Source organism: Chelonia mydas, chromosome 24 (genome assembly GCF_015237465.2).
Source record: "Chelonia mydas isolate rCheMyd1 chromosome 24, rCheMyd1.pri.v2, whole genome shotgun sequence".
NCBI classification, from domain to species: domain Eukaryota; kingdom Metazoa; phylum Chordata; order Testudines; family Cheloniidae; genus Chelonia; species Chelonia mydas.
The window spans coordinates 4641051-4905994 of NC_051264.2; the positions used below are offsets into that span (position 1 = coordinate 4641051).

At 47.9% G+C, this 264944-nt stretch overlaps 1 protein-coding gene across 15 annotated transcripts; it reads right to left on the reverse strand.

The window, feature by feature from the left end:
- Positions 1–64153: 64153 nt before the first annotated feature.
- On the reverse strand, positions 64154–241068 carry MEF2D (myocyte enhancer factor 2D). Of its 15 annotated transcripts, none has more exons than XM_037883482.2 (12): positions 240629–241058; positions 187415–187484; positions 142240–142522; positions 124309–124512; positions 103692–103829; positions 97081–97291; positions 95304–95360; positions 88393–88583; positions 86292–86312; positions 81063–81192; positions 76401–76572; positions 64154–71487 (listed from the first exon to the last, which is right to left on the reverse strand). In XM_037883482.2, exons 3-12 carry the CDS (start codon positions 142291–142293, stop codon positions 71160–71162), a joined length of 1506 nt encoding a protein of 501 aa, XP_037739410.1. In that variant the 5' UTR covers positions 142294–142522; positions 187415–187484; positions 240629–241058; the 3' UTR covers positions 64154–71159. The 15 variants fall into 15 exon arrangements, with proteins under 15 accessions (XP_037739410.1, XP_037739415.1, XP_037739414.1 ...); XM_037883487.2 differs by lacking the exon at positions 103692–103829 and adding an exon at positions 103436–103570 and having other exon boundaries at positions 81063–81189; positions 240629–241005; XM_037883486.2 differs by lacking the exon at positions 103692–103829 and adding an exon at positions 103436–103570 and having other exon boundaries at positions 240629–241005.
- Positions 241069–264944: the final 23876 nt, after the last annotated feature.

Here is a 264944-nt window from a genome sequence, read left to right on the forward strand (position 1 = left end):
AGACTCAGGATTTTGGACTGCTTGCAAAGGCAATACTGGGACTAGGTCAAGAGTGACTAGTGATTTTGGGTGTCCATTAAAGGGCCCTGATTTTCAGAGATTGGAATCAATGTGCAGAATTCTGCCCCATGTTTCAAACACCACTCCAAGGCTGATGGGTGGCAGGCAGGAAGGTCAAATCACGGCGCTTTTGGATGACTAAGTATCTGAGTGCCCAATTTGAGAGAGACCATTTTTAGAGGGCAGATGCTCTGCACAGTCTGAAAATCAGACCCCTTTAAGAGAGTCTTAATTTGGGACCTCCAAAATTGAGGTATAAAATTAAAAAAAAAAAAAAAAAAATCACAAATCACTTGGCCCCCGACTTCCAGTCCTGGTCCTTAACCTCAGAGCGATCTCTTCTCCGTGGCTACTAGTGCAAGTCAGAGGCTGTGTCCCATCCAGGCCTGGCATAATTGTACTGCCATCCCCAGATCTCAGACCTCCATAAACGTTCTTCAGACCATGCAATGGGTCTTCTAGATGAACGAAAGCAGGGGAGGGTGTGGCAACTCCTGGATGAAGTTCACAGCTAGACTTTGACTTAAAGAGAAAAATCCATATGGAAATGAACGATAAATCAAGCACTGAAAGTCACCCTGGGCCAGATTTATGAAGGTATTTAGGTGCCTACAGATGCAAATAGGTGCCTAGTGCAATTCACAAGAGCTCCTAGACCAGTGGTTCTCAGACTTCTGTACTGGTGACCCCTTTCACATACCAAGCCTCTGAGTGTGACCCCCCCCCTTATAAATGAAAAAAAACTTAATATATTTAATACCATTATAAATGCTGGAGGCAAAGCAGGGTTTGGGGTGAAGGCTGACAGCTTGTGATTCCCCCATGTAATAACCTCGTGACCCCCAGTTTGAGAACCCCTGTCCTAGACAAATGGGCTCCTAACTCCCACAGATCAACAGGAGTTAGGTGCCCCACTACCACACCACTAACTTCAATGGGTGGATCAGCCCCCATGTGCCTAATTCCATTCCCCCCTCAAAAAAAAATCCTGACACAGGGAAAAGCAAAATCCATCTAGGGTTTGTCTTCTTAGGGATATCCAGGAAAGTTAATTCAGACTGACTAAAGGTGTGAATTTGAAGTGGATTAATTAAACTGCATTAAATCCCTGGGTAGATGCCCTCATTCAGAATTAAAGTGGCCTTAATTTGGTTTAGCCCAATTCACTTCCAAAGTGAATCAAGCTAACCTGAATTAAGGCCACTTTAATTCTGAATAAGGGGTTCACACAGGGGTTTAATGAGGTTTAACTAATCCCCTTCAAATTCACACCTTTAGTCAGTCTGAATTAACTTTCCTGGATGCCCCCATGTAGACAAACCCTATGTCATTGTAGAGGCACCTTTCCCAACTCCTCCGACTCCAGACTGTATCCAGAACAATTGGTGACCAGACGGAGTCGGTGCCTTGAAGATACGTTTTCTGTCCCCCCCCAAAAAGTCAGATCCCTTGAGAGGAATTGTGCTAACTCTGGATACAAGGGGGCAGATCCTAGCTCCAAGGCTCTATGTCAATTTAGGGGCTTTGTTGAAGCCAACGGGGCTATGCTGACATACGCCAGCTTGGGATCTGCCCATAAACTCCTGCTGGGACTTGCTCCATGGAGGGCCAACCCTGATCTGCAAAGCTCAGCTCTGTTCCACTCAACAGAAAGTCAGCTGAAGGCATCTGATCCGTAGCGAAAGCCCCACAAGGCTGATTACTGCTAATGCCTTGCGAGAAGAAAATTTTCTCCCCCCAGCTATTTAACTATTTGTTACATCAATTGCCCCCTTTTTGCTGCTTTTTAAAATATTACCAACCAGATCTTCAGCTGACACCAATTCAAATAGCTTCATTCACGTCAATGGAGCTTTGCCATTCACACCAGTGGATGATCCGGCTATCTCTGTTATTCTGGGAAGGGTCCTGCATGGGTCTAGAACAAGCAACACTCTAGGTCTTCAAAGCGCCAGTACAAACTTCAACGCATCCTAACCACAGCCCTGCAAAGCAGGTAGCAGCCCATTGGCCATTATACAGATAGGGCATTGGCATCACAGATTAGATCCTCTGAGGATATATCTCGACTTCAGTGGGGGCCATGTCCATTTATGCCCACTAAGGACCTGGCCCTTAGGGTTGGGTCAATCCTTAGTGTAATTCCATTGACCCCAGTAGAATTATTACACCACAATGCATATGACCCAGGCAGAATGAACTACAAGGGAACACAGAGTCCAGAATAGAACCCAGGAATCCAGCCTCCCCAGCTCAGATTCAGCCAACCAGACCATTCACAGCAGACAAAACAAAAGCATGTTCAGTATTTATTAATTAGGTCTTTTGGCTAGGATTGTGCAGTTTCCCTGTGTCACAGAGCGAGCGAAGCCCAATACCCTTAAAGGACCAGATCACTTTGTTTCAGTGACTGCCTGTAGAATTCTGCATACAACATCAGGGATTAAATATTGAATGCACTCTTCCTCCTGTAAAACAGGGATTTGGGATTATTCAAACTCTCTTTCAAGAATTGGCTTGCAGTACCATCAGCGTGAGCACAGCATCTCTCACTGAGCCCCTTAAATATTCCTAAATCTTAGAAACCTGTTACCGAGCTGTAACATAGTACTGGTCTCCAACAGAATGTATGCTCCATTTTCATATATCCAGCTACTCCTAGTCAGCATATGCACTTAAGGCCTGTTTGCCATTTATACTAACACCCCTTTATACAATGCAAAGAGGCCTGAAAGTGGAAATAAACTACATGCACACCCAGTTTACATCACTCTGGCAGCACAAAGGGCCTTTATAACTGAGATTTAGGCCCACTGGTATCACTGTTCATTTAGGATTAAGCTGCATGCTCTTAGCATTACAGATTCTAGGCCAGTTTCTGATCACAGTCACATGGCTGTAAATGGCAGGTAACTCCCCGGGAGTCACTCAGGATGTCCACCGCTAACAGATTCTGGTCCACCCTATAATAATCAGAGATGGACTTGAACCAAATCCACGGATCCGAACACCCCATAAACTTCGGAGGAGTTTGGACCACAAGCCCACCGACCAACCCCAAATTGGCAGCTGACCTGTTAGAATGGACACTCCACAATTTGCAGCTTGCATTTGCCGCTCTTAATAATTTGTACAATCGTGCATTTTATCTTCCAAAACTGCTTTGCAAACACTAACACTTGCCACCTTCCCAGCACAAGAGGTAGAGCAGTGAAAATCCCATTTTCCAGGTTGCGTGGGGTGTGTGGGAGGAAATGAAGCAGAGAGATTAGAATTACTCCAGCCCATAAATTCCATTCTCATTCACTTTAAGGCCCTTTTCACTTCAGGACTTCAGTGTAAATGAGAATCAGGTCCTGCCTATTACTAGGGTCTTGCAGATGCATATTTCAGCCATACAGTGCTCTTCAAGGCAGCCAGCTAGATCTGATGCTGTCATATCAGCCTAGGCCAGCAAAATCTTCCTTTGATTTGCTTGTGCGCGCAGGGAGAATGGGGACATGTTCTCCAGCCTGCTGGCGGGTAACAAATACCCTGGAGCAAGCTCTGCGGCTCCCCCATCACATCCAATCACCTCTTGCTGCATCTGAGCGACCTTTCTGGCAGAGGGCCGTCTCTTCGGACTAACCGAAGAGCAGAGAGTTCCACATCAGGCCATGCTCGGCGTGACTTCAATCAGGCTACCCCCTCCGAAGTCCAGGCTGGTCCCATTGCAAGCTGCCCAACGCCTCACTCAAACCTGGTGAATGGTCTGAAGCAGGCCCCGCAACTCACCCTTCTCCTCAGAGATGCCAGCGTAAGGCAGCTTCATTACACCGAACAGAGCTCAGACACTTCAGGGACAGGGGGTTCTAGGCTGCCATCACACCCACCTGGGGACAAAGGACCAGAACCACATCAGGGAGACGAGGTATAGGCCACCATTGCCTCAACGGACACGTGGCCCAGGACCGTCTAAATAACCCGCTGCCGCCGCTAACCCCAAGCTCTGGCATTCCTAGTCACGTGCAGGCAGCAAGTGGGACTGCGAGGCCTCCTTGAGCCAGTCACGTGATTTATCCAAAGGCCTTAGCTGCTCCGGGTCTTAGGCCCTGGAGCTCACATGGCTATTCATCGCGTCGCACATGCTCCCGTTCCCACAAACTCTGCCACTTGCTGAAAATTAAAGCAGAGCCTGAGCTGATTCGTATGGCAGCTTAGCTCTCCCACTCCGCCGGTTTATCATAATCCCGACATAAAAATCACTCCCTTGAAAACGCTCAGCAATTCTGAAGCCCCGATTGTTTGAAGAGGGAAGATTGTGTTCTCTGCACAAAGGCGGCCTTTCCCTCGCCACACACACACACACTCCTGTTTCAACAGCTGGGGGTTTTACTAAGCATTTTGTCCTCCAAAGGCACAAATGTCAGGAAACCTCTCTCTTTCCCATGGCTCAGTGGGTCCCTCCTAACCCAGGAAGCTAGTGTGACAGAGAATAATCATTCCACAGCTCCATATTATATCTGACCTGCCACCTTTAAGCAACACAGGAATTCCTTGGGCTCAGATCAAGAGCTGCCTTTCCCTCTAGGGAAAGAGGACAATCTTTTGGTTAAAGCATGGGACTGAACTTGCAAGATCTGGGTTCAATTTCCAGCTCCGCTACTGACTTTGTGACCCTGGTCAAGTCACCTAGTGAATGTAAAGGAGAATAACCAGTTTGCTCCCTACATCTACACTGCACGGAAATAACACACAGCAGTGAGTCGCAGAGCTCGGGTCACATGCTACAGGGCTAAAAATAGTAGTGTGTACAGCCCCCCTCAGGCCGGAGCTAGGAACCCAACGAGGAGGGTGGGTGTACGCTCCTATTTTCAACTCCACGAGCCCACGTCAGTTGACCTAGACTTTCTGCTCCTAGGGGGTTTTTTTGGTATAGTGTAGACTTACCCTTTAAGGCCCCATTACGCTGCCAGAGCGGTGTGCAGATGCGTTAGTGTAAATGAGGCACACACCCTTAATCTCTCTCTGCCTCAGTTGCCATCTGTCAAACTGGGGTAATAATCCTTTTCACCCACCCTTTACTTAGGCCCCGATCCTACAGCGACATGCTTTACTCTAGGCACTGCGGCCGCAGTTCCGCGGTCAACTCCTTTTTAGCAGCGCACTAAGCACCGATTTAAATTTAGACACGCGCGGATGTTCCATGGACTTCCATGGGACTTCAGCACCTGCTTAAAGTCAAGTCTGTCCATGCTTAGGGGCTTTGCTGAATTGGGGATTATGAGGCACCATCCCTGCTCCCCAGAAATCCTGGAGGAACCGGGGCTTAGATTTTCAACAGCCAAACAGAATGCCATGACCCATTTCAGCTGGGGCCTTGAGATGCTACCCTAAGACAAATGATCACTGGTGGTTAGGAGACGCAATCTTTCCTGTGGAAACTACAAACAGAGCTCTTACCATGAGGTTTCTGTGGATTGACCGGGTAATTAAAAAGCAAAAGGAGCAATATAATATGTCTATGTTGTAATTAAATAAAAATTGCTTAGCCATCTTTCTAACAGGACCTGTTAATACTGAAATGAAATGAATGCATTGTTTAAATTTAGAATTTTTTTTGACAAAATTTTCACCATCAGGGCTCTGATTAAATGTATTAAAAAACAATAATTATCCAAAAGCAAAATTTACACAAAAGCCCCTTTCCACCCTTGCATGAAGGAGCCTGAAAGTAAATAACTGGAGTTTACACCCATTTAAAGGCCACTTTAAGCTGGCAGAGGAGCATAAAGGGACTGTAGTGTAAATGAGAAGCAGGCCCTTTGTATGCATGGAAGGCCAAGGTTTTTAAAGATGATTGATGGATTCTGGGGTACCCAACTTGAGATGCCTTAAAGGGGCCTGACTTTTCCCTCCCATCCCACTCCTCAAATTTCAATCTGCCCTCTGAAAAAATCAGACTTTTTAAGGCATCTCAAATTGGGCATCCCCCTCCCCCCGCAAAAAATCACTATTCCCTTTTGCAAGTCTTGGTCACTGGCTCTAATTCTGCTCTGATTGTTCAACTCCATTGAAATTGGTAGTGTCGCACAGGGTAAAAATTTTCATTACAACAGCCCATGAGTTCCCCATGGAACAACCACAACAGAGGAGCTAGGCGCGGAATAAACCGGATGTTGGACTGACAGCTTGGAAGAAATGTCACACACAGGCCCTGACCTCATCACTTTTCACAAGAGTCAGAGTGTCAAACACGGGATCCTGGCCAATTTCAAATGTGGAATATAATAAAGGCTTGCTTTTATAGGACACCTTTCATCCTAGAGTCATTGTACAACTATATACGTACAGCACATGTATAAGTGCAACCAACTAGCCCACAGTACAACAGTGGAAGGAAGATGTTTTCGGCTAGGGACCGAAATTTATTCTATTGTAGGGCTGGTCAAAATTTTTCCACTGAAGTATCTTTACTCTGGAAAATTGGGTTTGTGACAAAACAAACCTTTTGGCAGAAAGGATCTACTTTCCTCAAAAAGATAAAAATAAAAAAAAATCAATTTTTCACCTGAAAACAGAAAAATTCAATGTCCCGAAGTTTGGGGTCCAAAATGTTCCCATTTTCAGTCACCAGAAACCAAAATACTTCTGCTTTTTCAATTAAAAGTTAAAAATTGCCACAGAAAATTGAGATGAAATGAAAATATTTTCATATTTGTCAAAATTTCTAGGGGTGGGGACATTTTTGACCAGCTCTATTCTTATGGATTTTGACTATTCATGCAGACCAGATAAGAATTAGGTTTTAAGGCCACAAAGTACTGGGTTCATAACTGAGACGTACGAAGGAGAAGGCAGCAATATGAGGATCTGAATTTATGAACCCAAGAAATGTAGGAAGTTTACAGCTGACAGTTAAAGCAGATCATTTTTTCAACAACTGCTTTCGCCTTACCTAATGCCACTCAAATCCAAACCCATAATTCCATTGCTAGTCTTTGCCTCCCACCTCAGTACTGTTGTGCAGTGTTCTTATTAATGCACATGGGCTGCAGTAATTCCACCCTAGAAGTGGCTGCATTTCAGTGGTAGGGCCCAATTTTCATATATTCTGGGCCTAATTTGCATGTATTCTGAGGCCCCTTTACACCACTCTGGCAATGTAAAGTGGCCTTAAAGCAAGTGTCAATTACCTTAAGACCCCATTACACAGGCAAAGTGATGCTAAGGGGCCTTAATGTAAATGAGAAATTGGTCTGGAGCATTTTGTGCGCACTTTACATAAGCATAAAAGGTGCAGGGCAATAGTGAAATCAAGCCCACAGTCTATAAACCTCTTTGGGAGCCTTCCAGATGAATGTCTCTCTGTAAGAGTAGAGATTATTATTATTTACTATTATGATATAAGACATCTCCTCCCACAGTGCTTCACTTAAAGACTGAAGAGGAAAATAGGACTGCAGTTTCTTTTTAAATAAATAAATATCGTGCCACTCTTAAGCGCGTAACAGAACATAGGGCGCTAATCTCTCTCTACAAGAAATGTAAGCATAACTCCTATGAATGTCAGTGGGAGTTATGCCTCCATAAGGAGGAACAGAACGGACACTGCTGAGTATTTACCAGTCAAATCAGAATGTCCAGGCAAGCTTAAATGCAGCTTACATGCAGCCAATTTGGATCAATGTCACGCCAACACATTGGGATTTCTGATTGCAACTGGCTTGCGCTGAAGTACATTGGGGAGGGAGATGGGTTTGCCAGATCGGTATTGAAATAGCCAAGCCCTTAGCTTGGTAGCTAATTCAATACTTAGCAATGGCCAGACGTTGCAGACAAGAATGGAAAAAACCCACCCATCCTTCCTTCTCCGATCATTTCCCCTTCAACATTCTACACTAGGCACCTAGACTGCCCCCGAACTACACGAGTCTCTTGGGATGATGCCATAGCTACGGAATATTGCCGAGTCCCTAGGGACAAATCGACCTGTCAAAATCAGGGAGACGAAATCAACCAGCAGGAAGAAAACTCTGTCCCTGTCTCGATAGCAAAGGCTTGGAGGACAGGAACCAGCACCGCACAGAATTCACAACCTGAAATCCTGCTTGTGAGGCACTAATAGGGCTGATTCTCATTTACATGAAGATCCCTTTATACCACTCTGCAAGTGTAAAGGGCCCTTTCTGGTGGGTGAATATTTACTGCTACTTTAAGGCACCTTTACCTTACCAGGTTGATACAGGGGCCTGAGCAACCATGAGAACCAGGCCCATTGTCTATACAGGCTCCAGTTCGTCACTGACCTGCACACTGGGCCTGGCTCCTTAGTATAAAGGGGATATAAGGAGGATATACATCTGTGCCCACTTTAAGGCCCCTTTACAGTGCTAGAGTGGTATAAAAGGAAAATTAGGCCCAAAGGGATCCATTCATGCGAGTCAGACAGCGGCACTTCGGCCCCACAGCCCTTGCTCCTGATTGCTTACTACGAGCAATGAACGTTGCAGCCTACTCCCCCACTGCAACCTGCACCGCACGGATCAGATTCATCCTTGGTGTAACTCCACTGACTTCCATGGGAGGAATTTTATCCCAGAGGTCGGTGACATCTGACGGAATTATTTGTTGTGAATTAAATTTTCTTCTCCACAAATCCCCATTTCTGATAACGTCTTTGCTATTCCCAGGCAGTTTATGCCGACAAATTACAGCCTCTGGGGTCCCCCCTACACTACTGAGAGCATGTGACTGCTCACCTTAAAAGAAAAAATCACCGAGTATTGTCTCTGATTGGATGACAGATTTTTTTATTTTTTTTTTTTAAATGGAGAATACCCAGTGGCAGGTCGCAAGGGGCCGACAGCCAATGCTTTTGTTCATGCATAACAAGCACCCTCGCTTCCATGGGACTCCTATGTGTTCACCCTATCAGCAGCCATGCCCCAAATGTTCAGGTGAACAAATGCATTCACACGAGTGCTTGTGCATAGCAAATGTGTGTATAAAATGAACAGCCATGCTGAATTGCAAACGCTCCCCACTCTGCCCCCCGTAGTATTCAGACATCTCTAATGTCAACCCATCTCCTCAATGTCACCCATTTCATGAGTCTGCTTTTTGGGGAAGAAGGATGCTGCTATGATAAAGCACTGGACTGGGACTCACAAGATTGTGGGCAAAATAACTGGCTCTGTTGAAGTCAGTGGTAAAACTCCAACTGACCTCAGCGTGGCCAGGATTTTCTCTGAGTTTCTGGCTTTGCCACAGACTCTCTGCATCACTTAGCTTAAGTCACTTTGGGTCTGATCTGAAATCGATGAGAATCTTTCCACTGACTTCAGTAGTTCCCTTAACCTTACCCGATCTGATTCTCCATCACCCTGCACCTTGCATTGTCACTTATGCTAGTGCCCAGTGGATGTGGAAAGGCTACCAAGCCAGAATAACAGCACTTTGCACTGGTGTAAGCAATGACGCAAGGAGATGTACAAAAGAGAATCAGGCTACTGATAAACTGGAGCTTTAATAACTTCCCTGCCTCACAGGAGCATTGGGAAAATAGATCCATAAATATATGGGAAGTGCTCAGATACTAAAGTGCTTGTGATGATATAAATACCTAAATAGATCGATGGCAAAATAGCTAAGGGAGATTCCTCTTAGATTTTCACTGAGTAGCTCGCAAATAGATAGTATGCATGTATTGAATTCTTTTGAATTACAGGGCCATGTCTGAGGGGGGAAAAAAAATCTTGTTTATTAATTTGGAATCATCATATAAAAATAGGACAAATCTTTCATATTGCACTAAGAACTACATCAACAGCAAGGATTAGGTATATCAGTGTTGGTTTCTCCTGCTCTTTTTAAAAAGTTTCTGATGAACTCGGTCAACACAGGATGGAAATTAACAGGTCCAGCAAAGTTCAAGAGTGAAATCCTATTGTATACATCGCAGGAGAGGATTCACATGAAGTTGCAATGCTACAAAACGTTCTTTTCCAAAATTATCTCAGGTGATGTCACTGAAATTTAATATTGACTTTTTTTATTCATTGACTATGAAATCTGTTTCTTGGAATATAGTCCTGAGTTGTTGTTTTTTTAACTCCATTACAGGACCTTTGAGTTCCTCGAAGAGCAATCAAGATACCTTTCCAAACAAGTTGGTATATTTTGCAGGTGAAGTCTAAGTCAACCAATCTGATCATTAATGGTCAGTAAAGCAAAGTTAGTCCAAATCTTTGACTCAAAATTCCCTTTCAAGGTAAAGTAGGTACGTTTCTCAAATTGCATCTGGAGCAAGTTGGCAGGAAATCCAATGACAGGGGTAAAAACCAAAGTGAATTTGAAATCAGAAGGGAAGAATTATACACAATTCAGTAAAATCCCATTATCCTCACATAGATTCACACAGAACAGATTCTTTGTAAATTCCCAATTTTGGAATCTTGAATCCATGAAAAGGAATGTGCAACAAAATATATATATTTTAAATATTCAGGTAGATATAATGGGAGGAAAATGATATAGAAAATGTCAAGAAACCATTTTCCAAACCATCATATCACTTTTTTCCCCCTCCTCGCCCTGATAAATGATCTCTGTTAGGGAACAAATTGTTTTAAATATATGTATATAACAGATGGGGGGTGGGGAGAGAGTGGAAAAAAAGCAAGAGCCCCTATTTTCAAAGCAACCATTGATAAATGCTATGCTATTACCGCTTTTTTATGTACAATGCAATACCCAACCCCTGGATAGGGAAGGTAACATTTACATAAGTAAGAGTATTTTTAGAAGACAATCCAACATTCCTCCGTATGGTCTGATTGGTTATGCAACTATAGTGCATCCCTTCTCTTTAGTCAGTGTCCTGCTATTTGACTAATTCACCATTTATTAGAAGTTTTACTTACTACAATTCAATTATAGGGAGCTAGTTTCGCTTAAGACTGGTATTTTCTTGACATGCACTGAACTGACAACCCCTTATACGATGCAAATAGGTGCAAAAAAAATCCTACCTCAGGTTTTAAATCCAGTTTCCAAAAGGTGCCTTTTTTCCTTCTTCTTTTTTCTCCTCTTTTCCTCTCTTCTTTCTTTCCCCCCCTCCCTCTTTCTTTCAATGGCTTTCTTTCTTCTCCACATCCTCCTCAGGCGTGTAATGGGGTTATTTTTACTTTCGGTTATCTAGCTTTATGAAGAATTGACACCACTCATACAGCTAGATAACCAAAGATAACAACCAACCCCTGAAGTCTACAGCATCAGCAGCAAAACAAAAAAAAACAAAACACCTTCTTTTTCTCCAGTGGGTTTCAGTGGCGCACGTCTTTTTAGGAGGAAGGGGAAATAAATAAAAAGATGCAAATATTAAAAATAGGAACCAAAGCATGAGAACATACATACATTGGGGACCCTGATCCTTCAACTCATTGAAGTCAATGGCAAAACTCCCACTGATTTCAATGGGACAGGATTCAGCCCTTTGAAATTCATTTTTAAGCAAAAGTACAGTGTTTAGGAGAGCCACACAAAAGATTCAATTCTTAACTGGGTGCAAATCTGTTTTGACTCACTTCCACTAATATCAACAAAGGTTTTTAATGTAGAGAATTAAAATCATATATATATATATATATATATATATATATATATAATGTTTAATGTACAGAGCTTTAACAAATTTGCAAACCCCCCAAAAAAACCACCAGGGGTCTGACATAGGTGAACATAATTTATCCATAGATAAGCATGCAACTTTATAGATGCCTATACCACTCAGTGACCACACAAAAATATTTCCTGATTCCATTAGCATTTCAAGAATGCAGAGGGGAGAAAAAAAAACGGTAAATTGTAAAGCATCAGGGATATAGATTTTCTAAAACCAATGCCTTGTAGAATAGGAGAAGGGAGGATTGAAAATACAGAAGGAACGGGAGCGAGGAAGGAGAAAGAGAAACATATAGGCTCAGACAAGCTCGAAGAATCTCTATCAGACCACGGGTGACCCTGTGCAAACACCCACCTCAACCCCATTCAACCCCTCTCTTAAAAGCAGCTACTCCCTCCTAGGCTAAAAGCACTTACATGCTTGGGGGTGGGAAAGAGCCGATTTCCTTGAAAAAGCTGCGGGCTCGCCTCCTGTGCTCCCCCCCTCCCCAGGATCGGTCTGCTGCTTTGCCTTCTCTGCAGTTGGGGCGTCCTTGCAGCAGGCAGCCGAGCCGGGCTGCCCCAGAAAGTCCCCCCCTCCAGCATGGACTCAATGCCAAAGGAGGGCAAAAATTCCCCCCCGGCGGACCCCGGTGCGAGCAAGGGGAGCCCTGCACATGGTCTGAGCAACTCTGAGCTCACCGGCTGGTTTTTGCTCCTTTTCCATCCCTCCCCCTCCAGCCCCTCCGCTTCTCCCACCGCCCCTGCTCGCTCGCCAGCGCTGCCCGCAGCCTCTGCGCCGGGAGGGGGAGGGGGGGAAGGGATGCGAGCTGCACTTTTCATTCATTTTTTCACGCGGCCTTCCCCCTCCGCTGCCCCTGATTGGCTCGGGCCGGCCTGACGTCACCCGCCCTGCCTCCAACCGCTTTGCGACTCCCACCCGTTCATTCAATGAGCAGAGCCGAGCTGGCAAGTGGAAGTAGAAACCTTCATAGACAGACACACACTGGAGCAGGTTGCTTTCCCCTTACCAGTGGATTATAATTTGCCAAACACCTAGTTCCAGGTGCACATGAAAACAGAAGCCAGGAGTCAGTCAGATATCTGAATTCACTTTTAAAACAATAAACCCGAATGCCCTTTTGGTTTTTTGTACATCAAACCCTTTTAATTGACCGAATTATAATTTGTACTGCTCACTAACTGTAGTCGATCAGGTTAGTATGGAAGGCGTCAAACACTGATTGTGTCCTTGCATAGACATCTAGATGAGTATGCACACACCTATAGACCTATTTATCTACATCTAGCTACAGATATGTTTGCATACCCAGTCATATCTATCTCTTTATTTGCAGATCCCTCCTTTCACAACCAAAATAATTTTGTAAAGCAACGACATGACATTTCTTCCCAATGCATGTAGCTCCTTTGAGCCAAAGCCACCTTTTGTTTTCTTGTGTGCATTTTCAGTGGTCTCCTGTGAGTCGTTAATTACGTGACAGGGGTTGATGATTTTACTGGGACTTTAGATAAAATCAGATTTGAATCGTTATTTAGTTGTGACCGGAAGGGCTGCTAACTAGTTATCCTTTTATTTGCTGTTTTGAAATACGTATATATAACAACAGGGTTAGTAAAGTGGCGTTTTCCTTTACCCTAAAACTTGAAATAAAATACAATTAAAATAAATCGGTTTGCCCTAGAATTGTTTATGGAGACTTGGGTGGGAATTCATCTGGTTTAACATCAGAATAGGATTTTTTTTTAATCTGGTTTTACCTTCTCCTGAGCATGGCTTGATCAAACCAACTCTTTACAGCATCCAAGGACAAAGATTAGAACTGTAACTCGTCAAGGGAAAGCAGAGAAGTCTATTATTCCAACCCTTCTACCTTGCAATTTAACAAAGCAATCTGCTTCCCAAGGTGCTTTTTCAAGGGTCTCTGATACCCACCTGACCCAGGGAACCAATGGCTAGTCGGATTGTTATTTATCAGGTTGACTTTATTATTTGTCATTACTGTACTTTCATTTTGATGTTCAGACCTGCAATTCCCCTTGACCCGCCTAGTGGAAATAATCTCCCCCAGAACCCTACGTTCTACCCCGCTGAGGAGTGAATTCGGTTTCACTCCTGGTGTATATTCAGATGCATCTTTCCTGATTTGTTTATGTTTGCAACCTGCTTTAGGCCTTATTCTGCGTCTATGGGGATAACTAGAAACGTACGCATGTCAAAAGCCTTCGGAACAGCTGCCCAGTGAAGCTAGAGAGAGCTACCTAAGAAAGGGATCGTGGTAATCATTTTAAAAAGCAGACCAGGTGTCTTTATCCTGGCTCCACGTTAACTTTCCCCACCTCCGCCGCTTTACCCCTTTCTTGGAGATTCAGGCGCTCCGGATTCAGATCGCGTGCGCTCCGGATTCACGCCGCGTTCCCTCCGGTTTTGCTATAGGATCAGAGAACTCTCATGACCCAAACATTCCCAGCGAATGGCCACTGCTGCGTAGTCTCCTGGCTTTCCAGCCTAAACTCAGGTGCTACCTGCGGCCTGTGGAGCGGGCACGTTAGCGGCCTCACATGTCACTCCGTCAGGAAATGGTGTCTGTGGCAGACCGGACGGCGGTCGTCCTCAACCCTAAACAAAATCACGCTGTCTGTACCAGACTGGCTAAACCCGTCCTTTACATTCTCTCTGGTTTTCTTTACAACCTACCCCCTTTGCTCAAGAGTGATACCTTTGTCTCCACCCGCGCAGTGCCCTTAAGAACAGAGAGGTGTTTCCTTCCTGCCCAACTGCGCTCCTCTCTGTCCCTCCTTTTGACAAACCAGGGGGTTGTGTTTCCTGCTATAAAATATTTGGCCAAACGTCATCCAGTCTGCGGCAAGTCACAGAGAAGCAGTAACCGACCAAGAAGCGCTTTCTGAGCCACAGGAAAGATTTTAAAAAAACAAAACCCCAAACCCATGTATGGGGATGTGGTGTGTTTATTCAGATTCTTATTTTGTCTTTGAAGGAGTAAAGGTGCCATTAGCAACTCTTACCCAATGAGGAGACTTGCATAGGTCTCTTTGTGGTCTTGGGGCGAGGGGTGCAAATCCACTTTAAATGGCATAGAAATCTTCCTTCCTTCTTTGTTTCTCCAAACTAAGCCTGGGGAATTTTTGTTGCAGCTGTGAATTTTCTCCTGGTCAGAACCTACCAAAAATTCCTGGAGAAATAACGGTATTCTTTTGACATCAGATTCTTGGTGGGAATACCTTTGAAGGAAGTCTCAAGGAAGTGTATGAAAGAGGTTCCATTTTTGTTGCTTCCTTAAATGTTTGAAATTCCTCAGAGGTTATTTATATTCATCTCCTTTCTCGATGCCTGGCTTCCCCCCCCCCCCCCGCTCGGGCTTTTAAACTTAATGTCTTTTCCATTCTTCTAGCCATTTAAGCGCGGGGGTGGGGGGGCTGGAAACAATTGGGGGCCGAAATACAACTCACAAACTTTTCTATAAACACTTTATATTGAACTGTTTCCAATTATTCGAAAACAACCCCCCTTGACGTTATAAAACGCTTGCTCACACACTGTTATCCACACTATAATTATTTCATTTTTCAATGTTGTCATTGTTGGTAAGATGGCTAATGCCTTGTTGATGATATACAATATTACTGATATCCCATTTGCTTATATATTGTCCTTATCTGCCTATACCGGCCAGATTTTTCCTTTACCAAACTCTTTCCAGTTAGTTATCTCAAGAGCCTGAGTAAAATTTGAGAGAGAGAAAGGTGGGTGGAGGAATACCGTTTATTGGACCAACTTCTGGGGGTGAAAGAGAACAGAGCTCCTCGGGTTCTTTGTAAAATCTGATTCTTTTCAGAATCAAACCCCAGGATGTCTGAATGTGCTCTTCAAACCTAACCGAAACTCCGGCATTTTCATAATTAAAAGAGTTTGCTGATCTAGTTAATCTATTTTAACGTGTCCACCAATTCAAAGGCCGGATGATGTGTCTTGTATCCGGCTAGAGATTTGAAAACAGTATCAAAGGGGATGGTGCTGGATATAATATTTAAAAAAAAATCTAGTTTCTTTTTAATTCAAGATCAGATAGCAAAAGGGGGGAGAGAAACAACCCTCAGAGAATGCTGGGGGGGGCACATTTTTCATGCCCATTGAGGATAACCTATGTTTGCAGCCGCCGCAAACGTATTTGTGGCCTCGAACCACAGACGTGACATAGAAAAGGCTGATGTTCTAAAAACGTCTCTCCCACTCTTGCCAGGCAGCCGCAGGCCCACCCTGTCCTGTACCTGTGGAAATCAGGGGCACTATTGCAGAATAATTCACTGCTTTTGCATCGTCTGGCTCTATTTTAGCCCCGTGGTTTAGCATTTGGGACTGAAGCTGCTGAAGTTTGGTCCCCAAGACCAAAATCAAATAAAGTACCCTACGATTGTTTGCCTCATCGGCTTCAGTGAAGCCAGCCACTCACTGATTAGATTATTTTGATGTATTATTTAAATCTCAGACCCCCAGAGTATTTTAACGCTCAGCAAACAATTCCAGTTATTGAACTAAAAAATAACCCAAGAACTTTTTAACATACCGATTCCAACAGCATCCGAGAGATCTGAGTTCCCAAACGAGTGCATGGGGATTTGTTAAACAGTATTTCTCCATTAACCCTATCCTCTTCTCTTTCCACAGGTCTAGCCAGCGATCTACTCCCTTTCTACTGGTGTCTGGCTCCAAATTTGTAAATTTCACCATTGTACGCCCTGCTGTTGCAGCCCTGCCCGCTCGCCACCAGAAGCGGGTCCAATACAAGATATTACGCCCCCCACCTTGTCTCAGGAACATCCTGTCTCACAGGCCGCAGCTGTATTGATGTAAGCGCCTTGTTTTTAAAGCGCACCTATTTTATTTGACGTGTGTATGTCCTAGAAGCAAGGAACTAACATCAATCCAGCCTCAGGTCCCTGACGGTATTTCTGAAATGTACAAAACTGGACACAGACACCAGCGGAAATAGCATCCGTGACCTGCTGGCTGTATGGATGGGACTTCTTTGTTTCCAGGACGTCTGTGTGTGGACCCCCGAATCGTTTGCTGCGAGTTCCTTGTTTTTAAAACCATTATACCACATCTCTAGTCCCCAACCCTGTTATTTACAGATAATTTTACATCTAATTAAATGGGTCATTTATGAAATCCTATGCCGCTCTGAAGTGTTTTGGTTTGATTTATTTTGTCTTACATTCCTCTGCTTCCATCCAAAAGCAGGGTATGATCACACATTTATTTTCTTCCCCATGGCTTTTACCATCACTTTCCTCTCTATTCCCCCGCCCTCCGCCCCCGGTTTCCTCCAACAAATAGACCAGGATATAGAGGTCTAGCGACTGTATTTATTTAAAGTATTTCACATATACGGGAGGTTAAATTTAAATAGTTCGAGAAAATTCTGTCTAGACGCGTTGCATTTGCTTTAAAATCAATCTTTCATTCTGATTTCAATTAAAAATACAAAAGTTATTGTTCTCCACTCTATAGACAGGGCTGTGTTCTTGTTTTTTAAGTCACCCTTATGCAAACAAAGAAAACTTGCACCTTTGGCCTGTAAATTCTCCAGCCAAGAAGAACAGTCAGATTTCATTCAGAAATAGGAGACTTAAATGGCAGGTAATTTTTTAAAGAGAAGAACAAACCCGATGGGCTTAGATTTTGCATTTGCAGACATTAGCGCAGTTGGGTGTGTGTGCAAAGGGACCCAAACACCTGGTAAAATGCAGGCGGAGACGTGTGGCTACTTTGCGAGGTGTTTAGGTAACGTTTGCCTAGATGGCCCTGTTAAAATGATTAAGGCGCTTTCACGCCCTGTGGCTGGAGAGCCTGCTTATATACAGAAAACGGAGGAGACTCTGAACATTATGCAGGAGATTCAGCACATCTTTATAATAATATCTCAGGGGGGAACGCGTATATAGGCACATGTAACACATATTTGTGTTATTTCTTTATATATGCGTGTGTGAGTATATACCTACACCCCTGTCCCTACAGCTGCGTGTATCTATAGTTATGTCATATTATGTGTATTTACAGAGAGATATTTATATGCCCCCGTATTTAAGGTCACACACATACATATATTTAGATAAACACGTGTCTCTCTATAAATACACACATATTGTGTGTATGTATATATAACATGTATATTATATATATGTATACACACACACACACACACACGATGTATTCTGTACATATGTAGTCCATGACACTGCATGCTATCCTTCTACTTTTCAGACAGACGCCTTTAAAAACCGTCTTTTCAAACCCCTGATTAGATCCCTTCACTTTCTTTATTAAAACTGGCAAACCCCAGAAATTGCTCTCTTTGCTCTGACTGTATATGTCCAGAGAGGTGTAATAGGCGTCCTTTCAACTGCCTTTTGTATCCTCCTCCTGGCACTGGCAAAGGATTGCTTTGGGTTTTTTGTTTAGTGGCTTTTTCCTTAAACACTCTATAAATGGGCAGGAATGATATGTTACTCTCATTGTAATAGACTTGTTTCTGTTGTAAGAAATGAGCACACAGGACAGATTCCTACCTGTCTGCTTGATATGGGAGAAACGTGTCTCTTCTCCCGAATCGGCCTTTCGCTCATAGGTGTGTTTACTATGAAGATTAGATTAGATTAGATTAGATTAGATAGATAGATAGATAGATAGATAGATAGATAGATAGATAGATAGATAGATAGATAGATAGATAGAGATTTGTAATGTGTTTGTAGATGAGTTTACCAAAGCAATTGCTTAAAACTATCGGTCTGCCTTTGGAAGATAGTGTCTACAGAAAAACAATGACTAACTGTGTCTCTTTCCCCCTGAATAGAAAGAGCCTGCATCCCTGTTTAAGGGATCTTGCACATGTTGCAGCGTCTATGCATGCCTGCAGGGCTGAACCCGAAAAGGCACGCTGGGGTTTTTATTCTTGCTCACCTGTGTGTGTTGCCTGCGTGTCTTTGCTCAAAGAGGTAGCTACCAGCAGTGCTTGCCTTAAGAGAGAGGGAGGGAAGGGAAAACGCTGTGTGCCCGAGTGTGAAGAAACGACATTACTGGGCGGATTGTATGACACAGCAAGAGTTAAAGCGATATTAATCAGCTTACAGGGCTCCATCCTGCTCTCTCTTATACTGATGTAAATCAGGAGTGACTTCACTGAAGTATAAAATAATGCACAGTGTATGAAGCTGTCCCACCCATTTTCATCTTAGTAGCATCATGGGACTATATCACACTGTAGTAAAATATATAAAGGAAGCATGCAAAGACTTATGCAAGCGAAGCAATAAACAGATCTGGAATGGCGTAGGGAAAATCCATGCAAGGCGTAGAGGAGGGGAAAGGAGAAAGTTTTGCAAAGCGAGAGTAAATGCATTTCCCGTTCTTGCATTCAACTGAGGCAGAAAGAGATCTAAAGCAAAGCAAGGACTATACCTGTTATCTTTGACAGCAGGATCTGTTCTGCAAGAGAAGAGATTAAAAGGGAAGAGTTAAGAATGCTGCACTCCTGGTCAGTTTCAGCCCAGCTCGGGAGCTGGTCGATAGCTCTGTTGCTTAATGCAGTCGAATGGCTACACGGGGCCCTTTAGGATTTTGGGGATTCCGGGGAAATGACATTACCCTGAAATCTATTTAAGTTTAAATATTTCCCAGTCCCTATTAAGGCAGAATCTTTAAAATACAACCGCTTTCCTTTCTGACCTATCTATATTTTCTCTCTCTTTTTAAAATCCACATCAATACTACAAGCTCCTGGGGGGAGGGTGCGGGGGGCCGGTGGAATCCGAAGGTTTATGCTTTTGTTTATTGTTCATTTTTTACCTGCCAAAAGAAGAGACCCAATGGACTTGGCTGTTTAGCTCGGGATACATACACTAGGAAGACATGTATTCAGCATATGCACTCCAAATATCATGGGATAACCCTGATGACAGTGTACTTTTTTACTAACAAAGCATTTTACACGTACCGATCTAGAAGACTTATGGGAGGCTGAGAATAATTTGCAGAGGTGTGTGTGTGTGTGTGTATGACAGAAAGAGAGAGAGAGAGATGCACCTTTTCATGAACAAGTGAGGCATTAAGATGAAACCATGCTGTGGATATTTGTATATAAAGTTACGTGGGGCTACCGAAGGCAGGCACGTCAAAGGATCGATTGCAGACTCTGACGAATCAAGATCGCATTCTGAGCTGCAGGCTTGAAGATTCCCAAGCGTCTCTTAGGATGAATTTTTTGCATTGTTGGCCCAAAGGTGATTAGAGAGAGCCGTGCGTTCCTACGCTTCAATCCTATTCTTCAGAAAAATAAAAATTCCATCTTTTTAGGCATTAAAAATCTCATAGCACCTGGCCTACTCAAAAGTGTACGTCTCCACGGGCGATCACTGGGCAGCCCGCGGATTGGAGCTCCGGAAAATGCTGCCGATTTTTCTCGAGGCACAAAAGATTGTACCACAACTATGTATTCCTCCCAGTGCATGTGAACCGGAATGCATGAACATAACACACCGAGGTGTATTTCATAACACAAGGTGAGAGGAGCCGCCTGGCCACAGGTCTGCAAGCCACTGGAAGGAAATTCAGACAGGAGAATTGGAGAATTCTTAGCGCCTGGCATTCCACCTTAAACCCTCCTCTCTACACGCTGCACTAAAACCAGGCCATTTGGATACAAGGTTTAGCTCCTTCTATTTATAGCCAGGAAGCCATATTTCTCCTGTGTGGTGGTAACGGACAAATGCACTTCCGGCTGCTTTGGTACGTGTATCACCTCTGAGGGGGAGCTGCTTGCTACACATTTTTCTAAGGCAGCTTTTCAGTTCTATAGGGTGCTTTAAAAGAGATTCCTCACCCACCAAGCGCAATAAGGTGGGCCCACGGTCGACTGCAGACCTGTATTGCGAGATGGGAGCGAGTTTTTTTAAACCCCACGTTGAACTGAACAGCAAAATGAGGGCTTTGAGAACTGATTTTGCCATCTGTCAACACACAGGTTCCAGAGGAGCAGCCGTGTTAGTCTGTATCCGCAAAAAGAACAGGAGGACTTGTGGCACCTTAGAGACGAACCAATTTATTTGAGCATAAGCTTTCGCGAGATGAAGTGAGCTGTAGCTCCCGAAAGCTTATGCTCAAATAAATTGGTTCGTCTCTGAGGTGCCACAAGTCCTCCTGTTCTTTTTATCAATACACACACACGCACACATGTTACACAGAGAGAGAGAGCCAATAGAATAAGAAGTTTATTGAGGAATAAATCTTTCCCTTTCCCTGTCTGTTTCTCCAGAAAAGGTGAAAGCAGGCTCTGTGTAATACCCTTTGTACTTTTCAAACTTGCTCCGGTTTAACAGAAGGGATATATAACCACGGCAAGCTGGAATTGGCATTGGTATTGAAATTCCAGAGCTAATGCCCAGCACTTAAGTCTATTGTAACTCAGATTTAAGTTTCTTTTATACACATAAACCCATCAGGGCAGATCTGCTTATTTGATCATGAGCTACAGATAATGTTATTTCGGAGTTCTGGTTTCGAATACACTAATAATCTTTCCTATTAAAAATGTCAGTCGATAACTAGTCAAGCAGGAGGGTTTCAAATCACTGTCATGCTAAAAGAGAGAGATTAAAAATACATAGTTATCAAAGAGAGTTAGAATAAGGGTGTGTGTGTGTGTGTGTAGAAACGTTGTGGTATATATGTGTACACAATTTAGAGCAAGTGAGAGAGAGATACACACAGTTAAAGAAAATATCCATATATTTTTCCGTAGAATTTCAGCCATGTGTTTAGGGGAGGAGGGGAGGGATCCTGGATCAGTGGCTGGTATGTGTGTGTTATATAAGGGGGAATTGTATGTGTGTGTGTGTGTGTGTGTGTGCGTATACATATATACACACAATTAACACACAGAGATCTGAGTCTGCTTGCAAAAAGACATATCTGTGTGTGTGTGTGCAACCCCTTCCCCCCATCTAGGAATTAGTTATATTGCCTAAAGGTCTGTGAGGTGTTTACATTCTTTCTTCTCCTTCTTTTTCATTGTATCCCTCATTTCTCCTGGGCATATGAACTGATTCCAGTTTAAATCCAACCCTAGGCCTTCCAGAACACCTGTGCTATGTCGCCCCCCGCCCCTTGGGATAATTAGGAGGAGTGCATTTTTTAAAAAATATTCATTCATTGTTGCTCCCTCACCATGCACGCTTAGGTCTTATAAACCCCAAGACCCTTTTAAAAGCAGAAGGCAATAAATTGACCCTGTCACATCTTGTATTTCCGCGCAAAAGCGAGCTTACATTTCTAGCGGGAGGTTTCCTGGGGGTGGAACCGGTATTCAGCAGACACAGAAAGCATCAGCCTGACATGAAACCCACACGAACACAGCTCATTTGAATCTGCCAGTTGATGGTCAACCTAAACCACCCTCCCCAGAGCGGTACTTGAGCCGACACGACTGTTCTTTGAAAATTAAAGCTGCCCCTTATCCTGCACCTCCCTTGAAGGGCAGTGGATGTAGAAGGTGAGAAAAGGTGAAAGGAGGGAAATAAAGAAGAGTCTACAGTCGCTGGGGGGTCCCTCCCCCCGTGTTTTAAGGATAAAGGGACCCAGTTGGCCCTCCACACTCTGAAGCGACTTCATTCCCCTCTTCCCGGCGAAATTGAGAGGCCAAGCGGATTTTAATAGGACAGGAGCAGGCGTAACCCCTCGCCTTTCTCCCTCGTTGCAAACTTATCGGCTCCTCCTAATCTGCTGGAGGCAGCTGCGACCTGAGCGGGGGAAGAGGGGCAGGGAAGTTTTTGTTTGTGATGATGTCTAGGCTCTATCGCCAAGCGCCATCCCAGCGGGTGGTTATTTTAAAATGGGTGCTTTAAATCAGGCCAGGTCCCCTGCTCCCACCCTCAACGTGCCTTTTAGATCTTTGAGGCTTGGGGGGGAGGTGCAGGGGAGAAGACCCTGGTAAAGGGGTGATGGGGGGGGTGGAGGTTTGAGGACCACAGCAAGCAATCGCCTTTGAAGAAATTAGCCAGCCTTTCCCTGCGCAGCCGACTCCATCTGCAGCTGCAAAGCAGGAAAGCCCTGAAACAGAGCCTTTAAAACACACCAGGCTCCGTTGCAACGCGGCGCCCTAGCCAGTCCCCCCCTTTCCCCTCTTGATTGCAAATAATAATTAGCACTTACCCTTAGCTTGCCACGGAGGTTCCGTGCCAAAGTCTGCAGCCCACCAGATGTACCTAGAATGAGCCTGTCCCTCCTGCATCCTACCCACTTGTGGATGGCTGGTTGGAGCCCGGGGTGACGTAGCTGCGGTCTACCCATTCAGGATTTTTTTTTTCCTGCCTCTCCCCCCTCCTCCCACCCTCTTCCTGGAAAAGAACGCGGGGCTTTACCCAGGTAACAAATCTTGCAAAGAGCCCAGCTTCCCCCCCCCCCCCCCGCAAAAAAAATCCACCCCAACCTTAACAAAAAAAATATCCTGATCAAAAATGAATGGGGAGAAACAGATCAATCATGCTGCTGGGGTTTATTTCAAGTACAGGGAGCGAGCACTGTTGCAGGATCCAGGCTATTCCATGCCTATCTTTTGATCTAAAGACAAAGGGGAAATCTTCCCAGACACCCCAGAATGATCCAGCCATTCCCATTCTCCCCTCTTTCTGCCCCACTAGGCTCAAGAGAAGATGAAGAGATCCACATGAATGGCAAACATTCTGGTGGCAGGGCTTTTTTTAAAAAAAAAGGGGGGGGGGACGGACCTTGAAGTGGGGGTGATGCCTCTTTCAGCGTGTCCAATAACCTTAAAGCCATCTTCTCCACAACCCGCCCCCCCCCCAGTCCCTCACCCCCAAGCCTCTTCAAGTCTAGGAATTCGTCTGGGTCAGCCTCAAGACCGTGGAAATGAAATAGTTGGTTGTCAAGCCCCCAAGTTGAGCTTTCCAGACTGGAGGTCTTTAAAAGAAGTGGGGGAAGGAGTGCGGGGGGGGAGAGTCGAAATTACCATAATAATCACATCTCGAACAAGTTGCTTTGAATAAAGGAAAAGGAAACACTAGAATGAAAGTCTAGACTGGGATGGGGAGGGGGAAGGTTACGTACCCCCTGGTTTTGCAAAACTTTGAGTCTAGGTAGGTGTGTGTGTGTGTGTGTGTGTGTGTGTGTGTGTGTGTGTGTGTGTGTGTGTGTGTGTGAAGCTACACTCTCAAACTGTAGGGAGGAATCAGAGGTTTGATTTTCCCTCTGATGGGAAGAGGAGGCTTTTGCCCAGTGTCCATAAATGACCGGCTGGCGAAGGTCCTGATTTGTTTTTGTTTGTTCTGGTTTTTTGTTGTTGTTTTATATCATGTCTGGTTTCCAGGGCAGACTCCCCGGCTCCCGCTGGAAGGCAGCAGGATCTAACGGCCCGTAGAAAATGCATAATGAATTCACTTTTTATCCGAGCTTGCATGGGAACTCAGGGCGCCCTGAACTTGAGAGAGACCCTCTTGCATGCTGATGAGCCCTGTCTCAAGTTCATTGTCACAGAGCCCTCGCAGACAACCCAGCCCTGCCCCCCCCTCCCAAGCCTAACTTTTGTCCCACAACTAGAACACACCCTCCCTTGGGACATTGCTAAAACAAATGTATTTAAACTACAACTCTGAGGACAGGCATAATTCCACTTCACCCCTCTCCCAGCAGCAGCCGTTCAATCACCAGGCGTGCCTTCAGGCTGCTTATAATGCCCCCCCCCCCCCGCACACACCCTCAAAGTTTTTGGCTTTGTTTCCTGATGCTTTTAAAATAAATATCCGCATTAAGCACGCTGCCCTGGCCCCTCTGGGATGATGCCATGTTCATTTCACTTTCCTTCTCTTATTCCCCCACAGTGAGAGGTAAAGATGCCACCTTCCTGCCTCTTGCAACGTGATTTGGAAGAGCTGGATTTTTTCCCCCGCCTTCCTCTCTTGGGGGTGTCTCCTATTTTCCCATGGGGAGGGGGCGTATTTATGTCTCTCTCACACACTTAAAACACCGATCGCTGGATTTAAACACAAAGTATGATACGATTTGCGCCTCAGTCCATCTTCCAGCCGGCCCCATCACACCGCATTGTGTTTGCAAAGCAAGCTGCCTGTCCTGCAAAATCTGCATCCCCACAACACACTTCGCACTTCGCCTTGGTGACCTCTGCTTCGCTGCCTCCGCTGAAGAGGCTCTGAGAGAGAGAAATGCTCTAACCTCCCCCCCACCCCCTCCTTCTTCTTTTACCTCTAGTATTAATTATTATTAATTATGATTATTTTCTCACCGACTCCAATAATTGAGCGGCTTGTCTGGCCTCCGACGTGTTCAGCAACCAAAGCCTGCAAGCCTTTTGTTCTGGCAAATCTCATATTGTTTTCACTCTATGGGACTTGATTTAAACCCGCCTTCCCCCCAACATCACGTGAGTCTGGCTTCCCCCCCCTTCCCTACACCCCCCCCCCCAAAAATTGCTCATTAGCAGAAAGGAAGAGAAGAGGGGGGGTAATTATAATTAAAAAGAGACACCTCCTGATTGCTCGCTTTTCACACACACACACACACACAGAGACAAATTCTCCCTTGCGATGCAAATGGGGTTCAAGGAATTGAGGGGTGTTCTTTGATCCCCATGAACGGGGAAGCTTCCCATCTCAATTTCTGGGCTAAGCAAGCGGATAGATCTGGCTAGATATTTTTAATTTGATTTTAAAAAAGACACCAGCACCCCCCCCCCCTGTGCCAGGGGTGATACCTACTGGATCCAGCCCCCAAAGCAGGGGAGAAAAAAAGACATCTAACTTCTTCCTCCCTGTTCCCCTCCCCCCCACCTCTGTGGCTCTGCTGAAGAAGGGGGGACGTAAGCATTGGAATCTTTTAAAACAAACAAACAAACAAAAAATTCCAGGTCCTCCTTTTGATGCTTACCTCGTGGGTCTGCCTCGAAGCCCCTCGCTTTTTGCTGCACAGATGGGGAAGGAATCTTCGCCTCAATCTTCTTGTTTGGATAGAGCTAGACAAGAAATTGGTTTCTGCATCTTTTCTGCCTCGCTGTCCTTGCTCTCTTTCCTCTTCCTTTAATCCTCGGAGGAGGAAAAAAAAAGTCTTCAAGGAGGGAACCTGAAGATGGAATTGACAAGGGGGAAAAAAAGTGTGGGGGGGGGGAAGAAATGCGAGGCGTAAGGATATATAGGAGCCGCAAAAGGAGACTTCCACGTAGCCTATACGTAAAGTATACGTATTATATTTAAAAAAGATGATATGCAAATGTTGAGAGCTCAAACTAGTACATTGCAAGGATATTTTGAAGGGGGGGGGGTGGAGGGGAGCAATATTGCAAAGCTTTCTTAACCTGTGTATTTATAGCAATCGATCAGCAAAGCCCATCAGCCTGGCAATTAGAAGCTCATTACCATATATGCAAATATGGCACCCAAGCTCCGCAGCCGTGGAGGCGAGCAGGATGAATTCGAGCTGCGTTTCTTAGCAATGCCACAAAACGACAGCACGGCTGCTGAGTTTAAACGTGGGGGGAGGGAAAGGGGAGAGAGAAACGTATTGGAGGGCTTTTTGCTGGTTTTAAACAGAAAGCAGGTAAATTCGGAGCGGATTGCTCTCCGGTTTAACAAGCCAGCGGGGTTTTAACTGCCCAAAGTGGGGCTTGCTGGAAAATCGGGAGCGTTGTCCTGGGGGGCAGGGGGAGCTATCGTTTGGGTCACTAAAAGGAGTTATTTGAGTAGTCCCCTAATTAGGCAGAAGTTAACGGTGCCACGCGGCCTGTCCTAGGTCCCTGGGGGGGCGGGGGGGGGGGTGGTTTCCATGTGAAATAGACAGAGCAGCAAAGAAGCAGGGGATAACCACGTCGTGATGTTGCATCGATTTGCTGCAGCCCCAGACAGACGCACCGACCAGGCAGGCAGCCCCAATCCGCAGTTTGGGACACTGCAAAATAAAATAAAATAAAATAAATAAAAAAAACCCTCCTTAAATAAAATCTCGGGTACCCAGCTCCGAGAAGGTCTGAAATAAACAAAACTCAGCCTCCAGCGTCTCCTCCTGGCTAGCTCCCCGGGAGACTTGGCAGGGAATGTTCACGCGATGACCCCGCTTCACGGACAGTGTTTACCCCCATTTCATTAGACTCGAGGCAACTGCAAGCTTCTTTGACAAATCCAAACCACTACGCCTTTACCTTCCGGGTGTACAGACACCTTCCCTCAGTGTGCTTTCCTGGGCATGCCATTGCCCCGGAGAGTTACCTGCAATCTTAGCAGCAGGGGTCATTTGATTGCTTATTAAAGGATCAGGATTTTGTTGCTTAATAAGGGTAGATTAGCAGCAAGGCCCCTTGGCACTGGCTGGACAGGGATCCAAGTTGAGTAGATATCTTTGCAGAAGCAAGCGTGTAATGGGGAGGAAAAGATTGGTAGCCTAGCCCAGATTTCTATTACTGCTGTGTCAATGTATTCAAGTACAATCCACTGTATGTTGGCTTCCTCCCCCCGTCCATGGATTAAATCTGAATTTGGATTCCCCCCCCACACACACACACACACAAACCCCAAATCACATCTCATTTAAAGAACAGCAATGGCTAACTCCTAATAAAATGTTCTTCCCCACCTGGGTTAATGTTTTTGGAGGAGAACTGTAAATCCTGAAAATCAAAGGAAAGCAGGAATCGATTCCTACCAATAAATAATTTCATATTTTGCCGGGGGAGGGGAGAAGCAACCAGGGAATCTAACTTGGTACAGTCACCACAAAAGCACAAATCGAACATCAGGTTAACTCCACATAAGGGATGACATGTAGTGCAACAGTGCTAGGACGTGAATAATATATTGACTTCCCTTATTTGGAGTCCCTTACCCACTTGCATATCTCACCCTCCCAGATCAATGTAAATTTCAGAGAACTGTGGATGCCACTGGTTTACAGTTGACAAATATAACGGCAGGTCTTTAAAAAGCTCAGAGGTGCAAGGTAAAGTCCCCACAGAACAGGTCTATGAAAGCAGGTCTCAGGGTAATATGTTCTCTCTCAATATTCCATCAGACAGGTGGAATAGATTATGTCTTTTCCCAATTGCTTCTTGATCTACATTCGTGTTTGTTTGTGTGTTGTTGTTTTTTTAACTTAGAGTGAATGGACAGAAATGGGACATCCCCTTAAAGGAGATCGATTCTGGGATTCTTTTCCAAACTGGAAATTTCACTTCCTTTTTTATAAGGGAAACATATTTCATATTTTGATCTGGGGGTTTGTCCATTTGTTTTTGCAAAGCCCATGTGCAACTGAGTTTGGCAATATGCAACGATCGTTTTTTTCTGGCAAATTCTCAATAACGTATCACACACACACACACACACTTTCCTGCAGAAAGCAATCCAGATTTGTTAGGCCACGGTGCCATTTGATTGAATTTTAGGGAGGGAGGTTGCTTCTTTGACCAGATTATGCTAAATAAATGGATTTTAATTTCTTCCATGCTCCCAAGTAGCAATTAAAATTAGTGATGACTTCTGCCTTTACACGACGATCATATGTTGGCACCGCTCTCCCGGGGTGGGGATTGATCTGCAACCCGGCACAGCCAGTTTCTTGTCTTTGCTTTATTCTACGGGGCTGGTTTTGTTTGTTTTTTAAAGACAATTCCTGCAAAGAAAACCGTCAGACTTTGGAGATTTCAGCTTCATTTGTAAACCTAGATTTGTTCTGTTTCTTTATTTTACCTTTGTAAATATTTGGAGAGTTTTATGCTTACCTGATATTATATCTTTAAAACAAACCAAACCAAAGGTTTAGTCATTTAAACGACAGCCCAGCAAAGGAAAATAGACATTTTCACTTTTTAGAAACTATATAGTTGTTAGTTTCAGAGTAACAGCCGTGTTCGTCTGTATTCGCAAAAAGAAAAGGAGTACTTCTGGCACCTTAGTTGTTATAAATGAATGGATACACAGACACATTAATCAGCAATAGTTATTATCCCAGAGCATACAAAAACCGGAGTGGTTTATAAACTATATTCCAGCACAATAGCTAAAGCTAGGTACAGGAAGGTGTTCATACAAGATTATAAATCTGTAGCTAACGTAAGATATGGACTTCTATAGAGGTGTTCTCGTACAGTAATATGTGATATTGCTTTGTGGTTTATCATTAGACTTCTATAGCTTATATTGGTTACAGATATATAACTCTGTGGTATGTACACATACATATCACACCACATTAGATAGATAGATAGATAGATAGATAGATAGGTGGGGGTGTATGGAGATAGATAAATAGATAGATGGGGGTGTATGGGGATAGATAGATAGATAGATAGATAGATAGATAGATAGATAGATAGATAGATAGATAGATAGATAGTCTGACTATCCCAAACGCATGCTGCAAAAGTTCCATCCCCACACGCTGAAGCATATGGGGTGGGGAGCGTGAGAAGGCCTGTGCCTGTCTGAAACCAGGCCTGGGTTTCCCCTCCCCTCAGATCCTCTGAAAAATCGCAGCAGGGCCAATGCTGGGCAGCCCTCTATTTATTGACAGGGAATCGCTGACGGTAAAGAATTCACGTCCATGTCCTGATTGCCCTTAAAAACAATTGCTGTGTATCAGATTAGACAGTGAGAGTTTTAACGTGGTAACTTTCCCCTAGTCAAAAAGGGACCCGTATTTTACTGGGGGACAATGCAGTCTCCTTACCGGGCTGCCTCTGCAGGGTAAATAGTCATTAAAATATGATTAACACAACGGCATGTGTTAAATGCATGGAAGCTTTGGTTTGATTCGGAGTCTATTCCGTGGACTGTTACCCTTCTAGTGTGGTCCAGTTATAATCTACTGTATTAAAATGTAACATGCCACTGCTGATTGAACAGATCTGTTAATACACCGCTAGCTAAAGGCACAAACACAGACAGCTGTAGGGCCTTATTCTCGGTTACACTAAAGATCCTTTACCCCGTTTTAGCATCGTAAAGGGACCTTAAAAAGTGAGCCACAGTCCCATGATCTGTATATAAACATATAATATTTATATAAATACACACATCTATAAAACGTAGATAGAGATGCGAATTTGATAGAACATCTGTATCTCTATGTAGATAGATATAGACACAGATGTTATATATAAAATTTTGCATCTCCATCTCACTTTTTATATAATACACACACACATGCATAGCTCTCTCTAGAGGGATGGCTGGGTGTGTGTTTGTGTACACCGACCCACTGCACCCGCCCACCCACACTTATACCCACCTACGTCATTAAAATACAGCCTCTGTGTATGTAAAGGTGTGTGTTTTGTGTAGCGAATGTATCTACATAATAGGCAGCATGTTTTGTGCACATAAAAAGCATAACTAGCTTTCGGGGGGGGGGTAAGCGGCAGAATATATGCGGCATATTATTGCATATATATTTCTATGCGGCAGAATATATGTAGTGTATTTAGGAACACACATGGGTGTATACATAGTAGGTATAAATGTGTAATGTGTGTGTATATAAGGGCACACATATATAGCAATTACACACCCTTCCAGCCCTGCCTTCCTGTGCGTCTATACACCTCTATCTCTCAGGCAAACATAGACGCTGACACTGTGCACAGGCTTAGATCAAATCCTCCGATTTCCACTGATTCCACAGGGCTTGGATGGAGGCGTAACTGCAGAAAACACGTGCTGGATATCAGGCCTATAGCGGGGCTACACATATGCACAATGTATACGGTAGACACCACACACGAGTAACACGACTGTAGGCTGAGGTGTGCCGCTCTAAAGCGAGGGAGCGAGTGAAAGCCTATTGCAGGAACACGTATTCCCAGGCCTGCTGATGGACTGTCCCACCATGAGCAAGGACAGACAGGGAAGGATGAGAAAATCCTTTCTAGACCCATTGCGCTGAAAGTAGTTGCAAGGGGGGGGGGGTGGAAAGCGTTAGAAAAAGAGGGCTGGTAAAGGTTTGAACAATCTCTCAGTCTCGGGGGAAATGTGGCCCTAATTTGGCCTGGGAATTCTTCAGCATGAGAAAGATACTCATGGAGTCCCTTATGGACCCTAGGGTCTTTGGGGGCAGGGTGGGGGGTCCCTTTAACGCAGACTAGATCGCCCAGTCAAAAGGGCTTAGCTTCTGTTTAGGCGCCTAAATGAAGCGGCTTGGAAGGGCTGAGCACCTACCTACTCCCCTTGTGCTTGCTCCCTTGGGTGCTGAAACCAGCCCCTTGCATTTCGGAGCTAAGCTCTGCTGAAACCCCGCCCTGGCGTCTCTGCTCTCCCCCGTCCTTCACCTTGGTAGGGCGGCTTTAGACCTCTTTAAAGAGACACCTGCTTAGAGCCGGGTTTTCACAACCCCCCGTGGCCTCCGGCTGCTCAGCGTGGATCCGAAGGGACCCAGCTGCGCCGCGAGGAGTTTGGTTCGTTCCTCCTGCACCCTGAGCTGGGTGGGGGACAGTGGGGGGTTCAAACTTGGGATTGTTTTGGTAGGCAACACAAAAGATGGCCAGACTGTATGGTGCCCTCCAATAACCAATATGACCTTGCTGGATTGAGCCATTGTATTTTTCTTTCCCCCGATTGAACTTTGCAAGCGCGAAGGCAGCGGTGGGACATTTGTACCTGTGACTATTGGTACAATGTCAGGACTAGACAACACGGACGGCTCTTCTGCTTGGACGTGTTATTTCTCCGGGTAGCGGTCGTGCTTTGGCAGCATCCATTTTGCATCCTTGCCTTGAGTCTGAAATCTATTTTCTATCCCTCTTTTAAAGAGAGGGGGAAAAAAAACCGACACAAGCAGAAAGCCAAAAACGCTGAAGAATTGATATCTCCCCCTTCCTCTTGATTTAGCTTTTCTTTCTTTAGTGAAGTTAAAATTTAAATATGCCACTTAGGACCATCCAGTTCTCGCTTTTTCAACTACTTCCTAACATAATCAGCTCATCTTGGGCACGATTGGCTGCGTGCAATCCTTTAAGATACAGAACCTGCTTATATTCTGTTATTACATATGCTATTAGCTATAGGCATGTGATAATGCAAAATATGTAATACGCGTGTAAGTGCCCAGAGGTGCATATTGCATGTAATAAACACACATACACATGATATAAATATGCCTGTCCTATCTGATGGTGTCAAAAAGACTTTTACTTTGTAGTATTAAGAGATCCCATCATATTAAACCAGAGAAGCATATCCAGACACACTTCTCTCTCTCTAGGGGTACACACACACACGTCTACACTCAGAGGAGATAGATATATTTTCCGATGTATATATCTTGGTACAGGTAGTTATGTATGCACATACCCCCCAAAGGAGATAAACACAGACATATTGTACACACACACAGTATATATTGCTCACATATGGATAAACACACACATTACATGAAGTATATGTGTGTATGTTTGTGTGTGTGTGTGAGTGAGTGAGTGAATGAGAGATACATCAGCTTTTGCATCTTCAATAATTTTTTTACTTAGTTTTACTGAAAGGAAAAGTGTTTTTTTTTTAAAATCCTCTGCTTCTTTTAATGATTTTTTCTCCTCGTTTCAATTCAGTGCGCGTCAATTTCTTTCTTTGCTTGGTCCCTATTCCTACAGCCACACTCCAGAAGACCCAGCTGACCCATTCCCTTGAGTCTGGCGAGCATTAAAATCGCCCGGCACAGCACCTTGTTCTGCTTAAAGGTGCAATTTTTTTCTTGTTAATCATCACAGTGTGTGTGCGGGGGGGGGGGGGGGGGGGGGAGAGAGATTTAAACAAAACCCACAGATCAGGAGAAACGCGGCTTTTTATAAACCGGTCAGATAGTGCAGGTACCTTGAAGAGATACGGGACTTTGTCAAATGAATCGTTTCTTTGAAACAATGCAGCCATTCTGGATTTTTTTCGGAATTGGTTCCCCAAACTTTAGTCTCTTTCTTTCTTGCAGAGGGAAAAATGCTCTTTAAAAAATGAAACGAAATCGAAGGACTTTAACCACCTCGTGGTACGCTAAGAATCTTTTTCCTACCCTGATCGGGGGGAGAAAAACCCTAATCTAAATTTCAGCGGCGCACGTTGGTTAGCCAGAATTCCGCCCCAAGTTCTGGAGGCAACAGACGGGAATCCCTTGGCTGTAGGATGCAAGAATTGAGCATCACTTGACTTGCTGCAAATGGGGTGCGGGCAGGAATTTAGCACAAGGAAGCTGCTCCATCTGAAGACAGACTTCTTTAGGGTTTCTTTTTTTGGGGGGGGGGAAGCACTTCTCTTGCTATGGAATGGTCTGGCTCCATCTCCGACCTTGGCGTGGCCTTAGGAGCCCACAAAATAGCTTCTCCTCCCCCCTGGAACTGGGGGACATTTTAACTCAGCTCCCATTTGCACAGAGCCAGTCACCTGGAGACACTTGGGCGGACCGGTCAGATAGTGCCAGAGACACAAAACGGAGGAGAGGGGAGAATGCCCGAGCAGAGACCAGGGGTTACATTGAAATATGCATCAGATCGCCCGTCCCATTCCCTCACCTTGCTCTCGCTTGTGGTGCAGGGGGAGAAAGTCGCTCCTCTGTATCTTAGGGCTTGCACGTGGCTGAAAAGTGCTTTGGGGTGTGTGAGTGTGAGAATCAGAATCAACCCAGCGCTGGGGTTATGCAGCCAGCCAACAACCGTGGCAAAGCAAAAACAAACATTTGCGCGCACGCACACACACACAGACACAGACACAGACACACACACACACACTCACTCTCTCACACACACACAATTGATGGGATTTCCTCAGCGAGGTTGCAAAAGGTCACTTCGGAGGACATCTCCGCGGTGAGATGCAATCAGATGCAACAGGCTACCGGGTGATGGTACCGGGTTAGCGGTTGGCACAGGGGAACCAGAATGAATCCCCCCGCTTCATAAAGTCCACACTCACACACACACACCCCTGGCCTCTTTTCGCCTGCTTCGAAAGGGGCAACAATTTGGCCAAGCGAACCTGCTCTGGAAGGGAATGGGAGCGGGTGGGGTTTGCTCGGGTTTCTTTACTTTGAGTTTACACTGGATTTCTTTACCGCCTTCACTCCTGCAACGGGGGGCGCCCACACAATCGACGTGTGTCACCTGCTGGGGAACAGGATGGTTCCTCTTGGGGCCCGATCCTGCATTCTACAGGGATCGGGCCCTACAGCCAAAACTCCCAGGGAAGGAGAGAAAGTTGTTCTTGGTTTTTAAGGCAGAAACGAAGCTGAAGATGTGAAATCGCTGCTGAGATTTTTTTTTTAAAAAAAATCTTCCTCAATAGTTTAAGTTTATAGGGGAAAAAAAGCAATTTCTCCTTTGGTAACTGAATGCATAGAGCATATTTATATATGATGCATAATAGCTAAAAACTATTTAATATTATACAGAGCTTCAAAAGCTTTTAAATATTATACATCGAAATTAGATGCCTGTTATAGACACATATTATATGGGCACTATGTAGCTATGAAATACACAAGCAATTTATTATAGAATATTAGCTTCTTCGTGTTATTTGATATTGTGTATTATAATATGGAATATTGTGCCTAGTACTCTATATCCGATTAGAGATACGCCAAATATATAGTCAATAGACATTATTCTGTATATATTACATGAAACAGCATCTAATAGTTATGCATGTTAAGTATATGGAATAGCACATTATATATTGCATAACACAGTGTCTAGCACAGGTGAATGATCTGCTTCTATGGTCTGATCATGGGGCCAGGGTCCAGGTCTCTGTGTTTCATGCACCCAGCTATAATTTCTGCACTAGGATTTCTTACCGCTGTCGCCAGCCGGTCCACTCTTCTGTTTTCCAACACTGCACCGGCTGCGTTCATTCTTTTACCTGGCTGGCGAAGAAGTAATTTCAGAGAAGGGTTGTTGGGTTTTTTTTTAAATAAAGTTGTTCTAATATTTGCAGGATTTTTTCCAGACTGAGTGGATTTTGATACAGCCATGCACGATACAGTCACACACACGTTTCGTTTTTTAAAAATGGTGGAACTAAGATACTGGGGACTAAAACAAACAAACAACCCTCCTATCAGAGTGGCACCTGGAAATGATGTTTTTATGCAAAACGCAGTCCGTGCCTTGCAATCATTTTGATTTTAAAGCCAGCCTGTTATCGGCCAACCGAAATCACTCTCTGCCGGGAGGAGCTCTTCGGTCTGTCTTCCAGGCGCACCAGAAAATAGAGAGTCAACGTTTTAACCGGCGGTGACAAAAAGGAAGATGCCTATAGAAAGACGAGCCAGCTCCCCCAAAAGAAAACCGAGGCTGGAGAGGCGCCCCGAAGAAAATACACCCCTTCGCTTGCAACAAGCGAGATTCTGTAAAGGAACAGGAGGACTGGTGGCGCCTTAGAGACTAGCCCACTTCTTTGAGCATAAGCTTCCGGGAGCTACAGCCCACTTCATCGGATGCAAGCTTATGCTCAAATAAATGGGTTAGGCGCTAAGGTGTCCCCCTGTTCTTTTCCCCGACACAGACTAACAGGGCTGCCCCTCGGAAACCACCGTTACAAGGAAGCTCACAAAGGCAGAAAGTCACTTCAGTGCAATGTCCCTTCTAAGCCCTCCCACCCTGCAGTTTATACCTTAGCCCTCCACTCCACCAAAGCATCGAGTCTCTTGTACAAAGGCAGTGGAAGGATTTTGCTAACTCGATCCCTGTGCGTGGGGTTATGTGTGACCCCCAAGTCTGGAGGGAGACGGGGTGGGAGAGGTGAGAGGGACAAGCTTCGAGCTACCCAGAGGCAACGTTCAGAAAGGCTGGAAACAAATTCTTTTGACATCAAACACAGGGAAGCGTTAAAGAAGGGAGACCGTCCTGGCTAGATTCATCCAGACGGGGTCTGAGCGATCTAGACCATCTAACCCCCAAATACACAAACTTTAAACTCCCCCCACAGGGATTTTAAACTGGAATAAGAGCTACCACACTTCAGCTCTGGGGCAAAGATCTGCAGGGCTCTGGGTCGGATGTGTTGCTCTAATTATTCGTTCCGTCTGAATCCCCAGGCAGGGTTAGGCTCCGGACACCGGGTGGTGGTAAGAAGCGAGGCAAAGGAGCGGCTGTTGCAAGCCCCCAGCTTGGTTCAAGAACTGAAAGTCGCACAGTGGAATCGACACTTCTGCCAGCCAATTCATGCTCTTGGAAATCCTTTATTTCTTCCTTTAAAAAACAAACAAACAAAAACCTGCTTTTCAAAAGGCTACGCTCCGCTGAACGTCGAAACCTTTCGCCTTTCTGAGACGGGGTTTTTAGAACCACTAGTAGAAAAAAAAAAGAAAATATTTCTTTAAAGTTGATCTCAACATAGATTCCTTAGGGCTTATTTGATCAGTTCGCCTGAGAACTTTCCACCGGTTCTAGGAACCATCTCTCAGCTTCGGTGCCGGCCAGGCTAAGGGAGAAAACCGTGTTCACAACACAAGTTGTCGCTTTTCCGAAAGAGCATACTCATTTTATACTCACAACTGTTCTGTTCCAACTCAAGGAGGATTGTTGTAAACCTATTTGCTCATCCCCCACCCCCTTCGGGGTCAGTTCCATAATGATCTTTTCAGAAACATCCTTCGCAAGAAATTGGACTTTTTAAAGTCACAAATATTAATTGTTTAAAGGGAAATGCTGACATCTACTTAAAGGCACTATGTTAAGGCAGTTCCTGGGAGATTGATTTAATAACTACAGGATCGAGCCCACCATCTGTATTAATAATAAAAAAAACAATAAGAGAAAAGAGTAAACAAGAAATATATGCAGACATTTTACACAGAGTACCTATGTCAGGTTCTACACATATGGGAATTTTTAGCAAGTATATTATAAGCAAGACACACGTCTGATTGAGTGTCAGATGTCTGAGTATATATGTATGTGTATTCATACACAAACATACACTATACACAAGCCCACATACATATTTAATTACACACACGTAGATATTTGCAAGATCAGGGCCACAGACTCTTTTAACAAGTGTATTAGCAAGAAGATTTTATACATGAACATGTGTTTATATCATTTACACATATAAGCTACCTACCCACAAATTCATCTATGTGTGTGTGTGTGTGTGTAGCTTATATGTGTAAATGATATAAACACATGCATTCTAGATATGAATATATGTGTATACACATTTTATGTACACATATTACTTTATATTATATGCTTATCATATGTAATAATACTGTGTAGGATATTCATACATGTCTTGCTTATAACACCCTTATGACAAATTTCTGTGGCCCCCAAATTGTAAAGATTTGTGCATGTGATCAACTCTAAGTGCATTACTGGTCACATTGAAGACAATGGACTTTCCAAGATTGGGCCCAAAGTGAATTTAAAATAAATTTAGCTATATGAAATCTACTCCCTATATTATGCAATACAGTTCACTGTAGAATGTGAAACAGAAATAATAATAATTAAATAAGAAATCAGTGCAGCTCTCTGAATTTAATTAAGATGTAGAGTTCCTCTTAATCTTACTGTTTTCTATCTGGGCATTTTAGGTGTTAAAAACTAGTCTTACAGTCAAGAAGCAAGATTTTATTTGTTTCTCTGAAACTAAACTATCACTTTATATGATGGCAGCAAGGAAAACCCCACACCCAGAGAATTCATGTGAGAGCTTAAGCTGGATTGATGAATGTTGTTAACTGAAATGTTACAGGTCAGCCCTTAACAACATAAACCCTAATTCAGTAAGGGCCTTATGCACACGCTTAACTTGGAGCATGAAAGTGATCCCATGGGAGTGCAGGTGCCCTTAAAGCTAGACACATATTCAAGTACCTCGCTAAGTTGGGGCCATGAGCTGCTGCCCTTGGTTCTATGTAGACAGAATTGCTTAGGAACCAAGGAGGGGTTTACTGGGTTATATGAAATGGGTTAAGATCAAATGTGGCTTCATATTCTTCCCCAACTTCTCGATTTCATACCAGTTTGTAACCATGACGGGGCTCATCCCACCCACCAACAGCCCTAAGGGGCAAAAGGTTCAAATGCACCAAAGTGACTTGGGCGTCTAGATCCTGTTTCCAAACGTGTTTTAGGCCCCAATCATCAGAAGTTTAGACGCTTAACTCCCATTCAGCCAGGCACCTAAATACGTCAGAGGATCTGGGCCTTACACCAGGCGAAATCCCATTGAAAGTCACTCGGTGCTTTCCCCCCGTGCCCCAAACTGGACTCAGAAGCGAAGGACATGATCCCAAGGCCCCCCGAAGTCAATGGAAAGTGCCATGGAGTCCAACGGGCTTTGGTCAGACGTTAACTGCTCAGCTGGAGAACGGTCTGTGTTATCAAAAGGGGCCTGCATGCACATGGCCTGATATTAATACGCTGGTTAGAAAAAAAAAATCCATCTCTGTGTATTTACGGGATAACCTGCATTTTCAAATATTCTCCTCTTTCAGCAATAGGAGGTAGGGACAATTGTGACCATTTAGTTCACTCTAGTTCCTTTCAATCTCCCACCAACTTCAATCGCAGCAGCCTTTGCTTTCAATGGGTTCTTTATTCACACACGTTTAGGCACAGTATATGCTGCCTAGGATATCGACCTGCAAGAATTGAAGGATACTGAGCCTTAGTGGGGTGAATTTAGCTGACTACAGATGGGCTAAAACTTGGATGCAAGCTTTCCCTGGAGTAATTAAGGGCGGAGGTGGTCTATATATATAACAATAAAGGCCTGGTTTCAGACTGGGCCTCCAGGTGCTATCATAACTAATACTAGCAGTATTGGGTGTTATTATTCGTAGTCTATTTGAAACTCTCTTTGTCTGAGACTATAACCTCCCTGGTTTTTGTCTGTAGCCTGCAAGGAACCTTTCCAAAGCAACAACAAAGGCATTATCCCTTCATTACCCCCAAATTTGGTAGATGATGAGGATGCCTTAAAAAAAATATTGCTTATTCCACTTCCTGGGTAAAATTGAATCTTAGACTGCATAAAATGTGTACAGGAAATGAGACACAGACATACTTCCAATTGCACGTAATGGCCACAGCCCAGGGCTTATTTAATCACACCTGCACAGAAGCGCGAGAGGGGGTTGGAGGAGTTGTTTCTGGACTCTGCCACAGATTTGCTGTGTTACCTTGAGCAAGTTTCGGTCTCTCTCTCTCTGGCTGAGGAGAAGGAAGACCTAAGGGTTCAGGCGGTAGCCTAGGACTTGGGAAACCCACATTCAGGCCCTTACTGTGCCACACACTTCCTGTGTGACTTTAGACAAGCCGGTGAGGCTCAGTGCCTCGGTTTCCCCATCTGTACAATGGGGATAATAGCTCTGCCCTGCCTCACCATGGTGTTACGAGAGTCAGTCCTTTAAAGACTGTGAGGTGCTCAGTGCCAGGGGGCGTATAACTACATAATAGAGAGAGAGTCTCCATTTGTAAAATGGAAATGATCCAAACATAGCTCACAGGGGAAAGGTGAATTCATTTATATTTGCTAAGTGCTTTAATATCCCCTCACGGAAGGCTGCAGAGCGGCACAAGCTATTAGCATCATCATAGACCACTGGGCAAGTCACTACCATGCCCAATGCCTCAGTTTCCCCATCTGTAAAATAGCAATAGTGAGGCAGACCTCCTTTGTAAAGCACTTTGAGGTCTACTGATGCACCACCCTACATAAGAGCTAAGTTGTTATTCTCACTCCCCGCTAAGAAGAACACACTTATTTTCCAAGCCTCTTGACCTCACATGATCATTGTTATTTATGTCCATTATTTATGTCCTCCAGTCCCCTGATACAGGAACTTCATTGTGGTAGGTACTGTCTACGCACACAATGGGACACAGTCCCTACCACAGAATGCTTGCAGTTATTCACAACAATGGGGCAGATCCTGCGTTGACTTCAGTATCGTGACACTAGTTCACACTCGCCAAGGACCTGGCTCACTAAGTTAAGATATTTCAAGTATCAGGCGGTAGCCGTGTTAGTCTGTATCCACAAGAACAATGAGGCATCAAGGTGCCACCGGACTCCAAGATATTTCAAAAGCAGCAATTCCTAGATAGGCTCCAACGAGCTTTGGATCAGGCCCTGCTGTAAAGGAATCTACTTCTCCCGCACCCTCAAACACACACACACACACACACACACACACACACACACAGATAAGAAACCCATCGTAAATAAGGCAGTTTTTGATGGGGACAGAGGACAAGCCTTTAGTCACAGGGGCACGAAGGGACCGTATCAATCTTCTGAAAGGGGAAATCTTATATAGATGAAGGACAATACACTCAAAGGTCTGCCCAGGACACAACCTCCTCTTGTGTCCTAACCTTAGGGGAGGATTGGTCTCTAAACTTACCCAGCCTCCCATAAAACCCTTCTCCATTCTAGCGAATAACCTTTATGTCCAGGGACCAGCAAAGTTTGTTTTTCTCCCTCCAGGGTTAGTCGCAGCAGGAGTGAAATAGAAAGCCACGGTTTTGTAGGAGGTTCCAGTAGCACAATAACCTCAGAGGAGTTTAGGTCTAAAGACTAAAAGGGTCTATTTACTTTCACTGACAAGGAACAATATAAGCAGATGTCCTTTGATGGGATTAGGTTATTAATCCCTGAATCATGCATAAATGGGAAAATGATCCATTATTTTCAATGAAATCCTTCACTACTTTAGATTTCAAGGGACGAAAGAATGGGCGGAAGGCCATTAAAAGAAAGGGCCAGAATTGCATATTTTTACTGTTGGAAATTTATTTCACAGTTTGATCTGTTGAGTTTGACACAGACTATAGGATTCCACTTTATCCTGAGACTAATTCACTGTGTGGGACATTTATCTCTAGGGACCCCAGTATTCCTCCTACAGTCATAAAAACACAAACAATAAAACATACCCAGTGCCTTGCTCTGAACAGCGTTGGAAATCCGGCCTAAACGTTTAGCTCTTCCAAACACCTCTGTGTTGTGTTAGCAGCAAAACACAAAGCAAACGACATAATGTGATATTTCATAGGAAAGAGACGGGGCTTGTGTCTGCTGTATATTCCAAGGGGTGTTTTATAAATAGCTTGTGTAGGTGGGCAAAGGGAGGTCTCAAGATAGAGAGGCATGACAATATCTTGTAAGGAATAGCCGACAGTCAATAGGGTCATATCCTCAGTTGGTGTAAAGCGGTGTAGTTCCATTGGACTAGCTTCTCAGTCAGACTAAGACCCCTTTACAGGATTCTGGGGGTGTAAAGAGGTGTTAAAGTAGGAGCAAGTTACAGCAGCACCCACTTTAAGTCCCCTTTACATTGTCTCAGTGGTGTAAAGGGGCCTAGGGTAAAGAAAGATAATGTCCATTTACTTCAATGGAACTGCATCAATTTAACCAGCTGAAGATCTGGCGCTCTTTTAGTAACCCGTTCCTCGCCCCTCTGAAGGATTTATAACCATCAGTGGAGAAATACCTGAGAGCCCTAAAGATGCATAAATAGGAGGCTGCAGGCAGCCATGCAAGCCCTTGACGGTGGGGATATAACTCAACATATTAGAATGAATATTAATGGCACTAACAGCCCAGCACCCCAGAACTAGGCAGCCGAATCGCCTCTGTAGCAAAAGCAGAAATAGATTCCAAATGAATAATTGACTAGGCTTCCTTTTGATTTGCGTTCCGATTGTACACCACCGTGCAAACTCGGAGGGGGAAATATATGTTCTGATTAAAGATTTATATGGGGTATAACACTTTTTTTGTTGTTTAAATCTACTTCAAAGTCAGAGCATGGTCTTCTGTAAAATAAATACTCATTAAGCAGAGAGATACACACATAAAGTGTTTGTAAGTGTGTGTGTGTGGAGATGTATATCTGGGTCTGTTTGTGAGAGTTTGGATATGCCTTTGTCTGTCTGGAATTATATATGTGTGTCTGAATAGGGGTGTGTCTCTCTGGATGGATACAAGTGTCTCTCGTGTGTGTGCGTGCATGGATATATGCACCGGCCTTGGTAGGTGTGGGTTTCTGAATAGGTGCACATCTCTAGATGTGTGTATGTCAGGATGTGTGTGTGTGCCAAAGGTTCTCAACCTCTTTACCATTGCTGGCCACATATACAGCTCTCTCTGTGTTATGGGGGCCACATCCACACAATAGACACACTACCTGTATGGCCCTGAGGATGTCACATGGGCTGCAACTGTGTGCTGATTGGGCCACCAGAGGCCCACGGGCTGCAGGTTGAGAACTACTGGTGTGTACACATCTCTAGACGTATGTATAGCAGGGTGTGTGTGTGTTTGTACATGCACATCTCTAGCCGAGAGGTTGTATATACAGACGTTGGTGCCTGCCTGGATCTATGCATATACACCTGTGTGCGTGTCTCTGGATGGGGGTGCAGGGGTGGGTGGGTATGCATATCTGAGTTAGTGCAACTGCAAATGTAATAGTGTATGACAGCCACAGGAAGGCCAGGAAGCCTCCCTCTCTGCGACATGGACATCACACAGGCTGAGTACAATGAATGCCACTCCTGCACTTACCATCAGCAAATGAAGATGATCTGTGATTTTTAATACTTTGTGGTATCTTCTAGTCTACATTTCATAGCAAGAAACCTTCCTCAAGCAAAAGTCAAGCTGGGAAATGCCAGAGACAGGGTTGTGTGAATAACAGCAATGGAATACTTTACACCTACAAAGAGCTTTAGAAAAGCAAGACCCCGGTTGAACAGATGGGGAAACTGAGGCACAGAGCGGGGCCATGACCTGCAGACCACACAGCATCTACTAGCACAGCCAGCCTCCCAATTCCCCGTAGCTTACTGGGGCAGTACACTAAATACTCCTGAGGGCATTCTGTGCCAAAAAAATAAAAATTCTGCTCACAATATTTTAAAATTCTGCACATTTTGTCAAATAAACGTGGCGACACCAACATGGCATTGGGGAGCATAGGCCATTGGCTGCACAAAGGTGGGAGATCCCTCTGCAGCTCCCCCCCAGGACACAGATTTAGTGGTGAGGCTGCACCTGACACAGAGCAAGGACCTGGCCTGCCCCAGAAACACCCCAGAGCCCTGCCGCTCTGTACCAGGTGCGCCAGGTGTGGGCAGGCAGGCTCAGCAAAGCAGGATCTGTGTGGGGAGATCCAGATGTGGGTTGAGAAGGTTCTGTGTGGGGCAATCAGGGTGTAGGTAGTTCAGTGGGGGATCCAGGTGTGTGTGTGTGTGGGGGGAGATCTGGATGCATAGGGATTTGTGGGGTGTTCTGGGTGCAAGGGTAATGGGACTCTGCAAGGGGATCCAGGTGAAGATGGTTGGAGCTCAGCAGAGGTGGGGAGGTCTTGGGGGGGGAATAGAGCTCAGCAATGGGTTCTGGGAGGTTCAGTATGGGATCCAGATGCTGGGGGAGTGGGGCTCAGTGGTGTGGGGATCCAGGTGCAGCTGCTTGGGGCTCAGCAGGAGGGGTTCTGGGTGCAGGGAGGGTGAGGCTCAGCAGCAGGGTCTGGGTATGAGGGGGTCTGGCTGCACAGGCATTGGGTAGATAGGGAAGCAGGTCCCATACAGTGATCCCTCCCCCTGCACCTGAGAAGTGATGGGTGCAGGAAGCAGAGGGTGGGGAGAATGCAGAGCTTCCTGCAGCCTGGGGAGAAATCTGGGGGTGAGTCTGACCCAGCCCTAGATGCCACGCAGGGGAAGAGAAAGTCCCATCCTCCCCAGCCCAGCCAGGAATAGCAGCTGAGGCCAGGGCAGGGTAGGAACCACCAGCCGGGTCTTTCCCAGTCCTGCCCCCTGCCCCACAGTGATTTACCTCTCTGCCGGCTGCCCTGGGCACCTGAAATATACTGCTGGGGAGGGTCACATGACCGCTTCTGTGGCTTCCCTTTGCTTCTCCATCAGAAAGTCATTTTTCTGCAGGGAAGCAAAGAAATCTGCAGGGGACATTAATTCTACACATGTGCAGTGGTGCAGAATTCTGCTAGAGTGAGAGTCTGAAAATCCAGATTTTATTCCCAGTCTGCTCTGCCACTGATCTATTGCCTGACCTCGGGCAAGTTATTTCCTCTCTTGTTTCCTCCCCCCCCCTTTGCGTGGTCTCTTTAGGGCACAGACTGTCTCTCACTAGGTGTCTAGCACAATGTGGCCCTGTAATACAAACAACATTATCGCTCCATTTTTAAAAGTGTCTTTTAAAGTCTTCCAGTTGTTCACACGTTCAGCATCTGTTGACTTTGGAAGAGTTACTCTCTGGAGTTCTGTCAATCTACAGAAGCTAAGGATTTCTCTCTTTGGGCCTACCCCGGAGTCACTGAGATCAGAATTTGGTCCCACACCTGGAAATGTGTTGTGATACACCGAGGGTCAGACTCTGTCCCCAGTTACACTGGTGCAGGAATTTACTGGCATAACTCCCCTGAAGTCAACCAAACTGGACCAATTTACCCCAGCTGAAGATGGGGCCCTTTTTATTTATTTTAATCCCGAGGAATCCAAATCAGTAACAGGAGCTCAAAGACGTCGCAGCCAGGTGCCAAATTAACCTAGCTCCATGCACCAGTTGAGGCTAGTTTAGGACACGGAGCTGTACAAGGACATCAGAACAGGCTCCATGCTGCAGGTCAGAGAAAATCCAGGGAAGCTGTGGTAAAACCATGAGGATGACAGGCTGACCTGGGAGCACTGGGAAAACTTTTCTGAAGGAGGGACAAGCTAGGAAACACCTAATTTCAATGCGGAGCAAGAACCTCAGCTCCCAGGAAGGCCCAGAATCCATGTACCGAGCTGATCGGGCCCTATTTATGATCGAAAATATCTCACCTGCTAAATCAGGCTTTCATGAATCATCCCTAGGCTTTATCCACCCCCCTGCAGACCCTTCTCCGGCTTTTCTCTCTCTTGCTGACAAGCAACCCCTGATCTCTTATTCCGCGCAGCAACGAGTGGTTTGCAGTTTGCAAAATCTACTGAAGTCAAAGGAGGATGGCCAGTAGATCCGGGCAGGTGTCAACCCCTCTGACTGCGAGAGGGAGGTAGAAGGCCTGCATTTCTGAAGGCTAAAAACGCAGCACCATGAAGGTGTTGCCATGCCAGTTGTCAGAGAAGGAGATTACAGGGGTACAGGGATGGATGGCTAGATGGAGGGATGGGTAGATATAGCAGACAGGGGATGGACGGATAATTAGACAAATGTAATAAGACTGAGAAAGGACCAGGTTGAATCTTCTATTCTAGCGCCCCCTGGTGGCCAGTGCCGTGTAAACTTTAGGGAGAAAAATCCACTGTGTAAAATGCTTATTTTAAAAGCCAGAGAATGGGAAAGAAATATATGTTCCATTAAATTACCCATACAAGCCAACAGAAGAAATACCCAACAGTCTGGCCTGCGAAGCGAAGGGAGTATCCGTTCAATTTGCTTTCTACCCCTGGGCTCACCTAAACATGATAAAAAATAAAATATTTACTTTTCAATAATGAAAAACGAAATAAATATTGACATTAGCCTGTTATTTTACCGGCGCCATTTCAGTTCAAGATTTGAATCTTCTCTGGCCACGCTTCACCAAAAGATAAACTTCTCAGGAGAGGAATTAGGCAGAGATTTGGATAACCTTTGCAGGCCATATTAAAAGTGCTAGCGAAACTTATCCAGAGCAGATTCCCTGAACCCCCCAAGTGATAAGGAGAAGCCGTGATGTATCCCCAGATTTTAATCGAGGTATCTTTAGAGGGACGACTCTTTAAAAGGGACGTTTCTATTTGTAAAATCCCAGTTTAAGGGTTCTTCTCCGCCTCACTCAGAATCACAAATAGTGAAACTGAAAGCTTTTTTTCTTTTAAAAAAAATACCCTGTTTGCTTTTGAGTTTCTTTCTATTTCGCTGGGTTTAAGCAATGGAAAGCAGTTGTGTCCATTTCACGTTTGTTTCTAGTCACTTTCACAAGCCGTTTGTACAGGCTGCAATATTTGGGGTGCAAACATTCCAGGCAGGGGATGTTTATTTCGTTGGTAAATCATGTGATTTCCTCTTTGATGGCAGCCGAGCTATAGGCCTTAGGTCTTCTAAGGAGACTGGCTGGCTGGTCCTTCTCTTTTGGGCTGGCTTGTTGGTGTTTCCCTGCAAGCTCTGGCGTGTGTTGGATCCACCTCCCCCGAGGACTGATCTGGTCTGTTTCGGAGATTTGTGCGGTTTGCTTCTGTTCTCGTGTGATGCTGGGGAGGTTTGGGCTTTCTGCGTTGTTTTACACGTGGGGGGTTGGACAGGTTTTTAATCGGTTTGTTTTGTGTTTTTCGGTGGTGTTGCTGTTTGAAGGGGAGTTTGAGCGTTTGTGTCCGTTGTTTGTTTCCTGGGGGAAAACCTCAGTGTGAAAACACGGCTAGATTTGATCATTTCTCCACTCGAAAAGGCCTTTTAACTAACAACGAGGAATCGAGGGGAGATTCGCACACACAATCCTGCCAACTACCAAACCATCGGTGAAGTTCAGCTTCCTTTCAAGGCAACTTGAACTCCTGAAACCCCCCCTGCAGAGGAAATCCTGAAAATAAAAAGGGTCAAATCTGGACTGATCTCTTCCCTCTCCTTTCCTGGCTTGCAGGCGATGGGGAGACCTGGTTTTTAGCCATGTCCCATCCCACTGCTGCTGCATCAAATTAAAACTCTCACTCCCTTGGAGAAGAGCCGACAGAGCTAATGCTTCTGTTGCCACAACCTCGAGGGGAGCTTTTAGCTTCTCCATCCCCACCCGCCGTCCTCGGGCGTTATTGGTACCTGCCTAAAACAAAACCCAGGAAGAAACCCGTGAGCCGGGACTTAGTGCTGTGAATTCCCGGTGTGTGTGTGAGAGCGATCTGGACGAGGAAATCAAATACAGCGAGAGGGGAGACTGCTAAAGGTCTTATTTGGCAAGGGGGGGCTCCTCTCCAAACCAGCCCATCCGAACATAAGCTCCCTTCCCATAAACTCTGCTTCCCCTGTTGCAAGACTTCTGCAGGGGCTGAATATTTCCATCCCTCCGTTTGCCCTGCAACAATCAAATAGACCGGCTTTGGGGGGGGGGGGGGGAGGGGGTAATAGGCTGCACCAAATGAAGGCAGCCCCCGTCAAAAGCTGGGTGGGCATTTTTTCTTTCTAGAAACCCCCCAGCTCGAGGGCAGGGAAGGAAGATGCTCTTGGTGCACGGTGATAATAAAACAGGGGTGGACTTAGCGTGGGGGGGGGGTCCGGCTCAATCCCCCCCCCCCGCCCCGGATGCATCCACACAGAATCGCTGCACTATCTGGCTGTGCTGGGAGCGGCCAGAAATGGAAGCAGGTGGCCCGGGGGTGGGGGGTCATTTGCCCCCAATCCTTGGCTCTGAAACGGACTCGGCTGGTTGGTGGGTTCATTCTAGTCTTCCAGCCTGTTGATCTCGCTGGGGTTTGTTGTTTTCACCTGGCTCCACCAAAAAGATCAAACAGCCCACTAGAAAAGGGGGGTGAGAGAGAAGGGAAGGGGGTTGTAATGGGTTAAAGTGACCCATCAACGAGAGAGTAAAACAAGAGTTTTACGGGGAGGCTGGAGTCTAAGCAGTCCCGGGTGATGTTTGTGTGTCTACGGACAAGGCAAGCCCTGTGGTCAGGCAAGCCAGCCAGGAAGGGGAATGAACACGAAACAAAACCATATAATCCTTCTGAATTGGGTCTGATAATGAGTCTGTAAAGGGGGTTCCCAGAGCTAGATTCCAGCCGTCCGGTACTCCTGGAAGGTTGAAAATCTGTCAGATTTTGCAACATTTAAAAAATATTTTTTGAGGGACAAAACAAATGGAAAAAAGAAGAAAAAGAAAAAGACCTTTGTTCTAATTGTAAATGTTTACAAGGGAGTCTAAAGTTTACAAGTCACAAGGTCCTATTGGAGAGAGCAAAATTAAACAAAAAGGCAGATTTTACAGATGTATGTGTTACATTGATCAGCAATATTTTCCACAATTTATCATCACACACACACTTATCAGGCAAAGATACACACACAGGCTTAGAACTCATGTATTCAGCAAGCACTGAAGTCACACAATTAAGTTACTAAATGAAGGTCTTTCCCCATCTTTGCACACAGACGCCTAGGATAACTTCATACCATAACCCTGTAATACTCTCCTGCCTCCATGTTTCTGTTAATAAGCACTTGAATGTTAAATAAGGAGAAATCTAGAGACTCCATGTAGTTCTCTATGAACAAATCTAACACACCAACAGGAAAACACAAGGGAAAACGACATCCCCTCTTGCTGAGGTACAAACATAAGAACAAAGATGCAAACACAAGGCCACACAAACATGCAGGCACACACTTTCAAAATACACAAATGTTAATGATTTTTTCTCCCTTGGATCCTAACACAGTGTTAACCATATTTCTCTGGAATTTAACACCAAAAAGATAATAAAATATGAGATGGGGGAAAAAAAGCAAGTCTGATTCTTGGGGGGAAAAATAACAGGCATTAAAATATTTTAGTTAAACTAAGTTGTAATGAAAGAAAAGGGAATGTTTCTCAGTAGCAGAGGTTGAAAAGGGCTGGAACGATTGTCAGAGACAATGAAACTCACCTGCATCTTTGCAGAAATAATTTCTATTTATTTATTTAAAATGTATTAGCAAAATAAGTCCTAAACTAGCATTTGGGGGCTAGAAGATTCAATATTTGCAAGTGCATTCAGCAAACATAATTCTTGCTTATATCACCTTATTGCGCTGTATATGATTAATAATTATTAATCAGGAATTTTGATTGTTACAGCAAAGGAAATAACCGTTCCTGTTATATTTCTAAGGAGGAGCCAGTTGGAGTCATTCATTTTAAATTGTTTTCATTAACTTCCCTCCAATCTAATCAACTGCATAAGATAAAAAAAATGCAAGTTTTAAATTCAAAAAATATAATTCACTGGAGAACACATTGTTTATTTAAAAGCAGGTGGGAAAAAATACCTGATTGAAATTATATTATAAATGTAGCAAAGTCTTTGGAGTTATGAATAAAAGTGCTTTGCTTATATTTACGTAAATATCATAGTTGGGAAGTAGCATCACGATAGTTAATGTTGAGTCTAACTTATTGCTTTCCTATAGATTCCATGCAAAGGAAAAAAAGACAAAAATCTTAAAGTAGAGTGAAAAAATTAGAGCTCCATGTTCAGTTTTATTCTATTGTAATCTTCCTTCCTTTAAAAATAATATCAAAAATGCACTTTCCCCTTCTTCAAAGGGATATGTTAACCCACCCAGCTGGCTGTGTCTTCCAGATCTTTTCTTTCTTTACCTCCCATCTTTGATTTGTAAGCACGGGTTGGATTTCTGTTCTATTTTCCAAATTCATTTAATTTCCTACTGCAAAATGTGACAAGTTCAGACAGAAAAATAAAAATAAAAATAAAGCTGAATGAGAAACAGGGTCAGTTGATTTTAACTCTTTCAAGTAACAGGCGCTTTGGGCCAGATTCTCATTTACACTATGGCCTTTTTACACCACGCTGATTGTGTAAGGCCCCTTTAGGGCTCCAGAATGGAGGAAAGAGGCCTTAGTGTAAATGAAAATTAGCCTCTTTGGGCTTCTTGCAATTTTTCCTAAGATCCAGCTCAGCCTTGTTCGGTTTCAAACCAAAAGCTGCATTGCTAGACAATAACACCTGCTTGCATAAATACAGTCTATTTCTTCCCTGCTGTTTCTCTGTAGGATTTGTTTGAACAGGGAAAACAATAGAAAAAAAACAAACCAGAATAAATTAAAATTTTAAAAGTCATGTCTACCTTTCGGGGCTGTGTTTAAATGTTTCTTTGTCTTTTTTCAAGTTACAAAACAATAAAGATCCAGAATTAAATTTCCACTTCTCACCATTTGCCAGAACCATTTTTAAAAGCCCTCCCCCACCCCCTCCTGGAATTTATTTACAGGTTAACTGTTAGTAGGTGAAGAGCCCCCCAACAAAGAAAATGGATCAGGACCAAAATCTTAGCCACTCACCACACTGGACAAATTCTCTTTGAGCTGAGGCAAGAGACCTGGCCTAGGCCCTGAGCCTTTAAACATGTACACAGGTGTTTCACTTTAAACACACCAATAGTCCCGTGAACTCCAACAGGCTTCCTCAGCTGCTTAATACTAAGCCCATGTGGGTCTGCAAGGCTGATGGGCTACTTTTAGACAAGAGCGGTGTTGGAACCTGGAAGAGGAGGAGGCGATGGTGAAAGAGAGAGAGAGAGAAGGGATCGTCTTTTTTGTCCTGTTTGGACAGCATCTAGGCCAGTGGGGTGCTGGTCGAGGGGCTGCAGTAATACGAATAAACAATAGATCTGTTGTATAGAAACATCCACCTTATTCTCTTTGGGGCTGAACATAGGGCATTTGCTTTGTAAAAGAGTCTGCCCTTGACACTGACGTCTGCTGCTCAATACTGCCCCCTGGTGGACAGATTGGATCATTTGAGAGGCACAGATGTTTGGGGCTCGGTTTGCAGAATCACACAGGTCTTTTCTATCTCTAGTCTATCAGCTAGTCCTTCTCCCCCAGCCAACGTGGGAGTGCTCCTGACAGTGCCTCTTTTGTCCAGTCTACTTTTAAATGTCCCAAAGGGAGGAGGATCCACTCACCGCCTTTGCCTTCAGCTACAGATGCCTGATGCTCTTACACCTGGGATGCAATGGCCCAGATGGTTCATCAGCATTCTCTGGGGCTCTGCCTGAGGACAAAGGACTCATCTCAGAAAGCCAAAGGAGGGCACTGAACCAAACAGGTCTGGGGGGAAGCTGTTTTGGGGGTTCTTCTTCTCAAACAACGAGGATCACCTCAGCAACATTTGAGTCATAGAATATCAGGGTTGAAAGGGACCTCAGGAGGTCATCTAATCCAACCCCTTGCTCGGAGCAGGACCAAGCCCCAATTTTTGCCCCAGATCCCTAAATGGCCCCCTCAAGGATTGAACTCACAACCCTGAGTTTAGCAGGCCAATGCTCAAACCGCTGAGCTATCCCTCCCCCCTTAATGTCATGAGGTTGCAGGGCAAAGTTCAGGCATTTAATATTTATAATGCACTAGCCCCCTCCCCAACATCTATTGCAATGGCCATGCCCCAAAGAGCTTAGGATCTAAATACATACTCAAGCCGGACAAAGGGTATGAGAGGAGATATGACGTGGCTACGGTCACACAGTAAATCAGAGGCAGGGATGGCACCCAGGGCTCCTGATTTCTAAATCGAGCCACTGGACTATGCTGCCCCTGTAAAAATGACTCTCAGGGCTTGAATTTACTTCATTGCGTAGCGTCACAATCCTCCAGTTGCGTTCTGAGCAGAGACTGAGTCCAGGGTCTATCATCCTAAAGTACTGGCCTCTATTTGCAGAGCTACAGAATCAAGAGCTATATTATTATTGTTAGGTTCCACCTAATCCATCACTCCGTCAATGCAGGAAACTTCTCAAGAGTACATTTTTTAATGCTTAGAGTTAGGCTGTCCAAATGCTCCTGAGATACCAGCCTGGCCCATGTCATGTTGAAGCCTCTTTAATCTCCATTTGTAAGGAAATATGCCTTGGAGAGATTGGCAAGATCTCAAACATATCGTGCAGGAGAAAGCCAAGCCTGGAGGTGATGCTACAAATGATGATCTGGTGTATAATTTATGGGTTGGTCCAATAAAAGGCCCGGCATTATCTGACTTTTACATGTCTCAGGCAGATATTGATGCAGACATCCCAACAGAGAATGGGCCCTGTTTTCATAGGCCCTGAAGTGGTGAAATACTGGCCCCAGCAAATCTGCAGCTGTGTGCCCATTAGCCAGTTCTATGAGCGAGAGGAGAGATGGGATTTATTTTTGAGTCCCTGGGGGGAAAATTTGACACAAAGAAAATTTTTTTCTCTTTTTCGCCCCCAAATTTTCTGCTTTTTGTCAAAAAGCCTAAACTGTTAGGGTTCAGGTTTTTGACGGAAAGCTGAGCACTTTTGACACAAATTGACTTTGATTCTGGGGAGGGGGATGCACATTCCTGTTTTGTCGGAAGACATTGTTCATTGGGGGAAAAACCAGTTAAATATTTAGCTATAAAAATAAAATTAATACACAAATACAAATTAATGTCAACTCTTTCTATTTGGAAAATAAAAATGCTTCATTTGTGAGTATGAAGCGGTAAAGGTGCACACAGAGAGAGGGGAAACTGAGGCACAGAGTGATTTGAAAGAAAGACATTAGGAAGCTTTATAAATTTTAAGGCCAGAAGAGATCACTATGATCTTCCTTTCTGACTTTGTACATAACACCCACCAGACATCTTCCCTCATCCCTGCATTGAGCCCAACAGCCTGTAACTGACCTGGAGAATATCTTTTAGAAGGCTGTCCACTCCTGAGTTAAAGATTTCAAGTGATGGAGAATGTACCCCATCCCTTGGTGGACACAGTCACCTAGCTCACTGATCTCAAAGTGCCATGTAAAAAATCACAGTTCCACTAGGCCCATTTCACAGATGGAGAAATAGGGCCGCAGAGAGGGGAAATTTAAACAACAGCCCGTTGGCAGATCTGGAAACTGAATCCAGGTAGCCTGACTTCTGGCCACTACCCACTGATTCGCGCTGGCTCAAATGTTGCCTATACAATGACACTAGTGGGCACAAGGTGGAATCTTCTTGTGAATGGACCTGGGCTTTTCAAGTGCAGAACCTGCAGGTGCTTTTTCAACCAGGAGTCTCTATAGAAACGATTTATATAAATCACTGTGAGCTGTGTAGGATCAGATTTTTAAAGATGCAGACAGACCCCTTGTGGGAATTTCAAAAGTGCAAGGTGCCTAAAGGCCATTGATTGCAAGTGACTGTTGCCCCTAACTCAAAGTCCCAGTACCCTGGAGTGCAGCTAGTCCTCCAGTGCCTTCCCACAATTCCCCCTGTGCACCCAGAAAGGACAGAAAAGTTCCCCTACAATTCACTGGGAAAGACATCCTAGAGCAGTTCAGCTTCCTACAGCTCAAGCTAACTCAGCAGCAAAGTCCTACCCAAAGTTACCAACCAGTTAAAGAAGCATCACCGGGCACGTTCGCTGGAGAAAGGGACGGCTGTCGGGATGCTCTGCTGCTCGACAGACGGGAGGACAGAAAGTTACAGATGCGGGATCGCGGCGGTCAAAGTGTCATACACAGGATGCAGGTCTCAGTGTAATCCTCTTTGGTGGTGTAAATATTTCTATTACAATCACACCTAGTGATCATAGGCCTGCTGTGCAAGGCGCTGTACATTCACTTAGCAAGAGGCAGTGCCTGCCCCAGAGAATTTATAGTCTAAATAGAAAAGACAGGCCAAGGAAGGATTATTCTTCCCATTTTACAACAGGGGAACTGAGGCCCACAGAGAGTTCACTCTTCAAAAGTGCCTGCGTTTCATTGAAAGTTAATGGAATTTAAGCTCTTAAATCCCGGAGGCACCCTGGAAAATGTTAGCTTAAGTGACTTGCCCAAGGTCACGCAGGGAGTCTGCTGACAGAGCTGGGAACTGGACCCAGGTGTCCTGCCTCCCGGTCTGCTGCCTCAGCTACAGACCTTCCAGCACTTGTGGGGTTCTGTTTAGCTTTCACCCATTGTCTCGCTACCTGGTGCCACCTTGTGGCTGAAAGGAATAATTACTCCAAGTTGTTAGTGGAGGTGCGTGACTCAAACTAGCTGTTGCTACAAGATCAGTGAAGTTTTGGGGTCTGGTTTGGTTTTTTTTTGTTTTGTTTTGCTTTTACAGAAAGTGAATTTAGTGCAACCAAGAGCAGCCAGGAAAAAGAAATCCTCTGTTTTAGAGAGAGAGAGAGAGAGAGAGAGAGAGAGAGAGAGAAAGAAAGAAAGAAAGAAAGAAAGAAAGAAAGAAAGAAAGAAAGAAAGAGGACTAGCACAGAGTGTGGCGTATAAATAGCCACCTCCAACCATCCAGGACCCATGTGAATCCTGAACCAAACAGCTCAGATCTCTACTGGGTCAAATGAAAGATTTGCTGAACGTGACACAATCTTTTCCCCAATTTTTCTGGTATTCACCCAGCTCCAGTAGAGAGGAGAATGGAGGCATGAATCCCTCCCACCCACCCCCCCAAAAAAACTACCACTCTGATGAGGCAGCATGGTGGCATTTCAGAGTCGAAATATTGTGTTTTTCAGCTGAAATTTTTCAGTTTTTGGCTGAAAATGGAAAAGGTTTTGGGACCTTTTTTGGACCTGAAAGAATCAAGATTTTTCCACAGAAAACAGACACTTTTTGCAAAAAATTTTAACGTATCTGAAACCCCAATTTTCCATCCAAAAACAGTTCAGATGGAAAAATGTCGACCATCCCTAGGCCTGTACAGCTTCTGTGTGAGAAGCAGCACCAGGCATGGAACAAAACAGGACGGACCGTTTGTGCTTTGCGTTAATGCTTTGTCGTTTGGCTCCTGGCTTCCCAGAGAGACGATGCCCATGCCCCTGCATCAGAGAGGCTTGCTAAGGAGGCAAGTGGGTGGCCTGGAGGATCGAGTGTGGGGCTGGGACTCAGAGACCTGAATTCTCCGCCTGGTTCTGCTGCCGGGTGATCTTGCGTTTAAGTCACTTGCCTGTCTGTAAAATGAGGATGACGCTACTGACTGCTTTTGTAAAGTGTGACAGGTAGTGCATTTGTCTATCAGTGGGAACCTGCCTCTGCAGGACAAAACTCCGTGTTGCAGAGATGTGCAACCACCCCGCTCAGCTGTGGGGTGAGAACCTCGATATCTTTGGCTGTGGCAATTCTTCTGCTGCATGAATTAGAGGAGAATCACTCTCAGTACTCACCCGTGATAGGTCTTTCATTGCTTTTCTGTCCACCAGCCACTGGGGGAGGGGGGTAAATGCACATGCAAACACACATACGCACGCTCCTGTACAACTGCTCAGTCCAGCCACTGGAGGATGAGGTGTTCATACACGCACCCACACACCTGTACAATTGCTCGGCCCAGCCACTAGACAGAAATGACCCGTGCCTAGTGATGGGGGGGGGGGGCGCAAAGTGAGGGCAGACAGCTTCAGCAGATGTTACTGAGCATGTTCAGTCCATGTCAGCATGCTCAGTACAAGCCAGGCAGCAAATTGGGGTGGGGGGGGCACATGATCCAGCATGCTCCCCCCCATGTCACCCCTCTAGAAGCGAGTTGTACAGACGTACACCTGTACAACTGCTCTGCCCAATTAGGCAGTTTGTTTCTCTAGTATTTAAATGCAACCAAAGGTCCATTTGACCAATGCAAACAGATAAATGGCCCTTAGCAGAATGCAGCTCCCAGTTATTTCTGGCAGTGCACTCTGGGGCATGAACCCAGAGCAGAGGGGGTGTGGGCGGGCTGGTGCGAGAACAACCGACCCCTTCACGAACACCCAGAAGCTAGTGCAGAATGCAGCCGCCTTCTCAGATAGGGTGAGAGCCAGTCAAAGGCCCAATCCTGCAAGGTGCTGAACAAAGCTCATCAGTGTCCTTTGGAACCAATTAGTTCATCATCAAAAAACTTTAAAATGTTTTTTTTAAATACTAAGTTTCCAAAACTTTTCAACAGAAACTTCTAATGCAAAATGGTGTCTGTTTTTTGGTTTCTGGGCGTGATTCTCATTTACATAGAGGTGCCTTTACACTGCTGTGGCCGTATAAAGGAACCATCAGTGAGTGTAAATTACACTCACTTTAAGACCCCTTTGCACTGCTACAGTGCGTGAAAAGAGCCTTTACATAAATGAGAATCAGGCCTTGTGTTTTGTTGATTGGTTGGTTGCATTGATGGTTTTCATTTCCCCTTTTATGGCGGTATCACCAATACTAAGAACAGGTTTCAGAGTAACAGCCGTGTTAGTCTGTATTCGTAAAAATTAGTCTCTAAGGTGCCACAAGTACTCCTTTTCTTTTTACCAATACTAAGAACTTAGCTTAGTTGCAGATTGGGATCTGTCCCCCCAAAATGTGAACATTTTCCAATTCTGAAATCAAAAAGTTGCATTTCCAGTTTTCAATAATGAAAAATAAAAATAATTCTGTGTAAAAATTCTTTTAAAACACAAAAATGCATCCCCTTTCAAAAACCACACGACCAAAAAATCTTTAGAATTTATTGCAAAATTAAAAACAAAACAAACAAACAAAGAAAACCCCTCCCCCTTTCCAATCCCTCTAGAATCTGACCCAAAACCCACTGATGTCAAGAGGGACCAATTCGTCCATGTGTCCTGGATCACCACCCACTACATATGCCTGGGCCTTATATGGCCTATTACTGCAGTAGCTAAGCACTTCACCACCTTTAATGCACTTATCCTCAGAACACAACTGTGAGTGCTGGTATCCCCAATTTACAGATGGGGAACGGACGATTAAAAAGCCCAGATCCTAAATACGTTTGAGGTATGGACCATCCTTCCCTTCCAGCTGTTTTACTGAGCTAGAAGATGGAGATCCCATGGTGAAGCTGGTTGAAAAGAGGAAGAAAATTACACCCCACAATTTGATTATTTTCCCCCTCAGATTTTGTGGGTTTTTTTTCCCAACTTTGAAATTCCATCAAGATTTAAGGGGAAAAAAAGTGATCCGCTCTATAGCTGACCAGAAAAAAGGTAAAAAATTGGGAAACATGTCACTGAAATGCTCCCCTCCCTCCTCCCAGTGAATTTCAAATTTCCAAATGAGAAAACTCTCCCCCCGCCCCCGCCCCGGCAAGCTCTAGCATTCACACAGTCATGCTCAGAAAGAAGGGGGGGGGAATAACCAGAGGCGAGGAAAGTTATCAGAAACGTGTATTTTTTTTTCTTTTTAATAGTAAACCTCTTTACAACAAATATAGTGAAAGAGTTTCCAAACAAAACTCATCAGAATTTTTCATGGTCATTTTTTTTTACCTCTTTTTCTTATCGTGTAATATACAATAACGCATCACCATACAGCACAAAGAAAGGAATATTGAAAAACCAAAACGGACATCTCACCGACGTGCTGCTGTCCCTGGGAAGGAGCCACTGATTGTCAAAGGGGTGGGGGTTGGGGGTGGGGTGGGAAGGGACAGGACTGGGACTAAGAAAGCAAGGATGTACCAAGAAAGAGCTCTCAGGGGTTGGGAGATTAATATAGAAGGCCAGACCCCAGGGATGCAAATGCCTAGAGAAAGATGGACCTAACCAAAGATCCTGGATGGAAATTTACAAGCTACTAGCATGTATCCACCTCTCTACTGCTTTCTTGCTTTCAGTGGATCGATGGACTCCCAACGATCCAGATGTATCAAAGAGGGGCAACACCCCAGAAAAATTACCCTTCCCCACATATCTCTCCTACACGAAGATCATGGATTTTTTTGTTTGTTTTAAACCGATCTGCTGCCACCCAAGAGAACAGAATCCCTTAATTCACACACCAAAAAGGGGAGGGTCTGGGGCATGGGAAAGAAGAGGTTAAAATATATGTATATATATGTATACTTTTAGATACAGAGTATAGCTTTTTAAAATTGCCTTTCTAAACAATAAATAAACCTAATAAAGGGAAGTGCACAATTTACTGTACGTTTGCACCATCACGGGCGGGAAATGAAAGCTGCCTGTGACAATATAGGGGGGCTGAACTGTGTAGGCAATTCGACTAACCACACTATATATATGTTGGGGTTTTGTTTTGTTTCTTTAGTGCATAATTTAAAGGGTTTATTCTATTTTACAAAGGTTTTTGCACATAGCCCAGAGAACACTACATCTATCCCGATCTATCTGACTTACAGGGAGCGAGGAGGAGGGTGGGGAGCAGGAGGGAAAGAGGACCTGATGTTAACATCACCCATAAGAGATCTGAGATAAGCGTGCCGTGGTCAAGCACAGTGCGGCCACAATCCTGAGAGTTTTTAGCATCATGCCAGTAGCTATTCTGAAACAGGTGGCTATGGGGGGAAGAGGTCCTGGGCTGAGCTGACACAAAGAGCAACTGCCCCAAGCGTGGCCAGAAGCGTGCTTTCTGGTTTCTCCTTCCTAGATTCTCATTTACAATTTTACATAATTCTGGCTGGGTAAAGGGACCATAAAGTGGGCACAAATTTATACACTACGACCTCCTTTCTGCTGCCACAGTTGTGTGAAAGAGGTTTAAGGCACACAAAAGTTGTTCCACTTTATACCAATATAGTTAGACAGAGAAATCCCCCCCAAGTGTGGATGCAAGTATACTGGCATTAAGGGGTTTATATTGGTACAGCTATTCCCATATGGGAAGGGGAATACATGACCCAGTACAAGGCACCTTTATACCGGTTTAACTGCATACACACTAGGGGTTACACTGGAATAACGATATCGGTAAACTAATCATCCCCCCTAACTAATATACTAGGACAAAATCTGTGGGTAGAGCAGGTGTTAGTGTAAATGAGAACGAGGCCTGTAGACAAGGGGTTGGCAGATCACTTTCCCTACCTTTGATCCCACTCAGTTGTTGTGGGCTTGTTCTCAGATTCGTTTTCTCTGCTGGAGAGAGTGAAATGAAAGGATCGAACAGAAATACTCGAATGGGACAATAAATACAAGTCTGCTCAATTCTCATTTACACTGACACACTTTTACCCGGCCAGAACAGCGTAAAGGGGCCTCAGGGTAAATGACACCCAGTGGGACAGCTAGCGTAAATCAGCATAGCTCTATTGACTTCACAGAAGCTATCCTGAGTTACAGCAGCTGAAGATCTGGCCCATTGACTCCAATGGAGCCATACTGATTTCTGGGAATCTGGCCGAGTTCCTATAACATGTAGAGGGGATACAGAAGAACCGGCCCAGATTTGCAGGGAAGATTGTCTCTCCCCAGGACAGTCACACACAATTTCCTTTCCGCTAGCAAAGCGAGGTTTATTTAACAGACAGGGACCCCCCCTAGTACTTTGGGAAAGTTCTGATCCACACCAGACTTGAGGTAATGAGGTCTGAGTACTCCTGTTTCTGCCGCAATGTGAGGACTTCTCTGTCTCTTATGGGGAATACAGAGGAGAGGGTGCAATTCACCCACTCGCAGATGGGCCAGCGCAAGGCGTGTGCATCACTTCCGACCGATTTTGAAGGCTTAAACGGGATTCCAGTGGTTCATGCTGGCGTCTCTGAACAGGAGGGGAAATTCACCCAAGACAACCAACCGTGTTCTGTCTGGGGCATGATCATTACTCCCTTTGCCAATACTGCTTCCTAGCGGTTCATTGCTGGCAGTGGGGATCAAACCTGGCACCTCCAGCTTTAAAGGCAGGAGCCTCTACAGCTTGAGCTAAAAGACCCCCTTAGCCAAGGTGGCGGCAGGGCCAGTCACCTCTGTGTGGCCCAGTCACCACTAGCAGAGAACAGAACGCCACAATGAAACTAAGCAATGGGGACACCTGGACTGGAATGCCACCAATCTGGCCTTAAATCCATTTCCGTTTTCATTCTAGCAGGGGGACAACCACATCAGAAACCACAGACGCAAGTAGCGGGCCAGATGCTCAGCTGGCCTAAATCAGCATAGCCCTGTTGTCTTCAACAGAATTCGGAGTACATTTACTCCATCTGAGGACCTAGTTGCTACCTGCTAAAGCCACTGGGAAATACAGTCCTGATTCCTCGCTGCCTTTAACCTGTGCTGACCCAGCATGATGCTGTCCCCTGTCGCGGCTAGCAGCTAGAGCAGTTTATGAGTTTTACTGCACACAGGCTAGCTCAAACAGGAGGAAGACACTCCTGCTTTCAGCTCCAAGGTCTCAGGTTCATTCCTCAGACAACCCAGCCCGGAGAGCTGTAACACACAACTGGCCTAGTCACTGACACCCATGCAAAGCTAGTGCTTTACACCCCGGCTTTGCACTGATGTAACGTGCAAAGGAGAGGGAGAATCGGTCCCTTGGACTTTCAGAACTTCTCTACGAAGGATCATTCTGGGCTCTGTTACAAGCTTTCTCTTTGCTCAAGCCATCACCAACTCCTGGCCCTCTATCCACCCTGGCGCGTCGCCTGGATGGGTTTAAATTCTGCGATATAGAACAAATCAGGGAGGGGAGGGGAAGGGGGAGCAGGTCTGTGGACAAAGGAAAGGAAGAAGGACAGGTCAAGAGAGGGTAAAACAAGAATAAGCTGTACAGTTGCGGCCATGTTCAAAGTCAGTATTATTACAATATACTCTGACAAAAATATAATCTCATTTCATATCAATACAACAAAAAAAAAACAGTTTCCTGTACTGTTACCATTGCTAACATATTGAAACTTGCTATTTACAATTACAGTAGCCAGGTAAAATACTACAAGTTAAAGATCAGAGAGAAGGGAAGAAAGACCGGGAGACTGGAGCTCCAGAAGAAAGGAAAGCCAGAGGAAAGGACCTCTTCTACAAACTGTTCATGGCTTCTGGTTTTCAGACGGAAGGAGGGATGACGGAGGTAGTGAGAACGTAACACTCAATTAGTGGGGTGGAGTGGTTTTTTAATAGAGGGAAGGAGGGAGAGCGAAGTTGTGGGGGGAAGGATGGAAACAGGTGAGAAAGGAATAAAATGTAGGACCTCGCTCTCAACCCATGTAAATTGGCTTCATCAATGAAATGCCACTGATTTACACCAGCTGAGGATGTGGCTTATGCTAAGATGTAAGAGAGAGGAGGGAAATGTTATTTTCTAGGCTCTTGGATATCTGCGGTGCCAGGACAGGTTGTTCCTTGCCCAGCTCCCACTTACCAAGGCAAGCTGGCCAGATCTGACCTCATCCTGCTTTCCCAATGCCCCCCAGGGGCAGCTTTGGGGTGAGGGGGGAACGCAGGATCCAGCACTCTTCTCTCTTTCCTCACACAGCTAGTCAGGATCTTATTATGGCTGCAGGGGGGCATTCCCCAACCTGATCCCCATCTTGATTCGAAGCTTCAGTTTGGACTTAGAGTCTGGCCTTTTATAACAGTAGAGATGAGCCCTCACCGCAACTTAACAACCTCTGAATGGCTCTGCTCCAAACCCGGCTCGCTTTCCTCATGGGAGTAAGCCCTGTGGATTTACTCTCCTGCCATCTACAAAGGGGAAGTCCCATTCAGCCTTAGCTTCCCCCCACGCTGGGTCCCACTATCACGTGTTCTAGCAGGCACAGGTTGGAGACCAGCGGCCCAGTCACAGCGAGCGCTGATCTACACCCTCTCCTCCCAAAAACGGGGCCTTTGACCTTTTCAGCAAAGCTGCTGCAACACACGGGATGAGGCTGCCATGTCCCCCTCTAGTGGCTGGTCCGTGCAGAGGATAAGAGCTTGCTACTGTTACCAGCTAAGGGAGATACTCCTTTTGCTCAAGTGAAAGAGGTCTAGGTTTTGGGTGCTAAAGGTCCTACGTCGCTCACTGGCTCATCTTGCATCAGCCTTGTATAGAGGAGACTGGGCTGGGGGCGGGGAGTATTTAAGTTTATGCCTGTGAGGCATGAGGCCTCCTTAAACCCGACTGGGGAACCGAAACTCGAGTGCAGGGAGCCATCTTGCCAGTGAGCTGCTCCCCCTCCACATCCAAGGCAGCCCTCGGTGTAGGGTGGGAGGCAGCCACCAGGCCACCACTCAAGCGCCAGGCACACCCAGCTCCCACAGCCCTGTTCTGACCAGCGCAGGATCTGGCTTTCCGCCATCCCTCTGCCAGCCTCTCCTCACCCCCACTGCCACCAAGCCATGCGGCTGCACGGTCGTGCACCAACCCAAATGGGGAGCAAAGGCAGACAACCGGACAGACCAGGGAGGAATCGGGCAGCTCCCTCCATTGCCTCTCGCCCTCCCATGATTGTATTGGGCAAACAGAATTGTTGGCCAGCAGAGAATATATTTCGGATGCTTTCAATGGACGGGATCTCTCAAAATCCTACCCAATGTTTGGGGGAATGAACTGGGAAGAGAGGACGACATCATGATGAAATGGGGAATGGCATGGAACAACAGGCATGGGAAGAAGCACACCTGAAACCTTTTAGCAAACTGAAAACAATTCTTTGACTCCATCAGGTTACAAAACCATGTAAACGTTCGCTAGAAACCTTGTCACTATTAGGGATAGTTAAGCAATGTAGGGAATTGGCATTTACCAAAAAAAAAAAAAAAAGGAGTTTAAGAACTCCCATGTAGCCATATATATTTATATATATATATACTTTTCCTGCAATATCTCTTAAGAGAGCCACTAAAAGAAATAAATATTTCTCTCTAGATTACCCGTCCACGTGGTTATTAAAAGTTTTACAATGTTTATCCTAGAGCTGGTCAAAACGTTTCAAATTGTGAAATTTGTGAGGGTGGGGTTTTTTAAGCCAGTCAATGTTTATTTTTCAAAATTTCAATGGAATTTGCTGGCCCCAAAAAAGAACTTTTTTAAAATAAAAAAAAAAAATCAATGTGTTTATTCAGATGGATGAGATTTTTCAGCAGTGTGGAAGTTAGACAATTTTCTTTGCTTCCTGCTGTCCAACACAGTTGCTCTTGGGTTGTTTTTTTTCAACCGGCTCCGTTTAGACCAAATTCTGCCCTCAATTATATCCCCACGTGAGCTTCTGGGTAGTAATATTGCTTTATGGTTGTATAACTGAGGGTGGGGTGGGGGATTAGCATAAGACCCTTGGTGTGCAAAATTTCAGAAAACCGTATGATTTGTTGCTGATAAAATATGTACTAGGGAGGAAATTTGGGCTAACCTTGAAGGAACGAGTGGTCGTAGTAATGCCGAGTTTGGAGAGAACTCAGTTAGCACAGCCATCTCCCCAGTACAGGGATTCCAAAATGATGCCCCCTCCCCCAATGCTGGGAACCTCAGCATGTCTCCACTGGCTCCAATTTACACCAGCAGAGGATTTGGCACCATGTGCTTCGCTGCCTAAGTCCAGAGGTGGGCTCAGACCGCATCAACGCTCTGGATTTTGATCTCCCTGATTCGCATCTGCCCGGCCCCTTGTTCGCTCATTGACGTCAGTGCAATAGGAGTGTGACACGCTACCAGATGAAACGGCAGTGTTTTACACTCACTTCGCAGCGGTGCCAGTGATTACAGGAGAAGCGGGCCCCTTGTGTTTGGCTTTCACCCACTATAGAGATAGGACCCAAATATGAAATTTGCATTCAGAGCCGACCCCCGAAAGTGAAGGGGTGGTAGGGTCCAGAATTTTCCTGTCGGCTTATCCCCATTCAGTACTTCATTCAATCCAATTTATACCCCTTCCCATATGCAATGGTACCTGATTGCCACTGGATAACTCTGTTAGGAGTTTGGCTGTCCATTTGCTTCCAAGCTTGCATTCTCCTTCACCCAGGCCCCTTTACACCACTCTGGCAGCATAAAGGGGCCTTAACGTAGGTGCAACTGTAACTGACTCCGACTTTGAGATCCCTTTACTCTGCTGGGGAATCAGGCTCTGTAAAATGTATCTCCAATCTCTAGTCTGCACTCTGCTCCAGCTTTAGAGAGATCTTCTCTCTGGCCTTCTAATGCAGGAGATGCCATGTCCCATAGCCTGATTGCACCTTTGACAATATTTTGGTGCAAACCCAAATTTTGAAAATACACCGATCTCTGAAATTTTGCTGCCCCTGCCCCGCACCCCAGTTCCTTACTCAGAAAGAGGTGAATCAAACCTAACCCCTTTCCTTAAGGGATGACAGGAAATATATTATTATTTTTGAAGTGGCCTAAAATTTCCATAAGCCTTAGGGCTCCAAAACCCATATACATGACCACAATCTGGCCCAACGCAGCCATATGGTCTCTGTCATGGCCAAACATAAGCACACTCAGGGGTTGAAATGAACAGCAACCAGGGCACCAAAATGTTACAACTCCCAGGAGCACCATCTCTGATGTATACGGAAGAAACTCCTGATCCAATTTCATTCACTGGAATCTACTCGACAAAATATGACTTTGAACAGGAGCCTAGCGTTGTGTTTGATTCTTAATTTACCCAGGAAATCCTCAGTGCACGTCTTGATTTGTCTCACGCCCCATCCTTGAAGGACAATTTTGTTCTCCTGATGGGTTAAAACAGTCTTTGATGGAGCATTTAACCTATGGTTAAAATCTGTTCATAACCTAGGCTATGCCCTACATTTTTGGTGTTGGTAGGGAAGGTACCACACATCAAAGCAAACCCCACATCTGAGTCGCTTGAGAAGTAAACCTGTTACACAAAGGACTCTTTAGGTTGCTCTGGCCACATAAAGCAACTTTAAGATCATGCCACTGTAGCTCTTCAGCAATGTAAAGAGATCTTAGTGTAACTTCAAATAGGTCCCTTATATTTAACCCCCGAGTATGTATGTTGAAGGATCCACATAGGTTTCAAGAAGGAAAAGATCAGAAACAGACTTTGGTAAATAACCACATCTTTAGAAAGTAATATATCATTTTTTGAAACATATCAGTGCATACTTCTTATATGAAAATATACACAATTGTATTTCATTCTCCAAAAAAAAAAAAAAAGGAACAATTAAAAACAAAAGCAAACTAGCCAAACACAATATATTAGCTGTTTTTCATTGTTGTCATCATTTAAATTTTTTTTTTTTAACGCTACACTTTGTTCAGGTTACACTTTTTTTGTCTTTTTTTGTTTGTTTTTGTTTTTTGTAAATGTTTTTTTTTCTTCATGCATTTTACACCTTTTATAGCTTTTGAGAATAAATAAGCTCCATTTGCTTCCATATCTCTAAAAACTGCAGCATTTGAACTGTTTGTCATTTAAATCGTGCAATTTTTTTTTGCAACACCCCTTTTTAAAAAATGGAAAAAATATATATATATTTTTTAAAACTAAACCCTATACAACGCAAAATTCCAAATTAAAAAACAAATTATACACAATGTAACTGTCAACAGTACAGTGGAGCACGAGAAATAAAATTAAAAGATCAGAAACGTATTTATAGAAGCACAAAGGAGGGTGTTGATTTCTTAGATTGTCATTCTTCTGGTTGTCTTTTGAAAATCAAGAGGCGTTTACTGGATTCTACAGTCTGTGGGGAAATAGAGAATAACCCAGACGAAAAAACCCAAAAATCATTTCACCCAAACGGTGAAGCTAATGTGGTTGTCAAACCCCACACCCCCCTCCGTCAATTCCCACGGTGCAGTCCCAACTTTCCCACAAGCCGTATTTCCAAACGGGTTGAACCAATGCACGTTTTAGAGTCCCACCACCAGATTTCTGAAGATCACCTTTGAACCTCGGCTTTTTATTTATTTGAAATGTTAGCTGCTTGGTGCCACAGTTTAATGCCATTTTGTAACTGATTTAGCCAGTCAATTGGTGGTCTGTCTCCATCTCTCTCTCGCTCTCAAAATATATATATGCATCCAGGTTGCATTTTTATTTTCCAAGCTCTCAGCTCCAAGGTAGACATGCCAAGTTGGGAGTTAGAGTATGAAGTTAACGAGCAAAAACCTTTTCCTCAGGTTTGTTCTACATTGATGTTCGAGCAGGTCAGATGGCTGAGTACCAGATGGTCTTTTATACCTGTCAATGGAGTTAACCATTTCGGATCCTCTTGACTACAGAATGCACTGAGAGCTGCAAATGACATTCCACCATAAGTCTCCCAACAGGAGAGAAAGTGTTTATTTGCAGGATAGTGAAGGAAAAATAAAATTGATGAGAAATGCTTTGTAGTCTGCTTAATTTCAAAGCAAGGCCATGCAAAACCTTCGGATGGATGGATGGTACCCATACATCGCTAATGTAATAAGGTGGGCGTGGTCTGATTTTAATGGTCAGCTAAATTTCAGATTGGGGACTTCAGCTTAGATTGACATATGGAGGCAACACAAAACCTGCCACAGAGACCTCCCACATACTGCCCAGTTTGCAACACAGCCCCCCGTAGCCTTGCAAAATTCCACTCTGGATTGCGAGCCCATAGGGAAAGTAGTCAACATTTTTATTGTGGGGAAAAAAATCTGTTGGCATGTGGAAACTTTTTTAACAAAACAAAAAAATAATAATAATCAAAACTTTTTCTCAAATAAAGTGTTGTCAAAGTTGCAAATTGCTCAACTTTCGAGGTCTCTTTGACAAGCAGACAGAATAATTTGTTGATTTGCCCATCATTATGGCGAGTAGGATTTTGCTCCCAAACTGCTCCATTTTCATGATAATTTTGCAAGGCAGCAGTAGTCCCAGAATTCACCAAGGGCCAGATCCTCGGTGTAGATCAATGGAAACACACTGATTTACACCTGCTAGAGATCTAGCCCCCAGGATGAAACTCATCCATACGCAGAGGGTCCGACATGAAATGTGTACGCCACTTAATTCCTATTTAAGCCCTATGGATTGGGTCTAATGCTCCTCTGGCCTTGATTGGGCCTTTGCACACAGAGGAATTTCATTTAAGGGAAAAAAGTCATGGTAGAAGTTATCTATGCAAGAACCTGCTAGCGAATTCATCTGAATTGCCAAACAAAGCGCTAAGTTAGCATCTGATTAAATAGGACAAGCAGCGCCAGTAGAGAAAGGCTGATGGGCCTGGACAATGAAGTCCTTCCTTGAGCCATAGAACCATGCAGTCAGCAGCATAGCTACTGCTATTCATTGCTCTGGAATGACTCCCCGAGGGGAGGTCAGTCTCTGTGCACGTTCAATCCATGGCCTTTCTACTGAGGCTGCGAGCAAAGGGGTCTAATTTGCACCAGGGCAATAGTGGCTTTTGCGATGAGAGCTCATGACCACTCAGGGAATAAACTGAAATCTGTCAAGGAGAGCTGAGTTTTAATGGCACAGATACATTTAGAGAGGCTTTAGATCTGGGAGAACTAGGCCAAAAAAAAAAAAAAATTAATGAAAAACTAATTCAATAAAAAAAATGGCCTTTTTTTTAAATAAAGAAAAGAAAAATTTCACCTCTCAAAATTAGATTTTGTTTACATTTTCCCTTTTTTTCCCCCGAAGAAAACCTGCGTTTATTGCATTGCATTTTCATGTAACTGTTCATTTTTGGGTTTTGGAGGGCTTTTTCCCCCTCTCCCCTTATTGCTAATTTTGGTCGGCCAGCGTAGTTGCGTGGAAGGGTTTTTCCAAAACTGAAAATTTCCTAAACCAAAAACTTTCATTTTAAAACTGAAAATGTCCATTTTTCGAATTGAGAATTTTCAAAAATGGATCAACCAAAAAAAAAGATGAAAAAGTTCCATAATGTTGTGGAAAATGTTGAAAAACAAACAAAAATGTCCTGTTTTGAAACCATCTCGCATTTTAGGGCTTTATTATTCTTATTCTTTAGCTGCTGTAATCTCAACAGGTCTCTGCTTCTCGATCTTCCATCTCGCGCTGAGTTGGAAGTATTCTAAAAGTCTAGAAACTTCTGGAACAAATGACGGGCTACAAGAAGCCGACTACACCTGCAAGTCCTACCATGACTTTTTCCTCCTCCACTTTGAAGTATTTCTGGGCCTGTTTGGTGGATCTCAAAGCCACTGAGCTTGTAGATGCTGAAAGAGAATTCGCTTTCTCAACTACCTCAAGGAGCAGCGACGAATGGTAGCAGAACTCCTCTGGCATGGGTAATTAACCCAGTGAAAAGAAAGCTCCCATGCACCAAGCTGTGTAAACACCACTGCAGAACTGAGATGCCCTTGCAGGTTTGGTGGGGGACCATGATCCCAAGCGGAGGATAAACATAAAAGGCAGGATGGGAGATCAGGTAAGGAAATAAACTGAGCCCTGATATTAATGCTCATCCATTCGCAAATGCAGGCGAAAGGAGGGACTCAAGGTTTGTCAGCTGTTATCTGCGGGAGTTCCCAAAAGCCCTTCGGGACAAGATTCCTGAGCTAACTGCACTGGCTTCCCTTCTCATTTCAATTCGCTGACACCGGGACAGTGGTGGGGAAGGAGACAGGAGTGGGGATACCCAGAATGGAGAACAAAGCATTTGAAGATCTTACCTAATGATGAGAGAGGAACCTGCCCATCCACAGCCTCACCAGCGTTTGCTAGTTGGGCTATGAACCGGAGGTACAGCACACATGTGTAAACTAAACCAATCTTCACAGGGAGCAGAATGCCTGCTGGAAATGACGAATGAACCCCCTCTGTCGCCACTCACCCCCCAGTCTCCCATGCTCCCTGTACCTCGGATGACCATGCACGTTGCCCATTCCTCAGCTGGTGTCAATCTGGCGTTTACATGTCAACGTACACCAGCGAGGATGTTGCCCTTTGGTTTACTTTATTTTGGGGAGGGAGGCTTGGGGTGGGGGGTTAAGAGTGAAAAATGTGTTCCTGCCTGCTGGAGATCAAGGGGCAAAATAAAAAAGATCAGAGATGTATGGGATGGGAAATTAAAGGAGTAGATTATTGGGGGAGAGGGGAGTCAGCTTGGCATTTCTGATTGGAATGTCCAGCGGCTGCCATTTAAACACAGCTGTGAACCATGGTGACGCCTTGCAGCTGTGCCAAGCCTTATGTGACACCAACGTGGCAAAGGGGTAAGTTTGAGTGACCTGAGACCCGCAGTGGAGAAATATGCCATCTCCTGACTTTGAACAGATCTTCTAATTCCACACACTACCCCTAGAGGCAGTAACCAAAGGGGACAAAGGCCCTGTCAGATAACTGCTTAGTGTAATCACACGGCTCCCGGCCTACTGAAGCGAATGGGAGCTTTGTACCATTTACTTCAATGCAACCAGGGATCTGGCAGGATGGCTGGAATTCAACCCATGCAGATACGTCAGCCCCATGTCTATACATCACTAGAAACCCCCCAAACAGGACTTAAGTGTTACACGGGCCTCTGCCTGGGGTGAATTTTACCCTACACGAATATGCACTAAGAACATAAGCTCTCTCTCTGCTCAGCCCTTAGGCATATATCTTGCTACCACTGAAATCAGTGGCAAAGCTCCCATGGACATCAGTGGGAAGTCAGATCAAAGGATCTGGTCCCTTACAGAATGTATTTTTTTGTCCTGCAAATTCATAAACCTGATCAGGGTTTTATCAGTCTCTGTTTGTACTATGACTCGGATAAAGTCTTATAGTGACAACGTTGTCATCCGCAAAGGTTAAGCAGGAGAAACGTTAATTTCCCTTCCACAACGTGTGTGTTTCTGCTCAGTGGATAGTATAAAGCTTTAGGTGAGCCGATTACAGTATATTAGGGTCGGGTCAGTACAGTACATTGGTGGTAATATTGTCAGGAGGGGATGAAGATGCATGTTCTGTTCCATCTGTGATGTAGCTAACTGCCTGAGCCACTGTGACAGTAGAAATCAGCTTCGATGGCTTGCACTGGAAGAAAGTATCACAGGGCGATGCCCTCACCAGTTTATACCGTGCTGATTTCCCACAGTTGAATCCCTAATGTAAACCGTTAAGTTGGAGTTTTTCAAATCACAAAGAAAATTTTAATCAAGGTTTCGATATTTAAAAAATAAATGGGAGGGAAGATCAGTAAAAGGCTTGCCAGTTTTTTTTTCCCCCCACCTATTTTGCGACCAAGTGATAGTACAGCCCAGAACTTTTGAGTTTCAAAATGATGACCAAAAAGTTCTGGATCTGGACGAGGGGGAGGGGAAGGAAAACAATTTTCAATGAAATTTTTGTACATTTTCCCCTAATTCTTCAACCAGGTGTAGAATTGACCAGAACTTTCCAATTTCAAATTACTGGTGCAAATTTTGCATTTTGAGGAAGAAAAAGAGTTGATGACATTTTTGCAAATATTCCTCACTTGCTGTTCAAGGGCCTTTTCAGAATTCTTCAAATTTCAATGAAAAATTAGAATTTCAATGAAAAAAAATCTTTAGAAATGTCCATGAATCATTTTTCCTGTTTTTTTAAATCAGCTCTAATTTAAATCTACAACTTCACCGACATCTAATTAGTATGAATTTTAATTGATGTGAGATTTAGACATTTCTTTATCATTTTCCCCATCTGTCGTTGGCGAAACTGTGTTATTAAAAAAAAAAAAGATCTTTTCCCCCACTTGTAAATGTTTTTTTTATTCAGGTATATGCAATAGTTCCCCTTTGTACCATTCTAGACCTCAGTGGGGTGTCCGAAAAACTGCCATTTGCAAAGGTGGGTGGCACTAATCTGACGATCAGTGGGGATGTTTTCTTTAATTAAATTTCATCTGAACTGCCAGAAAAAGCCCTAAAAATCAGGGGCCTGATTCTCATTTACACTAAGGTCCTTGATATGGTTCTGGCCGTGCAAAGTGACCTTTAAGTGGCATGGATAATACTAAGATTTGCTAGATTGCTCACCAATTATACAATGCAGCTCGGGTGACTTACACTAGCTGAGAATCTGGCCCTATAGATTGCACTGGGAAAGCTCTCTTTGCATGGATGATTATTATTATTCATTTTTAATTTGGCAACATAATTGAAGTTGAAACTGATTAGATGAAGCCAAGCCTCCTAACTGGCATATTGATCAGTATTCTGTTCTTTCCAAGCGTGCTGGGCTGTGAGAGTGAGCTACATACAGAGCAGAGATATGGCACCTGACCCACCAGCACTGGCAGTTCATGCTGGGTGACATCCACCCCTGTTGTGCTGAGGGGCCAGGAAAGGAAGGCATCATGTAAGTCTCACTGAAGTGCTATGTTTTTGAGTGGAACTTAAAGCAGTGCATATACCTCACACTGGCCATTCTGCACGGCAGTCACGGTTACCCTCTGACTGGGAGCATGGGGTGCAAAAAAATCTCAGCTGTATTTGAATTTGGCTGCAAAGGGCTTGCATATCAGTGGGAGTTTAGAGTGCACAGAGCCTTGTGAATCTGGAACTAAAATGTGCATAGGGATGTGTGTGCATAAGAAATTCTCTGCATCCAAATAGAAGTCTTAGGTGCAGTTCCTTCAGAACCCTTCTCATCAAAGGCACTCTTCTCTCACAATTAGGTCCGACCTTACAAACTGGGCACGCATCTCGAGCCCTCCCCGACTTCCAATCGCCAGTGGGTGAATTTTATCGACAACAACCTAGCACGCACGCCCGACACTTGCTCACTGGGATAAGTGATTGATTTTTTTTTGGTGACACGTTCCTTCCCCCCCACCCCCCCTTATTCTTGATTCTAAGCTGCTCTCAGCCATGGAGTGCCTTACGTATTGCAAACGTTGCCTGCTGCACTAGAATGAATGCCTACAAAATCCTAAAGCTATTTCTCAGGCAGTTTATAATATGTCCCCGCCCCCACCCCAAACCCAGTTAGCTCCACCCCGGCCCTCCCTTTTCCCCCCTCCCAACCCTGCCACTGGTAACAATCCCACCCCCACCCCCACCCCCCCCAACACACACATCTGCCCGCCCCCACCCGGACACGAGCAGAAAGTAGCTCGAAGAGAGTTGGGACTGGTTATGTTACCCAGGTGTCCAGCCGCACGCGCTTTACGGACGGGCTCTCTCCCTCGGCCTCGGTCGTGGGTCTCAGGAGGCCGAGGGACGAGCCGAAATCGGCTCTGGCGGGGTCATCCCGCTCGTTGCCTTCATAGGAGCTGGCGTTGCTGCTGAGGCTGTCGACGGGAGAACGCCCCGTCGGCTCGTGCCGGCTCTGGTGCGGGAAGGAGCTGAGTGGCGTGGCAGTGTTACGTTCCCGGTTGGGCGAGACAGGCTCCGACTTGATGCTGATGTTGGGGTTGGTGTTGACAGTCAACGTGGTGGTGTGAGATAAGTGACCCCCTTGTCTGCGGGTGGCAGCGGAGGGATGGGGAGTGGAGAGAGGGAAAGGGGAGACAGGAGAAAAGAAGGGAATGGGGGAAGGGAGGGGAAGACGAGGGGGAGAAAACGTAGAGGAGTGCACATGTGGGATAGTGAAGGAATAAGAGACAGATGCAGAGAAGGTGAAAAAGAAAGATGGAGAAAGGGGAAGAGAGAAATATTGACAATTAACATTTGTAAAGGTCTTTTCTATCATAGAAATTCAGAGATCTTATCATCCATCCATCGCAGTGCAGTTTAATATTATCAGTCTATACAGCTGAAGCTGAGACAGGGAGAAAGGAAATAACTTGCCCCCAAATCACCGAGATCTGGGGCAGACTCAGGATGAGAACCCAAGTCTCTTAAAGCCCAGCCTAATGCCTTAGCACAAGACCTGGCATCCTCCAGCCCCATTAAGGCCCCTTTTATGCTGCTCCCTCACGAGAACCTGGTCCCTAATGTTCAGCAGTGAAACCCGCTGTGTTAGCAATGACAGAACAGCATCAAATGCGCTTCCTGGAAGGGCGAAGGGCGTCTGTGGCATGAGGGAGTCATCGGGGTTGCCTGGAATTAAAAATCCTCGGGTGCTTCTGTAGCTGGCCAGCTGCCATGGACGGTTTGATTGTTCTGGGGCCAGAAAGATGCTAGTCCTTGCTATGCAGCTCTTGCCGATGGAATAGCTTGCTGCTGCTACTGGGCTCGGAAAGGCCATACAGACATGGAGAATGCACTAGACGGGGAACCAGGAGAGGTGCACTCTGTTTTTGGCCACGCTGCCGGCCGACGTGACCCTGAGCCTGTCACTTCCTCTCTCTGTGGATCTCTGTCCCATCCCAGCCTTTGTTTGCCTTGTCTAATTAGACTCTAAGCTGTGTAGCTCGAAGCTCGTCTCTTTCACCAAGGGAAGTGGGTCCAATAAAAGATGCTGCCCCACCCACCTCGTCTCTTTCATATCCTGGGACCAACCCGGCTACAATAACACGACAGAAAACGTTAATTGAAAATGACAAAATATGAATTAAAATTTTTCACCGGGATAAACCATTTTCTAGCCAGTTCTTTTAGGCTGTCAGCTCTTTGGAGAAAAGACGGGCTCTTACTATGGCCTGGTCTATACGAGGAAATTAGCTTGGCAAACTACGTCGCCCAGGGGTGTGAAAAAGCCAACCCCATGAGTGACCCAGTACAGACTCCCAATACAGACAGCACTAGAATTCTCCCGTCAGCCTAGCTACTGCCTCTCGGGGAGGCGGATTGCCACACTGACGGGAGAACCCCTCCCATTGTTGTAGGTAGTGTCTTCAGTGACGCACTACAGCGGCGCCCCTGCGTGTAGACAAGCCCCCTAAATGTCTGTTGCAGCCCCTAGCACAATGTGGGGGGATCTTGGTTAGGTCCTCTAAGCACAGTTCTGTGTTTGTACAATGCCTAGCACACTGGAGTGCTGCTGGTCCATGAATAGGGCACCCAGGCACTATGGCAGGGGCAGGCAAACTTTCTGGCCTGAGGGCCACATCGGGTTTCCAAAATTGTATGGAGGGCCGGTTAGGGAAGGCTGTGTCTCCCCAAACAGCCGGGAGTGGCCCGGCTCCCGCCTCCTATCCGAACCCCCTGCTTCTCTCCCCCTGACGGCTCCCCCGGGACTCCTGCCCCATCCAACCCCGCCCCGTCCCCTGACGGCTCCCCCGGGACGCCTACCCCATCCACTACCCCCTGCTCCCTGACTGCCCCCGGAACCTCTGCCCCTGACTGCCCCCTGCCACCCCATCCAACCCCCCCTCTCCTTCCTGCCTGCCCCCCCTGGGACCCCTGCCCCATCCAACCCCCCTGTTCCCTGCCCTCTGACCGCCCCAACCCCTATCCACACCCCCGACACCTGACCAGCACCCCCCAACTCCCCTGCCCTCTATCCAGCGCCCCCTGCCCCCTGCCCCCCCTACCGCGCCGCCCAGAGCACCGGGTCAGGCTGCGGTTCTGCAACTGCGCTGCCCGGCAAGAGCTCGCAGCCCTGCTGCCCAGCGCATTGCGCCGGCGCGCTGAGGCTGCGGGGGAGGGGGGACAGCAGGGGAGGGGCCGGGGGCGAGCCTCCCGGGCCAGGAGCTCAGGGGCCGGTCAGGAAGGTCCCGCGGGCCACACGCAGTTTGCCCACCTCTGCACTAAGGCAATACAAGTAAACATAAAAATACAAGAGCATGCATCCGATGAAGTGAGCTGTAGCTCACGAAAGCTTATGCTCAAATAAATTGGTTAGTCTCTAAGGTGCCACAAGTCCTCCTTTTCTTTTTACAAGTAAACCATCGTCATCATATGAAGTGATCAGCTTTACACTACTGAGCCTCGGGCCTATAACACGCCGTTCTGGTTCCAGCCAGTAGATGGCAGTGGCGGGCGCACACCCAGTAGCCGGCTGACTGCAGCGTTCTCCTCCGCGCCTGCAGTCCGAATCCACTCTGATCCCCTTCCCTGCTCCTTGCCACGCTAGAGACTTCAGCGCAGTGGCCACCCAAGCAATGCGATACCGTTACAGCAACTGGGCCAAACCTTCAGCTGGGTTGGCTCCATCGCTGCCGATCTGCACCTGCCGAGGAGCTGTCCCCCTCCCCGCAGCGTGTATTTAGGTCCTGCTGTGGGCAGCTATTGGGGCCGGTAGCAATGAAAAGTGTTTTGAGGGGAGAAGAGCAGGAACCCGTCCGGATTGGGGACTGAGGATCAGGCCCGTCCAGATTCCATATAATGTGAATAAACAAACTGTCCCTGTCTGGAGTGAATGCACCTTCCCAGCAGATAACCCAGCAGAACACTCTGCCCCGCTCAGCTCAGGCCAAGGACGGAGAAAGGTCACACACCCCTGCACAGACAAGGCTCCTGCTCATTCCACTGACAGCTCGGCCTGAATGCGCGGCGCTTGGTGGATCAAACCTGGCAGCCTGCCTTTGGCTCCCCCACAATCCCCCAGGCTAGGATTCCGGCAACCTGGGTCCAATTCCTGCCTCCACCACCTGTGTGTTGTGTGACCTGTGGCCAGCCACCATGGCTATGTCTGCCCTGCACCTGGGAGCAAGATGTTCCTTTGAGGTTATCACTCGGGGTCTCAAGCCCACCCCCTCCTGGGCTTGAGAACCCGGGTCGCAACATCCACACAGCTTTCCTTAGCGCACCAGCCTGAGTCTGTGGACCCCAGCTGGGAAGTTCACTCTCAGATACCCTTAGGACTTGTCTGCATGGGGAAACTGACTAAAGTTGCTCCCTGTGTGGACACTGTATTGCAGAATAATTCCTCTGCTTGGGAAGCACCCTATTTAGTCCAGAATAAAGTGTCCACCAAGGGGAGATATTGAACAAAAGCTGTTTGGGTCAGTGTCCGCATGTAGACAAACCCTTATTCTTTCTGGGATTCAATTTCCCATTTGGGAATGAGGATAATAATTCCCCCTTTGCCTATTTAGACTGCAAGATATTTGGGGCAGGAACTCTCTCTCAATAAGGGTATGTCTACACAATAAAAGACCCGTGGCATGGGCATGGTTGACCCAAGTCAGCTGACTCAGGCTCGTGGGGCATGGGCTGCGGGGCTATAAAACTGCAGTGTAGATGTTTGGGCTCGGGCTGGAGCCTGGGCTCTGAGACCCCGCAAAGGGGGTAGGTCTCGGGGGAGGCAACTGCATCACATGTCCCCATAGCAAATGAAGCCTCTGGCATTAATAACAGAGTTCAGATACAGAATTCCTCAAAGTTTGTGGCTGTTTTGGTTTGGTTCGTTACAGGGGTATGGTATGGGCCACCCACAATGTGTAGATCAGTCTCGCTACTGCTAAAACCTGGAGGCATGTCACTGGCCCACCGTAACGACAGTGGTGTCTGTAGCCTACAGTGGAATGTGTAACCGCACCGTATTATTACTCAACAGCAGCTTCAGGCAGCAGGTCCGACAGGTTCTGAACTGGTCGGGAATTTCACATTTCGCTTTGAATATTTTGCTTTCCTCTAGTGATGACACTCAAGAGAGCTAGGGCAGGTTTTCGATGGAAAAATCAGGTTTTCTACTAAATGAATTTTTTTGGCCGAAAAGTGTCCGCTTTCCACAGAAAACTTCAATTTTCATCAAAAAAACGAACTACTTATTTCAGCCCAAACACTGAAATATTTCGATTCACGTAGCTTCTGTGGGGCCTCATCGGAGCCGCAGCTCAGGTTCCTCCTGTCCCTGCTCTTGACTACATCTCCCATGATGCACCATGCCAGGGACTCCCATGATGCAACCGCCTCCCCTCATGGGGGGGAACCATGGTGCATCATGGGAACTGTAGTCTATTGAGGAAGCCCTAGCTAGAGAAAATGGGGGCATCAGGCACCTGTACTACAACTCCCATGAGGCACCCCAGCAGAATAGAAATAGGTGAGTTTTTGATTTTTCACCAAAATGTCAACCATCTCAAACATGAAAGAAATAAGAATGTGTCCTTCTAGAGACATGTCTGGACCAGAATCTCAAAATACCTAAATTAAGGCCCTGTGAGGTAGATCAGTATCATTCTCCTCATTTTACAACTGGGGAAACTGAGGCACAGAGCAGGGCAGTGACTTGCGAATCCATGGCAGAGCCAGGCATGGAACCCAGGAGCGCTGGCTCCACATCCCCTTTGCTCCAACCGGGAGGCAAAACTGCCTCCCAAATCAGGAATAACTGCTATCAAAATACACAGCTGCCGTGTGTGTTCGAGGAAACAAATTCACTGAGGACTGAAATGCTTTCGTCTAAGCCAAGGCACAGGGCTCGATAGAGGGGTATCTGGGGGACAGACTGGATGGTCTAATGATCCCTTCTGGCCTTAAGCCCCTATGGAACCACGCAACGATGAGCCGCTGCTCAGCGGAGGCCCTGCTCCATTTCCCTTACATTAAGTTGCTTAGTGATACAGGAACAAGATGCTGCTGCTGCTGTTGTTGTTGTTGTTGCTGCTGCTGCTGCTGATGTTGCTGTTGCCAGGCCGAGATGTTGCCAAGCGACAACCCGCTGGGTGAGCTGAACGCCGGGAGCGAGGGTAACTCTGCACTGGTCAGCGGATAATCTGAAACAGAAGACATGCTCTTCAGAAGCAAACCCTTCATCGCCGCCATGGCAAAGTCGGTCTCCACACCGAATCCTGGGCTTGGCGCCTGCTACAGAAGAGGGTGGAGAGCAAATCCTTCTCCACGTTGTAACAAATCTGCAAGCAGCTCAGGGACCTCGCGGGCGTCACCGTGACAGGCACAATGGCTGCTTGGAACAGCCTAGCAAAACTGGGGATAGAACGCATATCCTCCTCCTCCAAAATCACAGACCCCTTCCGCTCGAGCTAAAGGAGAATCACCATTCAATGTGTGCACTATAGGGCTCATGACACACAAACAAGCATCTCTGATTCCATCCAAGAGACTGCAGTAGCTCATGCACACACAAAGGGATTATATCCAGTACATGGAAGTGGTGTAGAAACACACACACGCTGATTCCATCCAGTAGAGGGTAGTGTATATAAAACACACACACACACACTATATCCAGTACAGAATAGTAGACTATAAACACAAACATGCACACCGATTCCACCCAGTACAGGGCACTAGTGTAGACCCACACACAGAAGTACGGGGCAGTCGTGTACACATGCATACGCTTACCCAGTTAATTACACTCTGTACAGTGCACCAAGCAGGGACTGGTACGTTCCATTGATTAGAATTAGTTTACATCTGAACCAAAGACACACCTGCTTCTTAATGGAATAATCAACCTTTTATGTTTGATCAGCGTCTTATTTTGTTATGAAAGCTCCTTGAGATGCCGGGCATGATAAAAGCGGCTGCAGACATTGATCTTGCCGCTGTTTAATTGAGTTAGCTGACACATCAGCAAGGCCATCACTTTAACATACTCCATGTGATCATACTGCATAATCAGATACAAGCTATCTTTGCTTCCAAATCTGCTCCACTCCACCTTCCAGCGCCCAGCAGCCCCCTCCTCTCCTTTCTTCTCCTTCCAGCCTCAGCCTTTCAAAGATCTTGTCATCTCCTTATTTATACCGTGGTAGCAGCTAGAGGCCCCAATGTGCTAGGTGCTGTCCATGCCGAAGGCAGGAGGAGGAGAAGGCAGAGAGGGCAGCCTGCTGGCTCTAAGCCGGAGCTAAGGGTCAGAGAAGGCTGAAGGCAGGGGTATATTGGAGGCGCTAACCTGCTTCCCACTGGCTCCCAGCAGAGAGGGCTTTGGGGGTTCTTACAAAGACTATTGGCACGAAGACTGTTTGGCCTCCTTCAGGGGAAGTCTTAAAGGGGAAGCTGAGGCAGCTGTACCTGTCATGCCTCTGCCATGCACGGAGAGGGGAAGTGACTGGAATCAGAACTTGTCTACCCCAGGAAGTTGCTCCCGCTCTAGATGTCTGTGTGGATGCTCTTATTTCGGTTTCAACCGGGCTCATTTCAGTTTCCCTTAAATCACTTAAGGATCAAGTCAACTGAATTAAACCACTTTCTTACATTGAAATAAGAGTATTTGCACTGGTTTCATTAAACTGGTTTTGAAACCGACTTTAGTTAGTTTGGGGCAACTTTCTCATGTAGACAAGGCCTTGGGCTGTCAATAGCTTGTCTTAATAGTTGCTCAACTAGGAAACAATCTTGCAATGAGCCAACAACCTTATCAAATATCAATAAACTTATAAACTTATGAACAATATTACACACCCTATTCTCATATGCCAGTGGATGGCATTCATATATACTAACTACTAGAGGTGAGCAAAAAATTGGTTGCTTTTAGTTCTGGGTTGGGTGGGGGCGTTAATTTTAATTTTTTGGTTTTATTTCTTTCTTTGTTTTTTTTTGTTGTTTTTTTTTTAATTTGGTGGCCAAACCAAAAAAATTAAAACATAAAAAAACCCAATTTGTTTTGAACCAAAATGGAATTTTTTCAGTGTTCTGAACAAAATGAAAAACCAAAATGGTTTCACTCAGGTCAAACCAAACGTTTTGAACATTAATTCAATTTGGCATTTTGTTTCAAAAGAGTCAATCTGAAATTAAATGTCAAAATAATTTGGTTTGATACTTTCTAAGCAAACAATTTTGACATTTTGGAGATTAGCGTTCAGGGATTTGGGGGGGTGGGGAGGAGAACGAGGTGTGGGGTTTGGCTGAAACTATTTTGCAAATTTGATCCAAATTCACAAATTGTTTTGGTGCCCTAAAATATGCATTGTTGGGCAGGAGGGTGGGGGGAACGGCAAATTTCTAGTGACAATTTTTGTGTGCGCATAGGTTTAGTAACTACACACAGAGAGATACTGGGCCTTACTTTACATTAAGGCCTCTTTACTCCACCACATTAGCGGATGTAAGTATTTTTTATATATACAATTCTTGTAACCTCACAGAGGCTAGAGATCTCTGTTATGCACCTCAATCCCAAAGAGACAATAACAGTTTTGCCAATCCCAGGTGCTTAAACAGCATGAATCATATCCCTGAAAAACCACATGACTGGCTTAAAAATCTGTTTTTTGAGCATTCAGGAGTCATGTTTTCCAGCTCTTCTCAGCAATCATGAGGGCTAGAAATGTACTTAAAAAACGAGATGACATTTCATATAATCACATGACTCCAGGAGCAGGAACTTTCAGAAAAAGACTAAATATCATAAAACATGCTGTAAAATCAGGAGAGCTGGCCAGGCTGCGTCGCCAGAGAATTGTTTTCTGCTAAAAGAACTGACCTTTGATCAAAGGCGGTTCTGCTGTATTGTCTCAGCATTTGATTCACACACAATAGAACCAGAATTCCTGTGCACAACTCATCAGCCACCGCACCCCACCTCTCATGCTGGGCGTTTGCGATTTCAGTCTTCCCCACCCCTGCAGGGACAAACCTGCCTGCAGCAGCACGTCGCAAAGAGATGGCTGAAGGGGAGCTGAAAGGCCGCCAAAGTTACTTATGCCGATTTGCGGCACGCCCGCCAGAAAGTCCCAACCCTTGATTCTCTGCGGCTCTGTGCCTGGCTCAGTCATTTCCACCAGTTGTGAACTGTTCAGGCTTGGTAGCACTTTACAGCCACTGGGCTTGACAGCCACCAGCTTTGGCCAACGTTTGGGGATTGAACGGCAGATTTTCCCATGTGTAGAAATGTGCATTGCTATAGTTTGAGCTAATTTGGTAGGCTCTGCAGAGCAGACATAGAGGGGGACATATACTACACACGGCTGAGCGGGTTATACACTTCTCCTGGATGGAGGATGCTCACCCCAAGCCCATCTGAAGCCCAGGGCAGTTCAAATTCCAGATAACCCTAACTGGGGTTTGTGTACAGAGGGATACTCAGGAAAATTAATCTCTTTACCAAAAGGTGTGAATTGAAAGTGGATTAGTTAAACCGGATTAAACCCCCGTGTGGATGCTCTCATTCAGAATTCAGGTAGGCTTAACTGGGTTTAGTTTAATTCATTTTGGAAATGGTTATTATTTAAGAGCAGCAGATTGGCTCATCCGCTAGCATATGCATAGCAGAGAAAAATTCTGCATCGTCAAAGAGCGGCGGAAAGACGAGACCTCTTAGCTGGAAGATTTTTGGGGGAAGAGACTGTCCCTCATTGTGTGTGTGTGCATGCAGCCCCCAGCACAAAGGCCAGATGAGACCAGGGCAGCGGGACCTCACAGTAAAATAAGCAATGATCATCACAATAGCAGCTCTCATACCAAGCCTTTTAGCCAAATATTCAGGCAGCCACATTTGAACACTTCTCCCCTCTCACCCCTATGCAGAGGGGTTAGCTCAAGCCTGTGCTACATTCATAATCTAGCCTTGCACTGGACACTCTGAGCAAGCTTGAAATCCATGCAAGGAGAGGAGACTTCTACTTGCCTGTAAGCAAACATCTGCTGGGCTACACCTATTAATTATAAGAGGGTGTTCCCCACCCGCCTACTCCGGGCTCTTCCAGACAAACAGCTTCATACAGCATTTTTACAAGATATTCTCTGAGCAGGTGCCAAACTGTGTTATACAAGAAACCGATAAACCTTCCATTCTGCACGGGTGTGGGACAGGTTCCAGAGACACAGTGCCTTTTCTGGGGACAGGTGTTCCATAACCTTCCTCTCTCTTTCTTCCTAGCCCCAATCAGTTAGCATCTGGCTTATGCCCAGAAGGATGCTGGGTTTTGGTCTGGATGCTCATTTGCACTAAGACTTCTTTACACTGCATTGGAAGCATAAAAGGGCCATGAAGTGGATGTAACTGCCATTAGCACCCACTTCAAGGCACCTTTAGATTGCCACAATGGAGTAATGAGGCCTTAGTGTAAATGAGAATCACGGCCTTAAAATCCTTACTGATGTCACAGTGGATGTTCTCATTATCCATATAAATGACCACTCTTTAAAAACAAAAAATACTGCTACACTCTTATCCTCAGCGATATCTTGTGGCAATGAGTTCCACAGGATGTTATGCATTGTGTGGCAAAAGTCAGCAACATCCTGGCGGCGGTTCCTATCAACACCATCATTTCATGTCCATCGCACTTACCTGTGTTGTATGCTGTGGGCATGGCAGAAAAAGGCAGGCCCTGGGTCAACAAACTTGGAGTGGCCACCGAAACGACTGGCGTGGTTAAAGAATGAGTTGCTTGGGAGACTCCTAACCTCTGTGCATTCTGCTGGGGAAGCAAATGGAGAAGGAATTATAAGCTGGATGCATTTAAACCACCGGTGGGTTAGCTTTCCAAAATCTCGTTGTAACCGCCGACTGCAGGGCTCCTGGCACCTACCCCTGGGCACTGTTCGAGACAGAGCAGTAGGCTAGACGGAGCGCTGGTCTGAGCCACTCGGGAAATTCCTGTACACAGCAGACTAAAACACCAGACCACTTTCAAATCCATCAGTTACCAGCTCTCAGGACCCATATGCTCTCCGGTAGCTGGATCATTTTACGCTGGGTTTTATTTTATTCTTTTCCTTCTGATGTTTAAAATACCCTGGGCCTGATTCTCCATGGCACTAAGGTGCCATTTCCCTGCCAGTGCAGGGAAAAGAGGCCTTCATTTAAAGGAGAATATCGTTCCATGTAACTTGCCTTAAGTAAACCAGCCAAAGTGAGTTGGTTCAAAGAGATGGTTCTTTTTTAAACAAACCAGCAGGGGAGGCTGTAGCAGAGCTTTCAGGGACATTCACCCCGCAGAGAGGTCTCCTATGTGCCACTTATGTCCCACTTAAATCCTATTTTGCTGGCTTGCATAGGTCTTGTGCTGGCACTCTGCACAGTGGTGAATTTTACCCTTAAGAACAAATGCCCTGAGGTTGCTCTAATTTACACACCAGGGGCTGGAAAGACTATTTATCTTAAGTAATTATCTGGCTCCGCTCCCTCCATACGTGAGCATGCTATATCTTTAATGCATTTTGTCCTCACAACCCCCCTTGTGAGGTAAGGCAGTGCTATCATTGTACAGATGTGGAAACTGAGGCACGGAGAAACTTTGACTTGTCCAGGGTAATTTACACGCAGTTCAAGGACCCTTTATGTTACAGAACAGTCTGAAGGGACTCTGGTGTAAATGAGGATCAGGCCCGAGAAGTACAAAGGTGACTTAAAGCTATCTTAACTTCCTCCATCCCTGTACCGAACGTGCCTGAGAATCAGCCCCCAGGACTTCCCTGGGAATCAAGGGAATCGAGGGTACATCTCTTGGCAGTGCTGGATGGGGCCCCGAGTGAGATTTGTGGGCCTCAGTCATAAACATACCCCCATTTTAAGAGTGGCCCCTGAGGCCCACTGAGGCCCCAAACATGCTGCTCTGGGATATCAGCACTTAACCCCTCCCCCCAGTTATTTGGGTGGATCTGAGGGCAAGATTAGGCCCTGTTTGCAAACCAGATAATCCGGGCTGCCTATGCTAATCTGATTTAAATCAGACTCAAGAGGCTTGACTCTAATCCGTGGCACCTGGGCACATGTAACCCAGTGAAGCCCGAAACAGAATCCAGCTTAGACCGTGCTTGGCATGGCACGATGCCCGCTGGGTCATTTAGGGCCCCGGTTGAGACAGCGAGTTGCTGTCTGCACCCGGTAATGGGAGTTCAGGGCGACAGCTGCCTTGCGGGTTGCGAAGGACAGGGAACAAGGGAACCACGTCAGAAAACGGCACATGAAGATGCCGCCAGGAGACCTCAGCTGTGCGGATCTGATTTACCTGGGAAGCGTTCAGAGACGACGAGACGGGTGCTATAGGCCTCTAGACAGAGACAGATTCAGACAGGATTCATGCTCAAGACTGATGCAACTCCCGAGCCTCCCCACTCCACCACGCCTTAGCATTTAAAGGCACCAAACGGTCAGTCAGCATCTCCTTAGCCTGGCAGCACCCTGACGCACCAGTTTCAGAAGCCAGCTCTTTGCAAAGCGGCAGGTCGGTGAACTGATCGGCTCCAAATAACCAAGAGCAGACGATTATATGGGCTATAATGACTAAACCTTAAGGCTGGAGAAACAGGTTTCCCAGGCGCGCATCCTGCAGCCAACGATAGCCTGGGCTGTGACCACTGCCCCATGGGTTAAGAGTATTTAAGACAAATGCCTTAGTGGTGGCTAGGATTTAGTTTGGGGTCCAGCCAGACCATGGTAACAAGCCAAGCCGACGACTACCTTCTGGGATTGGGAGCAGTGTGCTGCTCTGACCCTGACCTTCCAAAAGCCATTTTTTGTCTTCTCTGGCTCCTGAGAAGCCAATGTACAGACCTTACCTGAGCTCCTAGGCAAGGGGAAAGGAAATCAGAGCTGGGATCCACCAGCCAAAGGACCATGCACCACTTCAGTCTCATTTCAAGGGCCCGGTTCCCCCATTGCCTTGCACATGGAGCCTGATTTACATTTACACTAAGGCCTTGCCTACACTAGAAAGGCCTTGCCTACACTGTCACTCTCACTTTAAGGTCCCTTTACATAACCGGAGCAGTGTAAAGGAGCCTTAGAGTAAATGGGAATCAGGCCCCTTTTGAGTCACACCAGCGCAAAACAAGTGCAAAGATTGGTGGTATTTTGCATTTACTTTGCCCAAGGTAAAGGGCAAGAGAGAATCAGGCCCTTAGTTCTCAGTCTAGATTGGTGGTATTTTGCATTTACTTTGCCCAAGGTAAAGGGCAAGAGAGAATCAGGCCCTTAGTTCTCAGACTAGGATTTACGTGGAATTTGTAAGGGTATGTCTACAAGGACAAGTTATCTCAGAAAAAAAATAGGATGGAAATTTCAGGGCTTGTCTACACCTGGAATTATTCTGGAACAGTTATTCAGGAATAACTATTCTGGAATAACTCCATGTATAAAGGCTCTTATTCTAGAATAAGAGTGCCTTAATCAGCTTCATCCACTTTGGAAGTTGGCCCACACATGGAGTTACTCAAGAATAGGTATTCTGTTTTAAATTACCTTAATCTGGAGTAAATCTAGCGTGTAGACAAACCCTAAGGCACTACAGCTATTCCAGAATACAAGTGTCCACACAAGAGTTCTTCTGGAATAGTTTTTGTAGAACAGTTTATTCCATAATAGCTATTCCGGTCAATTCCTCCAATGTAGACAAGGCCTTTAGGTTTTCTGCAGACCCTCTGCACAGGAGTGAATTTGAGCCTGTATGGAACAAGCACTGCTCCTATTCCCTGACTCTGAAGATTCCGGGAAGGCTCAGGATGAAGCCAAACAAACAGCTTTCCCCCCAAACAATGTGAAAAACAACTCCCGTAAAGAGCAAACGGAGAGAGGCAGCTTCTTCCGTTCTGCAGGGCTGATGGGAGTGTTACACCAACAGCAAGATGATAAAATTGTAAAGCACACAGGGGCCTGCGGCCCTTTGCCACCACTCTGGCAGGGTAAAGGGGCCTTAAAATAGTTGTAAGTGTAAATGAGAATCAGGCCCCAACACTGCAATCAAGTCAGCAACTTAGGACTCGCTGTGATTTCACGCCATGCCAGGTTGTTATAATTAACAAAGTTTTAGCGCCTCACCATGCAGGCAAATTTTGTCGGCATTTTAATGCTCTCCACTCCCCCTGGTTATTTTGACAGCCCTGCAAGATCGTTAACTGTTCTGAGTACCACACTTCCATTCAAGATCATTACAACATCATGCATACATGCTCCCAGGTGAAATCTCTTGTCACTGAAGTCGTGGTGGATGGGGATTGCTCCACACTTCAAATTAAAAGTCTCAGTGTTGTGTATAGGAATAGGGTAATATCCCTTTAAATAGTTTGTGAACCCTCCATGGTCTATGGTTGAGAAGCTGCCAGAAACACGCCCACTCTGTTAGCTGGGGTTGATCCTGCTGGCAAAGAGTTAAGTGGACTCTGCTGACTCACTGAGAGGCAGGTGACTCACTGCCATGCCTCTGTATAAAGGAGGTGGGAGAGGTGGTTTATAGCAAGAGGACCCGGGGTGTGGGCTGAGCAAAACGGAGGGAGCCAAGTAGGAGGAGAAGGTTTGAGCTGACCTTCGTGTTAACAGAGCCAGGGGATTGTTTGCACTAAATGGGATGGGTTTATACAGTAATAATACTACCTAGCTCTTAAACAGTACTTTTCATCCGCCGATCTCAAAGTGCTTTACCAAGGAGGTCCTTACCGTGATCCCCATTTTACAGCAGGAGAAACTGAGGCATAGAGCAGGGACATGTCTTGCCTACGGTCACCCAGCAGCAGAGCCAGGAGTAGAACCTACATCTGCTGCGTCCCCATCCAGTGCTTTACCTACTAGGCCACACTGCTTGTTAGCAGAATGGGAAAGGCACCTGCCCGTGTCTACCTGCCTCCGGAGACCTTTCCATCAGCGCTCTGCCATCCATTGCCCTGTAGCACCACAATGTATGGCTATGACAACCTTCCCTGACCGCCACGACCCTGTTACCCGTCCGCACTGCACCAGAATAGCATCAGGACGAGATGGGATTATTGCCACAAACAAGGTGACAGCACTCACTTTGCTGGCAGGAAAAGCTGTAAAAATAATGAGAAGCCGTGTTCCTCTGCAGAAATTAGTTCTTGTGAATGAACTTGTGGGACGGTGAATTCCGATTTCACTTTCCGGTTTTGGGGTATTGTTTTGTTTTGTTTTTTAAGAGTTTTTAATATTTGAAGAACTTGATTTATTTCCTGCTTCTCTTGTAACGGCGTTAGGCCAGATCCCCAAGTGGTGTAAATCAGCGTAGCTCTTTTGAACTTACTGGAGCTACGCTGATTTATACCAGCTGAGGATATGGCTCCGTGACGCCAATGCTGATTTATCCTAGCTGGGGATCTGGCCCATTGACTCCAGTGGAGTGACACCAGTCTACACCAATTAGTCCAGTCTGGTCCATTGACTAGACTGGAGTGACACCAATGTTAACACCAGCTGGAGAGTTGGCCCTTTGACTTCAATGGAACCGTGCTAATTTAAACCAGCTGGGGACCCCGGGCCTACAGCTTTTCTTTGCCATGCAGAAAATGATTTTCCCTAACATATAGATTCCTAGGGCCCAATTCTAGGTGGCTCTACAAAATAATAGGACTGGGAATTAGAGTTGCACTGACTTTAAGGCTCCTTTACACCACCAGAGCAGTGTAAAGGGCGCCTTGGAGAAAATGAGAATTAGGCCCATGATGTTCAGTGCCTTCTTTAACCCTGCCCCCATCCCTCCAGGCCTGGTGTTTAAGGAGTGTTAAAGGAAACAAAAAAACATGTCACCCCACGACTCTAAGGAAACACACCAAGCACAAGGCAACTCACCAGATCCAAGTGGTCCTCCGTCTGAATGCAGAAGAACAGAAATAAAGCCAAGAGGCACAGTTACATTTACGCCTTTCGCCAACTGCTTCCAAGCCCAACTCCAAAGGTCTGATTCTCATTTACACTAAGGCCCCTTTACCCAGCTCTGGCAGAAGAAAGGGGCCCTCAGGTGGCCATAAATGACATCAACATCCACTTTAGGACTCATTTACACTGCCATAATGATGTAAAGGGCCCTTAGTATAACTGGGAATTCAAGTCTTCAGTCTTTACTGCTGTGTTCTCATGAGCAGAAATAAAGAAGCTAATGCATTTATCTTCCTGAGAAACTTCTGCAAAATAGCTAAAGCATGCTCTACACACAGTTTGTGCACTGGTATAATTATATAGGTTAGAAGTATGACTTTTACCAATACAGTTAGACCCACTCAACCCCTGTACAGGAAAGTATAAGCATCTTTACACCAGTCTAACTGTGTCCACACTAGGGGAGGTTGCATCCCTTTAACTAGACTGGTATAGTTAACGTGGGACAACTTGTGTGTGTAGACAAGGTCTCAGAAACTTGGTGTGATCCCCGTTTATTATTCTGGATTTGAACTGGCCAATATTGTTTTGTTTTTTCAAAACTTTTCCCTGGCTTTTTGTGCATCGGAATCTTTTGCTTCGTTTTATTTTTTGCATAGACCGTTTTGACGGATTCTCTTCAGCCCCAATCCCGCATACACTCATGTGAGTAGGTAACTTTCAGCATGCAAGGCCTGGGCTACACCTAAAAACACAGGCTGACCGAGCTGCGTCGCTCAGGGCTGTGAAAAATGTCACACTCCAGGAGCACAGCTGCCACACAGTACCTTTGCTGCTATAGCAGCTGTAGTGTAGACATATTCTGAGTGCTCTGACTGGGACTGTCTAGGCCGGGAAGAAAGGTGTGAGGGGGTTTTAAAACCAACTTAGCTAACTCAATACCTATGTCTTCACTACAGAGTTAACTCGAGTTATCTACTCAAGTTAACACCACTCCAGTTAGCAATTCCTGCACAGAGGGCAGGTCTACATTGCAAAAAAGCGGTGTTCTTAACTTGGGTTAGCAGCTTGAGTTAAAGCCCCGGGGGAGCCCGGGGGTTGACTTTGAGCTCTCACCCAATTTAAAAGCAGTGTTACCGTGTCTTCACTGCTATTTTAACCCAAGTTAGCTAATCCACATTAAGCACACACCTTTTATCCGCAGTGTGGACAGAACCACAGTGTTGTGTTAGCAGCTGATGGGTTAACTCAAGCTGTAATCTATACCCCTTCATGGGCCAGTCAACGTGAGTTAATAACACCGTGCTTGAGTGAAGGGTTTGTGCGTGTGGACAGGACCCAAGTGAGAGGCAACGCTCAGGTTATAACTCGAGTTTACTTTGCAGTGAAGACAAGCCCAGAATGAACATCCCTTTCCCGCCAGGGCTTGATTCTTATTTACATGGAGGCCATTTTACACCGCTATGGGCATCCGAAGCTGCCTGAAAATGGGTATAAATTACACTTTGTGGTCACTTCATGAGGGGTTTAAAGGGGCCTGTGCATAACTGAAAATCTGGTCCACTGTATTTACGTTTTCTTTAAAACTTCTTTGTGTTCCCAGACCGGTGCAAAGCAGTCCTAGTCTAAACGAGAGCCGGGCCCCTAAAACAGAGCCAGTCATACACCTTTACAATCTGAGAATCGTCAAATCCTAGCAATGGCGGGCTGGAAGGGACCTCGAGAGGTCATCTAGTCCAGTCCCCTGCACCTGGGAGTGATGGGCTACTCCTGGGGAACACTGCAGTAGTCTATAGCAACACCATTGTAAACTGCAACATTATGGGCCATTACTGGGGAATACTAAGCGTACTTTATAGTAATAATCCAGCGGCACCTCTGTCATCAGCTGCAGCATAATGCACCGTTACTGGGAAATACCGCAGCAGTCTAGAGTAACAAGCCAATGGTAACACCCTGGCTTGCTGCAGCCGGATGGGCTATGACCGGGGAATCTGGTTGCCAGTGGGAGCTGCCGCAGCCCAGACATTGAGAGAATTCTCCCTCCGCCCCCTCAGAATTCAGCGGCACTCACCAAATGGTGCATCAAACCCTTTGCGCCCTGCGAGGTGATCACGCGTAAGTCCGGCTTGCGGCTGTTGGCGGCGAGCTGCGTGCCGTGGGAGGGTGGCGGCGGTGACTTTGCTGGGATGATCTTGCCCATGGTGTTGCCGTTTGAGACCGGGAGGAGACCCGGCGAGGCTCTGGCACTGACATACCCGTTTCCTGCAAGGAGGGGGAAGCAAAGACATTTCGGAAACAGTTGGAGGGGGAGATGTAGGGCTCGGTTCTCCATTGCCCTGCACCTAGGACCCCATTCTCCATGGCCTGGCACATCTTGCAGTCATTTACACCCCTGCAGAATGAGCGTTCAAAGGCTGCAAAGCCAAAAAGTAGGGGCTTGGTTCTGACTTAGACGAAGTCCCCTTTACACCATGCAGGCAGAGCAATGAGGGCTTAAAGTAATTTCTGCCCATTTTGAGGCCCCTTGCACTGCTAGAGTGACACGAAGGGGCCTTCGTGTAAAAGAGAATCAGGCCCTGTGATCCTTCCTTGCTCTCACCCTTTGTCAGTCGCGTCTCTTCGAACTGGGAGCTCTTTGGGGCAGGGGCAGTCTGACAAAAATGCCCAGTGCCCAGCTTAGTTCTCAGCTGGTCCCACCACCACAGTCTCTGAGCACCTGACAAGCCATAATGAATTTTTGTTGTCATAGATTCCAAGGCCAGAAGGCATCGTTGTGATCATCTAGGCCAGGATCCCCAAACTTTTCACAGTCGCACCCCCCCATCCCTGTCCGTGCGTCCCCCCAGCAGCCGGGAGTAGGGCCATGGCTGGGTGGGTGGGGGGCACGGATGGGGTAAGGGGGCCAAAGATGGGGCCGCAGCTGGGGGCGAGTCTGGGTCCAGGGCTGGGAATGGAGCCGTGGCCAGGGGCCAAGGCTGGGGGTGGGTCTGGGAATGGACCAGTGCCGAGGCTGGGGGCAGGGCCAGAGTAGGGCAGGGTGGCGCTCCCTCCCCGCCCCCCATGGGGGCTGGCCCAAGCCCCGCCGCACCCCACCCCAAATGTTCTTCCTTGCCCTCCTCCATGGGGGCGCACCCCACAGTTTGGGGACCTCTGATCTAGTCTGACCTGCTGTGTAACACAGGCCAGAGAACTTCCATAAAATAATTCAATCTTTTTGAAAAAGAGCCAATCCTGATTTAAAATTGCTAGGGATGGAGAATCCACTGTGAGCCTGGGTCAAGCTATTCCAATGGTTAATTACCCAAAATTGTGCACTTTATTTCCAGTCTGAATTTGTCTGGCTTCAGCTTCCAACCTTTGGATTATATTGGACCTTTCTCTGCTAGATTTAAGAGCCTGTTACCAAATATGTCTTTCTTATGTAACAATGCTGCCCTGGCTGAGGCTCGCACTCAGAGCCTTCAGCATCTGAGACGGATATGCTGGCAACTGTGCGAAGAAGGAACCGGTGAAACTGATTTAGTTTTAAATCTGTGGCAGTGCTGAGATCTAAAGCCAGCTCTCCTGAATTCCAGTCTAGTGCCAGCCCATCCTGGTCATACAACCCTGCTATAAGGCAGAGGAGAGTTGTTATCCCCTTTTCAGAGATGGGGAACTGAGGCACCAAGATTTGCCAAATGTTGCACAAATGTCTGGGACTTGACCCCACCTTTCTAGAGCCTCAGTCTAGAACCATAACCACCAGATCACCCTTCCTCCCACTTACTGGGGCCTCCAGACATTACTGCAATACAAGTAATAAATAAGGGCCTGATTCTCATTTACAATGGGCCTCTTTGAGCCATTTTGGCAGCATAAAGGGACCTCAAAGAGGGCATAAATCACAGTCACACTGACTTTAAAGTGTAACTGAGAATCAGGGCTCCTTATCCCAACATACCCGTGAAGCGCAGAGGTCTGCCCTCCTCTGCCCCCCCCCCCCGCCCCCGCCTCCACCCCAGTTTAGAATTTTACATGCAAAGCACACACACAAAAATGAAAAAAAGATTTGATGAATGTCAGGAAAAGAATAAATTGGATGAGATTATTGTTCTGATGAGATTATTATTATTATTATTTTTTGAATAGGCCCCTAAGATAGAGAGACATTTAGCAATCACCAAGATTCAGCCCTCATATTCATCACACATGAGACTGGGGAAAATAGCTCACTGATTGCATTATTAATCAGATTCACCATCGCGCTCCGTCTGCATTTCAGGGGGCGGCTTGGTGGCAGTGGTGTTTCAGACATGACGTGCGCCCAGCTGGGGCGAAAACCTGCTCAACCTGGCTACTGTCAGTCGTCCCAGAGGTCTGACCCGCCTCGTGATTGCTCTGGTGCAGGGGTCTTCAAGTGAGTTGTACTGTAATTTATACCCACGGATTACCCTGCCAGATCTCTGACTCCAAATGGTAAAGCCCTGACACTGGAGGGAGGTGGGTGTAGGCGTTTACATTGGCCTGGGGCACAAATGCAGTGCTCTGCACAGCTCCAAATCTGGAACTGCACCGAAGTCAATGAAGCTACCACACCCCTGTACGTGTCTGACTTCGCCGAAGCCGATGGAAATGCTCCCACTGACTACAGCTGGGCTTTGGCTCAGGCTCCGCAGAAGAGGGGAATCAGGCCCAACGAGAATGTGACGATGTGTTGTCAGATTACTGGGCCCGATCCTCAGCTATAGCTAAGGAGCGTTTGACACAGCTGAGCAGGAGGGAGATGGCAAAGCTGTCGTAGAGCCCTCTTTGCTCTCATCCGCTTCTAGGACTGCTCTGTGCTAGCTTGGAACCCCCCACGTAAGTTAGAGATGCCTCAAGGCTGCTCTAATTTGCATTGGCTGCCAACGGCCTCCAGAATTTGGCCCATAGCAGAAGATCACTGGAACATAAAGGAACTCTGGCTGTGCCCCTTTCTTTGGCAATGCCCCTATGCTGGCCCTGGGAAGGGGGTATAGTCAGAGCTGGTACAGTGGCTGCATACCAGTCAAGAATAAAGAGGAGGAAACTTCTGGGGGGAGTCGAATCTGCTCTGTATTGAAGGAACATAGGAATTGCCAGACCTGTGGTCTATCTGGCCTAGTATGCTGCCTCTAACCAGTACCAACAGCTGTCGCCAGTACCCGCTGCTTCCAAGAAAGCGCCAAGAACCCTGGTAGCAGTGGGATAGCTTGCCCTTGAGGAAGCTTTCCTCCTGACCCCAAATAGTTAGAGGCCGGCTTATGCCCTGTAAAGGGGCTCGGAGGGGTGTGTGCACCCCTGCATCAAATGCAACTCCCGAGCATGTTGGTAAATCAGTACATTAGCCTGGTCCATGGGTGCACTGTGTTCTGCATAGACCATATCTCGTTTGCAAGGCCACCGGCTTTTATATTAATTGATGACAGAGGTGCATAAAATTTCCTGTGCGACCTTCACCGCTTTCAGCAAATTTCTTTTCACAGCCGCTCGCTATAGGGTTTTAGGCAAGACCATGTGCAAGCAGAGTGGGGCAAGGCCAAATAATGTTCAAAACACTTATGTTTTCCAGCCATAAGGCTTCCTTAACATAAGACGCACAAATGGCTCCCATGGCAACCATTTTGCCTTACCGTCTGGGCAGATGTGGGGGTGTATATTGCAATGGGCTGGCTGATGTGTATGTGCAACACTTCCCTCTGCTGGATGGAATCAGAACTTCTCACCATGTGTCATAAGCCCTATATTGCTAGCAGGGATTCTCCTTGAATTCAAGCAACATGGACTTGCACTGTAGGAGCAGGAGGATCTGAGTTCTAACCCTAAATAGCAATAATTATGCAATCCCCTGTATCCACAGAGCTGTGTTTTTCAGGGGGTTGGGAGGGGCAGTGCAGGGACAGGAGGGAGATGTGGGTTGCCGGTTGAAGTTCGGCTGAAGAAAAACCTCACCCATCTGAACTCCTCTGCGTCCCACCCCCACGGCCAGCAGCATGGCTGGCCAGATGTCTGCTACTGTTTGCTGGCTATCTGCCAGTATCTAGCCCAGAACCCTTATGTGGTGTGTTAAAGCCACACAGGAAACATGCTGCTCTCAGAACCCAACGTGACACATGTCAGCTGTTCTGCTCTGTCCCCTCCGCTGACCGCAGGGGGGCAGAGGAAAACAAGTCAGCAGAAAAGCAGGATCTCAGAGCCTTCTGCTCAGGCCCAGTTCCCCTCAAAAGCCCTGGCTGGATTCCCAGCGACATCCATCGCTGCCAGATCAGACACTCCATTGGCCACAAACGTCCGGCACTTCGACCCAGAGACTGTCCTGTGTTTCTGATCCCCCATCTAAGGGAAAAGGGAGGGATATGGAGGGAGGGAGCTAAAAGACAGCAGTGCTGGTTTCAGATGGCCTGCAGTGTATTAGCTGCTCTCCCGAAGACCCTTGTCCTCTAGCCCTGCATTGTTCTGCAAAGCAGGACTCAGTGTAAGCAAGGGAGGGCTGAAAACACGGGGCCTGATTCTCAGTTACTCTATTCCTGTACTTGGGCGGGGGGACACCTTAAGATGTGTCTGCACCTGTATCCTGAGATTGTTTGCAGCCAGCCTAGCCCCCCAGGTAAGTTAGAGCAGCCTCATGACTGCTACGCTCTGCTCCCTATGGATCCTGACAAGCACAGAATAGCCACGGCACAGTGCACTCTGGCTGTGCCCCCGATCTGCCCCCTGTGAATCCTGGGGATAGGAGAACAGCCGCAGTGGAACGCACTCTGGCCAGGCCCCCTAATCCCCTCTCTCTGCCTGGGGCTGGATGCTGGGTATGGAGCCAATACGCCAGCTCCACACTGGCTGGGAATCCCCAATGTGATCGAGGCCTGTGGTCAAAGGGAGGAATGCGCCCGAGGTCACAGGTGATCGCACAGTGCTGACTGGGTGCCTGCCACGCTCAGCTCCCTAGCTGAGGGGAGCGAGAACAGAAGAGAGGCATTAGTGAAGGGGACAAGGCTGGAGGAGGGGAGCGACTGTCTCAGGTGGAACCCGAAGTTGAAGGCTGGCCCCAGGATTTTGGAAGCTCCATAGAGCCTCATCCACCTAGTGAATACAAGGGGCGTGCCCCCCTTCCCCACTTCTCTGCCCCAAAATGCTGCCATCCAAAGTTTGTCTGGGGCTTGGTGGGGACAGGGGCTAGATGGGATCTTGGGAATGAGGCCTGGGTTGAAAACAACAGGCGCTGAGAGAATCGCAGGGCTCCCTGCGGCCCCGCTTCCATTTCCTGGAGTGGCTGGAGGAATGAGAGGAATGCTTCAGTGACGTCAATTCTGACATTCATGGGACCTGCCAAGCTAGAAGCTGGAACAGCCGCTCACAACAGCTGACGTGGGGGCCGGGAGGAGGTGGGGGAGTTTCAGGGGGGATTTGACAGAAAGTGACAGAGCGTGTCTCTGCCTGGAGGTACAGGCCAGTCCTTAGCGTCTCTTTCCCAGCAGCCCTGACTTTGCAGATGAGCTCGAGCAACAAAATTCAGAGCCAGATTTCGAATGCTCTGAAGACCCGGGGACAGACTCTGGTCCCTGCTCCCCACTCTGGCAATATACTGGAGGCCTAAAGGCACCACAACGGGACAAGGGAGGGGCTGTCTGACATAAGCTGCCTTATGGTGAACTGCCCCCACAGCCAACCCTGCATACGGGGCAGGCTGGGCCCTGGCCCCTAGTGCATGGTGCGATAGGGATTCTGGACTACATGGCAGCCTGGGATGGGCAGCACAGAATCAGCACCGTGGATGTGGGGTTCGAGTTTGGCCCTGTTCTAAAGGGTCCATATGGCTGTAGGATCCAGAGCCCAGGGTTTTCAGTCATAAGCCAGCATCCTGAATCCCACTTGGGAGCGTAATTCCAATCTCTTTTACATCAAAGCATCCAGGGCCGAACTCACCCTTGATTGAATCCCCTCTATGCTGCACCAAAGATGCGTGTGACCCACTCTCATTAAACCTAGCCACTTCGTTTGGATTTAGGGCTCTTTTTGCTTAATTTTGCTCATTATTATTGGAAGTAACAGCACGGGAGCACCTGGAAATCCAACAGAGATCAGGGCTGCGCTGCGTGAGGGGCTGTACATGCACCTGATATGAAACCGTCCCTGCCCTGGAGAGTTTACCATTGAAACAGACACAACGTGGGACAAGTGGAGTATTATTAGCCCCATTTTACAGATGAGGAACTGACACAGAGGACCCAGTTCTCATTGACACAAAGCCCCTTTATCCCACTCTGGCAATGGATGTTGTACCAACATTTAAGGTGCCTTTATGATGTTGGAGTGGTATATAGGGGCTTTAGCATAAGTGAGAAGCAGGCCCTAAATGTCTTGCCCAAGGTCATAGACAGAGTCCGTGATACAGCTAGGAATTGAACGTAGTTCTCCTAAGTCTCGGCCAATTGCTTTGGCCACACGGCTACTGTTCTCCTCCACCAGACTAAGCAAAGTTTGACTCAGATTTAAATTCTATTGGGCTTATGTCTCCCCTGAGACATAACTATAAAAAGGGGCAGAGATGGGAGAGAAAAAATTATCCCCTACAGCAGAGTCAGGAACCAAACCCAGATCTCCTGCGTCCCAGACTAGCAGTTTAACCACAGGCCCATCCCGTCACACAAAATTTACTGACCTGAAAATCCACATCTAAAAGACTTGGTAGTGTTTGAAATTGCACTTCAGGCCTGACTTTAGTTGTCTGAGGGGATCTTTACTACCAGTAATAATACCTAGCTCTTTCCATCAATAGAGCTCAAGACACTTTACAAAGGAGGGCAGTATCAATATCCCCATTTTACAGGTGGGAAAACTGAGGCACAGAGCTGGGCACTGACATGCCTACAGTCACCCAGCCCGTCAGTGGCAGGGCTGGCAACACAACCCAGATTTTCTGAGTCCCAGTCCAGTGTTCTAGGTCAGTGTGCATCCAAAAAGGAGGAGGGCTGCATTCTTACTCACCAACTGGGCTTGGGCAAGCTCCGTTGGTGTTATTCAAGTCTCCCCCGAGCATCGCCCCTGGAAAGCAACAAGAGACATGGGGACAAAGTTAGTTCAGAACTCAGTGCACTGAGCAGTGGTTGACTATTTGCATGTGAGGCAAGGGGGGAAATCAACAGTGTTACATTCCCATCGAGAAAATCCAGGGTAAAATGTACAGCATTTCCAGGCGTGGAAACAATATCTACACAGATACATTCCCTTTGGGGATGAGGCATACACCACAGACGCTCATTCCAAAATACTAGGCTTGGAAAACAGCGTGGCTTTGCTGTTCCGAGCCTTCTTGAGAACACACGCTCTGCAGAAGGGAATCCACCCCCGGCTCCAGGACTGGAAAGAGGATCTATCACATAACATTTGCACCGAATGGAAACCATTCCCAAGGCGGCTGGAGAGGCGTGATGAGAAGCCTGTCGTGGTGGTGTCATGTGAAGATAAACGGTTGGGAAGAGCTGCTTTTCACTTAGGGCTTAGAAAGCTCTTCCCAAGGAAGGTTTGCTATTCCCAGGGAATCAAGCCCTTTATCCCCTTTGAGTTTGCAACCAGACTTTGAGTTTTGTGAAGTTATTTGCTATTTTGAATTGTTCAACCACATCTCGAGACTGTTATTTCTTCCAGAAATCTGCACTTCCTCTCCCTCACTATAACCACCCAGACAGCTGGGAAAGGAACCCAGGAGTCCAGATTTCCATGCCACTGCTCTAACCACTAGCCCTCAAACCCCCTCCCAAAATCAGGAGCTAGAACCCAGGCATCCTAATTCTCAGTCCCCTGCTCTAATCACTAGACCACGCTTCCTTCACGGAGCGGGAAAGAGAACCCAGGAGTCCTGATTCCCAGTCCCCTAGTCTAACCACTACACTGGAATCCCCACTCAGAGCTAAGAATAGAACTCAGGAGCCCACATCCTCAGAGGAGTATCTGCACAGGATTTTCTGAACCAGTAATTCCCAGTGGTAGATAATTAGGGCCAGATTTTAATTTACCTTAAGGTCCCTTTACACAGCGCTGGCAATGTAAAAGGGCTTTCCAGGGGATGTACATTACAGTTACACTCACTTAAACGCAGCGTGGTGCGAAGCAGCCTTCGTGTAACTGACCTCAGATTCCTGATGTTCTAGGACAGAGACACACACAGTACACAGGATTCTGCATCCCCATTTCAGAGACACCTTGGAGCCGCGGGCGCCAGCCTTTACCTCACACAAGGCGACCACACGCTCTGCTGCATTACCGCTGCTTTTGATTTAGAAACGACAGTGCGGCTCGCTGTTCTCCTCTGACATGCGTCGGAAAACGCACTTCACACTATGCAAATACAGGATTTCTGCGACGCACAGAAGGGAAGGCTGATGGCAGCGGCCTCAGGGGGACCTCTGAACGGATGGGGAAGGAACGCTCTCCTCTAGAAACAAGTGGTTCAACCCAAATTGATTTTTCCACGCCCCATTTTTCGGAATTGTCAACCAACTGAAAACTCTGTTCTTTGCCCAGCTCTAGGGGTGATACAGGAATTGCGCCTGCCATTTGCATCGCACGGGATCTTTGCTAGGCATCCAGGACCTTTTCAAGTATTATTATTATTTATTGCTTGTACGGCAGGAGTGCTTACGAGCCCGAGTCACGGACCAGACCCTACCGTGCAAGGTGCTGTAGACAGCAGATAGAAGGGGTGAGAGGAATGAAGACACTGGTGCCCCCTCTTGGCTATTCTAGCATTAGGCCAAACACTCACCCGCGCTGGCTGGCCTCTGCGGCAAACCCGGTGACACAGTGTTTCTCTGCAGGGCCGGCTGCTGTGGTGAGAGGAGTCTTGGATCCGTCAACGAAGAGGTCACCAGCGACTGGGTCACCAAGGAGCCCCCGGGGTTGCTGAACTGTAACGTGTTTTGATTGGTCACCGGAACCGTCACTGGCATGGCGAAGTTCGGAGCGGGCACTGCAGACTGAACAGAGAGGCAGATGAAAGCGGGGACTGGAGCCGAGGGAGTCACCCAAAGGCACTTCGCCAAGGAGCAGGCTTCTGTTTGGTTCACGGCGTGACAACGGGCCAGATCCTCGGCCTGGAATGCAGCGACACTGATGTACACCAGCTAAGGATCTGGTCCAAACATGCACCCAGTTCATTATTGCCCTGCAATTTGTGCGGTCATTTATACTAGTGCAAAGTGGGTGAAAGCTAGCACCATTCTCATTTGCTAGCATTCTGCAGCCACTTTACATTGGTGAAAATGGTGGAGGGCAGTGGGGAATCTGGCCCCAGGCACAAAGGGGCATGGATCTCCTCCAGGAAGACGGAGAAAGAAGGGCAAACGGATGTCCACCTGGGCACATCGAAGCTAAAAAGCATTGTAACCCTGCTGCTTTGGGGGAAGAGGGGTGTTGACTAAACGCCTGCATATATTTACCTCCAGAGCTCAGCAAAGTGGTTTTAAAACAGCTCACAGAGAGGTGGAAATGTCTCGAAGCGGCTCCCTTGGAATGCCAGAGCGGGGAATAACGCAGTGCTCTTAGCATGAGAAGCTCTGAACCCACAGGAGACAAGGGCCAGCAGCTTCCCTTCAACCTCCGAGGGAGATAAACGGAGCCCCGTGGAGTTTTAACAGACCAGGTTCTCCGCTGGCGTGAGCAGCCAGGGCTCTTTCGAAGTCAGCGGAGCTACGCTGACTTACACAGCTGCGGATCCAGCTGAGTCTATTTCAGTGAAAAGATCCTGTCGATTCTGCACAGAAGTGTAAGATCCCAGGGCCCTACTCACAGCTACTATCTGTATTCCTGTAGCACCCAGATGCTCTGATCAGGATTGTGCGAGGCTCTGTATGGATACACAGACCCAGCCTTGAAGAGCTTCCTCAGACAACATTGCTATTCCCTCCATAGTAGTATGAAGTTTGATAGCACCTGTGCTCATTCTCGGGGGAGCACGGTCTTAGGGTTGACAGTACTAACCTACCCTCAGACTCTGGGGCATTCCCACCTCTGCCACAGACCCTATGAAAGACCTTAGGCAAGTCACTGAATCTCTCTGTTTCTCAATTCCCCACCCCTTCAATGGGGATAATAATACTTCCTTTGTCTAATCAGATAGTAAACTCTTCAAGGCAGTGACCATCTTTTACGAGATGTATGTACAATGGGGTCCTGTCTTGTCTCACTGTGCATGCTGCAGAAAGGGCCCCGATTATTATGTATGCTCTGTACGGTGCTAGCGCCTAGGAGTCCTGGACCCGGTTCCCACGGCGCTAGGTGCTGTACAAACACAGAACAAAAAAGACAGTCCCTGCTCCACACAGCTGACCCCAACTGGAGCCTCTAGGTGGATACTGTAATAGAAAGAGTGACAGATCGGAGCATTTACAAGGTGCAGCTTTGCTCAAGAGAAGCAAGCCGTAGATAGCTCCTATCGATTCCAGTCAGTGGAAAGACCTGGGGCTCTGACCTTCAAAGCAGTGGAAACGCCTCTAATTCATGATCCTTGGCCCCTGGCTCAAGGGACAGATTCACCTCGCTCGGTTCCTGTTAAAGCCAGACTTTGCCCAGATTATCCAATCACTCTATCTTATGGCCCTGCTTTGCTCTTCATTAGCGAGAGCAGGCACCTGCTTGGAGGCTCTCTCAGGGCTTTGCTAAAACCCTCTTTTAATTCCATTGGCCTTGTGAAGCCAGGAAGCTTCCCGGCTTTTTGGTGTCACGGAGAAGTCATTACAAAAGCGCTGCTGGGCAAATGCAGCTTTGTATTGCAGGAGAGGAAGAACGAGCGTGAGAGAGAATGGCGAAGTCGCGCCTCTGTCCTCCCAGGGGCTCCTGGCTTGGAAAGCCTCCCCCCTACCAATCATCCCCCACCTCCTTCAGAGATCTCCAGGGCATCCAGCTGTTTCAGGCAGTAAGCAGGTGCTAAGGACCACTCTCTGGGCTTCTGCTGCCATAAATCACTTGACTTGAGCTTTAAGACTGCAGGCTCTGCAGGGCAAGGGATCTTACGAGCCAGATTCTCCTTGACGCTAAGGCCCCTTCACACGGCTCTGGCGTAGCTTTATGGCCACTTTTTAAGGACTCCCCCTCACCCCCGCCCCCCCAAACACACAGCCAATGTGACATAGAGGACACTCAAGGCTGGTCTACGCTACAAAGTTACATCGGCTTGACCACATTGCTCCAGGCTGTGAAAAATTTACAGCCGGAATGAAGCGGACCTAAGCCACAGTGTAGACATGGCTAGGGCCAGGTCTACACTTACAAGCTTACAGCGGCACAGCTGTACTGTGTAGCTCTCCCGTGGACATAAAGAAACCAACTCGACGAGCAGCAGCAGCTATGTTTGCGGGAGGGCGTCCTGCCGACGTAGTGCTGTGCCAAGAGAGCTCACGCTGGCAAAACTTATGTCGCTCAGGGCGGGTGTTTTTTTTCACACCCCTGAGAGACAAAAGCTTTGCCGATCTCAGTGCTAATTGAGACACGGCCTAAGTTGGTGAAAGAATTCTTCTGTCAGCCTCGTTCCTGCCTCTTAGACCATGTCTCCATTACAAAAACTATGTCGACCTAACTTTCGTCGGCATGTAGCCACAGTTATTAAATCGCCTGTGTGCGCGCACGCTTGGCTCCTGGCGTCGGCGGCGCACATCCTCACCAGAAGCGCTTGTGTCGATTGCAGTGCCGGTGCGCGGCATTGTGGGATGGCTGCTGAAAGCCAGTAATAGTCCGCAAAAGCAACGGTGTGTCTGCACTGACACTGCGTCGTCCTAATTACATCAACCGTGACTCGACGCCGCTCGGGGAGCTGGTGTTACTGAATCGGCGTAGGGAGGCGCTTACGTGGGCAGGAGCGCAATTTACATGAAGGCACTTCCACAGCTAGGTTGACAGAGGGCAGCTTACATCAATCTAACCCTGTCGCATACGCCAGGCCTCAGAGAGATGGATACAGTACAGCAACAGAAGAAATCCTTCTCTCGTTCTGTAGGAAGTGTCTACACTACATCGATGCAGCTACTGTGGCATTACTGGTGTAGACACACCCCGACTGACAGTGAGAATCAGGCCCTTAAATGTTTGGCTGTGCACTTCTGCAATGCAATATTGCGTAATAAATAACAAGAAAGAAAGAAAGAAAGAAAGAAAGAAAGACTAACGAAGGGCATAATTCTACCCCAGATGCACGTGTGACACCTGCTGACGTGAGAGTTACATGAATGGATTGGAGGACAGGATTCAGCACTCAGCTCTTAACTATCACATTGCACTTTTGAACCACTAACCGACCAATCTTCCCCATGCTCCTGCCCAGGTGGGGAGAGAGTTGTGCGCACGCAAATGACCACTCAACCAGCAGCTCTCATTCCCCCAGAGGCCAGCAGCTGATTGCAGAACTCTGGGAGCTGCAGTGTTATGGCAGGCAAAGGTTTGGAATGAACACAACAATCCAAAATCCGGGGGTGAGGGGGGGAAGGTTCATTAATCAGCCAAACGCCAATGACTTTTCTTTTTCTTGGAAGTCAGTTTCAAATGCACTCAGAATGCAGAACCCTGTTAAGGCCAGTTTCTCTGTACCGGGGAGTCCTGAGCTTCCCCGGCAGATGAGTTGTGTTAGTTCTCATTATCACACAAAAAGCTGGTTAAAAAGAAAAGCACCTGCTCCAACAATCCACAATTCAATCCTGTTGCAAGAGAGGTGAAGTCAAGGAGGCAGATGCTCTGCTTTTGCTACTAATCAACCTGCTTCTGGGATGCTGCACACTGCAAGGTTTTGGGGACAGGGACTTTCCTTCTTTTATACGTGTTCACAGTGCCTAGCATAATGTGGCCCTGGTCCCAGACTGCAGCCTGTAGTCACTACTATAATGCAAATAATAAAAAATGCATCGGTTGATCGCACCCCGTTTCCCCATTTGCCTGCCCTTGGGTAACTATCTGCCCCAGGGCAAAGCGAGCGCTGAATGCTACACACTCATCTGGCAGCGTCTTATACCCACTTTGCACTGGTGTAAACGATAGGACAAGGCGCCGGGCAGCTGAGAATCAGACCCACAGATTTGAGGGCCAGAAGTGACAATTGTGATGGTCTTACTCTGACCTCCTGCGTAACGCAAGACGTAGAATTTTACCCTGCGATTCTTGTACCAACGAAGACAGTGGCAAAGCCCCAGATGAACTGCATGAGGCAGAATCAAGCCCAAGGAGCTAAACTTTCCTTAAAATCCTATTCCAGGGGCTCGATTCTCATTTACACTAAGGGCGTGTCCACAATGGAAAGTTAATGCAGATTCATGTAGGGTGTGACTTTAAAGTTCAACAGCTGTAACTGAATAACTCCATGTGTGGATGTTCTGAATCAGGAATAAGAGGGCTGTATCCTGTGGTTAGTTTAACCCATTTTCCGAGGGAGTTAAGCTAAACAGAAAGAAGGCACTCTTATTCCAGAACACAACTGTCAACACATGGAGTTATTTAGGAACAACTCCTTCAGTAGATAAGCCCTAAAACCAGTTTTACCCCACTTTGGTAGTGTAAAGCGCATGAGACAGTTACACTCACTTGAAGGTCCCTTTATGCTGCCAGAGGGGTGGCATGGGGAAAATGAGCATCCGGCCCACAATCTCTTACTGGCAGAGTCTGCCCAAAAAAACACCTCTGGCTTTGCATGAGTGAAGTCTCAAAAAAAGAAAAAATTCACTCCCGTGGCCTTGTAAGGAGCAGCAGGAAGGAGTTGGGGTATTTTTTTTATCCTGCATCCAGCACTTGGAAAACTGCCTTCCTTTCTACTCCCAGCAATGTTAGTTAATTACGGCTGCCTCCGTTGACAGGCTAATCCCCCTGAAGACGGCTTGCCTGCCTCAATAGTCTTTGCTCCCTTGAACTAACCACTAATTTGCAATGCCCCTCTTCCCTCCCTAGACACAAATCCCTTTCATCGCTGTCCTGATGCCACTCCAGGGCCGTCGTCTCAGGCTAAAACCACCCTGAATTTCTGCCACATCCACTAGCTGCGCCGGGAGCTTTATGGATTCGCATGAATAGAAAGAAGAGTGGCTCCAAACTGGATCTGATCCCAAAGCGGGTGCAACTGTCATAACCTGACCCTCCCTTTCCCCACCGTGACTCATATTAATACAGAGGTTCTGAACTCAAGCAAAACTCCCACTGAAGTTCAGAGGAGTTTGCTGGAGTGAAAAAAAAACCCCTCAGGATTCGACCCAGTATTAATAGCAAAGGGACCGATTTTTAAGGTTCTTGGTCTTAACATTTCCAATGTGGGGGCTCAAAGTTAGACAGCAAAGCCCAATGTATTTAGGTGCCTAACTCCCTTCGAAACCAATGGGAATCAGGCACCTAAATATATCTGAGGATTTGGGCCCTCGGGCCGGAGTCTCACTTACGCTAAGGGCGTCTCTGCTGCACTGATCAGTAAGCAGTGCAACCCCGCTTGCGCAGCTGCAGTTACGCTTGTGTCTTATTCTCGTACGGGTAGGGGAATAAGTTATGCTGGCAAAAGGCACTTTTCTAACTGCAGCCACGCTAGGGGCTGGACTGGTATAATGATTTCAGTGAACGGTGATCCCTCTCCCCCAAGCAAAAAGAGTTATACCTGTAAAACTTTTAAGTGCAGACCAAGCCCGAGAATTCTTCATGCCACTCTGACTGCGTAAAGGTGGGTAAATTATACCCATTTTAAGGCCAGAATGGTGCAACTGAGACTCAGGCCTTGTATAGAAGGGAACAACCGTAATGTGTTGTGTTCTAGCCATGCCCCCGATCTGCCCCCCAGGCCAGAAGAGGAGATTAGGATGGGTACAGGGATGTTCCGCCAGCTCCACACCAGCTGGAGGGAGGCATTTCCACCCACTTTAACACCTCTTTATGCTGGCAGAGTGACCTAAAGGGGCCTCGGCATCACCAAGGCCTGTTTCTAACCATTAGACCATGCTGCCTCCCAGACATTCCCTAGCCCTGGGTTTGCTACACCCGATGGGAGCAAACGAACAAGGCAGAGCAAGGCTCCATAAGCAAAGCCATGCATAGTGGTCACCCTCGCCGCTCTGCATTCTACTTTGCTAGGGGTCCAGGGCAGGATGTGCAGGCCACCAGCTACTCACTGCGAGCCTGTAACTCTGCATCATTTTATCAAACTCCTCATCAATCTTTTTATATTTCTCCTCCGTCTGCGGGGTCAGCGCAAACACCTCGTCCCCTTCTGGGCTCTCGCATTCCCTGTGCTTCTTGTTCAGCGCCTGTTACGTTGAGAGGGCGGGGGAGGTGGCGGGGATGGGGGTAGGATTGGAAAGAAATCGAACAAAAGAAAAAAAGAAAAACATAATGAAGGATTTCTGGCCAGAGGGGCGCAGTACTTACACCGTATCGTTTGAAGAGGATATCCAGATCCTCGCTGGCTTTGCGGTATTTATCCTCCATCAGGGGGCTCTGGTCAATGGAGTCGTCTCCGTCGGGTTCCGGGCTGTCGCAACCGTTAAAACCTTTCTTTCTTAATGTCTGAAAACATAACCAGGACAGGTTGAGATCTGGAACAGGGGAGGTACGCTGGAGAAGGGAGAGCCGGCAGGGTGTTGGATGCAGGTGCGTGATGGATGGAGGTGGCAGGGGCTTGTTTAAAACATTGTCACTACCTTCCCAGTAGAGCTGGTTTGGAAACGGGGGGTGTGTGTGTGCAATGTGGCTGAAATATGGGGGAAATTTACTCGAAATTTGGTGTGGGGGGGAATCAATATTTCAAAAAACAAACTAGTAAAAACATCCACTAAATGTAAAGGGGTCAAAAATTAATCCCAAATTTAAAATATTTGAAAAAGACAAATAATTTCAAAACCACTGGAAAAACAATCTTCAAAATGTTAAAAACCGGGTTGGGGTGAGGGGAATTGTTAAAATTTTTATTTAAAAAAAAAAATCACCAAAAATGCAACCAGCTCTGCTTCCCAGTTACAAGAAAAGACCTACAAGGCCGGATCCTCATTTACACCGGGACACCTCCACATTGCTTTAGTGGGATGGAGCTGTGGTTACGACCCTGTGCCTTTTATAATAATTGTAGCTCTTCCGGCTTCATCCTTACAAGCTCAAAGCTCAGTTTTTCCACAGACTCATTATGTGATCATGGGCAAATCCCAGAAGCCTGGGTTCTTATCTTTAAAGTGAGTGTATATGTAACTGATTGCCATTTTAAGGGCCCTTTATGCTGCCAGAGTGGTGTAAATGAGAATTGGGCCTGTAGTATTTAATAGACATCGGGTCTTTGGAACCCTCCTATAGAATTTAATAGAGTTTTATAAACTAATAAAAACGCACATTAACCCACGGAACTCACAGCCACAAGAGACAACTGAGATTAGCAGGATTCAGAAAGGATAAATTATGGGCCTTACTCTCATTTGTAATAAGGATCTAGCCCATAGGATCTGATTAGAATTGTGCCTCTATTTTAGAGGAGAATATGACCCTATGACAGTGCAAGTGGGTGGAACTCCATTGACTTCAAAGGATCCATTTACATCAGGAATGTATTTGGCCCTGTGCCAGCTTGGACACAAAACCTATTCTCCCACCATTATAATGATGGGGGGGGGGGGCCAGAGGAAGAGGGGGGGGAACCCTAATGATATTTACTCTCCTATTAAAATATTTCCTCTCCTATTAAAAGACAAAAATATTACTTGCCCCAAGCAAAACGGGTGGGTGGAATTCTGCAAGATGGTTTTGAACAGATGTAAGGGGTTTGGGGCAATGTTCAATGGAACCTGCCAAGACCAACACAGCAGAACTGTATTAGAGATGTAGGTTGTGTCTGCACCAATAAATGATGTATCCTTTGTATGGCAATGACCTTCTTTAACTTAAAAAATAAACAAGCTCACATTTTTCATTGGCCAGCTGCCAAATTCACCTTTTGGCATAAGCTGGGTTACAATTCGGTTGAAATCAGGGGGTCAGATTCTGATTTCACTTACAGTGATGTAAATCCAAAGCAACACAACTGCAGGGGAGTGGAGTCACTCTGGATTCACACCCAGGTGAGATCAGAATCTGTCCCGGTATGTTTAGCAGCTCTCTCTTTGTTATTGTCTTACCTGTTATTTACCAAATGCCCCCAAGTTGCTAGGCACCTCACAAAACAAGGAAAGACCTGATTCTGTGCCAACCTAGCCTTTGGGGCATTCAAAATCTGGACCCAAATGACCCAGTTAGAGCCGATCTCAAAGAAGAACGTTGCACCCAGAGGAAATGCAGATATGAGCTAACCTGACCGAACTCTGATCTTTGCAGTGTTTGAAATCTGGAGCTGAACTTTGTGGCTTAGCCACCTTGGGCTGATTCTCATTTACACTAAGGGTCTTTTTATATTACTCTGCTAGTCTAACGGGGCCTGAAAATGGGACGTATTTCCATGCAAGAGCAATTGCAGGCCTGGGTTACACTTAAGAGTGTTACCGATAAACTGATTTCAGTTAAGAGGGTGATTTATTTTACTCAGATAGACACAAGTAAAGGCCCTAGTGTGAACAGTTCTACTGCTGTAAAGGGGACTTAGACCTGGTCTACATTTCAAATTTAGGTCGACATAGCTACACTGCTCAGGGCACCCAACCACCATAGCTGTGCCAATCTAGTTCCCAGTGTAGAGGCCTCTAGGTCAGCGGAAGAGAGGTTCTATCAACCTAGCTACGGTCAGCCAGGGAGATGGTGTTCCTGTACTGATGGGAAAACCCCTTCTGTGGGTGTAGGCTGCGTCTACACTATGGAGCTGTAGCTATGCCGTTATAGTCCCTATCATGTAGACAAAGCCACACCTATGGTGATGTAGCTTGGCCGGTATAATCTCCATAGTGTCGGCACACCTCCAGCTATACCAGTATAAACACCTTTGTGGCAATATAATGGCAGCCACTGTATCACTTTAACTACACCAGCATAGTTAAAGCAGTGCGGTTTCGTTTACACTAGCAATGGCTGTCAGGGGTGTGAAGAGGCGCGATCCTTGACTGACAGAACTGAGACAGCAGAAACCCACACTGTAGACTCAGCCAACAGTCTACACTTAAAATGAGACTGACCTAGCTACGTCGTCAAATGTTGCACCCTGCGCAATATAGTTAGGTTGACCTAACCCCCCTGTGCAGACACGGAAAAATTCTTCCCTCGACCTAGCTACCGCCCCTCGGAGAGGTGGAGTAACTGCATTGATGGGGAAACCCCTTCCATCGATGTAGGAAGCATCCACACTACGAAGCTACAGATGCAGTGCCATAGGTATGCCTCTGTGGGGTAGAGATACCCTCGGTTATACCGGCAAAGAGGTGCTTTTACGAGCAGAGCTTGTTTCATGTGTGGGGTTAACAAGCTATACCAGTAGAATGTAACTTTGCAGAGAGAAGCTGCTTCCCCACTAGGATCGCTTTGCTGGTGCAGTATGCTGGTAAACACTCCTAGTGTAAACATGACCTAAAACTATCTAGGGTGGACAAGCCCTTAGCCGGGGAGAGAATGCAAGCCAAGGAGTCTGTAGCAGAGCCAGGAACTGAATCTGGAGTTTGATGACAGCTCCTTAACTGCAAGACCATCTTTGTACTCTTAAGGAAGTCCCATTAATTGGAAACACAGGCATTCCATGTGTAGGCTCTGCATGCAGACAGTAAGAATCCTTCGGAGAGTTCGTACAAAAAGTTCCTGTCTCGTGTTCAGTAGCCAATTTACAGATTGCATTACACACGCACATTTAATCATTTTATTTTCAAAATACCAGAAGCAATTAGGCATTATTATGGAACCAGCACTTGCCAGTTTGGGGTGTTTTTTTTTTAAAGTCAAAGCAACATAATTTCCTGGAAGTCTTGATCTCTTTTCATGCCAAACTTGAAAGAGAAAAAAAAATGCCTTGACAATTCGCCTCTCGTCTTCCCAAACACAGATAAACATATCTGCTGCTACTAGGCCAAATTTTATCTCAAAGAGATTCCTTACCTACACTGTGAGCACTGAGAAATGTGGGTTTATAATGGAATTGACGCAGTGACGGTGGATGTATCTCTCACTTAAGATTCTAAGGTCCTTGGGGCAGGGACTGGCTTTTTGTTACGTGTTTGTACAGCACCCTAACATTGGGGTTCTGGTCCATTTCTGGAGCTCATAGGTGCTACTGCAAGAAATAATAATATTTTTAAGTGCTTTGAGATCTACTGATGAAAAGGTGTTATATAAGAGCTAGGTATTCTATTATTATTTAATAATATGATGTAACGTTTTCTCTTATTGTATGCTGCTGGTCAAAATAATGGGAAAACCAATTTTATGACACATTTTGAAGCTGCTTCTGTTTTGTAGTGTTTGAAATGAACCCGCTCTTTCACCAAAAATTTTTAAAAAGCAGTATTTGTTACCAATGTTTTAATTGAAATCATTTTCAAAACTGTTTGGGTTTTCAAGTAAGCACACCATTCTGCTAACAATTTCGATTATAAAAGGAGATGGAAAATTTAGCAAAAAAACGCAGAAGTTTTCAGTAATACATTTTTCGTGGCAAGATAAGTTGCCAAAAAGTGTGCATGCATGCACGCACACACACACACAAACCTTTTTTGTGCATAAAAATTTCAATCATCTCTAATCCCTGGGCTGAATGAAAGTGAACTCAGTTTCCTTGCTAACTTACTTCAAATCATAGGGGGCATGCTGGTTTGTTATTGTAGGGTGATCCATGAGCCGGGAATGCATCGACTAGTTAATGATTGCACAAGTGTGCACCATGGCTTGTCACTGTGCGTTGTTGCCTGTTCCATTCTGCTTTTATACCCTGCTCTTCACTGTAGTATCTAGCTTGTTACAGATTGCATATGAATGGAGGGATGCACCCACTAGCTGACTATTGCCTGGTTGCCATCAGTTTTATAATAATTAATTATTACGTTATTATTATTTTGAACATTAAAGGGCTGTAAAGTACTTTCTTCCCTCTTTCCCGCAATGTACACACATACAACCCATGCACACACTAATATACGCCGTCATTTTCAAAATGTAACACATTTTGCGGCGCTCGTATGATCTTGTATTGCCCGAGCTACAACATCTCAGCATCACCTTTGCAAGACAGGAGAAGGCTCCTTGGGCTTGGCCCAACAACAATATTAAAAACAGGGACAGGGCCTCGAGTCTGAGGCGTGGAAGCGGAACTGAAGAAAGTGAGTCGGGTTTCAGGAGGGAGCTAGTCTGATGTGACGTCTAGCGGCTCTGGAGTGCAACCTGATCTCCAAGCTGCTACCAGACAAACACAGGCCTTTCAGTATGTAACAGGCCTCTCTGCACATTCAATAAAGATCTCTTTCCTACAACTCTAACTGTCTGCTGCATCAGTTATTGCTCGTGAAACAGGGCCTGTCATAAGCTTCAGATCCCAATGCCTTGGCATTAGGGTTGCCAGCTTTGGCTGGATGACTTCCTGGAGGTTTCATCACATGACATTGTCTTTAATTAAAGATTAATCTTTAACTCCTGGAGACTCTAGGACAATCCTGGATGGTTGGCAACCCTACTCAGCACTGCTGAGCATATCAAAGCCCAAACCTCCCAAATCCAAATACCCCAGTACTGCTGCGAAAGGATCCGAACAGTGACTGGGATCCTAATTTCACAGCTTAAAGTTACATCTGTGTAACTCAGTTCAGAATCTCAACTTAACTCTGCTGAGTTCCATCGTGGTGAAGGCCAAAAGTATAACTGGGTTCAAAAAAATAATTAGATCAGTTCATGGAGGACAGGCCCAACAATGACCAGTAGCCAAGACGGTCAGGGGACGCAATCCCGTGCTCTGGGTGTCCCTAAACCTCTGACTGCCAGATGCTGGGACTTGATGACAGGGGATGGATCACTCAATAATTTCCCTTGTTCCGTTCCCTCTGAAACATCTGGCACTGGGCACTGTTGTAAGACATGACACTGGGCTAGATGGACCTTTGGTCTGCCCTCTTATGTTGTTAGAACAACCAGGTGTGATGTGGACCTCGTTTGTACACTGTATCTAAAAGACAAATATCTCCAATCGCATGCGCTTGTGCTGGATGCTTCTCCCAAGAGAACAGCGCCTCCTACTTAGCTGCTCACCCTGCTTCCTGTAGCACCAGCCTCCGCGCTGGGGCATTTGCGTCAGCACTGACTCAGAGAGGAAAGCACGGTCCACTGCCCCTCCCACGCCGCTCCCTGCAGCACAGCACCCCCTAGCACAGGGGTTCAGGAGTGATTCAGAGGGAAGAGCCGGGCCTGCTTGAGTCACTCACACCAATGAAAGTTGAACAACTTCATGCCGTTTTACGGGTTGCAAATGAGGCAATGCGGTCTCCAACGCCACACTCCGGATTCTCTGAGACAGAGATGGCTGGAAATGCTGCTCCACAAAGAAAGCCCATTCAAGGCATCTGCTTACTCAATTTAGCAACTTCAAATGCAACCTGGCACCTAACAATGCAGAGTATCTACTGCATCTATACTGCAGCACAACTGTATATATGTGGGCGGATACGCCTGGAACAGTTAAACATACAAGGTACAGGCAACAGGGAGTCTGATGTCTAGACCTGAGTTCTAAACCTCGCTCTGCAGCATCACTCTCCTTTTCTCTTTCCTGTCACATCCTGTGTCTGTCTTGTCTATTTACAATGTAAGATCTTTGGGGCAGGGACTGTCTCTAAAGGCTTGTCTACACACAGATTTCCACTGGTTTAGCTTGAGGCGTGGTGTTAAATTGGCACAAAAGGCTGCTCTTCTTCCAGATTACACCAGGTTTATTTGGGTTTAGTTTAGGGTTAAAGTTAAGTCAAAAAAGATCAGATGAAACAAACTGCTCTTGAAGCAAAATAAGAGCCTCCACAAAGGGTTTACACCAGTTTAATTAAATCAGTTTAAGAGCTTGTCTACACTTGAAAATTATTTCAGATTTAAGAAAGGGTGTGAATTTAAAATGCATAAACTGTTCCAGAATAACTCCACATATGAACACCCTTATTCCAGAATAAGAGTGTATTCCAGAATACCTATTGCAAAAGAGCTATTTTGCAATAGCTATTCCGGTTAATTTCTGCATGTAGACAAACTACATGCAGACAACCCCTCACGATGTGTGTGTACAGCACCATCCATATGGCCATTCTTATGTTCTTCAGCCCCAGTCCTGCAATAAAATCTGGCCGTTCCCTACACCCATGCAGACTACTAGGGCCCTCAAAGGTACAGCGGTCTTCCCACTTGGGAGGTTGTTGCGGGATTGGCAGCCAGGCCTGTGGTACCTCCCCAGCAGAATCCATCCCAGGTTTCACATCCAACTCAGTACAGGCTGAGCCTGGACTTTGGGCGTATAGCCAGGGTGGATGCCCATGCAGCCCAGATGGGATCAATGAAGCTCAGGGATCAATGCCCCGCACTCGCAGTGTTTTGGTTTAAGGAGCATCCAGCAACCGAGGACACACGGGAACTCTCAGGGATTCCGGGTGAGACCTCAGATGCTGCAAGTCACCAAGGCGCTGATGGCCAGTTTACACCCACTGAGGATCTGGTCCCAGATATCAGCATTCAGGTCGGAGCCAGGGCAAGAGCTAAAGGCTTGGTTTCTCAGGGGTTTATCTGAAGGCCTTTGTCTGGGTCGGGGTGAAGGGTCTGCCAGGGGGTGGGTGTGTGTGTCAGAGACTCCCACTGGGAAGTGGTGCAAAAGGGCAGGTTTAAAGGTCACGATGAAAGAACCCAGTGGTTTCCTGCCTGGAGAGAGAAGCAAGCCAGCTGGTAAGGCCACCAGCACAGGAAAGGCTAAAAATAAACCCAGCTCCAACAACAACAATCGCGCTTCTCAGCAGCTGTGCTTGGCATGCTGGTTCGCTTGGCGACCCAATCACAAATGGAAGTGACTTCCCAGAGCAGATGGGACGTGGCAGCAATTTGGAAGGAGCCTGGTACCGGCAGAACCCTAGCTACACCCAACACAGCTGTGTGGGTGGCCTGACGGAGAGAGATGGCTTGGACGGGTTCACAACCACGGCCAAGGATTGGCCAAGACCTCCGGTTCCCACCCCCCTCACACACACACATCTTGAAAAAGAACCAAGGGATCAAGTTTTAACAAAGTAAAAGACTTTCACATTATTTTTCTTTAGAACTGGTAAAAAAAAAATCTAAATAGTTTTTGGTTTGGTTTTTGGTAGAAAAAACTCATCCTTGTTTGAGAATCGGAATTTTTCCCGAAATTTTCGATTTTCCCAGCAATGACAAATTTAGTTGTTTTCTCTGGTTTTTGTTCTAACCTTTCTCCTCGCTCCTCTCCCTTTTCGGTGGTGAAATGGAAAAAGCAAACAACAAAAATGGGAGCTGGGAGTAGAAAGGGGGGGGGAACCCCACTCCAAACCAAAATTTTTCACAAAGCATTTCAAATAACAATAATCCCTATCTCTTATCTAGGGCTGGTCATCAGGAGGTCTCAGGGTGCTTGACAAAGGAGAGCAGTAGCATTATCCCCATTTTACAGATAGGGAAACTGAGGCACAGAGCCATGCATTGACTGGTCCAGGCCAGTGGCTGAGCCGAACGGGGTTTTCACGATCAGCAGCAACTACAGGTCTCTCACAGCATGTATCTCCCTGTCCCATTGCTCTGAAATCTCGAGCAAGAAAATGCTTGGGGGGGGGGGGGGGGAAGCGGTGGGCAGGTGGTTTCCTTTGGCAATGAGGTTACCTTAATTGCCTCCCGCGTGAGTGGGTGAAACGGAAGATCAAAGAAGGCTCTACGTAACTTTCAAAGAGGTGAATTCAACCCTGGCTGGCATTTCCCATAATGAATACTTGGGCTGAACCTTTTCAACTACCCCAGCTCTGCCCCAACCCGCATATATATTTGCCGTCTGGATATAGAACAAAGCCGCAGATGGAAGTGCAAAGGGAGAACAATGTTCAGACGAAATCTCCTTTAAGTCTGGCCTCAAAGACGTTCTGTGTGAGTGCTTAAAAGTCTCTCCAGCAAAAGGTACATAGGGTCCCATCCAAAGCCCACTGAAGTCAATGGATATCCTCCCACACTGACTTCAAAGCACTTTGGATCAGGGCCTGAGTGTCTGGCATACCTAACACGATACGGTACTGTAAATTTAGGCTAGGGTTGAAATGACAGATCTAGGGCTCCTGTAAGATAATTAAAAGCAGGGTTTGTCTTGTGCTGGGCCAGGTATTACCTACCAAGCAGGTCTGGCTGAAAATGTCCATCAAAACGGTGATTCAGAGGCAAAAAGGGGGGTTTCGACTAAATGCCATTTTTCGTTAAAAGCATCTTTAGCTCTTCAGCAGGTCTTGGTTTTTCACAAGGTTCAGCCAGAGGAGGAAAAACAGGCCCTTCCTGTTCGAATAGCTGTCTGGTTAATTTGATGGACACACCACACGTGGCAGGTACAGAGTTTAGCATGGCTCAGATTCACTGTAAAAACAGCAAATACCTTTGGCCAAGTGGGGAACATTCCACCCTCACAAGTGGGCTGTCTCTGGGGACCGGGTGTTGGCTGGCACTGAGAACAGGTGATTTTACAGAAAGTACAGTACTCCATTAATTATAAAATACCTGCAGTCAAGGGAGCTGCACCAGTTTACACCAGCTGAGGATCTAGCCCGAGGTTCCCCACAAAACTAGTTCCCACTCCCCACCACTGGCCAGCACTGCATTTACCAGCAGCCAGCCCGCCGCTAACCACGGCTACTTAGTCGGGCTGGTCCAAATGTTTTGAATTGTGACGTTTCAAGGACATTTTTTCATCAAAATGTCAACAAAGAAAATGGAGTTGGGGGAAATTCAGCTCCATTTCTGGGAAAAAAACAACAACAACCATCCCTCCTGCCCCTTTTTAGAGCAGCTCTTGATATTATTTTTTTGTATTCCAGTAGCACCCGCAACCAAGATTTGGACCCCCGTTGCCCTGAGCTCTGTGTTAAGACAGCATGAGAGCCCTGCAGTGCTTACAGGAGGGGAGGGGAAACTGAGGCACAGGGAGTAAGTCATTTGCCCAAGGTCACACAGCAGGTCAGGGGCAGAGCTGGGATTAGAACCCAAGTCTCCTGACTCCCAGCACAGTCCAGTGCTGTATCCATTGGATCACACCACCTCCCATTTCTCTCTACTGGTTGATTACAAACACGTAAGCCTCCTAAATGATTACATGATCATACACTGCTCTCCCAGCCCTCCTCTGCTGGCTCTCATCTTAGACTGAGCATTCTGGGGCAGGGAATCCATCTGCAGTGGGGACGCACAGCGCACTTCTGTGGAAAACAACAACGCCATGTGTCACGTAGGTTGCAGATTCTTTAGCACTTGCTAATCTCCATCACGGCCCTTTCTGGCCTTTGGGCAGCTTGTTCGGAGGAGGAGGAAGGGGGAGACCACTATTTGTTCAACAGCAAGGCTGGTTCTTTCCAGGCTCAGATGACACACTGCTCTGATGGATTGAAAGTGCCACCAGCTGGAGCAGAGACAGCAACAACGGCGGGCCGCATGCTCGGAGCAAGGCTTTGGCCTCTGGATCTCAGAGCTCTGAACTGCATTCAAAGGACAAAAGGCCGAATCCAGGTCCCATTCGATCAACAGCTGGAGCAGTCAGAGGAGCAAAGGTGGGTCGCAAATGGATTTAAGACAAAATTTTTCACTTTTTAGTTCCATCGAAAAATTGGAACATTTTCAAACAGGAGAAAAAACCATTCCGTTCATTCAAAATTTTTAGTCGAAAAGAATTCCCAGTTTTCAACCAGCCTTAGTTCCACTGATAAGAACATAAGAACGGCCATACTGGGTCAGACCAAATGTTCATCTAGCCCAGTGTCCCGTCCTCTGACAATGACCAATGCCAAGTGCCTCAGGGGGAATGAACAGAACAGGTGATCCTCAAGTGATCCATTCCCTGTCGCCCATTCCTGGCAAAACCGAGGCTAGGGACACCCTCCCGGCCCATCCTGGCTGAGGAGCCATCACTGCTATGTCCATTGGTTTGTCCCTTCAGTGTGGCCTACCACAGATGCCCTTCCCTTTCGCAGATGGCAGCTCTCTTATTTTATACCCAGGAAGAGATTCCCAACCTGCTTTGCTTTTAAAGCAACAGCTCTCTAACTCAAGAGCCAGAGGGAAATTCAGGGCATCTGAGAGCAAAGGATGCTCACTCAGGATGGGGGTCAACTTCCTTTAAAGGCTGTAATTGAAACAACCCCAAACGCTGGAAAAGTTTGGATCTTGATCAGAACTTACCATCTTCACTCTTGTATGCCGGATTTGCCATCCCCTGCAAATTGCATTATCATTTAAAACGGGCGTAAAGAGCCGCCATGGGCAGCACAAGCATGGCCGGAAGGGAGAAAAACCAGGCCCCAGATAGGGCTTCTGTACGTGGGAAGGGAAGGGAAGAATGCTGTGTGACTTTAAATGGATTCAGAGCGTCCAGTCCCCTGTCAGCCGTGCTCCCGTCCAAGTCGCTTACCAGAAACTGGCACGTCAGGCAGGCTGTGAGGAAATGAGAAGCGACAGCAAGGAGCAAAGCCGGCGTGATCTCAACTTTAACCATCACGTGGCTGCCAGCGTGCCTGTCTAGGAGACTCATCTGTCCCTCGCTCGATTAAGGAAACCCCCCTTTGCACTCAGAGAGACTTTCCTCAGACTTAAAAGCTTGGAACAGCCAGAACTTTGCCAGGGCCAGAAAGAGCCACGGGGGCCATGCAGCTAAAATCCTCTGCTGACAGGCGCTGCCATTTTCACTAACGCTTGCAACATTTCTCTGCAGGGCATTTCATCCAAGAGACGGGTCCTAATGGCAGCTGGAGTTCAAGCAGCCCTCTTAAACTGGGCCAGATCTAGCCCTCTCCAAACTGTGTGACTCATGCCTCACTCTCTCCCGCTCTCTCTCTGATTATCCACTAGAACCGTGCAGTATTACTTACATTCAAACATCATGATGCAGGCCCCCGCAAACTCTTGAGATTGGCTTTAAAATCATAAGATTGGCTTTAGCGTTATACGTTTGTTTCTTTGCGTTTATTTTCCATCTGATTTCTGTGCCTTCGGATACCCTGTTTTCAAGCATTTCTCCACAACCATAAGGGCTAGAAACTTGTTTTTTAAAAAAATGAAAACTGAGATTCTCAATCATCATAGGATTCCAGGAGCTAGGGCTTTAAGAGAACCACGTGCAAGACTCGTGACAATATCATGAGTTGGCAGCACCTTATCAGTGTTTGGAAACCTTTGAAAACTAAGCTGCCACCCTCCTCTCCTTGCCCCAATCAGGAAAATGAAACTGATCAGCCCCACCAAAACCCTGCCATGTGTTGATAGCAGCCTGCACAGCTTCCTTTATACGTCTGCCACCCCCGTCTCTCATTTTGAGAAATGCTGGTGGACAGCTTTATAATAGGACACTTCTCCTTTCTTCCATGTTTTGATGATCTGTGAGATAGTTCTCACGGCTGACACTCCATGGGTGAGCGCTACCATCTGAGTCAGCGCCCACTGAAATGAATGGGGCAGCAGCTATTTCAGGCTCTCTGCAAATTTCTCCTGTAATAATAATCCCAAACTCTCATCTAGCATTTTTCATCAATAGATCTCCAAGCATTTCACATAGGAGGTCAGTACCTTTATCCCAGGGTCTAGAAAGGGGCATTTATTCTTCATGAGCCTTCTGTTTGCCCTGCACTCAGCAAGGAGACCAGGACATTGCTTCTTGGGTCTCCCTTCCATCGTCAGAGAAAAGCAGGGAGGGATAGCTCACTGGTTTGAGCACTGGTCTGCTAAACCCAGGGATGTGAGTTTAATCCTTGAGGGGCCGTTTAGGGATCTGGACCAGAAATTAGGGATTGGTCCTGCTTTGAGCAGGGGGTTGGACTAGATGACCTCCTGAGGTCCCTTCCAACCCTATGATTCTATGAAAAGAAAACGTGCTTCGCTCTCTGCAAATCACCCATGGAGAGCACAGAGTCACTTGCCATCCTTTCTGGTTTGTGCAACCAGGACACTGGCGATCTAGTTCCAGACCCATCTGGCTGCTGGCATTTACATGCAGGGAAAGAAAAGAGGATGGGGGCTTCTCACTGCAAATCATATGACAAGTCAAGGCAATTTCTTGGGTCTACAACATACCAAAGGCCGGGAAGAAGGGGGGTCGGATTCACAGTTACGCTAGCCCAGAAGCTCAAAGGTATTTAGGCACCTAACTCCCACTGATTTCAGTATCTGGGCCTCTGTTCCTGTACTCATGTCCAGGATAAAGAGAGGCCAGTTTTAAGCCATCTTTGTGCTCCCCATCTTTTAGGGTCCTGCCTGGCCCCCACAGGTAAGATAGAGCAGCCTTTAGATCTCTCTACCCCACACGTATGCGCACACGTGAAATCACACACCTATGCTCAAGCTCACATTCATACGCGCGCACACACACACACACACACAACACGATCACATGCACATACCCACTACACACACGTTCGTTCACACATGCATATTGGTGTATACACATATACACGCTTGCTCTTGTACTCAAACACACATATTTACATTCACACACACATCCTGTTCCTCACACAAACACACACACACGCGCTCACATTCACACACTTGCCTACATACACACACACGTTCACACTTGGCTGATTCTCAGCACCCTTTCTGCAGCTGATACCAGGCTAAACTGACACTTCTCCAGCTAACACCAACCCTCCCTGCTTCCCCAGCCAGCAGCTTGTCTCCTTGCACAGAATAAACAGCTGTCCTCCCTCCTCAGAGACCAATGCCATCACCTCCTCCTGGCTCCCACCCTGCACATCCCAATCTGTCTGCAGACCAGATTCTCTACCGCTTGGACTTCTCGCTAAAAGTGCTTACCAAGGGTTCGTTAATGCAGATCAGAGCCGATGCTCCATCCGGGACTAGAGACACATAGGCCAGAAGGGAGAGGCAGGAAAGCAAGTCCATTTGGGATAGAGCTTTGTATCTGAGGTCAAGGTCACATTTAATGCAAAGGAGACCTCTCTGACAGGGTAGCAGCGGTGTCAATGATAGTACGAGATATTGTATCCCGGAGTGGCATTAATATCTCTTAGAGGCACCAACCGAAATCAGGGCCCCACTGTGCGTTGCATACAGCTAGAGAAAGTCCCTGCCCCGAAGATCAGACAAGCTAAATGGACAGGACAAAGGATGGGAGGGGGCACAGAGAGAGATGGCAAAGTGACTTGCCCAAGGTCACCTAGCAGGCCAGGGGCGTGGTTGTGAATAGAACCCAGGTCTTCCTGTCCAACACACTAACCACTGAGCCATGTTGTCTCTTCTGAACGGGAGGCAAGGAATCCCCATTGGCTTGAATTTGCAGGGGAGGGAGGGAAGCTGTGTAGAGAGTCCAGCGATACATCCTTATATCAGGGGTCCTGATCCCTCAGCTGCTGCAAACTGGTGGAACTCCCTTGCAACCAGGTGACACCAGCTTAGCCTCTGGCTCGCCACATCTAAAAGCAAAAGGTCCCCAGCGGCTCTGCGAGCCAATGCCTGAAATTAAAAAAACAAGCCACTTGCTGCTGCTCCATGGGGATGAGCCGTCTAATCCCTTCTCGATAGGAAACACCTTAACAGAGATTTATATATGGGCTTGTCTCGTTTGCAAAGCGAAAAAACAATCAGCTCAGGCAGCAAATTAAAAACTCTCTATCCTCAGGGCTCCAAAGGAGACTCCGCATTCCGTCCACGCTGGAAGCTCAGTCATATGATGAACCTCGTTAAGATGCTGTTCAGGGTGGAGGGCAGCAGACAGGGAATTACACCAGGTACCCAAAGCAGCTTCCAAACCACGACAAGGACCCTGCTGCAATTTCTGGCTGTTATTGCCTAGGAAGGATCAATGGAACCTGCTCCCCTGAGCCAGGTCCTCAGCTGGAGCAAATCAGCGTAGATCGCTGGCATCAGTGGGAGTCGTCTCCAGTTCCTAAAGATGCAACTTCCTGTCACTCGGTGCATGGATTGTGGCTAAGGGAAAGGGAGCATGTCTGAAGTGCCTCTGTGTGCTGGCTATCCCTGGCTGCCTGCACAGCCTTTTCGGGCTGGGGGAAGCTGGGAAAAATCTTAGAGCAGCCTCGAGGCTGCTTTAAATTGTGCTGGGGAAGCAGTCTGGGGCAGGAAGGGTTATAAAAGAGGTTTAAAAGCCCATCCATATGGGGTCTTCCTCTGCTGGGTGGTTGGGTAGGGGAGAATCCAGTGTGTTTGGCGCCACTGGCAGATTGCAGAGCCCAGAACATTCAGTTTTCTTGCCCATCAACTAGTATTTTTCCTCTCCCGATGCATTTTTTTTCTTATTTCAGTTTTGGATGCAGATCCATCTATTTATTTGATGCAAACAAAGCGTTTCCCCGAGTGCCAGGGGCTGACTGACGAAACTCGCTGGATTTCAAGTGTTTGGATCTTGGACCATAAGGAGAGGAGAATGCTGCCCAAAATGTTTATGATATTTTTAGGCCAAGACAAATCTGTCGAATGGTGCGAGCTAAGCGGAACTAGCACCACGGAGAAGGCTGGCGAGGATGTTTTATAGACTAGCAAAGAAGGGACTTCACACAGCTCCACTCATGTGGGAGCAAATGGCTGCATCTCTTGGGTGGGGGCAGTTATTCCGCCCAGGCAGGGGGATTAATTCTGAGCTCACTGGCACCAGGGTAATTCCACCGACTTGAGTCACAGGGGATTTACACCAGTGTCAATGAGAGCAGTATCAGAGCCATTGTGGGCCTGGATCTATGCTCGCTCAGGACCTTGTATGGTCATCTACACCAGCGCAAGCCGGGGTGAAACCCCATCAGATCAGGAGGGCAGACTTTTTCACTGACTCTGCAGCAAGTGTAGATACAGCTACCCAAGGGACAAGGTTCTCATTTACACTCAGTCCCCCTCACACCTCTACAGGAGTGGGCGTAAATTACTCTCACGTCAAGACTTCTTTATACTGCCAAAGTGGTGTAAAGGGGCTGTCAGGCAAACAGGTCCCATAAGAAAGACCAAACGGCAACATCCCTTGTCGCCCAAGTGAATTCCGAGCGCTACAGCTTTCGTGTGTAGACACCCCTCTAACTACCCCGGTAGAGTTAAAGTGGTGCAGCTCCCTAGTATGGATGCAGATCTAGCAATCTAAGGTTCTTACACTGGTATAGCCATGCCTGTACAGAAGGAGAATAAGTTATATTGGGATAAGACAATATTATACCACATAACTGCACCCACACTAAAGATTGTACTGTATATCGGCAAAACATCACACCCCTAACAACCGTAGTTATACCAGTACAAAAACTGGGAGAGAGGCCATGGGCTTGTCTACACTTACATTTGATAGCGCTCTAACTTGCTGGCCCCGGGGGGTGAAAAATCACCCCCCTGAGTGCAGCAAGTCTGAGCGCTTTAAAGCCCTAGTGTAGGCAGGCAGCGCTTTGAAGTTTCCAGTGTAGTTACACCCCAAGTCTACATTACAGACTTCTGCTGGCATAGCTGTATCAGCCAGGGTGGGTGGAGGGGGGGATTTCTGACCGACAGAGCTGTGCTGGTAGAAGATGAAGTTCTAATGGCAACACTCTTCAGCTTGCTTCGCTCGTAGGAGAGCGGCTTTGCTATGCGGGTACAGAGCCCAGCTTTGCCAGTACAGCTGCATCCACTCTAGGAGCGCTTTGCCACTCTAGTAGACTGGTATTGCAATGCCGGTAAAGTGCTCCGGATGTAGACACAGCCTAAATGAGAATCGGGCTCCAGGATTTTATCAGCTGAACAAAGAGGTGGAAAGCTTCTTAGTTCAAAGCTTGCTCTTCAAAAGCAATGAGGCATATATTTGAAAGAAAAGAAAAGAAAAGAAAAGAAAAGAAAAGAAAAGAAAAGAAAAGAAAAGAAAAGAAAAGAAGCAAGATTTGGGAGGATTCCAGCTGCCCCCACTGCCCCCATGAAATCAAAGCCTCAGAGAGATGAGGGAGGCTGCCAGATCGCACCACAAGGATTGAAAAGTAGACATGACATGGCCAGAACAGCAGGGGGGAGATGATTTCTCTAGCAGCGCTTTGAAGAGGTTAAACCTTGCTGCTGCGTGAGGTCCCAGCACCATCATTCTGCCTGTGCAATGGATGCGCTGCTCCTTTCAAGGGTCCTTTGCATCCAGGCCGTCTCTAGCAGATAAATTGAATGACTAGAGGCTCTGTGTGCTCTGCGTGTGTTAATTTACGTCCGCCTGTAATGGCAATAATTACCCAGCCAGCCCATTCATTTGTCTAAATTTGCCCGGATGCAGAGGGAGTTGTCCACATGCAGCTTCTTCATCAAAAGTGACAAACGCACAGCTCTAATCACAGCTCTCTCCGCTCTTAGGAACATGGCGCATGTCTCGCTGATACTTTTGTGCTTGCGAATTCGCTGCTGGGGGGAAGGGAGCTGGATTGACAGCTGAGAGGTGGAGATCCTCCAACGCAGAACGATTCTCAGTTCTGGCTGTGTCAGTGCAAGTTCTGCACAAACACGGTCATCTTCACTGAGAAGTTAACTCGAGTTGTAACCCCAGGGTTGCCCCAACCCCGTCCACACACAAAACCCTATCACTCAAGTGCAGTGATGCGATTCACTCGAACTGTCTGGCCTGAGAGGGATGCACAGGCCAAAACCTGAGTGAGCGCAACTCATCGGCTGCTAACACGACCACTCTGTAGTGTGGACACAAGATAGCAGCACTGAATGCTTTCCCACAATTCCCCCTGTGCGTCCCTAAAGGACAGACAGGTTCTCCCACAATTCATTGGGAAAAAATTCACAGAGCAGCTCAGCTTCCTGCAGCACTAAGGACCCCAGGATGTGTCCCCAGAAGTCCTAGCACCACACGAGTGAGTGCAGTGCCAGTGTGGACACAGCAACTTGAGGGTTATTTCACAATGTGGCAGTCCTCACCCGAGCTCGCCTCACACAAGAGGAATCACTCAAGTGTAGATCACTCGAGCTAACTCTGCAGTGGAAAATGACTCAGAAAGGTCATCTATTAAAACGCAAGTGAGCACAACTCATCAGCTGCCAATACAGTCACTCTGTAATGTGGACACAGGCTAGCGCTCAAACACACCCATACGTCTGGCTTTTTTCAACACCCACAACTGGGTCTAGATTTTTAGAAGAGTCCAGCTTCAAAGCTGGCTGGGAAACGACTCTCCCCCACCATCCTGGTGAAAAATTTTGACAAAACATAACAAAAAGTCTCTTTTTGTTGAAAAATTTTCTGCCCTGAAAATTTTAGGGTTGTGACCGTTCCCCCCACCCCCCGGTTTTCAACGAAAACCCAAATATTTTCACGAAAAAAGAGTGCACAAATACGCGGCTTTTAAAAAAATCTGTTTCTTTTTTTGAAGAAAATCCAAATATTTTTGTCAACAATCATCTTTTTTTGTGTGGAAAATTTTGTTTTTGATTAAAACCCCCCTGGTTTTCGATGAGTTTTTCATTGGAAAAAATGCGACGAGCAGAATTGGTTGCATTTTTTTCACTGAAAAGCTGTCACTGAATCAAAAAACAAAAACCAAACAACCAGCTCTGCTCAGCATCCATCTAGGCACTGGAAGAAGAAGCCCACGAGCAGGGGGTGGGCCTAGATGACCTCCTGAGGTCCCGTCCAACCCTGATATTCTATGATTCTATGATTTGCAAGAGACTTCTGCACACAGCAGCTCCCACTGTGACACTGATGGCCAAACTTCCAGAAGAGCCCAGCACCCAACACTTATCCAATGTGCTACACCCTTGTGCAAACCCTGCCACTTTTTTAGGTGCCTAAAATGGGAGCCGAGCTCTTCGGAAAATCCAACCCCCATGGTGGAAGCTGACCTCTTGGAAATTTGTCCTGGAGCGCTTCCAAAATTCTAGCCCAACTACTGTGCCTCATTCCTAATTCGGCTGGATCCTCATGAGGGCAGAGATGGGAGCTCAGTGTCTATCGCCCATAAACTCCTTGGCCCTTGTGTTGAGAATGCACAGAAGGCAGCTATTTAATGTAATGGCTGATGTGTCTCAATGGCCACTTGCCCACTGGAAACTGGACTGAGACCCACCAAGCAGCAACCAAACGTGTCCAAGTGTTCGTCCTGGATTGGACGTTAGCAGCTGGCCTAGAGGTGAAAGGGTCTGCTAGTGATCTCCTACATCAATCCAGCCATCTCCCCCAGGCACCTATCCTGTGCACCTATAACTCAGTGCACAACACCTAATCGTATGAAAGACTCCTTGAGTGGGGCAAATCCATGCTCCTTTCATGAAATCTGCTCCAGCAAGCTTTCCTCCTCGTGTAAATACTCCCATTGAGATCAAGGCGATTACACAGAGGAGCAGGGATTGTGTGGGGGTAGGGATCCTGGTTTCTGTCATCCCCTCGATCCTATTTGCAATTTAGAGCTTTATCTCAAGGTCAAGATACCCTGCTCCACGGTCTCCTTCCATCCAGAACCAAGAGCCCCTCAGTCGTGCATTGCTCGTGGCAGAAAAACCACGCAGTAGACTAGGGTACAGCTCATGTTAAGAGGCACCGTCCATAGCTCAGTCGTGATAGTGGCAGTGCCATGAGGCAACAACTGATGCCCACTCTCCTCTGGGGCAATCCCACATTTCCCTTCACTTGCCTTTCATTTGCAAGGGCAAAATACATCAAGTCATGGTGTTTAAAGGTCAGAAGGGACAACCGGATCATCGAGTCTGAACGGCTTGCAGCACAGGCCATGAAACACCGCCCAGCACCCACACACCAAACCCAACAACCGAAGTATCGCAGCCCACAGGAGACTGGACTTGAATGAGCCACAGGCAGAGAACAGGAGGGACCGAGGCGCACCAGGGCCCGAGGCCCCGACTGAGATAGACCCAGATAATCCTGCATCCACACACTGCAGAGGAAGGTTAAAAAACCCAACAGCTCTGCCAATCTGACCTGGGGGAAAATTCCCTTCCCACCCCACAGATGGCGAACAGTTAGACCCTGAGCATGGGAGCAAGAACCAGCCAACTAAGCACTGGAGAGAGAGAATTCCTCCCCCTCCAATGTCCCATCCACAGCTGTGGCCACCCCTCGTGGTTTGGAGAAAGAAGGTAAAGAAATACCCCCTGAACACATGGGAAGGGCTGGTAAATACAAACGTTTGCAGTGTCTACATTACTATTTTCCAATGGGGTTGGTTAACTCGAGTTAATTGGCACATAATTAGCTGGACGACATACTGCCCCTCCTTATCATTCACGACCCATGAGTCAGACCCAAGAAATCATGAGTTTGGCTTCAAAAATCATGAGATTTATAAAAGATAATAAATTTGGGCTTCTTTTTATTTGCAATCTGGTTTTGAGCCTTTAGGGTTCACTCACGCCACATTTTCCAGCTTTTCTCCACAGGAAGGGCTAGAAAATTACTTAAAAAAAAAAAAAAAGCTTACATTTCCACGTCATCCCATGACTCCAGCAGCTGGTGCTTTAAGAGAAACACCACACAGTGCGAGACAACGGTACAACTGCGAGAGCTGGCAACACTGGAGTTACAGAAGCACCAGCCCCGAGCATTCCAAAATCGTAAGTCGGGTCTAAGGAACCATGAGACTGGCTTTAAAATCAAGAGATTTTAAAGAAATAAATAAAGTTGGGATCCTTTCACTCGCCTTCTCATTTCTGAATCTTTAGTGGCCACATTTCCCAGGTTTGCTCTGCAATCTCCAGGGCTAGACACGTCCTCCTTTTTTTAAACAAAAGTTAAGATTCCCCCACCATCACACGCCTTCAGGAGCTGGGACTTTTAAGGGAGACACCAAACACGGCGAGGCTCGCCATTCTAGCGAATCTGCAGCGACTCCGGATTTGGTGACCCTGGAGTTACAAACAGGGCCTCCGACTCTAGCCTCGTTGAGGATGGGGAGAAGGGAAGGCCAGGTCTCACCTCGATTATGTCTGCATTGGTCCGGCTCTCGTGTGGCTCGTTGTACTCGGTGTATTTGAGCAGCACCTTGTCCATGTCCGTGCTGGCGTACTGGAACAGCTTGTTTGAGTGGTTGAAGATGATCAGGGCGATCTCACAGTCGCACAGGACGCTCAGCTCGTAGGCTTTCTTCATCAAACCGAACTTCCGCTTGGTGAAGGTCACCTGCAGGGAGAAGGCAAGAGATTCATAGACTCATAGATAGATCCTGCAGCCTGACCTGCTGCCTCACAAAGGCCGCCGAGCTCCATCCAGTTTCCCCCGGACTGAGCCCAGTGACTTGTGTTTGACTAATGCGTCTTGTCCAGAAAGGCATCCAATCTGGATCTGAAGGGGGGTGGAAAGACTTTGGATCCATGTGGTTTATGTGGGTAATGGATCTCCTGACTGGGCCAGCCATGCTGCTAGCATTGACACAAAGGGGAACAAAGGTTGCATATCACACACAATGGGTAGGCTACCGAGCGAGGCGTTACGGGAGATTTAAAGGGATATGCAGCCAGAGTGGTGGGAGCAGAAGACTGGGAAGGAGTTGGAACCATTTTGGTCATTAACCATGAGAAAGAGAGAGGGGGAAAGGGGAGAGAGAGCGTGCAAGAGACAAAGATAAAAGGGAGGTACAGAGAAGGAGGAGCGAGCAAGAGAGGCATAGAGAAAGGGGAATGGAGTGAGACAGAGAAGGACAGCAAATCACAGGGCAAGGACCTGCCCTCTTTATGCCTCAGTTTCCCTAACTGGACAATGGGTAGGATAATACTGAGCCTCCCCCTCCTCCTCTAGGCCCTTGCAGGACCTAACCGATTCATATCTGCCAAGCGCTTCAGGATCCTCCCAAGGCGGATGCTACCGAAGTGCAAGGATGATTATCGCGGTTGGAAGTTACATATTGCAGAATCAAGGGAAAATACATTTTAGCAAAATCCCCAACAGAGCCACCATCTGTCTGGCTTTTAAGGCTGATTTTTGAGCAGGAGAGATCTCTTTGGCATGGGCTGCTGTAGCTCAAAGCGCACGCTTCACTGGAAGCTGCGGAGCTAAAGCCAAGGGGGCTGATTCGCAGTTCTGCTCAGGCCCCTTTACCCGACTCTGGCAGGCCTAAGGCCAGATTAGGTAAATGGGCCTCGGAGTCATTGAGAATCAGGCCCCGAGGCTTCAATGACAATAAGAACTGCAGACCCAATTCTCCACTGCCCTGCGCCTTGCCCACTCATTTAAACTAGTGCAAGTAGGTAAAGATCACCGGGGCACGCCTCATCACACCAGTATGACAAGGCCTTACAGTGGGTGTCATGGCCTCTTTTGTGTAATTATTTGCTCTTGTGCAAAGGGAGTGGGAAATGCTCCCAAACCCAAATGGTAGCGTTTTACATGCAATTCGCATGGGTGTAAACCACTGCACAAGGCACCGGACAAAGAGAATCAGGCCTGTAGGTTTCTGTGATCCCGTCTCAAAGGCATTGCAAATTCTGGGCCTGATTCTCTGTTGCCTTGAACCTCGCACTGTCAATCTATACCAGTGCAAAAGTGAGCAGGAAATGCTGCCCATTCTGATCCGGCAGCATTGCACACACACTTTGCATGACAGGTGTGTGAGTCCATGGAGAATCAAGCCCTCTCCCTTTGGCACCAAACTGGCACCTCTCGCTACTGCATGACACAGAGGTACCATCTAGAGCCCACTGCACATAACTCCCTGCCATTGTACTCTGCCTTCCCTTGACGGTCACTGCGGGTCTTCTGTGCTTCTGGCACACATATAGTGGGTTCTCTCACACAGCATCCCAGCTCCTCCAAGGCCACAGCCAATGCTGGCTCCTTCCCCCTTTGCTTCGTTAACCACTCACTGCTCCGGCCCTTATTAAATCCACCATTGCACCAGCCACCAATTCACATGCTAAGGTGCAAGGTGTCAGGAGTGCCCCAGTGCACCACTCTGTAGCCCTCATGCTGCAGCAAAGAGAAGGGGGTCAGTGTATTAATCTCAATGGGTGGAGAAATAGAGAGGAAGGCCGGCCATGGGGTTAAGGTATCGGTTTGGGTATCAGGTACAGGGGTTCCATTCCTGTCTCTGCCACAGACTCCCTAAAATAGCTACTTAATCTCATTGTACCTTAATTCCCCATTAGTAAAATGAGGACAAGGCTCCCTGTCTTCATCCTTTATTTGTATTAAACTAACACATGCATTCTATGATGCCTAAGGGATTTAGGAACACAAGTCCAAAATCTCCCCATGGCGCTGTACATACATGCTCAGAGTTCCCAAAGATCTTAGGGTCCAGGGAAAAAAAGGAAGAAGTGGGCAAGTGAGACACACAGCAGTGAAACCTTATGCTTTAGACAGGGTCTAACTAATAGGCTGTGTCTACACTACACACAAAGCCTGGGCTCTGACTCAGGTTTGAGCCCAAGCTCCACTTCCGTCCATTCACAGATCAGTCTGACTCAGGTCAGCAAGCACTTAGGACCTGCGTCTTAGGACCGTGCCTGTGGTGTGGGTCAGAGCCCAAGTCCTACTGGGACTCGGGTCCAATCCCTATCATTTTGCAGTGTGGATGCAGCTCAAGCCTGCGTCAGAAGGTCAGCATAGTGCAGTGTGTATGCATTAGCAGGGCTGAAGCTGGTCACTGTCAGAGCCAGGATCCTGGAGGAGGTGGACCTCAGATCCGATCCCGTCTGACAGTTCCTATGATTTGTCCTCCTGGTCATCCAGCGTCTTAATGGCAGAGCCAGGATGGAACCCAGGTCTTCTACCTGTACTGGCCTACCCACTGGGTCAGTTGCCTGCCTTGCCAGTTCAGGGTGGAAGCTCTAGGGCAAGGACTGTCTCTTCTTGTCTACGCTGAGAAATTAATTCAGATTAAGGTAGGGTGCGAGCTTAAAGCGGAATAGTTATTCCTGATTAACATCCTGCGTGGATACTCTTATTCTGGAATAAGAGGTCCCTTATTCCAAAATAGCTTAATCCACTTCCAAAATGGATTAAACTAATTCACTTTGGAAGTGGATTAAACTAATTTGGAATAAGGAACTCTGATTCCTGACTCGAGCCTCCACACAGGGAATTAAGCAGCCAAAGTTAATCAGGAATAGCTACTCCAGAATAACTCCCCTTACTATATGTTTGTACAGCACCTAGCGTCACGGTTCCCCAATCTCAGTCGCAGAGCTAAGTACTAGGATATTTCATATCAATAATAATAGCAGCTTGCCCCTTCTTTCCAAGGAGCATGGGAGGGCCAGTACGCACACCAGTCCCTTTCTTCCTGCCGGCACTGCTCTTTTCTCAGAGACATGCTGAACATTTGGATACTTTAAACACACCAGGGTTGTCTCCTCTGGTGTCCCAACACATCAGATACAGCCCTCAGCTGGTAGAGCCTTCACCACCGCTGCATCCCCACTGTCCTAATGACCTTGTCTGCACGTTTTTCCACATCGCCTGTCAGATCTGGAGGGTCACTGCACTTGTGACCGCTTCCCCCATCCTCCCCACCCGCCCTGCCTCTAAATTAGCTGTCATTAACAATGTCGACTAAAGAGGCGTCCTTTGCTGGACGGATTCTCTATTCCTTTTGCTGCTGACAAATGGGAGCGCTGCCTGCCCTTGTCTGCTGATAAGGCCACCTGATCCGTGGCAGGCTGCATCTTACTGCACTGTGCACTTCAGCAGAGGGCACGGCAAATGGAAACTGAAGAGCGTTCAGAGGATTGGCTTCTTATTGGATTGAAGAGCCTCGGTCAGGGAAGATTAAAGGGCTTGATTCTCCATTGCCCTGCAGCTTGTGCAGCCATTTGCACCAATGCAAAGCTGGGGTGTAAAACACCGCTGTGCTGTTGGGTTTATTTTGCACCCTCTTTGCACTGGTGCAAATGGCTGCTGGACAACCAAGAACCAGATCTGTCAAAGAGCAAACGACCTCCGGGCGCGCCTGCAACATCCTGCCATCAATCTCTCCTTCTGTCAGCCCCAGAGCTATGCTCACAACAGATCAGTCTCACATGCATGTAAACTCACTCCCAAATCCCAGATTTCACTGCCGGAGCCTACTCTGGTCTGAGCTAGCCCCAGTCTTTGCAGCTTCCTGCTGCTCTGTATAGGGGAATCAGCTAAAACCCTGCTCAGGTGCGTGCCTCCTTTGGGACTATGGTTGGCAGGCCTCCCCTGTTACAAGGCCATAAAGACTGTAGCATGCCTGACGGTCATTTTAACAACTGGGCCCCAATCCTGTTAAATCCTTTCTCCTACCAGTAGTCCAATGACTCACCCACAGGAGTAAGAAATACTCAAGAGAGAGCAAGGATTTGCAGGATTGGGCCTTTACCATTCAGACTGAAATAGGCCCAAGTCTCATTTACCCTAAGGTCTCTTTACATGGCCGTGGAGGCGTAAAGTGGTTTCAAAATGAGGGAAGTCCTTTCGTACTGCCAGACATTGGTGTAAAGGGGCCTTAAGTGCAAATGAGGATCACGCCCTAAGAATCACCCTCATGCAATTAGGGAGGGCAAAGAGGACCCAAGCAAACAATGCAGCCAATCAAAAACTAAGCAACGCCCCACAGACTTTGAATGCTTGCAAACAGCTGATGGAACAAGAACCGCGTTGCTGAAATGACCCAGCCCAAAATTTTGAACAGCAAATAACTCTCGACAAAATTGTCAGAGGAGAAATAAAACTTGAGGGAGAAAAAAACTGCTCTTGAATAATGTCCATCCATTAGGAAAAAAGCTGTAAGGTGTCCTTTGGAGGGAGGGACTGTCTCTCACTGTGGGTATGTGCAGTGCCTAGCGGAATGGAGCCCTGAGCTCAGCTGGGGCTTCTACCATAAAGTGACCCTGCATCAAGTTGGGGAAGCAGAGGAGACCACACCAGTGAGCTAATAAATCTCTTTTGTTGTGCGGCTCTAACATCAGGATATGTATGATGGCAGCTCCTAGAGCTGCGTGCTACACATGCACATGGAGAGAGACAGTCCTGGCCCTGATGAATTTATAATCTCATCCACATGGACACTTAGCTCACAGCAAGCTGGGGTGAAAATCTACCCCGCCGTAGCCTGCCGCACGCCGAGGTTACATCTGCACTGTGTTCTGGAGCCCACAGGAGCTCCACAGACTCGGGCTAGCGGGGCTGATGGCGGTGCTCTGAAAGCAGCCCTTTGAAGCTGTGGCTCAGGCTGGAGCCCAGGGAGCAGGGTGGTCCATTTAGGCCCCAGCTCAGGAAAGCATCCCTGGTTCAGATGGACTTCGGCACTTAAAGTTAGGCACCTGCTTCAACCCTTCCTTGAACTGGAGCCTTAGACTGTAGACTCGTGGGGGCAGGACCTGTCTCTCACTCTGATCCCCGGGCTTTGGCAGTGTTACCGGGGCCTTCGCCCTGGTCTGCGCTAGAAAATCAGAACAATCCACACCCCTGAGCAGCGTAGTGAAGCCGACCTAAGTCCCCGTGTAGACAGCGCTAGGGCAATGGAAGAATTCTACCGCCTCTCGGGCAGGCGGACTATCGACAGCGACGGGAAGACAGACCCCTCCTATCGGCGGAGTTAGCGTCTAGTCTGAGGCACTGCAGCTGGGCGGTGGTAGAGAATCGGTAACGAGAATTGGGCCCTGGCGTTTACATTGCGTTTCACAGCTTCCCACGCGGGACTTCGCGTCGGTGGCCGCCAGTTCCCCTGGCCTCCTCCCTCCCCTGTCTGGGGTGATTAAGTAGAAATGAGATTCGGCTCTAATCGTCTCAGCCCTTTTAAAGTGCAGGGATGGCACACCACGCAGCTGTTCTCCACCACGTGAGGCTGCTAACCCCTCGGAGACTGTGTCTTCTGGGCTAACTCGCTCTCCCTCTCTCTGACTCTGAGCCCTCACGGTCACGTTGCCAGGGTCTCCGAGAGCTCCGGCCTGCTCGATGGCAAATCAAATTACTTCAGGATCAGCACGGGTGTCATCGCCAGACTCCATCTCTCTCTCTGCTGCCCGCTGACAGATTGGGGGAGGGGGAAGGGGGCTTAGCTTTGCTGCATGATAAGGATATCTTGGCAGCTCGAAACTTGTGCTCCCAGGAGCTTAAGTGGGGAGCCCCTGGCCACTCTGGCTCTTGCAAGGAGAGGGAAATTAAAATGCCCCGTGTGGCCACATTTATAAGGGGCAGCTTCTCCCATTGAAAGGCATCTCATTCTGTCAAGTGGCAGAACAGTTTAGCATCTGAACAACTGAGTACAGGGCTCAGAAACCAGATAGGTGGGCACTGGGTAGATAGATAGATAGATAGATAGATAGATAGATAGATAGATAGATAGATAGATAGATAGATAGATAGATAGATAGATAGAGGGAGTGTATGGGGATAGATAGATCAGATCAGTGATATTCAACCTTTTTTCATTTGCAGACCCCTAAAAATTTTTGAATGGAGGTGCAGACCCCTTTGGAAATCTTGGACATAGTCTGCAGACCCCCAGGGATCTGTGGACCACAGGTTGAAAAACACTGGATTAGATAATGAGGTATGCGTGGGGATAGCTAGATAGCTAGAGGGGGTTTATGGGGATAGATAGATTAGACACACAGAGCTATACACATGAACTGAGAGAGAGAGATTGAAATAAATCTGATCCTCCCCTCTGCAAAGAAAAGGTTTCTTGAAGAGCTGGGCGAGTAACTCCCACAGCAGCTGGTACGTCTTCTCACGACTCCAGGCGGGGAGTCGGCTCCGCTCTTATTCCTGGAATCATTCCCCCCACGAGCAGCCACGTGACAGCCGTTATCCGTGAAAACGGCCACGAATCCCCAAAGCTGCCCCAAGGATGTTTTGTTCTCAAGTCCACCGAGTGAACCCCTCTCATCCACACTGAGGCCCCTTGACAGGGCTTGGGCAGCACGAAGGGGCCTTACAGCACAGGTAAATTTCATTTGGCGCCCAATTTCAAGGCCCTTCACGCTACCAGAGAAGCATAAAGGGGCCGAAAGGTATCTCTACACCTGGAGGTGGAATGCCCAGCTCGGGGAGACATACCCGCACCAGCTCTGATCAAGCTAGTACAGCTGCGACACCGCAACCAGCTAGCCACCCCAAGTATGGACTCGTTCAGCACACTACATACGTACTCCGGTGGCTAGCCCCATCTGCTACGTCTGCTCCCACACCTACAGTCTCTTCCTAGGTGCTGCTCAAAGTGCAGACATACCTTCTTAGTGCAACTGAGACTCTGATGCTGGGAATATAGGCGACTGATATTTGCTGACTCTTTTCACCTTCCGCTTAAAAAGATTCCTCTCCCCAGCTGGACGATGGAAACCACACCATGTGACTGAGAGGACCAGACGCACAGCACAAATAATAGATACCTTGCGAACAGCCCATGGGGTTGAAAATTAGTAAGTTGTTTGATAGGCACCGATGCACAAGAAATAGGTTCACAGAAACTGGATCTGTCCGTGAATGATTCAGCTACAGGTGATTAGGTGAAATTAATCCGAAAACTTATTTGTGTTACAACACTGTCTCTCAGGCTGCCTTCAGGGATTGAACCCAGAAAAGTGGATCTGAAAGCACAAGTTTCTAGTGCAGTGGTGGGCAACCTGCAGCCCGCGGGCTGCACGTGGGCCATCAGGGTAATCCACTGGTGGGCCGTGAGACAGTTTGTTTACATTGACCATCCCAGTGGCTGCAGTTCGCCGTTCCCGGCCAATGGGAGCTGCAGGAAGCGGTGTGAGCCACACGGTTCTGTTTGCCAGAAGCTGGGAATGGGCGACAGGGGATGGATCACTTGATGACTCCCTGTTCTGTTCATTCCCTCTGGGGCACCTGGCATTGGCCACTGTTGGAAGACAAGATACTGGGCTAGATGGACCCTTGGTCTGACCCAGTAGGGCCATTCTTATGTTTTTATACATGGACTAATCACTAGAGGGGGACAAAGAGCCAAATTTTGTTACCATGGGTTACACTTGCAATGAATAATGCGACCAGCTCTGGGGGACTATTTTAGAGGTTATTTGTATTCCAAATAAAACTTCATTACCTCTAAGTTTATCTGATCCCATTTCTCCAGCCTTCAAATAACAGTAAACACTGTGCCTTTGTGGGATAGAAAAAGTCAGAGATAGAGGTGGTCGGAAAAAAACAGGAAAATGATTTGGCAAAAAATTTGAAACTTGTTTCCATTTCATAGGCTTTAAGACAAACTCAGTTTTTTCATGAACTTTTCCCACAATACTTACTTTTTTTACTCAGATTGTTCTTCTACCAAACCCGCCATGTTTTTCAGGTATTCAGTACACAACAATTTTGAAAATGATTTTTGTAAAAACGCCAGGAAAATATATCATGGAAAGTTTTGTGGAAGTGAGGGGGAAAAAATGATACTGTTGATGAAAAATTTGTTTTTGAATAAAAAAGGCCATTATTTGACCCCCAAAAAGTTCACTCAAAAAATGATGACGAGCTTTACTTAGAGGTTTCCATTTTGGGAATCCACAAAACATCGTGCCAGATTCATTCCCAGTCTAATTGTTTCGCCTTTGACAGAGTCACACCAAGCATGAACTTGGAATGGCTGAGGACCTGCAACGGCACGTGGACAGACGACAACTGCACTAAGTAGGTACATAATGCTACCAAGTCCGGATCCTTCACTCAGCTCCGCTGATGGGGGTAGCATTTCACACACTTCAACCAGGTGTCAATGGCCACATAAGACACACATCCCAAGGAAGAGTCAGGAGCTATAATGATTTGATACAGTGTCATGTGTCAGTCAACAGCCGATACACACTGTGCCGTGACGTTTCAGTGCGCGGTGATGGGGGTCACGGCTGGAATTTGTCTCGTTGGACCAACACAATGCTGGCAACGCTATTCAGAGTGACCAATAAGAGGGATCTCTGGGACAGATGGGGCAGGGAGGCGGCTCTTGGCCATGCCGGGAGGTCTGAAGCTGGAAAAGGGGGAGAGCAAAGAAAGCAAGGCCTGGCTGCTCTCAACCCTCTGAGAGAGGAAGGATGGGCCAGTGGTTAGGGTTTGGAAGACTTGAGTTAAATTCCCTGCTCTGCAAACAATGTCAGGCCACTTACCCAAGATTAACAACCCAGTCTCTGGCAGTGTCAGAAATAGGACCCAGGAGTGCAGGATCCCCAATTTAATGACTAGGTTATACTTCCTCTCCAGAAGTAGGAACTGAAGCCTGGGGAGTCCTGCCGGCCAATCCCTGCTGCTTTATCCACTAAACCCACCCCTCCTTCCACACCCAGGGATAGAACCCCGGAGTCTCAACTTCCAGTGCTTAGTTCTAGCCACTAGCAAAGCCCCTGACATATAAAACCATCAATTACCATTATCCTGCCATTCAAGTCTACCAACATTATTGTGAAAAGGAAAAGAAACCCAAAACCTTTCAACTATAGATAAGCAGACAGGCTGGGATTTACATGGGCCTGACCCTCATCTAGAAGAATTAACCTTATAAGACTAAGAGGGTAATTAAATCTCATGTTTCAGGGCATAAGCTGATCGCCATAGGGGTCAGGAAGGAATTACTTCCACACACAGTACTGTGCTATCAGAGGATTTTTGCCCTCCCCTGACGCATCAGGCACTGGTCTTTGCCAGACCCGCCTTGACGGACTAGTGGGCTGATGTGTTAGGGCAAATCTTATCCTATCCTCTAATGTCATTAGCGACTATTACTGGCTCTCCTCTCTTGTGTTTGGCTTCTGCACTAGGGCCTTGATTCTGGTCTCACTGATCAATGGTAACTCCATTCATTTCAGGGGAGTCATCCTGATTTCCTGGCTCAGCAGGCAGGAGCAGAAACATGCCCCTGGACTCTCAGGAGAGCTCGGCGCAGCATGCTGGCCCTGAGGTTGCAAAGGCGCAGATACGGTCGGGCAAGATCCCTGCAAGACAGACACAGCACAAGAGAGGAAGATTGGTCTTGTAACTAAGGCAGCAGACTAGCTCTCAGGAGACCTCTGTTCGGTTTTAACTCGGCCACAGACATGCTGGGCTTTGGATCAGGGCCCCAGTGTCCTGGAGTTCCTTACACGGCAGAGGCCAATGATTATTTATGAATTAAATTTGCACAGGGAGCGGAATCACTGGTTACTCCCCAGAGAACATCCCCACAGGAAGGATGGTCTTGTGGCCAAGGCTCTGGAGCTGGATTCAGGGGAGCTGGGTTTAATTTATGGCTCTGGCCCAGACTCCCTTGTGTGACCTGTGATGAGTCACTTAATCTCTACAGGCCTCAGGTCCCCCATCTGTAAAATATTTCCTTGATCTGCCTTTTCTGCTCAGATCATAAGCTTGAGGGGAGGGATAGCTCAGTGGTTTGAGCATTGGCCTCCTAAACCCAGGGTTGTGAGTTCAAGCCTTGAGGGGGCCATTTAGGGAATCTGGGGCAAAAATTGGGGATTGGTCCTGCTTTGAGCAGAGGGTTAGACTAGATGATCTCCTGAGGTCCCTTCCAAGATTCTAGGATTCTGCAGAGCAGTGTCCATGCCTTACTCCCTGTCAGGGCTGGCTCTAGGTTTTTTGCCACCCCAAGCTCTGAGAACACAACTGCCCAAGCCCCTGGAATTGGGCCGCCCCAAGCCCATGCTTGCTTTGTTGGTGCCTAGAGCTGGTCCTGCTCCCTGTGCATGCAGCACCCTAGCAAAATGGAGTCTGGTCTAGTTTATGTCCTTTATGTGCTACTGTAATACCTATAATAATGACGGATCAGCCATCTTTGAGAAAAGGGTGAGTGCCTGGGAACCCTTTTAGACTGTACCTTCTTTGGGGCATTTGTAATGTGTTTGTACAGCTGCTATCACGATGGGACCTGGACTCAAGGTGCTACAGCCATAGAAATGTTAAACAACGACAATCCAAGAACCTGGCAAATTGCAAGTTCTCAGGGAGGTTAGGTTCTGCTGGGAGCTAGTAGCGCTGGTATGCAAGCAAGCATGTACATAGCAAAGAGCACACATCACACACACACACACAGGCATGTGCAGAGACATCCCACATGCAAAGCAGCTTTAACTGGAAGACCTAGATTTCCAGAGGCAGAGCCATGGCATGAAAGCACATGCATAATTCAGCAGCATCAGATTCCTTAACTACCGGTTAGCAACATGAGAGAGGAGAGATTCTCCCCTCTCTGAACCTCAGGAAAGCTTTCTGTGGAGATGGGGATGGAAAATTTACCAGCTGAGCTGCACAACGCATGGGCTAAGGATGCAGGGCAGACCTGAGCTTTGGATTGAAGCCAGTTTTCCCCACCCCACCCCAGAGAGAATCGAACATTTGGAGTCAGTCCCGCGCAACTAGTTCGGCCAGTTCCATAGTCATGCTATGTCCAAAACACATCCCTGTGGACAGTTTAGATCAGTGGTGGGCAACCTGCGGCCCACCAGGGTAATCTGCTGGCAGGCCGCCAGACAGTTTGTTTACATTTGCATGGCAGCCCGCAGCTCCCATTTGCATGGCGACTGGTTTAGATCCTTGAACTGAAACAATAGAGGGGAGAGAAATGATGGAAGAAAGGTGGGACCTTTGTTAGCGCCTAGAGACTGCAAGTGAAATCAGGGCCCCTTTCTGCGAGGCGGTACATACACATAGTGAGAGAAAGCCCCTCCCCTGAAAATCTTACAATCGAAACAGACAAGGGCAGGAAAAGGTAGGATTATTATCTCTGTTTTTCTGATGAGGAACTGAGGCCTGAAGACATTAAGTAACATGACCACAGTCACACAGGAAGACTGTAGCAAGGCCAACAGCAGGCTGCAAGTCCCAGGACCATGCCTAAGGGATAAGGTGTCTGACTTTGGGTCAGAGGGCTGTGTGCTTGCCTCTGATCATGGGTTCAGCTGGCCAGGTCTCAGCTATGAACGCAGCGGATTCTCCATCACACAAAGCCTTGAAATTGGGACTGGATTTCTTTCTAAAGTTACACTGTAGTGCTGCCGGAAGATAAAGGGCTTGATTTGGGCTGAGTTTCTAAGGCCTGGACTATGCAGGAGGTCAGACGACAGGATCATAATGACCCTACATGGCCTCAAAGTCCATGAGTCTTCAGAGTGTCAGATCGGCACCCAATCCACTGGGCCACACAACCTGGGTCTGTGAGGGGCTCTGGTACTAAGGCCAATGGGACTATAGAAATACCTAAATAGAACACGGGCCACATCCTGTGCTGATTTACATCAGTGTAGAGCCCGTGACCTGAACAGAGCTGAGCCCGTCTACACGAGATGGGGATCAGGCCCACTGTCTTCCAGAGCCTTGCTTTTTTCTTCCAAAAGCGACTTCTTTCCTCTCATCCTTGCTGGGCAAGGGAAGGAGAGGGGGAAATAATTGATTCCGAAGCCAGCTCAGATGACCAATTAAACAGCTCTGCTGCTTCGTTAACTTCCTGGCTCTGAGAGGGTTTTGCTGGGTTTGGTTTAAAAGCCAACCGATACCTTCCTTGATCATGCAAAGAGCGTGGTTCAAAGCGGGGGGGTGGGTGTGTGTGTGTGGGGGGGTCTTTATGGAATCCGAGTGGTGTCAGATAAGAAGCATCCCCATTAGAAATGTTTGTGATTACAGTGAGAGGGTAGAGGGAGAACAAGACGAAAAAAAAAAAAGAGAGAGAGAGAGCTGCAGGAAAGATAAAGGCGCCCCTTGACTCGCCCCCAGGCAACCGTTCCAGCCAGATGTTCTCAAGCCGTCAATTGTCTCTCTCTTTGTATCAGACCACTTTGTGTTTTTATTATAGGTAACATGTACATGCTGTACTCTCTCTCTTTTTCTTTTTCCATTAGCCCCTTTATAGTAGCTATAAATCCCACTGCCAGATTCCCTTTTTTTTTTTTTTTTTTTTCTTTTTTATCCTCACGCTGGCTCCCAAGCTGCCTGCCTCTCTCCTGCTGGTGGTGCTGTGGCAAAGCAGGAAGAAAGGTGGAGGACAGAGGTACTACGGGGAGCGAGGCGTAACCTGGTGGACTGGGACCAGAGCGGAGACTCTGGAAACCCGGGTACTAGCACCAGCACTGACTTCTTGGGTAAGTCACTTTCTCTCTGGGTCTCATTTCCCCCCGCTTTCTCTATTTAGACTGGGATCTCTTTGCGGAATGTACAGCGCCTAGCTCACTGGGGCCATGATCTCAGTTGCTTTTATATTACCAAACGCCTAGGAGCATGGACCCAGCCCCTACGGTGCTTGACGCTGTACAGATACAGAACAGACAGTTCCTGACCAACCTAAGTGTACATCTACCTTTGAGCTGGGAGGGGTGTTTCCCCCCGCTGCTTGAGCTAGCACCTAAAAATAGCAGTGTGTCCCTCGCAGCACGGGTAGTAGCTTGGGGTAGCCGTCCAAGTATGTACCCGCCGCCGACACATTTTTAGGCACTAGCTCGAGCCAGTACATCTGGAATCTCACCTCCAATGTAGACATACCCTAAGAACAAGACAACAGATGGATACTGAAGATGGGGGAATACAAGGAGACAATGACATGGTATTGGTCAGCATGACAGCCGGTGGTCGGGCATCCAGTGCATACAGCCAAAAGTGATTCTTAGTCACCCGGGGGACATCCGCAGCGCTGTCAATTTCAGCGCGGGGTGTTGTGCTCAGCACCCCTGGAAATCCAAGCTTAAAAATCGTGAGCTATAAAGAAAAAAAAAGGCACTTTCTCTAGGCTTTCTGGTTTCTGAGCCTTTTGGATCACACTTGGGTCATGTTCCCAAGCTGTTCTCTGCAATCGTGAGAGTTAGAAATGTACTTTTTTAAAAAAAAAGAAAGCAAGGTAATGTTCTCGCCTAATCACCTGATTCCAGGAGCTGGAGCTTTGAAAAAAGCACCAGGTATTGTGAGACTCGCAATAAAATTGCAAGCGTTGGCAACCCTGAGTAGTAGCTCCTTGGGAACCAGACTGTCACAGCTGTCTTCTATTCCCCACCCAACCTTCACAAGCTCAGCCGAGAAAAGCACTTCACTAAGGTGACAGGCAGGCAGGCGGGAGAAACTGAGTCCGAGAGCCGATATTCCCCTCCTCATTCATTTTTACAGCTTCTCCTCATAGTTATTTATTTATTCGATGATAGCAAAGAGGGAGTCCCTGATTGAGGTTCTGTGGTGTTAGGTGCTGTACAAACACAGAAGCTCCCTGCCCCGAAGAGCCTACAATCTATGTATAAGATGACGGACCAGGGATGGACAATCCCCATTTTACTGCTGGGGAAACTGAGGCACAGAAAGGGGCAATGACTTGCCCAAGTTCACCCAGGAGGACAGCCGAGAATAGAACCCAGGTCTCATAAACCCCAGGCCATTGCGCTGGGCAGTAGGCCATCTCACCCTGGTGTTCCTTTGTCACTAAATGAAATGGGGCAATTGAGTATTAGAGTCGAGTACAATAACTTTACTGATTGGGAAATTTGAGGCACGGAAGGATTAACTGTCTTGCCCATGGTGAGTCAGTGCACAAAGCCGGGAACCGAACCCAAATCTTCCACATCCTACTCGAGCGCTTTAATCTCAAGACCTTCCTCCAGTCCCAACCATCTTCTCACCAAAGCCTGGCTAAAGGAACTCACATGGCATATAGCAGCTCAACCCCCCCACCCGCGCCCGGCCCTCAACCTACAGCTCACTTGGACCCTGGGCTTTGGCAGCGAATTCACTCTTTCCTTTCCTAAAAGGTAATAAAACAGGGCTAGAAGAGGCTTTCGGACTCCAGGATTACTAAATATTTTCCATTCATTTTAACTTTGAACAGAGCTCCAATAACCAGCTTTATATATGTTCTAACCTTCCGCCCATGTACGGCATTCAGCAATGCGCTGGCATGCCAGATAGCTGTGCTGCCCCAATAAAAAAAGCTCCAGCTCCTTTAATAATCACTAATGCACCATTTCCTGCTCGTTATGGAAATAAACACTGCCCTGAGCAAGTGGGATACTTTCAAAAATATTCCACCACCGCCCCCCGCCCCCCTGCACCTTTGCCCACCCAAGTGAAACTTTAATGAAGAAAACCTGCAATTTTCTATTGTTTCACCGTGGAACAATAAAGCTCCTGGAAGGAACTCGCTGCAGTGCTAATGGCTTTTCTTTTAGCAGCAAAAGCCCTGCGCTGGGTTAGGAACAATGCGGAATCTCCCATCGAGTTTGACGGAGAAGCTACAGTGACCGATTGTGGGCCCAGAGATGAGACCGAAGACCAATTTCGGGCTGCAGCCCCATCCAGAAGGGCTGCAGGTGAAGGCAATTGGAGGTGAACGTGCACGGCACGCTGCTTGCACCTTTACGCCTCGCGTGTCTCTCCAATCGGCGAGTTCTTGGAATCTTTCAGTCCGAGGGGGTGCTACTGCGGCACCGTCCGACCTTGTCCCAGGCTAAGAGCACCCAGGTGTTGAGGTCCACATTGCAAGACTGGAGGCTGGCTTTGAAAGGAAGGCAAAGTGGTCCTCAGAAGAAGGACCTTTCTCATTGCAGGAGACACGGGGGTTCAGTTCCTGGTTCTGCTATAGCTGTCCCATGCGACCTTGGGAAGTCACTTGAAGCTAGGCTTCTTCAAGTTCTCAGCACTGCTGGGGTCCTATTTTCCAAAAAGCCTATCTCTGTTCTAAGCTATAGAGGTCCTTATCCCATGTGTACCACCGTAGCCTCGAAGCACCTTCCAGTCGTGCGTTACGTGACACAATTAACAGAGGCCATTCAGGCACTGAAAGCAGAGCCAGATTTTCAATAGTGCTCAGTCGCTCTAGTTGCGTGTCGGGAGCTGGGGATCTTTGGAAAATCTGGCCCCGGCAGCCTAGATCTCAACTCCGCCCCGTTCTAGCCACTAAGCTAAACTTCCTCCCAGAACTGGAGACAGGCCCCAAAATTCTGACTGCCCGTCCCCCGAGCTCTAACCATTAGACAACCTGGGAGCAGAGCCCAGGATTTCTAACGCTCATTCCCCAGCCCTGACCACTAGACCGCACAGCCTCTCAGAATGGGAAATAGAACCCAGGAGTCCTGCTTCCCACTCCCCAGCCCTGACCACCTGACCAAACTTTCTCCAAAACCAGAAAATGGAACCCAGGAGTCCTGACTCCCTGCCCCCAGCTCTAAGGTAAGCTGGGGGCAGGGAGTCAGGACTCCTGGGTTCCATTTTCTGGTTTTGGAGAAAGTTTGGTCAGGTGGTCAGGGCTGGGGAGTGGGAAGCAGGACTCCTGGGTTCTATTTCCCATTCTCACCTCACCGAGCTTTTATCACGCAGAATATGCACACCAGGGCTTTTATTTATTTGTTTTAATGTGCTTCAGAGGCATTTCTTTTAAACAAAACATCACCCCACGGATTGCCACCAAGGTAACAAACCCACTGGAATCCATAAGGTAAGAACTACTCAATAGGGCATCTTTCATGGTGGGTTAATTTTAAGACCTCACAATTTTGAGGGTGTTCCCTGAAGATTAGGAGAATTCTGCTGCAGCAGTAACCCACAACTTCCCCATAGCAGCCGACTTGAAGAATCTCCAATGCTAGCTACAGAACTGCTGGCAAGTACAGCCATCAACATGGCATGTTGCAGATGGGGGTACGTTTTGCTCGTTATAAATAAGAGCTGCTCCTCTTATTTGAGAGACAGAAAGAAAGGCCTGGCTGATTATCTGATCCCCATTATCTGATCCATCCTCCTGCTAGTGCAGACTCATCCCCTGTGAGATTGTTTCTCCTCCTCCATGTAATCTCGACCATGCCGTCCACGCTCAGGGAAAATGACAATCCCCCGCCCATCAGTTTGAGTGGAGACAGTTGCAGTCTTTTGATGTTGCAGCAAGATTGATGGATTATGGGCTGATCATTATCGAACCGGACACCCTCACCCCCAATCTGTGCTCAATCCACAGGGGATATACAGTGTTACAGCTCCAAATCACGGACCTTTGGCTCTTCAGATCAGGCTGCAGCAGCCGAAGCTTTGAGGTTGAGAGGTCCGCAGCTCAGTCCCCTGTGCTCTGGTCAAGATGTCAGCTGGCCCATAGCAAGCCAAGCCCAGGGTCACCCTAAAACTCAGGCAGAGCCAAAGGTGTCACACGCTCATGCCCAAAATCTTGCAGCTGAGAGGGGATAGACTGATACTCCAGATGCACACCATGGGCCCGATCCTGAAAAGTGCTGATGGGGCCAGCCGGAGGGTGGGGGCAAAAAGGGACAGTTTCCCCCTCACCCCCACCCCGCAGTTTGCGCTGCCCTCCAAACTGAGTGCCGTCGCAACCTGGCGTTCAGGGTCGCAGCAAAGCTCAGGTTTGGCCCCGTGGCCCCTCCATCATGATGGTGCAGCCTCCAAGCTAAACCCAACTGGGCCAGGTCACAACCCCCTGAGGATGGGGGGAAAGGGGGCATTTTCCATCTGGAATAAAATGTTTCAATGGAAAAGCTTTGCTGAGCTCTAAGAGGAGAACTCCAGATGCAGCCTCTAGCCCCTGATTTCACATTAATGAACTGCTATTTAGTAATGCCACTGCTCTGCACCGAGCTGGGGACTGTACCTCTAAAACTCCCCAGGTGCAAACCAGGCTGGCTTACCTCCTTGGAGCTCTTTTGATCAAACCACTCTATAAAGGTGGGCACGTGTCACTGGCCCACCTTTGCCAAAGCGACTAGTGATTCTGGTTGCCCTGACTTGAGACACTTTAAAGGAAGATTTTTAGGGAGCAGATGCTCTGCACGGTCTGAAAAATCAGCCTCTTTAAGGCGTCTCAGCTTGGGCAGTCAAAATCGCTCATCACTTTGGAAAATGTAGGCCGTTATCCTCACGTTACAGATAGGGAAACTGAGGCACAAATAAATGAGAGTTTGGTCTTTGAGCATCAATTGGGGTGGGGGGAGGGGCAGAATCAGCCCTACAAAAGGTATCAAATCAGGAATTACCGACCTGTCGATTTCGCTCATCCGTGATCCGCTGTATCTGGATCTTTTTCCTCCCCATCTTCTCCGGAAATCCTCACCGTACGGGGACGACTTTCTTGTTCGGGGGAAGGGGAAAAATAACCCTGTTTTAAAACGTTTTCATGAAAGAATTTTTTTGTTATGTAAAAGCTTTTAAAACCAAAACCAAAAAAACAAACAAAAATCCAGGTTGCTTTTTTCTCAGTTCATGTTATGCTGCCGTCTGGTTAATTCCAGGTGCTTTGGGCCTCCAGAGGCTGCTTGGAAACCTAGTGAAGAGACAAAAAAAAAAAAAAAGGAATTAAAACATTTTTCAAGCAAAGCCTTCTAATTATTATTATTTGTATTACTGTAGCCCCTAGGAGTTCAGTCATGAACCAGGACCCCATTGTGCTAGGGGTGGTACAAACAGAACAAAAAGACAGTCCCTGAGCCAAAGTATGGTAGCACCTAGAGGCCCCAGTAGGTATCCAGATGTCATTGTCCTAGGTGCTGCATAGACGCATAGTGAGACACCATCCCAGCCCCCAGGAGCTTGCAATCAAAATAAATTCACCAGCAAAATGACCACCAAAAAAAAAGGACTCCAAGCAAAATTCCTAGCCTCAGGACAAACACAACTGCATTAAGATTATTTACATCGACTCTGGTAACAGAGAGCAGCTAATCTCTCTCTCTCTCTCTCTCTCTCTCTCTCTGTTTATACCATGCCCATCACCACTGTGTCTGAGTTCATGTCTACACGACAGACACTGCTAGGCTACCGTAGCACCCTACTGCAGATGCTTCCTACATCAACGGAAGGCGGATTTCCCTTCCCGTAGTTAGCCCACCTCTCCGAGAGGCAATTGCTAGGTCAATGGAAGAATTTTTCTATCAGCCTTGTTGCACCTGGGGAGTTGGCGGGGTACGGACACTCAGCTTAACTACACTGCTCAGGGAGGTGGAAGGTCAATCTAGGCCTTGCCTAAATACTGCTTTAACTCTACGGTCCTATACTGCGTGTAGATGCAGCGATTCTGGTAGAAAGGTGCTGATGCTGATGTAGTCATGGCCATACAGGAAGGGGACTAGGCTATATTGGTGCAAGGCTCCTTTATACCAGTGTGAGTGAGTCTGTGCTCGCGCCGGTACTGATATTACTATATCAGTTTTAAAAAAAAAATCACCCCTCGAACCCACAGTTATACCAGGACCAAACCCGTGTCTAGAGCAGGTTCCAGACTGCCTAACTTAACCCAATCTGTTTGTCCAACCAAGGTATTTCTTATATCATTGTCTAAAAATCTAGGCAACGTGCCGACAAATGAAGACTCGGCATAAATTCACCTGCAGTGGTTCCTTGCATTTTAATTATTTATTGCGTGCAAGGCCTAGGGGTCGGGACTGAGCCAGGGGCCTCACTGAGCCAGGTGCTGTACATACACATAGGGTTGACAACTTTCTAATTTCTGAAAACAGGACCCTCCTGCCCCGCCCCTCCCCCCGAGGCCCCGCCCCCTTCTCCACTTCTTACCTTGAGGCCCCGCCCCCCCTGCTGGCTCCTATCCCCTCTCCCCCCATCACTCACTGCTCTCCCCCTCCCCCAGCTCGATTCTTTCCACTTCCCACTCCCCACCCCAGCTGGGCTCCCTCTGCTCCGGGGCTGGGATGGGAGCTGCAGCCTGACTCAGAGCCTGCCTGCCCACAAGATGCAGGTAGTAGGCACCCCTGGCTGAGCTGGGGCTGGTGAGGGTTAATGACCCTGCATTTCCCCCACCTCTGCCTGTGTTAACTGGACTTTGTGTGTCCAGTCAGTAGATCTGACTGGACACTGCCAGGTCCCCTTTTTGACCGGACTTTCCAGTGGAAAACCGGACACCTGGCAACCCTACATACACAGAGTGAGCCACAATCCCTGCCCAAAAAAGTTTACAGTCTAACTAGACACGGCGACAACAGTGCAAGAGAGGGAGAACTCCTGGGGCTGAATCTTATTTACCCTAAGGGCCCTTTATACCTCTCCAGCAACCGCAGGACAGGGCAACTGTGCGGCCAATCTCTTGAAATGGAGTTTTTTGAATGACCCGTGGTGCTGCTCATTTCAGACTCTGTCACATATCACTGTCGAGCGCCCAGTGACTCATTTCGACGGCGGGCTACCGGCTCTCCAGCTGGCTGATGACGCTGTTAAATGACTGGGTCCACTGCACGTGCGCTGATGAGCAGCACAATGGAGCCTTACAGCAAATGGAAATTTCACTGACACCAGGACATATTATACCCATTTTACAGGAGCGCAGAGCGATTCATGGCCAGCTTTCCATAAGACCTAAGGTCTCACTCAGGCACCAAATGGAGCAGCGTAGAAGTGGAGAGTAGGCGCTAAGCCCGTTTGAAAATCTGTCCTTTATTAAGTGCCTAGCTGGGAGCTGAAGCACTTTCAAAAATACCCCGAATCACAGGCACTGAGCAACTCAAACCCTGGCTGCAGGTTGTGCAGCAAGTCTGGGATACAGCGGGGAAGTGAATCCAGGGTCATATCTTAGCCACAAGTTCCGCAGGGCTGTTGAGAGAGCAGAGAACCATCCAGGGCACAAACAGGAAGCATTTTTGTACACATGTGAGGATGGGGAAAGACGGCCATAATAAACCAGTGAATTTCTGTTCCTTTTTGACACTCTGGAAAAGCAGGAGGGGGAAGGCAGTTGTTTTTTGGTTTTTAAGACATAAGAAGTCAAGTGGCCGGTCATTAGCCTGGGTCATTTAAATTCTTTGCCGCTTTCTGAGTGACTCTTCAATTTTGCATTTTTAAAATATCTGTACCTGAACAGCCAAAAAACAAGCTGACACGGAAAGGTATTTCTTAAGGGGTACTAGAGAGAAAATTTTAAAAAGAAGCCAAGACAGCCCTGGAGTTTTTCTGTTACTAACACCAGTTGGGTTTGGAGCGCTCTGATCAATCTGGTTTGACGTCTGTGTTTCTTTAAATCCTTCTGTTTAAGATTCTGTCCTCAGAAAAAGCAAGCACAGCAATATGGGGGGGGGGGGGGGGGCGGGGGGGGAGAGGGCTGATGTGTTGTCATTCTTCACACATCACCAAGCAAGGGAATCCTGGCTTTAAGTGCAAAAACTCAACTCATTCCCAATTACAAAACCATAACAATAGCTAGCTATTCCTCCTGCTCCAGGAAACCTGGGACCAAGTGTGCAGCGCTGCATGCAGTGAAGAGACAGGTATCAGCTGTGACAAGGAGAGGAAGGATTTTGGGGGGGTATGGGGAAAGCACTAGACTTTAGGCAATTTGGGTCCCAGCTCTGACAGAGACTCCTGAGTATGTCTCTGTACTAAAGTCATGGGATGTGACTGCAGCTCGACAGACACACCTGCGCTATACAAACCCGCCTGGATCCCTGGGTAATTACTCTGTTGGTGAGGTCCCCTGAGTTGCCACCTGCCACGGCTCTGCTCCTCGAGCGAGCTAAAGTTCGTTCAGGTATGTCTCCGTGAGCTGCAATCACACCCCCAGGCTGCAATGTAGGCATAGACATAGGCAAGGCATTCTGGGCCTCAGTTCCTTGATCTGTATAAAGGGGATAATTGCACTTCATTGGTTTATTCAGGCTCGTGATCCTGCCTTCGGTAGCACACAGGCAGAAGGCTGCTGCGGGGAAGTCCGAGCATAAGGCGATTGGAGGCATTTTGATGTCCCCTATCTCACAATCTTTCCTGTGTTTATCCGCACAACACTCCCGTGAGGTAGGGCAGTGCTTTCCTCTCCATTTTATAACGGGGAACTGAGGCGGCCCAGTGACTTGACCAATGTGACACAGGAAGTTTGTGGAAGAGCAGGGACTTAAGCCCAGGTCTCTGGCTGCTGCTCTACCACAGCCCACCCTGCCCCTCCTCTCCACGCTTACTACTAGCCCTCAGCACAGCAGTGAATTTCGCCTGCTAAATGGCCCTGGAAAGAGACCTGACCGGCAGAAATCTTTTCAGAGGTTGTTTCGAGGAGGCTGAAGTGACCCAGCAAGGCAAAGCACCAAGCTGCCTAGCATTACAAGCAGCCCCAACGAGACAGCATGTCTCAGCAGGGAGTGGGTCTAAGCTGCATGCAATAGGATTCCAAAGTTGGCAGCTCTTCATTTTTCAACTAAGCTGAGCTGTTCTTGCTCGCCGCATCAACCTTAAAAGCTCTTGGCAGCTTCTTTTTCAGCCCAAGCGTCAGCTCCCTGGCTGGGTTTTGAGCCCCGCACAGTTCCTTTCTGTGGACAGTAACAACAGCAGGAGAACATTTTTCAAATTTCAACATTCAGATTACAATTTTTTCCTTGAAAATGTGACGTTTTGGTAGGGAAGATGGGATGAAATTTGTGCATCTGCTTTTCCCTCTGCTTCTTTTTACAGGAAGCAATAAAAACAGCAATAATAATATTACATTGTATTACAGCAGTGACTTGAGGGCCTGGATCAGAATCAGGACCCATGTGGTAGGCGCTGTACAGAGATAAATACAATCCCCGCTCTTTTATCCTAAGATCTCCAAGGACTCCACCAATGCAATTTCAGCCTTACCACACAAAATGACAAAAGGAAGTACTATTTTTTCCCCCACACAAAGCACCATTAACCTGTGGAACTCATTGCCACAAGATAACAGTGAGGCCAAGCAACTTACCCACTGCTCTACTGTACCAAAACTATGAAGAGAACCTAGGAATGTTGATTCCTAGGCCCCTGCTCTGACACTAGACCATACTCCCTCCCAGATCCAGAAGAATACCCAGGACTCCAAGTCCCCCTGTCCTAATCACTAGTCTACACCCCCAAAAACCAAGCAATCCCAGCCTTCCCTGCCTCATAAGCTTGCCATGAAGTTTGCCAGTGTCCAATTTATTTCTTCTGCATCAGCTACTTTAATTCTGGGTACAAGGGTTGGTATCAAGGGTATATGGATATCTATAAATCACATTTGCTAATAATGCCATAAATAAATGGCACAGCAGCAGGAATTGGCTTCTTTGTCTGTCCTATTGACTCAGGTATCAAAGCATACAAGGGGGAAGATTTCTTCTCCGAAACCCACTATTCATTTTCCATGAAAGAAGAACACTCGGAAGCCTAAGACACACGTATTCACAGGAGGCCACAGACATACAAGCAACAAAAAGTTCCTTTTACCTCCCCAGTACCAAGGTTCTTTACAAGGACAAGTTGTATTGAAATGACATTTACCAGCTGAACCCCGGTTTTCTTTCTTTCGTTATTGAAACGTATGCACCTTTCCCTGTGCCGTTAATAAACAGCAGTGCAGCTGCAGTGCTCTGGCAATCGAAGAGCGGCAGCAAAAGGGAAGTGGGACCGATATGATCATGTGAGATGGGGGCCCGCTCTATATGATGATAAGATAGGACACACCATATGGGATCATTAAAAAAAGAACTAGATACATTCATGGAGGATAGGTCCATCAATGGCTGTTAGCCAGGATGGGCAGGGATGGTGTCCCTAGTCTCTGTTTGCCAGATGCTGGGAAGGGGTGACCGGGGATGGATCACTTGATGATTCCCTGTTCTGTTCATTCCCTCTGGGGCACCTGGCATTGGCCACTGTCAGAAGACAGGTTTCAGAGTAACAGCCGTGTTAGTCTGTATTCGTAAAAAGAAAAGGAGTACTTGTGGCACCTTAGAGACTAACCAGTTTATTTGAGCATGAGCTTTCGTGAGCTACAGCTCACTTCATCGGATGCATAGCATATCGTGGAAACTGCAGAAGACCACGATATGCTATGCATCCGATGAAGTGAGCTGTAGCTCACGAAAGCTCATGCTCAAATAAACTGGTTAGTCTCTAAGGTGCCACAAGTACTCTTTGTCAGAAGACAGGATACTGGGCTAGATGGACTGTTGGTTTGACCCAGTAGGGCCATTCTTATGACCAGTAGCTCAGTATCCCACTTTCTGCCACACCAAGAGAAATCACTAGTCCACCAGTAGCTCACCTTCTGCAGTACCAAATCATACCATGAGGCTCTCTAGCCCAGTACCCCACTTCCCGCTCCATCAGATCAGGACAGTGGTCTAGCCAGCTAAGAAGAATGGTCTAGAATGGTGCTTTTCCACCTGTGGTCCGCAGACCTCCAGGGGTCCGCAGGCTATGTCTGAGATTTCCAAAGGGGTCCGTATCTCCATTCAAAATTTTTGAGGGGTCCACAAATGAAAAAAAAGCTTGAAAACCACTGGTCTAGAAGAGAAAACTTTCAGCTAGACAGCTAGGAGATCTGTCCCATGAATCGGCCCCCAGGGGGAAAGTGAAAAAAGTGGAGCTGTTTGTGTGGTTTTTCCCCATTGAGATTAAACAAAGAGTTTAATTCTTTTTTTTTTCTTTTTTGGTCAAAACATGAAACATTCCTACTCCAAGGGTATTTGCTATTTAAAAAAAGGGTTTCAAAGGAAAATTTTCATTCAACTCAAGGTGGTATATTACTAGCGGTTTATATCACAACAGGAAGGATCCCGATGCTGGAAATATACATAATGGGACCTCAGCTAGCATATATCAGCCTAGAAATTAGGCCTAGAAACTATCTGACCTAGTAATTAATGGGGGGAAGGGGGTGAGAGAGATCTGTAGTGATTACTCTATCATGGATACTTTATGTTGGTTCTTCCTTTGTTTTCTGGTTTCCTTCATCTGAAATACAAAGCATTCAGGCTGAGAGGGCTCTATGTTCTGCTCAAGGTGTATGAAATAACACAACATACTGCTGTACAAATCAGACCTTTGGTCCATTATCCCAGCATCCTGCCGCTAACAATGGCTAGCACCAGCTGCTTCAGAGGACGATACAAATAACCCGCTAATGTACAAATATGTAATAATCTGCTCCTGAGAGAAATTTCTTCCTACCCTAGGCACTTTCTGCCCTGAAGCATCAATATTTACATCCCTTGTAAATGTTTGATCCTATCATATATAAGTGTGTATGTCTTTATTATCCATATAAATGTCTAATCCTATTTTGCATATGGCTACTGCAAGCCTAAATAATATCCAGCAGCAGTGAGTTCCAGAAGTTAATTATATGTTGCATTAAAAATGTGCAAGTTGGCAACATTGCCTAGCCCTTTCTTTTCAAAACCAGGCAGTGATTTTAGGTGCCACCTTAAGCTGAATTTTCCAGAAGTGCTGAGCACCTGCAGCCCCCCAAAAGTCAACCAGAGTTGAGGGTACCTAACACTTCTGAAAAGCAAGCCCCACTCACCTGATGATGGGTACATAAATGGCACCCAGAATGGTCATATTTGGCGTTTTAGGCCTCAGGGTCTAATTCTGCACCATTAGAGTCAATAGGAGCTCCCCACAAGTGTTCTGTTCCACGATTAGCAACAAGGTATTATCGAGGCCAAGAGTTCAGCAGAATTTAAAAAAAAAAAAAGGATACTGAAGTTATCTGAGTTACAGCAGAAGCAGTGGATGTTTAGCACATCTGAAAATCAAGTTATAAGTGACTTGCCCCAAGTCACACAAAGTAGCAGTGGCAGGGGTAGACAGCACTCCCCTTCTGGAGTCATAATATAGGTCACCTTCTTAATCACTAGACCATATTCTTTCCCAGAGCTGGGTGTGGAACCCACGAGTCCTGGATCCCAGTCCCCTGCTCTGACCATTAGACAACACTACCTCCCAACGCTGGAAGAAAACCTAGGAGTCCTGGCAACTAGCTCCTTCTTTTAACCATTAGACAACAGGCCTTCCTGACCTGGATGAACCAACCCTCTCCCCCGGCATCCTGACCGCCAGTCCTTTCCTCTAACCACTAAACAACGCTGTAGGGAAAAGACATTTTTGCACTGCTTCTGTGACCGTCGCAATGGGGAAGACAAAGAATCAGTGACTTTACAAAATGTTTCCTTTTCACCCCAAACAAACCAACAAACAAAAAATAGCCCAAGACAAATTCAGACCTTTGAGAGGGAGAAAAAAAGGATTCAGAAAAGCGAGGCGTTATTAAGATCCAATGTGAGATTCGGCTGCCAACGAATGGAGCTGGGTTAACCCTGATACAAAGGGCATGACTTGCAAGGCAGTCGCTGCTCACAGTCCTTGCCTTTTCTTCCCTTTTTCAATAATGAGCAACACTGAGGCCCCCTGAGGCAGAAAAACGAGGCTCCCAAATCTGACAGGCCAATCAAGGCCCCGCAGCCCCGGGATGCTAAACTTCTGCTGGGTTTCATCCTGCCTTCTCATATGCCATGTTTGTCATAAGGCAGGGGAGAGAAACGGAGATCTGTCTAGGTGTGGAACTTGGAGCCGACTGTTCTAAACCCATAGCTTATATTGGAGCAGCCCTGAAGCCACAGTGTCCGGAGCCAAAGTCAGTCAGGATGCCTGGGTTCTATTCCCACCTTGAAGAAGGGAGTGTAGCCTAGTGGACTGGGCAGAGGACAGGAACCTGGAGCTTCCTCCAGAAAGGAAGCATAGGAAACCAGCTGCCATAGACTCTTGGGGTACATCTACACTGATAGGTGCTGGAACTAGGGGTGCTGGGGGTGTTGCCGCACTCCCTGGCTTGAAGTGGTTTCCATCATATCCAGGGTTTACAGTTTGGTTCAACGGCTCTCAGCACCCCCCACTATACAAATTGTTCCAGCGCCCCGTCTACACTGCATTAAAAGCCCCACGGCATAGCTGACTCAGGCTCACAGGGCTACGAAATTGCAGTGTAGACATTCGGGCTCGGGCTCGAGCCCAGACTCTGAGACCCTGTGAAGGGGGAAGATCTCAGAGCCTGGACTCTAGCCTCGGTGTCTACCCCAGCTATTTTTAGCCCCATAGCCTGAGCCTGCTAATCCAGGCTCTGAGACTTGGTGCCAGGGGTTTTTTATTGCTGTGTAGACATAGCCTTGGGGTCCATCCCCAGTTCTGGGAGGGACTGTAGACTAGAGATTAGAGCAGGTGGAAGGGGCATGCCAGAACATCGGCTTCTATTTGCAACTCTGGACAGGAACATTGTCTAGCGGTGAGAACAGGGGGAAACTGACATGCCTTTTCTTCCCAGGTCTGGGAGGGGGTGCAGTCAGAGCAGAAGCAAGGACTCATGATTTCTGGGTTGTAGAACTGACGCTGGGCGCTATTCCTGCCTTCCTCAGGCAGTATTGTCTAGCAGTGAGCACAGAGCCTACGTCAGGACTCCTGAGTGCAGTTACTGATTGTGCTACTGGCTGAGTGTATCATCCTGGGAGCAAGTCACTTACCATCTGATCTTCAGAGGTGCTGAGCACGCAACAGCTCCCGTTAGCTAGCACTTGTTACATGACTGAAATGGAAAAGGTATCTAAGAGCCGAGTGGGCTTTTTCACCTGGGACGCAGACCCTAGGGCAGCAGCCCTTGATCAAAGTACAAATACGGGACGAATGGTCAGGCAAAGAAAACACAGGAGACCGGTGGAAAGAACCACCCCATCCAGATCAATCCACATCAATGAAAAACCAGGAAAGGAGGAATTAACCTCACATGACAGATGTTAATTGTGTCATGCCAGCAGCCACTCAGATATCACTGCAGCAAGAATGGCAGTGGATAAGGCACTGTCCTGAGAGTTAGAAGAGATGTGTTCCATACCCAGCTCTGCCATGTAACCTTGGCTAAGTCACATGCCCCCTCTCTGCCTCAGTTTCCCCACCTGCCAGTTGGCTATATTGACTGTAAGCTCTTGGGGCGGGGACAGTCTCTCACTAGGTGTCTGTGCAGCACCCACCCACTGCCTATAGTTTAAGGCCAGATGGGACCATTAGATCATCTAGTCCAGGGGGTCTCAACCTTTTGCTTTCTGAGCTCCCCCCCAACATGCTATAAAAATTTCACAGCCCAGCTGTTCCACAACAACGGTTTTCTGCATATAAAACCCAGGGCTGGTGTTACGGGGTACCACGCTGGGCAATTGCCCAGGGCCCCATACCACAGGGGCAACACGAAGCTAAGTTGCTCAGCCTTTGGCTTCAGCCGCAGGTGGTGGGGCCCCGGGCTGCAGTCCCGCATGGTGGCACTTCGGCTTTCTGCCCTGGGCCCAAGCGAGTCTAATGCTGGCCCTGCTTGGTAGACCCCCTGAAACCTGCTCGCAGCCCCCCAGGGGGCCCCAGACCCCTGGTTGAGAACCACTGATCTAGTCTGACCTACTGTGTATCACAGGCCATTACGTTTCACCCACGTTCCCCTACATCGAGCCTAATCACTTGAGTTCAGCTATAGCATTTCAGTCCCTAGGAGACTAAATGAATGTGTGCCCCAGGCAGAGAACAGGAGAGACTGAGGTGTGCCAGTGGCCCAGGCCCCTGCAAGGGAAGGGAATCAATTAGGTGAAGTGACCTTGCATGGGATCCACCTAGTACAAGGAGGCTTCTAGATGCTGCTCTAATGCAGTAAGAAGAACCTGAATAGAAAAGAAAGGAAGCCACTTGCAGGCAAACAGTTCCCAAAGCTGCAGTGGGCTTTATTTTGAGTTCAGCATCCAAGCAGAGGTGAAGATGTCAGTAAAGAATAATCCAGCCCTTGATAGACACGTTCTTAAAGATACTTGAAAATCCACCCATCTGCCTGGCTATTTCAAAGGGAGGGAGAGACAGCCTGACCTGCCCTCGCTTGCAGCGATGGTCAGTCGGTGCAGAGCAGCGTGTGGGTGATCAGCTGGCCAAGAGAAGGGACAAGTCACCTGCATTAGTGAGGCTGCAGTTTGGTTGATTTACACACACTTTAAAATTCACTTGTTCTTTCAAGTGGCTGGACCAGATGGCTGCTTAGACTAACCACAACAGGTGCTTTTGGCCAGTACTTGCATTCAAAGGAAATCTAGTGAGAGGTCCTTGCGCCCCGCACCTCATGCAGTCATCGACACCAGTGCCAAGTGGTGTGGAAACAATGCCTTCTACACCAGCGCAAATGACTACCCAAGACACAGGGCAATGAAGGCAACAGAAATAAAAGAATTGCTGAGAGAGCAGGGAGGCAGTAAGGTCTAATGGATAGGTCACGAGAGTGGGAGAGCGGGAGACCTGCATTCTGTTCCTGCCTTGGCCACTGGCCTGCTGGGTGACCTTGGGCAAGTCACTTCCCCTGTTTGTGCCTCCGTTTACCCATCTGTACAATAGGGATAACAATGGTGACCTTTCTCTGCAAGGGACCAATGAAAAATGACTATCAGAGAGGGAAGATTTATGACCTAACACACCACAGGACTATCCCCTCCTAACCCACTGTTTGATTTGTGCTGTCCTTCAATTGTAAATTCTCCAGGGCAGAGATCGCCTCCTCCTAGGCGGATGTAAAGTGCAGAAGATAATGGATCCCTGACCCTTGACTGCAGCCAATCGGTGCTACCCCAATACAAATAATATTTTATTAATAATAATGAATATTATTATTAAGTTGAGAGAGATCAGCTTTGTCCTGATACATAACTTTTGCCATTTCACGCTACACAAGCACATAGCTGTGTTATTCATTAATTGGTTTCATTTATATGAGCGTAGCACCTGGGAGCCCCAGTCACAGACCAGGACCCCATGGTGCTAGGCGTTGTACAAAAAGACGGTCCCCGCCCTAAAGTGCTTACAATCCAAGGATCTAGCCTTCGTCCCAGTAGCATCCCAGATCCTCACGATCATTAACAGATTTTCTTCCCTTCCCAACACCTCTGTGAGACACAAGCATTATTTCCATTTTATAGATGGGGAACAAAGGTACCGGGTAGATTATGTAACTAGCCTAAGTCATAGAAGGAAATCTATGACTGGAGCAGGAACTGGGCCCGGGTCTTTAGAGCCCCGCAAAGGAACTACCCCACACAGTCAGTAGGAATTATTTTGGGGAAGGTCTGTGGCGTGTGTTATCCAGTGGGTCAGACCAGGTGATCACAATGGGCCCCTTCTGGCCTTGGAATCTAGGACCAGTCCTTCCTTAGCCTAACTCCAACCGGCCTGAATTTATCCCCGTTCCGTTGCCGCCACCGTTTTTCTATCGCCTTTATCTCGCGGCTCTGAGCGCAGGGCACAAAGCGAGCCAGACACTCTTAAGACATGGCTACGGATGAGGTAGTCTCCACGGCAACCATCACCATGCCACAGCTCTTCGGCTTTTCTTCCCTCACTCGCTGGGTTTTTATGCCATTTGGTGCAAGCGGAGGCAAGGAAAGGCGCTGAGAATTGCCCGGCAGGTTGACTGGCGAGCGCTCGCTTGTGTCAGGGACGCCAGCGGCTCCGCACAAGTCCGACTGCTTTTTCCAGACCGTCTCCAAAGATACGTAGCAACCGCTCGCCCATCGCTAGGCACGGCCCTGCCGTGCCAGAGCCCCAACCCAGACCATTTTTATTACCGTAGCGTTAGCGTGCTCAAGAGCGTGACGACCTACCTTGTAAAATGGGATTGTCCTACTGCAGATGGCAATTGTGAAGTGCTCAAACACTACAGTGACGGTGGCTACAGAAGTCAGAGATACGGAGGGGCAGTGACTCACCCAGGGCCACGCAGCAAGTCAGTGGCGGAGCTGGAAGCAGGATCTGGCTCTCCTGAGTTCCATTCCAATCCTACTACACCACACCCCCATGGACTACAACTGGGAGTGCAAATGGGTGGAGGGGCCTCTTTGTAAAGCACGTTGCAATCTCTAGCTGCCATGCCCTATAGAGGAGGTATGTGTTATTGATATGGCCCCCTAGGAATCTGGCAGCGTAAGGCAAAGGTCAGATCTGATCCAGACGTCCAGAATTCCACTCCAGATTTTTGGTTCAGGCCTTGACTTCCCAGCCTGCACTTGAAATTTGTCTCCTGAGAGGCAGAATGGGCTTCCAGTTAAGGCACCGGGCTGGGATTCAGGAGATTTGGGTCCAATTCTTTGGTCTCCTGCAGACTCCTCATGTGACCTTGGGTAAGCCATTCACCCTGTCTGCGTCTCATCACCCCACATGCAAGGTGGGAACAGCTGTTCTTTTCTTGGCTGTTTAGATTTGAACCTCTCTCACTGTGCGGTCCCTCCGCACCTCACGCAATGGGGTGCTGACTTCAGCTGAGACGTCTAGGCGCTACTGGACAACAAATAATTGTACAGTTCAGAAGAGACCTCTATAGCCAGTCCACCGGCTTGAGGGACCTGGGTCCTTTAAAGGGTGCCCAGTACATAACCATCAACTCAGGAAGGTGATAGATCTCTGGTGGGTCCCTTCTGCAAGGCACACAGCAAAGCACTTGGGCTGTGGAACCCGTTAGAGAATGCAGGAAGCAGAGAACTCCAGAATCGCTTCTCCCACCTCCTCGCTATTATACAAGAATGACTATCACAGCAATTAACAGACATGCCAATTAAATACAAGCAGGTGCTGGTTAACTCTGCACTGAGTAATTCATACCCGACTCCAGCTAAATTGCTTTAAATTGGAGAGACGGGCGAAGGAGCAGAGTTTGCAATTGGCAAAGCGCGGGGGGGAGGAAGGGGAATCATCTCTGCTGGAAAATATTTTTGCAAAAGCAGGGGTGCTTAGGAATCTGGGTCCACTTGATCCAATTCCCCCAGGTTTAGGGAGCGGGCAATTCAGTGAGTGGGTTTGTATCTCATCCAAGTCTCTTACTACTGGACAATGGATTCTATGGGGAAAAGTATTTCCTTTCATCATTTTTGAATCTGCCACCTTTCAATTTCATGGAAAGTCCCCTTGCTCTTATGATACAAGACACGGTGAATAGAAATTTCACATCCACTTTCTCCGGACCATTTATTATTCTGTACATCTCATCACTTTCCAAACTAGAAGGCAAATAAAAAACTAAGTTTTATTTATCTTTTAAAAGCTGATTATTTTTAAGGCAAACTCATGATTTGATGGGGGGAGGAGAGTGACTTGATTTTTTTGAAAGTTTAGGGCTGACAACACTGGAACAATCCCTATCTTTGCAGTCTCTCTTCATGGGACCTTTTCCATGCTCCTAATCACTCTGGTCTCCAGGCTGTCCCTGAACCTCCTCTAATGCAAAAATACCCTCTCCAGAGGGGATGCTCAGAACCCCGCACAAGGACAGTGAGCTCAAAGGCTCAAAGTGAAATTGAGTAGAAACTGCCCAGCCTTATTTCATTGTTCAAGGTCACTCAAATGTAACAAAGCGAACAATCCACAGAGAGTGAAATGTCACTTTGGGTTTTAAAACCCCTTTCCGTTTTAATCATCTCAATATTATTAGTAATACCATGACATTTCTTGTTTTAAAAAATATTTTAATAGAACTGACCTGTAATCCTTTTTTTCCCCGAAAAGAAAACTTTAATATCTCAAATCAGCGAAAGAATTTGTGCAGACAAGTGCATTTTTAAAAGGGTTCCTGGAAAACCTAGTCCTGATTCTCAGAGTAACTTGTTATTTCCAAGTGCCCAATTGAAGATGCTTTAAGGGGCTTGATTTTCAGGAAGTGGATTCTCAGCCCTTTCTGAAAGTCACGCCCCTTTCAGGTCTCTCCAGCTGAGCTCCTGGAAACTGAAGCAGTCAAAATGAGTCGGCTCCCTTGAAAATCTTAGCCTCAGTGTGTTTAGAAAGCCTTAAGTTTCAGATCCTGTGTTCCCCTGTCACAACAAGTACCAGTGGTTAAATCGGCCCTCTTTGCACCAGTTGCAGAGACTGAGGTCCTCCTGGCCTGGTATAGCAGAAGCATAGACTCCTGAACTTAGAAAATGGAAGATAAGTAACTGGTTTTAAAATCATATGGATTCTCTTCTAATTTCTTTTCAGCCTTCTTCACTTTTTCTGGAACATATTCAGCAGCCTCTGCTTCAATGTAGCAATGGGGTCTAGTGGTTAGAGCTGAGGATGGTGCACACACATGGGTTCTAGTCCTAGGTCTGTGAAGGAATATGGTCTAGTAGTTAAGGCAAAGGATTCGGTTCCATTCCCAGCTTTGGAAGAACATGTGATTCTAGTAGTTAAGAGCGAGGGGAGTGGGAATCAGAACGCTTAGTTTTGCCACTACATCCCTCATCTGCAGAACATTTATCCACAAGGGCATGGAGAGTCTTAAAAAGGGAATGTTTGCAAAGCACATTGAGACCGGTCGATGGAAGGCAGCTCCAGGCGTGCAAAGTATTCAAAACAGAGATTTTGTCTTGCCGGTGAATTGTGTCACTGAGAGTCTCCCGACCTCCGACTCTCAAACCTGCTTTCCCAACTGCAACCCGTGCAACGGAGCTGCGCAAAGTTGTAACCTGCCCAGAGCCCTTCTTTTGTCATTCGTACCATGCCGAGGCATCAGGAGTATGGGGAGCAGGACAGAGTGAGAGATTAAGAGGGGCTCAGAGATTAGAGACAAGAATGATTAGAGGCCTGGAAAAATCTCTCCTACGAAGAGAGACTAAAAGAATTGGCACTGCTCATAGAGGAGATAAATGAGTGGGAACCTGATCAAGTTTGATGAGATACTGAATGAAGGCAGATTGGGGGCCATGCCCTACAATGCCAGGGGCAGGGGATGGTCAACGAAAGCAGGATGTTTAAAGCTGATAAAGGGAAACATTTTGGTTTGGACAGCAACGTGAAGAGCCAGAGGTACAATAGTCAGTATTTAAAAAGTAAACAAGACTTTTGCAAGAGAAAAATGCTCCTGCTTCCAGACAAAAGCCAACCTCTCATTAGGATTTGGAAAACGCTTTCCTTGGGGCAGGTGTCATAGGGCGTGGCTGCCCTAGAGTGCCCCCTGCTGGCTGAGCATGGCTCTGCAGGTGCTCCCTGCAGCAATTTCCCCTCACCCAGGGATTCACACTGCTCAGGCATCCAGCCGGGTCGCTCAGAATTGGATCCCTTTCCAGAGGGAGGTCAAACAAAAGGTTCTTCTGTCCCCCTTTGGGCTCCTCTGCACTCATCCCTCTGGGCTCAGGTTCCAGTCCCTTTAGGGTTACCTTTCAGTCTCTCTGGAATAGAGCCTGGACTCCCAGGCTTCTTCTCCATATTCCCTTTGCACATTCTCAGGTCCCCTAAGGTACGTTTCAGTCTTCCCAGCTCTGGGATAGATCATTGACCTACAGACTACTTCTCTAGAGTCCTGCCGGACCCGACTTAAATGGGGCTTCTGTGGATGGCCTTGATTTCCTGCCATTCCTCCCCAGACTGCCTTCTCTGCCCCTTCTATGAGGCCCCGGGTGCTTAACAGGCTGCCACCTGTCACCAATTAGTTCCACCCCTTAGGCTGGAGGCAGATGATTGACCAAGGCTGGCTAGCCCCAGGCCTCCTGGTCTTTAAGGGGCAGGCCACCCTAGATACGTCCACACTGCAATTAGACACCCGCAGCTGGCTCAAAGTCCCGGGGCTTGGACTGTGGGGCTGTTCCAAGCCAGCTGCGGGTTTTCAATGGCAGTGGGGGCATACCCCTGTTACAGCAGGTGATCCCTTCACTAAAGGGTGTCTTGCCCCAGCCTCTGAAGCAGCTGGTGCTGGCCATTGTCAGAGAGAGGATACTGAGATACCTGGAGTCCAAATCCAGGCTAACAATTCCTGTATTCTTCTGTTCCTAGATTTGAGTTGCTCAGTTCTTTCTTGCACAGAAATAAAGTGGGCTTAGAACTGGCAGCCGTAGCTCTAAAACCATGCCAAGAAAAAAATCCTTACAAGTAGATTTTCATTATATTTATACATCTGGCTAAGTTCCCATTGAAATCAATGAGAAGTACTTGTATCCTGCTGCGGATTCGGGGTCTGATCTAAACCCCATTTAAGTCAACGCAGGAATCTTTCCCATGGAATTCAGTGGGTTTTGGACGGTTGCCCTTAGAGCGCAGAATCTGTAGGATATTTACCTCCTCATCTCCTGAATGACTTGTGTCCACTGAGGACACATCAAATTAGAAAGCCCTAGAGTTCACAGATGTCCTGATTTTATAGGGACAGTCCTGATTTTGGGGGCTTTTTTCTTGTATAGGCACCTATTACCCCCCACCCCCGTCCCGATTTTTTACCCTTGCTATCTGGTCACCCTACTGGTTCATACAGTTTTTATGTAGCATCTCACTGTACAACAAGCACCCGGAAGGAGTCGATCTAGGCAAGGGATCTCCCCAACATTCTCTGTGGTGAACACTGACAGCATGAAATCACATCGTTTCACTGCACTACCTTTATCCTCCTTATCGTCTCATTTTACTCCCAGCTGCCCCCCCCCCCGCCCCCCAATTATCGTGCAAGCTTCCTGCTTCTCATGAACTTAAGAGGACAAGCTTCTGATCTCATGTGTGCTAGTGCAGAACTAGAGTAACTCCACGGACTCAGTTACGCTAAGGCCTGGTCTACACACTGATTTTGTACTGGTATAACTGCTGGTTAGGGGTGTGATTTTTTACTGATACCATTATACCAACACAGTGTGGACACAATGCTTTATACTAACATAACTTAGTCCCTTTCCCAGCTGAGAATGAACTACCCCAGGATAAACAGTTTTATACCACTATAATTGCATCCGCAATAAGGAGGGTTATACCACTTTAATTCTCCTGGTATAATTCAAAGGGTGCAACTTTTGGGAGTAGACCAGACTGCTCAGCCAGCGTAAAGGGCCTTAAAATGGGCCAAAATGCACTGTCAAAAGACCTAAGTGACTTGCCCAAGGAAATCTGTGGTAGAACCAAGATCAAACCCAGATCTCTTGGGTCCCATGGCAATGTTGAACCAAAAGACTGGCCATCACTACTCCAGATACAGGTTAGATTTCCATTTTCTACAAAATACATATTTAGCTATAATAACCTCTTGAACTTGGCTATTTAACCACAGTTCTTGCCTTCCTGTTTCCTTTTCATAGAGGGCTATGCATGCCTTCTGTGACTCAGTTATTGTTTCTTACTTATCCGCCACACTGAGTCTAAGGATTGTAATTTCCTCACTGGCTTAAGATTCTTGTTGACTAGCTTCCTTTAAAAAAAATAAATGAATAATCCTCTTTTCTAAAATTTAGTGTCAGAGCGTCAATTTTTGGTACCTTTCTTCCCCCTCCAAAGGATATTGAACTGAATCACATTGTGGTAACTCAACGACAGTTAACTTATTGAACCAAATCCTGGGCGATTCTTGTAGCTTTTTTTTTTTTTTTTCCCCACATATTCTAGCTTTAGCTGTTCTAAGAAGCCATCATTTAACGATCTCACAGGCTGGACATTACTGGTCTAAATATCTCAAAGGAAAAGCGGGTCACATATATGGCAATTATTTTTCATGCAAAATTTAGGGGAGGGGAATCATTCCCTCCCCCCAAAATTTCCTATGAAGATTTTTCACTTTGTTGATGAAAATCTGAAAACTTTTTTTAAAAATACAAGTATTTGGGTTTTTTTGCTAAATATTTGTTTTAAATTTTTTTCTTCCGGTTTCTGTCTGTTTGTGGGGGGGCGGGAGGGGGGGTGGAAGAACAGAAAATGTTTTCCAAAATGGAAATATTCTTTGAAAAAAGTCATTTTGGTTGAAAAAAGAGAGAAGGGCGATACAGAGTGACAGGGAAGCACAAGGAAACAAGACGACAACCCTGGCCAGCAGGATAAGCTGTGTTCTTGGCACACAGGCATCACCGTACAGGAGAACTGAAGGAGAGATTTAAAGGAGACCACTGAGTAGCTGTGTGGATCTTTACAGGGAGATTTTCCCAAGCACGAGGAGGGCAGAACGCCCGTACAACCTATGCAAAGAAGGGGTGGGTGTTTGTCCCCCTCTAGCGGCTGGTCCCTGACTCTGCCACATGTTGCAGTTTGGAGGCATTACTCAAATAAATTGGTTAGTCTCTAAGGTGCCACAAGTACTCCTTTCCTTTAGCACAAGCAGTTGAGGCTGATGCTGTTACAGTCTCAGGCGCAATCCCGACCGGCGAAGAGTTGTGTCACTTCTTACCCTATAACGCGTAAGTGCCTTAAGGCTTTGCGACTGTAGTTCTCTGCCTGGGGGGCCCACAATCAGCCAGAAGCACGCGCTTTCTGTCCATTTATTGGGCAGCCCTGGTCCAATGCTTCGGATGGAGGCGCCTGCCTGCAATACCCCAGCTCTTCCACCAGGCTTGGTTAACAATGCGTCAGGGGACTCCACATTCTCCCCCAGCCCCAAATTTCCTCAAAAACCTGTGTTCTGAAACGTCCGGTGTCCTGGAACAATCAAAGGAACGTGAACCTTCGTTGCTCCTTTAAAGAGTCAGTGTCCAGCCATTTGTTCCTTTAACTGGAGTCACCAAACAGTTCAGGTCAAACACAGTCCTGGATTGGTTTATGGGAAAAGGATGACAAATCCCCTTACTAGTCTGGAACTGCACCTTGTTTCTGGCGACAAATGCTCATAGCGTCAAAGGCCGTAGGTTCGAATCCCACTAACGGCCCAGGCAAAGTTGGTTTGAGCAAAGAGGCTGGGGAAGGGGGAACCCTGATCTATAAGAAATGGGACTGAACGCTGCACAGTAAGGGCCTGGTTTTTAAAGGTGATGAGTACCTGCCACTCTCATGGACTCCCTCTGCAGTTCTGAGCACTCGCCCTCTGAAAATTAAACCCAGCACTCATTTGGTGCAAACCCACCAAACAGCTCGTTGCAAGAGCTGCACAAACCTGCACTAAAGCCCCTACTGCAGAAGCCAGAGAGACATGACATCATGTGTGATGTCATGTGTGTGTGTGTGTGCGCGTGTTTTCCCCACCAGCCCCGTGGAGACGTGGAGTGTAACAAGTCACCAAACACAGAATTGTTTAGCACCTCTTTATCTGAAAACCAAGATCAAAACCACACAAACATGTTCAAGTCTCTTCCAAAGCTTCTATTCTGGTTTCAGGATGATGCTATCTAGGTTCCGGTGTCGAGCCTACAGACGCGGGGAGGGGAAGGAGCGTGAACAAAAGTGCAGCCTTGAAACAAACTTCGCCCTCGGAAATGCAGCTGCAGGGACCAAGCATCAGAGTCCTGCTCCTCTCGGCTCAGCCTCACGGAGCCAAATTCCTCCCTCCTACGGATGTAAATCCAGAGTAAACTGGACAGGAGTCAATGGGCCTGATTCCACTCTCCCTTCCAGGGATCTCTCAGCAGTGTCGTTCCAAGGATTTCAGGGGAAATGACTCCTGCTTTGCACAGATGTATCAGATTAGAATCAGGCCCAAGGGGTTCCTGGCCTGTTCCAAAGCGGAGTGCAGTGGATTGATTGGATCAGGCCCTAACACCTGTGTAACAGAATCCATCCCCTAGGCATCAGGTACAATCCTCGGGAGGCTCCGAGGATAAAAATTGAGGTTGGATTCAATAAGGCCCCTGAGGAATTTTAAAAGATACATATATTCCTGACCCAGATTCAGGCATTCTCTGGAGAACAGCAGATGCCAGCTGCACAGTCAGCTCTGCTGAGCTATAACAAAACCATAGTCCATGCCAAGATCTACAGGCTCTGTGGAGAAAAGCACAACCCTTCTACAACACTTGAAAACCAGGGTGTGTGTGTTGCCGGAGGGGTGCTGAAGGGAAGGGTAAGGAATAGCAAATATACCGGGCCCGCGTCTCTGCCGCCCTACACGTTATGCAGTCGTTTGCACCCGTGTAAAGGGAGTGTGAAATGCACACACACTTTGCACTGGCGCAAATGACTGCAGGAGTTGTAGAGCGCTAGGGAATCACGCTGACTGCCTTTTAACACAGCATTTCCAGAGTGTTCATTGCCACAGGAAGTGAGCACCTCATAAACATTAATGGTAGTGCGACCTAGTGGATAGCGCACTGGTCTAGGACTCCGGAGACCTGAGTTCTATTCCCAGCTCAGCCACTAACCTGCTGGATAACCTTGGCCAAATCACTTCCCCCTCTCCGTGCCTCAGTTTCCCCATTTGTAAAATGACAGCAGTGACACTGACCTCTTTTGTGAAGCACTTTAAAATCTATGGATGAAAAGCACTAGATAAGAGCAAAGGATTATTATTAATGTAACACAACATCCCTGGAAGTAAGGAAACATAATCCCCATTGTACAGATGGGGAAACTGAGGCACAGAGATTACATGTGACTTGGTCAGAGGTGGTAACAGAACAAAGGAGTCCTGACTCCCAATCCCCTACTTTAGCCCCCTAAATCCCACACAGCCCCAGAACTGGGGACAGAATCCAGGTTCTCTGATTCCCCCTCCTCTGCTTTAACCTGCTTCGGTACTAACTCAGGGTGACTACAACATACACTCCAGCCGCACAGCTATGGCGCTGCAGCCAGGCCGCTAGCGCGCCATAATGCAGACGCTTCCTCCATCAACAGAAGCGGGTTTTTGGCTGGCAAAGTGAATCCAATTCTCTGAGAGGCGGTAGCTAGGTAAACGGAAGAATCCTTCTGTTGACCTAGCCACGCCTACACCAGGGGTCAGGCTGACCTAACTGCACTGTGAAATTTTCCCCAGCCCTGAAAGACGTGGCAGGGTTGATCAAATTTTTAAGCATAGACCAGGCCTTAAAATAATCACAGCATGGTGCACACCAGCCACACCCATGCACCAAAGGCTGGGAGCAGGCCCATATGCCATCACCACACCAACCAGGGAGATCCTTTGCCTCGAGGGAGGGAGGGGGGACTCAGTGGGGGCCATCTGCACCCACTCTCAGCGCTGCCAGCATGGCCTAAAGGGGCTTTAGTGTAACTGAGAATCAGGCTCGGGATTGTACGTGCTGCAGCTGCTTTCTGGAAAGGACAGCTGGCAGTCAGCAATTGTAACCGGTGATCTCTGACAGCGATATTGCAGGCATGTCCGCAACTCCTGTTCAGAGCCCACCAAGAGCCAGTCGGCTTTTGAGTTTACCTACCCTGAGCACAGGCCGAGAGAAGACTTCGAGAGAGAGTTTAGAAACTCAGGGCAAGCGAGGATCTGTAACTCATTAGCCTGAGTGGTTGCCCACGGAAAGCCAGCCGACCCTCTCCTGCTCACAGAGAAACGCAAGGAAACAATTGGGCTTGTCGGCTGGCCACAGCGTTTTCCCAGCTTCAGTGGGACCTTGGCCCATTTACACCAGTTGAAGATCCCGGAGGGGTGGGGGGAGGGAGGGGGAAGCAGCATGGGGATCAGACACCGTCTTTCCAGCACTCCTCCGGAGTGTCTGCAGCCAGATCCAAAGCCCGTTGAAGACAGCGGAAAGACTCCCGTTGGCTTTGGATCAGGCCAGAAACCAGTAGGGACAGCATACGGGGTTTATAGTCCTTTGGTTAAGTGGCCTGCCTGGCATCCCAAGGACTGCCAGAGCTGGGTAAGCGAAATTCTGGCTTAGTCTCCAAAGCAGCACAGCGACCCTCAACCTTTTCAGACCAGCGGCCTGACAGAGTGGCCACAACTCCCTGGCACCCTACGTGATCCCCCCAGCTGGACACACTGCCCTTGAGAGAAAAGCCCTGCCAGCACCACGTCCTGCTGGTTTTCCCCAAAGGTCTCCCACCCCGTGACTGAGCCAAGCCGACGCTGTGAAACGTGGCAAGATTTGAAGAACCTTGAAATGGACTCAAGGCCCAGAGTTTGGAGCCTAAGCCCCACATTCGGCTCTGGAGTCCTGGTTCCGCCCGTTACGGGGCTAGGACGAGCTTCCAAGCCTGGATCCCAACTCTCCGACATTCAGTGGCTGCTGATGGCTGCTCACTGGGAACATATTTCGATGTGAACAGCACAAGGCATGTTACAAAGTACTTTGTGCCTCGTGTGTAGTAATTATCGTTCCCATCACACAGGGGGGTAAACTGAGGCCAGCAGCTTGCCCAAGGTCTCAGGGCATCCAGAACGAAGCACAGGAATAGAACCCTAGAGTCCTGTCTCCAAGCACCCTACTCTAATCACACTCCCTCCCAGGGGCAGAAGAGAACCCAGGAGTCCTGACTCCAAGCACCGTGCTTCAATCACCAGCAGGCAGACAAGCCAAGAGCAAGTTGAACTAAGTTATTTGAGTTATTTGCAGCCTGAATGGCAGTTTCTTCGCCAGCAGGGGGAGGGGAAGGGGAGAGCAGAAGTCTCATTCGGAGTTGCTGTTTCGTTTCCCTACCGTTCTTTATCAATCGACGACTCCCAAGCTGGGGACTCGAGTAATTTTCCTCTGCACTAACTACAGTTTTCTAAATGAAGGGAAGCAAGAGCCCATTAAAATTGCTCCCTCGCCCACCCCTCTCGGCTCCCTGCAGGGCATGAAATAACCACCTGCCAAGTCCCCAGAGCTGCATGCCATGGCAGGATCGCTGCCGCTTCCCCTGTCACTATTGTCAGAGCAAAATTTAGATACCTGGTAATGAGGAGGTTTAATGTGACAGATGAGAGGTTGGCTCATTAATACACATACACACACACACACACGGTACACAGAGAGAGAGAGAGATGATTATAGGCTGGATTCTGTTCTCATCCACACTGGGGTAAAGCAGGAGACTGTCAGTAGAGTTTCCCCAGTGATCTCAAGAGCAAAAGCAGGACTTCCTCGCAGGCCAGATCTCCACTAGAAACTTTCACGGTTGTAGCAATGTCAGTTACAGGTAAAGCCAGGTGAAATTTTTCACACACAACTTTTTTTGGGGGGGGAGGGGGGAAAGGAGGAGAGGAGGGGAGGTGAAAAATGCAGATTTGGTGATGCCTGAATGTCCTGTGACTTTGTGTCAATTTGGCTAAATTGTTTCAGTCCAAAAAAAAAAAACCCCCCAGAAAAAATCTAAATGTTTTGATTTTTCAGCCTGAAGTGACTTTTTGTTTCTATGGTTCCTTTAATTTTCCTTTACAAAATTACAAATGCTTTAATAGAGTCAAAATCAAAGCCAGGCATGTTGGTTTCATCTGAATGAAAGGCTTTGTTCGAGACCAAACATTTTTCAGCTTGTCCGTTCACCGAAAAGTTTGAAAAAATTCATTTGCAGTTTGACTCGACACAATTCTTCCCCTGGCCCTCCTCCCCCCAATTGCAAGTGAATCCAAAAGTCCCTTATTCGCACAGCTCTAAGTAGGGAGGTGATTTTTTTTTGGGCCATATTTCTATCCTGGCAAAAGCCCTGGTGTAGACGCAGTTACACTGACCTGCCATGGGGCCTTGCGTTAATCATTTCCACTCTGTGCTTCTCTTTCCTCTCCCAGCCTTTCTCTGGCCTGTCTAATTAGACGGTACCTTCTTAGGGACAGGGATTGTCTTATATTTTGTGTTTGTACAGCACATAACACAGCAGGACCCTGATCTCCATTGGGGCCTCCAGCCATGACTGGAAAATACATAATAATAATAACAATAATTAATAATAGTATACCAACGCGTAAGCGGCTACAGATGGATCGGGAGGATAAGCTGCAGTCAGACAGCAGTTTAAGTGGGGAAATGGTTTGCACAGAGAGCGAGCTGCCTACGGTCTTGCAGAGATGCGGCTGTGCAGACATCAATAGTAGTCCAGTCCCAGCCACGTCCTCCTCCCCCTCCCCCCAGCTTTAACCACTAGGTGACACCTCTCCATTCCCTAACACCTTTTAAGTCAGTTTGGCTGTCACTGACCATTTCCCATCTGTGGCATCTGAAACTGAGACCTCGTCAAAGCTGAAATTTGTTCAGCTCCCGTACCACGGAAAGACCTTGACAGCGGTCTCAGAGGTAGCCCTGCACACCTGCCCTGACCAGAGAGCTAAGCTGACTAAACCACCGTGATCACCCCCATCACCTAGCTAGCTGTCTACAGACTAAAGCTTTGTCTCCACACAAAAGTGGTGCCACTTTATCTGCGCCAGTACAGTCAAAGTTTCACAACCCCTGGGTGCAGTTCTATAGATGCAGTTCAGTACCAAGGTGCCTTACAGAGATACAGCCCATTCTCCCTCTTGTATGGCAAAGGAGGTGCATCATAAGCCCGAATATTTCACACTGGGGTTGGGGAACCAACAAGCATCTGTTCGTATCATTGGCTTCACTTGGCCTGGATCTTCAGGAAGAGACAGCAAGGCAAAACCAGGCAGCTCGAGCTGTGCGGTAAGCCTACAGTACTCCATCCGGGGACGTGACCAAAGCTCAGAGACCCCAGCAGCCAGTAGACTGGGCAGATGGATGAAGTGCAGTTTGCCTTCACGTCTGGTCGAGGAAAATTTGCTCCAGCTGCGCTGCTGATCCTGAGAACATCACTGGCGCTGGGCCGCACAGATCGACGCTCGTCTGTGTCCCGTCCCCCATCCCCGCCCCAGCTGGAAACGGCACGTGACAGAGAAACAGTCGAAAAGCCATGGAAGCCTAAAGACAATAGGCAGGTACGTCCATGGCTCAGATCCAGGTGACAGAACTTGAGTACAACACGCACTTCATGAGCCTATCTACCTACCTAAGCTACTTCTCCGTCCTTCATCACCACAGTATCTGAGAACCTCACAATCTTTAATATGTTTATTCTTCACAACCCTCTGTGCAGTAGGGGAGGGAACTAAGCCATAAGAACCTCTATAGAATAGAAGGTGAAGAGAGACTAAGTGAGTTACTCAAGGTCACACAAGAAGTCTGGGGTAGAGCAGGGATTTGAATCTTTAGGTCTCTCAAATCCTAACCCCTGGGCCATGGGAATCAATGGAAGGACTGCAGTGAACCAACTGCATCAGAAGGGCAGCGAGTGGGACAGCAGTTTAGAAAGGGGAAGAAGGAAATGCCAAGACGACCCCAAGGACAGTATGGAAGAGCCTGAGAAGAATGAGATTTGCGCCCCCCAAGTCAAATCTTGTGCACCGGAGACTGGAACCAAGGCAAAACACCAAGTTAAGAAGCATTACAGGGTGCAGAGAGGAGGATATGTTCTGAAAGAAAGTTAGGGGCTATCCATAATGGGCGTCGGGTTTTCCCCCAATAATCATAGCAGCTAGTCGTCCTCTCCGATACGTGGGTTTTACCCAAGGGAAACTCCACTGGACCTGATTCTCTGTTGGCCGACACCTTGTTCAGTCATTCAGACCAGTGCAAAGCGGGTGGGAAATGCTACCATTCTGATTTGGTACCGTTTTACATCCCACGTTGCATGGGTGTAATTGACCTCACAGGCTGCAGAGCAACAAGAACCAGGCCCCATTCAATGGAAACACTCCTGATTTATACCGCCATAAATGAGAGGAGAATCAGGCCCATTACCCCCCAGCTCTCCCTTCTCAGAGAGATCTCTGGATGGACAGCACTCAGGTCCACCAGCTGTTAGCTATATTGCTTCCTGCTTTACTGCCAGGCACTCAGCTGTTACAGTGATGAAGGCAGTAGAAGAATCTATATAGAATAGAATAGAATAGAATAGAATAGAATAGAGGTTCTATGTTTGTACAGGGCCTGGCACAATGGAGTCCTGGTCCATGAATGGTGCTACCGCAATAATGAATAATATTTATAATAATATAGGTAGCAAGGCAACAATTAATGAATACGGCTCAAGCCATGGCACATTCGCAGTGACTGGAGCTGGCTGAAATTTTTGGTTTGGGGAAGAAAAAAAAAAAAAACTTTTCAGTTAAAAGTGGCCATTTTTTCAAATACAACAATTTTACAAAAACATTTTGATTTTCTCATTGTTTTCCATTTTTCAAACGTTTCTTCTCAAAAACGGGGGGAGGGAGGGTGTTTTAAACTGTTTTCGTTTTTATTTTCTCAGTTATCAATTTTTTTCTCATTTTCTAATCGCCAGGGTTTTTTCAGTTATTTTCAATTTCCAGTTATTATTTTCATTTTCCAATGATCCACTTTTGTTTACCACTTTGGGTATTTTTTTCCCCTGGCCAAGGCGCTACTGATGTACAAATAATAGCAATCATTGTGTTCTATACTGCGATCCATCACCTCCGTATCTGACCATGTAGAACCAACAGAAATAGCAAAGCCTCTCTGGCACGTCTCCATTTTCAGGCTCAAAGTTCTGCTTTGATTTTTGGAGAGGAGGAGCTTGGTAGGAGTTTAGAGGTACCATGTCATTCTGGATTTCCTCTGAAAATCAGGCATCTTTAATATGTTTCAAGATGGGCATCCAAAATCCTTAGTTACTTTTGAAAATCTTGGCCAATAATATAACAATAATAAACATCATGGGGCTGTGGGTTTTTACTTGCATTACCCAAATGTTAATTGCACTCGTATGTGAAGCACTGATCAATCAATCCAGATCATACACACAAATGAAATACAGAAGTGTACATAGTTCCCTCCATTCCCCCATTATGATGCACTGATCCTCTAATCAACTCAGACCCCTATACACACACACTGCCAGTTCAAAGCCTCACTTTATGTACGGAGAGATTTTGTAGAACCAGCGCTGCTGGAAGTTAAAACACAGAGTTCCTTTAGGCACGAGAGTGAAGATTTCCAGCAGGCAGAGCTGTTGTAAATAAAGGGGATCCGGTTTCTGATTGATTTATTCATTATTTTTTGTACTGCAGTGGAACCGAGGATGATCAACCAAGATCAAGGGGAAACGACTGTCTTTGTACAGCCCCGAGGACAACTGGGTCCTGGTCTGTGACGGGGGCTCATAGATGCTACTAATAATTTGAGTAATAAATAGTAGCGGTTCTCAATGTGCTAGGCGCTGCACAGACACAGCCCTTGCCCAGACAAGCTTCTTATAGTCTAAGCAGACAATGCACCGGAGGCGCAATTAACCACCTAGCCTCACCCAGAAGCAGCAATGAGAATAGACCCTAGCTTTCCTGACACACAAGCCAGTCTCCTAGCCGCTAGACCACACTACCTCTCAGGACTAGCATTCTAATACCAACTGCTGTTAACATAGTGACAAGTTAGGGTGGGAGTCACATAGTTCAGAGCCTGGCTTTGTACCTCTCTATTTTCAATGGATCCAGATTTTTTTATTTATTTATTGGTTCAGCCATAAAATTTGTACCTAGATTCTGAACTTTCCCTTTTGGGGGTGCGTGGATATCGGGATTCCTGCCACGCTGCTCTCTGACAATAGCAATACTAGGCCTGATTTTCCATTGCCCAGCACCTTGTGCAGCCAGGGAAAAGCGGGGTGAATAGAACCAAATCCAAATCAAGGAGCATTTGGCACGCCCTCTCCACCGGTGCTTTTGACCACACAAGGGGCAGGGAAAACTGAGCCCAGGGGATGGGTCCCTTTTGCCTTCAGCTGCATGACTCATGGCTCCGCCAGGGCATGTGACTGCATGACAAGGTACATTCGGTCGTGCCTATTACCGCATTCAGAGGAACGCGACCGATTCACAGGCACATCCCTGGGCCAGCCTGGACAAAGGCCCTTCCCACCTGCCAGTAAGAGATACAGCTCCATCCCCTAACTCGTTAACAGCCCCCACGCACATATGTCTACAAGCAAAAGGCTAACAGGGGAACCTGGGGACTGATCCTCATCTCTAAGGTCTCTTTACACCCAGTCAGGCAATGTAAAGGGGTCAACTGACACCTACATTAAAGCCAGATTGATACAAAGGAGGCTTGGTGCAAAAGAGAATCAGGCCCTGGCTCTTTAAGGAACCGAAATGCAAAGAGACAGCTGGTTATCAGCTGTTGCCACTCACTCATAGGAAACATATTCTACAGACACACACAAAACCTGTCCCCCCTGCTCTGCATAACTGGCCCTGTTGCTTGTAAATTACATGGGTTGAGCTGGGACAAACTGGAAGTGAAAATTAAAATAAATAAGCTTGCCCCGTCTCTCAACACCGAAGAAAATTTCATCCGGACTCACTGCATAATGTTTCCTGTTCGCAAAGAAGGCTACCCCAGACCAGATCTGCTTTTATAAGGAAGTGTTTTAATCCCATTCCTGTCCAGTCCTCTTAGAAGCAAGGAATTTTTCCCCGAAGAAGCAGCCTAGCAAACTATTGATGTAAATCAGTGGCCCGCTAGGTACCTCTGGGCTGCACCATATGAACATGTAGTGTGTTCTTGACGGTGATGGGGAGGCTAGACCCTTAATCTTACTGCTCAAAAAAAGCAGGTCTCTGCCATCTAAGCAAAAGGAGAATCACCCCTAATGCTTAGCAGTATAGGGTTATGATACATAGCTGGGCTGTTCTGATTCCATCCAGTAGAGGGCAGCTCTCCCACGCGCTTGTGCTCTCTCTCATACACAAGCCAGTTCATGACACTTCTTGCAAAAATCCAAGTTCTTCACCCACCCCAGTGGAAATGGTACCCTTCAAATCCCAAAAGCCAGCAAAGGCAATAGCCGTGTTATGAATATTAACATCCCCTAACACAGCATTTAAGGGGAGCCATGGATGGACGGAACTATTCTCATGGCCTGAAGTCAGGCAGTCATCCTGCCAGCTCCCACCAGCAAACCAGGGCCACCAGGAGAGCATTCAGCAGGGAGGCCTCTGCAATCAGAGGAAACAGTGATTCATTAAGTGGCGCTAATCCTTCTGAGTCACTGCTGAACCAATGCCAAAGGACATCTTGCTGGAGTGGCCGTAATTCTGACCAGACACAGTCAATGTACCTTGGAGGGTAAATATACCCATTGCACAGATGGGGAAACTGAGGCACGTGAGTCTTGGCCAAAGTCATGCAGAGAGTTGGTAACAGAACCCCTGTATAGACACACTTCCTATCAAAGCCAGAAATAGACTCATGGCAGGCTACATTCATTCCCAGAGCTGGCCCCCCAAGAGTCCTGACTCCCAGTCCCCTACTCTAACCACCAGACCCTATTATCTTCCAGAGCTGGGAATGGAACCCAGGACTGACTCAGCTAGGAAATTTGGCCTTCAGACATCTCCCCAATAAATATAGTTCCACAAGACTGAATGGCTTTACTTGAAACAACATTGCTTTATGTATCGTAAATCCATGAGACTCCCACAACAGGCCCGAATAAACCTTTACACAGCTTCCAAATCAAAAGACATGACTTCACATCCATGGGGTGAAGACCCCCGCACTCTAGGATGGCGGAGTTCACGCGAGATGCGCTTGGGCTGATGAACTGAGAAAATTCTGAGAGCGGCTCCATATGGAAGCATCACCTGCCGGCCATATGGGATGGCCGTGGATTACGGCTGCATATGCTTACAAACTGGCCTGAAAGAGAAAATCAAGGGCTGAGCTTTTCAAAGCTGCCTCAGGTATGTGGATAGCAAAGCCTTTCGAGCCGGGACGGAGGGAAGCAAGAATGGTCTACTAGTGCTTAAGGTGTTAGCCTACGGCTCAGAAAACCTGCCTTCAGCTCTCTACTCTGTTATGGGCTTCTTGCGTGATCTTGGGAAATTTTCTGTGTCTCTGTTGAACAGAGATAATATTATGGCCCTACCTCAGGGAGATGTTATGAGGATAAATATCTTAAAGGCTGTAAGGTGCTCAGAAGTAGTTGTGGTCATTTAAGGGTGACAGATAAAGGAGCAAATTTATGGCTGATGTGCTTGATCACTGGAGCTGCTCAGAAAACATATGTACGGCAAAAAAAATTCTTTTAAAGAAACACAATTTTCATTTAAAAATATTTTTCATAGACTTTTATTGGGGGAGGAAGGCTCATTTAAAAAATGTACAGTTTTCAAAACCCCAGACATATTTGGATGGAAATGAAAACTTGCTCTGAACATTTTCATTTAGTGTGCGGGGGGGAGGGGGGACAAAACATTTTTTGTTGAAAAAAAACTTCCAGACAAAAATGTGCCCAGCTCTATTTGTTTGCATGAAAGAGAGCGAACAGGGACTTGAAAGGTCATTGTAAGTGTCTCAAAACTCAGTAAACTGAGGCACAAAATAGAGATTCATGTATCCAAGATCAATGGCAGAGCAAGGAACAGAACCCCTCCTGTCGCTCTAAGTAAAAATGTAGTAACTCGTTTGGATGGATACAGTCACTTTAAAGATAAAAACAGATAGATCCCTAGGCTGGATCCAGCCTGAGGTCCAACTTGCCCAGTATCCTGGGTGCTATGGGTGCTGCAGAGGAAGGTATAAGACCCCAGCAGCAGTAGCTCTAGGGTAACCTGCCCCCCCCCCCACATCATGTCTTCTCCTGGTCTCCTTCTGGTTTAAGCCTGAATATTGAAGTTTAGTATCTCCTCCGGAATGTTTATCATTAATTATGACAACTCTGGATATTCTTGATATCCATATCAATGTCCAGTCCCTGTTTGAATCTTGTTACATTCTTGCCCTCACTTACTTCTTGTGGCAATGAGTTCCATAGTCTAATTGTTATTTTTTGGGGGGCAGAGAGCAGTGGGGGCGGTGGGAAAAGTATTTGAACAAGACCTTGTTTTCCTTCTTAGGCACTTTTGCCCTTTAGTTTTTCATGAAGGTTTTTACATCTACATTATTATTATTTATATTTCAGCAGTGACTAGAGGCTCCAGCCAAGATCACCATGTTGCACAGCCTCTACTCCAAAGAGCTAACAGTCTAAAAAGACAAGACAGGTGAAGGATTTTCCCCAAGGTCACTTGCAGAGCCAGTATAGAACCCAGGAGTCCTGATTCCCAATGCAGTGCCCTGTCCATTGGAGGTAGAAACGTCTGAAGTTCTGTGGAATACTCTTTGGTTTTCTTTATGTTGCCTTTCCACCATAGTCTTCACAGTAGTAGTAACAGTGAGATTATTAAGACACAACAAAACTTCGGTCTAATCAACCATAACCCTCAAGTGCTTTAGAAAGGGAAGCAAGCGTCAATTACCCACCTAGTGAGATTCAGAGAGAAGAAGTGACATGCACAAGATCACAGAGCAAACAGAGCAGGACTAGCACCCTGGGCTCCCAACTGCCAGCCCAGTGCCCCACCCGCTGGGCCATACTGCTTCCCATAGAGCGTGAGGCTTAACAGAGAGAGTAACACTTAGACAAGACAAGAGAGCGCCAGGATTTACCACGTTCTGTTCACACACAAGGCGCATTGACCTTGTCTTCACGGATACAAGCATACAGCACATCATGCACAGGAGCCAGCCAACACACTGTTTATGGGAATAAGCTGTACTTTTTTATACCAGCATAACTGCATCCACACTAGGCATGTTTGTAACCCTTTATCTACACCGGCTTCTAAGCAGATACCGTTAAAGGGATACAAAAATGGTGAGTGAACCAGAGAGCTGGTTGGAATCTCTCCAGTTTTTCAACCTATCCAATTACTTTTTTGAGTTTTGAAATTTTGAATTCCCCACCCTCCCCCGCAAAAATCTAACTCTCCTCCACAAAAAACACCCCCAAAAAATCCACACACAGTTTTCCCCCTAGAGTGAGGAAAAGAAAAAAAAAAAAAAAAGAAGGAAAGAGACTCACATGAACAATGCCAGTCCTATCGCTTGATAGTGCTCAGATACCATGGTAATGGGGGAAGTGAAAAAAAACAGAATAGGAGAGGACCCCTGCTCTTCTTTAAAGCAACAAATTTGGGGAAATCTCCGCAAATTTGCACAGATGCAAAACGACGGCACAAGGTACTAGAAAAACAGGCCCATCATTAGAAGATTTTCATCCTGATTCTGGGTCCTTGCCGGATGATTTTTTCTTCTGCTACATGTTATGCAACTGCTTCGTGAATAGGTCTAGGCAGCAGAGACCATCAGCCTTCAGCTTTCAGACGGGATTTTCAAAACAGCCTGCTGGGAGTCCCTCAGGTAGCCAACAGCCCTATCTGATCCAGTACGATTAGGCCAGAAGTTTTAAAAAAAAACTCAGCACACGTGACCATGCAAAGTATGTACGTTCCACCCCTTCCCCCCACCCCGTGTTTGCGGTCTCTATTTGATTGTCAGCTCTGCGAGACAGGGACTGTCTACCATTCTGTGTTTGTACAGCGCCTCGCACAATGGTGCACCATTGTTCTCCAAGTGGTTCAGGAGCCAAATTAGCAATCAATATTACCCAAAAGAGCCACAATAGTGCGACAGGTTTCAGAGTAGCAGCCGTGTTAGTCTGTATTCGCAAAAAGAAAAGGAGGACTTGTGGCACCTTAGAGACTAACAAATTTCCGATGAAGTGAGCTGTAGCTCACGAAAGCTTATGCTCAGATAAATTTGTTAGTCTCTAAGGCGCCACAAGTCCTCCTTTTCTTTTTACAATGGTGTGAATTCATTGTTTCATTTACTCTCTCTCTCTCTCTCTCTCTCTCTCTCTCTCTATATATATATAAATTCTCACAGCAAAATGACTGACCAAGTATTCTTATTATTTTATCAGTTACAATTGGTTAATAACATAGTAAAAGCATCCTGATTGGTTCATAACTTAGATTGTTTAATAACTAAATCACATGTTTTAATCTCATGTGCTGCAAAGAGCTGCAGGGGACACATTAAAGAGCCACTCGCGGCTGCTGCACCTCAGTCTGAGTATCGCTGGCCAAGTGGCTACAATGGTTGACTGGGACTCATTCAGGAGACCTGAGTTTGATGCTTGGTTCTGACCCACTGGGTGACCTTGGGCCAGTTACTTCCCCTCTCTAGGCCTCTGTTTCCCCATCTACAAAACGGGGGTGATTATGATGGCGACCTCCTTTGTAAAACGTGTTGAGGTCCACTGACAAAAAGAGCTAGGTGTCATTAACAACAACAATCCAGGGCCATATTTTTCAGAAGACCTCAGCTCCCATCTTATCACCCACAGAAATAGCTTCATATCCGCACATTGGCTGCTGAGCACTTCTGAAATCTCTACCTTACTTCGGTGCCTAACTGGGTGCTGATCTCTCCAGAAACCCTTACCCCCAATGGTTGGTGCTGAGTTCTAGGAAACCTGGGCAATTTTGGAAAAAATCCAGCTCCGGACACATTCACCGTCCCACCCAAGGAGTAAATTTCCACTCTGCAATACAACAAACCTGATGGAAACAAAACAATGCTGTGCAATTGCTTTTGCAGAAGGGGGTTAGAAAAAGAAAAAGAAAAAGAAAAAAAGACCTCAGAGGAACCACTATAAACAGCCTGGGTAAAACCTAGTAAATAAAGTGGGCTGCTCCCAGCCCTGCTTCCTGTTTGCTTTCGCAGCATGTTCCGGGCTGCTGTCACAGCCCTGAAATTGACCATCTTACTATGTTTGAGAGCTGCCATGCTGAGGTTAGATATTCATCCCTGCACTGTCACATGGAGAGTGCGGGAAGCAGCTTATATCTCCCCTATTCTGGGGCTTCCTGAGCCAGTTGATTCCCAGTGCTGCCCTAATTTATTATCTGTATTGCAGAAACACCTAAAGGCCCCCCCCTTTGCCCATCAAGGATCATGGTCCCACGGTGCTGGGTGCTGTATGCGCCTACAAAGAAAGGACGGTTCCTGCCCCGAACAGCCTACAGTATAACATGCCTCCCGCACTGCCATAACTCTGTGGGTTTTGTGGCAACCAGGAATTTATTATTAATAATAATTATTAATCAGTTGTATTACCATAGAATGTAGGAGCCATGGATCAGGACCCCCCCGGCGCTAGGCGCTGTACAAACAGATTTCAAAAAGACAGTCTCTGACCCCAAAAGCTTACAATTTACTAATCACACCAGCTATGTCTCCCATTCCCTGCTTACCCAGAACAGACTCCTGCAGGGGCTGTCTGATTTAGCTCTGTGCTTGGCAGGAGCTATTCCCCAGGGGGAGGGCTTTAGGCCAGCCTCCTAGCAGAGCCAACACAAAGGTGCTGCAAGGGTGTCCGCTGAATCCAGTCTTTCTAAACACCCTTGTCCCTGAGAGATGGGAGCCCTTTGACTTCTTAAATCAGCGGCATTCCTCTTTCTGGGAGAAAAGGGGTTCCCACCCCCGCACCCCACTCCCACAATGCAAACTTCTGTGGATGTCAGGATGCCTGTTTTTAGTTAGGGGTAGGGACAACATTCGGATGTGAATTCTGAATCCAAGCTCTCGACATTCTTATCTGCATGGCTGGGCTTTTCTTTGTTTTTAGGCAGCATGGCCAAGTGGCTAGTGCATTGGACCAAGACTCGCAAGACCTGAGTTCTTTTCCTGGCTCTACCACTGGCCCACTTGGGCAAGAGCCTTCCCTGCTCGGTGGCTCAGTTTCCCCATCCCACCTTTTGTCTGTCTGGTCTATTTAGACCGCAAGCTCTTCAAGGACAGTCTCTTGCTATGTGCCTGTGCAACACCTTACACAACAGGGCCCCGATCCCTGGTGGGGCATCTGCGTGCTACCATAATACACATAACAACTAGCTCCTGACTTTGCTCAGAAAGTGACTCAAGAAGAAACACACACACCGAAGGTCTATTTCAGGGGTACTGCTACTAACAACAACAAAACCTCCAGCTAAAAAAAACAATGCAACAAAACCAGAGGGTGACAATAGATAAGAAGGCTGAACACAGCATGGTTTCTCAGCACAGGGCAGTCTCTCTGAAAGCTGATCGGGTGGGGAGCGGGGGGGGGGGCGGTTGGAGGACACACGGATGTCAACTGCTGAGTTGTCTCCTAAACCCCATGGGCCACTGGAGCATCATCCAAGCTTAAAACCAAAACCAAAAAAAAAAAAAAACAACCCCAACCCCTAACCCAGTTGGGCTGGTCAAGCTAAAGCAAAGCCTGGTTGTTGTTTTTTTAAAAAGAAGTTGCTAATTTTAAACTCCCCAGTGGAAAGAGTGAGAGGTACTTACAGGAGACAGGATGGCTGCGTCCTTTTCCACGTATGCTCAGCCCTGGATGTCTGCAAGGAATCTCTGACGACAAGGGAGCCAGTCCCAGCCCTGCAGGAAAGCCGTCTTGTGTCCCGTGTTCCTCCCGCCCCCCCTCGCCAGCGCCTCAACAACTGTCCCCAATCTGTCACTGACAGCACCATAGAGGGAATGAACCAACCCCCCTCCCTTTCCCCAAACACTGTCCTAGAGTGACAGAAAGAACTCGGCCTGTCTAAAGGGCAGAGACAGATGTAAAACTAGAGGGAGGTGATAAAGCGCAAGGGGGGGGGGGGGGGGGCGGGGGGGGATGGGAGAAGCCAAAGCAGCCTGCCTGGAAACAGCTGTTGAAAGCAGCGGCTTGGTTCGCTTCCTTTGCAGCCAAAAGAGCAGTGACCACAGTGTGTGTGTGTGGGGAGGGGGGGGGGGGCTGCCTAGCAGTTCAGACAGCAAGGCAGTCTAGCATTACCTGGACCGAAAATCCTTCCAACGTCCACACCCACCCATGCGCGCCCCCTGCACTTCCATGCACCATAATCCGTCCTGTCTCTATCGGCCCACTCGCTCCTGCAATCTCATGATGGAAAGGGAACTGGTAAATAAACACCCAGGGCCGGATTCTTCCACTGCGCTGCACGGCGGGTGGACATTTGCACTAGGGCCCGGGGCCCTGGAAAAGGGTACTCGGGTAAATGGTGGTGAGTGATCCAGACGCATGGGGCTTGGTCAGAGCCAGAGGATGCCTGCACACTTGGGACTTTTCAAACTAGTCTGAAACAAATACGCAAGCACAGGGAGACTCACTGAGGGTGTGTGTACACACAAAAGTGTACAGCTTTAACTACACCAGTGTAGCTAAAGTCATTCAACGCCCTAGCGTGGACACAGTTGTACCAATATAAAGGTGCCTTATCCCAGTATAGCTTATTCCCCTTCCTATACAGGAATAGCTATACCAATATACGCACTTTTGTACTGAGATAATTGCATCCACGATAGGATACAGGTATGGTTAAAGTAGGAACACACATGTAGACAAGAGTTTCTGACGAAGACGGCGTGAGAGGCCGTTTCCTAGGAAAGGATGCTTCCTTCTGCGGTTTGAAAATGGATCTCAGTCAGTTGCAAAATACCAAATGGCAATGGAAGCACTGGAAGGACAAAACTTGCCTTACACTACTTAGATGTAGAGTGGGTTTGGGGGGGGGGGGGGGCGACCTGGATTTGTGCTGAAAATGGCCCAACTAGATTATCATACACATTGTACAGAGAGTGATCACTTTAGATAAGCTATTACCAGCAGGAGAGTGGGGTGGGGGGAGAGAAAACCTTTTGTAGTGGTAAACACCCATTTTTTCATGGTTTGTGTGTATAAAAAGATCTTCTATACTTTCCACAGTATGCATCCGATGAAGTGAGCTGTAGCTCACGAAAGCTCATGCTCAAATAAATTGGTTAGTCTCCAAGGTGCCACAAGTACTCCTTTTCTTTTTACGAATACAGACTAACACGGCTGTTACTCTGAAAACTACTTAGATGAGTGACAGAAGTGAAGTCTAGGAGTCAGAGTACAGGGGCTGGACATCAGGATTCCTAGGTTCTCAGTCTGATTTCTGGAAGATGTGATGGCTTACTGGTTTTCAGGACTCCTGGGTTCTATTCCCAGCTCTGGGAGAGCAGTATGGTCTACTGGTTGAAGCAGGTGAAGCTGGCGAATCCAGATTTCTGCGTTTTGTCCCTAACCGTACCACTGATTTGCTGTGCAATCTCTGGCAACTCACTTTGCCTGTCTAATGTGAATCAGTTTCCCCATCTATGAAATTAGGATTTACTGGTTAGGAATCTTTCCGAACAGCGAGGACAGCACCGCCCCTTACACCAAAGAGCAAAGCATTGCCCACCTCACCAGGGGCTTTGGGGGGACTAAGGCTTTTTTCCTGGAAAGACTGGGGAAATGTAATTAAAAATTGAGATTTTTCTCTTATGAAAATTTCCATTTTTGACAGAAAGCCATTTCTCATTGAAAGGAAAGTTTCTGCATGGCCAATGGAAAGAACCCAAGATTGATCTTTTTTTTTTAATAGAATGCCGTATTACTATTTGCTTTGCAGTAGCATTTAGCGGTCCCATCGGCTACCAGCTCCTCATTGTGCTGGGTGCTGGACATACATATAAGAGGCAGCCCCTGCTCCAAAAAAGTTTATGGGAAACTGAGGCACAGAGCGGGTAAATAACCTGCCCACGGTCACACAGGGAGTCTGCTGCAGAGCAGAGAATTGAATCCAGGGCTCCTTAGAGAACAGAACCTTAAACACCAGGCCCTTATTTTCAGTGCTACGTACTGGAGGTCACCTTTTCAACCCTGGGACACAACAATCCAGATACTGCATAAGCTAAACCAAACCATGAATTCATTCAAACTAGAGATGGAGTCCAGCTCTGGACCCTAACTGTCTCAGAGTTTGGGAAGGGCAGGGTGTGGGATACGGTTTGAGCATAATCTATATCCTCATCAGGCCAGATTTTTAGGGGTACTGAGCAACCACCACTCCCACTGACTCAGCACTTTTGAGAATCAGGCTGATGGCATCCAGTATAAAAGGGAGGCTCATTTAGTGAGCCTTGTTCCCGGACTGGCACAGGCCAAAAGCACAGGCCCTGCAGATGGACTGCATGGTACAACCAGGCACGTGATTTCCCAAGCATGATTGCAATGGGATGGTGCTGCGGGCAGGGAGAGGTGCAAGCATCAATTCAAGGAAGGTCACTGTCCCGGAGAGCCTTTCTGCACCAGAAGTGGTTGGGTACAAAATGCAGGAGAGGTTTTCTTGGCATACCTCAAATTGCATTGGACACAGGAACCCAAAGTGCCTATTGATCGCGGACAGCAGCGCCGTGCGTTCCAGAACGCGAGGACGTGGCCATGGGGGTTTTAAATCACCCTGGTATTGGTGGTCACATACTTCTGAGGCAGGGTCAATAACGTGCTTACATAATCGCTCGACTCCTCCCGCGAGGCTGGCTTGGGGAAGGGAAGGGTATGAGTTTCAAAGCAGCACTGTTCAGAAGTCCTCCTCCAACCTCAAACCTGCTGCATCAACCCATTGAGTGAGCCATTCTGCAGCCTTAGAGCAACTGCTCAAAGCCCTGGTCTGATCCAAAATATAAAGCGTATCAGCCACCGGTCCTGGGGCCTTCTGCCCTATGACTGAAGCCTATGTCTGGGCACCCGGCGACAACCCGTGTCCTCCAAACAGCACCACTTTGGAACCGAGGCCTGGTCGACACTGGAAGAGTTATACCAACATAGCTAGGTTGGTTAGGTGGGTGATTTTATACCAATTTAACTTTAGCCAGCATAAGTCCTAATGTGGATCCAATTACACCAGTCTAACTGGTCCTTATACCTGTACACTCAGCTGTTCCTGAACCAGCATAAGCTATACCCGAATAAGCTCTTTTATACCGATGTAGCTGCGTCCACACTAGGAGGGGTTTATCGGTTTAGTTTCACCAGTATGGTTAAACTTACAAAAACTTTCTAGCGTAGACAAGGAATGTGCCGATCAGGATTCACAACAAAAATGGAAAGAATGGCCAGGTAGGTAAGAAATAGGATGGGGAAGCTGGGTTCAGCTCCTGGCCCTGTTACAAACCCGCTGTGCAACCTTAGTCCCTATGTGAATCCGATGGGAGCAAGGCACCTACATACCTTTGTGAATCGAGGGGTGTGTCTATGCTACAGTGACCCAGCTCTGGCGCTGTGCGCCGCTGTAGCGTGGACGCTTCCTGCATCGACGGACAGGGCTTGTCCATCGATGTCGTTAATCCACCTCATCGAGAAGCGATGGTAGCTAGGTCACCGGAAGAATTCTTCCGTCAACGTCCCCTGGGGTGAGGTCAACCTAACTATGTCACATGAGGCGCAAAATTTTTCACAGCCCTGAACGATGCAGTTAGGTCAACCTAAGTTTTAGGGGTAGACCAGGCCTGGGTCATACGGCCTGATTCTATTTTCTACATCCCGGCCTGATCTACACTGAAAATGAGGTGGACACGCCTACATTGCTTAGGAGTGTGAAAAATCCACACCCCGAGCACCATAGTTAAGCTGACCTACCCCCGGGAGTAGAATGGAGGATGGAGGAATTCCCCATCGCTCGGGGAGGCGGATTACCTACCGCAACAGAAAAACTCCTTCTGTTGAGGCAGCACGAGTGTACACTACGGCGACAGAGTGGCAGCACAGCCACTCTGCCGATGTAGCATCCTTAGTGTAGACGTGCCCTTAGATCGTAAGCTCTCAAGGCTAGGAACAGTCTCTCTTTATGTGTCTGTGCAGCATTTAGTCCTGATCTTGGCTGAGGCCTTTATGCACTTCTGTAACACATAATAATAATAATAATAAACACCACATTACGATCCAGCAGATCTTCCGTCTCGTTATACTTTATACTGATCTTACACTGGCATCTCTCCATGATTTATTCCGGTATCATTTAGACCAGAATTAGGCCCTCCATCTTGACCTTGCAAGGGAATGGACAATGACCTCACCCGGTCTTTTCCATATGCAGCCACTATGATCTCAAGTTTATTATCTGCCCCCGATCTGATATTAAAAAGCCATCTCAATCCTCTTCTGAACATCCAGCAAAACCTGCTTGCTCAGCAGAGAAAATAACCCAACGCCACCGCCCACTTCGAGAGCTGGTGTCAGATTATGTTTAAAATCTCTCCTTGTATTGATTTTAATATCAGATACAGAATATACATTACATGAAACCATAAAACCCTCATAAAACAGTTACCCGGACTTGTCTCTACCCACAACCTCATTACAGACAATGGAAATACAAACATTTACTGTAACAGCAATAAACAGGGATACGAGTTCTAGAAAAAAAACACCCTCTTTTAAACTGTTCCGACACCACCCCGCCCCCCCCCCGCCATTAATGCCACCAGCAGTCCTAATTTCCGGGGAAGGGAAGGAGATAGGGACAGGATAAGAGTCTTTTCACACTTATATTTCATGATGGATGAGACCAAGTATACAATCTGCTTTCACAGGAAGGGAATGTCATCTAGTGGTTAGAGCACAGGACAGGGAGTTGGGGCTCCTGGCATTGGAGAGGAGTGGAGTCTAGTGGTTAGAGCAGAGAAAAACCTGGGTCTGCCCAGGTCTGCCAGCTCATCTCAGTGTGGTCGTGGGAAACTCCCGTCACTATATTCGTGCCTCGGTTTCTCCATTTATAAATGGGTGATGATACTTAACTAGCTCTCAGGGTTGTAACGAATGTTTGCAGAGCACTTTGAAAGCCTCAGGTGAGAGGTCTTCCCATAAAGGCAAAGAATTATTTGACAGAAAAATAGATGCTCTGAGATTCCTCTCTTCCGTCCAATAGCTTCATGGCCACACCCTTTACACAGACATCTGGGGCATGATTCCTATTTACAAAGGGGCATTGAAGTGGGTGTCAATCTGTTACACTCACAACCGCTTTAAAACCCTTTTACTTTACCACAGTGGCATGAAAGGCCTTAGTATAAACGGGAATTCAGACGTTGGTCCTAAGAGGCACATGATACCCAGCTGATGTCATTCCATCTAGCTCTACTGTCTTCAGGGGAGCTGCAGCTGATTTACACCAGCTCAGGATCTGGCCCTGTAGTTATCTCTAATCAGCACTGCTCCCAGACCCCTGCAAGCTGGCACAGCAGAAGACCAGGTTTTCTGCCCACGCCTGAGTTCTTGCATTAACAAGCCCAGCCATTATGGCCAAATCTGCGCTCATCTTGTTCTTTGTTTATTGCAATGTCTTGGAAACTTACAACCTTGTTGACAGGACTTATCCCATTCGGGATGTGGCTGAAGGAATAAAGGCTTGGAGACATCCACTCAGTGCTTTTTGTGGGACTCTTTGACCAGCTACAGAACTTTTAAGTGAGTATCCTTCCCGATACACACACACATCCGAGAGCCTTGTTGTGAGAAGATTTAAGGATCTGATTCTATGTCGTTCTTCAGGTCGTGTATCCACTTAAACCAGTGCAGAGTGGATGTAAAACACTCCCAAACCCCAAAGGCACTTTGCACTAGTGCAGACACTTTCCACTAGTGTCAATGACACTGGCCTGATTCCGAATCGCACTCAGGCGTGCTCTACGCACAGGTTTTGTACTGGTAAAACTATGTCAGTCAGGGCTGTGATTTGCTACCAAAATACAGTACAACTCCTACTGTGGATGCAGCTGTGTCAGTGTAAAGGTGCCTTATACCAGTATCACTTTTTCTCCTTCCTTTATGGGAATAGCAATACCAGTGCAAGCACTTTTATATCAGCAGAACTGCTTCCACAGGAGTGGGTTATATCTCTTTATCTATACCAGGACAGTTAAAATGGTACAACTTTCCATAGAACCATAGAAATGTAGGGCTGGAAGGGACCTCACGATGTTATCTAGACCGATGAAGTGAGCGGTAGCTCACGAAAGCTTATGCTCAAATAAATTGGTTAGTCTCTAAGGTGCCACAAGTCCTCCTTTTCTTTTTGCGAATACAGACTAACACGGCTGTTACTCTGAAACCTATCTAGACCAGTTTTCAGAGTAGCAGCCGTGTTAGTCTGTATTCGCAAAAAGAAAAGGAGGACTTGTGGCACCTTAGAGACTAACCAATTTATCTGAGCATAAGCTTTCGTGACGAAGTGAGCTGTAGCTCACGAAAGCTTATGCTCAAGTATATTGGTTCGTCTCTAAGGTGCCACAAGTCCTCCCTATCTAGACCAGTGTTTGTCAACCTTTTTGATACCAAGGACCAGCTTGCTGCCATCCTAAACTGTGCCAGGGAGATCTCAGAGACCGGCGCCAGTCCACGGACCAGTCGTTGAGAAACACTGATCTAGCCCATCCCCTTGCACCAAGGCAGGATTAAATATAACTAGACCACCCCTGACAGATGCTTGTTTAACCTGTTCTTAAAAACCTCCAGGGATGAGAATTCTACAGCCTCTCCCTCGGTAACCTGTTCCCTTGCTCCAGCTGAGACCTCGCCAGTGCTGAGTACGGCGGAACAGTTACGGCCAGCCTCTTCCATAGGACGCTCCTGTGAATACATCCCAGAATGCCTTTTCACACGGTTGACTCGCAGTCCATTTTTGATCCATGATAACTCCCAGATCCTTTTCAGCAGTACTGCCGCCACGCCAGTTATTCCCCATTGTGTATTATGCATTTGATTTTCCCCTCCCACATGTATCACTTTCCCTTCTCTTTCCCAAATTCCACCTGACTGAATTCAGACCAATTCTCCCGTTTATCACGATCATTTTGAGTTTTCAGCCTGTTCTCCAAAGCGCTTGCAACCGCTCCAGGCTTGATGCCATCGGTAAATTGTATAAGTGTACTCTCCACTCTGTCCTCTGCTCGTTAATGCAAATATTAAATAGTACTGGACCCAGGACGCACCCTGTGGGACCCCACTTGAAATGTCCTCTCAGTCTGATTGTGTGTAGCGGGTGTATAAAGAAGCCTTGAGGCCGCTTTACACCTCTCTGGCAGCATATAAGGGCCTTAAAAGCATTGTAACCTAGTATTTAGAGCACCTGGGCTCTGTCCCTGGCTCGGTCACAGGTCTGCTGGGTGACCTTGGACACGACACTTCAGCGCTCTGTGCCTCGGTTTCCCCATGTGAAATGGGGATAATGATGCTGACCTCCTTTGTAAAGCATTTTGAGAGCTACGGATGAAAAGCAATACAGCATATAAGAGCTAGGGATTATCATTGTTATTAAAATAGGTATAAATTATAGTTGCATGTATGCTAAAGGCCCCTTTGCACTGCCAGACTAGTGTAACTGGGAATCTGGCCTGTCATGTGGATTCATGGCTAGATTGTCTTTTACACTAAGGCCCCTTCATGCTGCCAGAGTGGTGCAAAGGGGCCTTAAAGGGGAAGCAACTATAATTTAAGATCACTTTAAGGCCCCTTTAAATTGCTTGTGAATGCACTGATGAGTGAAGACCTCTGTTCACACACACACACACAGAACAGGTACAGCCTGGCCATCGGTCAGGTGCGATTCCCATGCAGATGGCCCCCTGCCAATGTGCCACACTTCTGAGTCCGGTGGGACCGTCTCTTTCAGGGATGAGGGGAATTCAGAGCCCGCTCCCCTCCTGCCCTGCACCTTGTGCGGTCATTTGCATCAGTGCAAAGTGGCTGTACAGTTCTGACCCAGGAGCGCTTCGCTCCCACTTTGTACGAGTGTAACTGACTGCACAAGGGCTAACTAGTGCCAGCAGGTGGCAAGCAGGACCTCTGCCAGCCGGGGCCTGGGCTGAGCCCCAGCTAACTAGTTTCACACAAAGACCACGCAGCACCCCTCAGATGGCAATGGTTTCACTCACTACACACCTGGGCTGGATTCAAACCAACGCCTTATAGGCTCTGGATCCCATTAGCCACTTAAAAGGATAGGTGCATTTCCCCAGAAGTTGTAGGGCTGGCACTAGTTCTCTGATTTGACCCTAGGACAGTCCCTTAGCTGCTCCCCGGCCACTGTCCGATTCGTTTCGGCTACAGAGCCCCCCACTCCTTCCGCCCCAGCATGCAAGTTCTCTTTATGAACTGAATCCTCAGCCTGTGTTCAAGACGGATTAGGCAGTTACCGTACCACCTATTGCCTGCAACTGGTAACAAACGGAGATTTGGCCACAAACCCCACGCAGGGCTCACCAGCGGAGGCTGGCAAAGCCGCATAGGGGGTGGGCAGCCTCGTGCTGTCGAATAGCTGCACATCAAACTGTTACTACCCCCTCCAGTTTGACCACAGGAAATGTGATCTCAGCTCAGCCTCTCCTTCCAAATAGGGAGGGGAAATTTCTGCCTTCTCGCTCGCTCTCGGCAAACAGCAGGCCAGACGGAAGACACTGCCATAATTGGAAGGGTGGAGCACACGGGACACACACTCCCTAAACCTAGCAGCTCTCCAGGTTTTCCCCGCAGCCCAGGCAGAAGAAAGATTCTCTCCTGAAACCACTTCATCCTCTACCCTGTGTACCCGCCCCCCAAGTTCCCACCAATGCTGGGGTCCCAAAACCTTTTGCCCCGTGGACCAACTGGCCAGGGCTCTGCAGGGAAATGGAGGCTTACGAAATACAAGCCAGAGACCCACGATCTTGTCCCGTTAAGAAGGAAGATGCCCTGGAGAGATTGAAGCAGGACTTCAGCTGAACTTCAATGGAGTGACTCTGGTTTGCACCCACTGGAGATCTGGCCCATTGACATCAATGGCCCCATGCCCATTTACAGAACACCACACTGGACAGGGAGGAAACCTGCTATTTTTCCCCCCATTGCTTTCTGCCTTGAAACAAAATACTAGTTAATAATTAGGGGTCAGATCCTCAGCTGGTGTAAACTGGAGACGTGCTCCTTCTTTCGGGAGCTGCACTAATCTGCACCAGATAGGGACCTGGCCCACTGATCCAAAGGAGCTGCCCCAATTAACCCCCCACTGGGGATCTGTTCCCAAAAGTCTTCTCTTTGTCAAAAAAAAAAAAAAAAAAAAAACCAATAGTGGGTGTTAAATAGGGATTTTCCCTCCTACCTGTTAGTCAGATGGCTGCATCTTCAGCTCACTCCAGTCCGCAATCTGTAGCCATTGCCCGTCAATCAAACTGAAAAAGGGAAATGCCCGTCAGTTCCAAGGGGATAAAGTGACGAATGCAGGTAAAGTGCATATTCTGTCCTGACCTGGGTATAAGGGGATACTGGGAATCAGGGCTCCTGTCCTGTCAGGGCATCCCTCGTCCCTGAGGGGCTGGGATCTCAGTGTTCATACTCTGTGCAGTCATTTACGTGTTTAGTTTGGAGGATTTCATCCAGATATTTGTTCTGACCTGGCTGACAATTACAAGAATCCTGACAGAAAGGCAGCTAAGACCCTGATCCTGCAAGTCTAAGGGCTCTCTACTCCTTGGAGCTGAGGGACACAAGACCTTGCAGGCAAGAAAGACAGAAAGAAAGAAACCCTGTAAAAAATATGATCTTAAAGCTTTAAGAAATGGAAAACCAGCTGTCCATCCTACCAGCTGTTCAGGAATAGCTGGTGGACTGAAAGACACAGCTGAATAGCCCACAGTGCCTCAGGTTGAATTCAGGTGTTACAAAGCCTGAGCAGTCAAAGATTGCATAACCCACTGCGGCTAATGCTTCAGGTCTGTGCAGTTTGCACATTCTGCTCTCAGCCGCAGTGGTGTAAATCTCGAGTCCTCTTGGAAGCCATGTTTCAGAGTAGCAGCCGTGTTAGTCTGAATCCGCAAAAAGAAAAGGAGGACTTGGGGCACCTTAGAGACTAACCAATTTATTTGAGCATAAGCTTTCGCGAACTACAGCCCACTTCATCGGATGCATTCAGTGGAAAATCACTCACAAATTTATCTGAGCATAAGGTTTCATGAGCTACAGCTCACGTCATCGGATGTGAAAATTTGTTAGTCTCTAAGGTGCCACAAGTACTCCTATTCTTTTTTTGGAAGTCATGGTTCACGATGGGAAATGCAGTGTGGCTAGGGGAGATCAACCCAGACTGGAGAATGGGGACATGAGACAGTCGAACAACTAATACCACAAGGTACTGGCACAGCATAGCCAAATTGAAATATTTTAGGGTTTGGCCTTCAAGTTTTTGAAGAAAACATCACCATTTGTCATGGAAAACTGACACTTTTGCTGAAACGTTTAATTAAATCAAAAACCCAGTGTCCTGTCAAAACATGGTTCAGATGGAACGTCTTCAACCAGCCCTACCAAACACAGAGCGCGGCCGCTGCACGTCAGTCTGGGATCTGCCTCAACCCAAGGACTCTAGTGGTGGAAGCCCACCAGAGGCCACCCTGGGCTGGTTTGCAAAGGTGCTGAGCACCGACAGCTCCTCCCCTTGACTTCAACTCGGGATGCGTCTGCTCAGCACCTCTGGAAATCAGGCCCTGGTTTTGGAGGCCATGTATCCCACTGGCAACTAAACGACATCACCAAACTCGTTTCACTTGTGACTCGAAACAGACAGGAACCCAGGTGCGATTCTTCCAGCCGCCTCTCGGAGAGGTAGATTAAGTACGTCAGTAGAAAAGCCCCTTCCATAGATGAAGGAAGCGGCTTCACTATGGTGCCACAGCTGTGCCGCTGTAGTGTAGACATAATAAGGCCCCATGTTGGGCCGCTGTAGTGTAGACAGTTGCTATAGTGAACGAAGGTGTTTTTCCCATCGCTGTAGTGAATCCACCCCAGGGAGAGGCAGTAGCTAGGTTGGCGGAAGAATTCTTCCATTGGCCAAGCGTTTGTTTACACTGGGGCTTAGGTCAGCTTAACTATGTCTCTTGGGGGGGGGGGGGGGGGGGGAATTGAATTTTTTCCGCCCCTGAGCGACGTAGCAAGGCCAACCTAAGTTTTCAGTGCAGACCAGACCTAAGTGATTGGTCCAAGGTCACACAAAGAGTCTGCAGCAGAGCTGGGAATGGAGCCCACTTTGTCTGAGTCCTCTGCTTTAACCACAAAGCCAGCCTTCCTCTCACTGAGCCGCCTACCCCTCACCAGCTCATTTCCTGACGTTACAAAATTCAGCCCGAGCACAGATGGGCCAAAGAACCGCACAGCATCGAACCTCATCCAAGCCCTCCTACCCCCAGCACAGCTCAGGTCTGTTGGAAGCCAGCGAGGGGTTCAGTTCATGGCCCCATCTCGAACCCGAGGCCTTCGCTGTAACAAATATCTCCTCACCAAATGGCCTGGGACAGGAAGATGCTGTACGTAATTCCCCAAAACAGGTGAAGCACAGACTGCTTTCTAGCTCTCAGAACGCATCAAACCTTGAAACGTGAAGGCCAGATCCCTTCAGACATATGAGCTACAAAGTTTTCCAGCTTCTGAAGCAAATCTCTTTAGTTAAAATTGACAGAGAAGGGGTGGAGGAAGATTCCAACCCTATTCCTCAGCTGGATCTGGGGCAGCAACAGAAATATGATGCATAATTAACCTCAAACAGCTTCCCGGCACTTTATGGGCTACATTTTGTGTTAAGTTCAAGTCAGCTCAGATTCTGGCCCATCGCTTCCCTTAATAGAAAGGAGCAGTCCAAAGAAATTAAAGCTCCAGATCTGATCAACTACTCTGTCGCAAGGGCTGAGGGGGATTTTCAAAGGGAGGAAGTCTGGGTCTTATGGTAAGGCACTGGGCTGGAACTCAGGTGAGAGGGATTTAATTCCTGGCTCTCCCATAGGCTCCCTGTATGACCCTGGCCAATCCACTTGCTTTCCCTTTTGCCTGTTTAGACTGGAAGCTCTTTGGGGCAGGGGCCATCTTTCACTATTGGTTTGTGCAGCACCTAGCACGATGGGCCCCGATCTCAGCTGGGGCCTCTAGGTGTTACTGTATTGGCATGTGCCGCTCCCAGTGATCTCTGCAGAAGCCACAGCTGCTGTGAAAATGAGTGCTCTTGAAAGGGGCATTCGGTGTTGGTCTGAGTGCCCCGTGACCTGGGCAGAGAGCAATTTCCCAACACCCTGCAGTGTGAAGGGATGGGGGCTGCTGTGTGGGTGGAGGATGTGTGAATATGTGGTTTAGGTCACTGTGCAGGGTTTGCTCTACAACGCTGAGCCCTAACCGCGTCCTCTCCCCACACCTCCACCCTCCTCCCCTGCCGCTGTGCTGGCTTCCGAGCACATCCACAGGGGCTCTAAAAGGCAGATGAGCATGCAACTCTGCAAGCTCTTGCCTGCAGCAAACACATCCCTGCGCTCCGGCAATCCTTTCAGATCTCCAGCTCATCAGGGTCATTCCAGGCCAGCAGCCCCCCTTATCTGAGTGGAGCTGGGTTCTGTCTTTCAGACCATACATACGACCCACAGCAACACCCGGCCTACCGAGGTATCACACATAGGAGTCAGGGTGTTAACCCTAATGTCCTGGCCAAATTCCACTTTGGGTAATTACACTCTAACTCCCGTGTGCGCACGGATAACCAGTACAATTACAGTGATGCAAACCCCTTAGTCTGGACACAGTTATACTAGTGTCAAGTGCTTATACTGGTGTAGCTTATTCCTTTGCGGAAAGGGAAATAAGTTATACCAGTCTAAAGGGACCAGTGCATGCACACTGGCGATTGTACAGGTTTCAGTAAAATATTACGCCCGAACCGACATAGTGATACCAGCACAAAAACTGTGTATACCCCAGGCTTAAATTCCCTCCAGCAGTTAGCAGTGTTGCAACCACCAGGCATTCAAAAGTCACGAGACAGGGCCCCAAAATATCCTGAGATATGATTTTTTAAGACAGAGGGTATTATTTAAACAATACATTTGGGTTCTTTTTATTTGCCTTCTCCTTTTGGAGCTTTCAGCAGCCACATTTTCAAGCTTTTTATTGCAAGCACAAGGGCTAGAAACTTACTTTTTTTGAAGAAAATGAAAGCTGAGATTTTATTTCTTGAGTCCAGGAGCTGGGGCTTTAAAACACCAAATTATCATGAGGGCCGTGATAAAAATCACAAGTGTTGGCAGCCCTGAGTTGAGTGTATCTTTCACTTCCCTCCCGCAGTTGCTGGGCAGTGTTGCCCCATGTTGCTAAAACAGCTGCTGCATTCCTGCTCAGAGGTGGAAGCATTTCAGTGGCGAGTGAAGGGGTCACTATATTATACATAGTGCTCGATCCTATGCTGCCTTGCACCTTGTGCAGTTATTTCCACCAGGGTCAAGTGAGCGCAAAGTGGGTGTGAAAAGCTACTTTTCTGATCTGGCAGCATTTTAGATCCACTGTCATAGAATCATAGACTATCAGGGTTGGAAGGGACCTCAGGAGGTCATCTAGTCCAACCCCCTGCTCAAAGCAGGACCAATCCCCAATTTTTGCCCTCGATCCCTAAATGGCCCCCTCAAGGATTGAACTCACAACCCTGGGTTTAGCAGGCCAGTGCTCAAACCACTGAGCTCTCCCTCCCCCCACTTTGCACTGGTGGAAATGACTGTTCAAGGGGCAGAGGAAATGAGGCTCAAGAACCTGGACTACGGCTATCTGCTACCACATCTCCCTTCAGAAGGGGGCTTTCCATCATTGTAATAAATCCACAGCTCCAAACAGTGGTAGCTCGGTGGACAGAAGAATTCTTCTGTCCACCTAGCCGCGTCTACACTGGGGGTTAGGCTGACCTAACTATGGTGCTTGGGGCACATCATTTTTCACAGCCCTGAGTCAGGATGTCACTAGGTTGATCTAATTTTTAATTATAGACCACACCTATATATCAATCAAGTGTCCTTTGGCCTCTGTCTATCATAGATATCTGGCCTCCATTACCTCACTGTCTGAGCACCTCATGATCTTTAACATAACCTCACGGGTGTGGTGTTATCTCCATTGTATAGAAGGGGCGCTGATGCACAGAGACAGACTAGGTGACTTGCCCAAGATCACACAGGAAGCCTGTAGCAGAGCAGGAACTTAAACCCAGAGCTCCAGCGTCTCAAGCCATGCCTTAACCACTTGGTCTCTTAACCACAAGAGCCTGGCAAGTGTTATAGAAACGCCAGCTATTGTTTACAAAGACCACAAAATAGATAGCAAAAAAAAAAATTGTTTCGGTTTATTTAGAGAGACATTTTAATGGAACAAATTGTTCTATTAATCATAGAGCTGTCGGGCTGGAACAGAGCTCAAGAGGTCACCTAGTTCACCCCCCCGTGCAGGATCAAATATATCTAGACCATCCCTGGCAGGAATTAGCCCAACCTGTTCTTAAAAACCTCCAATGATGGGATTCCACAACCTCCCTTAGTTCCCTGGTCCAATGCTTAACCACCTTAAGGTAGAATGTTTTTCCTAATAGCCAACCTAAGTTTCCCTTCCTGCAAGTTTGTCCCATCCCCAGTGAGCACAGAGAACAATTGATCGCCATCCTCTTTACAACAACCTTTTACAGATTGGAAGATTTTTCTGTCTCTCAGTTACTATGACTGTAAACAATCGCAGCCCTCTGGGAACTGCTGGCCACGTGTCTCATTGTGTTTGGCTGCTACGGAGTGACTAAGGATTGTGACACACAGCTAGTCAGTGCTAAAACATCATTAGTCCTTTCTTCCTACCCCCCACCTTCTTGATTTCCACCACCACTACATCTTATCTTTTGGACTGCCAGGGCAAATCCTCAAAGGTCTGTAGGTTCCTAACTTCAATTTATTTCACTGGAAGTTGGGCACCGACATATGTTTCAGGATCTGAACCCCAGCTCTTCGGAGAGGGGATTGTCATGCCTGTGGGTATGTAAAGCTCCCAGCATAATGAAACCCCAAAATGGCAGGCACAGAAGCAATGCAGATAAATGATCAGAGCGCTGGCCTGTAACACGTGGGTCTGCAGTTACCGATTGGCCGTCTGTCTTTGGGGAAGTTGCTACCCTTCTTTGCTTCCCCTTTATCTGTTTTGTTTAGTTAATTGTAAGCTCATTGAGGGCAGGGACTGTCTCGCCCTACGTGTCTGTGCGGCACCTATCAGCACCCTGATCTCAGTCATAGGGCCTCAGGGAATGTGTACACTACAGGGTAAGCCCAGAGTTTGAACTCAGGCTCAAGCCTAACCCCCGTTCTGTCTACACACAAATCGCACTAACCCAGGGCTCGGATCTAGAGTCCCAGGACCCCACAGGGGTGGAAGATCCAAGCCTGAGGCAAGCCGGGACCCAGGGTTCAAGCCCTGTTGCTTTGCAGTGTAGACTCACACACACTGCACTCATGCTCTGGGAGTCCGCCACAAGTACCCCATAATCCCAGGACCCACGGGCAAACTTTCTTAGTCCTCTGGCCGGTCAAGTTTGGTGGACAGCTAAGCTTTTCCACACTGCACCACGAACAAAGGTGGAGCGGCTACCTTTTGGGAGGGTGCTTGGAACTCTCGGATATGGATGGTGGGACTCAGGCCCGCACAATGCAGTGAAGACGCTGCCACCCCAGGGTGGGACCCAGGGTTCAACAATTCCTAACCTAGGGTTACAAACGAATGTAGAGTCTCCAGCCCCAGGTTAACAAACCCAGGATTTGTTAACTCGAGTTCTCCTAACCCTGGGCTTACACGGCAGTGTAGACAGACCCGCAGAGTTTAAGGCCAGAAGCGGCCACCAGACCATCTAGTTTGACCTCCTGTGTACCACAGGCCACAAACCAGCACCCAGCACCCACACGCTAAACCCAACAACTGAAATTAGACCATAGTATCACAGCCCACAGGAGACTATGATGTGCCACAGGCAGAGATCAGGAGGGACCAAGATGCACCAACGCCCCAGGCCCTGGCAATGGCAGAGACTTGATTAAGTGAGATATACCCCGATGACCCTCGCAAGTGACCCACACCCCAGGCTGCAGAGCAAGGTGGAAAAAATCCAAGGTCCCTGCCAATCTGACCTTAGCCTCTAACTGGTATATTTATTTTACACAGGAGGTATTAAGAGATTTGCCTGTGGTCACACCTGGAGTCTGTAACATAGCTAGAAATTGAATCCAGGTCTCTAGGGTCCTGACAAATGGCTAATAGCCCATTCCACCCTATGGAGCAGCACTTGATGAGGCAAGAAGCTCCTTAGAAAGACATGTCTATCCTGAATCCCATTGGAACTTTGGCTTGTCTGCTGAGGGGTGACATGAAGACTCCTCCCGGCAGCAACTGGACAGAGACCCGACACCCGCCCCCCCCCAAGACATTTCACATTAAAGGCCACCGAAAGGTACCAAGCCATCAAGCAGTAAAGATTTTTGCTTGCTCAGAACCCTGTGCTGGACTGGAGCTGGCAAGCTGACGTTTACAGCCTTTGGGAAATAATACAGGAATCACACAATGTTCCCTGGGAGCAGGTTGGAATCGAGGAGAGAAGACAGCTTTTATTCACGGCAAAGCCAGTCATGTGCTGTAATTCATTCACAGAGTTTAAGGCCTAAAGGAACCATAAGATCACCTAGTCTGTGTAACTTCCTGTATTGCCCAGACCATTACATTTCACCCAGGTGCCCTGTACTGAGCCCAATAACTTGTGTTTGGATCCAGCAGCTCTTCCAGAAAAACAGCCAGTCTTGATTGGAGGACCTCAAAAGATGGAGAATGTACCACTTCCTGTGGTAGTTTGTTCCAGTGGTTAATCGCCCCTCCCGGTTAAAATACATGCCTTAAAATGTATTGTAGTGATTGGGGGAGGGGTTCAGAGAGTGTGCACATGCACATTTATCATCCTCTAGTCAGTGCGTTCAATTGGAACTTCTCGTCTGTGTGTCCTATGCCCTATATTGCTAACAGCTAATGGTGATTCTCCTTAAACTCTTGGATCAAGAGACTGTGGGTTCTATTCCCACTACTGCTACAATATTTCCACTGGCTATGACATACAACACGGTGACACCTCAGAAGCCCTCAGTTACCCTGGATTAGTCACAGGATAGTTTAACCTGACAGGTGGTTCTTGAGAAAGCAGGGGGTTGGATTTATGAGAGCCTACTCCAAAGCCCAATTAAATCAATGGCAAAACTCCCTGGCTTCAGAGTCAGGAGGCTCCAAGCACCTTCCTAATTCATCTAGATGCCAGAAGCTGGGACTGGATGACAGGGGATGGATTACTTCGTAATTGCCCTGTTCTGTTCATTCCCTCGGAAGCACCTTTCCCCTGAGGGCTGCAACTATGCTAACAGTTATTGACCCATTGCCGGGGACTGTTTTAAGCACAGACAGCTCAGCCCCCCCGCATGAACCTCGTTGGTTTGCATTAAGAACCTTCGCTAGTTTGCCTGGCTCCGTGCTAGAGTTTCCATTGCAATGCCCTCTGGGTATTTATCATGCCACACCTGGCACAACTCCCAGAAGCAGTGCATTCTGGGAGATTTCAAAAGGTCATGCAGTGCACTGTGGCGCAGCAGCGGGGTGGGGAGAGGAGGGGGAGTGAGCATTTTGGCCAATCTGCATCCCAGGCTGGGACTACAGTGGTTCAAACAGACAGAATTTAGGAGCTCACAGCAAGAAGTCTAATCCAGCCGTATTTGGCTCACATGTCATTGTTAAAATGGCTTTTTTTTTTTTTTTGACAACGGAAATATTTGTCCAAAAAGAATAATCATTTTGGCAGAACCTGAAAACGAAATATTTTCAGGGTTGGCTTTTGGGGGGGGGGGGGGGGGTATTTGTTTCTTCTTCTCCTCCCCCGTCCTTTTCAGGAAAAAATGGGGAAGGGGGGAGAGAGGGAGGAAAGGAAAGGGGAGGAGGGGGAAAAAGAAAATGTTGGACAAAAACTTTTGAAAAAGATCCTGAATAAAGGGAAAATTGTTCCTTTCTGAAAACGGAAAGTGCTTCTCTTTCGCCCCACTGAGGGAGGTGTGACTCCCTTTCTTTCGGCAGAGACGGAAACAGACACAAAGAGGATCAGACAGACAGACTGAAAGGGAACACCAAGGCAGTGACAGAGCCAGGAAGAGAACCCAGGAGTCTGAATCACCAGTCGACCCACTCTCACCACTAGGCCATACCCTCCTGCAGAGCCAGGACTAGAACCAAGCGCTGGCCTACACACAGTGTTGTTCCTGGGGTAACTATGTTGGACAGGGGACTGATTTTTTTCACCAAGACAGGAATACCAGGACCACCCCAGTGTGGATGGAGTATGACTGGTATAATGGTGCCTTAGACCAGTATAGCTTATTCCCCTTGCCATATATAAGCACTTTTTTACCAATATAACTGCATCCACACTAGGGGGGGTGGGGGGGTTATATTGCTAAAGGGTTAGTTAAAGCAATACAACTTTAGTGCACAGACAAGGCCCAAGGGTCCTGACCCCCAGGCCCCTGCTCGAGCCATTAACCCACACTTCCCTCCCTTCTGTGAGGATTTGCTATGTTATGCCAGTCTGTGATAGGGAGCTCTGGTAGGCGCACGTTCTTTGGAAATTTGCCTCTTTTGGAACAAGCTGTGTCATAGCCAGCTGTTAATGACAATCCTCAAGACCTGCTCCACCCAACAGAGGGAGGGTCTCTGGGAAACCCCTGCTAACCTCCGACCAAAGGCTGAAGCCTTTCGGTCACTCGAACGAATTCCCGGCCCCATCATTATATCAGTCGTGAGCCAATGAAGCCACTGATGTGAACCGCCGGGGACATGGGAACCAGACTCTCCTCTGCATTCCTTGGACGGCCCTGCTTGGATAAGGCAGGAGGATGTGGCTAATGGCTGCGAAAGGCCAACTCCCCATGGAGAGTTTCTTAAAAGCAGTTTCCCCAGAGACCGTGGGGCTCACAGCAGTGCGACTTTCATGCTTAGCTTAGGGGGCATCTGTTAAGACACAGAGCCTGATTTTCAGGTCCTCTGTTCCTGCACTCAGGATAGGGGCGGAGTGGGGTGGGAAAAGGTGGATTTAAGCCACCTCTGTGCTCTGGCCCCTGGTATCAGCTAGAGCAACCTCAGGGCTGCTCTAACTTATGCTTTGCTCCCCACAGTCCCCTATGGGCCCTGGGAAGCAGCGAGTACCCATAGGGTGTTGCACTTCAGCCATGCCCCCAATCCACCCCCTCCACCAGAGGCTGGGAGCAGATCCCTTATGCCAGCTCCACACCCGCCGGGAAGGCCCTCTGCCCTGGGGAGATTCTAAGGGGTGCATTTCCAACCACTTTACTCTGTCAGAGCAGCCTAAAGGAATCGGAGTGCGACTGAGAACCAGGCCCAGATTGTGGTGGGGGAAGGGTGGCATTACCACAAACTCCCCTTCCCTTTTTTTGAGTTTCCTCTAGCAACGAGCCTGGACCACAACATTTGGTCTCCGACCCAAACTTCCCCATCATTCGGGGAGCGTGCGGCTCCTAAGCCATCTCTGATTTTTGAGGGCCCCTGGGTACCCAGCTTCCTGGCTTCCAACGGGCCAAACTTAACACAGAGCAAGTCAGGACCTCATTCTCATTCCACAAAGGCTCCATTACACCGCTCTGCCAGCGTAAAGAGGCCTTAATGGGAGGAGAAAACACCTATATGCTCGCTTTAAGGTCCCTTTGCACAGCCAGAGCGTGACCAAAACCAATAAGAATCAGCTCTTCTCCATCTCAGGCCAATAAACATGTGGCCCAATATTCAAAGGCTCCGAGCTGCAGACAGCTCGCCCTGGGCAGAGGGAGTTTCCCCAGCTCTGCATTGGGCCAAATGGGGCTTCTGCCTCTGCGCTGCCTTCAGAAGACAAGAAGGAAGGAAATCTTGTGAAGAGATCGGAAAGTGGGGGCGGTGGGAGGACGGACGAAGCTTCCTCAGCAGAACGGATATGGACAAGGCCGTGGATTTCCCAGCCAGCGTACTCCCCTAGGAAAGTTACTGCAGCTGAGAGAACGGGGCAGGCAGCGCACTAAGGGGGAGCCATCATGGAAAGAGGGAGCTATGTTTACCCCCGGCCTCTAGGGGCCTGGTTCTCAGCGGTGCTGAGAAGCCCCAGAGGTTGGGGTTGGAATTGTGGGTGGTCTGGAAACCAGACCCTAGATTCCATGGTGGCAAGAGCTGTAGAAGCCGAGGAAAGAGAGAGCAGACTAGGAAAGGAGGGAGAGATACAAATGGACACTGGAGACTAACTAGACAAATGTAGGTTTCACAGTAACAGCCGTGTTAGTCTGTATTCGCCAAAAAAAAAAAAGGAGTACTTGTGGCACCTTAGAGACTAACCAATTTATTTGAGCATAAGCTTTCGTGAGCTACAGCTCACTTCATCGGATGCATACTGTGGAAAGTATAGAAGATCTTTTTATACACACAAACCATGAAAAAATGGGTGTTTACCACTACAAAAGGTTTTCTCTCCCCTCACCCCACTCTCCTGCTGGTAATAGCTTATCTAAAGTGATCACTCTCCTTACAATGTGTATGATAATCAAGTTGGGCCATTTCCAGCACAAATCCAGGGTTTAACAAGAACGTCGAGGGGGGGGGGGGGGGTTAGGAAAAAACAAGGGGAAATTACTATCACCAACAGGAGAGTGGGCTGGGGGGGGGGGGAGAAAACCTGGATTTGTGCTGGAAATGGCCCAACTTGATTATCATACACATTGTAAGGAGAGTGATCATTTTAGATAAGCTATTACCAGCAGGAGAGTGGGGTAGGGGGAGAGAAAACCTTTTGTAGTGGTAAACACCCATTTTTTCATGGTTTGTGTGTATAAAAAGATCTTCTATACTTTCCACAGTATGCATCCGATGAAGTGAGCTGTAGCTCACGAAAGCTTATGCTCAAATAAATTGGTTAGTCTCTAAGGTGCCACAAGTACTCCTTTTCTTTTAGACAAATGTACTGGGCCAGATCCCTCGCCGGCGTAAATCAGCACCGCTCCACTGACGTCAAGGATGCTGAGCTGAGGATCTGTCCCACAGAAAGAGAAAACAAAGAAGCTAACAAGGAGGGCCAGTGAATCGGGTATTGAGCTGAGGATCCCGCCATGGGACTAGTCTTAGCTCTGATGCTGGCCTGCTACCTAAATCCTTTGCTTTACCCCTCACCCTTTGTCTGTCTCATTTGTGCAGGTGGTACATTCTTTGGGGGGCAGCACCACTCCCAGTGCGACACTGTGTGTAGGTACAGGCCCCCAGAGGCTGGTTGCTGCTACCTGAATACAAACAATAATGAGGAAGACTGTGGATTAGATAGAGAGGAAGGCTAGGTCTTCACTGCCCAGACAGGTGTGTGTTTCACATGGAGATAGCTACCCCAGCATAAAATCCTAGTGGAGACAAGGCAGAGGTGGCTTTTAGCTTGATTTAAGTAGTCGAGGTCAACACTATACCCCAAACACAGCTGGGGGATATAGGGGTAAGGTAATCTTGAGATAACTCTCTGGGCTTAAAAACACACCTTTTTTTGCTGTGAAGTCATAGCTACAAAGAGAGAGAGCAAGCAGAAGAGGGAGAGAGACAAGGTTAGGAAAGGAAGGACGATCCAGCGGTTGGAGTCAAGTTGCAGGCCACCAGAAACTGGGATTCAAGTCCCTGCTCTCCCACAGACTCCCTGAACAACCTTAGGCAAGTCATTTAGTCTCTCTGGGACTCAGTTTCCCCATCTGTAAAATGGGGACCATAAAAGTCCCCAAGATAGATAGACCATAGTTGCTCCACCTGGTGGATGTGAACAGGTGCTGGGGAAGCATCATCCCTCCCCCTTTCTTTATTGCTGGTTGGGTGGGTCCCTGAAACATTTTCATGTTTTAGCCTGGGGTCACGGTATGGGCTAGGTCAAGACGCACCGAGCCAGAGGGACAACTGTTGGGTGGCAAGGAGGGCTGGTGGGACAGCAACCGAGCAGCTTGATGGACGACGCAGCAGGTGTTGGGAGAGGGGCCACAGGCCACGCCAGGCCCGTGGGATGCAAAGGAGAGAATGTGGGGTGATGTGTGACCGTTAGAGCCGCTGAGTTTCGCTCTCAGTGGCCAACTTCCTTCTTGCCAGGGCGGATACAGAAGTGAAACTGACAGCTGGATGGATGCTGGAGGGGGGTGAGTGGGCAGGGGGGGTGATGAGTAGGAGCGGGAGGTGTAAGAAGAATGGGGATTTAGCATGGAGCCCAACGTAAACAAGTCATCGCGCTGAGACAGGGGCCTCAACAGCCAGTTGCTGTGCAACGGAAAACGTTAACGAGCCGAATATTTGGGGCATCTACAAAAAACGTTGCACTGACCTGGGCGGGCAGGTACCTGGCTGCAGCAGGACTCTCGGGCCCCCCCACTCCCCACCCTAGTGGAATCCACATGAATCCACCCCTCCTCTCACACGTGGACGCAGCAGGAATGCCCCTCTCCCCCCACACATCTGGACGCAGCAGGAATGCCCCACTCCCCACACACATCTGGACGCAGCAGGAATGTCCCTCTCCCCCCACACATCTGGACGCAGCAGGAACGCTCCCCAACCCACCCGCCCACCCATGCAAGATCCTATCAATGGAGCCAAACCAGCTCACACCATCTGAGGATGCACGGCACATCAGAGAGCAGCGGTGCCCTTGGCGCTTTGCAGAGTTTGCCAGCTGAGGCTCTCGCAGAGCGCCCTGCAAGCATCATTACAGGCCTCTTGCTGAAGGGGAAACTGAGGCACAGAGTGACGACACCACTTGCCACAGAGCGCGAACAGCAGAATTGGAAACAGAACCCATGAGTCTTAGCTCCCAAGCCCAGGCCCTATTCACTGAACTGCATTGCCTCTATCACGTACAGCCACGCTCCCAACCCCTAGCTCCTGCCCTATAATGCCTCCCTTAGCCACTCTGCACCCAGCATACCATCTCCACCCTGCTCCCCCATTCCTGGCCAGAGGATTCAGCAGCCGAACTTGGCAATGAGAACATACAGGGCGGGAGAGGTGGGCAGACACTGGTGTTGAATTGATTTTAGAGCTGAACCAAGGATACAGAGGGCCTGACAGTCTCTTGCCCTGAGCCTCGGGCATTCATCTACACCCGGGCAAAGTGCACAGCACACGCCCACTTTGCATGGGCATACCTGGCGATGCAAGACACAGGACGACGGAGACTCCAGCCCTATGTTTTTCATATTTGCCCTACAGAATGGAACTTTGACCCATAGTGACACCTACTGGTCCAGGCAATTTAGCAGTGCCAAACCTCTCTGCCAGCCAGCCACAGTGCTTCTGAACTACCCGGCACTCTGGCAGACCTCCGGGCACTTTACAAGTGGTAATTAACCCTTACAGCTCCACTGCGAGGCGCTATTACTCCTATTTTACTGAGGAGTAACAGCGGCTAAGAGACTTGCCCACAGTAAATCAGCGTGAGAGCCAGGAAGAGAATCCAGAAGTCGCTATAGTTCTAACCACTTGGCCATACTCCCTCCCAGAGCTGGGAACAGAACGAGAAATCCTGATTTCTAGTCCTCCCTGCTCCAAACACTTGACTACGCTCCCTTCCAGAGCTCTGTATAGCAGTGCTTCACAACTAGGGGGCCGTGAGCAGGTTTCAGGGGGGTTTGCCCAGCATGGCCGGCGTTAGACTCGTTGGGCCCAGGACTGCAGCCGGGGGTCCGGACCTAGCCCCACTACCTGGGGCTGAAGCCGAAGCCTGAGCAACTTAGCTTCGCAGGGCCCACCAGGGTGTGGGGCCCCAGGCCATTGCCCTGCTTGCTACCCCCTAATGCTGGCCCTGGCTTTTATATGCAGAAAACATTTTATAGCATGTTGAGGATGTGTCCGAAAGAAAAACATTGAGAACTCCTGCTGTATAGAACTCAGGAGTCCTGATTCCCAGGCTCCCCTCCCCCCCACCCTAAGCAGCTGGCCCTACTCCTTCACAGAGACAGAGAAAGAACCCAGGAGTCCTGATGCTCTCTTCTCCCTCTGTTTGTTTTGACTTATATCCCTCTAACTGTTTTGGGTCCCTTCTTGTAGTTGCAACCCTCTATGGCCGCAAGCTAACAGCCCCCCTAAGTTGACTAGGGGTTGGAACTCATTGCCTGCCTCAGTTTCCCAGAGCCTGGATTTTGCCGCCTTCAGGACAGAATGCAGGTCTCAGAAGGCTGGTTGGTGTTAGAGTCAAAAAGGGTCTGTCTACCCTGCACACTAAGCCTGGGATCTGACTCAGGTTTGAGCCCAAGCCCCCCTTCTGCCCACACACAAATCAGTCTGACATGGGTCAGCAAGCGCTCAGGACCAGGGGCCTAACGTAGAGTTGCCAAGTGTCCGGTTTTTGACTGGAACGCCTGGTCGAAAAGGGACCTGGCGGAGCCCTCTCCTGCACCCGAAACGCCTCATCCTCAGCCCCACCCCAGAGCCCGCACCCCCTCCCACACCCCAATCCCCTGCCCCAGCCCAGAGCCCCCTCCCACACTCCAAACCCCTCGGCCCCAGACCAGTGCAAATGAGCGAATGAGCGAGAGTGGGGGAGAGCAAGCAACAGAGAAAGGGGGGATGGAGTGAGTGGGGGTGGGGCCTCAGAGAAGGGGCAGGGGCGGGGCCTTGATGAAGGGGCAGGGCAAGGGTGTTTGGGTTTCTGTGATTACAAAGTTGGCAACCCTAGCCTAACGCCCTGCTGCGGAGGGAGGGTGAGAGCCCAAGTCCCACTGAGACTCTGGGCCAAGCCCTGTTATTGTGCAATGTGGACTCAGCTCAAGCCAGAGACCCGAGTCAGAAGCTCGGCATAGTGCAGTGTGGATGCGTTAGCAGGGCTATGAGATCTGGGTCCACCAATTGTAATCCCAGGTCTACAATACACCATGGACACTCAAGAAGTGGCTTGGAAACACCGAGTCCCACAGACCTGGGTTTACAATGCAGTGTAGACATACCCAAAGAGAACCCAGGTGTCCTGACTCCTTATCCAGTGCTTTATCTGCTAGACTATGCGCCTAGTGGTTTTACTTAAAGATTTATGGGACCCATTTTATAGTTGATTAAAACTCTGTATCTACGGCAGGAGATTTTTAAAGAGATGAGCCTGTGAAATCTAAGAAAATTACCTGCCCCCAAACTTTGTTAGCATGGAGTTAAGGTTGCCCAATGCTGCCTTGTGCCCTTCCCAGTATGCGGCTAAACTTAAACCTCTGAAACCCAGGACATCGCTAAGAGATGTACTCGTGAACTCGAAATCAACCTGGCACAGAAATGTCAGACACCAACCTCGGTGCGACTGCCCACGCTGCAGCTCCAAACACCATGCACTTCCAGCGTGTGTCAACACCGAGGCAAAAAGGTCACAACATCTAATCGACAACCACATTCACGTCCAATCAAAGGAGTCACCGCTCAGTTTTCTTAGCTAATTTTTGACCTACTTACCAGCAGCCCTGGACGGCTGCAAAGCTCATGAGGCATTAATGATTTAAAGGCCTTCAGTTAATCACATGCCAGGTACGCTGCAGTGTTATATAATACTATAGTTAGCTTTAGCACAGCATCACCCTAAACAACGAATGTGAGCCAGTGCTAACCGTCCTCCTCTGCTGCTATGTATGGGCCTGATTCTCTGATGGCCTGCACTTTGGGCCTGATTCTCAGTTGCACTAAAGCCTATTTACGCTGCCCAAGCAGTCCAATGGGGCCTTAAAGTGTAATTTATGACAACTTTAAGCCCTCTTTACTCTGTGCGTGAGCCCTTGGGGACACAGGAAAATTAATCTGAATTAATTTTTCCGGGGGATTAGTTAAACCGCATTAAATGTCTGTGTGGACACTCTCATTGAGAATTGAAGTGCCCTTAATTTGGGTTATCTTAATTCACCTTTTATCTTAATTCACTTCCAAAATTAATTAAGCTAAACCAAATGAAGGCCATTTTAAATCCAAATGAGAGTATCCGCACAGGTGTTTAATGTGGTTTAACTAATCTGATGAAGTGAGCTGTAGCTCACGAAAGCTTATGCTCAAATAAATTGGTTAGCCTCTAAGGTGCCACAAGTCCTCCTTTTCTTTTTGCGGATACAGACTAACACAGCTGCTACTCTGAAACTATCCAAATTAAATTCACACCGTTAGTTAATTTGGATTCATTTTCCTGAGTGTCCCCATGTGCGCAAGAGAACAAAGACTTTTATGCTGTCATTTAGACCAGTGCAAAGGGAGTTTAAAACAGTGCCACTCTAATATGAAAGCCTTTTACGCACATGTGATACACACTGAACAACAGCTTACACAGACACACAGAGCTCATCCACACTAGGATAAAAGGGGAGGGGGGGGAGCGTTAAGTCACATTAGCTAACACGTTTTAACTAACATGGTTTAAAAACCTCATGCAGAAAAGGCAAATTGTACCGTAAAACATTTTCACTAGTGACAGTGAACACTAGGTTCCCACCTAGACTTCATCTTAACCGGCTAACACATGTTACCACACATCTTGTCCTGTCTACACGAGGGTTTTAAAACATGTTAGTTAAGTGTTTTTTAAACATCTTTGAGCCTAGTATGGACATGCCCCAAAGGCCCATAAATCCCATACCAACACAAACCCTGCATTAGGAGAACCAACCTGCACACTTAGCGCTCCAAACCTCCTAAGTGCTGAAAACTCGGTTTCAGTCCTTAATGAGGGGCTTGTGGATGTAACGGAACAGAGAAGCTGTGCGGAGGACAATAAGATCTGCCTAAGCACAAGGCCGATAGGTATGCTGCTTATGCATGCCGTCAAAGATGTGCTAATGTGGTAATCTAGGTGTTTCAGTCCTTTGGTAAATATCAGACTGCACAAAAGCTAGGCAGTGCGAATCATATTAACTTAAGTCTCAGAGCTCTTGCAGGCAGGCTGCCACAGTAACAGACAGCCAGTTAACGAGTGATTGTTTGGGGACTCCATTTATTAATGTGTATTACCAATAATACACAGAGGCGTGCATCAACTGAGATCGGGGCCCCATTTTGCTAGGCGCAGCACAGACACATAGCAAGACACACTCCCTGCCCTTAAAATAACCAGAGGCAGTCTGGCTCACTGGATAGGGACCAGGACTGAGATTCAGAAGACCTCAGTTCTATTCCCCACTGAGCCACGTTTGGCTCATCGCTTTGCTATACCCTTTGACCGTAACACATAAGACAAAGGGCGGGAGACAGGAAAATCATCAGCTTCACTTTGTAGCTGGGGAATTGAGGCACAGTGAGATTAATGCCAGGTTTTCAAAAGCTCAGTCACTATCTGGTTAATTCGTACAGGTGCCTGGCTGGGAGCGGAGCCCTTTAGAAAAGCCCTTGTGCAACCTTTCCAAGATCATGCAATGAGTCTACGGCAGAGATGAACCGAACCCACAGCCACTACCTTAACCAAAGGACCATCCTCCCTCCCTGCTTGGGACCCCCTGCAATAAAAAAAAAAAAATCATTCAAAGACAGTTTTGCTTCATCAGCTGGGGGAAAACTCCATGGCAGCATCGGACATGTTAGCGATGGAGAAGATTCATTAAGCATCTGGCCAAACTCCCTGCATCGTCATTCCCTACAAGTATGTTTCTTGGCTTTTGATCCACCCAAGCTTCAGGGTACATCTACACCAGCACAGCTGCAGCGACGCTGCTGTAGTCACTTACGACAGCGATGGAAGGGGTTCTTCCGGCACTCCATTAAATCCACCTCTCCAAGAGGCGGGAGCTAAAAAAAAAAATTCTTCAGGCAACCTAGAGCTGTCTACACTGGGACTCAGGTCGGCTTAACTACGTCTCTCGGGGGGGGGGGGGGGGGGGGGGCGTGATTTTTTTCATTGCCCTGAGCAACTAGGTCGACCTGACTGTCTAGTGTAGACCAGCCCTGAGAGGTCTCCCTCACTTTTTTTGGAAGCCTATTCCAGAGTTTAATACATCTCAACCTCAGAAATTCCCCGCCCCCCGGTACTCAGCTCAATTGACATCAGTGGAGTAAAGCTGATTTAAGTCAGCTGAGGGTCCGGCCCAGTGAGTGTAAAGTGGCAGATGCAAAACGCTATCGTTTGGTAGCATTTTGCATCCACTTTTTATGCCAGCGTAAATGACTGCACAAGACACAAGGCCACTAGCGGGATGTCTGCACTACAGAGCCTACGTCTGCACGGCTAGCCCAGCAGAGCCCCCCAGCGTAGACACAGCCTAGTTTTGCTGTCAGTGTATGTCAACAAAAGCCCTCTTCCCTTGACGCAGCTGCGTCTACACTGTGGGTTTTGTCAGCTTAGCTATGTCACTTGTGGGGTGTGGTTTTTTTTCACAGCTATGCGGATGTAATTTTAAGCAGCATAAACCAAGACTGAGAATCAGGCTCTCTGTTTGCTTTATTGATTTGTTCCTTCCATTTGTAATTGGAGCACCTTTGCCCATTGATTGGAGTGATTTCACAAGAATTACAAATATACAACGTAGCGATCAACTCAATGCCAGTAATGCACAAGATTTTTCAGTGGTGGGGAGGCCATTTTCGAAGGTTCTGCAAAGCTAAAGCTAAGCGCTACTTGTTTCACCACAAGCCACAACTGCTGAGCAGTTGAGCATGTTCAGAGCAGCACTACGTTTACAGTGAATTGAATTTTAAGGGCCCTCTTTACCTTACAAGCACAACTGCATTTCTGTAACCGATCTACAACACTCTCATCGTACCCTGTTACAACAGTCCTGGTTGTATTGTGCAAGCTTTCTCGTGCTGACCATGTGTTTGTACGGCTGTTGCCAGACCAGTGCATTCTGGGAAAATCCAGGCAGCTATCCCATAATGCCTTCATGGATATAAAGTGCCCGGGAGACGGGCACACAGAAAGGCATCAGCACCACACGCAGCAATGCATTCTGGGATGTCCCCCATGGCACAGACAGCTGGGAAGTAGGCATAGCCAAACTGGTTCCATAAACACAATGAGGCGGGTGCTGCCTACCTTACAGTGAACCTGTGTGCGGAGCCAGCTACTGGAAGACATCCATGCACCAAGCTAGGCTGCTGCCATGGTTCCTGAGAGTTGTGTGTGGAAACAAACTCTCCTGGGAGCCAACTCTAATGCAAAACCAGTTACAAACTCACTTCAAAGCTGTTGTGTCAATGTATATGGTAGTAGACAGAGGCTCCACTGGGCTGAGCATGGCACACACACATCGTGAGAGGTACTCTCTGCCCCAGATAGCCGACAAAATACAGACACAGCAGGCACTGAGTGGGAGGGGAAACTGAGGCACAGAGGGGCAGTAATTTGCAGAAGGTTGCTCAACAGGTCAGTGGCAGAGCCAGGAACAGAACAGAGGTCTCGGACGTGGCCGTCAAGTGTGCTAACCACTGGGTCACGCTGCCTTTTAAACCTTAGCAATGACTCACGAGAGGACAGGCAGAGCAGGAGCTTCATATAATAAGGTTTAACAGGAAAGAGTCCAGATTTAGTAAATTCAAGCCAGTCTTCTCTCTTTCCGGAGCATTTGCAATGAGGAAACCTGCTGAAGACAGGAGAAAACTCCGCTACCCGGGGACGGATTTGGCCCTTAGCATCCGGCGAAGGAAGCGAAGCTGCCAGCCCGGCTGATTTCAGACAGGCCATATCACCTTTCAGCCTCCCAGAAGCTAGGATTTTAAATCACCTGGGAGGTGGCCAGCTCTCATTAGGGCCACTCACCGGATGAGAGCTGGGTAAGAGATACCCTCCGCCCCCTCCTCACATGCACCCTCCCCAGCAGGGCAAACGGACGCTTAGGGAACCGGGGGAGGGCTGGGGCAAGCTTCGTTCTCGGGCCCTGGGTGGGGACTGTGGCCTCAGAACTGTATCGGGGAGTCGGGTTCAAATCGGGGAGTCGGCCGGCAGGTGAGGCGCGACCAGCGGCAGGCTCCCCACCCGGGCGAGGGATGAGCAAGGCAGGGGCTGTGAGTCTGATTGCGGGCCAGGGCCCTTCCAGAGATGGGCAGAGAGAAGGGGAAGATCAAGGCTCTCGCTCTCTCTTTCTCACACCACCACACTCCCCTTTCACATGAGTCAGCAGCCGCCTGCCCTGTAACTTCCATGGGACATTTTATACCACACAAGGTCCACGCCTCCGTGAGCAGCTCCGGGCTTTGACTGACGGCTCGGTCTGTCCTCTCGCCATGGAAACAAAACAAACACGTCCGCCCCGGTCCAAACCTTCCAGCCTATAACTCTCCTCGCTCTGACAAACAGAGGCAGGTCATAAGTCACCTCCTGGCTGTAATTAAGCCCTAATGAGTTGAGGCACAGCGCTTTTTCTGGGGGGTTAATAACTGACTGGGGAGAAGCCAGGGGACCACACAAGCGAGTCATTAATCTCTTACCATGCCCAGCACCCAGCTGATTATTAGTTACTGCAAATAAAGACCAAGAAATATCAAAGGCCAGGCCTTGAGATGTTTTACGGTTGATGCAGTTGCTATGTACGGAGCACGCATGAGCTGTAAATTAGCCAGATTGCTTTGAATCCCCTCACGGCTTTCCATTCAGCTTTAGGATCATCCCACCTCTGGATCAGGAGAGAGCTGGATTTCACTACCGAGCCCGGCAGAAGGGCACAAAAAACACCAACCGCCTTCACGACCTGGAGTTTTCAGCCCCCCTTAAAGGTGTCTCGCCGTGGAGAATAAAAAGGAGCTTCTGCCCAGAGAAAAGCTGGCCTTGTGCTTACGGCATCAGACTGGGACTCGGGAGATCTATCTTGAATTCTTGGTTCTGCCACAGACTCCCTGTGTGACTTGCTCCTTCTGAGCACAAAGGCCTATGGCCCTTGCTCAGGTGTGGTTATTTAGGCTGATGCCCCTGTGCTGGTTTGAATGACGACACATGGTGCAGGGCAATGAAGAAGCAAAGCTCAGTTCGTCATCTGTAAAATGGGGAAAATATAATCTTTCCTTTGTCGATCTTGTCTCCGTGAGTGCTTTGGAGCAGGGACTATATGCACTAGAGTTAGGCTTGGCAGAATTCTGTGTTGGCATTTTTATAATTTCGACGGGTACTCTCGATGTTCATTTTTAAGTTTGGGGTTTTTTTTTTCAGTTTTTATCTGTTCAAATTTTCACACTTGCAGGAAGTTAAGAGGATTGAGGGGGGTTCAGACAATAACTGTTTAGTGACAATCGATATTGAGAGTCCAAGAATTATAGCTTTATAACCGTTCACCACAAACAGTCAACATCCCCATGCCAAATGATACAACGTAAATATCTTTAAATCACGCTCTAAAATCAGTCCCCGAGCAGCATTCTTCTTACTTTGCCTGTCTGTAAATTTCAGCAGTCATCCATGGAAATCAGTTTGTGTATGTGCGGTGAAATCAACCCTATGCAGGAGGTCAGACACTAGATGGTCACAGTGGACCCATCCGGCCTGGCAACCTATGAATCATGATTGTGGCCTCCAGATGCTACTGTCATACACAGAATATTGGGCCGCAACACACTATCCACTTGTACAAACAACACTGCCCTCGACTCCCAGGGAGTTTTAACTGAGTCAGGACCGCAGGACTCTGCCTGTTAAGACTAGAAGGTGCTTTGCATGCTTCCATGGGAGCTAAGCCTAGAGGTTGCAGGGTCTCGAAGCCCAGGGGTATTTTTAGAGCATAGTGGTAGGTGGGTGCATCCCATGCTACAGCCCTGCTGGGAAACTCCTCCCAGAAATCACGTGAAAGGCCTTCATGTGCTGACCTCCCTCAGAGCTGTCTCTGATTGGAATGGGTTTGATTCGTGACTGCCGCAGGATCCAGCGAGCACAAGCAAACACGGGAGGGGAGAATGCCCGACTTCCAGCCAGGGGTGGACACAGCAACTGCCAGAAAACCAAAAATCCTGCCGTGGGGCTTGCGAATGACAGGGCCAGGTCTTCCGCTGATGTACATCAGTGTAGCTCCAAGGCATTCAGCGGGGTTACATCAACTTCTTCTGGAAGATGAGCGCAAATCAGGAATAGCTATTCCAGAATAACTCCCTGTGTAGACACAGGGACAATAGGGATGGTTCAGGTCCAAGAGGAGAGTTGTAAGAAGTCTCAGAATGGACAAGGAACACTGCGATTTCTGTGCCATCAAAGGGCCTTTGCAAAAGTGGCTGGGCCTGAAAACTGCCCTGATAGGATAATGGACTAATCTAATAAATCTTGCCTCAACAACTCTAAACAGATGACTTTCTCTGGAGAGGAAATATGATCTTATGGTTACGGGTTTGTCTACATGGGGAGATACTTGATTTCAGATGTGGGTACGGTGCAAATGTAAGGCAGAATTACTACTCCTGATTAACGCCTTCTGCAGATGCTCCTTCAGGAGTAAGAGTACCTTATTCTAAATTAATTTAATTCATTTCCAAAGGGGATTAAACTAATTCAGAACAAGGCACTCTTATTCTGGAATAAGAGCGTCCACACAGGGAGTTAATCAGGAATAGTTAATCCACTTTAAATCATTCTGAATTAACTTCCCTGTGTAGACAAGTTAGAGATAGGCTTAAGAGCTATTTCTTCCAAACTTTATGTTAGCATGAACTATTCTAACTCTGGATATTAAGATTATCCAGGTACCCTGACCCATGGGCCTTACTTACGCATAGAATCCGGCATTCTGCCTTGTGTTTGACACCCCTCCTCTAGGTGTCAAGAAGCAATCACCAAATATCATAAGATTGATAACATCACAAGAGGTGACAATGTTGCTACAGAATTGCCAACTTGTACAATTTTATTGTGAGTCTCTCAATATGGGGTAAAACCTTGGCTCCATGAAAGTCATTGGCAAAACTGCCACTGACATCAGTGAGACCACGAGTTCACCCTTACTGTTTTTTCTTAAAGTTCTAGCTCCTGGACTCATGTGATTAGGTGGTAACCTCAGCTTTCATTAAAAAAAAAGTAAGCATCCAGCCCTTACAGTTGTGTAGAAAAGATTTAAAAGATGAACCCAAAAGATTCAGAAACCAGAAGTCAAATAAAAAGAACATAAAATGCAGTATTTTTTTAAAAAATCATGATTTTTGGGAGGCCCAACTCCTGAATGCTCAGGAGTGGAGAATCAAGGCAATATGGTTTATTCCTGTCATCTTCCCCTGCATTATACGTATCACACATTTTTCTCAGAATTACTGTACTTTTTTTTTAAAAAATTCAGAATTTTCAGAAACTTCTTAGTCAGGGAACTTCTTCCCCGTGGTGGGCAGGGAGTTTTACATTTTAAAAATACTCTTTCACTTTGAATTGGGCAGTCAGAGGGGGTGATCAGCAAGGGGTAGTCTAATTTCCTAATTCCATCCCCCATGGGATGAAAAGGGCTTAGAAGTTTTGTCATAGCAGGCCTGGTTTACACTTAAAAGTTCTACCATCCTAGAGTGGCAAACCTCCCTAGTGCAGACCCATTTATACTGAAATAAAAGGGCTAACAACAGGATAGCTTATTCCAGTTTGGCAAAGCAGAACTATCTACAGTAATATAAAGCACTTTATACCAGTATCATCGTGTAGCGCTTGGAGAACTCCTGCATAACTATTTCAGTAAAAAAAAAAATCACAACCCTTACTGACACAATCATGCTGGTAAAGCCTAGATCAGTCTGAAGTTTGTGTTTCATCAAAAGACCAGAATTTGCCCCTGTGCCCCATCAGAGCAGCTGGAAATTAGAGTCTAATTCTCACCCAAAGGCCTTGTTTACATGAAAAAGCTGCATCAGTTTAACTTCAGGTGTGATTTTAAACCATTCTAATTAAACTGGTTCAAATTCCTGTATGGATGCTCATTAAAAGAGTGACTTCTTTTGGTTTAGCTTAATTCAATTCCTAACTGACTTCAGCTAAACCAAAACGAGTGCGCCCACATGGGGTTTTGCACGAATTCAGCTAAATCGGTTTAAAAGTCACTAAGTTAAATCAGTACAGCTTTCTCCTGTGGATAAGGACTAAGGCCCCTTTGCACGACCCTGGCAGTGTAAAGGGGTCTTAAAATGTGTGTAAACTACACCCTGGCAAAGCTGGGTAGAAGGGCCCTAATTTAATGTAAATGAGACTCAGAACAATACGTTTTATTTAAAACTGTAAATTGGACCTTAACCACATCACGCTATAGATTTTAATCATTTTTACTGCCTGAGCATCAGCTACACTAAAGCCGCTGGACCCAACTCTGGACATAAATTACATCTTGAGGTCCCCTCCAGTCCTACGATTCACTTGAATATAATAATAAAACAACTTACGCTTATACAGAGCTTTTCATCAGTAGATCTGAAAGCGCTTTACAAAGGAGGTCAGTATCACGATCCCTATTTTACAGATGGGGTAACTGAGGCGCAGAGCAGGGAAGTGTTTTGCCCACCAGCGGCACTGGGAAGGGAACCCAAGTCTCCTGAGTCTCAGGCCAGTGTTCTAGCCACTAGGCCCTACCAGTTCCCCTGAGCTGCTTTGAGAGAGGTGTACAGGGGCCTTAGCTTAAATGAGACTCTGACCCTTACATGCATGAATAACTTGTCTCCTGCTGAGCAGAGCCACTGGGCCAGACTCTCCTCCTCCCTGTTATTTACACCAGTACCAAGCGGGTGTCAAATGTTACTGAACCAATGAAATTTACATTCACTTTAAGGCCCTTTACGTATGTCAGTGCAAAGCGGCCTTACTGTAAAAAAAGAATCGGCCTCTAGCAGTGTGCAGCCTGGGAACTATGTAGCTATAGTTACACCCCTGCCAATTTCCCTACCTCTAGACAGGCCCTAAAACTGGAGGGGGGAGGGAGGGGAAAAACAAAACAGAAAAAAAAAAAATCCCATGCAATAAGCAATTCACATTAGGGTGTAAGATTCATACTGAAATTTGCACAACCCTAGCATTGCAGGCACCCACTCCCTCCTTTGGCATTCTGGGTTTGTATAGATACCTTGCAACAAGCTGAAGGCGGCTGGGAATTTCAGCCTCTTTGTAGGCCCAGCTGTGCCGTGTTACACTTAAGAGGATCATTTTGTTCCTTCAAGCAATGTAAGGCGGGGGAACATCCAGATGCCGTATGTGCTCCCCCCTTAAGTTATTTTAGGGAGCGAGCTGCATTTGCCCCATTTTCTTATCGCATCGAAAATTCCACAGCTTACCCAGCTGTGAAAGTAGCTATGTTCCCAGGAATTTCAAAAGAGGCTGTGACCTCTTTCCAGGATTGTACAGGATAGGGTGGCAGGGAGCCAGTGTTAATTATAGGAATAGGAAAAGACAAGAGATGCATTTGAAAGGCACTGCCCTCTCCGAGCTGGGGAGCTGAGCAGCACCGGGGCAGGCAGTTATACAAAGTAAGGGCAAGGTTTAAAGGGCTTCATGCCCCTCGGTGCAAAAAGCTGCGGGAGAAAAGGAATTCCAAACGTTCCCAAGCACCTCGTGAAGGGCTTGATTCTCATTTACACCAAGGCCATTTTACACTGCTCTAGCAGCATGAAACTGGGTGTAAATTACAGCTGGGCTCCCTTTAAGATTCCTTTATACTGTCAAAGTGATGTCAAACAGCCTCCGCCTGCATGAGAATTCAGAACACAGTCTTCAATCTTTGGTCACTCGATTACAGACCTAAAAGTGGCAATTCTTCAACAAAAAAAAAGTTCAAAAACAGACTCCGAGAGACGGCTGAATTGGAATTAATTTGCAAACTGGATACAATTAATTTAGGCTTGAATAAAGACTGGGAGTGAATGGGTCATTACACAAAGTAAGAATATTTCCCCATGTTTATTCCTCCTCTTTCCCCCCACCCCCTTGCTCAGACTTCTTGTCAACTGCTGGAAATGGCCCACCTTGATTATCACTACAAAAGGTCCCCATCCACTCCTGCACCGCTCTCCTGCTGGTAATAGCTCACCTTACCTGATCACCCTCATTATAGTGTGTATGGTAACACCCACTGTTTCATGTTTTCTGTGTATATAAATCTCCCCACTGTATTTTCCACAGTATGCATCCTATGAAGTGAGCTGTAGCTCACGAAAGCGTATGCTCAAATATATTTGTTAGTCTCTAAGGTGCCACAAGTCCTCCTGTTCCGTTTTACACCAGTTCTCCACTGGCATAAATGCTCAGCCCTGCTGCAGGGTGAAGGAAGAGACAGCGTTGCCAGCTCTCGTGATTTTACTGGGAGTCTTGCCAGATGTAGCATCTTTCTTGACGCTCCCAGCTTCTGGAGTCATGAGATAATATGGGAATTTCAGCTTTCCTTGACAAAAACAAGTTACTAGCTCTCAAGATCATGAAGCAAAGCTTAAAAACAAAAAACCCTACAGGCTTTGTAGCCAGAAGGCAAATGAAAAAAACCCTACATTTCTTACTGTTTAAATCCCATGATTTTTTATCCCAATTTCAAGACTTTTGGGGGCGAGAGTCATGGGTTTTTCAATGGCTGGGACTGGCCATAGTGAGAATGAGGTCTCTGGATTTGATTCTGGGCTCTACCACTGGTCTACTGGGTGACTTTGGGCAAGTCACTTCCCCCTCTCTGTACCTCAGTTTCCCCATCTGTGAAACAGGGATGAAGACACCGATGCCACCTTCGTAAAGCCTCGGATGAAAAGTGCTATGGAGCATATTTTTAATAATTCCTCAGTAACATGAATACAGCAATTTATTTAGCCTGCCAGGTTCTCTTTAGAGCCTGCATCCCATAATTATCCTGGGCCTGACTGTCAGATATATTAAGGGCCCTTTACACTTCCCTGGCAGTTAGACTCACTTTAAGACCCCTTTACATTGCCAGAGTGGTGCAAAAGGGCCTTAGCATAAAAGAGAATCCCCTCCCCCTCCCGTGAGCTTTTAGAACCTTCCTACATCTCTTCCCTTGGGAGCTTGCATTAGAATTCCAGACTGTGTGCTGCCCAAGAACATGTCACTCTCGGTGCTTCCCCAGTGAATTCTAAACTGGCCTGCCCAGCGGTCGGCTGGATTGAGTCTGGGATTGACTAAGCGGCAACTGACCAGCTTCCCCATCCTTGGTAGATTTCATCACAGCAAAATGGAAAAACACGGAGCTGTTGGGGAGCATGGAATGCTCTGGCAGGGTTAAAAAAAAGGGGGACTTGGCATCATGTGAACGTAACGGACACCTTTTAAAAGCCCCTTTAGTGGAGAAAAGGGGATTTAGTCCTTGTCTTCTTAAGGGGAAAAAGAGGTGCGTTTCCAACCCATGATAAGCGAACCGGTGTTAAAATCCTCGTGAAGATAAGGCAGTTTTAACACATTAGCCAAACAAGGTGAATCCACCGCTCTGCTACTAGGGTTTACCTGGACTAACACTGTTTAAAACGACAACTGCCTTGTCTTCACTAGGATTTTAACACCGGTTATCTTAACACGGGTTAAAAATGCACCTTTCCTCCTAGTGCAGACACAGCCTTAGAGCACCTATGAATCAGACTCATCATGTTTGTCCTAAAGAGCTTCCGGGCTAAAGAGACAAGGACTGGAGGGGAAAAAGGCGAAATGACTTGCCCAAGGTCATGCAGCAAAGCCATGAATAGAACGCAGGTGTCTTGACTCCCACGCAGGTGCCCTAGCCACCCTGCCCCTCACATCTTAACTATTCTTTCCAGGTTAGTAGCAATTGAAATCAAAGGGAGTGGCCAGCATTTGACACTCTGAAAATCAGACAATAGGTGACTGGTCACGGGAGTTTAAGCTGGTGTACCTTACATCTTCCTCTGCTGTGCATGACTCATAGGCAGACACCTGCTTGAGATTATGCATCCTCCCCACGGCAGAGAAAAACGATCTGCCATACAGCGGAACCCACCTCTCTCACTGCGGGGTATCGAAAACGGGGTTAAAATTGCAAGCTGTTACTTCAGATTTTCTGGGGATTTTCCTAACCCTGTTTGCAGGCTTGGGGGCTTTGTAGGGAAGCGTGGGTTCTGGGTCTCGTGCAGTCCGACCGCAAAGAGACAGGCTAGACCAAAGTGGGGCCTGGCCTTAGGGGCAGGTGATCAGGCCAGTCGCTCTGGGCGACAACTTCTGGGGGCACAAAATCAGCATCTAGAGGGGGCATCACATTGCTCAGTCTTTTGTTTTCTTTTATTGGGGGGCGGGGGGAGGGGCACTTTCTTCCCTGGGCAGCAAAATACCTAGGGCCAGCCCTAGTACAGTGTTCCCAAACCAGAATGGAAGGCTCATACTCTCATTCACATAAGGGCTTGTCTACCTGAGAGAATTACATTGCCAGAGGTGCCAGGGCTCAAGCAATGTTTTTGCCTTCGTCACTGATGCAGAAAGCCCAGAGGTGCCGGGGCTATGAATGGCCAAGCCCAGAGGTGCCGGGGCTCAGCCCTGGCAAACCCTGGCACAAATTAAGCACTGAGCGCGATGCAAAAGGGGCCTTAGCACAAAGGCGAATCAGGCCCTACCATTCTGGCCTGGTGGCACTTTGTATCCAATTTGCATTGATGTAAAGGATTGCACAAGGGCAGGATGACGGGGTACCTGGTGCCAATGGTAAAGTTACTCATCTATGTGGAGATTTTCAAAGGAGCCTAAGGCAGCTGGGAGTTCACTTCCTCATTCAATGGGAGGTACTACTATTTATTTGTATTACCATAGTACCAAGGAGCCCCTAGTCATGGACCAGCGAGGTGGTGCTGTGTATATACAGAACAAAAAGACAGTCCCTGGCCCCAAAGGAGTTTACTATGCCAAGCCCAGGTGCTCCAAAATCCTGGATTAGGGCCCCCAAAATCATGAGATTGTCTTAAAAAATCACGAGATTTTGAAATAAAAATAATATTTGGGGGGGGGGTTCTTTATTAGCCTGCTGGTGTTAGAGCTTTTCCAAGCTTTTCTCTGCCACCACAAGTGCCAGAAACTTTTTTGATTTTTTTATTTATTTTCAAAAATGCAAGCTGAGCTTCTTACAGGAGTCCAGGAGCTGGGGCTTTAAGAAAGACACCAAACATCACTAGACTCACAATAAGGAGTTGAGTGGGTAGTGCCCAAGTGCCTTAGGCCCCCTTAAAAAAAACCCTATCCCTATTTTTGGCAAAGTTGTAAATTACAGATGCAACCCAAGGAAGGCTGGGGGCAGGGGTGCTGGAATGAGGGGTGTGGTAGCACCCCCTGGCTTGAAGTGGTTTCCATCATATACAGGGTTTACAATTTTGTTCAATGGCTCTCAGTACTCCTCCTCCCTCCCCCCCAATACAAATTGTTCCTGGCGGAGGGGGGGTGGGGGAGGGAATCAGAGGGAATTTGAAAACATCCATGTCAGAGACTTTAAAACAAATCAAATGAAGATATTTGGAGCAGATCCAGATGTTTACTAGTGACGCACATGGAGGTATAAATAAATTATCTGGTAAGAATTTTTTTTCCACAGGCATCTTTCCCTTATCTTATCAGATCTCAGAATGGAGCATCCCAAAAAACAACCAACAACAAAACCAACCCTTGAGAAAACCAGACTCAAAATGAAATCACTAGGAACTTAAGATTCAATCCCATTAATCATCAGACATTTGGACCAGAGTTTCCAGGACCGAAATCTCATCTCAGCACAGCTCTTACGAAGAGGGGGAGGACTGAGTCCCAGAGGGAGCCCTGGCTCGGACTCAGAATCTCTATTAAAATCCCCACAACAGAAGCCATATTCCCACTGCCACACCCCACTGATATGCAGTTCAATATGCTGCACTAGCCACAAGGGGGAAGCAGAGCCATTGCCCCGCCCCTTTTGGGGGCCCCCATGAGTCCGCCGGGAGGTAAGGACGCTGAGCCCAAGGGCTGCAGTTCGGCTCGGCCTAAATGCCGATCACGCAAGGGGTTTTATTTATGTATTTCTTCGGGGCAGGGAGGCAGAATAAGTGCCCTGCCTCTGCACTGGGAACGTCCTCACAACCAGGATGCAGTAATATACTAAACAAAGCACTGATCCTGCGAAGCAAGCCGGATCGGCGGCCCCTCTCAGCCTTTCCAAATCAACAGCACTCTCTCCGCCCACACTGATCAGGGCCTCATGGATCCCCCAGCTGGCTCGAGCGTCTTGCCCTCCACAATGCCAATAACGGTGATATACAGTAACCAGGCACTAGAGGGGGACAAAGTCCACCCTGGATTAACAGGGGTCATCCTGATTTGGGAAACCTACCCTGAGCTTCAGAGCTCCCCAGCAGCTCCCCAGAGCTCCTGGGCTCTATTTCTGGTCCATGGTTAGGTCCCAACATTTCCTAAATGTACCACTTGAACCCCTGGTTCTTTCAGCTTGGGATCAATGAGATCTCCGTCCAGTCCCCAGACTTCCCTGTGTGACCTTGGGAAAAACCGCGTAATCTCGCTGGTTCTTAGTTCCCCATCTGTAAAAAGAAGGGGGACCCACCCTTTATCTATTTAAGTCGGCAGATCTTAAGGACACGGACAGTCCCTTACAATGGGGAGCTGACGTCATCCAAGGCCTCTAGACGCTAGTGTCATACAAATACAGAATAATAAAGATCAAGGAGAAGAAGAAAAAAAATAAAATCAGTCTTTCTTTATCCGTCACACAGCAGGGAAACAAGCGAGCCGGTTTCTAACCAGCAGAGAGATTCTACAGCAGCAGGGGACAACAACCTAAATAGCTGGAAGATGGAGCTTGATCAGTTTATGAATGGGAATATATGACTGGGCAGCCTTGTGACAGCAGACACCCAGGAGGTCCCTTCCAGCCCTGTGCCCTTGGTTCTGACTAGCCTACTTTATTCAGGTCACCTTGGTGGTGCTTTATGCCTCTCTCTCGCCATCTTCCCTTTGGGTCCCAGCTCTTGCGCGTTCTCCAAGTTTGCATCAAGACCTGAAACGAGCCAGCTCCCCCCGGCAACTGCATCCACAACAGAGAGCCTTTGCCCCCACGTTCCTGGGATTCTCTCCCTGCGGAGATCTAGCCAGCTGATTCGCTTGCTAATTTTCAATCCAAAAATCAAAGCATCACCTCAAAGCCAAGCACTTTGTAATTTACATCTGTGCGCCACTTCCCGGACTTTGGGAAGCACAGCATCATCGCAAGGTTAGCATTTGTGGTAAATGTACTGGGGGTGGGGGGCCCCTCAGGAGATCAAAGTTCAATTCCATGCTCTGCTACAGGATCCCTATGTGACCTTGGGCAAGTCACTTAGGGTGTGTCTACGCTGCACACTACGCCCGGGCTCTGACTCAAGCCACAGACTCAAATCAAAAGGTCTCCGTTGTGCAGTATGGACACGTTAGCAGGGCTGTGAGACCCGGGCCCAACGACTATAAACCCAAGGTTACAAGGCAACGTGGATGCCCAAATGTGGGCTTGGAAACACCAAGTCCACAAGTCCGGGTCCCACAGACCCAGGTGTACAATGCAGGCTAGATGTACTTTTGGAGCCAGGTTTTCAAGAGCACTCGGAATGCTGGACACTGCACTCTTTTCTGGATCTGACTCTTATTTAGGGACAAAATGGGCACCGAACTCTTTTGAGAATCTAGCCCCACTCGTGGACTCTGAACCCTTGAAAGTCTGGCCCTCCATGCTCAATTCACCCTGCCCTACACCAGTGCACAGTAAGCATGAAACGCCAATTCCCGGTCAGAATGGCAGAGTATTACATGAGTGCAAAGTTGACTGTGCAAGATTCAAGCCAACAGGGAGCTTCAGGACCTTTCTTTCTTGGTGCCTCATGTCCCCCTCTGTAAAGTGGGGATAATAATACTTTCTCCCAGATTCATATTTACACTACAGCCCTTTCACATGGAGAGGAGACAAAGTGGCAGTAAATTACAGTGACGCCTAACTTAAGGTGTGGTGTGAAGGGGCCTTCAGTCTCCTCTTACCTACACTGTACATTGAATGATTCAGGAACTACTACTCCTGAATAAATCCAGGTGTAGACCCTCTTGTTCCAGAATAAGGGTATGGTGTTCCTGTTTAGCTTAAGGCACTTTGAAAGTATTATCAATACAAATACTAAATAATACTATACTTTAACAAGTAACACCAATCCAGTGCCTTATGGGTTTCCTAAGGTTATATAGGTTAAAAAGCATTTTTGTACAATGCCATCCTACGTCATAATTGGTCATTTTCTTAAATCCCTCATGCCCAGTTCCGGCTAAAATTGGCTTGACACTCAGGGCAGGCAAAGCTGATAATTGCAGATGAAGGAGTTCGTTGTTGTTTACACTAACACCCCTTTATGCTGCTCGGTAAAGTGGCCCCAAAGTGAGGGGAATTGTAATTTACCCCCCACTCTGAGGTCCCTTTTCACTATAATAAGGGCCTTTAGTGTAAATGAGATTCAGCCCCTTAAATTATGTTTGAAGACCAAAACAACAACAACATTGCAAGGCCCAGAACACCTCTCCGTAATTTAAGAATATAAATCAATCCCAAGAATGCTGCAATTATCCCCAGAATAAACCTTGCAAAGCCAGGGAATTCAGGGTTAAGGCAAAACAGCAAAGAAATCCAAACACATCCAGGATCAGGAAATACACAGTAAAGGCACCCGAACAGTCTTGCTGTATGGACTACACAGTGTGATTGGAAGTGCCACTCTTTTCCAGTGTGATCCATGCTACTTCCGGCCCCGAGTTACATTCAGAAGAGACTTTTATAAACTACCAAGGGAAGCGGTGGATTTTCCATCTCTGGATGCCTTTCTGGAGAAGTTTCAGTCAAACACATGATTGGGCTCAATACAGAGGAAACTGGGGGAAACTCTGTGGCCCCTGTTATACAGGAGGCCAGACGAGATCAGCGGTTCTCAAATTGTGGGTCGGGACCCCAAAGTTGGGACCCCATTTTTATGGGGTCGCCAGGGCCAGCATTAGACTTGCTGGGACCCCGGGCTGTAGCTCAAGCCTGAGCTCCACCCCAGCCTGTGGCAATGGGGCTCGGGCTATAGTCCCTTCTCCCCCCCCCTGGTGCGGCTCGGCTTGGCCTGCGGCCCCTTTTCCCCCCACCCAGGGCAGCAGGGCTCGGGCTCTGACCTCCCGCTCCCCAGGAGTCATGTAGTAACTTTATTGTCAGACAGGGGTTCACAGGGCAATCAAGTTTGAGAACCCCTGGACTAGATGATCTAATAACCATTCTAGCCTTAAAATCTATGAATCTTACAGAGGGGGAAGATGAGGCCCAGAAATAGAATTCTGGCTTTTTATGAACTATAGATTCATAGATTCATAGATATTTAGGTCAGAAGGGACCATTATGATCATCTAGTCTGACCTCCTGCACAACGCAGGCCACAGAATTTCAACCACCACTCCTGCAAAAAACCTCACACCTATATCTGTGCTATTGAAGTCCTCAAATCATAGTTTAAAGACTTCAAGGAGCAGAGAATCCTCCAGCAAGTGACCCGTGCCCCATGCTACAGAGGAAGGCGAAAAACCTCCAGGGCCTCTTCCAATCTGCCCTGGAGAAAAATTCCTTCCCAACCCCAAATATGGCGATCAGCTAAACCCTGAGCATATGAGCAAGATTCATCAGCCAGATACTACAGAAAATTCTTTCCTGGGTAACTCAGATCCCACCTCATCTAATAAATAGAGAGAAGGGGAGGTCTCATCAAACGTTGTCCCTTGTTATCTGGAGATAGCCCTACGAAACACATCTGTTACCACCTCTGAGCTCGACTCAAATTGCCCGGTAAGGAGACACAACTGTCTCAAGTGGCTTTCGGATCCAGCAGGAGTGAAGACATCACATGGTACATCCCCATCCTGTTGTCCCAAGACAAACACTGGTGAGCCAGGGGATGCAGGCTGTCATCTGTGTCAACTGGTTTCAAAACCATCAACATAAAAGAGGCACCTGAATTTTAAAGAGGCCAAAGTTTAGGGAAACTGAGACTGGAAACTTACAGAGGAAATTTGCTGCCCTGGTCCAGCAATGTGCTTGTCTCGACTGGTGGGAAAGTCTCTAAAACTTCAGGAAAAAGAAACAAAATGCCCTCCCATTTTATCCCCTTAGGACTGAAAACCCAGGGCAAAGTTAGGCCTGGATGCTGCAGCGTTTCTGAGTTCCTACGGAGTCTGGGCAACCTGCCATGAGCAACAGCGGCTCCGGGGGTGTGGAAAAAAAATAAGTGTTTATTTTGGGGGATGAGAGAAAACTTGCAATGTACAAACTGCGGAGGGGAAAAAAAAAGTGTTTCTGTCGCTCCTGCCAACACTGCGCGCCTCACAATATAAAGACTTTTGTTTAAGATCCAAGATTTCTGGTGGGAATACTTAACTTACTAAGTATATTCTTTCCTGGGGCTTACGCTGAGAGACTCTAACAAGATCTCATTCATATACCACCTAGGAGAGTCAGCCCCTCTCATCGCAAGGGTGGTTTCCATGTTTGCCATAATACCCTATATGGCCCTCTTTTTAACATAGGGCGGAGGCTCAGAATGATCCAGCGATTTGGGCACTGGGCTGGGAGCCAGGAGACCTGGGCACTGATTCTGAGCTGTGTTCTGGTCCCTTTACTCCGCTTCTTGTGGAGAATAGCCACATCATCCTCTTCCTGTTACAAAAGCTCATGTTAAAAGCTCTCTCTTTCTGCTGCAAGCTAACAGTTGGGCTAAAGGAGAATCCCCACTTGCTGTTAGCAGTATAGGGCCTATGACACACAGTTGCGCCATTCTGATTCCATCCAGCACAGGGCAATCTTACATACCCATGCATGTGCAGACACCCAGCCCATTATAATCCCTGCCTCATAGTGCACTGGGAAAGATTAAACGAGCTAATACTTGAAAAGGACAATCTATGTGCTAAATATCCTTCTCACCTCAATTGTTTTCTCCCTTGCCAGCAGCATTCAGCGCTGCCCGGATAGCATTAGGAATTACTGAAGAGACACGGGAGGACAAGCTTCCTCCCAGTGTGACCCAGATTCCCCTTCTGCCTGATCCTTCAGTGAAGTCATAATCCAGTGGGGGAGGGGGGATTGGGGTTCTTTTTTTTTTTTTTTTTAACATCCCAGGGTGTTGCCATGGAAATGACTCTGATGCTATCATTTGTTAGCAGAGGAACCAAAACTGTGCTGGAGGAAAAACACCTGGGCTCAAACCAGACGGCCGCTAGAGATGAAGGATAGCTCTGGAGCTCAGACACTGCGCTGAGGTTCAGAAGACACGGGTTCGATTTCTGCTTCTGTCACGGGGCGTGTCCGCAATCTCTCCGGAGAGAGGATACCCAGGCTAGCTAGCAGGGCTCAAAACAGCAGTGAAGACACAGCAGCACCTGGGGCCCTTGTGTTGCTAGCCCCCGGCTGCTGTGTCTTCTTAGCTCTTTTTAGCCGTGCTAGCCAGATGAGAGGTAGCTAGATTGGAGCTAGCACGCGTATGCAAATCCATGCTGCAGTCACACCCCGATGGCAGCACAGACCTACCCGCAGACTCCCTGGGTGAGTCAATTAATCTCCCAGTGCTTTAGCTTCCTATCTGATTATAATCCTTTCTTTGTCTGTTTAAATTACAACCTCTTTGGGGCAGGGACTGTCTCTTACAACTGTCTCTGAACAACTGGAATGGGGCCCAGCTCTTGTCTGGCTGTAGTGATGCACCCAATGTAATATAAGCGGTAATAAAGGCTCTTTGATCATTAGCAAAATAGGGTAAGGACCATTAGGGGAAAAGGAAAAACCAATTAAATCTTTGAACCAAGCTCCTCCTGGGTGGAATTCCATTGACTTCAACTTCCATTGACCCCAGCCCCCTCCCAATCTCAAACCTAGGTGAGCAGATTAGGTCCCATGCAAAGAGACCCAGCTGACACGAGGGTATCTTTTTGCAGCTGTATCGATGGGAGCCCTAGTGTAGATAAGGCTCCTGCAGTCGCGAGCATTCTCCACACTGTGCCTGAGACTTTCAAATCCACCTAGAGAATTTAGACACACACTGCAATAAATGGGAGCTGTGGGTCAAAATTCTCCAGGCAGCTTTGTCAGTCTCTGTCCTTATTTGCATCTGCTGTGAGCAAGATTAAATGGCAAAGCATCTACGTTAGGGCCTGGGATGACACACAAAGTTTTACCGGTTTAACTAGACTGGTGATTTTGTTAAACTGATTGAGTTAAACAGATGCAAACCCCTATACGGGCACTAATAATTTGATTTAAAACCGGTTGGTTTTTCAAAAATATTGCCACACCCTAGTTAAGGTTGAGCAGAACTCCCAGGTGAAAAATAAATGTTTCTAAGGGCTCTGAAATCCACCTGCATGCTCAGATTGTCTTGAAAATGGCTACACCTCAGTCGGGCTCAGGGTAGGTTCAGTGGTGCAAATTTGGGGCCACTTGGTGTAGAGGTTCCAGAGATACAGTGCCTAGAGAACAAAAAAAAAAAAAAAAAAAAGAGACGAGCCATACTTTTTGCCTATTCTTAGAACTTTTTTGGACACAGCTGTGGCTCAAATGACAGCGCTGATCTGCACCAGCTTGAGCTCGCCTGCTTGGATTTGACCTCAGCTAGTCCTCCATCAAAGCCCCAAAGGAAGCCAGAAAGCCCATGGGGCACCACACCGCCTCAGCCCATTGCCACCCTCTCCCACGCACCCAGATAGTCACAACAGCTGAAGCCTGGCAGAGGAGGTGAGAGAAGCAGCATCTGCTCTGGTGTGCAGCACCTGGGACGAGAGCCGCAGATGGTATAAATCAGTACAGCTCCCTGTGCTTCAATGGAGTGATGCCTATTTACTCCAGCTAGGGATCTGGCCCCAGCTACACCCATTTACACCAGCTGGGGATCTGGAACCAGATTTTTAAGTGCTCAGAACTGGGACTGGGATTTCAGCGGAGCCCAGTACTCAACTCCTGGCCTCGATGGGAGCTGAGCTCTGAAAAATCTGTCCCCGGAGTCTAAGGGGAACGGTTGTGTCGAAGGTAAGGTTGCTTTTAGAAGCCTCCTGAGCAGGCACATTTGCCTGAAAACTTACTTGTCTTAGAGAAGCTGAGCCAACCGTCATTTGCATAACAAAAAGACCCCACATCTGCTCTGTTGGATTGTGTCAGATCTAGAGCATATGCAAAGCAACCTTCCCTACCTTTTCAAGTACTGCACGGAGGAGTATAGGAACTGACACATCAGACCAGCGATCCATTTAGTCCTCTCAAAACAGTGGCCAGTACCAACTACTTCCGAGGAAGGTGCAAGAATCCCTGCAGTGATTGAATAACCTGTCCCTAAGGGAAGTGTCTTCCTGACCCTGATCAGTGAGAAGTTGCTTTATGCCCTGAAGCATGAGGTTTTATAGCACTTCTAAGTCACCAGGGGCTCCTGGCATTCCACCTCACAATCTCCCTGTGAGACACTCTCCTGCCCTGCCCTATTTCAGAGACTCCCTGCAACTCCTTCCAATCTTCCCCCATGCCAGGAGTTCCGAATACCTCCTCCCGTACCAGGGTACCTTAGGTTTTCTTAAAATCTGCTAAGCATTTAGGCATCTAGCTCCCATTGACTTCAGTGAGAGTTAGTTGCCTAAATACCCTTGAGGATCCGGGCCTTAATCTCCATGACATCATGTGGCAATGAGTCCCACAGTCTAATCATGTGCTGCCTTAATACGGATTTTCTTTATCAGTTTTGAATTTGCCTTCTTTCTATTTCATCAACTGTTCCTATGTTCTTGTATTACCTGCTGTCACTACTCACCTAAATAAAATCCTCTTCAAACTGATAGACCTTCTAACACCTCAGTTATTACAAACAATCAGCCCTCCAGTTCTTTTCGAACGGATGCAAAACACAGCATCGCCAACTCTCAAGATTTTACTGCAAGTCTCAGGATAATTGTTATTTTTTTCCTCAAGCCCCACCTCCTGGAGCCCTGGGAATCTGAGAATCTCAGCTTTCACCTGAAAAAACAAAAGCAAGTAATAGCCCTCAGAGCTGCAAACCTGACCTCAATGCATCCCAATCAGATAAGTCTAATGGTCCCTTCTGGCTTTAAAAATCTATGACGCCCAAAGGCTCAAAACCCAGAAGATAAATAAAAAGAAGCCAAAATGTATTTTTATCTCATTTTTTAAGCATGATATTGGGGGAGCCTGACTCATGATTTTTGAACATTTGGGGTTGGCAACACAGAGGACATACCAGCCTCCAACCCACCCTGGAAGCGTTCGTAGTGAATTTAGATTTAGTAGTTCCGGGGGGGCAGATGTGCTTCCAGGAGGAGGGGGAAGGAGACGTTTGAAATCCTCAAAACCACTGCAAGCTGCTCTGTGTTTGTACAGTCGATTAGGAGCCCATCCGTGAAGTCCTTTGGGAACCTCTGATGCTTTCACGCACGTCCATCTCCTTCGGTATGCAGAAAAAGGTCACCGCCCGACGCTCCTCCAACCGCCCGCTTACCAAGCCCAGATGTTGCGACCGACCCACACCAGTCTCACACTTCCCGGGCCACCCCACCTCTGCCGAGTGACTCCGAGATGGCTCCTTAGAGTCAGAAGTTGTGCGGGGAGGGGGACCCATAACAGGATTCACGGAAGGCTGGAGGAGACAGAACAATCTGATTGTGCACTGCTTTCTCCCACCCGTCGGACGTGCCAGATCGGAGCTGCTGTACCGTAACATGTAGGAGGCTTGGCTTATGTTTTAAAAAGGATAATGTTCCTTTTAAGTCTGAGCCACCCAAAATAACAACGACCCTGAAGAAGACAGTTCCTCCTAGGCCTTGTCTACAGTGGGATCGGCTGCCTCCGGGCAAGCCCCTAGTGTAGACATGTTTTGCACCGGTGCCTGGCTTCCAACCTGGTAACGTGCACCAGTGCAATTCCCGCAGCGCTGGTGTCAACCTTGTCTACGTTAGGGCCCTGATTGCCCAGCACCTGATACAGTCATTTCCACCAGTGCAAAGTGAGCCTATAATGCTACCAGCTCAGTTTTTCACACTCAATTCACACTAGTGCAAATGACTGCAACAGCTTAAACTGTAAGCCCCATGGGGCCAGGACTGTCTTTTTGTTCTGTATTTGTACAGCGCCTAGCACAATGGGGTCCATGCAATACAAATCATAAATAATAACAAGCGCCTCCTTCTGCTTGTGGCTGGGGGGGACATGCACCAGCGTCTAGTTAAAACAGGAACTCGCGTGTGCACCTGAGTGAAAAGAACTGGGAAACATGCTTCCATGCTGCTAAATGCTTGGCGTCTTTTTCACCAAGCACCATCCCACGCGAAAGGACAGCAGCAGCCCCCTTCCAGTCGGTTGGTGCAGGGAGCAAGAACCATACAAGCCACCAGCTGCCTTGGAAGAGAGACATGGCTGCTCAAGCAGCAAGGATCCTGCTTAGACCATCTGGTCCGCTTCTGTTTTAAAAAGCGAGGATCTTATAGATACACGTCTCCCATTCTCCCCACTGCAGCTCAAGGCGACAGAGTTTTGCAGGGTGAAGAGTTAGCAGCACCCAGCTAGAGATCTGGGCAGCATCTTCGGGACTGGGCTTCGGATACTTGTGAGCAAATGAGTAGCAAAGAGCTACTACTGTCAGCTTTCTGCGTGGCATGTTGCAAGCCGGTAGGAAGGACGGCTGTACGGGTGTCAAGGAAGGTTGAGTTTGTGGTTCAAGGATCAGACTGAGGCTTAGTAGATCTGGGTTTGACTCCTGGCAAGTCACCTGCGGCTAGATTCTCAAAAGCACGTTGGGTACGGAGCTCTTGAAAACATGGCCAGAAGTTTCACGGTGGGAGGTGCTGGAAAGCTTTCAAAATCTGGCCTTTATTTAGGTGCCTAAACAGGAGCTGGACTGTTTGGGGGCGGGGGGAGAAGCCCCACTTGTGGACGCTCCACCCTTGAAAATCCAGCCCACAGCTGAGATGTGAACTGAAGATGGGTCCCCTAGCTGCCATTCCAGTGCCTTAACCACTGAGCCATCCTTCCTCTCCATTTACACCTGCAAGTAAAGCTGCATTGCATTGAATTTGCCTGGGGTTGAGCCCATGCATGGCATGCAGCTTCATTTTAAAAATCAGAACTAAATAGCATCAGCATAAACGTTACTCAAAAAGCAAAAAAACCACCAAACAAACCCCCCTTTCCAGTGCAATACACTAGCATTTGGGGACCCGTTTGACGCCAACTGGCCCAGTCCACTTTCCAGTCATCAAAACAATCTGCTTCCCTAACAGAGTTTTCGTAAGAGCAAGAGGCAAGTCTCAAGGGTGTGCCTGGTGCACCCTGAGATAACCACACCCGGGGGCCCAAGCGATGAACTTCCCAGCACTTCACCCCTTTGCCAGGACCCTGGGCAGCGTGAGAATTGTAGGAGAGACTCAGTTCTCAGTGCAAACACATGACTTAATGCATTGGGTTTCCAGTAAGTTATTCATCAAGGTCTGTGAACTGCAGTATATATAGATATAGATGGATATGGATATATAAGTACCATTAATAATGACACGATGATTTCATGCATCTGAAGCTCAGGTCTTTGGCCAGCATATTTCTTAGCTGTGCAGCTGGCAAATGCAAGAGTCTGTGTATACATTCCACAGAAATGTTCCTTTTGCACACACCACCATGGCTTTAAAGGGTGAAATTCACAATCCTTATGCAGTACTTATGTGCCACTGAAACCTGGGGCTTATGCTTTCCTCTTTGCGTTTACCATTTCTCAAGCATCTAGTTTTCAACAGCTCATAAGCCATGCCAGAACAGCAGTTTTCAGTATCATATGAATGTCAACCCCTGTAATATTGATGCTCCTTTTTCCAACATCAGCATCACGACCATCATCCCTCTGATGGGCAGTAGCAGGTATCTATGGCCTTTGCATATCGGCCTCCCAGAAATTAGTGGCGTAAAGTCTGGGTATGTTCTAAGTGTCGCTTGCTTTATTTACACTTATCTTCCAGAGATCTCCCTCAAACACAATGCCGCAACTCCATCCCAAGAGCAGACTCTAGCAGAAATTAAACCTTCCAGCTGCTCGCAACCGCTTTCTCTACAGAGAGCCTTGTAAGTAAACCAACAGCAACACAAGCTTTCCTTCCAAGACTAAGAACTTGCTCGCACAAGAAGAATGTGGAAAACTGTGCGTAACGGCGCCACCTGGTGACGGTGGGCTGGTCTTGTGGTCGAGACACTGGCCTAGGGCTCCAGGAGGCTGCATTCAATTTCTGGCTCTGCCACCGACTCCCCTGGGCAAACTGCTGAGCTCCTCTGTGCCTCAGTTTCCCACCTCTAAAATGGGGATAATGATCCTTGTTGGCCTTGACTAATCAAACTGTAAGCTCTCTCATGCTCTGTACAGCCTAGCACAACAGGATTTCGAGGCACGGCTGTAACACAGATAATCACAATGACTTTCAGATTCAGCAGAAGATAAGAACAACTGTCCCCAACTCTGAAAGACAGGGGCCCATCCTGCCAACCGTCCACTGATTTCAAGGAATGCCAGAAGGATGCCTGCAGAGTGAGGTCCCATTCAATTATAATTAGAGAGATCACGACTGTCAGGAAAACTGGTGCGTGCGGAGGGAAGCTCCAAACCTAGCTCCCCTCACAGGCCTGGCTCCCTTCTCCCCAACACCAGTGTGAAATCAGGATTAACCCCCAGTGACGCCAAAGGAAAGAATCAGCCCACAAGCATTTCATGGAAAGGTAGTTTCCCTTTCTAGACTTCAGGGTAATAACTTGGCAGACCAACAAACCAACCTATGTATTCAGTGGAGTTATGAAGACCTGTATTGGACAAGCTACCTGCTCGGCAGCTCCATGACAAGTAAATTACAGGGCTCTGTCGTACTGACCAATAGGTGCGCGGAGATTGGTTTCATGACAAATCCCACGCCCTGAGACACACACCTTCTTTGTAATTGCCTCCGGATTGCCCAGCACTGACTAAAGGGGACATGGTCCAGAGTTTAAAAGCACAAGACAAGAAGCTAAGAGAACTGGATTCTGTTCCTTATTATTTTTTTGTATTATGATAGCACCTAGACGCCCTGGTCCATGACACTGGCACAAGACTGATCATCAATAATAACGACGTCTATCACACGGTTATACCATCATTTATTAACCCGTTCCAAATGATTTAATCAATTTACTCAATATAAAATAAAGGTGCACCTTAGAACCCTTTGTGGCAGCAAGACAGAAGCAGTAGCATTCAAGCTTTGCAGACTGCTCCTTTAAGGCCCAGAGAAAGCAGCCTTAGTGACTGGTAATTGGCTTTGTCGGTCTATTAACCATCTTGAGATGCTGCTTTTGCACTAACAATGACTTCAGCTGATCCTGTACAAGCCAGATCCCTTCTGCGGGTGTAGCTCCCTAGACGTCAATGGAGTGGCACCAGTTTACATCAGCCGAGGATCTGACCTATTTAAAAAGAACAGCAAGACCAAGCTACCGGGTGCGTTTACATTTGAGCCGAGAGGTGTGATTCCCAGCTCGCGCCGAGTTGCCCTCAGTAGCTCCAGCAGAGCTGGCGTGCTAAAAATAGCTGGGTGGCCAGGACAGCATGGGTGGCGGCTCAAACTAGGCTCCCAAGTACGTACCCAGGGGGTTCAAATGCCACCCCGTCACACGGCTATTTTTAGCATGCTAGCTCAAGCTAGCACAGGTAGGCCCACGTGACACCTCCCAGCTCAAATGTAGATGCACCCCTACATTTAGGCTCCAGTTACCACACCTGGAATGGGATATTGTTGATTGGTGCCATCTGCTGTACAAAGAAAGGAGACTGTAAGATTGCCCCATTTATTTTCCACTAGGAAACTCACACCTGCTATTCCTACCCCAGCTAGCATTCACCCCAAGATATATAAATTTAAAATAACATGATGCCTTTTACCTCAGTGCACTTTACAAACAAGTCACTGGTCTATACAGTATTTGCCCCATATGGAAGGATGATGTCCAGGAGACCATTACTGTGCAAATCACTAATTTGTGCCTCACGGAGAACCACATGATCAATTTAATGCATCTTTAACTCTTTCACCTGCACTCTGCCCACCAACACATCTCTGGTGGGGTGACAACTTTTCAAAGCTACGAACAGCTTCAAACAGGGCACCATTCGAAAAACCACCACCACCCACTAGGAAACGTCTCCTTCTTCTCCCCAGCCAAAAATGGCATGTTTTACCCTCCCCCTCCAACTAAAAAGAAAAAAAAAATGGCACTGGATGGGAACTATTCAGTACTTCCCAGGTTAATTCACCCATTGCAAATTACCTGCATTTTGAGATGGAGGGTCTAACCCTGAGTGTCCTCAACTGACTTCAGTGGAAGATGAAGGCGATCGGTACCAGGAAAGACCCTAATTACTATTGATTTAAAGGGCCTGATTCTCATTTATACTAAGGCCCCTTTCCTCTGCTCTGGATGTAAATTACAGGTCTGGTCTACATTTAGAATTTAATTTGACATGGCTACAACACTTAGGGATGTGAAAAATCCAAACCTCTGAGCGCCGTAGCTATGTGTAGATGCCGCAGGTCAAAGGCAGAATGTTTCCTGCAATGGCAGACGCTTCCGTCGCTTGTAGGGTGCCTCTGTGTTACAGGGCTATGCCACTGTAGTTAATGCACTGTAACTATGCCACTATACCCACTGTAGTGTAGACAAGTGCTTGGTCACCTCACTTTAAATCCCCTTTGTGCTGTGATGGGGCCGGAGTGCAGATGTCAGATCACAGTTTTTAAAATCATGCCTAAAATATCACCGTGCCCCAAAAAGAGCCCTTTAGACCTTGTTCCTGCAAACACTGACGCGCATGAGCAATTTTACTCCAGCAAGTCATCCCATTACCTTGGCTGAGATTACTCACATGAGTAAAGTTACACATATGTGTAAACTGTTTGCCAGACAAGGTTCTTATTTTAATCGTCTGGGGCCAGACTCTCATTTACGATAAGATCTCTTGACACTGGTCTGATTGTGTAAAGGGGCATTGGGTGAATGCGGCTCTGAAGCACACCCTGTTTAAGAACCCCTAATTCTACCACCGAGAAAGAATTCAGGCCTCCATTTTAGTTTCACCATCCTATGATACTTCACTGCATGTTAGTAAGTATCTATTTGATACAAAGAATAAAATCCTAGTCACAAGAGTTTCTGTTGTTTGGATCTTTACAAAGAAGCAGAGAAACAGAGCGGCAGGTTTTTTGGCATTGATTATAAGGTCTATGACTTCAGTTCCTCTCTATACACACACAGCACATGTATCAGGTAGGGGCCGAGACATTTACACACAGCAATACTAGCCAAAGCGTGGCAGCGTTCCAGGTCCACCGGCGAGCCGTACACATTCGGCCTCTAGAAAGACCAGCACTTAATTGCACGTTGCAGGCATAATATATGACCTGCTTGTCACAGAGCAGTAAGTTAAACACGAATCTCTGACGCTCGGCGCGTCCCTGGCTGTTTCAGCAGAGGAGCTGGTAAGAGCTGGGAACGTTTCAGAGTCAGTGGGATGACTTCTCGGGCGGTGTAGCCGACCCCAGCTCAGAGCATGGCTGACACATTCACATGTATTCCTTCCTTCACCAGCTAGTGCCTCACTCCCCTTGCCCCTCCAGGAAATCCTTCATAACTGGCAGCATGGCCTAGCAGATAGGGACTCAAGAGAGCCGAGTTCGATTCCTGGCCCTGCCGCTGGCCTACTGGGTGATCTTGGGTGAGTCACTTCAGCTCTGTGCCTCAGTTTCCCTTGGGGGACTGATGATACTGACCTCCTTTGTAAAGCACTTTGAGATCTATGGCTCAAAAGAGCTATATTATAAACTGATCTTCCCTCTCCTTTCTAACATATTTAGTCGAACAGAGAAATACTTGCCATTGTCGACATTTATTGCACCCTGAGCATCTGAGTTAGCATCCATTTAAATGAATGGGGCAATTGACATTTTAGAGCTATTGTTCCAGGCTCTCTGCAAACTCAGGCTGAATGGGCTTTGCCTACAGTAGGCAGTTTCACTGGCAAAGGTTTTGCCGGCACAGTGCCACAGACAAAGCTATTTTGGAAAAGCGCATTCACACTCTACCACTTGGCGCTTTATGTCCATGCAGCTCCTGGTATGTCAGCACCAAGCATAGTGTATTGTGAGTAGGCATCCCAGTGTCCCCCCGCCTTCAGACACACTGCCTTGTGGGAAATTGTTGCTGCGTACAGTGGGCCAACTGCTGTGTACAAGTATTATATTGTGGGGGCACCCAAGAGCGTCAGTCATGCCCTGTCGTGCCAGGTGCTGTACAAAAAGAGAACACAATGGCCATTCTTGCCCCCAAAGAACAAACAATATCATGGGAATACCTCTCTGAGAATTGTGGGAATTTGGTCAAGCTTTCCCAGTAAACATTTTTAGTATAGAGCAGGTCGGAGTTTGAATCATTCACCCCACATGTCCCTCCCCTCTTCACACACACACACACACACACACTCTCTCTCTCTCTCCACCTAGCCCTTCTGCTCCAGGCTTTAGAAAGCACAAGTCAGTTGCCCAGTCCAGAGAGTAAAGTGGTTTGAATACATTTCTGGATACTTTTGGCAGGAAGATTTATTTATTTTTTAGCCCCAGTGCTTTTTATGATCAATAAGAACGATTGTTGTTTTAAACAGGAGGAAATAAAAAAAGCTGCAAGCAAACAAGTGCAAGGAAAAAAAGGATGGAGCACGTGACACCAGAGTGAAAGATTGAAAACGACAGATCTGGGAAGGCAGAGCTGCTGGCAGACGACAGTCGGGCGAGGGCTAGATTCACCTTAAAGAGAAAAGCACCACACGCAGCAAACGGCTTCTTTAATAAAAAAAAATACATACTAATAAAAGGTCAGCCTAGAGGTCTCCCAACATCGCCTAAGCTCCGCTCAAACCAGCTGTTTAATAAAATACAGCGCTTTATTGATAGGTTTATGTAATTTTAAAAAAAGAAGAGAAAAATGCCAGGGAGAGAAAAGTATCAAATGCCATTTCTTAGGAAGCCGTAGGCTGATCCGTGCCATCTTAACTCTGATGGACTAATTATTTCTTATTTGAATGGTAGTCGCACCAACCAAGACCAGCACCCCATTGTGCTGGGGGCTGTACAAGTAAACAGGACTTTCTCTACACACAGAAATGGCACTGATTTAATTCAATCAGTTTTTAAATCGAATAAGGGCTTGTCTACAGGGGACCATCCAGGAAAATGAATCTGAATTAAGTAGAGGTGTGAATTTGAAGTGGATTATTCCAACCGTCCTCAACCCTTGTGTGAGCACCCTCATTCAGAATTAAATGTCCTTAATTTGGTTTATTTTAATTCACTTTTGGAACCAAATGAAGGCCACTTTCATTCGGAATAACAGCGTTCACACAAGGATTTAATGCAGTATAACTAATCCGCTTCAAAAGTCAGACGTGGGGGTCTCCTGTACAATTAAGGCCATGAAAAAATTTGCACTCTGTGTGCACCGTAGCTAGGTCCTAACCCCAGCTGGAGATGCAGCTAGATCAATGCAACAGAAGCGGCTGTGCTGCCATCGCGCTGCAGTGTACACATACCCCTAGTTTCTTTGGATTAACTTTCCCCATGTAGACAAGCCCTAACTCGAGCTAAGAACACTCCTTTTGTCCAAGCTACCCAGTGTGGGAATTTCTTATTCGGGAGCTAACAGTGGCTAAAATTAATTGTACCAATGCAAACGGCAGGGCAATGCATTGCACTGAAATAGTTTCCCTTCAACTACACTGATTAAAGCTACACCAGCACCTAGCCAAGCACTTAGATAAAGTCAGCTGGGCCTGGTCGTCATTTACACTGAAGCCATGTCTACACTACAGGGACTACAGTGGCTTTACCCCTTGCACCAACCCCAACTTCCCAGCAGCAGCAAACGGCCTTTAACTGGGTATGTTGTAATTTACACTCAATTTCAGGCTGATGCAAAGAGGCCAGAGTGTAAATGAACATCAGCCCTGGTTTTAATTCACACTTTTTGTTATTTCAGTGGAAATTTGTGTGGAGGTTGGCTTTTAGCTAAGTCACTGCTATCGCCTTCTGTGGACTTTTTTAAACCAATTTATGGCAAGGGAGTCACACCAATTTAAATACATTAATTTAGAAACAGGGTTAGTTAGCTCAGAGCAAATTCTTTTAAGCCCCAGCAAAAGACAGTGTGGCCTAGTGGATAAAGCACCAGGCTAGGACTCCAGAGACCTGGGTTCCTCTGTTGCCATCTGACCTTGGACATGTCCTGTCCTCATTCTCTGCCTCAGTTTCCCCACATGTAAAATGGAGCTAATGATACTGATGTTGATAAAGCACCGTACAAGAGCTTGGTGGTATTATTATTCCAAAGAGCTTGCAATGAAAACAGACAAAGCGTGGGAGTGGAAACAGATGCACAGAGATGTTCTTGGTCAATAGCAAAGCCAAGAGAATAAACCCTAGGTATTCTACATCCCAGGCTAGCACCCCGTCAACAACAAACACAAATTTAGGGACACCAATGTCCAAATACTGATTTTCACACACACAAAAGTAATTGAACAGAGAGAAACAACTCAGGAAAAAAGAACAGGAGTACTTGTGGCACCTTAGAGACTAACAAATTAGTCTCTAAGGTGACACAAGTACTCCTGTTCTTTTTGCAGATACAGACTAACAGGACTGCTACTCTGAAACTGAGGAAAAGAAAATCTGAAACTGTTCCAATATTTTTTTTTAAAAAAGCAGCATTTCCTTGAGATACATATATTCAACAGCGACCCGTTCTCTCTCCCCAGATTATTATTTTGGGGAGTGTTATGGTGAGGTCCAGACACTCTAGCTGAGATCACAGCTCCCTTGCGGATAATGGTAACTGACCTCTTTTGGGCTGTGAGATCTACTAAGAAGTAGTGCTAGATGGGGGTTAGGTCTTGCGACTGTACTAGGTTACACACACACTTAAGATTACATTAACAGAGTCATTCCAATTCCTGTTCCCAACTGGCTACGCATTGTGCACGTTCTGTTATTTTTGCTACCTTGCCCTATCTCCCATATTGACACCCGGCTTATCACAGCCACCGGTTACGTCTTTAAGTCTCGATTCTTTGGGAGCAGGGACTTGTCATTTGCTATATGTTTTACACGGCACCTAGTACAATGGGATCCAGGTCTGATCGGCCTCTAGGCGCTACCACAATACAAATGTTCAGTAATAAAACTAAGAGACAGTCCCTGGCCCAAAAGCCTTATACTCTAAACAGACAGACATCAAAGGATGAGACAGAGAGCTATTATTATCCCATTTTATAGTTGAGGAAAATGAGGCATAGGGACAGTGAGGACCTGTGAACACTTAACAAGTAGTACTGTATTGCTTTAATTATACATGGCCTATGAGGAAAGCTTGAAAGAAATGGGCATGTTTAGCGTCGAGAAGGGAAGACCGAAAAGGGACATGATAACAGCAAAATGTTGATAGAAAGAGGACAGTGATCAGTTGTTCCCCCACGTCCACCAAGAGTACGACAAGAAGGAAAACCAGCCCAATTTGCATGGAGATTTAGGATATTAGGACAAACTTTCTCACTCTAAGGGGAACAGACGTCCAAAGGAGGTTGTGGAATCCCTATCATTGGCGGATTTTCAGAACACGCTGGACAAACGCCTGTCAGGGATGGTCTAGGGTTACTTGGTCCTGCCTCAGCGGAGGGGGCTGGGACGAGATGACCTCTCAAGGTCCCTTCCAGCTCCACAGTTCTCCGATTTTATTCCAGCACAATGAAAGCGGCAAAAAAAGCCTCCGCTGTGGATGCAACCATAGCGGCATCGAAGTGCTTATATCAGGGTAGCTCACTGCAGTTGAAGCAAAATAAGCTCGTTCAGTATAACTCAGTCACACAAGGGGCATAATTATTTCGGTAAAAAACAAAATCACACCTCTCCCCCGCCCCCCAAAAAACGTGTTATATCGCTAAGACTTTAACGTCTAGACGAGGCTTTGCCCAAGCTCCTACAGGATGGTGCAAACTCCCCTGCTTTTCACCTTGAGTTCTTATTTACACCAGTGCCAGCTGGGTGCTAATTTCTACCAGAGCAGAATGGTACCTTTTGTCACATCCACTTTGTGAGGCTTCAGTTCAACTTAACACTTAAACACGTGCTTAACTTTAAGCAGGGGAGTGGACTTGACTAACTTCAACATCGCACGCTAACAGTGAAGCACGGACTTAACTGCTTTGCTGAATCAAAGCCTGAGGGGATGCACTGAACTCGCGCTTGCTGAGCATCCGCATGGCAGAGCCACGCGCCCTCCAGACCCGTCTAGCCGCAGCCACGTTGCAGTGACCCGGGTTTGACACTAGGATTTCAGGGGGTGTTTCGCAGGGTTCTTCGCGCCTCGCTGACTTGAGCCGTTCTAGGAGCTGGTTCGTGGCATATTGTGGGAGAACGCGTCTCTCCCTCCCGAGCCTACAGTTGTAGGGCAATGGAGAACCAGTAGTTAAAGTGATATATACCCCCCTTGGTGTGAATGCAGTTATACCAGGATAAAAGCGCTTATACTGGTATAGCTAAAGGGGAATAAGTATCCCAGTATAAAGGTACCTTTATAACTGTACCCACACTAGTGGTTGTCCCGGTGTAACCATCAGAGGGGTCGCCGTGTTAGTCCGTATCCACAAAAACAACAAGGAGTCCGGTGCCACCTTAAAGACTAACAGATTTATTTGGGCATAAGCTTTCGTGGGTAAAAAAACCACATTTCTTCAGATGCGACTATATCAGGGGGAGGTGAAATCACACCCCTAACTGACCTAGTTATTCTACTGCCAAATCTGTGTTTCAACCAGGCCTCAGGCCCCTTTGCGCAGCCAGAGACGGGTAAAGGGTCCTCAGGGTAAATGAGAATCAGGCATTCGAATGGGCGGTATGGCGCTCAACGATCACTTTCCAAACTGAGCAGCCCTCGGTAGGTGCGCTCCAGGTTCTGTTCCACCTACAGTCGAAAGACCCAGCACTCAACTCCCATTGGCTTCCCAAAACCAAACCGGCAGGGAGAGTGGAGAAAGGGCCCTCTGTGAAATGTCAGCTCCGCACAGCCGGGAGAGCCTGGGGCAGTGGATGTTGGGGGTGGGGGGGGAGCGCGCAGGAGAAGGAAATGGACCAACTTGTGGCTGACCCTTCCCAGCCATCACCCCCCCTTCCTGTCACACGTGAAGACAGCTACTTAGGGATTTGGCACTGGGTGAGAACAGACACCCAGAGTGCAGAAGGGAAGAGCCGTGTCTATGTCTGTGTCTGTGCGAGAGACAGACAACATCCAAGCAAAGGGGCAAGCAGAGATCTTCTGATGGCAAACAAGCATCTCAGATGCAACACATATGCCAAACAACACCCAGATTCGACAGCACCTCAGCAGGCCTCTGACACACAGAGTCCTTCTTAAACCCCCAACCTCACCACCACCACCACACACACACACACACACACATTTCCCCCTGCGATATGTCTGCTGGCCTGCTGCCCCATTCAGGTCGTGGGACATGCCTCTGACTCCTGTCACCCTCAGCAACACTGGCACCCTCCGAGACAAGCCTCAGCATCCCCTGGAGCTGCCAGGTGCCAGAAACCCACAAGCATACACCCGTCTTGTGGCGACTGCTGCCACCCCCAAGGCATGCACCCCCCCCACACACACACACACACTACATCCCCCACCCCCTCTCGGGGGGGGGTGTCTCGGCTCCTCGCCATGGCACCTTATTCTAGCTTTTGTCAAATGGCAGAAATGCCTCGCCCCCCGCCAACCTCCACCCCCACACACAGACCAGCCTTCAGCAGCATTTCAACCAGAGAGGAACAAACAACCACAGCTGTCAGTCCCCAGAACAGGCAGCCGTCCAAGTCATTGAAGCCCCGGGACTCTATTTACCATTGCCCTTCCTAAAAGCTGCTGTTGCCAATCAAATACCTCCCCCCCACCCCACCCGGTGCTCCATATACTAAGCCAGCCAGCCTCCCAAACACAGAGAGGCACAGCTCCAAGCTCCCCAAACATGGGGGGCCTGTTGCTCCCACCCCCCCAAGCACAGGGTGGGGGTGTTGCGCCAGTCCCCCTGTCCCATTTTGGTGGCTTTAGCTGTCGCCCATCACCCCAGGAAGGAGCAGCTGCCCAGGGCACTGTCCCTCCCCATGACAGAGACGCACACTTTGGCATTTAGTAGCTCTGGGACCCTCTCTCTGTACTTACTCCGCACTGCTGCTCCCGCCCCCCAACTACCAGACACCCTCCCTGCCCCGCATAAGACACCTCTGCCCCCCACCCTCAGCTACCAGATACCCTCCTATGCTCCACAGATACCCTCTGCCCCCCACCAGACACCTCTGCCCCCCCAGCTACCAGACACCAGGCACCCCTGCCCCCCACCCTCAGCTACCAGACACCACCCTACGCTTCACCAGACACCCCCTGCCCCCCACCAGACACCTCTGCCCCCGCAGCTGCCAGACACCCCCTGCCCCCCCACCAGACACCTCTGCCCCCGCAGCTGCCAGACACCCCCTGCCCCCCACCAGACACCTCTGCTCCCGCAGCTGCCAGACACCCCCTGCCCCCCACCAGACTCCCACTGCTCCCCCAGCCCCCCTGCCCACTCACCCTCCTGGGGCAGATCCTCCTTCCCCTCTGCACCATTTTGGTGACTGCTGCTAAATGGCAGGATCCAAAGTCGTCGTCGTCGTCCCCGTCCCCCCCCCTCCGCCCGTAACCCTCGGCAACAACCTCAGCTGTCAGCTCCACACACACACACACACTTCCCCCCAAACAACGGGTGAACACCACAGATCTGGGACTCTCTCTCTACCCCCCCCCCCCCCCCCGCTTCCCAGCTGCTGTCTCCCAGCCCCCCCCCGGCAACCTCCAGCCCGGGCAGCCCTGCGGAGCTGTCAGTGCCTTGGCCCCTCACCGGTCCCCAGCTCTGATCCCCCCCCCCCGCCTTTGCAAACAGCCGCTGCTGTCAGGCAGACACAAGGGAGGCAACACCTCGCCGCCGCCTGTATTCCTCCCTTCACCTCTGCACCATTTTGGCGAGGGTTTGTTTTGAAATGTCAGAGGCGGCTGGAGGGTGCGCTCGCCACCCTGCCGCCCCGCAGCCCGAATCGATCCCGGTCAATGGATCCAGCTCTCTGTACCACAGCCCGCCCCCCCGCCGCCGCCGCCCATCACCGTGGTACCCAGGCCAGGCCCGACCAGCTGTCCTGCTTTTCCAGGAGCAGTCCCCACATTCGGGGCTGTGTCTTAGACAGGCGCCTATTTCCCTCCCCAGTGTCTCTGTATTTCACACTTGCTCTCTGGTCACCCTAACCCCCCCCCCCCCCCCAGGCTGTTGCCAAACGGTTTCCACCCAAGCCCCTCCCCACCCGGACTCCCAAGAGCGGTCAGTCCACCGCCACCCCTAGGCTACCCCCCACTCCCCCCAGGACTCGACTTACCCTCCAGCGTCCGCTCCCGCGCTGCCTTCCCCCCCAGAAAGTCGCTGCCAGGAGCCGGGGAACGGGGTGATGTGGGCGAGGAGGAGGCTTCAAAGAAGCAACAACAAACAACAACAAACAACAACGCCGCCGCCGTCACACTTGAGAGGCGAGCCCAGGCAAGCAGGAGCAATCTCAGTGTCTCAATGAACTTCCTCCCTTTGGTTGCGTGTCTGTGTGTGTGTGTCTGTGTGTGTGTCGATTCCTTCCTTCCTCCTTTTTGGCGACAAAGGTAACTACTTCCAACCCGCTGGGGGAAAGACACAACGTAACCACCAGCCAGCGCAGCCTAGCATGCCGGGACGGCCAGATGGCTCCCCACCCACCAATGGCCAAGCCCTACGCACGGCCCGGGGAGGGAGGGCTGAGCCACCCAGCTCCCGCTCTGCCCCCCCCTTGCACCCAAGCCACCTCCTCCCAAGCTAGGCTGCAGCGTGGCTTGCTGCAAATCCTTCCGCCCGGAGGACCAGCAGCAGCCTGGGTGGGTGATTTAGGAGCCTGGTCTGTGCAGGGTTTAAAGGGCCCTGGCTTCCACTTGGCTGCTGTCTGGTCTCCATCACTCCATCCCCCTTTCCCAGCTCATCACTAGAGGTCAGGAGCACGCTCCTTCGGACCCAGCTTGCACCTCAGTTTTTTGCACACACACACACCCCCCCCCCCGAGGGGCGTTGTTGTCCAGCAAAATCCTCCAGGCGTGGACAATTGCAAGCCCAGTTCTGGTCTGCGTCGGTTCTCGTGCCGCGACCCTCACCGTAGCGTCTGAGCGCCTTCCAGCCGTGCACTAAGTCACCGATGCAGGGGGGCTGGAACAATGGGTATAGCGGGGGGATGCTGAAAGCCATTGTACCAAACTGTAAACCCTGTATATGATGGAAACCACTTCAAGCCAGGGGGTGCGGCAGCCCCCTTCCCTTTTTGCCCCCCCCCCCAGTTCCAGCAGCACCCCTGCACCAACGGTGAAATTCAGAAGGCAGTGGGGTGTTTTTGGACATGCAGCGAGCAATGCGGCGGGATGTATCTCAGATAAAGAGCAGTACAGCCTAGTAATTAGAGAAGAGGGTGCTGAGAGTCAGGACTCCTGAGTTCTATTCTTGTTTCTGGGAGGCGGGTTTGATCTAGTGTTTAGAGGTAAGGCTTGGATGTCAGGACTCCTGGCTTTTTGTTCCTAGCTCTGTGAGGGCATGGGGCTGAGAACAAGGAACTGGGCCCTGAATTGCAATGAATGCCACTTTACACCAGCTAGAGATCTAACCCATTGAGTTCAATCGAACTAAGGTGATGTATACACACAAGAAATCTGTCCCATTGATTTAAATGGAGCTACATCAGTTTAAACTAGCTCATGCTTGGGTCCAAAATGTTTAAAGCCAAAAATGTACTCTTCCCTTACATAATAATATAATAATAAGTAATAATACTTAGTGTTTTACAATTTCCAAGCACTGTACAAACATTCACTAACACCCAACAACCCTTCGGTATGGGGAGGTGGCAGATTATCAGCATGTTAGAGGGGAAACAGAGGCACAGGGCAGGGAAGCAACTAGATCAACTCAGTGGCAGAGGCATGATTAGAATTCTGGAGTTCTTGGCCCCTAGCCCCATCCCTCGGCATGAGTCATTACTAGTCTTAAAATTCACACTGGAAAATGTGTCTTGCTCTTTGCTCCTCTAATGTTTCAAGACTGAAAAAGGTGGTCCTGTGGCTAAGGCATCGGAATGGGACCCAGGAGTTCTGGATTTAGTTTCCGGCCCCCCACAGCCTCCCCAGGTGACCTCGGGCAAGTCACTTGATTCCAGTATGAAGCTCACAGCCTAACCCGAACTGTTGATTGCACTGGATCATTTCCCCTCTCTCCCCCGCCCCTCACCAATTTTGGGGCTTGTCTAGACTAAGAAAATCTGCATCAATTTAGTGACAAGGGTGCAAACAACTAGGGCCTGATCCTCATTTACACTAAGGCCCCTTTACACCTCTCTGCCAGAGTAAAAGGGCCATTAAAGGCAGTGCTAATTATACCTACATCCACTTTAAGGCCCTTTTCTACTGACAGGACAAGGAAAGGGGGCCTTAATGTCATGCCCATTAGTGTCTGTCAGGTGCTCAGACAGCAGGGGGAGGGAGGGTGGCCCCTATATAAGTGAAATTAAAAGTTCCACTCACCCTATCAGGGAGCAGAAACAATACCATGTGGTTTAGGGGGCCAATCACACCACACAACTTGAAGCAAGTCGTTTGCTAAACAAGCCCATTGTCTGAAAATAGTTTGTTCAAAGTGTTGGGCCAATAATATCAAACACACCATAGGAAACGTGGGACGGGCTCTGGAAAGCTGGACTAAGGGATAGTGCTACTGGTTCTACAAATCAGTTTGCTCGCTTTTAATATTGGTTGCACCCCAAGGCTCCAACCAACATAAGGTCTCTTCTGTACTAGGTGCTGTATAAACACTTAGCAAGAGACAGTGCCTGTCCCAAAGAGCTTACACTATGCAAAGAGGTGAAATGATCCTCTCCCCCCCCCCCGCCAGGTCACCCAGGATGCTATATACTGGACCAGACTGCCTCTCTGGTATAGGCATTAATAGAAATTCTATCCCATTCTATTCTAGCCCTTCACTGTCCAATTTGGCCACAGTGAGAATAAAACTAAGGATGTTAATTCTTTCTTTTTAAACTACAATCTGACTTTTACTAAGTCAATCAAATCCATATACCCAACTTCCAATACTAATATTTTTCTTGTGGTCCACAATTTCCTGGCCCAGCTCCAGCCCAGGTTAATTACATTCCATCTTCTTAAATTCATCCGGTATGTAGTTTCAATCTGGATTAATTATGCTGGGGTCACACTCCTTTAAAAAAAAAAGGAAAAAAAGGTCTTCTGGAATTATTCAAGCTGCAGTATTCCACCCCCTGAAGTAGGGCCAGTTTAAGGCACAGACTATATAGACCCATGCCTGGAGCTCCTGTTCATGGCATCCTAGGAGAGCATCTCAGAATCTCAGCTTTCATTTAAATAAAGAATTTATGTTTATAGCCCTTGTGGTTGTGAAGAAACGCTTGGATATGTGACCTGAATGTAACCAGCACAGTGATGTCTTGCCTGAGTCTGCAGAGAGCCTGAGACAATTGCTCTGAAAGCAGAGAGTTGCCCAGAGTGTAACCAATGCAGCAGCCATTAAAGCCAAGGGAGAAGCCACTGGGCCCCTACACCCATTCTGAGCTTGACTGAGACCTTTACTAATCAGTTCCTGGAGAGTGGTGTGTGAGTGACAGGTTGGGAATGACTTCTCTGGGAAATTAGATAATCCTCTGGAATGCTACAAGCACCACACACTTACCACAACTGTTACATAGCATCCCACTTCCTCTGTGATGTGGTCTGCAGACACGGCAGACACCTGCCTCCTTCTTAATGGAGGATCTGAAAGACCTGGTCGCCAGAGACAATAAGGCCCACTTAGGCCGCTCCGGCAGCACAGAGGGCCTTAAAGTGGGTGGGTATGGCCCCTGAGAATCCCCCCCTGCACAGGGATCCTCTCTAGCCAGCGTGGAGCTGGTATAAGGACCCTGTTTCCAGTCCCAAAATAAGGGTGGTGTAGCCAGAGCACACTGCATTATGGGAGCATGGGAAACACTGTGTAAATTAGAGCAGCCACCGGGCAGCTCCCACTTACATCAGGACCTGTGCAGAGCCCTACATGGCCTCAGAATCTGAGAAGCAAAAAAGTGGCCTTAAAGCCACCTTCGTCCCTGCCCCAGTCACAGGAATGGAGCAAATGAGCATCAGGCCCATAGAATAATCAGGGGAAGCATGGAGTGGAGAAGACAACAGGCCGAGGACTGTATTTCTGCCAGCAGAAAGGAATTATGATCATTATTTATTATTTGTGTGGCGGTCACGCCTAGTAGCTCCAGTTATGGGTCAGGACCCCACTCCATGGTGCTAGGGGCTGTACAGACACAGACCCCAAAAAATTCCAATGGAGTTAGCGGCTCAGCCATATGCAGACTCCAGTTAAGCCTCTTTGACACAAGCAATCAGCTTCTTCCAGTGCTTAAGTTCCAGCGCCGGTGGGAGGATCCACAAAGCGAGTGACTCAGGCTGAGGAGGAATAGGGAAGTTTTACAATACACTTGGCGTAGGAGGAGGCTCCCAGTGCAAGGAAGGTAGGCGGCGAATTACACAATGTGTGTGTGTGTGAGCGCGCACACACACATGCAGCATCAGAAGACTTTATGGCAGGGAGAGGAACATAAACACTGCATTTATACTAAAGTGGAGCTAATAAAGGATGTTGTATGTTCCAGTAAGGGGCAGGGAGATCTTCTGAGACAACCGCCTGTCATGCTGACCAATATGGTTTCATTGTTTCCTGTCAGTCTGTACCTGGCTGTTGTCTCTTGTCTGATCCTTAGACTGTAATCTCTCTGGGGCAAGGGCTGTCTTTCTGTTCTGGGTTGATACAGCGCCTAGTGCAGCAAGGTCTTCGTCCATGACAAGAGCTCCACGGTGCTACTGACATACAAATAATAAATAAATGATGGTGAAAAACCCCCAGGGTCTCTGCCACTCTGACCTGGAGGGAAAGGCCTTGCAGACCCCAAATACGGCCATCAGTGCCTAGCACAATGGGATCCATTCTTCGCTGGCCCCTTGGCACGACCACAATAAACAAGGCTAGTACTAATAGTTGTTCTGAAGTCATGGTTCTGTCTTCACTCTGGAAGTGAAGTTAGTTGTTCTGTCTTCACTCTGGAATCAGGAGACCATCCACACACAGAACAAACACCCGGTCTTTGCCCCAAAGAGCTTCCAGTCCCAACGGAAAGTTGTGACACAAACTGAGCCGAGGGCAGGATCAGGGCCGAGAAGCGTTTGACTGACCTGTAAGGAACCCGTTTCATGCAAAGGCCTCTATCAATATTAGATTTTCCTTTTGTGCAACAAAATGTATTTATACCTTATTATTTTTAGGAGACCTAAAATTTGGACCTGAGTTCAGTGATAAGGATCATTTAATTAACAACGCTGCCATCTTCCCTTTGTCTGCCACGGTTACAGTTTCATAGACTCATTGCGGCAGGAAGGGACCTCTTAGAGCGCAGGAGACTCAACGATTGCGGTACCCCAGGCCGAGAACAGGCAGGATTATGGGGAACAATGCCAGTGGAATCGACGAAACAAGAAATGCCCAGCTGATCCCAGCAAATTTCACGTCAGATCCTTTCCACGTCATCTCAAGATGCATCTTTCTGATGGACTTTTCTGTTTGGCTTTTGGGGCTGTTTGCAGTTGGGTTTATTATTATTGTTATTATTGTTACTGGTCCTATTTTTAGCACCATATCAGTTTATACTGAGACGGAATTAATCATCCCACTGAGGGTTGTTTGCACAGAATCTTGGGTGTTTGTTTTCCAATCAGCTGCAATCATGTAACCAGGAAAAAAAAAAATCATCTCCAATGGGCCCCACTTTCTCTCCTACGCCAGTTTAGTGTAGGAGAATTCCTCCTGATCTGCACTGGTGCAAACAAGGGAAGAATGAAGCCCAGAATATTTCCGAGGCTCCTGGCAGCCCCTGGAAGATTAGAACATTACTGTGAGCCTCAAAGTATTTTGGAAAGTCAGTTTCAGCTGCAATTTTTCTCTTGGGAACCAAATGCTGAGTAACTCTCTTCCCACACCACGGCGATGGGTTGGTCTTTTCGTACAGCTGGTATGCAGTCTATTGACAAAGGAAATTACTTTCTCTTGCCCCATGCCGGGGCAGGGGGGATAGGAGGAGGACTCCTGGGTGCTCACACATAAATATGTGCCACCTACGCTAGGGCAGCCCAGACGAAGGGTGAAAAACGTTTGCGACTTTCACGCAATGTGCAAATAGCGGGAGTATCATTTCCCCACAGTTGGGATGAGGATCATCCGCTGGTGTAAGTCAGCATTGACTTCAACAGAGCTATGTGGATTTACCCCAGCCAGAGATCTGGCCCTTGGGACATAACTATGGGTAGCACGCTGGCATGTACCACACCCCTCTCTAGTGGCTAGTCAACTAGAGGATAACAACTTACTACTGCTGCCGGAGGAACCAGCGTCCATTGGGTCCATCCTCAAATTCACGGGGCTTTTAGCTTTTGCTAAAGAAGGGATTCCATTAGCCAACGTACACAGAGTAGCTGCTAAAGGATGAGGAAGAGTCACAGTGCACCATGGCATGCCTCCTGAGGCCAAGTGGGAGCAGAACTGAAAGTCCTGCGTTCACATCCTGCTGATAAGCCCCAGGAGTGTTGATATTACATGGGCATTTCCCAGCTCTTCTTGCCTCCGGCTGGTCAGCCACTTCTGCTTATTTCCACTGGTGCTGTTCCACCTGCCACCCACCCCCGCAGCCCACCTCCAGGCCGGGAGAAGTCCTTTGGGATTTGGTTCAAGTGCAACCGGGCTGCTGTGGGAACGGCCTCTTTTGTGGGGTGGGTTTATGGGGTCTATAATGGGGTTAAAAACCAATCCCTGGCTCTTATATCACATTGTTCATCCACAGAACAAAGGCAAATCAAAGCATCATTATCCCCGTGACAAACATAGTAAAACTGAGGCATGGAGCAGTGAAGTGACTTGCCCAACGTTGCCCCATGGCAGAGCCATGAACAGCACTCGGGTCTCCTGAGCTGTGGTCCAACGGGCTAGGGTCTCCCCTGCAGCAGTTCACGCAAAGCTGGAAAAAGCTGAATATAGGTATAATTATTCTTAGTACTTCAGTGGCCCCTTTCTTCTGAGGATCACTAAGAGTATTTTTAACACAACCTCCTCCCAAGGTAGGTGAGTACCATTCGCCTCCTTTTATAGATGGGGAAACTGAGGCACGAAGAAGTGAATCAGTGGCAGATGTGAACAGTTTCACACCTTTGGCAAGAGGCAGCATGGTCTAGCGGTTGGATAACAGGGCCAGGACTCCTGGATTCCATTCCTAATTCTGTCATTGTTATGCATGATAGTATTATACCAGCAGCTCAAGGCCCCAGCTGAGATCAGGATCCAGTGCTCCAGGTACTATATAAACAGAGACAGCCTCTGCCCCAAGGAACTTGCAATCTAAATAGACAGGACAAAGGGCAGGAAGGGAAACAGAGGTGACTCACTCAAGGTTATACAGCAGGTTAATGGGAGAGCTGGGAACAGAATCCAGGTCTCCCAGCCCATTGCCCTATCCACTAGCCCACACTGCCTTTCCCACACTTGTTGCGCTGATTTTGGGCTCATGTTCATTTCACCCTCTGGGTATCAGTTTTCCCTATCTCCAAAGTGGGCATGTTAATACTTCCCTACCACGCAGGGGTGTGGTGCCGCTAGGACGGTTGTTGCGAAGCCATGTGAGACAGAAGCACTATACAGCATAAGGGCAAAGTCTATCACTCATCAAGATGTAAATCCTCCCAGTTGTTCCATGGTGCAAAAGGCATATCCCTGATCAGCAATGGCTGACCTCACCCCACAAGGCTCTACAGGAGGGAGCAAGGCAGAGCCTGAGCCTGCAGCCTCCATCCTCTGTAGCACTGCACCTTGTCCAAGAGCCAGGACTATTCTTAATCCCGCTCCTGCTATTACGGCAATGGCTCCTGCAGGACCCGTGGGATCCTAGTCCAGCTGCAGGGCTCTGGACTTGTCCCATGCAGGGCTCTCCCTTGCACGGTTACCCGCACCAGTGGAACCAGTGTGTCAAATTCTCCCGGATCACGAGAGCTAGTCGACATTTTTTTCCTCAAGAAAACGTGCCCTTTTCAAACAAACAAATGTTTTTGCAAAAATAAAAAATTCCTGCTTTTCAAAAATTATTGATTTTTTGGATAAAAAAAGAGACCAAAACTTGTTTTTGATTTTCAAAACCTGGCATGAAAATATTTCATTTTGTTTGTTATTGTTTTTCTCTCCTCCCCAATGTATTTCCATGGCAACATTTTAAAAGGCCCACTCGCTCCTCCATCTCCCTCCCCCCAGGGGCCTCTCCCTAGGGTTGGTGACTGGCCAAGAGTTCTATCTAGGAGCCAGCACTGTGTATGCACTGGGCCAGGCCCCTAGAGATAAGAGGTGCAAAGGGGAACGGGGAATCAGTGCTCCCAGGCGGCATGCATGCCGGATATACAAGGGGCAGCAGCCATGGGGCGCCCCACTCGCGGCCCCGCTCGGGCACAGCTGGGGACACGTACACACCAACCAGTGGGTCACCCTTGCAAGGTGATGAAAGCAAAGCCATGGTCAAACGAGGGGCTGACCTGGGGCCATGCCAGGAGTGGGCCCTTGCAGGGAGCAGCAGCCCTGGGATCTGGGCATGCACCAGCCTTTGCCAGAAGGAGCCAGGCTGGGGGCATGCGGGATGCCAGGGGCAGCTTGGTCAGCGGGGCTGAGGGGCCAGTGGGTGGGGAGGGGGCAGCCCTGGCTCTAGGCCCCCAGGTCAGCTGCTTGGCTGCTCCCAGCGGCTGCAAAAAGCCCAGCTGCCCCCCTCCCTCGCGGGGCGTCACGTGACCGCACCCCCCCCCCCACACACACACGCGGGCGGCGGATTATTTGCCCTCCCCAGCTGGTGGCGGAGGGACACCGTGTTTATTGCACGGCCTGGGCGGTGAAGCTGTCACCTAGGGAGAAAATGGAGTTTGATCAGAGGCTGGGCCATGGGGGGGGGGGGTGAATGCACCCTGGGGGGGGGGCTGAGGCTGCCCCCCCCCCTCCGGCTAGAGCATGCACCTGACTCTGGGCAGTGCTACTCCGCGACCCCGCACTGCGGGCTGGGCTGAGCTCTAGTGCAAAGGGGCTCTCTCTCCCCCCCCCCCCGCCCTAAATTCTCCCACAGCCTCCATTGACGTCCCGCGTGCGTCACCGTCTCCAGCACGACCAGACAGCACGTGGGGGAGAGAGATTTAAAGGGGCAGGCGCCTGCTGAGGCTCCGGGGCTGCTGCAGCCCCTTGGGGGGGCGTCGCGGGTGCAAACTCAACTCAAGGGCAGCCAGGGGGCTTGGATTGCATGAGGGGCTCGAGCCACCTGGGGTGCAACCCCTGGCCTGCAGCAGGCGCTGGGGGCACCCTCAGAGCCTGCAGCCCTGGATTGCCGCCGGGGCTGGAAGCAAACTCCAGGGGCTACTGCCTTAGTGCCTTGGATTGCACTTGGGGCTAGAGCCACCATGGAGCCTGCAGCCCTGGATGGCAACCGGGGCTGGGGGTGGGCTGGGAGATCCCCTCGGGAAACCACAGGCCTCGCGTTTGTGGGCGCAAGGAAAGGCGCACACAATGGCTGGCGCATTTTGCCCCCAGGCCAATCCCTGGGCAGGTTCCATCCTTACAGCTGCTGCTTTTCCACCAAATCCTGAACCGAAACCCGTTCCCTGCCAGGGGATCGTCATGGGCCAAACAAAGTGGTTTGCGTTGGAGCCACATGTGCAAACCGTTCGTCAGGGCCTTGAACCACGCTCCGCTCCACCGCGTTTCTCCAACCTTCCAGGCTGCAGCCCCAGGACACGCTGTAGCCAGGTCAACCCCCTGTGTCCCTCTCTTACTGACGTACCAAGCGCGCTGAACCAGCTAAGCCTGATGGTTTCAATTGAGGTTTGCTTTGAGATCTGGGTTCCGATGAACCCAAAACCCTGAATGACGTTTGGCTGAACTTCCCCAGTCGCTGAAATCATATGGCTTTAGTTTGCACGCGAGGGGAAGGGGCTGCAGTGTGGGGTGGAATGAGTTGTGTGTGGTCGCAGCCACAGAATGGTCTGAGCTGGGTGTGGGCATGGGGTGTATTGAGTTCTGCAGGCTCTTGGGGATGGGATGGAAGGAGTTGTGTGGGGTGTTGGGCAGAATAAGATATGCAGGACCTTGGATAGAATGAGTTGTACCTCTCAGACTGTGAGGTACATGAATTTTGCAAGGTCACAGGTGTGTTCCTTTAGATCCATTTGCTATTTTTTTTCTCCTGGGCATTTTGTTATAACTCTAAAAAGAAACTTGGAGAAGTTTCCCAGTGACTCACCTGCAGCAGGGTTGGGGGGAGCTAAGGAAATTCCACCTCCCACCCCCCCTTGTAAACTCTCCACTTCCTGCGTAAGCCAACAGTGCAGCCATGAGATGTATTTTTGCTCCCTTCCCCTCTATTATTTGCAATAAATGTCTGGGGCGCTAGGTTCCTATAGTATTTGTAGGAGCACTTTCATCCCCGTGCCTAATCTTCTGCCTTGAAATAGCATCATGTGGCCTCTCTACCTAATAATACTGTAACAAACTGGTGGATGGTATGAGTGTGACTGCCTTCGACTGGATGGTATTGGAACACCATAGCTGTGTGTCACAAAGTTTATACAGCTAACAGAGATTCTCCCTTGGCTCAAGAAGGGCTTTTAAAGGCTGGAGGATCCAAGTTCTAGCCCTGATTTTATTGCGCAGTTCTCAGTAAAGTGGCAGCTGGGAATCATGCAGCCATTCCCCCAATACAAGGTGGGTGAGGTAATCTCTTTGACGAGACCAGATTTTGTTGGGGAGAGAGACAAGCTTTCGAGCTCTTCTTCAAGTATCTCTTAGGTATATAGGGCCTCCAATGCCACAGCATCTGAGCACCCCTCCGCCTGTACAATATTCATCTTCACAGCTCCCCCTACGTGGCAGGGCACCACTACTGTCCCCGTTTTCTAGCTGAGGCAGTGAGTCCAAGCGAGACCAGCCGGAGATCACACAGGAAGTCTGCGGTAGAGTAAGGCAGTGAACCCACAGATCCCAGGTTCAATGCTAGCACCCTGACCACTAGACCAACCTTCCTTTCTATGGCATGAGTGGAAAAGGCTACAACACCCCTATAACAACTGTGCCAGCTGCAGGGTAGTGGAGAATTGCAGGGAAAGGGATCTAATTTGTTACATTATTATTTATTATTCAGTCCAGTTGATTGAATTTATTTTCAGATGGGGGAGAGGAGGAACCTTCCTTTTTAGTCAAGCTGAGTCAAGCTGCAGAATTTGGAGCTGGATTTCAAATACCCCTAGCATTCAGATCCATTCATTTGGCCCACTGTCCCCTATAAATATAGCCCTGCGTGGATACAAAATTTGTATCCGCATCCAATCCGCAAACATGGTCCACAGATATCCCTGGATGCGAATATCTGCAGATTTGCAGGGCTCTACCTATAAACATAAAAGACTCGGTCCTCAGCTGGTGTCAATGAGCATAGCACCTTTGAAGGCCGTGAAGCCAACTGTCCTCAGCTGAGGGCCCAGAGGCCCCACCTGCCAAAGTTGGATTTCAAATCCTCTTTGTAGAGCTGGCTGGAAAACAACATTTCCATTTCGCAAAAGCTTTCGAGGTTTTGGAACTTTTTGTCATTCCGCAGCGGCACAAAAAGAGACCTTTCCAAAAACGTTCATGAAAAAATACGAGAGACCATCTAACCAACGGGTATCCATTTGCTCCGTGCTTGGGACGCTCACCTGGGAGGTAGCAGACCCACGTTTAAGTCCCTGCTGTATCTGATTTGCAGCAGGGGCTTGATGCTGGTGTCCCACATCCCAGGTGACTCTCCTAAACACTACACCCTTAGCTCTTCCAGGGTGTTTCCGTCATGAGCAGAAAAGCCCATCCTGGACCTGAGAAACAGTTTGGACAAAATGGAATTTTTCAGTGGGAAAACGTGTTGTTGAAAATTTTCCGACAGATGATTCACACTGAGGCTCCTTTACACAATCCTTGCCCCTTTATGCTGCCAGAGTGGTGTAAAGGGGCCTCAGGACTCATCATTTCCAAGGATCTGGACATAACACTACAGTCACTGGTACAATGGCCCCGGTGGCGGGACTAACCCTGCTGAACAGCATCAAACCTGCTATGAGCACTGGTGGGAGTTTACCTCTGCCGGGGATAAAGTCAGTCGGAGCTAATCGCAGCTTTCCCTGGCTACCCTGGGGGTTTCCAGCTACCCCAGTGGCTGTAACTGGGGCAAATTCCCAGCACGCATGAGACCGTATGGAGAGATCCTTTCCCAATTCCCAGTGTTCTCACTTTATTGGCAAGGGAGGTGTATTGCAGCACCCTGGAGGACTGAGCCCAGCAGAGCCGCTTATCAGCTAACGCGGCTGTGAAAGCGTCTATCTCACAGAACAAAAATGCAAAGCGTCTGAGATTTCAAATTAGCCAGATCTCTCACTCTCATTCTAAAGCACAAAATGACACCCCGGCTTTCCCTTTTTTGGTGAGCTGTGTGGCTTTATCTTGGGCCCGATTCTGAGCTTAGTGAGGCACTGATTCAGCAAGCTCCTGGCACCCCCGAGGAGATTTCCGTGGACTCCTTAAAGATACACCTTGCTGACCTCAATCAGAAGGAACTCCAAATAAGTTAATGGCATTCCACCAATCGATCAGACTCAGGCCCCAGGTTATGTGGCTAGAACACCTCAGTGGAAATCTACAAGATTTCCCCCATTCTCATCATGCAAAGAATACCAGCTGTATTCCATGGTAATGCTGCTGGGTTACTTTAAGAGCAACTTCTCCATGTAGATCAGGCTTTAATGATAGTTTGCAGGACAAGCCAGAGTCCTGTTACACCTGTGCAAAGTGAGTCTGCAATCAAAACATGCCTGAGCACCGGCTGGCGTAAATCCACATGGTCCCACTGCCTTCAGCCGAGGAGCTGGCCTGGTAGCATTTTATACCTGCTTGACGATGGCGTAAAGGTGCAGGGCAGTAGAGAATCAATCACTGGTGATACTTCTCCGGACTGTTCCCCTTTAAAACAAAACATCTCCCAGGCATTTGCCGTTGCAGCCTGCAGCTGCTCGTTTGCTCTTGTGCAGCAACCTGCTGCCCTCCCCTACGCGCCCTGTAATCCAAGTTTCCCTCCCGGCATCCTTCGCTTTAATGCCAAATGTTGGCCAGGAGCCACTGGGCTCCAGAGAACAAATTTTTCCCGATTATGTAATGTGCAGCTGAGCTGTGTTCCTCATGTTGCAAGGGGACGTGTTGGAGATAAGGCCAGGGAGGGGAACCCCAAGCCAGCTGATTATTGCAATGCAGGGAACAGCAATCACAATGATTGTTATCATAATGACTCTTCTCCCTCGTCTTCCTTCCCCTCCATGTCCCCTCTCCCTCCACTTTTCTTTCCGTTTAGCTGATCCCCTCCTAACTAAACCCCTCCCCACCCCAAAAAAATTGCATGATGTTTCCCCTCCATTGTTCCCTCTGCTGGTGGATTCTACCCCTTTCCTCCTACCCTGGTCTGGTCTATTTTGATAGTAAGCTCTCCAAGGCAGAGACAATCTGTACAGCGCCTAGCGTGAGGAGGAGAGGCCGTATGCAGGTTGAGCCTGGGAAATTTTAATTGTCTGACGTTAAGTGGAATTTAACGCCAGGGCCATATTCTTGGTTGGTCCTTAGGCACTACTGTCGTAATCACTAAATTAATGAGCAGTAATAGCCAACGTGCTCAGCGCTGCTGGGGCTCCCACAGAACCATCCTGGCGTTCACTCCCCATCCCCTGGCTCGCGCTGTTTGTGTATTGGCCCTCCTTTCCCCACCCTGCGTGTGTCACGGCCAGGCAGGCCTCGGATTCTGCATTCGGATACATGCACGCGGACCCCCTTGGCCAGCCAAGATTCCCGCCCCCCTCCAAGACACACACACACACACACACACACCATACGCTTCAGTGGATTGCTCAGATTGCATTGCTCAGATTGCAGGATCGGGCTCTTAGACCATCAGCCCCTTGTAGCAAGGACTGTTATGGGAGGCAGTGTGACCTAGTGCATGGAGCACCGGTGTGGGACTCACGAGTTCTGGGTTCTATTCCTGGCTCGGACATTCTCCCGCTGGGTGACTTTCGGCAAGTCTCCTGCTCTGTTGCCCGCGCATTGTGCAGTCGTTTTACACCAGTACTGAGGGGGAGGGTGAAATGCTACCGCATCTAATTGGTACAGCCTGATTCTTGGACCTGGTCTACACCTAAATCATAGCTCTACGTCACCTCACAGCTGTGAAACATTTTGCATCCTGAGAACCATAGCTGTGATGACCTAAAACCCCGACTGTAGATGCATCTAGGCCCAGGGAACAATTCTTCTGCTGATCTTGCTACCACTTCTTGGAGAGGTGAATTAAATACAGCGACAGAAATACACCCTTCTGTTGATGCAGGAAGCGTCTACGCCACTGTGTCTACGCTCTAGCTGTGCCTCTGTAGTGTAGACGTGCCCTCGGTTACATCAGTGGAAATCAGGAGTAACTGTCATTGACGCCAACAGAGTCACACCCAGGCCCCATGAGAATCAGTATAATTTACACCCATTTACACTACCAGAGCAGAGTTGTGAGACTAAACCCGTTGGTGCTCAGATCTTAGTGTTGTGGACCCTAGGGCTTGATGCACCTTTTGTTCACCCTGGTGCAGCGCTCCGTAGTCAGTCAATTATTCTTACAAGACCACGCAAAAACCTCGGCAAAGAGCAAGGTCCTAGCCCACTAAGCAGTTACGCACAGGGAGGGCAACGGTCCCTGCCCTGAAGCGTTTACAGTCTAAATGGAGACGTCAGAATCGCCAGCTCCATTTTACAAATGGCGAGCTGATCGATGACGGGACTCGGCCCCATGTCACTCACAGAGCCTGCAGCAAACCGAGGGACTGACCCCAGGTCTCTGGAGTTCTAGCCCTGTGCTTGAGGCCTGGTCTACACTGAAAAATGAGATCAACCTAGCCACGGTGCTCAGGGCTGTGGAAAATGCTGTGCTAGGAGTGCCCTAGTTAACTGCAACAACGGGAAAACTCCTCCCCCATCGGCATAGGAAGCACTTACACTCGAATGGCCCTGCTGTAGTCACTGTAATGTAGACACGGCCTGAACCACAAACCAGCCTTCCTCCCTATGGAAGCTACACAGAGGAGAACTACACAGAGGAGAGTTCACCTTAGAGGTGATATTCTTATTGGCTCGATAGCCGGACTGTATCGACGCGGTAGCACATTGAAGAGACGCCATTGTCTGCGGGCCGGCTGTGACCTATGATTTGGACCTGAGGGTGCAGTTCCAGACTGCGCCATCACTCGGAGTTAGACCACATCACTTCCCACCTCTGTTTCCTCTCGCACCTCTTGTCTCGTTGCGTGGTGCATTGAAAAGTGTGTTAAAACAACATGCTATCACTTTAATTTCTAGTTTCCTGGGTCTGCTTGCAGGCTAAGGGGCTCTATCTGGAAACATGGGATCCATCTGAGGTAGTCTGCAAAGAGCCATGCTAGAGCAAGGTGGGGTGAGTGGTGCCAGTCTGCATTAGGGAGCAGCCTGTTTTGTTTCTCTCTGGTTTTTTGAGTCTTACGTGTTATCGTGCCGGATTCTACGCAATGAAGCTGTGTTGCATTACAGCTTTCCAGAAAGAGTTTTTAATCTAACTTCTCCGTGTGCATGCTGGGGACACAACAGCTTGCAAGCTCTCTGAGGCGGAGACTGCGTATGGATCTGCACAGGGCAGAACATTTGCAGATTTCTAGGGGCTATTGCAATACAAAGAAAGAATAAACAGCTTCACCTCCTCAGAGTGAAATTTTTCAGTGCCCATTTTGCCCAGTCATTTTGAAAGACATCCAGACCATCCATCGGCAGGAGTCTTTCATCTAATATGTGGCAAAATTGATATGCCCGTCCAATGCCCATTATTTGAATCATCAGGAGAGACTGGGGGTAGGACATTTTGTTCCCTAGAGCCCTGCTTTCCCCTTAAATTATCCTGCCACAGATTGTAGAACTCTGTGCTATTTTTAGTCCTGGCTTGTTTAATTATTGAGAAAGATTTTGAAGGATCTATTTAAGCTCAGGAGTTGATGACAGGCGCACCCATGCAATTCTTTTCCCACTGCACCACTTCTTTGTGGGAAGAGGCCAACATCCACCACAGACGCTTCACACGCTGTAGGGGAGGCAGTGTGGCCTAGTGATTGAGCACTAGGCTAGGACACAGACCTGGGTTCTGGGCCCAGCTGTGCCACTGGCCTGCTGGGTGACCTCGGGCAAGTCACATCCCCTCTTTGGGCCTCAGTTTCCCCATCTGTATAGTGCTAAGAGATCTACTGATGAAAGAAAGAGCTAGGGATTATTATTTAGAGTACAGCAGCACTCAGAGGCCCTAACCAAGATCAAGGCCCCATTAGGCCATACTCCCTTGCCACATGCTGTCTCCAAGCTGGGGCCCGATCATGCAGACTCTGAAGTCAGCGAGTAACTTTTCTTTCAGTCGGATTCCTTGTACAAGACAGTATAGCCTAGTGGCTAAAACTCTGGCATGGTAGTTAGGAAACCAGCGTTCTACTCCTGGTTCTGCCACTGACCCGCTGTGTGTCTTCCCCCCTGCCACCCTCTGTGCCTCAGTTTCCCCATCTGTACAATGGGGAGTCACGACACTGACCTCCTTTGCAAAGCGCTTTGAGGGCTAGGGAGGAAAAGCAGTGGAGGAACCATTTAAAGGGACACTGATAGCCCAGGAGACGGTGGGGTGGGGACTGGAGGGAATAAGTTGCATATGGCACCAGGCAGCCAGGCTGATGCTGCCAGGACTGGCAACAGCTCTGTGAAGGCTGCTGTAGCCGCAGGGACTTGGATTCCCGCCCCTTCTTTGGGAGGTGAAAGCCCTCCGAGAGATTGATTGATGGACTGAACAGGGTGCCAGGAAACTGAGGCGAGTCTGCTAAGCAGTGACCGTTCCCCAAACTGAGCTGCTCCAGTCTGGTCGGAAGTGACCTGGGGGGAAACATAATTTGGGGTTGCCCAATAACTGGGCTGGACACTTTGATGAACCCCGAGGCCCTGGGTCCAGGGGGAGGAGGGTGGGGGCTTGGCCTGGCTTCCCCTGCCACTTCCCCTTCCCATATTGCCCACTGCCCCTGCTCCTCTGTATTGACCAGACTCTGAAGGAACAATTGGAGCACTGTGTCGTGGGGGGATTGAGGATGCAGCTGGGGTCCTCTCTGTGATGACTAGACTCGCAGAAAATGGAAGGCCATGAGCTGACCACTAGGCCAGCTGGTCATCAGACCTTCCTGCTGCAGCCAGATTCTGAACCCGTTTACACTAGTGTAAATCTGGAGTGCTTCCATTAGAGTCTGAGACCTGATGCTCAGTCACACTCAGGCCTCTTTGTGCTGCTCCGGCAGTGTGAACAGGCCTGAGAATCTCCCCTGGACAGGGGCCTGGCCGGTGTGGAGATAGTATAAGGGCTCTGCACCCATCATGCCCCCAGCTTCTGGTGTATGGGGCAGACTGGGGGGCATGGAAGGAGCACACTGTACTGTGAGTATTCTTTGCTTCCCATGGGGAGCAGAGTGTAAGTGAGAGCAACCCTGGGGCTGCTCTAGCTTAAACTGTAGCTGGGAAGGTCTCAAAATAAAGGTGGCATTAAGCCATCTTATCACCCAGACCAGACCCCTGGAGTGACTCCAATTTTACACCACTATACCCAAGATTAGAATGTGGTTCCACATCTGTATTTGCTCTGTAAGGTCCCATCCACACCTATGGTGCCCTATAGAAATATTCAATATGACAACTCTATTCTACTTGTGCTTGAAAATACAGAACCAGGTTCTGAGTTGCTGTCAATCAGCGCAGCTCCACACCTAACCTGATTTATGCCAGCAGATCACCTGGCTCACTGCTCAGGAGTTTTAAACTCCAATAATTGGTCCCTCCTGCTTTTCTTGCTGAAAAGTAACCTTATTTTCAGCTCATTGAGTGGCATCTCAATGGCAGGAGGTTTTTAAAAGCAGTTCCTTTCATGTTTCTGCACACAGACACACACACACACACACCCCAACATTTGCAGCCCAGCGTGGCCTTTGTTTTAGATTAAAGGGACACTGTCAAACATAAATCTAGTCAGGTTAAAAAAAAACAAATGAATTACAAGCAACCTACTCAGCTGATGCAAATCAGCATCGCTTTATTGACTTCAGTGGAGTGACACTGATTTACACCAGCGGGGGATCTGGCCCTGTGTATAGTTTCAGGAACTACACCTGCCCCGAGCCAATTTTTTTGTGGATTTACAATCGCAAATGTCCTCTTTCAGTCTCTGTGTCTCTCTGCCCCATGCCTGTGTGAGACCACACCAACAGCCCTGGAAACTGACTGTGTGGGGGAAAAGAGTGAAACTGACAACACACAAGTGCAGTCAAACATCCAAGTCAAGACGCTGACTGGGCTGCATTTCAGCCCCTTTTCTCTGCTGGGGCCCCCAAAGGGTTCCCCCTAATTGGGAAAGACCCCCCCCCCCGGAACAGGGGAGAGGAGGGTCACAATCCAACATCACTCACCCACTGAAGGAGCAAGAGTCAGATGTGGAAGGGGACAGGGCCAGATTGCTCCACGCAACAGCTAAATTGGGCTGCTGGACAGCTCCTTAGGGAGCCGTTGCAAGCACCAAACGTCAGAGCAGCCCTGGGACTGCTCTAATTTACACCGGGGGGGGGTGGGGCCAAACAGGGGCCTCCTCAACCCAGGCAGACCCAGATTTGGGGAAGTGCAATGACGATGGAAAGCCACCTTTGCCCAGTGGGCTCTCTGTCTGGAGATGGACCCCTTGATCAGCGTCTGGATCCAGGTCTCTAGGGCACCCCTCCCCTCTTCCTTACCTATGTAAAACAACAGGCCGCTCAGTGACTACTGGGCAAAGATGAGTCTAGGGTGGTGGTAGGGGGGACAGATGGGGCTCTGATATTCTAGAACTAGTGAGACGGGGGGGCTCCCAGTCCTTGCTCCTTAACACCCTGACAAGCTTATAACTATTTCATTTGTTACACTGTGAACCTTTTTAAATTAATGAACATAAGGTTGTCACGGTTGCCGTGGAGACGACACGTTGCCTTGGCAACGGCAGCGATGCAGAGCCTGCAGAGTGTAATAAGGGGTCACGTTAACGAGTGCAGAGAGAGAGAGAGAGAGAGAGAGAGAGGTGGGGGGAAGGAGTTGGATCCCACCCACAGCCCGAGCCACCCACAAGGTAAACGGCATCTGGCTGGGGCCTGCAAATTGCTGGCTGCCTCCCACCCCAAGTGTGAAACCTTGGGAAGGGATTTGCCAGCACAGATCCCAGCACTCTGCGTCTGGGGTCAGCTAATGAGTTTATCCATCCACAATCTCCAAATAAAATCTCCTTGCAGTGGAGATGCAGCCATTTAAGACTTGATGGTTGCTCAGAACTCGGGGCCTCCTGCTTCTAGAGCCTGGGCCACTTGAGCGATGGGAGAATCTCCAACAGCTATATAGGGCCTTTGACACATACCTGAATTGTTCTGATTCTATCCAGTAGGTGGCTGTCGAATCATTTTTCTTTAAAAAAAAACCCAACCAACTTTCGGCCCGACGCAGCTGAAAATTTCAACTTTTCATACAGCAAAGGCTCTGGGAGTACGAGGTTCTTCGTAGCCAAGAAAAAAAAGTAGCTGGAGAAATCTCCTCTCAGAGCAGAGTCGCGGTAAGTAAATCTGTCTCCGAAGGCAGCTAGTGATGATGCTTGACACTCCTGTAGCAACTTCGGTGCAAGGACTGCATAGCGCTTCCCAAACATGAATTATTCGAGCCTGGGAGGTGGGGCTCATTGTGCCCTAGATGGAGAAGGGGGAACTAGGTCCCCCTGGGTTCCCAAGGTCACACCGCTGCAGATTTGGGACTAGAATCCTGGCTCCCAGTCCTCTGCTCTCACCGCTAGGTCCTACCCTGCCTGAGCGGAGAACAAAAACTCCTGATTCCCAGTCCCCTGTTCTACCCACTACACCCGACCCACGCTGCCTTCCCAGGGCTGGGAACAGAACCCAGGCGTCCTGATTCCCTGTTCCCGGCTCATCTTAAAGAGGACAGCTGTCTCCTGAGCCAGCAGAACATAAGGTTTGATCCAGACAGCAGTGCTGTCAAGCCCATTGGTTTGCAGTTGCTGAGCTCTCTTTAGACATATTTATTTTTCTCTGTATTGGTGACTCATTGGAAGGGGGAGGAAGCGGGAGGAAACAAGACAAACTTAACAGATCTGTAGACTCACAGGAGTTAGAGGTGGGAAAGCGCCTTCTGGGAACATCCTCTCCCACTGGGCAGGATGGCCTGGGGCTAACTTGGCCCCAGCCCTCTGGCAACCTAAAGGCCCCTTCGGCCCATTGGCACAGTTTACTGGAAGGCTTCCCTTCCGTTCTGCAGCTCTCTGATCTAACCCCAGTCCCCCCCCCCCCCCGTATTACAGTAGCAGCCAGAGGCCCCCACAGTGCCAGGTGCTGTACACGCACATAGTATGCCCTGCCCTGGAGAGCTTACAATCTAAATAGACAAGAGGAAGACAGGTCAAGTGACTTGCCCTCAGTCGGGGCAGAGCTGTGAATAGAACCCAGGCGTCCTGAGCCCCAGGGCTGCCTCTGCCCCACGCTGCTATGATGCCAGCACCCTGGGTGGGTGATAAGATGAGCTGTTGTGAGATCGTTACTGGAGGGAAACAGTCGCAAACCCTCTGACAAAAGACCCTATAGACTATGAGAAGCCATGGGGCAGTGCTGGATCCAGTGAGGGCCACTAGGTCTGGGTGAAATGCCCACCTCCCGGCGGGTGACAGAGCATGGGGGGGGCGGGAGGGAATGACAGCAAAGATCCAGTCGTGAGATGGGAGTGGGAGGGACAGGTGGCGGCTGAGGCTGGGGCAGGGCGGGGGGGTCTGATATTAGCCTGTAACAAAGCAGAGCATCCCTTGACGGAGTTCCCTGACCTGGGGGAGGGGAGAGGGAGGGAGAGGCCTCTGCAGTCCTGATATTCCAGTCCCCCCCAGCCACGGGTGGGGTTACAGCCCGGCCTGTGCTCTGGGGAACAGGTCTAGCCCCTTCTCCTGGATCTTCCTGAGATGAAGAATGAGGGTGTGATCGAAAGTTGCAGGGTGGGGGGAGTTCTCTGGCTCTTGGCAAGGTAGCGCTGGATCGAGGCAGAACGTCAGAGAGCCAGCCCCGCCCCCCCCCGTTTATCCACAGCAGTGAGCTCCGTCCTCACTCCCTGGGCATGTCCTGGGGGTACCTCCGTTGGGGAGGAGCGGGGGAGCTGGGTCTCCGTGGCCCATTCTGTCCTCTCTGCTGAGCTTGCCAGCAAGGTAGATTTTGCAGTATGGACACCTGCCCACTAGGGGGCAGCTTCATGCCTGCAGGGACTAGCATGGGCAGCTCGTGCCTTTACTGGGAGGCCAGTTCAGCCCCCGGCGCAGGTCAGGGCAGCCTCAGGTGACACCCCAAAGGCCTTTGCAGTGATATGGGGCTGCCCAGCTCCATCCTGTCCCTTCTGCATCCTGCCTCCCTGGGGCCTGGCAGATCCCCATTCAGGTCTCTGCTCTGCCACAGGCTCCCTGCACGTCTTTACCTAAAGTACTCTTGGTGTCTCTGTGCCTCAGTTTCCCCATCTGTGAAAGGGGGATAATAGCGCTGCCCTGCCCCAGAGGTGGGAGGTGACTATAACTATGTTAAAGATGGTGAGGTTCTCTCGTTATACGAGTCCTGTAAGTACCTAAAATAGAGCAGGATTGTTCCGGTCTCTATGGCAACGATGAAGCGGGTCTGTATAACAGAGACCCACCCAACTGGCACACGGTGGATTTGAACTTGCAAGCACAGAGAGTGTGGTGCATAGCTAGCTGCCTAACACGCCCCAGTCTCTGGTGGTGCTAGCTCTTGCCTTTTCTTCTGTGCGCTGCTTAAACCTGCCACTCCTGGACTCAAGTGATGACGCGAGACGCTTAGCTTTCGTTTACAAATAAATACTGAGACCCAGATTCTCAAACCTTTGAGGAGCTGGGCCCAAGCGTCTAGCCGAAAAGCCTGACCTATAAAGCTTCAAAAACCAGAAGGATAAATAAATGAGTATCCAATGATTATTTATCTCTTGTGATTTCGGGGGGACCCACATCACTGGTTTTGAACAGATAGGGCTGACAGTGCTGCATCTCTCCTCCTCCTTGATGTGCAAAACTTTTTAGATCCTAGTGTGAACTCAAAGAGAGGCAGTTGGAGAGCACACACACACACACACACACACACACACACCCCCTTCTGAGCTTGAATTTTGTGCTTGGTTTCTTAACCACACACATAATCAGTGCTCCATGGTCAGAACTCTCCCAGACCCGCAGGGAAACGTCCAAAAGATTCTATTTTCCTCCTACCTATTTTCACTGAAATGTAAAAAGCAATTTAAAAAAAAAAAAATCACAACACTGAAGCCCATATTGTCTCTCAGTCGGGGATCTGGCCCATCGACTTCAATGGCGCGACAGCAATTGACAGCAGCTGGCAGGTCTGACCCTTAGTTTTGTTTCATTCTAGTGCTAGGGGAGAAAACTAACGCTAGACATATAGGTCCGGCGTCTGCTCTCACTTACACCGGCGTAAATCAGGAGTAACTCCACGGAATTCCATGCCCAAGTCAGGTTCTCGGGCGCTCCTGACTCTACAAAGGTCAATGCAGGAGAGCTGGTCTACACTGAAAACTGACATCGGCCTAGTTCCGTCTTTTAGGGGGCGGTGACCCTTGAGCGGTGTAATTAGGCTGACCTCGCCCGCAGCGTAGACCCCCGGAAGAATTCTTCTGTCAACCTAGCTACCACCTCTCAGGGAGATGGATTAACGACAAGCACACCCCTGCCATGGCTGGAGTGAATGTCTACACTGGCACGCGACAGTTTTAAGTGTAGATGTGACCTCATGCGGGTGGACCTCAGAAGTAACTCCCCTGAAGGCAATGGAGTTACACTGGTGTAAAGCTGGCGTGAGATCAGAATCAAGCCCAGAGACGGGTTCCCAAACAGCTCGGTGCTATTCCCCACTGGCCCCATCGTTTCGGAGCCTTTCCTGGTTTTTGTCCCACCTTCTGAAGGTGCTGATGGGATGAAGTATGTGAGATCCTCGGGGTTGTCCCAGAAAAGGTGTCTAAAGGGCTGGGGTGGACCAGCGGGGCCTGGGAGATGAAGCCTTTCTAGGCTACCAAGCTCAAATTCAGTCCAGGCTGATTGTCATTGGATCTCTGATAGATTTGTCCCCACAGTAATGGAGACCTCACCATCCCTGAGGGATCTAAGGTGCACAAGACTACTAGCTCATTCTGTGGATGGGAGACTAAGGCCCAGAGGTCCACACATGCTCCAAGGCTCTTCACGTCGAAAGTGAAGTCGGTGGGAGCTAGGCAAACCACTTAAGGTGGGATTCACAAAGATATTGAGGTGCCTGAAAGACCACCGAGGAAGTCCATGGCAGAGCGCAGAATTAAGCCTTGTTCCCCAGAACGGCCGGCTAGCGTCCTAGCCCCCGGCTTACCCTGCCTTTTTTGGGGTCTGTAGGACACCAGTAGGGTGGGTCTCGGTCCCGTCTAAGCAGACGGGCTTTGCCATCAGAAACACACACACAGCTGGTCCCCTGGCTCTGAAGAGAAGCCGAGGGCTCAGTGAGCCCACTAGGAAATTTAAATTAAAAAAATGCTAAAGTGTTTGCATAAGCCCAAGCTCACAGCACTCGTGTGGGTGCCTTAGAGAATTCCAGGCGCCTCTTGCAGATCAACCCCTCTGGGGCTGGCCCGTTCCTGCCGGAACGGGGCAAAGTCAGCTCCCCCGCAGCCCTGTGTGGCGCACACAGCTGCCTGGCAGGCAGCGAAGGCTGCTCCTATTACACTCCAGGGCGTCTGGTGACAGCTCAAGCTGATCGGCTTGAAGGCCGCCCCGTATGCTGTCAGCACAGCTTCTTTCTTGCTGCACCGCAGCTCCCTGAGCGAGAGACAGGGACACGAGCAAGTGGCTTTCTATAAGGCCTGTCATGGGAAGAAGAGGCCTTGTCTATATGGCTCCCCGCCTGGACTGCTGAGAGGCAGTGTTGCCCAGGGGCTACAGCACTAGTCTGAGAATCAGGAGACCTAGCATCTAATCTCTCACCTCTGCCACTGACCTACTGGCTGACCTTGGGCAAGTCACTTCCCCTCTCACCTTTCTGCTTACATTATAAGCTCTTTGGAAGCAAGGCCTCTGTCTTACCGTATGCAGCGCCTAGCATGCTGAGGCCTTACTTTGCTCTGGGGCCCGTCAGTGCTACTGTAATGCAAATAATAAGGAGCAATGAAACTGTGTTGCCCCAGTGGGGCTTATGTCCTCCATGAATGGTGTAATTACATCAGTGTAGTACATTCGTGCCAAGCCACTGTCTTTAAACTAGACAGCGCCCCAGGTGGCTCATGAGAGATCCCAGGGCTGCATCCTCCAC

Excerpts from the sequence above, each read along its gene's own strand:
- MEF2D (XM_037883482.2), bottom strand. The coding sequence starts at position 142,293 with ATGGGGAGGAAAAAGATCCAGATACAGCGGATCACGGATGAGCGAAAT. Across the intron at positions 95,361-97,080 it reads GCAGAGGCCAGCCAGCGCGG|GGGCGATGCTCGGGGGAGAC; the intron begins GTGAGTGTTTGG and ends GTTGCTTTCCAG. Across the intron at positions 81,193-86,291 it reads CGGAGGACCACTTGGATCTG|CAGAATGCACAGAGGTTAGG; the intron begins GTGAGTTGCCTT and ends TTGCTTCCCCAG.